At 42.7% G+C, this 231,620-nt stretch overlaps 5 protein-coding genes across 9 annotated transcripts; 2 read left to right on the top strand and 3 right to left on the bottom strand.

Moving 5' to 3' along the window:
* Positions 1 to 1,207: 1,207 nt before the first annotated feature.
* On the top strand, positions 1,208 to 18,093 carry Milr1 (mast cell immunoglobulin like receptor 1). The gene is made up of 7 exons (XM_041636041.1): positions 1,208 to 1,313; positions 1,575 to 1,616; positions 5,867 to 6,133; positions 10,908 to 11,018; positions 14,152 to 14,241; positions 15,786 to 15,848; positions 16,603 to 18,093. The coding sequence occupies exons 1-7, from the start codon at positions 1,208 to 1,210 to the stop codon at positions 16,653 to 16,655; spliced, it is 732 nt and encodes a 243-aa protein (XP_041491975.1). The 3' UTR covers positions 16,656 to 18,093.
* A 4,900-nt stretch (positions 18,094 to 22,993) lies between these two features.
* On the bottom strand, positions 22,994 to 35,945 carry Polg2 (DNA polymerase gamma 2, accessory subunit). 2 transcript variants are annotated; one of them, XM_041635923.1, is made up of 8 exons: positions 35,412 to 35,945; positions 32,939 to 33,065; positions 32,712 to 32,817; positions 30,827 to 31,000; positions 28,839 to 28,883; positions 28,658 to 28,738; positions 27,952 to 28,052; positions 22,994 to 23,377 (listed from the first exon to the last, which is right to left on the bottom strand). In XM_041635923.1, the coding sequence occupies exons 1-8, from the start codon at positions 35,875 to 35,877 to the stop codon at positions 23,212 to 23,214; spliced, it is 1,266 nt and encodes a 421-aa protein (XP_041491857.1). In that variant the 5' UTR covers positions 35,878 to 35,945; the 3' UTR covers positions 22,994 to 23,211. The 2 variants fall into 2 exon arrangements, with proteins under 2 accessions (XP_041491857.1, XP_041491856.1); XM_041635922.1 differs by having other exon boundaries at positions 28,839 to 28,979; positions 35,412 to 35,944.
* Positions 35,946 to 36,773: 828 nt separating this feature from the next.
* Positions 36,774 to 45,478, bottom strand: Ddx5 (DEAD-box helicase 5). Of its 3 annotated transcripts, none has more exons than XM_041635664.1 (14): positions 45,350 to 45,478; positions 44,649 to 44,835; positions 43,313 to 43,478; positions 42,849 to 42,945; positions 42,632 to 42,765; positions 42,459 to 42,524; positions 41,790 to 41,931; positions 41,546 to 41,706; positions 41,293 to 41,465; positions 40,744 to 40,854; positions 40,435 to 40,496; positions 40,291 to 40,350; positions 38,797 to 39,021; positions 36,774 to 38,617 (listed from the first exon to the last, which is right to left on the bottom strand). In XM_041635664.1, exons 2-14 carry the CDS (start codon positions 44,690 to 44,692, stop codon positions 38,211 to 38,213), a joined length of 1,848 nt encoding a protein of 615 aa, XP_041491598.1. In that variant the 5' UTR covers positions 44,693 to 44,835; positions 45,350 to 45,478; the 3' UTR covers positions 36,774 to 38,210. The 3 variants fall into 3 exon arrangements, with proteins under 3 accessions (XP_041491598.1, XP_041491597.1, XP_041491599.1); XM_041635663.1 differs by lacking the exon at positions 45,350 to 45,478 and adding an exon at positions 45,116 to 45,250; XM_041635665.1 differs by lacking the exon at positions 45,350 to 45,478 and adding an exon at positions 45,104 to 45,205.
* Cep95 (centrosomal protein 95) lies at positions 45,097 to 72,892 on the top strand. 2 transcript variants are annotated; one of them, XM_041635662.1, is made up of 20 exons: positions 45,097 to 45,710; positions 46,982 to 47,110; positions 48,561 to 48,668; positions 52,760 to 52,870; positions 54,032 to 54,137; positions 55,769 to 55,884; positions 59,436 to 59,561; positions 60,143 to 60,330; positions 62,564 to 62,676; positions 62,980 to 63,109; positions 63,949 to 64,102; positions 65,320 to 65,459; positions 66,922 to 67,020; positions 68,097 to 68,226; positions 68,914 to 69,083; positions 69,173 to 69,247; positions 70,069 to 70,221; positions 71,845 to 71,991; positions 72,258 to 72,329; positions 72,568 to 72,892. In XM_041635662.1, exons 1-20 carry the CDS (start codon positions 45,692 to 45,694, stop codon positions 72,757 to 72,759), a joined length of 2,478 nt encoding a protein of 825 aa, XP_041491596.1. In that variant the 5' UTR covers positions 45,097 to 45,691; the 3' UTR covers positions 72,760 to 72,892. The 2 variants fall into 2 exon arrangements, with proteins under 2 accessions (XP_041491596.1, XP_041491595.1); XM_041635661.1 differs by having other exon boundaries at positions 60,140 to 60,330.
* Positions 72,893 to 75,152: 2,260 nt separating this feature from the next.
* Smurf2 (SMAD specific E3 ubiquitin protein ligase 2) lies at positions 75,153 to 175,061 on the bottom strand. Its single transcript, XM_041635635.1, has 19 exons — positions 174,546 to 175,061; positions 132,736 to 132,774; positions 122,599 to 122,707; positions 119,088 to 119,221; positions 116,062 to 116,127; positions 113,794 to 113,878; positions 110,871 to 110,954; positions 107,780 to 107,982; positions 104,203 to 104,287; positions 100,955 to 101,113; positions 95,933 to 96,128; positions 93,777 to 93,880; positions 89,747 to 89,861; positions 87,218 to 87,396; positions 85,978 to 86,115; positions 83,235 to 83,355; positions 79,610 to 79,811; positions 78,184 to 78,259; positions 75,153 to 77,872 (listed from the first exon to the last, which is right to left on the bottom strand). Exons 1-19 carry the CDS (start codon positions 174,595 to 174,597, stop codon positions 77,773 to 77,775), a joined length of 2,247 nt encoding a protein of 748 aa, XP_041491569.1. The 5' UTR covers positions 174,598 to 175,061; the 3' UTR covers positions 75,153 to 77,772.
* Between the last annotated feature and the right edge of the window lie 56,559 nt (positions 175,062 to 231,620).

Here is a 231,620-nt window from a genome sequence, read left to right as displayed (position 1 = left end):
ATTTGTAATGTATATTAATAAATTAATTAAAATATCAAAAAGCATCTTTTTTTGTTTTCAACACAGGGTTTCTCTGTGTAGCTCTGGCTGTCCTGGAACTTTCTCTGTAGACCAGGCTGGTCTCAAACTCACAGAGATCTGCCTGCCTCTGCCTCCCAAATGCCGGGATTAAAAGTGTGTGCCACCACCACACAGCTCAGTCCCTCCTGCTTTGTTTTTTGCAAGAAGAACCTTTTAATGATGTAACTAACTTAAGTATCAAAACAGCCATGCTGGGGCTGGAGCCATGGCTCACAGTAGAAGAACCTGCTGGTTTACAGAGGACCCGAGTTCAGGTCCCAGTGTCCACATCAGGAGACTCACAACCACCTGTATCTTCAGTTCTTACGGACCAGATGCTTTCTCTGGTTCCAGCTGGCATCCACATGAATGTACAGTGTTGGAGCCTGTGGCTCACCTTATAGGGAGCTAGGAACAGGGTGGGGGTGTTGTTAATCCCACTGGCCAAGGATAAGCCTACTACCCCAACTTTTGAGCCAAATGTGAAGCAAATTTATTGCATACTGGCCAGGACAAAGGACACTGATCAGGTCCATTCTCGGGATTCCCAGAGTCTGGCACCAGATTATATTAGTCAAAGGCTTATAAAGGCAAAATTTACCAGGCCATACACTTCTCACATTCACCCAATCAGGGGCAAGCATACATCCAGGCATACTTCCTGCCTAGTACTGCCAGCCTCCATGTGATCAAACACATCCCGGTAGTTGGGGCAACCAAACTTCTTTCCAGAAGTGAAAACAAGGGCCTTTTTTTTATCTTACATGAACAACAGCCCCCAACAGTCCAGAAAGTTGTCTGTCCTTAGGCAAGTGGGGCTTACACATTAGAAGCATTTTGGTTTATAGATCTCTGAAGCACAATGATTTAAACTTAAAATATTAACTTTAGCCATCCCAGTGTGTATGGGGGGTGAGGGAGAGAGAACAAAAGAACTGCTGTCACAAAACAGGTCCTAGAGAGAGGAAGGAAGGCTTTCTGTGAGGGCAGCTGCCGAGTGTGCGTGTCCCAGTAGCAGGAAGACCAGTTAGACCAAGTAGTCACGGGTCAAGTTGCGCAAACTTGTCTAAGCGCCCTCACTTCCTGTGTGGGGTTGGGAAGAGGATTTTCAGAAGCCACACCCCACTCTGCAGTAGCACCACTAAGGATGGGTGCAGGTGGCTCTCCCATGTGCCTCTCTCTTGCCTCATTCAAGAGAATGAGGAGCCGGCTGGACAGACCGTTACTCTGGGCTATTTTTCTTTCTACTGCACGTAAGCCTGATTCAATATTTTAAGAATTAATGCTCAGGCCAGGAGTAATGGTTCATACCTTTAATCCCAGCATTTGGGAGGCAGAGGCAGGAGAATCTCTGTGAGTTTGAAGTCTACATAGAAAGTTCCAGGCCAGCCAGGGCTACACAGTGAGATCCTGTCTCAAAAACAGACAAAAAACAAACAAACAAAAATCGGCTCTCCAAAACATCACATGGAAAATGAGCTCCTCTTAATCTTCATTTTTTTTTTCTCTTTCAGTTCAGAACACTGCAGTGGATTGTAAGATGCTGAGAAAAAACGGTAAGTCTCATCTCCTAAAAGGATGCTCTTCAGAATGGTAGGATGACTGGCTTTTGGACGTGCGCATTCCTGTACGAGGATTTCTGTGTTTTCAGATCAGCAACTGAGAGCAAAGGCCCTAGTTATCCGCTAGGAAGGGAAGGAGCTGACTCCAGAGGGGTTACTGTAGATTTTTTTTCTCCCACCTGAAGCTCAGTGGCAAAGTCTTGAGACAGTTTGTTTTGTTTTGTTGTTTTTTTTTTTTTTGTTTTTTTTGTTTTTTTTTTTTCGAGATAGGGTTTCTCTGTGGTTTTGGAGCCTGTCCTGGACCTGGAACTAGCTCTGTAGACCAGGCTGGTCTCGAACTCACAAAGATCTGCCTGCCTCTGCCTCTCGAGTGCTGGGATTAAAGGCATGCGCCACCACCGCCCGGCTTGAGACAGTTTTTGCCATGAAAACTTCCAACTCCCCTTGCTATCTATCATTTTCTTTTTAGATAGAAAACCCTCGCATAATCATTATAAATGTTATAAGTTACTTACTTTTGAGGCTGAGTTTATGTAGCTCAGGCTGGCCTCAAACTCCATTATGTGGCTAAGGCTGGACTAAAACTCCCTAGCAAGCCTTCTTAGGGAAAGGACAGCCCCCCAGGAGACAGCAAGACCAAGTTCTCAGCACAAAGAAGATTTATTTGCCCCAGAAGGACGAAGGACAGGGATTAATAGACAAAGACAGGACACGGAGGACAAAGGAGAAGAGGAAAGGAATAGGAAGGGGGAAGGATGCTTGCCCTGGAGGGACAAAGGACCTGCCTCTGGCTAGAGAGGAGACAGCTGTGGCCCATAGGCAAATGGTGGTTTATAAAGGGAGAAGGGGAAATCCTGTGTTAGGATGAATTGGTTTGTTTTGATTGGGCATGCTAATTGGGATAGAGCAAGGCAGAGGGAATGGGGGAGAAGGGCAAAAAGCAACCCCTGTTGGTGCCATGTTCGCCATGCTCGGGTCTACTAGAGCCCTTGGCCTTCTGTGTCTTTCTCCCACGTGCTAGGATTGCAGGTGTGTGCCACCAGCATTTGAGCTGATCATTTTTGAGTTTGATTTCTTTCATCTGTGAGGTGGGAATGCCCCCGGGCTTATTCCTCTGCACAGCATCTGCCATTCAGCACTTCCCAGCTATGCTAACCACATAAGATTGTCAGAGCGGCTGCGTACCCCAGCCTGTCTCCCCTCTACTTCCAGAAGCAGCCAGTAAGTGGGTTGTTTGATTTTGTTTTTTAATATTTATTTGCTTATTTATTTATTATGCATACAATATTCTGTCTGCATGCATGCCTGAAAAGGGCACCAGACCTCATTACAGATGGTTGTGAGCCACCATGTGGTTGCTGGGAATTGAACTCAGGACCTTTGGAAGACGAGGCAATGCTCTTAACCACTGAGCCATCTCTCTAGCCCATTGTTTTTGTTTTTTTTTTTTTTCATTTTTGTTTTTATGGATTGTTTGTGATAGGATCTTTTTTTTGTTTTTGTTTTTGTTTTTTTTGTTTTTCAAGATAGGGTTTCTCTGTAGCTTTGGCGCCTGTCCTGGAACTAGCTCTTGTAGACCATGCGGGCCTCAAACTCACAGAGATCTGCCCGCCTCTGCCTCCTGAGTGCTGGGATTAAAGGCGTGTGCCACCACCACCCAGCTGTTATAGGATCTTGCTACATAGACTAGCACTCAGTATGTAGCCCAGGCTGTGTTGAATAAGAAGGAATCCTCCTCCTTTGGCCTCTTAAGTGCTGAGTGTGACTGAGCATGTTTGTGTCTGTCTGATCCATCTGTGATGTCAGGATTTATTGAATAGCAATCAACTCACAAGCTATGTCAGTTCTGTTGGCTGTAATTTTCCAAGTAGTCTTGATTTCCCTTGATAGCTGGCAGTTAGCAAACACAGTTCTTTCATTCCCATTTTAAATTTAATATTAGCACTTGGATCACATATTACACATCTTACAGTAAATATATACATGTAGAGCTGGCAGTGGTGGTGCGCAAGCCTTTAATCCCAGCACTCGGGAGGCAGAGGCAGGCGGATCTCTGAGTCTGAGGCCAGCCTGGTCTACAAAGTGAGTTCCAGGAAAGCCAGAGCTACATAGAAAAAGCCTGTCTCAAAAAAATTATGTATGTGTGTATGTATGTATGTGTGTGTATATGTGTGTGTGTGTGTGTGTGTGTGTGTGTGTATACAGGTTACAGACTGGCTACCAAAGCCACAGCAGACAGAGTTCAAGGAATTCTAAGAGGCCTTACCTGAAGGCAGTCTAGTGTAGCCCAGGCTGGCCTAGAACTCAGTATGTAGTAGAGACTGACTGACCTTGAGTTCTCGATCCTTCTGCCTCCATCCCCCAAATGCTGAATTTACAGCTGGGATTAAACAGGGGAAGACAGACCCTGGGGATTCTGGGAGCATCCTGGGAATAGAGCGGGAAAGGCCTTCTCGTGGGAACTGGGTTTGTGGTGGGTGATGTCATGAGAGAATCAAAGCTGCAGGTCTCTGTCCCTGGTTTATGGGAAACATAATTTGTGATAAGAAAATTTGGAAGCGCTTACCTGAAAAGCAACACAAACGGGAAGTGAAAGCCCTGGTCAACGCCAAACCAAAACATAGCATAGCCGTAAGGAGTCTTTTTGTCTGGGAGCAAGCAAACAAGCCCGCAGTATGGAACATGGGTGTGCACACCAGGTGGTGTAGTAATAAGGGCGGCAGGGCTGCGTCCCCAGCACCCCGGCTGCCTGGCTAGCTTATGCCCGAAATAACAACACACAAACTGTATTCATTTAATCACTGCTTGGCCCATTTCTATCTAGTCTCTTCTCGGCTAACTCTCGCACCTGGACTAGCCCATTTCTAGTGTAACCCACGAGGTGGCTTACCAGGGAGATTCTAGCCTATGTCCATCCTGGGTCGGAGCTTCATCGCGTGCGTCTGCCTGGGAGCTGGGAGCATGGCGTCTCTCTGAGGCATCTGGTCCCGAGAGGAGAGCTGTGGAGTCTGAGCTCACTTCCTCTTTCTCCCAGCATTCTGTTCTGTTTACTCCTCCCACCTATCTTCTAACCAATGAGGGCCAAGCAGTTTCTTTTTATTTAACCAATGACCTTCCTCCATCAAGGTGGCCTCATGGGTGTGTGGCCTCATGGGTGTGCACACCAGGTGGCCTCATGGGTGCGTACACTGGGTGGCCTCATGGGTATGTGGCCTCATGGGTGCGTACACCGGGTGGCCTCATGGGTGTGTGGCCTCGTGGCTGTGCACACCAGGTGGCCTCATGGGTGTGCACACCAGGTGGCCTCGTGGCTGTGCACACCGGGTGGCCTCATGGCTGTGCACACCAGGTGGCCTCATGGGTGTGTATACCAGGTGGCCTCGTGGCTGTGCATACCAGGTGGCCTCGTGGCTGTGCACACCAGGTGGCCTCGTGGCTGTGCACACTGGGTGGCCTTGTGGCTGTGCACACCAGGTGGCCTCGTGGCTGTGCACACTGGGTGGCCTCATGGGTGTGTATACCAGGTGGCCTCGTGGCTGTGCACACCAGGTGGCCTTGTGGCTGTGCACACTGGGTGGCATCTGGCATACCTGAAGAACAAAGGAAAGGATTGGGGAAACAAAATTGTCCTGAGGTGTTTGTTTCACCTTGAAAAAAAAGGGGGTGTTTCTTACTCTTCTCACTATTGTGACCAATATCAAGACAAGAGTCAACTGAAGGGAAGAAGGGTCAACTGGGCTCACAGCTCCCGTGATGGCTGAGAAGTCGTGATGGCCGAGGCCTGAGGCAGCTGGTCACAGAGCCTCCACAGTCAGGATGCAGAGAGAGATGGATGCTCAGCTCACTGGCTCCTTGACTCCTTTTTATTCAGACTGGGAACACAGACCTTTGGTGGATCACCCACACTCACGTTCCCCACCCTGGTTAACCCAGTCTAGAAGCTTCCTCACAGATGTCCCAGAGGCGGTCTCCTATGTGGTCCTAGAGCCTGTCAGCTTGACACTGTTAACCATTACACTGGGTCTCCTGGAGCCCAGCCTGCCTCTGAACTCCTGTATGGCTAAGGATGGCCCCGGACTCCTGAGCCTTCCCGACTCTATCTCCCACGAGCTGGAATTTCAGGCATGAGCTACCATTCCTGATTTATCCCAGGGCATTGTGCATGCTAGGCAAGCACTCCATTACAGTTCTAGCCCCGTCGAGGGGTCTTAACGAAGACCTCCATGTCATTTTTGTCTTTCCAGATTTACCTTCTCCAAAGCTGAACTCAAGTATGAATGTGGTCAGCATGGGCCAGAATGTATCTCTGTCTTGTTCCAGCAAGAACACATCAGTGAATGTCACCTATTCGCTATTTTTGGGTAGGAAACACCTACAAACCAAGAAAAGTGGACAAACTGTGACTTTTTACCTGAAGATCTCCAATGCCGACGAAACAGGCCCCTACAAATGCAAAACCAATGATTCCAGTGGGTGGAAATATAGTCAGGATTTCAACTTCACCATCGCCAGTAAGTGGCTCTCACCATACAATGGAGGCCTGGGTGGGGGTGGGGGTAGGGGAGGAGGGGGGCAGAAGGGACTCTCTCTGGTGCTATGAGGGGCTCTTGGCAATTCGAAACAGTCAAGAACATGCAAAGGGGCTGGAGACATGAAGCAGCAGTGTAGAGTCCTGCTGCAGGCTTTCTCCTCCCCTTTCTTATTCTGTCTGGCCCTCAGTCTCAAGGCTGGAGACTGTCTTCCCTGCTTGGCTAATCCTCTAAGGAAGTGCTTCCTGATCTCCTAGTCCCTCCCTCATCTAACCAAGATCAGCCAGCTCTCCACTCTCCTTCCCTTGAAGCTTGAAGCCCCTCGAGCCAGCACCCTTCCCGCCCAGCCACACCGCATGTGTCTGCTTTTCTCTGTTGCCTTCCCATGCTTCTCTTAGCCCAGAACCAGTTGTCTGTGGTGACCTTGATAGTGAGCCCCTTGGAGAGTGAGGGAAGGGATCTAAAGACAGTCTCGTCAAACCTCATAAACAACCACTGGTTCTCCAGGTCTACCAGTGTGGGGACCCGAAGCCACAATCATCCATGCCAAATTAAATTCAAACGAATCAAAACGGTAGTAAAAAATTCCAGGGCTGGCAAGATGGCTCGGTGGGGTAAAGGCACTTGCTGTGCAAGTCAGAGTTTGATCCCTGGAACTCACATAAAGGCGGAAGGAAAGAGCTGACTCCACAGAACGGTTCTCTCCCGCCACATGCATGCTGTGGCACGCGCACCAGTGTACATTCATTTGAATGTGCGTGCAGGCGTGTGCACACTGGTGCACAAACACACAATTAATACACTTTAAAAACTCAATACCATAGTACTGGGTAGATCTTTAACCCCAGCACTCAGGAGACAGAGGCAGGTGAATCTCTGTGAGTTCAAGGCCAGCCTGGTCTATAGAGCTAGTTCTAGGCTAACCAGGGCTACGTGGTAAGACACTGTCATAAAAGAAGTAAATAAAATTAAAAACAAAAAACCCTCGATGCCACAACCTTGTCACATTTCTGGTATTTAAGAGTCATAGGGGGGGCTGGAGAGATGGCTCAGTGGTTAAGAGCATTGCCTACTCTTCCAAAGGTCCTGAGTTCAATTCCCAGCAACCACATGGTGGCTCACAACCATCTGTAATGAGGTCTGGTGCCCTCTTCTGGTCGGCAGACATACAGACAGAATATTGTATACATAATAAAGAAATAAATATAAAAAAATATATAAAATTAAAAAAAAAAGAGTCACAGGTAACCAGTGACTCTGCCATGCTGGACAACATAGCAGATGTCTATCACTACAGGAGGTTTTGTCAGATGGAAATGCAGGTCAAAGGCTCTGAATCTTAGGGTACAAATGTCCTAATCTAACCTAGCACAGCAGGGCGTTCTTTCCACAGGGGATGCTCAGAAGACCAGGGTGCCGGTCACTTGTTTGGTTGCTGTCACAGAACACCTGGCCAAACCCTTTCAAGAGAAAGGATTAATTTGCGTCCCCAGTGACACAGTCATCCAGAAAGGGACAGTCACAGCAGCAGGAGCAGGAGGTAGTGGGTCATATTTCATCCACATACAGGAAGTAGAGAGAGAGAGACGGGGGGAGGGGGAGTGAGGAGAATCCTTGTGCTCTGTTTTTATTATTATTATATTATTATTGTTGTTGTTATTATTATTATTATTTGGACACAGTCTTATTATGTAGCCTTGCCTAGCCTGGAACTCACTATGTAGACAAGGCTGGCCTCAGACTCACAGAGATCCATTCACCAGCCTCTATCCCAAGGGAGGTGTCAGCAGGCCACTTTCTCTCTTATACAACCTGGGACTTTTCCCATGGGATGGCACCACCCACGCCTAGGGTGGATCTGTGCACCTCAGTTAACCTAATCTATATAATCCCTCATGACTTGCCCAGAAATTCGAGTCCTAGGGGATTCTAGATCTGATCAAGGTGACACCGCTCTTTGCCAGCACGGCCAGAGGTACAGGTTTTGACAAGAGTCTCATGCTATGGGCTCCAGGTGGGAGGCAGCAGATATAACAAAAGTGGCGATTGTGGCTGTCATAGGGTGGAGTGGGAGGAGGAAACTGACACAGCCCTGGAGGTGTGGCACACAGCGATCTAACAGAGTCCTCTGCCCTGCATGGTAAGGCCGACAAACGCGCATTACGTGCATTCTCTGCACAAAGCCCTCCTTTTTTGTTTTGTGTTTTGGCTTTTTTGAGACAAAGTTTCTCTGTAGCTTTGGAACCTGTCCTGGAACTAGCTCTTGTAGACCAGGCTGGCCTCAAACTCATAGAGATCCGCCTGCCTCTGCCCCCCGAGTGCTGGGATTAAAGGTGTGTGCCACCACCGCCCAGGTCCTGCGGTTTTTTCGAGTGACATTCTGTCCCATCAAACTGTTGCTGGATTATAAAACATGACCATCTTCAGTGAAGTCTCACAGGTACGTCTCTATCGACGGCTCACTTGGTGCAGGCTGCTGTTTGTTGAAGCTAAATTGCTTCCAGGACACCAGTGGTACCTAAGCCAAGGTCATTCCCTGAGCCCCATCAGGACTGATGGCTGGAGCCATAAGCACAGGCTTCTCCCTCCGGGATTCACTTGTCAGCTAAGGCTCGAGAACCTGGGTGAACCATACCCTGACTCTGGTTGGGTGGTTCCTGCCCTCATGGAGCCTCTGGTCTAGGGGGAAGGACACAAAACCCAGACAAATGACTCGGAAACTGTGCCAGCTGTTGTTAAGGACACTGGCACAGCGTGGAGAAAGGCAAGGTCTGGTGGAGGGCCCACCTAGGCGAGGTAGAGAATGAGAAAGAGCTAGCTATGAGGGGAGACTGGGAAAAGAGGGCACTGGTTGATGTTCTCAGCACGTTCAGGGCTCCAGCTTGGGGTAGGGACCGAGCTAGTTCGAGGTGGTTGAAGGTCAGAGAAGCAGGCCAGCCCAGGGGAAACTTCAGACATAGGCGTCAAGTTTGCAGGGGTCTGGAGTAGTGGGGGTCAGGGCTCTGCGTCCAGTCTGCGTTTGTCAGGACCATGACCTTGGGCCTTTCCTTCTTCCTTTGGAAGCAGGCTCTTGCGTAGCCAAGGCTAGCTTTATACTCACTTACGTAGCCAAGGATGACTCGTATGGAGTTTCAGGACAGCCAGGACTACAGAGAGAGACCCTATCTCAAAAAGCAAAGATAGATAGATGATAGATAGATAGATAGATAGATAGATGATAGTAGATAGATAGATCTAAATAAATCTATTTAAAAAAAAACAAACACCAAACTGTAGAAAAAAAAGAGTAGGGGTTGACAGCAGACCAGAGCCCTGTATTTCCTGTTTTGAGTTTCCCTTGAATAAATTTAGCAAGGCCACTTCTGCTTTTTGGAGGAAGTAAAAATACTTCTATAACTGAATCCTATAAATGGAAACATAGAAGTGTGATACTTTTGGTTTAGAACAAAGTGGACCTTCCACCGTATACTTGGGACTGGACTGTTGGCACAGTCATGCCCATGGCTCCGTGAGTGGAGGTGCTTGGCACCAAGTCTGCCTGTTTCAGTGTGACCCCTGGGACCCACACAGTGGAAAGAACCAACTCCCATAGGTTGTCTTTTGGCGTCTATATGCACACATAAGTGTATGTATGTACACACCCTAAATAAATTTTGATTACAGTCATTCTCAAGAATGAACAAACTGGCTAGGCGGTGGTGGCACACTCCTTTAATCCCAGCACTCAGGAGGCAGAGGTAGGTGAATCTGAGTTCGAGGGCAGCCTTTTCTGTAAGAGCGAGTCCCAGGACAGTCACGGCTACATAGAGAAGCCATGTCTTGAAAAACCAAAACAAGAACAAATAGCCAGGTGTGTTATGCACCTGTAATCTCAGCATTTGGGAATTGGAAGCAGGAGAGTCAGGAGTTTAAGCTAGTCACGGCTGCATAGCAAGTTCAAGACAAGACATAATGAAGTCTGAGCTAAGAGGCGACCGCGCTCCACCCTCTAATTCCTCAGCACTTGGCTTGGGCCACACTGCGCGTGCGGTTAGTCAGGCTAGCTACTTGTCTGGTCCCCAAGTGTGTGTGGCTCCTCAGCAGGTCGTTAGCCTTGAAGCCAGTGAGCTGGAGTAAGGGGTTGATCTGTGTGCATGGACGGAGTACTCGGTATGGCTGGATATTGTTTGAGTGCCCACTTTTATCCTTCTAGACCTGGCAGCTGTCCTGGGCAGTCAGATGGGAACAGGTCTAAACTGATTTGATTTGTTATGTGTGCATGCACACCTGTGCATGCGGCACTAAGTGGATGTCAGCGGACAGTTTCGACGGGGATGCTCTCTGCTTCCTCAGTGTGGGTTCCAGGGCTTGAATTCAGGTCCTCGGGCTTGCCTGACAGCGCTTTACCCTCCTGAGTCATTCCGCCAGCCCCAGACCAATCTAACTCCATGCTGCATGTAACACCTAACATGTGGGACTTGTTTGGGTGACCCGCATCCCGCAAGCCTAACTAAGAGCTGCCCCGAGCACCCTGTGTCTGTCCTTACTTACTGCGCTGTGAGGAACCCAAGCATGAAGAGCTGGGCCGCTCTGTGATGCCCGTGGGGGAGGGAGAATGAGGATATGACTTTAAGAACTTTGTGGCCCAGCATGGGAACTCTCATGAGGTACAGAGTGTACTGGTTAACTCAGGAGACAGCCATGGCGGCCTTTCCTAGCGCACTTGGCAGGTCGGTGTTCTAGCCAGTGGTGACCTGCGAATGCTGTTTTCTTACAGAAGAGAGCTGCCCTTCATGTCTGCTGTCACAGCTGCTGCCAGCAGTGTTACTGGGGCTGCTGGGAATAATCCTAGTTCTGGTTTTCTTCATTCGAACAAAGTACAAAAGAGGTGAGTTCTCCCTGGTATGGTCCTGTGAGGTTCAGACTCAGCGGGGCAGAGGGAAAGGGGCAGAGTCAGAAATGGAGCAGGGAGGGGCTGGAGAGATGGCTCCGCAGCTGGGAGCACCCACAGTGTAGCACGAGCCCTTGTAACTCCGGTTTCAGGGGATCAGGTGCCCTCTCCTGACCCGTAGTGGGCACTGGGCACACACAGGGTGTCCATACACGCAGGCAAAATACTTATGCACATAAAAGAAGTAAAAATTTAAAAAGAATACTTAAATTTAAAAAAGTGGAGCAGTGAAACTATGGTCTTCTGATCTCAGATGGTTGGAAAGTGGGCCTGGTTAGGACCTGGATGGGAGACATGGAGTAGGGAGGAAATAAAGAGGAGGGTTCGATCCCTGGAGCCCATAGGATGGAAGGGGAAAACTGACTCCGGTGAGTTGTCCTCTGACTTCCACAGTGCTGTGTGGTGTGCCTAGAACCACACACTAGCAAGTAACTAAATGTAATTAAAAAAAAAAATTTAGAAAGAAATGAGACGAAGCCAGGTGGTGTTGCACACCTTTAATCCCAACACTGAGAAGGCAGAGTCAGGCAGATCTCCAGATTTGAGGCCAGCCTGGTCTACAGAGTGAGTTCTATGACAGCCAGGGCTACAGAGAAACCCTGTCTTGAAAAACCAAGCAAAATTAAGAGATGAGAAATGAAGAGGTGAAGAGACAGATTTCATGAGGCTCACAGGGCTTGAACTTCAAGTCCTCAGTGAGGACCTTCTTCTGATGGGGGTTGTCTGGAGAGCCAACCTCGCCTGGACACAGCTTACACACAGCCCTATGCCCCCAATCCCCATGACTGAATTAGAATTCTGCAGCTGCAGCTACTGTCTCTAAATTATTAATAATATTTGTACTTTTATTTTGTGATTGGATCTTTCTATGTATGCCTGGTTGGCTTTGAACTCACAATGATGCTCCTATCTCAGCTTAGGAATGCTGAGCTTATAGGCATGCACCACTACTCCCAATTTATACTTTTTTTCCTTTGAGACTGGGTCTTGTAGCCCAGGCTGGCCTTGAACTCACTGTGACTTCTGATCCCCACTGTAATCCAGTGCTGGGATTACAAGCACAGGCCCCTCCATTCAATTTATTTGACAGTAGGGATGAAACCCAGGGCATCGTGCACGCCAAGCAAGTACTCTACCAACTGAGCAGCATCACCAGCCTGTCTCTTCATAAAATTATGCTAAAAATACGTACACAATGAAATTTGCAATTTTACTCCCCTATCTTTCTTTTTAACGGAACGCCATGTGCTAAACCAGAGCTCTACATGGAATCACGCCTCAGCTCCTCAGGTGTGCTTGTTAGTGGCTGTGAGACCATCAGTGACCCCACACCCTTGTCAGCTTCCCTTGCTTTGTCTCCCCTGCCCCGTAGCCACCTTTCTGTGTTCTGTCGCTACAGCTCTAACTATTTGTTCCAGCGGCATTCTGCAGCAGTTGCCTGTCTTATTTTGTGACAGGGTCTCCTCTATTCCCCAGGCTGCCCTCAAATTTACCGTGTAGTTGAGAATAGCCTTGAACTTCTGGTCCTCCTGAGTGGGTGGGTTGCAGGTGTGCAGAATGAACCTACTTGCTAGGCAAGGATTCTACCAACTGTGCCCCATCCCCAGGGACTGCCCTTTGGTGTGTGGCTCCCTGTGCACAGCAGAATTCTTCCCTCTTTAGGCTGGGGAACACTGATCTGTGTGCATACCTAATGTCATCTTCCTGCCCCTGCATCCCATGCTTGGGTGGCAGTGATAAACAGTGCTTCTGTGCACCTGGGCATGCGTGTATGGCCGTCATTGTTCACAGCGAGAGACTCCTGAAGCTCACTGTATATCATAGAGGTGGTCCCGAGAAGAAGCCCTTCCAAGGGTGGAGCCTCTACTCTCTCAGCCACCTTCAGGAAGCTTGGGGTGTGGCATTGGATGGGGACCTCTCTCTCTCTTCCCACTTGATGCATGACAGCAACAAGAAACCTTTCACCAGCTGGGCAGTGGTGGCACATGCCTTTAATCTCAGTACTCAGGAGGCAAAGGCAGGTGGATCTCAGTGAGTTCGAGGCCAGCCTGGTCTACAGAGGGAGTTCCAGGACAGGGTCCAAAGCTACAGAGAAACCCTGTCTCAGAAAAGAAAAGAAAAGAAAAGAAAAAGAAGGAAAGAAACCCTTCCTTCACAATTCAGTTAGGAGCCTTTCCCGTTCCCTATTTCCCTCTAAGCCCTTCTCTGGTAAAGATTCCAGAGTGGCCCCTTCCGTGGTCACACACACGTGGAGAAAGAGCTAGATTTGCACAAGACAGCACTGTGTCTCAGCATAGAAAGCTCCAAACAGAGGGCTGTTGGGTACCTGGTGCCTTTGCCTCTCTGGGTCTCAGCCTTCTGGTCTGTGGAACAGGGCTATGGAGAAACTCTGAATTAGTAAGACTCATTCACAGATGTCAGGCCCTTGTGCCTCCCTGCATCTCTACAGGGACAAAGGTCACAGAGGGCAGGCACTCCATTGATACAATAGTTGAAAAGCCCCTGGGACAGGTCAGTAGTACGGTCCTTGCTGAGCTCGCATGCCCTAAAAACCCTTGAAAGTGGGTGTCCTACTTAACACAGCTCCTCAAACATCTCCAGAACATCTCCCTTTTCTGCAAACAAAACCATTGTCAAAGTGGCATTAAGATTTGTGCACGCTGTTATTCCCAGATCTCGGGAGGCAGCGACAGGAGGTCTCAGAGTTCAAGGCCCGCCTGCTCTACAAATCAAGTTCCAGGGCTACACAGAGGAACCCTGTCTTAAAAAATTTCTGCTGACAGAACTTAGCTGCATCACTCATCTCTGGAAGGTGACTCAAGACTCCCTACCAACTGTTCTCAGGAAGGAGAGAAAACATCTGTAGGCTAAGACAGGCCTGGTCAGGAGGCCTGGGGCAGAGGAGTGGCTGTCCCACACAGATCTGTGGTCGTGTCCGTCATTACTTCAGGCCAGCACTGAAGCATGCCTCTTAGAATTATGGGAAATTCTGCACCTTGGCAGAGAAGACAGGAAAAATGTCTAAACTGGCTAAATGTGACAACTCTGCCTTTTTTTTTTTTTTGGTCAGGAAAAGCTCAGAGAGCGAGCCAGTCCAAGAGTTCTGGAGATGCAGTCACGCAAGGCGAGCTGTATGCAAACGTCTGTGAGACTCAGACAGGTTAGGAGCCTGGCCGGCTATTTTGATGAGTTTGGTTGGCTGGTTTGGGGTGACTGTGTACTGGTATAGTATAATATGTATATGTGGTATGCTGCTTTGATGAGTTTGGTTGGTTTGGGGTGACTGTGGACATGTATAGTATAATATGTATATATGGTATGGTGCTGGAACTCGAACCCAAGGGATCACATATGCTAGACAAGTACTCTACACAGCTCTGGTTATGAAAAAAAAAATAATTTTTAAAAAAGATTCTCCAGAAAGATGGGTTAAAAACAAAAAAAAGGGAAGGAAAGTAACAGAGTATCCCATCTCCTCCCACCTCTGCCTTCCATCCCCCATCCCACTCTCCAGATGGCCAGATGTGGCATGTCACCAGTTGGCCATTCTAGCCTCGATTCTTTTTTCTTTTTTTACTGAATACTTAGATATGACTTTATATTAGCTTGGGATGACCCATGCTGTATCCCAAAGTCTTTCATAATCATATTTTTGTTTGTTTTTTCAAGATAAGATTTCTCTGTGTAGCCTTTGCTGTCTTAGAACTTGCTCTGTAGACCAGGCTGGCCTCAAACTCAGAGATCAGCCTGTCTCTGCCTCTGCCTCCCAATGCTGGAATTAAAAACGTGCACCACCACTGCCTATGATCATCTTTTTAAAAAAGTTTTTGTTGTTAATATGTTTTGTTTTGTGACTGCCTTGTTATGTAGCCCAGCCTGGCTTCAAGCTTGCAATCCTCCTGCCTTAGACTCTTGAGCTCTGGAATCACAAATATGTGATACTATGTCCAAGTTGATCTTTAAAAACATCTATTTTAATAACAAATAAAAACTATATATGTTTATTATGTGCAACTTGGTTATTTGGGAGCAGATTTTTTTTTTCTGTTTGCTTGTTCACTTTTTTATTAGCATCTAGTCTAGGCTGACTTTGAACTCACTATGCAGCCCAGGATGACCTCAAACTCATGACAATCCTCCTACTTCATCCTAGTCCTAGGATTACAAATGTGACTTAATTTGCATATCATCCTTCCCCAGAGGCCGTGATAACCTTTTCTGTATCTATTTTAGTCTGCATGCTGCAGAAGTGAGCATGTCTCATTTTTGTTTGCTTGCTTATTTGCTTCTTGTGATGCTTAGAATCAAACCCAGGGCTCCACACATGCCAGCCGAGTGCTGGAGTGAGAGAACATAAAATTGGTCCTCCGCAGTCTTCAAGAGGGTAGTACTTAATGACTAGCTAGAGTCACCACACCGTACAATATTTAGCTGCTTATCAGATCAGACACTGCCTGTTGGATGCTTTGTGGTGGAAGGGCCTACCTAGCTAAGGGCTCCGTCCCAGGCAGCTCAACTGGTCCCGGTCACACTCTGAGCTCCCGGTCACGCTCTGAGCACTGTGCAAGCCCTGACAAAGGAAAGTGTTCTTTCTTGGCGCCCCCCCCCCACCCCCGCCCCATGGTTGGAGGATTCAAGAATCATCTTAGTGATGCTATGCATTGTTTCCCTTTTTTGGTTCTCTTTGTTTTTGCTCAGAGGCAGGACAACCCCAGGAGCTACACTATGCCATTCCAGTCTTCAAGGAGGTGGTACCCAGGAAACAAGGTGAGCCATGATGGGGACAAGAGATGCTTTTGGAATGAGACAAGAGTCCCTGCGACATCACTGTGAGCAGGGACTTTGTATCTGGGATATGGGGACCCCAGGTGCCCAGAAAGTCAACAGTAATCAATAACAGCTCCCACAAATATGTCAGGTGCTGAGGCTGGAGGAGAAAAAGACAAGGTAGAGAGACTGTCTTCTAAATACTTCCAAGACAGGCTGGAGAGATGACTTGTCCCTTCCAGAGGACCTGCGTCCACTTCCCACGCTCAAGTCAGGCAGCTCACGACCGCCTGTAACTTCAGCACCTGGCCTCCAATGGCACCTGTGCCCACGTGTGCATACACCCCTCACACGCACGAAATTAAAATAAGAATAAAAAACATCAAAAAACTCCCAAGAGGAGGATTCAGTCACTACTGAAACATTTTCAAGGAGCAGTTGAGGGCTGGGGAGATGGCTCTGCGTTCGGAGCTCTTGGCTGCCTCACTCACATGGGACATCAGTGTGGACCCCCAACCCTCATGCAAAAAGCCCGTGACCCCAGTGCTGAGATGAGGAGCCTGCTGGGACCCACTGACAGTCTGAGGACAACTTGGTGTCAGTGCTCTCCTTCCTCCCTGTGGGACCCTGGGATAGAACTTGGCGACAAGTGCTGTTACCCCTGAGCCCACACTCCTGAAATGGGGATCCCATTTAGGCTTTGCCTGAGTTTATCGCTGGAAGTGACTGAGTTCTTTTCTCTTTTCTGCTTCAGAGGGCCATGCTGGTAATAAAACGGATTACGTCTATTCTAACCTCACCTACTGAAGTGTGAAGAGACCGACTGCATCCCTTGTACAAGAGACTTTCTCGTAAGCCGGTGTGTATGGGCGAACAGCCAATGCGCCTGGCGCTTCACAGTTTCACACCAAGCTGGGGAAGGAGGCCCCTGAATTCACGGCCAACTGGGACTACAAAGCAAGACCCCATCTTAAAACACAAAACTAGGCAGGTGGTGGAGACACACACCTTTAATCCCAGCACTCAGGAGGCAGAGGCAGGTGGATCTCTGTGAGTTCGAGGCCAGCCTGGTCTACAGAGTGAGTTCCAGGACAGACTCCATAGCCCTGTCTCGAAAAACAAAAAACCAACCAAACAAACAAACAAAAAACAAAAACCACAAAACCAAAACTATTGAAGCTAGTCACCAAAGTGAATTCCTATTTTTCACATCTGAACACTATTCCTTTGGCTAATTTTGGGCATCTAATCTCGTCATCTAAGTAGCCAGGCTTGATAATAGTTATTAAGTATTTGATTTTGTGGGCGTCCATCGTCCTCACTCTCCAACACCATTTATTACCTCGGGGCCCAAGAGGGGACTGTGCAGTTAAAAGCACATACTGCTCTTTCAAGGGACAGGAGTTTGATTTCCACAGCTCATAGTTGCCAATAACTTTGTTTCCAGAGGATCCATCACTGTCTTCTGGCATCTGCAGGCACTGTACTCATGCACAAACACACACCTAAACAATTAAAAATTAACAAGCCTACAGCCATATCACCCGGAACATGCCCAATCTCATTTAAAAATAAGTAATAAAAATTTAAAAAGTTAAATCTAGGCCAGGCAGTGGTGGTGTATGCCTTTTCCCAGCACTTTTCCCAGGCAAAGACAGGTGGATCTCTGTGAGTTTGAGGCCAGTGTGGTCTACAAGAGCTAACTCCAAATAGGCTCCAAAGCTACCTCTCTAAAACAACAAACAAACAAGAGTTAAATCTTAGACAACAGTGCTGTTTGTAAGTGAACCAAGAGGAATTACAATAATCATCTTTCATGATCCCTTGCCCCCCTGCCTACCAAAGGTTCAAACACAAAACCACAAAGTGTGGCCAGGTGTGGTGGTACACATCTTTAATTCCAGCACTCAGGATACAGAGGCAGGTGGATTTCTGTGAGTTCCAGGATAGCCATGGCTACATAGTGAGACCATGTCTCAAAAATAGGAAGGAAAAAAAAAAAGCAAGCAAGAAGAAACACACAACCAACAGCTACAAATAAAGACCACCACAAAGCATAATCCCTGTCTAAATATAGGTGACCTTGAAAATGGGTCTGAGGGTCTGGGGTGCTGGCTCCTCAGGAAAGAGCGCTTACTCCACAAGTATGAGAACCTGTGTCAGGTCCCCGGCACCCACGTAAAAAGTCAGGTGTAGTTACACACACCTGTAACCCCTGTAGTATAGGGAAGCAGACAGACCTCGTGTGTGTGTGTGTGTGTGTGTGTGTGTGTGTGAGACTATGTGTCTGCAAACACATAAAGTTAGTATTGGTGTTGAAGAGATGGTTCAGCAGTTAAAAGCCCGGGCTGCTTTGACGGAAGACACTGGGTGGCTCCTAACCACCACATTAGGCAGCTCACAACTGCCTGAACCTCAATTCCAGGGGATCCGATACCCTCTCTGGACTCTAGGCACTCACGTGAACAGACCCCCACATAGACACATATACCTAATTAAAAAGAAAACAAATCTTGTTAGTATTGATTTGCTTTGCTTCTTTTTTTTTTTTTTTCTCCTCTCAAGACAGGGTTTCTCTGTGTAGTTTTGGAACCTGTCCTGGAACGGGCTGGCCTTAAGGAGATCCGCCTGTCTCTGCCTCCCAAGTGCTGGTATTAAAGGTGTGCGCCACCACTGCCCGGCTTGAAATTGATTTCTTCATTGTAGCACAAACACACTAAAGTATCTTCCTCGTGCACCAAGCTTGCATTGTGTTATTTTACAAAGGGAGGAGGATGCTGTCCCCAGCCTGTTCAGAGGGATCAGTGGATTTAAGAATGCTCAGATCTCAAATGTGCACATCCCAAGGTGCATTCTGGAGGGATATTTTGTTTGTGTTTTAATAAATGAAGCTTGGCTGAAGATCAGAGACTAAAGCAGGCCCCACTGGTGAGTCTGACACACCAGGCAGTGGTGACACACACCTTCAATCCCAGGAGCCACACTAGTTAGCCATAGAAACCAGGTGGTAGTGGTGCACGCCTTTAATCCTAGAGATAATTTACTTGGGGTTGTTATCAGCTTTGGGCTGGTACAAACAATGCAGCTATGGGAGTTTTTACACTACAAATATGGCTCTTGATGCCCATGTACGCACAAGTCTGTTGTGTGTGCATAAGAATGGAACGCCTGGGTCTTTCAGTGAGGCACTTCTTGACAGAAAGCCTGGGCCATCGGGACGACTCAGTGGTTAGAAGCACTTGCTGTGTAGTTTGAGTTCAATTCCCAGGACCCACAAGTTGCCCTCTGACCTCGACACTGGTACCAGGGAGTGTGTATGTGTATATCCACGCACACACACACACACACACACACACACACACACACACACACTCAAGTAAATGTAATTTTAGAAGAAATCCAAACACAGGAGACAGTACTCAGGCTTTCCGGGGGATTCAGTCTTCTTTAAAGGGGAAAAGGCTGTAATTAGGCTCAAGTTCACGCAGCTGGTGACTAGCAGCGCCAGGGCTGACTTTACAGCAAGCTGTCCAAACAGACAGTGTCAGCTGGCGCATGGACAATGAAAATGCTGGCCAAGGTATAAATAAACTCAAATATAATTTACATCTCCCCGAGTTCCGATTTCCCCCTGAACAGGAGTTCCCCTCCTCCCCCCATAGCGTTCCCAATAAACAGCACCTCGGGTGGGGGCTACAGAGGGGCAACCTCACGTCAGACTCGAATCAACAGGATGTGTTGTAATGGAGGGGAATCTACCACTCTCGAGCATGTGGGATCCTCCCCGAGACGGGGGGTTCAAACTGGACAGGATTGTTTAAAGTGACCGGCAAGTTGGATGCTGGCCGTGATGGTGCACACCTGTAATCCCTCAGAACCCTCACAAGTCAGGGGGCTCAGCATCAGCTCCCAAGCCCCCACAGAACCGCTCGCCAAGCTCTAAGCTCTGGGTGGTTTTTCCAGCCCAAAGTTCCACAACCTTCCCAGAAATGACCTGGTCAGGTCTTTCACAGCAGTACGTGGATCCAAAGGACTTGGGGTATGTTTAAGGACTTACAGGTTACACCCATCATCGTCGGGGGAGGCCAGGGCTGGAGCTCAAGGCAAGAACTGAAGCCAAGGACCCGGAAGAATGGTGCTAATGGCAAGTTTGCTCAGACTGCTTTTCCACGCAACCGAGGACCACCTGCCCAGGGGTGGCACCTCCCACAGGGTGATGGGCCCTCCCACATCAATCGTTAATCAAGAAAATACCCTTTAAGTTGGGCGGTGGCCTGTGTGGCACTCAGGAGGCAGAGGCAGGCAGATTTCTACGAGTTTAAGGCCAATCTGGCCTACAGAGAGAGTCCAGGACAGCCAAGGCTATACAGAGAAACCCTGTCTTGAAAAAAACAACAGACAGAAAAAAAAAATACCCTTCAGACTTATCCACATGCTGTAGGATAATGGTCTGTACCCCGTAAATTGTATTTTAATAAGACGCTGATAGACCAGTAGCCAGACAGGAAGTATAGGCGGGGCAACCAGGCAGGAAGTATAGGCAGGGTGATGAGAACAGAATTCTGGGAAGAAGATTCAGTTTTCTGTGATAAACAGTGAGTTCCAGGATAGGCTCCATAGCTACTGAAAAACCCTGTCTCAAAAAACCAAAACCAACTAACCAACTAAACAAAAAACAAAGTTTACTCCAATTTCAGAAACAAAACAGTAATTTACTTAAAAAAATGATGATGGGCATCGAAGAACCTCCATATGGGGCTTGCTTTCAATATGGCAAAGCTAGCCACTGGGCAAGAAACTGCCCTCGACTGCTGACTGTACGCTGTCCAAGGTGGACAAGCAGGACACAAAGGAGATGACTGCTGAACTTTGCCAAGACAAGTCAGGCATGTCCTTCAAAATTCCTGCTTCACAGGAAAGTCTGTCAAAGATGAAAGCCCTAACATTACAGAGGAACCTTGGGTGACTGTCCCTGTCATTTCTGTAGTTTTGGAGGTTGCTTGCTTTGCACTTCCTGTTTACTCAGTTAAAATTATATTCTTTTCAGGTCTCTGATGGGAATTGAAGACTAGATAAAGTTTTTCTTGTTACCTAATTCAGAAAAGAAACTTACAAAAAATGTAAAGTGTATAAGGTTAAGAGACATAAAAACTAAGTTGTTTATCTAAGAAAATGTTTTAAGACCTAAAAAGATATTTTTAGGTTTGTAATACAAGTTATGATAGAAAGTGGTTTAGGTATAAAACGTTGGATTCACCAAGATAGGATGGATAATAGAGTACTTTCTCCAAATTTTCCAAATAAAAATGGACTGTACATTGTGAATGTACTTCTTGCCTGGTAACTGTTCTTGCTGTATGGTTTTACTGTGTTAGAGTTGAAACCTTTTTATTTGGACAATACCTGACAATTATTCTTTTTGTATATACTTTTACTGTGTTAAGAGTTAAAAACTTTTTTATTTAAACAAAAGCGGGAAATGTTGCAGGATATTTGATCAGACTGTAAAATAGTCTCAGACTGTGAAACTCTGAGACTATTAAAAAAATTAACCTTGGACCAGGGGGCAGAGGCAGCAACTAGTTGACAAGAATTAGCCACAGAGAGTACGGAGGACCTGTTAAGATGGATAGACACAAACAGAGAAAGGAGTAGGGAGGGACTGAAGAGATTTGTGGTCCTTTTTGGTTTGGGACAGTGTGGAGAGACATTTTCTTGCTGGGTCTTCAGCCAAAAAGGAAGGTCACCTGGTTGCTTCTTGGTTTCTCTGATCTAGCAGGTTTTCACCCCAATATCAAACTCCTGAGTATTTACTGGTAAAGAGAACGTAGATAAAAACAACAGCACCCACTAAAAGCCAGGCTCTCTGTCATACAGCTGTAATCTTTGCACCAGGAAAGTAGACATAGGAGGATCCTTCGGATTTCCTGGGACACGCATATGCACGCACACACGTGTACCTGCATTTGTGTACACACACACACACACACACACACACACACACACACACACACACACAGCTGGGCATGGTGGCTCACACCAATCATTTTGGGAGGCTCAAACAGGAGGATGTCAGGTCCTAGATTCAATTCTCAGTATTTCTTTTTTAAAAGATTTATTTATTAATTATGTATACAGCATCTGCCTACATGTATCCCTGCAGGCCAGAAGAGGGTACCGGATCTCAATAGAGATGGTTGTGAGCCACCATGTGGTTGCTGGGAATTGAACTCAGGACCTCTGGGAGAACACAGTGCTCTGAACCTCTGAGCCATCTCTCAGCCCCTCAATTCTCAGTATTAGGAACAAGAAGGATATTGCAAAAACAGTGGTGCATTTCCATCTAACAGATACCTACAGTTGGGAGTTGGGGACGTAGCTAGGCTGATAGAATATCTGTTTAGCATGTACAAAGCCTTGGGTTCAATCCCCAGTACTACCTAAACTGGGTGTGGTAGTGTATACCTGTAATCCCCAGTACTACGGAGGTGAGGTTACAGGAGGATCAGGAGTTTAAGGTCTTCATGGACTACACGTCAAGATGCAGACTTGAGATCCTTTTCCCCCAAGCCAGAATGAACCCTGCAAGTAAAATAGAAAAGGAAGACAGGACACACCCAAGTCCCCACTGTTACACTAGCTTTGGACTTTCCAACCTCTTGATTTCCTTTTATTTTGTTTCTTAATAAATTGATTTTGGGCCGGGCGGTGGTGGCGCACGCCTTTAATACCAGTACTTGGGAGGCAGAGGCAGACGGAACTCTGTGTTTGAGGACAACCTGGTCTACGGAGTGAGTTCTAGGACAGGCTCCAAAGCTACAAAGAAACTGTGTCAAATAAAAAACAAAACAACAACAAAAAAAACCCCAAAAAACCCCAAACCCCCAAAACAGGGTTCACTTGCCATGGTTCACATTGGGAGGATTTGGTTCTCGCCTTCCACCATATACACAGGGTATCAAATTCTTCCGACGTGATGGCAAGTGCCTCTCCCTCCTGAGCCACCTCAACAACCTTCTCATTCGTTTGTTTGTTTTGGAGATGAAGTCTCACTCTGAGCCTAGGACGCTCAACAAGCCTGTCCAGACCCCCAAGTGTTGGGATTACAGGAATGAGCATGTCCAGCCTCAGGATTTTTTCTTTTCTTTTTAATTATTGAGACAAAGTCTCACCATGCGGCCCAACCTGATCTTGCTTATTTGGCAGATCAGGATATATGTTTTCGTAATAGGCCGTATCAAAAGGATAATAAAAACCAAATCAAAGAAAAGAGACAAAAATGTCCACTTTATAAATGCAAAACGGTCAAAACCATATTAATATAAGCTAACAAAAAGAGTATTTATTACAGAACTATGCAGCCCTACACTTTGGTGGCCGACGCTAGGTACTTGATGAGAAAGTCCTTCAGTTTGGATATGTGCATCATTTCCTTCATCGTGGTGTCTCGACTTCTCAGCTGGACTAACCCACGTTCCAAAGTAGTCTCGGTGACCAGAACCATGAAGAGGATGCTCATTTCATCGTACCTGAGAGCGGTCAACAAAACACATGAGCACCATGCGGACATCAGCTCCTCACCATCTGAAACCCCAGAGTCCAAGCCACTTTTACTCCAGTCAGGCCTTGACAGCGGGACCAAAGTACACCCCCTTTTCTGAAGCCCACTCAAAGTGAAGTTTTGAATTTACCGTATTGGCTCACAGTCAGAAAAACTAAACCTAAGAAATGAACTCTGGCACCTGGGGAGCGCTATGAATGAACTCCACAGTGAGCTCAGCCTTCTGAATTTGGCTTTAATGACAAAAATATATGCAGGCTAACGTCTCTTAAATAAACTATATAAAAACAAAGATTTGGTATAAACAGATTATTTGGTATTACAACAAACCCACACTTCATTTATGACTTAACATGCTAACCTATTGTTTTTAATTCATCAATCATTCAATAAATCCACACTGGCCTTCCTGATTTCCAAATCAGAATAAACATTCTTTTTTTTTTTACCTTTTTTAAACTTATTTATCTTTATTTTGTATGTATTTGTATGCATGTATTTTTATTTTGTATATTTATTATTGTATGAGTGTTTTGCTTGTATGTATATTTGTGTATTACATAAGTTCCTGATGCCTGCGGAGGGCAGAAGAGGGCACTGGGTCCCCTGAAACTGAAGTTTATGGAAAGCTGTGAGCTGCCATGTGGGTGCCTGTAATCAAATCTGTGTCCTCTGGAAGATCAATCAGTGTTCTTAATCACCGAGTGTCTCTCCAGCCCCAATATCCCCCCTCCCCCCCCCCCCCCCCCCGCCAAGACAAGGTTTCTCTGTAGCTTTGGAGCCTATCCTGGAAATCACTCTGTAGACCAGGCTGGCCTCGAACTCACAGAGATCCACCTGCCTCTGCCTCCCAAGTGCTGGGATTAAAGGTGTGCACCACCACCGCCCGGCCAAACATTCATTTTTTTCAAAACTAGGCACAGTGTGTATGTCTGTGATCCTAGCACTCAGGAAGAGGAGGCGGGATGACCAAAGATCAAGGCAATCTTCAGGTATATTGAGTTCAAAGTCAGCCTGGACATGGACGAGGTGTGTGTAGGGGGTAGGAGGTCATGTTTATCTCTTCAAAGGATGTTTACCTGCCTTCTTCCCGGAATGCTGGGAGAGGCTATAGCTTACAACCTTGCTGTCTGCAGGGCCAAGCTTCACCTGAATCCCCCAGAATATTGTTCATTACAGACTTATTACAGACTGCTTCTCTGTCCATCAAACCATCCTTAGGAGAGATGTCACTTGTGCCGACAACAGCCTACGTAACTTCTATGTTATCTTAGGGCAAGGCCAATCCGGACTCCTACAGGCGCCATGTTCACCTCAGCCATTCTCCCTACACCCTTATCTGAGCACTGTTTATAAGCCAACAGAACCCTTTATGGGAGAAGTCAGAAGTACTTTGTAAAGAGTTTCAACGTTACCATGTTTTCAGCTTTGTTGTACACTGGGGACCAAGTTAACTGTCATCAGGAAACTTTTTCCCCCCAAATTGAGCAGTGCTTAAACATGGCTTCATTAAACCACCTGGTGTCAGAGTCTAGAGGGATGATCTGGCAATGGCTAACTAAGCTGGGCTGAACTGAGTTTCATTCTTGTTTCTCTGAGGATCAAGGACTGTTCTGATGCAGGCTGTAGAACTTGCAGGGACCTGACCCTTCTGTAGATGTAGTCTCAAAAAAAAAAAAAAAAACAAAACCAAAAACAACAACAAAAAAACCCTGTAACTCCAGTTTCAGAGGATCTGATGCTCTCTTCTGTCCTCTGTGAGCATTGCACACACACGGTACACAGACATGCATATAGGCAAAACACCCAAACGTTAAAAAAAAGGGGGGGGGGCAGTGGTGGTGCACACCTTTAATCCCAGCACTCGGGAGGCAAAGGCAGGTGAATTTCTGTGAGTTTGAAGCCAACCTGGTCTACAGGAGCTAGTTCCAGGACAGCTAGGACTGTTACACAGAGAAACCCTGTCTGGGGCGGGGGAAGAAGCTTCAGAACTCCATATATGGGCACACCCATACTAGTATACACCCCACACCCACACGATAAATAAATATAGGGAAATTTTTTAAGTGATACCCCCACATGAACAAGATTTCAGAGCATATGGAAACTAGGGAGGTCAAGTTCCTCTCCTTCATTTTCTGTCTGAATAAACACCACTTATTTCATTTCCACTTTGTCCCTGCTGGAGTCTAAAAAACCCAGGTCTTGTGCTTGGCCCCGGAGCTACACACATGACCTTCTGCCACCACACCTGGGCGGGTGCTGCTACGCGCTGAGAACCGTTTTCCTGCAGACAGTACCTGAAAAGTATACTTTATTTATGTACTGCTTTTTGGAAACAGGATCTCATTATGGAGCCCAAGTTGGCCTCAACCTTGTGATCCTCCTGCCTCAGCCTACAGATCACTGAGATTGCAGGTATGAGCTACCATGCCTACAAAGTAAAAGAACAAAACACAAAATCTCCTAATCTTATACATATATTTATATATAATATAAATTATATTTATATATAAATTCAACACAAAAAGCTAGAAACAAATAAAAGTAAGCATAAAAGAATAAATTATTTTACAAAAAAGCAGAAATTAATAAAATAGCAAATTAATAATACTAGAGAGATTACAATTGTAAGATTGTTTTAATAACTCAACAAAAATATTAGTGACCTTAATCTGGGTAATGGCTAGTAAGTCAGAGCAGTGTGAAGTTGAGACTTATATAGGAGTCAGGCACAGTGGCTCACACCTATAATCTAGCACTCAAGATGCTGAGGCGAGAGGATTTCTGTGAGTTAGTGTAAGGCTCTGTACTAAGAGATCTTGGGGGAACAGGGGAGGCCGCGAGAGCTGATAGAGACCGCAACTGAGGAGTCAGGCACACACCCAATTGGGGGAGCAATAAAGATGCCTCATACTGAGCATGTGTGTTTTGACCGTAGCCAGTCACAGGTCACATGGAAATTTCCACTGGCTGCAGAAATACTAGCATTCAAAGTCAGATGTTGGCTTCTCAGTGAGAGATGATGAACTAGAAGCTGCTCTGGGTAAGCAAAGACGCCAATCACCGAAGAGACTGGGTCTCTGTCCTCCACCTAAGTCTCAGACATAACCCAAAGCCAGCCAGGAAAGGCGGTCCAGTTATGTTCTTTCAGTACCGATTTTATACACCCAATTTCCTCCCTGAAAACTGATAACCTGAGGTCTATCTTCAAATACTTGCCAAATACTGCTCCTTGCTATGGCAATTACTAGATCAAGGCACAAAGGTCTGTGAAAGGAAAGGTCAGGAATCTCTTTTTTGTTTGTTTGTTTGCTTTTTTAAGACAAGGTTTCTCTGTGTTAACAGTCCTGGCCGTCCTGGAACTCACTCTGTAGACCAGGCTGGCCTTAAACTCAAAGAGATTCATCTGCCTCTGCCTCCCAAGTGCTGGGATTAAAGAAGAAAGGCTCCAGGTGGAGTGTCTTTGGTGCTGAACATTCTTTCGGTAATAGATCGGAGTTGCCAGGAGCAATTGTGTCTCACTATCACGAAACTGAGTTAGATTAAAGGCCATTTTCTACAGCTCTTTGAAGAGGTTGAAGATTATCTATCTATACTGAATATAATCTCTATGTATCTAAAGAACCTGTTTAGTCTAATTATAAATGAAAAACATAGGAGACTATTGATCTATATAATTCTCAATACCTATCTAACTTAAAGACTAAGATAATAACTGTGCAATAAATGAGGACAATATGACCTCCAGATAAAAACAATGTACAGCCGGGGGGTGGTGGTGGTGGCGCAGGCCTTTAATCCCAGCACTCGGGAGGCAGAGGCAGGCGGGTCTCTGGGAGTTTGAGGCCAGCCTGGTCTACAAGATCTAGTTCTGGGACAGGCACCAAAGCTACAGAGAAACCCTATCTCGAAAAAAAACCAAAAAAAAAAACAAAAACAATGTACAAATATACAATGCAATATGTTAAATATATATCAATACATAAACAATATACAAGTATCTTAATCAGAAGTAGAAATGTACACTGCAATATGGTAAATACATACAATATATATCAATGCATAAAAATGTTTTTTTTTTTGTTTTGTTTTTGTTTTTGTTTTTCGAGACAGGGTTTCTCTGTGGTTTTGGAGCCTGTCCTGGAACTAGCTCTTGTAGACCAGGCTGGTCTCAAACTCACAGAGATCCGCCTGCCTCTGCCTCCCGAGTGCTGGGATTAATGGCATGCACCACCACCGCCCGGCCATAAAAAGTTTTAAACAGAGGTAGAAGCATGCATACATACAATAGTCAATATAATTTAACTTTGTATCGATATACAAGAATCGATACCAATATATTTGTCTAAAAACAGTAATTCACAATTACAAATCTATTATCCCATCATCCAATTATCCCTCTTTTTTTTTTTTCCAAAAAGATCCCTGAGCTTAGGGATCTGGCTGCAACCTCATTTTAAAGGTTGTATCTAGAAGATAATTGATTCTATTAGCATAATGAAATATAAATTAAATAATGACAAGGAAGATCATCCTTACTTTGCATAGAGTTGCTCTAATGAAGATTGCACAGTCTCCAAATAACCAGGCCACACAGAAATCCCATTTTCTAGTAATTCATTAAGTAGCCCTTGACAAACCTGGAGGAAAAACATAGATTTCAAATATGAAAGGAAAGTCTGTGAAACTATAAACCACTTTCTTCAGTCTCTAAAACCATGTAAACTGTTCAGCTTTCCAATGTTAGAGTTTATGCCTGAATGCCTGACTGAACTGCATACTTCCTAAAAATGAAGAAATGAAGCAATGCCAACTGAATACTGACTGCAAATCTTCCAAGAAACAGTTTCATACCAATCAAGAATTATCACCATCATCATTCAAAACACAAAAGAAGAAACAAACAAACAAAAACCCATGGTTGCAGAAAAGCCATGACAACTGTAAAGGCTTGTGACAGGGTACAGCTCTTACTTCCACATCAGGATGAGAAGGAAGGGACAGTCTGAGAAACCCCAGCACTGCATTCATGAAGCCAATCACATACTGCCTCCTGACAACTTGCAAGCAACTGGCAGCAGGATGGCTCAGTGGGGAAAGGCAGTTACTGCCTGGGCACCTGAGTTCTATTCCCAGGGCCTGGACCCACACAGTGGAAGGACAGAACCACGTCCTACGTAGTCCTGACCTCCATACCACAGGCGAACACACAAAAAGTCGTGGCAATTAAATTCATTTAACCCACCTGTCTTAGTTCTGCCGTCGGGCCTTTCCCCGCATCCAAAGCCACCTTAATAGGGGCTAAACAAGGGTGAAGTTTAAGCACCTGAGGCAATTAAGGGAATAAGGAAAAGCACAGTTAATGTATAGAAGGGGGGGAACCAACAACAAAGATCCCCACATAATCCATGAAATAGCAAAAGCACCTTTCTCTGAAGGCTCTTCTTCCTTGCAAAGGAGTTCTCTGTGAGCTGGAAGGAATCGTAGATGTAAGCCAGCGTGCCTAGGTCTAGGTCCCCATTTACAGACAGAACACAAGGAACTACGTTTTTCCGCCCATCTCGACCCTTCATAGAAGAGAATAAAAAAAAAGGACCATTTAGCAGAACTTTTTTCTTGAGTGTGTGTGTTTCAAAACAGGACCTCACTGTATAGCTCTGGCTATCCTGGAACTCACTACATGTAGACCAGGATAGAGCCTAAACCTCAGAGATCTGCTTGCCTCCGCCTCCCGAGTGCCAGGATTAAAGGTGTGTTGTACCACTATGTCCAGCTAGCAGAACTTCCCTTAAAGTTATATATTTTAGACTTACACAATCAGGAAAGAAAAATCACAAATTCATCTTATAAAGGCCCTAGCCCATGCAGGACCACGCTGAGCACTGGATTGAGGATGATGACGCCGTCTTCTGCTTCAAGTTCATCTCCTGTCAACCTCAGACCTAGCAGCTCCGCTCCTTGAGAGGATGAGCTGACTCACCTCAGGGGGCTGAGGCCTCAGAACTTTTTCAGTGCTCCCTGGGAGAGGCCTGCTATTTAACAGTCCCTTTACCATTCTTGTGTTTGATAATGGGGTGGTGGGGGCTCAGGTGCCAAAACATGCATCTGAGGTAAGAAGACCACCTGTGGTTACTTTCACACGTGGGTCCTGGGAACTGAACTCAGTTGTCAAGCTCAGCAGCAAGTGCTTTACCAGCTCAACCATCTCTAAAACCCTGGTTTGTTTTTTGAGCCAGGAACTCACTATGTAGCTTTGGCTGCCCTCAACCTCATATATTCTGGGATTAAAGGCAGGAATTATACACCCAGTTCCTGGACTTACATTCACCAAGTCTTGGGTTCATCCCAAGATATAAATGAACGTACACTGGACAGGGCTGGAGAGTTGGCTCAGGGGTTAAGAGAACTTGTTCTGGTAGAGGATCAGGGTTTGATTCCCAGTACCTACATGATGGGCTACAACTGTAACTCCAGGTCTCAGGGATCTGATGGCCTCCTCTGGTCTGTGGCACTGGATACACACGGGCAAAACACCCACACAGAAAGTAAAATAAAAGCCGGAGGATGGTGGTACACACCTTTAATCCTAGCACTCGGGAGGCAGAGGCAGGCGGATCTCTGTGAGTTCGAGACCAGCCTGGTCTACAAGAGCTAGTTCCAGGAAAGGCTCCAAAGCTACAAAGAAACCCTGTCTTGAACCACCCCCCCCCCCACACACACAAAAGAAAGTAAAATAAAATAGAATAAAAATGAATGTATGTTGGAGAGACCTACCAGACATCCAGACATTATATTGACTAGGTGATAAAAGATAACATACTTAATACCTAGAGAAGCCCGCCCCCCTCCCCCCCCAGGAACACAAGAACAGGAAAGACAGAAGGAACTGTTCATCTGGAGAACAGAGACAGGACAACCCATGGAACCCGTGCTCTGGGTTGGATCCTGGGCCTGTAAAGCACATTACTGGGATATTCAATTAAATCTCACGGGCTTTGTGGAATGGCTAATAGTGGTGGGTTACTGTTAGTTTCCTGACTTTGACAGCTACAGTTATGGTTATGTAGTAGGACACGGTCAAAAAAATGTACACAACAGTTGAGTGGGAGCCAGGCGGTGGTGGCACACGCCATTATTCCCAGCACTTGGGAGGCAGAGGCAGGCAGATCTCTGTGAGTTCGAGACCAGCCTGATCTACAAGAGCTAGTTCCAGGACAGGCTCCAAAACCACAGAGAAACCCTGCCTCTAAACCCCCCCCCCCAAAAAAAAAATCTGTCTCAAAAAAATGAACAAAAAAACCCCAAAACAAAACAAAAAAAGGTACACAAAGTTATTGGGGGTTGGTCATAGGACACCATACAATTATCCTTCAGGGGTTCAGACAATAGAGAATCTGGTCCAGAGGACACACACCTGTAACCGAGATGTACTCCCGGGATACATGTGTAGCAGTTCTTGATCTCCTAGGTTCCACAGAGTCTCTACTGGCTCCTTTCCCCAGGGAAAGCTGTAGTAAAGTTTGCTGCCCTTCCGTCCGGCTTCGTCCTCACAGTCGGTGCTGCTGAAGTCAGACGGACTCATAGCGAACTACAAAACAAAGCGTCTCACTGATTTACTGAGATGTCAATTTACTTGTGTTTTCTGAGAAGGGGTCTCTATAGACACGACTGGCCAAAGATCCTCCTGCTTCTGAGTGGCGGGATCAGTTTCCTTCAGTTTCATACTTATCTCTGAGAATTAAGGTTGCCTGGGACTTCTACCAGGCAACAGGTTGAACATAAAGCCCCAAACGTAAAGGCTTAGCCGTGGCCCCTGAGCTCAGCGTATCTGTGCCAAGGGCACCCTGCTATCCACTGGAACAATAAGCACCATGACAGAGAGCCTCCCGTCAACTTCAGGACCTCATCAAACTGAAAAAAACCAAACAGGTGAGCTGGAGGCTCACACCTGTAATCCCAGCTAAACTAAGGTGGCCACTAGCTGTAGGTCAGACTGAGCTAAAAGTGAATTCCAGGCCAGCTCGGGTCTGAGGGTTGCCTTGTCTCAAAAAAGGCAAAAATCAGAGTCACTGAGATGTGTGGTGATATTCTGTGTTTTAACAAAGCTTGCCTGAAGATCAGAGTGCAGATAGAGGCCAAGGAGTGGTGGCACACAACTTTAATCCCAGGACTGGGAGATAGAAGTAGGTGGATCTCTGTGAGTTTAAGGCCACCCTGGGCTGTGCAAGACTGAATCTGTCTCTAAGAGAAATAGCTCACACAAAGGTAATTTGAGCACTTGGGATCCCATGCCTTTAATCCCAGCACTAGGGAGGTGGAGCCAGGAGCTCAGTACAGTCTGTGGCAGCAGGCAGTCTGAGGACAGGCTCGCCCCTTTGGTCTGAGCACTGGCAGAGGTGAGAATCTAGTGGCTGCCTCTCGGCTTCTTGGGTCCTTCAGCTTTCAGCCCATAGCTGACTCCGAGTTTTTATTAAGACCAATTAGAATTCATGATACAGGGATGGTTCAGCGGATAAGGTGTTTGGTGCTAAGCCTGAATTGGATTGAGTTGGATTCCCAGAATCCACATGGTGGAAAGAGAGAATGAACTCCTCCCAAAGTTGCCCTCTGATGCCACACATTTGTGATGGGCCTGCCCCCCCGCAATGCAGCAATTTTTTTTAAAAAGATTTACTTTATTTATGTGGACCTTTTGTGTGCCACGTTTATAGATGCCTTCATAGGCCAGAAGAGGGAGTCAGAACCTCAGGTGTAGTTGTAAACTGCCTAACTGGAGTGTTGAGAACCAAACTCTGGTCCTCTAGAAGACAACTGAGCCATCCCTCCAGCTACACAGTAACTTTATTTTTGGTTTTTCAAGACAGGGTTTCTCTGTACCTTTGGAAGCCGTCCTGGAACTCACTCTGTAGACCAGGCTGGCCTGGAACTCACAGAGATCTGTCTCTGCCTCCTGAGTGCTGGGATTAAAGGTGTGCCACACCACCGCCTGGCTACTAAAACAAAAGCAAACACACGTACAAAAACCCCACAGCTACCTCAAGTTCTATTTATAAACCAGGTGTGGTGGTGCAGGCCTGTAAGCCTAGTACTCAGAGATTAGGTAAGCAAATCAGCATGCGAGGGTGTTAGCTCTCTTTATAATCCCAGAAAGGTAAATTCAAGGTCATTCCAGGCTACAGACGGAGTTTGAAACCAGCCTGGGTGATGTGAGGCCCTGCTTTAAAACTTTAAAACCAAGAACAGAAAGGCAAATAAATAAAAGACTTCATTATTAATTACTGAAATTGTTATTGCAGTACCTTTCTCCACCACAGAAGCCTATGGCGCAACCAGAAATCAAACCACTGGCCAGAGGTCCTTGCAGGAGTAAACCACACCAAGGAAGCTTCAGTCTTTTCACCAATTCTTTGTGAAAAAAAAATCAGGAAGTTAGCTTTTATAAAGATTATATAATGTATCCCAAAGTGGGAATGACCGATTCTTGAATATTTAGGTACCAAAGCAGGTTATCTTTCACAGTTTGTACCTTTTAACACTGCCAGGTATCTGCTTAGTGTCGGACACCGGATGGAAACACACTCCAATCTGAGCAAGACCATAAGGTAGCTTTCTGTTTACCAGATCCAGGCCATCAAAATAGTGAGCCAAGGCACCTGTCAGAAAACAAACCAATCATTGTATAACTCTATCCCGCATGTGTGAACTGCCAATGAACTCTGAGCCGCAATTACCGCTTAACTTACGGGAGTGACTCTTGAACTCTTTAGTGAGAGAGGCTCCAATCTACAACACACCGAAAGACTAGGACAGTGTGCTAGGTGTGTCGATGCGTGTGTGTTTTCCTGGCACGCTCACACTTTTGAGGCTCACACTGGACTACATAGTGATTTCAAGGCCAACTCGGGGTACAGTGACAGAATGTCCTGCTGGTCTGGTGCCAGAGGGATAGACGCCCCCTCCCCGCCCCCCGCTGGGTCACACCTGGAGTTAGCACCAGCTCTAATCCGTCCTTTGTGTTACAGATGCCTTTTGTTGCCCTGTGTGAATCTTGTCTGAGAGTTTCCCATGGATTCAAAGCCTATGCAAACTTGGTTAGGGGAAATCCAGAAAACCGTGGTAGCTCACGAGTCAGGCATTTGCACTTGGAAGTGTATTTTGGTAAGCTTCATTCAGGTTGTTTTGGGCATATGGAAATCTACTAGCTAAAGTGTAAACACAGAGGAAAATAAAAATGCCACGGGCGAAGGGAAAGTGCTTCAGTCTACAGAGAGGCTGGGGACCCCGGTCTCAGAGTCTTCACGGCCCTGCGCACCGTGCCATGTTACCCGCGACAGGGTACATAATGAAATCCTGTCTCAGGAGGAGAGACAGAAGAATGAAATAGTTTGTCATCTTGGAAGCAAAAAGCCAGGTGCGTGCTATATACCTGTAATCCCAGCACTTGGGAGGTAGAAAGGTAGAGACAGGAGGATCAGGAGTTCAAAGTCATCTTATGCTGCCAGGGGGTTTGAGGACAGCTTCTGCTGCAGGAGACCCTGTCTCAAATTAAAAAAAAAGAAAAAAGAAAAGAAACAAAACAAGAAAATCTCACTGCCAAACAACCAAAAGACACTGACTGATAGACTCTTTTACCTAGAGTCGTCAATTAACATTTTGCCATGTTTTTTCTCGTTCACTGCAAACTAAAAACATTCTCTATTATTAAAGTATAGACTTAACTAAGAAAGAATGTCATCTACCCTACGGCTGGTATATTTTTTAATTTTCACCCCAAACCTCAGGTTTTACTTTTACTGGCTCATTAGACAAGGTTCACGAGCTGTGTTGTGATTCCTCAAGGCTGGAGAGATGGCTCAGTGGGTGGAAGTAGTTGTTGCCAACCTGAAGGCTCGAGTTCTGTCTCTGGGGCTTCTAAAAGCTGTCCTGACTTCCATGTCTGTGCTGTGGCATACCATATACACATACACAGGAGTTTAAAAACGTAATAAATAAGAACTCCTGTCAATTTTGCTTTTTTTTTTCTGTTTTATTGAAACAATGTCTCACTTAGGTTATCATTACTAAACTGAAAAATCTCAAGAGTCTGTGTAACCTGAAGGTAGAGACTTAAGAGACTGGAGGGAGTAAATAAGACCAATGTTTGAAGGCATGAAAGAAGTTTATTTAATGCAATCAATGTCAAGAATATGAAATAAAATACAAATTAGTCACTTTTCTGTGTTGCTTTTCGAGATGGGAGTTCCTCTGCGTAGCCTTGGCTGTCCTGGAACTCATTCCATAGACCAGGCATGTCTTGAACTCACAGAGATCTACCTGCCTCAGCCTCCGAAGTGCTGGGATTAAAGGCGTGTGCCACAATCGCATCGCTCACTTTTATTTTTTAGAATTTCTGCATCATGTTGTATTTGACTTTTAAAGAGAAAGATGCAGGGACTGGAGAGATGGTTCAGCGGTTAAGCACACTCACTGCTCTTCTAGTTTCTCCCAGCAACTACATAGTGGCTCACAACCACCTATAATGGGATCTGAAGCCTTGTCTGGCCTGCATGCAGACAGAACACCCATACCTAAAAAATACAAATCTATAGTTTCATCTCCTAGCTGCAAAGCTAAAAAGTCAACTAAAAGGAAAAAAAAAACCCTGACATAAGTCTACAATTTCATGTACATAAAACGGAAGAGTAGATGTTCTTTGAAAATGTCTTGGTATCAATGAAATTTCAAATATGACACTGAATTAAGGCCCTAATTCTGCGTGATTGAGCTCTAAGGGGATTCCTCTTCAAACGGAATGTTTTACCCATTTCCTCGGGCATGATGCTACGGACATTTGCCTGAAGGTGGGTCACAATGAATAAGTTACTGATTTTTTTTTTTTTAAAGAAAAATTGGTTATTTCTTCCCCTGGAAACCCAGGGCCAGTTGTCGTCTTCAGATTCATGCAAGACTGCAATTCCACCCCAAACCTTTTCAGAAGCACGAAACGCGAAGGGCCATACCGTGAAGAAGAGTCTCCCGTAGTTTCCCGGAAGTTTTTAATAAGTTCTCAAGAAATGTCACTAGCTGTTCCTTACTCAGCTCTTTGTCTTGCAAGATTTCGCGTATACATTCTGGAGAAACTAACCTGAAGGCACTGTCCCCGGGCTGCGAAGGGCCTGGTTCGTGGTGGAGGGCGTCCACCGCGAAGACCTGCTCCCTGAACACCACCATGGAGGACCACCATTGGGAGGCTAGATTCTTTCGCAACTCGACACCCAAAGGTCCAAAGCCCGGGTGGCACTCGCTCAGGAGGGCAGCCGGGCTGATCTGCTGCGGCGTCCCGCTGAGGAAGTGCCTTCTCCGGCAGAGGTCTACCAGCGCCTCGCGGTCCTCCGCACGCTCCGGCCCGTCTGCGGGACCCGTGCACCCGGAGAGCCAGCGCCTGCAGACGCGGCGGCAAACCCGCACCGCGCCGCCCGAGCGCATGTCTTCCCGAGCCGGAACGCCAGCGCCTCAACCACAGAGGATCAGTAGACCCTAGGACGCAAGCGCGGCGGAAACGAACGAGCCGCAAGCCGCGCCCCCCGGAAGTGCGTCACAGCTCTGGTCGCAGCCTCCTTGGGCGTATCCCGGCCTCCGCCTGTTTACTAATTTGGGGACTTTCCGCGTTTGGCAGCTCCACTTCTTCAGCTTTTACCACCACTCTGTAACTACTGCAGAGTTCCATCAACTCATATTTTCCCGAGTTTCCAAGACTACCAAAATGTCTCAGCGCTGGCGTTAAAGCCTAGCGTTCAATCCCCAAGGGAAATGCACCCACTTCCGTGTGCACATAGCCTGGCTGTTCTTTAGTCCTTTAAACCCGACCGTCCCTAATGCTGGCAGTGCTGTTACCGGTGGCCTACTTCAGCTTCCTCGTGGGTGTGGCTGGAGGAACAGTAGGTCTTAAAATACTTCCCAGACCTTTAACCTCCGTAACTTCTCCCTCCCCCGGATTGCTCTGTAACAACCCCAGCTGTCCTGGAACTTGATTTGGCTTTAAATTCACAGAAATCCACCTGCCTCTCCCTCCCCAAGTGTTGGGATTAAAAGCCTGTCCGTGTTTTCTTTAAAGTGACTATGGATGCCTGGGAGATCAGCAGACCTAGCAGAAAACGTGTAATACCTGACCAGGAGACAGAGAGCAGCTTATCTGTAAGCTTAACAGTTTGTGTGACCGGTTTTAAGCGCAAACAAGTTAACAGGGTTTAGTGTTACGAGGGGCAATCTGATTTGAAGGCCAGCATAGTCTGTGTCAAGTTCCAAGACAGCCAGGTTGGGGAAGTGGGGGGCTGCAAAATCCCAGGTAAGATGGCTCTACGCAAATAAATAAAAGAAGAGAATGGGGAGAAAAACCACATTTATTAGTTAAGACAACCACAGGCTGGACACAACACACATGCTAAAAAGTGGACTGTCTTTTAAAACTTCAAAGGTAAATTTTTTCCAAGCCCCACAATCATTTCCATAATATTTACAAAATAAAAGGCCCACATTAAGACATTGAACATTAAAGTATGTAATAAATGCTCCAATCTACCCCTATACTTAAAAATCATGAATGTGACTAACCATGCCATTGAAAACCACTCAGGGTACTCGAGGATGAATCAATTTTCAACATATCAGCCCTGGAAAACATTCACCATTAACCCCAGCTCCCACCCCCAGCACATTCTAATTTGTTTTACATTTTATAAATAAGGAATTAACATCAAAGCCTGTTTAAAAAAAAAAACAAAAATGAAATTCCTTTAAGACTTTTGTCCTGGGTAAAACCACTCCATTTTCTGGGAAGACAATTAGACCTTACAGCCATTGTGAAATAAAGCTGTTGGTAAACCCACTTAAATCTATGGCTATCCCCTTTATCTTTCTAGCAGTAAGTACATGTTGAATCTAACCTCACAACTTTTCTTACTGTGCTTTTAGTTCTGCTGCCTATTGGTTAATTCTTAAGTTTTCTTTCTTGTGTTGGAGTACTGACTAGCCTACAAAATCTTAAGATCTCTATAATGCCCTGAAATAATGTGGAATCATTTCCTGACCGCCAATGTGGCTTTAAGAACCCTGGCAAGTAGGTAAGGACCGGAACCACAAAATAAGCTGCATTAAGGATACAGTGCACAGCTCTTGGGCTAACAGTCTTTGAGCTTTGTGCATTTTGGCAGGTGACAATACAGCCAAGAGCCAGAATAAAGTATGTCATGTCATTGCTTAAACTGTTTTGCAAAAGAACAGTCAACATGTTATCCCTGATACTGAAAGCTGACAAAGTATTCTCTTCCCATATAAACAGATCTTAAGGGCCTCTGATTCCCCCTCCTCCTAAGTCCTAAATCAAATAATGGCAAGTAGTCAACTTTAGTTTTTGTGTAAAAATAAACACCAAAGCAAAAGAAAATCCCCCCAAAACATACTAAGCCAAGTTTTACATGACATTATATATGTAAAATAAAGTACAATTTCCACTTAATTCAGTCTTCAAATATCTTTTATTGGAAGGCCATGCATTGCCTTCATTTATTGTATCTGAAATCACTGTACAGTTACTTTTGTGAAAACACTGCCTGCATTTTCTAGTACAAAAAAAACCTAAAAATTGTTTCAGGAATGTAGAGAAATATCCAACTTAAATAGCGAAAAAAGTGCACCATAATCACTGCTGCACTGCAGTCATTTCTGCATTTCCCATGTTTCTTAAATAACTATCTTGTTTGATAACACACAATATAAAGAGCAATTATGAAAAACAGACATTTACATATACTTCTAAAGTCTTATTGAGAATACCCTGTTGGCATCGGATAGCCAATCATAGGCGCAGCAGCTGCGGTAGCAGGATATGCGTATGCCTGTTGGTTCATACCATTGTGCATATTTGCAACATTACTTCCATATTGCTGAGTGCTATCATAACCGTTCTGGTAAGTCCCTGTAGGATTACCAGTCCTAAAACTGGTCTGTATACCAGCAGATACAAAATTACTTCCAAAGCTCCCATTGGTGTAATTTGCGGCACTGTAAACACCATTCTGAGTTTTAGCCCCAAAATCTCTCTTAAGCAGACTAGAGTAACCTCTGTCATAATTTTCCCTGTCTCTAAAGGTATTAAATCCACCCCTTTTGCCCGCAGAGTATCTGTCTCGACGATCATCCTTCATGCCTCCTCTACCCCTGGAACGACCTGTCAAGAAAGTAAGTGAAAATGGGTCACAATTTTATCTATGATGTTAATGTGCCAACACAGAAGTTAGGTAGCTTTTTGAGTTCTTGGGTTTCAAAATAAACTACTTACCCCTCCAATCCCATCTAATACAGATTTTGTAGACAATGAGGTTAACCCAACTAACTGTAACATCTTACCTGAACCTCTGTCTTCGACCAATTGAAGCAACTTGGGATTAATTGCTTGATTAGCTTCCCGAAGCACAGAGATAAGGTCGCTCACTTGCTTTATGTTATTAGGTGTAAAGAAAGTGTATGCTGTGCCTGTTTTGGTACTGCGAGCAGTTCTTCCAATTCGATGAATATAATCCTCTGAGGAGTTAGGGTAGTCATAATTGATGACAAATTTCACATCTTCCACATCTGTAAGGTGTTGCAGTGTGGCAAAATAGCAATGTACGGAGTTTTGCACACCACAACAGCCAGACCAAAAATAAAAAGTTAGACAATTGTATTCCCAAGAAGGTACGGGCTGCAAAAAATACAGTTAAAATGGTTATCCATTTCCTGTAGGAATACCATTGAGGTAGGAAAAAGAGGGTGGGGCAGGAGAAAAAAAACAAAAAAACAAAAAAGCACATGTCAGCTGTATTAGGTTATCACCCGCCCACTGACAGCCTATCGAGGGAATGTGTGTTCTCCTTAGCACATTCCCAAATTGGTAATGTCCCCTTACAGATCATCAAGTGACATCTGAATGCTTCTGCGCAGTAGGGCCACTTAAAAGTTTCACAGCAACCTCTTCATGTGCTCATTTTTGAGGACCTTTAAACAAAAAATGTACAAGGTCCTTTGCATTAACACTCATCAGAAGTTCAAAATTCTGGCCACACTGCTTGTCTTGCCAAGACCTTACAACTGCAGCTGCAAGAAAAACATACCTGTCCCCCAAAAGTTGTTTTAATGCACTGTGTCTCGTCTAGGCAAGCGCTTCCAAGAAGCCAGGATTCACTTGAGAATGTGTCTCTCTCTCTGGCAGGTCTCGACATGACGACTACTGTGTAGGTGAGGGAGGAACTTTCAAGGCACTTTCTTTTCCCACTGACTATGTGTGAGAAGTTGATCCTGCTCTAGGTCTCATGTGCCAGTACTCACCAATTTGTAAAAGGCTTAGTACCTTTTAAAGCTGCTCTCTCCATTTCAAACGTGAACAAAAATTTCATTGAACATTGAAGTTTGGAAATATTTCTTCGACATTTCAGCAAACTCACTGAAACTCAAAGACCCACAGATCACAGTGAACAGTTTGAAACAATGCTGTACCATGGCAATCATGCAAAGCATGGGACAGATGAAATACCACGGCAGTGAACTGTGAGGTAACTTCCATTTTTTTCCCCCGGAGAGAACAGTTTATGGGGCAGAGGTGGTATGTTCTGCCCTTTGAAGATTACTGGCACACTTTCAGCTTTTCACCTCTCTAATCGACTGGAAGCAGCCAGCCGATCACTAGTCCTCCATCCCCCTCGAGTCCTCCGATTGTCATGCCTAGGCCTTGCCACAAAGACTGCACCTTTATGTGAAAAAAACTTAGAAAAAAATGCAGGTTAAAGAAAGCAATAAACTTTCTTTAAAAAAAACTACATGGAGATCTTCTGGGAAACCAAGCCACGAATTCGAGTTTGTACTAACCTAGCCCTCTGGAGGCCACATCGGTAGCAATCAGAATAGGAGCTTTTCCATGTTTGAATTCTACAAAGACAAACACATAAAAATGACTATTAATCCAAGCAAATGTTATCAAATTACAAATCTCATCTTATTTGAAATACATACCATTTAGAACCCAGTCACGTTCCTGTTGACTCTTGTCACCGTGGATGCCCATGGCAGGCCACCTGTATTAGCAAGTTATATTAGTGCAATCATTTAAAAACTGAAGCCAATATTTAACCCTACAGCTCTTCATCAAAGTGCTCTCTCACGGAGCACTACATCACTGAGCTGTTACCATTATATAGTGTCACTGAAATTAATTCATATAATACCTATGCTGTGGCATATGATCCCCACAAAACTCCCTGCTTCTGAACAAAGTACTTCTGCCCTTTCCTGAAGTCTGCCTTGATGCAGGAAACCACATACCCATCTCTCCTCATTTTTCTGGTAAGCTCATCACATCTTCTTTTGGTTTCAACAAAAACAATGGTTTTATTCTCCTTCTCACTCATGATCTCTTCCATTAGACGAATAAGTCTAAAGATAAAAAAAAATGTCAGTTTTTTAAAAGGAACAATTGACTAAAAAAATGATAGGTGAAACAGTTGAATGTGTATCATGGAAGTCAAAACACCACACCCACTAAGTCAATTCTGTTCTTTGTCCTTTAGGGAAAGGTAATGACATGTGGCTTTCCTTTCCTTATAGGAAGTGCTGTTAGCAAACATCAACACCCAAAGAATAAAGAATTTCAAAAAGACTGGCATACCACTTTGTGTGCTTATGTAGTGGCTAAGTTCAAACTCAAGCTTTTTTGCTCATGCCTGCCAGGCAGGGAAGTAGTTTATCCAATATGTATATTCCCATAAACATTTTAAAAAGAACATATACCACACTAAATTTCATTCATAAAACTTTCAAAACCAGTCTGTTGTATAAACAAGATTTCTTCAAATTGCTAAGACTTAAACTTACTTCTCATCCTTTTCTACATCGTGACATACATCCACAATCTGAAGAATGTTATGGTTTGCACTTAGCTCTAGTGCACCAATGTTGATATGAATATAGTCTTTCAGGAAGTCTTCAGCAAGCTGTCTTACTTCTTTTGGCCAAGTTGCACTCCACATTAGGGTTTGCCTATCAGGCTAAAAAATTGGGGGAAATAAATTAGACCACAACACAGTAAACTTAGAACTGATTTTTAAAAGAACGTAAAGATACATACTCTGATTTGATCCACAATTTTCCGTATTTGGGGTTCAAATCCCATATCAAGCATTCGATCAGCTTCATCAAGGACAAGGTAAGTTGTTCTTCTCAGATTGGTTTTCCCACACTCTAAAAAGTCAATCAGTCTTCCAGGTGTTGCAATACAGATTTCCACACCTTTAATTAAAGGAGCAAGTTTAACTATAATATGCAAAACTTTCACCCTACCAGTGACAAAGAGCCCCTTTATGGGCATATACCTCTTTCCAAATCGCGAATCTGTGGTCCCTTGGGAGCACCACCATAGATGCAAGTAGACTTCAAGCGACAAGCTCTACAGTATTCAGCAGCAACTTGCTGCACTTGCTGGGCCAGTTCTCGAGTTGGTGCCAGCACCAAGCACTAAGGAAGAAAATTTAAAAAACAAACAAAAAGTTTTAGGATAAACCAGTATACTAGGGTGTCATGTCTTGAGGTAGGGTGGGATGTTGTGTCGGGAACTGAATTTAGGTGGACATAAGATTTTTTATTTTTAAATTTACATGGGCCTTCTGTTATTGAAGTGCACTTCCAATCCCTTGATCCTCAGTTTCTATCTGGGATTACAGTACTGAGATTATAAACAGGGATTACTATGCTCAGAATAAAGAAACACTGGTTCCAGGAAACTTTTACATTTACTTTTTGTGTGTGGGAGCACATGTGAAGTGGAAGGCAACTTCTGGGAGTTGTTTTTTTCCTACTTGTAGGTTATAGATATTGAACTCTGGCATCAGAGTTGATGGCAAGCCTCGAGCTTACTGTCCTTAGGCAAAATCAAATTCCATTTTCCAGAAATAACAAGTCAAACTAGTTCTTGCAAAATGGGGGATTATGTAGTCTACAAATCTCTAGTCTAAGAACCAAAAATAATTATAAGCCATACTTACAATAGGCCCATCACCTCTCTCCAGGAATGGCTGGTGATTTATGTGGACAATGGCAGGCAGCAAATACTATTGGAGAGCAAGAATAGAAACAGGAGAAATTGCATTAGAATGCTTTTAAAAAGATTTACCAGATCCTCTCTCTCCCAGAATGTACCAAGTTGTCTTAAACTTACAGATAATGTTTTCCCAGATCCAGTCTGAGCTACTCCAACCATATCCAATCCACTTAGAGCAACTGGCCAGCCCTGAGCTTGAATAGCAGTGGGTTCAGTGAAATTCTGCCTCGCAATCACATCCATGACATTTGCTGTAACCAATAATATTTTAGTAAAAAACTTTTAGGTAAAAAGAGAAAATATATGAAAGACGAAGATGAAAATTAATTCTTACCAGGGAAGTTTGCTTCATAAAAGTTCAGAACAGGCTTTGGACAATTGTGACCCCGAACTGTAATTTCCTTGCTTCTCCTGTATGTATCTACCTCTTGCTGAAAAGCAAACGATCTCAGTGTCAAACCTTAGCCAACTGCACTGACAAGCTCCCCACAGCTACCGATTTTTTATGTACTTAAAATCTGGACACATAAAATCCATTTAGCAATAAAATTACTTTATTATACATATTTAAAAAAAAACAAGGCTCACTGTGTAACCCAAATAAGCTGACTGACTTGCCTGTCTCCCCAGTGATTGCATTGAAGGCCCATGCCATTAAACCTGGCCAACACACATTTTTTACACAGAATAACTCAATAGGACATGTTTGGGAGTCATACCACAAATAACTCTCCAAACCTAGACATTTGCAAGACATCTGCCAGTTTCCATCAACTGAGTAAAATCCACATTACTCACTGCAGTACGCCTTGCCAAATCAGGGTGTTCCTGATAAAAATTCTTCTCAAATTTGGGCAGCTCATCAAGATTCCACTTCTTTTTAACTAGTTTCTCCCCAGGATTTCCAAATTTCTTTCCAGAGAGGGGTCCTGTTCTACTCCCTCCAAATCTTGGTGCACCAAATCTAAGGGAGAAAAAAAGTCGAGTTGTGAAGAGTCCTATATACAGGTTTGCATCCACGTCTTATTTAATGCCTTTTGATTTCGAGCCAAAGTGCATTTCTGGAATCCCTCCCAAATGTCATTCTTTAGACAGCCACAACTGGCACAGTATTTCTTTTTACTGTAGTCCCCAAGCGCACTCTATTGAGGCCAAGCAAACAGTCTGGATTTATCAGGTTGGAAACTGCCCAAACCTTTGGAAGTTCGGATTACAAGGACAGGTAACAGCTTGAGGCTCCATATTCTCTCCCCCCCCTCCGAGTTTAGGAATTAGGAGCTGGGCAAGAAGGGAGGAGCTTAACAAGATTATTTTTGCCACTGTTTTCGACCAAAGGAACGGATCTCAAATAACGGGACCGCGCTGGCGATGTGAAATTAGTGAGGGTGTCGCGGGCAGGGTAGGAAGGGGTGCCCACGTCGGCGAGCCGCGATTTGGGGAACGCCGCGAACCGCGGAAGCGCTGCACATCAAGGTAGCAAAATTATATAACGCGAGCAGGAAAAAAAAAAAAAGAGGAGGAGCCGGCGACAACCGGGGGAGGAGTCCCGGACCGGGCGGCGTTCCCGCTGGGGCGGCGCTTCCTTCTTTGTCTCGCATTTCTCTCTGCGCCACATTTTCTCGACGCTGCCATTTTGAGCGCCTCCGCCGGGCGGGGTAACAAAGGCGCCGCCGCCATGTCCGAGGCCGGCATTTTGTGGCCGCGGCTCAGCCGCATGGCTGAATCCGCCGACGTTGGCCACCCTCCTCGGCACGGATGGCCTCGAAAGCGATCCCTCTACTCCCCGGTAACACCGGGAGTCCCTAAAACACCGGCCGGAAGGTTGCGCGGAACAACGCCTCGGGCCGCCTCAAAGGCGCGGCGCTCCCTTCCCTGCCCCGCTCCTCCGGACTCGCCTCAACAGCCGCGAGGTCGCTCGGGGCGCCGCGGGTCCCGGTCCTCTCAGCCTACAAAAGCGGCCTTGAGCCCGAGGACCAGGAAGCGTCGCCTCTAACGGCTTTTAAATCGGCTATCAGAAAACGCCAGGCCTCCTTACAAAAAACCCCGGGGGCGGTCGGTTGGAAACCCGAGCTCCGGCCGCGCCGCCCTCCCATCCCCCACCCGCCCGGCCTGACAGGTCCCTCGCCACACTCACCCTCGATCCCGGCCGCGGTCCCGGTCACTAGAATAACTCGACATGGCGTCAATGGTTGCGGTGTGCGGGAAAGACCCAGTGAGAGGGAATCCAGTTGCGACGAGTCGCGGAGAGGAGGCCTCGGCGACGGCGAAGCCTTTGCGGGGGCGTCACCAGCGGAGGGAACGGCGGTGACGAAGCCGGAGCTCTAAATCCAGGGACCGATGGAAATGAATGAGGTGCCGGCTGCGTCCCGGCGGCCGGTTTTATAGCCTGGACCGCCTCCTCGCCGCAAAGGCTGCCGGGAGCCGCTCTGTGACCTAATCGCCCCGCCCTCTAGCTGGAGGCTCCAACGCCCGCTGGCGTTCCGGAATCCGCCATGTCCTCGCCCCCCCCCCCCCCCCCCCCCGCGGCCGCTTCCTCACAGGCGCCCGTTTATTACCCCCTTCCCGACGGCGGTGACCCCACTAGGATACCTCGCCCCGCACCTCAAGCGAGCCGCTTCCCCGGGGCCAGCCGGTCACTAAAAAAATGGCCAGCGCCGGCCAGCTCGCAGGCTCCGCTTGAAGATGTTTACGTCGCCACAGACTCCCCCACGCCCATGACCAGGGAGGACGGCGAGGTGGAGCCTGCTGCTGTCACGTGGTGGCACCCCAGGGCTAGGCGGACCGCACTACTTCTCCGCTTGGCGGCGGCGGAGGGATACCTCACCGCAGACTCACCGGAAGCGCGGCCCCGACGCCCCGGGGAGATCGGCCGGGCTGCTGGGTGACCTGGCTGCCTGGCCCGCCGATCTGAGAACCCTCAAGCGGGATCTTGCCCGCGGGGAAAGGTAGCTAGAGCCCGCAAACTGCCGCCGAAGCGCGAGCTGCGAGAGGAAGTGCCTCTCTGATGACCAATCAGCGGCGAGAAGCCGTTTTAACGTCCCTCCCTCTCCCAGCCCTCCGTCCCCGCTCTCTGGTTCCGACCCCCTCCTACCCTCTTCGGCGCTCTCCGTTTCGGCCCTTCCAGGACACCGTCGCCCGCCCGCGCTCTCGTCTCCGGCCGCGACCTTTCTTGGCAGTATGGCCAGCTCAGAGGCTGGTGAGTCTCGGCCTGGAGCCCTAGTGTTTGTATGCTGCAGCATCCAGCTGGCCGCGGGCCGACCCGAACCGTGTCCGGAGAGGCTCGTGACTGCCGGACAGTAGTCGCAGTCGCGGGGGGCTCTCTGAATTTGGGCGTCTCAGCCACTTGGGATGTGACAGATGGGTTCTGTGGCGAGGCTGGAACACCCGCATCCTGTCTTTACAGAGCAGAGGATCCTGCTCTGACCCGATTTTTGTGGGACGTGTATTTTTTTTTTTTTAATCTTTTTGAGGCACAGCACTCCTTAGATCTTTTGATGTTCTCTAGAGTAACCGGCTTTGTCTAGTACTGCCTTTGAAAAGCCAGTTGATTTGGTTGTCTAGGACGCTTACCTCCTCTCCCGGACAGCACACAAAATGGTTGTCATGGCTTGGTCTGCTGTGAGAAATGGGCATCGGACGGAGACATGGATGGCACATCCAGACTATTGTCTCCAGAATACCTGTCCATCTCATATTGGAGACTTGCCCAGTTCTATGGTGTCTTCTCAAATACCCAATCTTTTCAGAATACAGGAATTTCAAGCGTTTAGAATTATTGCTGAAACCCTTAAGCTTGGTCCTGAACTGAATAGAGGAAAGCAAGGGATGTTTAAAACAAACAATAACCCAACGGGGAACTCGAGCAGTATTAATGTGCTAGTTCAGAGCTTAGCGTTGTGTTCGTTTTTCTCATGTTTACCTTCGTATACATCAACTGTAATAAAAAAGAAAGCTAACAAATGCATTAGTGTCGGTGTTGTCATTATGCCAGTTTCTAACAGTCCAAATCAATCACCTGTTTGGGCACCAGAGAGATCTTAATTTACACAAGCTAATTGGATAAAACTATTGGGAATTTGGAGCCACCTCCGTTAGATTCTAGCAACTTTAGATTATCATTTACAACTGCTTTATGACATTCGTTCTTACCTATAAGTATATTGTAATTAAAAACACCTATGTCAGTATTATAAAAATACCGGTAGGTGGAATCTTAGGTTACAAGAGTAAAAATTGGACTGGCACAGTAGTTTTGGCTGTGTAAGAGCTAGCACTGGAAATCATCCCAAGGAATTAAGTACATCTTTTGAAAACTTTTGCCCAGTTGAGTATTTGAAATTTCATGACAAAGTCCTTATCTTCTACAGTTTTCAATGTATATGTTCTGTGGCAGTGATTTTTGTTTAAATGTACATATGACTTTTTCTATTGCTATTGAAGACTGATCCCCCCCTTCTTCCCCAACAGAATGGGTAACACTTGCCAATAATCTTCTTTTTAAATGTCACATACACCTGAGGATACATGAACTTGAAGACTGTGATGCTAATGTCTTTATTGCACTTTATCAGTCCATTTTGGGAGAAAAGGTACCAGGTAAGGGTACTGAAAAGTGAGAATAATTTTGTCTTGGGTCACAAATTTCCTTTCATAATGAATTTTGTGTCCTATTCAACTATGACACTAGTTGCTTTAATGAGTACATTATGGACCTCACCCACAATAACAGCCATGATTAAATAGTCTGGCATTTATTTGAGTTAATCCCCATTTAATCCCATGCACTTCATGCCTTTTAGAGTTATTATTTCTGTAACTACCTTCAATTTAAGGTTATAAATTTGAGTGGGTCTTGGGAATTTGTTGGGTCTTATTTGACTACTAATTATAGATAAGAATTAATATTTACTTGATGTTAGTTCAGTTTTGATTTTGTTTTTGTTTTTTTCAAGACAGGGTTTCTCTATGTGGCCCTGGCTGTCCAGCAACTTGCTCTGTAGACCAGGCTGGCCTCAAACTCAGAGACCCACCTGTCTTTGCGTCCAAGTGCTGGGATTCAAAGGTGCTCTATTCCCCCGGAAGAGACGCTTGTCTTGCCATTAAAATCTTTCTATATTCTCATCTCTGCTTTAGCCAGTCATCCCCAGAAGATGCTTGTAACAGGGCATATGAAAGCCGACCACTTGAACACCTGCAGTGGTTTGGTCTTCTGGTTTTGTTTTTTTAGACATAGTATCGCCATATAGCCTCAGCTGACCTTGGACTTGCTATGTAGATCAGACTCTGCTCTGCCTCCTGAAAGCTGGAATTAAAGGCATGTGCTCTCATGCCTGGCTGATTTGGCCTTTAGTTTTTGCTTTACTTTGTCAAGGAAAGCAGCCCATAGTTAGGGGTTTAAGCATCTGTTTGTTTGTTTTGAGACAGGTCTTGTTATATAGAGCAGTGTAGGTACAAACTCCTGATATAGCTACAATCTCGCCGGTGCTGAGATTGTAGAGATGTGTCATCATACCTAGCCTTGCTGTTGTTATTGGACTATCTTAATGCCTTTAATTTTTTTGTTTGTTTTGTTTTTTGTTTTTCGAGACATGGTTTCTCTGTAGTTTTGGAGCCTGTCCTGGGTCTAGCTCTTGTAGGCCAGGCTGGCCTCACATTCACAGAGATCTACCGGCCTTTGCCTCCCGAGTGCTGGGATTAAAGGCGTGTGCCACCACTGCCTGGCATTAATGCCTTTAAGGAGCTCTGTTTATTCCTTTACATGGTATGTGTATAGACTATACCCATATATTGGGTGAAAAATACTCAACTGTTATATATAGAATATTGAAAAGTAAGTTCAAATCAGTAAATAGTCAACCAATACAGACTCTAGTACGTCGAGTTTAGGCTCTGTAATTCTTTTGAGTTGTTTTTGTAGCAGTGGAGTTTATTCACAAGCCTAGTCACAGACATATATATGATGAATACAAATATATAAATATATATTTCTATTTCACAGCTTGGCCCCTCAAAGCTCTAAAATGACGTGACTTTCCCTCCCCCACAGACCTCATAGTTATTTCCAGGAGTCAAGAAGATGATGCCCACAATGTACAAGCAGTGATTGATTCACTAGCTTTGGATTACCTTCAGGTCAGCTTGTCTCACATAACAGGTTAGTATATGCTTACCCATCAGATAATTATATATTTTAATTAAGTGTTAGAATCTAAGCTGTTGTTTAACAGGTTTGAACACAAAACCTGTAAGGTTGAGCTACAACATTCAGTGTGCCATGAGAGCCCCGGAACACTGGCCACTGAGTCTGCGCTAGTGCTGGCCTGCAAATGTGTTTTAAGTATGTGTTTTTTGTATTTGGTGGTTTTGAGTCTTTTGTAGTAGTTGTTTGTTTTTTGTTTTTCTTTTGAGACAGGGTTTTTCTGTGTAGCCTTGGCTGTCATGATGGATTTCCTCTGTAGACCTGGCTGTCCTCTGCCTTCCGAGTGTTGGGATTAAAGATGTGTGCCACATGCTGGTGCAGTCTTGAATCCCAGCACTCGGGAAGCAGAGGCAGAGGCAGGTGGCTTTCTCAGAGGCCAGCCAGCACTACACAGAGAAACCCTGTCTCAAAAAAAAAAATGGGGGGGGGGGGACGAAAAAAAAAGGTGTGTACCACCATGCTTGTTTTAAAGCATACCATGCTGTATATCTGTTGTAGTTAAAAGAAACACTGGAACCCAAATGTCCACGTTAGCGGCTGATTAAATTACAAAAACTCCTTACAGTGCGGCACTCCACAGCAATGAGCAACTGTGGAGATTCGAATTATACAGTTGCACATTACAGAAAACAGTCTTCAGGGTACACTGCGTTAGAAAAACGTCTTTCTGACGATAATAGCACATGCTACAGTTTGTTAGGACAGGTGTGGTGAGAATTTGTATGTACTTGATTGTATTCAGAAAGACTTTCTAGAAGAGTATGTCACAATCATGTTACTCTGGTAGCATCCGACAAGACTCATGGATACGGAAAAGTGCATACAAATAAGAATTTTCCTTAAGCAATTTTAAAACTTAAAATTTTTTTGAGATTTATTTTATTTTATATGTATCAGTGTTTTGCTAGCATGTAAGGGGTATTGGGTCCACTTGGAACTGGAGTTAGAGACAATTGTTAACTCCCATGTGGTTGCTGGGGATCGAACCCGGGTCCTGTGGAAGAGTAGTCAATGCTCTTAACTACTGAGCCATCTCTCCAGCCCGTGAGATTTTATTTTATTTTTTAAATTTTGAACTATGTTATCTACCTAAAACACTTGGTGGTATTATTTAATTGGCAAGGTGCCTTCTAGAGTGTAGGAAGCCTTGGGTTCGATCTCTAGTACTGCACACAGACACAGATACAATTTAAAAGTTTTTTTCTGAATAATATAGGGTCCACTGTTGCATTCAAAACCAAACATACAAAACCAAACATACCACATGCATTCATAATTGCAGACTGATGGGTAAGAGTCCTAGTAAAGGAGCTGAAGCTCATGAACAGCGAGAATCCTAGAAACTTTCACGTATATTTTATCACAAAAACGGCTTTGACATTTCAAGGAGGTAAATGTTTTTCTGTTCTTTTTGTTTTGTTTTGTTTAGAGACAGGTTCTCTCTACATAATTCTGCCTGTCCTGGAACTCACAGTGTAGACCAGGCTGGCCTCAAACTCAAAGAGATCCGCTTGTCTCTGACTCCCAAGTGTCGGGATCAAAGGTGTGAGCCACAAGGAGTAAGATGTTAAGATAGGTCGTTTATGTCTCTTAATAGACTGACAGGAGCCATACACGGTTCTGTTTAATTCAGTTCTAGGTGAGTAAATGGTTTTGCTCACTTTGGAGGTGATTAATCTGGAGGGATGATTTTGGAGTTGCCTTGCTCTTGCAACTCAGTGGAACTGCTTTATCACCTGAGTGAGGACAGTCGCCGGTTTGTCTGTTTGATGCCGGGCTTCACTATGTAGCCTTGTTGGCCGAGAATTCAGAGATCCAGTTGCATCCCCTATGCTGAGATTAAAGCTTTGTGTCAGCACACTGAGCTCCCTTTTTGTTTTTTAAAGACAGACTCTCAGACTCTAGCCTGTGGTAAGACCACTGGTTTCACTAGTTAGCTCAGGCTGGCCTCCAACTCTTGGCAATCCTCCCATCGCCATCTCCTCAGTGCTGGGATTATAGATCCAGGTTTCCGTGAACAGCTCGGTGTTTGTGCTTTATGAATACACCGGAGCACGGTTCTGAGAACACCTGTTTGTAAGGTTTTCAGTGTAGCACTGCCCGGACAGCACAGCACGAGCAGTGTCAGATCTGTTTACCTCTTCAGGTCCACTGAGGAGCAGCTTCTTACTGCTTAGGTCTCTTCTAAAGCACTTTTCCCTACCTCGAAGCTGTGGGCCCTGCTGGCAGTCTAGTTGCTGGGTTGACGTCATGCGCTCCCCATGTACTCCCCATCCTGGAAACGAAGACGGCTAAGGATGCCCTTGGGACACACATCGTTTTCCCAGAAAAAAAACAGAACTTGAAAACATGATTTCTGGTCTGTTTTTTTAAAAATTAAAAAAAGCCTGTCAAATTTTGTCTGTTTTTACCAGTAGCAGAGGAAAACATCAGAATTCTGGTGTATTTGTTTTATGTCATGGTTAAAGTAGATGACTAGATTCTCAGTTAACACACTTTGAGCCTTCCTTTCTGTATTTTTCGAATGCCAGGCATAATTTCCCAAAGGACAGAGAGTACAGGGAGATAAATTCCATCCAGACTTGAGGTTGATTAGAATCCATTTTAGATGACATTAAACAAGGCAGGCTTACATGTTTTACCAGCTCGCTTCTGCACATCCCACCTGAACATTTATCTGTGGTCTCTTATGGGCCAGGCGTTGTGCTAGAGACTTCCCAGAGATTAACTTCTGGGAATTAGAGGCAGAAAGTGCTTGGCTAGCTTGCAGAAAGCAGGGCCTTTGCTCTTCGGTACCATCTACACCAGATATACTGATACAGGACTATAATCCTAACATTTGGGAGGTGGAGGCAGGAGGATGAGAGTTGAAGGTCACCCTCTACTGTATAGAAAGTTCGAGGCTACCTGTCTCAAGGTGTAAAAAAAAAGGAAAACTTATACACGAAGTAAGTAGATATAAGAACAAAGATTCCTGATGGAAGGAAGAAGCGTCCCAACAAGTTGTCCATCTTGTTTTGTAACTTCTCACAGCGCAGCCCCGATGAGCAGGCGCCACAGGCTTACGCTGTTCTTTCACTAGCTACTGGAAAGGTCTCTGCTGTTTTCTGTTTTGGTGGCCATTTCCCTAGAGCAGTGGGTCTTAACCTTCCTATTGCTGTGACCCTTTAGTACACCTCCTCATGGTGACCACCAACCATAAAATCACTTTTGTTGCTACTTCATAACTAATTTTGCTACTGTTATGAATTGTAATGTAAATATCTGAGATCCCCAAAGGGGTCTTGACCCATAGGTTGAGAACTGCTGTCCCAGAGGCTGTTCCTTAGGGCCAGATACTTAGCTGCTAGAGAATAGAACATGCCAGCGAATGATGAACTGCCACACTTAGGCTCCCCCATCCCTTGTTTCTTAAGCGATAATCAACAGGAAATGGATGTTTTTGATATTTATAATTGCTTTTCCTTGGTTTATACCTGTATTCTCAAACTGCATTCATATATTCATTTCAAAGTTTATAGGCTTTCTTTGGGGCCACCAACCAGCTCCCAAATAAAGACACAGAGACTTATTATTAGTTATGAATGTTCAGTCTTATGCTTGGCCCACTAGCTCTTATAATTAAATTAACCTGTTTCTCTTCATCTATGTTTGCTTCAGGGCTTTTTACTTTCTTCCCTTCTGTATGCCCTACTTTGTGTCTGGCTGACTAGTGGCTGCCTAATTGGCTGAGTGGCCTCAGGCATCTCCCTCTCTTTTCTCTTGTTCATTCTCTGAGCTCAGATTCCTCCTAATTCTCTCTGCCCTCCAGCCCCACCTATCCTTCTACTGCTTAGCTATTGGCCGGTCAGCTTTTTATTAGATCCATCAAGGTGTCTTGTTAAACAAGTGCAGCATAAACAAATGTAACACGCCTTTACATAGTTAAAGTAATATTCTGCAACATAAAGAAATTAACATATCTTTACATAGTTAAAGTAATAACAACAATGAGGCTTTCTGCTTTCCTTTTTAAATGTCTTAAAATCTCTGTCTTCTGTGTTTAGGAGAAAACATAGTGAAAGGGGATAAGGAATCTATCAAGAATCTCCTAGAAATATTTGATGGATTATTGGAGTATCTGACAGAACACATCAGTGAAACGTCTTACAATAAAAGTAAGTTTAAGGGTGGAGGCCAGCTTGCCCATTGCTCTTAGGAAACAGAATCTCTAATACAAATGCTGGTAAATGTCATGATAAATTTCCGATTCTTTCCATTCTGAATAGTTAGAACCTATCCTAGACTCCCATTGTATTCTTTGCTAACTTGGATGTGGCCTTTAAATTACAACCGATCAATAATAGAAAGTTGAATTATTTATTGTCCTATTATTACATGAAATCTCTTGTTCCTTAATTTCCTGTCAGAACAGCCATCATGCATCTAGTGAGGCTGTTACTGAGGCATCCGCAGGGTTACTGGTACATCATCAGTCAGTCTTGAGTCTAAACTGGCATTTTGTGACAGCCTGAATATTTTTAATCTTACTCTTGGAGAAATTTCTTTCATGAAGATCAGTATGCCATACTTTAAAATCAGTTTCTCATTTTTGATAAATTCTGTATCTAGTAACTTATCTTTAGGAAGTGATACTAAAGACAGTTAAGCGCTTGAAATTTGCCTCTAGAGTACTGAGATCACAGGCATGTACCACCATATCCAGCAAGAAGCTACAGCTTAACAACTTAAGAGTAAACGATTCTATTGATAATGGATGGAATAATACATTACCTGTTCTTGTTTTGTAGAGTTAAAACAGAAAGTTTTAGCAGAAATAGTAATAAACATGAATTCTAATATCAGTGAAAACAAAAGGCCTGGGTACACTCATCATTGCAAATTCTGCTGTTGTCAGTGAGACCTATGCAGAGACTTTGGTACCTGAGGTCAGTCTCCAGACGCTAGTCCCAGTGCCCTACTTTTAATCAGTAGCTAAAAAGACTTAAAATTAAAAGCTGTAGAGAAGATTGGAAAGGTGTGGCTCACCTGAATCCCAAACCCAGAACCCCAGGGAAGAAGAGAAATAACTCTGGTCTCCACACTTGTATTGTGGCACGCAAGTTCCCGCACCCCCCCTCCACACACAAGTGCACACAGCAGTAATAAAGCCCTGCTATAACTGCCGACCTGCCACCTTGCAGGGAAAGCCCTGAGCTTGTTTGTTTTCTAGGAGACTCACTGCAGGCGGTGGTTTATTTGGCTTCTTTATTGTTTTGCTCTGACTCACGACAGACTGGGGTATCAGTTATTGTTTGTTTTTAATCTTGTTTAAACAGGTGAAACTGAGCAGTATTTTCAAGACTCGCATGGAGAGGAACTCGTGGATGAGCTGGAGAGTATCAAGGAGTCCAAGTCATCATGGAAAAAAGTTTCTTTTGGGAGGTAGTGTGCAATGCCTGTGAATGTCATCAAGCAGATCACACTTAACTATCTAAGATGAAGCCAGCATACTTATGGTCCCTCTAAAGCTGATGTGAACATTTTACTAGCTTCTTTTCTACCTTTCTGAGGGAGTTTTAGGAACCTTGAACTCTATTTAATAATTTTCAATTTAACTACCTATTAATTTTTAATTTTTTCTTTGATCATCAATTTTTCTTTTTGAGACAAGGTCTTATATAACCTGGGCTGGCCTTGAACTCCCTATGTAACTGAGCATGACTGAATTGATCTTCTTGCCTCCACCTTCAAAATGTTACAGATTTGTTTATTTTTCCAGACAGGGTTTTCCTGTGTAGCTCTGACTGTCCTGAAACTCACTCTGTAGACCAGGCTGGCCTCAAACTCAAGAGATCTGCCTGCCTCTGCCTCCTGAGTACTGGGATTAAAGGTGCGTGCACACACCCAGCCCCTACCTCATTTTTTTTTTGTTGTTGTTTTGTTTTGTTTTTCGAGACAGGGTTTCTTTGTTTAGCTTTGGTGCCTGTCCTGGAACTTGCTATGTAGACCAGGCTGGCCTCGAACTCAGAGATCTGCCTACCTCTTCTTCCCGAGTGCTGGGATTAAAGGTGTGTGCCACCACCGCCTGGCTTTCCTACCTCATTTTTTTAAGAGACGGTTTTACTAATATACTGGGTTGTCCTTGAATTTACAGTATAGCCCCAGTGGCTGGCCTCTGACTCACAGCCTTCTCTTGCCCTTTGTCTTGTGCTGGTTTTTGTTACCATGCTCAGTTCATGAAAATTTTAACTTTTTCATTATTAAATTTAAAAACAAAACAAAAAAAGAGCAAAAGTGAAACTATTTGAGATTTAAAAAATAATCCTTTTTTGAGATTCTTGTAGCTCAGGCTGGTGCGGAAGTTAGTATGTAGTCAAGGATGGGCCACATTGAATTTATGATGCTCCTGCCTCTCCCTCCCAAGTACTAGGATTACAGGCCTGCAACAGTATGTCCAGTTCTGTTCTGTGCTGGGAATTGAACCCAGGGCTTTCTGCATGCTAGGCTGGCACTCCACCAACTGAACTTTATCCCCAACCCTTAAAAATATTTGCAGTGCTGGTAGTGGCGCACACCTTTAATCCCAGCACTCGGGAGGCAGAAACAGCTGGATCTCTGTGAGTTCAAGATTAGCCTGGTCTACAGAGTGAGTTCCAGGATAGCCAGACAGCCAAGGCTATACAGAAAAACCCTGTGTCACAAAACAAAACAACAACAAAAAAAATTGCTGCAAAAGTGAAACCTTACCCAGACTCCCGAATGTTGCAGCATTTAGATTCAATAGTGTTTGCTTTCCTTTTAATCCTTGATACATGAGACTGTTTCTACCTTGCATATAACACTCAAACCAAACAGGTAAGAGGTGAAAGTAATTTTCTTCCTTTCTTCCCTCCTTTCTGGGAATAAGCCAAGGGCCATTGTAGGCAAGTGCTAAATTGTTTTAGCTACATCCAAAGCCCCAGTCTGTGCACCCAGGAATGAGCAGTCTGAATTCCTGTAAGCCCACAGTCAGTGTTTGAAGCACTCTCTGTAGGCAAATAGGCCACAGTGAAAGCGAGACCTTCCTTTTTCAGGTGTTCCTTCTCATCTGATGCGTTGGGGCCCACCTGGGACGGAGATGACGCTGAATCCACAGGGGAAATAATTAGGCTTGGAGACTCCGCACATACCTTCTCCCTGAGAAGTAACGGTGAGTAGACAAGCATTCATTATCAGCTGTCATTCAACACAAGCACAAAAATGTAGAACCATAAAAAAACAAAAGCCACACAATGGTGGCTCACGCCTTTAATCCCAGCATTCAGGAGGCAGATGTAGGCAGATCTCTGTGAGTTCAAGACCAGCCTGGTCTACAGAGTGAATTCCAGGACAGCTAGGGTTACACAGAGAAGCCCTGTCTCGAAAAACCAAAAAAAAAAAAAAAGGAAAAAGTAGAATCATATAACTTAAAGTTGAGCTGAATAGAGCTCCAGTTAGACATCTGCATTAAAGTCACAGAGTAGGGCTGGAGAGATGGCTCAGAGGTTAAGAGTATTGCCTGCTCTTCCAAAGGTCCTGAGTTCAATTCCCAGCAACCACATGGTGGCTTGTAGTAATAAGGGCGGCGGCGGGGCTGCGTCCCCAACACCCCAGCCGCCTGCCCGGCTAGCTTATGCCCCGAAATAATTACACGGACACTGTATTCTTTTAAACACCGCTTGGCCCATTTCTATCTAACCTCTTCTAGGCTAATTCTCACATATTAATTTAGCCCATTTCTAATCATCTGTGTTGCGCCCCTAGGTGCGCTTACCGGGAAGATTCTAGCCTATGTCCATCCTGGGTTGGAGCTTCTTAGCATGCGTCTGCCCAGGAGCCAGGAGCATGGCGTCTCTCTCAGGCGTCTGCTCCCGAGAGGAGTGCTGTCGAGACTCTGAGCTCACTTCCTCTTCCTCCCAGCGTTCTGTTCTGTTTACTCCTCCCACCTATCCTCTAACCAATAAAATGGGCCAGAGCAGTTCCTTTATTAGCCAATGACCTTCCTCCATCAGTGGCTCACAACCATCTGTAATGAGGTCTGGTGCCCTCTTCTGGCCTGCAGGCACACACACAGACAGAATATTGTATACAAAATAAATAAATAAATATTTAAAAAAAATAAAGTCACAGAGTATCACCATTGCCCACTAAATATGACAGCGGACAGTGTCCACCATCGTAGCTGTGGGAGGTCACAGGCTCATGCACAGTTTGTGCACACAGAGCTGTCGTACAGTTAGTTTGTCGGGCAAATTATATGGAAAATTGTGGATGCAGCTTTGAACTTAGTCACACCTTTGGAGTACTCAGTTATAATTTTCTGAACTGGTCCACTTACTTTCCAGGGTTTGAACTGACAAGGTCATAGTCCTGGTAGTAATCATTCAGCCACGAGTCCAACAATCTATTGCTTGCACATAGAGTGTCTCTCAGGCCTCCTTCAACTCTTCTACCTCCTGGTCTATCTTAGCTGGCATTCTTCTCTGCCATCACATTGCTCCATCTGTCCTTCCTGTTCCTGGCAGGCTCTGGCTCCAGCACCAGCCTCTTCCACCTGTGTCAGGCTCTAAGGCTGTGTTCCTATGGTGTGGCCTTCTCTGTATTTCCGGAACACCGCTTATACACTGCGTGGAAAATTATAGTCTGTTTGGTAAACATCGAGTTCCTGGAAAAGTAGCCAGGTTACACTTACTCATCGAGTGCTGATTCTGTGTCTTCCCTGGTGATAGCGTGTGACCAGAACAGCCACAGAGCCTGTCTTTATGGCACTGGCCGTTTGTGTGTCAAGATAAATTGGTGAAATGTATAATAAAATTATTGTTTATCTTAACCTGTCAGAACTTGGCAGAATACAGCCATAGTAAGTATGTTTCTGAATGGAGTGACAAAGAGGCTATTGTAGAACTAAGTAGAATAAATTGAGAATCAAGAGGCCTTCGTTCTCACAGCTGTTGGCTTTGTGACTTTGGACGAGGCCTTTTCTGAGTTTGATGAGAGAATTGGACTCAACCACCTCTGTGGGCCCTGTCAGCATTAATACTCTGACCCCAGAGAGTCCTATTCGAAGGGACAGCAGCAGACAAAAAGACAGGAGGGAAGGGATGGGGAGTCTAGAGTGGGTTACATGATCTCAGATGCCATGAAAAATGGATGGCAGCAAAATCTGAAACTGTAGTGGGACTGACGTGCTCCAAGTGGGGAGTTTCAGCCTGGGCCAGCCAGATGGCTCATCCAGAGGGCATCTTGCTACCAAGCCTGACCGCCCGGGTTCTGTCCCAAGGAACCACAGAGGAGGGCAGAGCTCACAGGTTATCCTCTGCTCTTCACATACACTCCTTGGTAGCCTATGCACAAAAATGAATAAAATATAAAATGTTAGGGAGTTGCAGGGGTACTCGGTTCATATTTTATTGTATCCTGTGCTGGCTAGTTTGTGTCAACTTGACACAAGCTGCAGTTATCAGAGAGGAGGAAGCTTCAGTTGAGAAGATGCTTCCTTAAGATGTGGCTGTTGGCTAGCCTGTAGGGCATTTTCTTAATTAGTGATTGTTGGAGGAGGACCCAGCCCATTTTGAGTGGAGCTACTTCTGGACTGGTGGTCCTGGGTTCTATAAGAAAGTAGGCTGAACAAGCCATGAGAACCCCAAGCCTAACCTGAGTAAGCAGTAAGTAACCCTCCATGGCCTCTGTGTTAGCTCCTGCCTCGAGGTTCCTGCCTTCACTGCTTTCGTTGATGAACTGCTATATGGAACTGTGAATGAAATAAACCCTTTCCTCCCAGGTTGCTTTTGGTTATGGTGTTTCATCACAGCAATAGTAATTCTAACTAAGAGATACACATATATAAAATTCTCAAGAATAAAGAAAGAAAAACTGGCCAGGTGTAGTAGTCCATGCCTTTAATCCTAGTACTCAGGAGTCAGACTGAAGGGTCTCAGTGAGTTAGAGATCAGCCTGGCCTACACTTTGAGTTCCAGGACAGCAAGAGCTGTGTAGACACTCTTGTCTAAAAACAACAGAAGGAATACAGAAAAACTTAAAAAAATCCCAGATCTGACTACAAAGACAAGTCACTATGTATAGGAGCATTAGAAATGTTTTAGGTTGTGTGCTACGGCACCTATGAAATATAGGCTGACTCATTTGGATCCTCCCTCTAATAAAGATCACTTTGTATATGTACATATTTCCAAAATCCTAAACACTTGTGGGCCCAGACATTTTAGAAATGGGGTATGCAACCTGTTATTTGATTCAGATTATGTAGAGCTCAGAGTAATCAATACAATTATGGGAAAAATTTTTAACTAAAATTTTAATTAAAACTTAAAGAACAAGAATAAAAAGAAAGACTGGCTATGGTGTTTGGGTTTCCTGTGATTAAAGGGCAGCTTCCTTTTATATTTAGATTAAGATGTCAGCTAACTGTCATTCACTTTCACATGCATCTAGTTCAGGCATCAATTTCGGAACCCTCAGTTTTAGGTAGTGGTACTAGCCACAACTCTGACTTTGGATGGTGGCATTTCTTCATCTGGCACCTATTTCTCTAAAGCAAAGTAATGCAGCATTGATAGAAGTGTGCTCAGGCTGTGGGGAACTGCCTTACTATATGACAGTTGTCAAAGGTACTTGTATCATGAACATGGTGCTCCTACCTGCTTTAGTTATTTCGCAAACTACTTTGATAGTTTAAAACTTTAGCTTTAAGACTCTTCCTAGGTGCTCAAAATTCCATGGACTTGCAGTCTAGAAAAGTTTCAGCATCATCAGGCTCTGAACCGTGTGAGGAAGTGTTGAACCCTATCTCATCGAGTTTCCTATCCAAGAACGGGACAATTTTCGAAGGTGAGTTGTTATGGCTTTTAGTTCTTTACACTACTGCAGCCGTGTGTGTGGAGATGCCGTGGTGCCAGTATGTAGGTCTGGGGCAACTGGTAGGAGTTCAGTGTCTCCACTGTAGGTCCTGGGGACTGAACTCAGGCCATCTGGATTCGCAGACAGCAAACATCTTTGCCTGCTGAACCATCTTGCCGGTCCATGTGCCCTGTTTTGATTAGATTAAAAATATATTCCTAAACTGAGTCTGGTGGCCGATGCATGTAATTCCAGCAATTGAGAAGCTGAGGCAGGTGGATTGCTGTGCAAAGTTTGAGGACAGCCTGGAATATAGAGTGAATTCTAGGACAGTAAGGCTGTTGTAGAGTGAGATCCTCTTTCAAAAACAAAACCAATAATATAGTCATTCCTGGCCTGGGGCTATAGTTCAGTGGACTAGAGTTCGCCTATACTTGAGGCCTTGGGTTCCCCCCAGCATCTCACACACAAATTCCCTTAGTATGTGTGACTATGTTTGTATGTGTGTATGTAAAATAATTTATTTTCGAGAATTCCTTTATGAGATCCACTTTAATTTTTCTTAACAGCAGAAACTCCTTCTGTGAGTATGGTTACAAGTGCCAGAAAATTAGGTGAGCCGATCCGAGCTGCCATTCCCTTACACCCTCCCTACCATCCTTCTGAGCCTCGAGCACCTTGTCCCATAGGGAAGGAATACCTCCGTTCAAGTCTCTACTCGTCTGCCCTGACTTTTGGAGAGCATTCGGGACATTCTGTGGTGAGTGGAGAGGTCTTATCATTGGCGAGAAGATTACTTACTTTTGCTGCTGGCTATTGAACCCAGAGCCTTGTATATGCTGAGCACACACGGTCCCACTCATCTCTACCCTGAGTCCCAAAGTCCATCTACTTAAAGAAATCTCCTTAGAATGGTTGTCAAGTATATTACATTAATCAAAGACATACACCTGCCATCATAACACTGGGGAAACCACGAGGAGGATCATTGGGGATTTGAGATCAGGCTGGGCTAGTGAGACCCTGTGGCCTTGAACTCACAGAGATCTGTCTGCCTCTGCCTTCTGAGTGCTGAGAATAAAGGTGCATCATACTTAAAATTTCTCTCAGTAGGCTGGGGATGAGTCCTGACTGGCAGAGTGCCTGCCTAGAAAGCACAGCTCTCGCCACTGTAGACCCTGTGTGGTGGTGCATGCCTGTGATCCCCAGGGGATAGAGGCAAGAAGATAGAAAGGCACACTCATCCCCAGCTACAAGAAACCCTGTCTTTAAAAAGAAAACAAAACAAAAAATTTGGGGCTAGAGAGATACCTCAGAAGTTAAGAGCACTTGGCTGATTTTTCCAGAGGACCCAGATTTGATTCCCATCACTCACATGGGAGCTCACAACTGTCTGTAACTCCAGTTCCAGAGGATCAGACACCTTCTGTCCTCTGAGGGTACCTACACATGTGTTGCACAGACATACATGCTGGCAAAACATCAACATCCACAAAATAATAAAATAATTCTTAAAAGGAAAAAGGTGGCCTCTGTGTCTCCCTGTATGCTCTTCTCCTAGGCAGATAGGGACAGGAAGAGCATAAGGAAAAGAGAGCCAACACATAGAGAATGCTCTTGTTTTTGCTAAGCACAGTTCTGGATACTTTATAGGTATTAGATGATTTATTCTTCAAAGCAGCTGTGAGTAGATGTTGCAGGTGTGTGGGAAGCAGATGCTGCAGGTGTGTGGGAAGCAGATGCTGCAGGTGTGTGGGAAGCAGATGCTGCAGGTGTGTGGGAAGCAGATGCTGCACGTGTGTGGGAAGCAGATGCTGCACGTGTGTGGGAAGCAGATGCTGCACGTGTGTGGGAAAGCCAGCCTGGAGATGTGAGCTTCCTGCCTCAGTGACATCGCAACTGCAGAGCCCCAAGTTGTATATTCCTAATTAAATCCTTACAAATTAGAAAGGAAAGAACAATCCACCCATAGTCTCACTGATTAGTATAAAACACTTAATATCTTAGTCTATTTTTGCTTCTCTCCTTGAGAAAAAGTTCTTTTTTCATATTGTCATCTTGTTCCTAACTTCCTGAGGAAACCAGGCATATATGTGCCAGGGTAGACAAACCTGTAAGGAATGATCTCATTATTTTAAAATGCAGATAATGTTACCAGGCATGGTGCCACCTTTAATCACAGTGCTCAGGCAGAAGCAGGCAGATCTCTGAGTTCTGGTCTAGAAAGTGAGTTCCTTGACAGCCAGGGCTACACAGAGAAACTCAGTCTCAAAACCCCAAATATATATATGTATACATACACACACACACATATGTATATACACTCACATACATACATATGTGTGCATATACTAGAAAATAACCCATTTAAGAGAGAGATAATGAGCCAGACAGTGGTGGCACACACCTTTAATCCCAGCACTTAGGAAGCAGAGAGAGAGATCTCTGTGAGTTCAAAGCCAGCCTGGTCTACAGAGTAAGTTCTAGGACAGGCTCTAAAGCTACACAGAGAAACTCTGTCTCAAAAAAAAAATCAGCCAAACAAATAAACAAACAAAACCCCAAACAGAGAGCACTAATAAAGCAGAATTACTGCAGCTGTCAAATATCAAATGAGTGGTGCTTTTCCTCAGCTGTGGTGACACAAGCTTGCAGTCCTGGGCCTTGACAGACTGCGAGAACAGTGAGGGTCCAGCCAGCCTAGGCTACCTAGTGAGTTCAAGACTAGCTATGAAACCCTCTCTCCAAAGGAGAAGAAAACCAAAATAAATATTTTTTAGACTGTTCCCTCCAAGGTTAAGAAATAAGCTATTAGAAATGCCAAGCATTTATAGTTTGGAGGGTTTCATCTTTGTTTTGAGTGTTTCTGGAGAGTTTCTGTTGGTGTCTTGGTGCTGGAGACTGAACTCAGGTCCTCATGCTTGTGTGGCAAGCTCTTTACTAAGTGAGCCATCTCCTCAGTGTCTCAAGCCAGCTTTCTTCTGTTTGAATAGGAATCAGAGGATAAAGTTGTCTTAACGTCCACATTATCCAAAGATGATGAACAGAAATCATGTCTAGCTCTGACTCCAAGCCCCAGGACAAGGAAGCTTCCTAAAGGGCAAAGGTAACATTGTTGTGGGCTTACAGTCTAGTGGAAAGGGACTGGAAAGCAAAGGGACTGATGAGACAGCTTTCAGGAAGGGCCTGGTGACCCGAGATGGATCCTTGGAACCCATGTAAGACAGGTGGAGACATACTCTGTGACAAGTCACTCCCCCAATGATAAACAGTATTTTTTTTAAAGAGTATTCTTTACAAATTTAGCATTTGAGAACCAGAATAAAGTATTTGTTAAAGTGTGTATTAGTCATTTTGAAATAAGTAGTATGTTCTTAACCGTTAATTGTCATTGGCCACTTTTTTACAGAAATGAGAACAGAGCTGTGGTCTCCTCAAAGTACTCGCCCTTCCCTCAGAAGGCCGTGACGCGGCTAACAGAACAAGAGCTGCATGCGGTGTCAAAGAAACTGTCTCAGCAGCTCTCTGAACTAGACTGGGCAAGTCTCCACTTTTAATCTTGGTGAGATTTCTGTGGTTAGTCTTTCAGTGGAGGACACTGACCTCCCAGCAGGAACGAAACCTAGGTGTAGGTAAGGCTGGGCTGTGGGCTGTGTTCTGCTAGAAAGCTCCACAAGTCGAGCAGGAGGGACACAGACAATGGCTCCTTGCCTTCCTTATATAGTCAAATAGGGCATAAAGATTTATCTAAATTTTATTGAATTTTGATGAAAATGGAGTCACTTAATGTGATTGTTAAACCATTCATTTTTAGATCCATCTGTACACACCTTTGTCACAAGGACAGATGTGGTATAAAATTGGATGAAAAGTTCTCAAGTAGTGGGATAACAACATTGAATGATTGCATGAAACTTGTGTGGCTTTCTGTAAAATTCATTGAAATTGAGTGGTTTATAGTACCGATATCCACTCTTTCCTTTTGTCGCTTTTTGTTTTTTGTTTTGAGACAGAGTCTCACTATGTAGTCCTAGATGGTCTAGAACTTTCTACACAGGCCAGCCTGGACTTAAACTTGCTGTAATTTTCCTTCCTAAGGTCAAAAGTGTGTCTACCCATGCTTTAAATGTTAATATAAAGCCTTCACTGTACCTCTCAGAGGACCCTGAGTTCCAGGCCAGCCTGGTTTGCACAGTGAAATCCGATCTCAAACACATAAAGTAGATGCAATAGAAGCTGCAGGTGTATAAGATGCTGTGCATACGTTTCTAAAGCTTGGTCTTAGCGGCTGGCAGAGACAACTTTTAGAAGGCCTGTTCGCTTCTACTTCATTTCCTGCTGAAGTCAAGGACAGATACTGAAAAGATTTTCTCGATAGATGTTAAAAGCTGCCCTGGGTGATCGAGCGACAGACAAGACTGATGGTAAAGATGGTGACACTGGAGAGGAAGAGGTGCACAGTGGAAATGAGGAGATACTGTCGCAGCACAGTGACAGCATCATGGAGTATGGACCGAAGAAGCCTAGGCCAGGTACGTAACCCAGACAGGCCTGGAATGAGGTGTCCAGGATAACTTCTCAGGTGGTTCTGTGTGTTAATGGCAGTTTCATTTTATATAAGAATCAAAACTAATAGCAAACTCAAGTTGGTGTTGTTTCTTACTGATATTTCTATACTGTCAAAGCTTATAATTACTTGTCTAAATATGCACATTTTCTTGCTGAAATCTACACTGACACTATACGTCCTGCCAACTTCTTCATTCTGTTACCATCACCTAGTAGATGTTCGTTGATATTTAAAGATCGAGTCCATCCATTTGAGCTGCTGTTTAGCTGAATCCAGTGCCCATTAGCAGCACGAGTGGTACTGCTCACTAGAGGTCACAGTGTTTAGCCAGGTTACCTTTGCCTCAGTTAGCACTCTGTAAGCTCTCTGTACCTGTTTACTTCCCATCCTCAGGACCCAGACAGGTAAAAGACTCACGGACACATAGTCCACATGTTACTCGCCGTACAACCAAGAGCACTTCCTTTCCATGGAACCTTGTGCATAGCATACATTTCACAAGCTCCGGGGCTGGAGAGATGGCTCAGAGCTTAAGAGCACTGACTGCTCTTCCAGAGGACCTGAGTTCAATTCCCAGCAACCACATGGTGGCTCACAACCATCTGTAATGAGATCTGGTGCCCTTTTCTGGCATGTGGGCATACATGGAGGCTGAACACTGTGTACATAATAAATAAATAAATCTTTACAAGCTCCGTCAGCCTGAAGTTGAATAAGCAATGCTTATGTACTTAGTACATATTTGTGTGTGTGGTGTATGTGTTCGTGTACACATGTGCAAATGTATGTACATGCATGAGGAGGCCAGAGATGAACATCAGGTTTCTTCCTTCTTTACTCTCTCTGTTGTATTTTGGGACAGGTTCGCCTAACTGAACCAGGAACCCATAGATTTAGCAAGGTTGGCTGGCGACAGATACACTGTCACACCCAGTTTCTTACATGCGTGCTGGGGATCTAATACATGCTTAGACAAGACAGCAAGCACTTCCCTCCCTATCCCTAACAGTCTGTTTGCTTGGTCTGACTAAACACACAGCTGCATATTAGAAGAGAATACATTAGCACATTAGCTTGTCATTTTCATTTTCTTTAGGTTCGGTAAGAACCAATTGCTCAGTTTCCAGCTCAACATTTCTGCCTGCCAAGAACTAATGGTGAATGGCTTTTCTGTTGCAGGATTTTCCATGTACAGAAAGTCAGCTTACAGGTCCCATTCACTGTCCCCATCTTCAGTAAACAAACACAGACAATTAGAGAAAGAGAGAAAGAAGCCGCACAAGTCTAAAGGAGCAGAGACCCGCCGATTCCAAGCAAAGGTATGCCCTCATTCCTTGAATACACGTAGGCAGCAGCAAATACTATTTCTCCTCAGTTGGACCCTACAGTGAGCATACACACCATTGACCAAAGATCTAAGTGCATCCACTGTGCCTGAGTTGAATAGACAGCAGAGAATTATGTGATACAGCGTTAGAGATGCAGTCATGAAATCATCAAAAAATAACCTGGCTGTTCAGAGGATGAAGAAAGAGGAGGTTGATGTGGCCTGGGATTTTCAGAAAGAAGTCATAGGTAAAGGGAGTTAGGAAAGATTCAGTGGGAAGAGAAAGCTGTAAAGGAGGTGACTGGGAGCTCAGCTTTTAAGAGGACCCAGGTTTGATTCCCAGCATTCACATGACGGCTCACAACTGTTGTAACTCAAGTTCCAGCGGCTCCGGTCCACTCTTCTGACCTCCACAAGCACCAGGCAGGCAGACACACAGTGCAGACATACATGCAGGCAAGACACCTATACACATAAAAACGTAAAAACATTTTTTTTTAATTAAAGGGCTCCATCATTTCTGATATCATCAGGGAGGATGCCACAGTGGAACAGAGACTTTGAAATCCATAAATTTAGAACACTTAGTTGTCTGCTGTAGTGGTTTTTGTTTATTTTGTGGTTTTTTTTTTAAAAATATATTTATTTATTTATTTATTTATTATGTATACAATATTCTGTCTGTGTGTATGCTTGAAGTCCAGAAGAGGGCACCAGACCTCATTACAGATGGTTGTGAGCCATCATGTGGTTGCTGGGAATTGAACTCAGGACCTTTGGAAGAGCAGGCAATACTCTTAACCACTGAGCCATCTCTCCAGCCCTTTTGTTTGTTTTTTGAGACAAGGTTTCTCTATATAGCCCTGGCTGTCCTGGAACTTGTTATATAGACCAGGCTGGTCTCAAACTCAGAGATCCACCTGCCTCTACCTCCCTGGTGCTGGGATTAAAGGTGTGCACCACCAACACCTGGCATAGTGGATTTTTATAATGTAGTTGCATTTAATATGATGAAAACTGGAGTTAATTCAGATGTCTGAAAATAGGTATCCTCAGGGGCTTGCGAGTCTGTTCCCCAGGTTCAGTAAGATTCAGTAAGAGATGCTGTATTAAAAAATAGGGTGAGGAGTGATTGAGGCACACACACACACACACACACACACACACAAATATATATATATATATAATTCATTTAGCATGCAACTTCCACTCAGGAGTATCATAATAATTATAAAACCTGTGAAAATAGTAAAAAGAAAAACCATTGTATTCAATGGCATTTTATGTACCGATTACGTCTGTTAGCACAGTGTGTTTTTATGAAACAGCCTAAAAGGAACTTAGGAAAAGGGAATGAACCTGGTATTTTTAGAATAGGAATTTAGATTCTTTCCCCCCTTCATTTAGATTTGCACATGTTTCTGACCACTGCCATATGACCTTACTCTTTCTAGGTATTAACTGAAGCATTTGAAAGGGACCTAAGAAAAAATAAAGTTCAAGAGAACATTGGACTTCGAGGGATAAGTGACGATGAAGAGGAGGAGGAAACAGTGGGTAAAAATCTCCAGCTCTAATAAATGCAAAGATAGTGAAAAATACAGAGGTGGCCTTCTTAAAGGGACAGGGAACCCTCAGCAGGCCTGAGTCATTAGCTCAGAGAAGGCAGGATTTCCTCAGACTTGTGGAGTAGTTAGGTTGCTCGGGTACAAGAGGAAATGCTATCAAAGAGGACTCGTGTTTTTCCTTCTGCCTAGATTTTGTTTGGCCTCAAAGATTCTTTCATACCCAGTTTGTAAAGGGTTAAAATCGGATCTAGGTGACAGAGGAGAAAGGAGAGACAGGATTCCAAGCACTCTGTTCCAGAGTAAGAAACCCAAGTCCTTGCTTTCTACCCCTCAGAAGTTCCCAGCCGGGTGTGGAGGTGCACACTGTTAATCCCAGCACTTGGGAGGCAGAAGCAGGAGGGTATCTGTGGTTTGAGCAGCATGGTGTACATAATGAGTTCCAGGACAACCTGGACTAAATAGACCTTGTCTCAAAACAACAAACAAAGAAAAATACAACCAAAAAAAGAAAAAAAAAACAAAAACCAAGAACCAGTGGTTCCCGAATGAGAGCATGGAGTGCGGATGCTGGCGTGCTAATGAAAGCAGGACTGCAGCGCAGCAGACTTAGAACACACTGTGCAGCTGCTTGAGGGTTTTTCTTAGATATTTATTTTTTATGTGCATTATTGTTTTTCTTGTATGTGTAATCCTGTATAAAGCTGTCAGAAACTGGAGTTCAGTCATGAGCCACCACATGGGTGCTGGGAATTGAACCCAGGACCTCTGGAAGAGCAGCCAGTACTCTCAACTTCTGAGCCATCTTTCCAGCCCCTTGAGTTTTTGAATATTCAGAGAAAAGGTTGTCAAAGAAACTAGCACATGAAAATTTTAATAGTAGTTCTATTTAGGGTTTGGGACTATGGTTACTAAAGCTGGGAGGGAAGCCAGTGGTGGGGAGAGAAAACAAGATTAAGAGTGTGGTTGGCTAAGGCTAATTAGCCAATGTCAGTGTGTTGAGGTGATTGCATAAAAGGGTTTTTAGACCCCTTTCTTACTCTGCCCTTTTATCTGCCTCTAAGGAAAAAACACACAGAGAAGCCATTCCTAAAGGAACTCCAAAACAGAGTCAGGTCCAGAAGATTTACTCCAGAAAAACTGCAGCTCCAAGTCCAAAAGGCGGTTTCTTGAAGTCAAGCAAGGCAGCTCCAAGTAAGAGCCTCCAATGTCCTTCATGGCAGCCACAGCCTCTGGCTGTGAATGCTGCATTCCAGAGGCTGCTGAAAACAGACATCCTCCAGTTAGCTGCAGAAAGGCCCTTGTATTACTGCCATATGGCTCGGTTTTTCTGTAACCAGAACCAAACTCCTAAGAGGTACCTTAGGGAGACATCTATGGACAGTGGGAGCCTCTCTGCTCATTCATTCTGGTCCCATTTTCATTGGTTGCTCTCTTTGTTTCTGGGAAGTTGGTGGAAGGCAGGTGATGCTCCAAGGCAAGCAGATGGCCTGCTCAGCCTCTATAAGATGACAGTTGGTGCTGCTGAGTCAGAGCCCTGGTGCAAGGAAACAAGGTCAGGTGAAACGCCAGGCTTCCAACTATATCCCATTAGGGGCCTTTCCTTCTAACCATATGCCTACCAGGAAGTTGGAGTGTCTTCCGTTTCCACACGCAGGAGGCATCTACCCACAGGTCTCAAGACCCCTAAGGAGATGGATGGATTCCTCGGAATTAGGGTCAGAACTACTGAGCTTTCCATCCTCAGTAGGGATGCAGAGTATCCAGTATACTTTAGATGGCCCTAGGGCCAGCACCCGAGATTAGCTTGGTTTAGTAGGCAGATGGGGTTGAGAGTTCAGCAAGCCGGTTAGATTAGCAGCATCTCTCATTGTCCTACAGTGAAAGTGAATGAACACAGCCTTCTGCCCCTGATGCTGGAACAGTTTCCATTTCTCTATGTTTCTGACCCAACGCTGACCAAAATGTGGAAGCAGCAAATCGCACAGGTTGAACAACTCAAAAGAGAAGCACAGAGAGAAAACCGATCCAAGAAGAAACTCCAGGATGAAGTAAGCTGCTGTCCCTTTGAAGCCTAAGCAAACGAATAGAGCATGTCCTTGAACAGCATTATTAACCTTGCATTGTGTTCACCTTAAAGATAGAAGAAGCCCTGAGAAGGCATGACCTCCTTACTACCCTTGTCAAGAAGGAATGTGAACAGAACAAGAGATTGGTATGTCAAGAACCAACAAGGCAACTGACTTCTAGCGCTTGCCTGTGGGAGTATCTATCCAGGGCTTTAACTCAAAATTGATGATGGGGAAGATATATGCCACCTTCCAGGGACACTGCACTGAAAACACACCTACCAGTTGGCTGCAGAACACTCTTCATCCCTGCCATCTGGCTGCTTTTCACTTCTTTATAGTAACAAATTAGAGATGGTATTTTCTGAGATGAAAACCTAGGCCTTCAGGTGTAATATGACTTGCCTGGCTTTCTCTCTGATTATCAAAAGACACAAATGAGATTTTATTTCATTTCTGTCTCTACCGCCACGGTCCATCTAGGGCTTAGGAGTCTTAGGTCTCCTGTCTTCTCAGCTCCCAGGTAGAGAGCCAGTTTAGTTTTTGTTATAATTTGGGTTGGAAATCATTTATGTTGTCCCCAGTTAGTATTGTGAAGGGAAATGGCAGGTCAGTCTGCCATTGAGTTAAGAGATTTTAAAATCTTTAGTTGGGTGTGAAGTGGGTTAAATCATGAAAATTCTAATCTTAGTTTCAAAAACTCCATCTCCAAAATTGCCTGTGCATCTTCACTGTAGATCAAGAACATCTGAGCCACAGTCAGGCTCAGGGCCTATTCACTCTGCACACTGGGGCAGGCCTGTCAGTACTACTCTTCAGATTGAGATGAGGCTACAGTGAGCTTGTGTGGCCATTTAGTGGTCTTTCCTGCATGCCCACTTACAGCTGGAAGGCGTTGGATGGGAGATTGAGGGATGAAATGAATGCTCTAGCTGGATGTCTGCTTGTTGTATTCTTTCTTCCCCAGCAAGACTTCAGGGACCGAATTCATAGACAAAGGGTGACCCAATCAAAGATAAAAGAAAATCGTCAGCAAATTGTTCGTGCTCGGAAATACTATGATGATTACAGAATTCAGTTACGTGCAAAAATGATGAGGATGAGAACCCGGGAAGAAATGGTATGTGTTCCTTTATGTCTGTCTACTCTGCTAAGGTGAACTTGGTGTTATGTTTCAAGATGAATTTGTCTACAACTGACCTCAATTTGGATCCAAAATTCAGTCCAAGTTCAAAAAGCAGCCAGGACTTGTGCTTGACCAGGCTTCACTACCCAGCTGTGCATCCCATCTCCCTAGTCTTCATGATCCTCCTAACATGCAGCCTTAAGTCCCTCTCCTACACTGTACTCTAAAGTACGGTGCCCTTGGGGTTTGGAAGCACACTGCAGATGGCAGGAAATTAAGGTATGCTGGCATGATACAGGACATTGCTGTGCTGTGAGCTATGCCCACAAGATACACTGACTGTCCCATCCTAATCAATGTTTGGGGACTCCATATTACTGGCAAACTTTATTTCTACAGTAAAACTTGATCATGGTTAAACTGGATTAAATACAAATCAATTTTTTCAAGACAGGGTTTCTCTGTAGCTTTAGAGGCTATCCTGGAACTAGCTCTTGTAGACCAGGCTGGCCTCGAACTCACAGAGATCCACCTGCCTCTGCCTCCCAAGTGCTGGGATTAAAGGCGTGCACCACCACTGCTCAGCAAATCAAAATATTTCTTGAGGAAGATACTGCCATGGTTTGAGGCAGTTAAGTAACTTGCTTAAGGTACTCAGGTGATGAATGTGTGACTTGTCAGCTGTAGCCTTTTATGAAGATTTTTTCCTTATGAAGGGGAGACAACTGGGTATGTCAAAACCTCTTGAACAGTTGTTTTATGGTGGCTGCCCAAATGCTGACTCTTGACCTTCAGCTAAGTATTTAGTGAGATGCAGAAGCATTGGTTTCCATCGTGCCTTACATAAAATGGATGCTCGAGAATTCTGAAGGCAGTAATTCATGGTGGTACATGAGAGGTTGCTGAGCACCATTCATCAGTAGAAATTGGAAATACAAATCACAGAACACACACCCACGAGGATGGCTAAAATATAGAGGATTGGTGAAGACATGAAGATGGGGCACTCTGCAGGAACTGGTAGGGTTGTGTGATGGTGTGATTGCTTTTGGAAGGTCTGTCAGCACTTCTAAAAGGTTACTGGAATGCTGTGTAGGGTTGATACTTTTGGGTGGATGGATGGAGGTTTTATATACATACATACATACATACACATACACACACATATTCATATCCACATAGCAACCAAAACTGTAACAGCTAAAAGGGACTCATGTCTGTCAGCTCAAGAGTTTGTGAGCACAGTTTAAATTCACAGTGACAAGAGTGACACACCTGAGGTCTGTAAGCAGTCTGACCTTCAAAGCACACCTGGTCAAGGCTGTGTCTAGAACAGGCAAATCCAGAGCAGGAATGGGAGAACATAAGTAGTGCAGACGAGTGTGGGGCTTCGTGTCTGAGGGATGGAAATGTTGAAAACTTGTGCTGGTTACACAGGATTGAGTCTCCTAAAACCTACTAATGATGTATGCACATTTTAAGAGAGTTAATTTTATGTCTGAATAATGAGTAAAGCTGTTATACTGAAAAGCCCTTGTGAAAACAATACCTCTAGGTAAGCAAAATCGTCATATTCCTCAGTGAAAGTGGTCTAACTAATGACTAAATAACCAACAGATCTTTAAGAAACTGTTTGAAGAGGGTTTACAAATCCAGAAGCAAAGACTACGAGACCTAAGAAACTATGCCAAAGAGAAACGCAACGAAGAAAAGAGACAGCACCAGAATGAGCTGGATTCGATGGAAAACTACTATAAGGACCAGGTGGGCTTGCCGCTGCCGCCATTAGTGTGTTCAATCCCGACCACCACTAAGGTTGGCTTAGTTCATTGCTGGTTAATATGCAAATTGGCCCAGAGCTTTGCAGCACCATGTAAGCTTCACTGCTCATTTCTAAGGCAAATTTAAGATGAAATAAGCTAATCCCTAAGCAAAGTGTACAATGTATGTCATCCTAGTTCCACTGAGATTTAAGATGGAGTATTAAGAATCATTGCACTGTGACAGAAGATTTGTTTTTCTTTCCTCAGTTTTCATTGCTGGCAGAAGCCATATCACAGGAGCGTCAGGAACTCAAAGCCAGAGAGAAATCTCAGGCTCAGGTAATAATTAACAGAACAGGAACTATTCCTAAAAGGAAATAGAAAATATTAACTGTAACTTTAAAAGAATGGAGAGAATATGAGTAAGAGGACCCATCTCTTCTCCAAAATACCTGATGGGCTCTAACAAACCTGCTATGGTCTTGGAGGCGCTTGCTAGGAGCCTGCAGGGAGGGGTAAGAGTGGCGGGGAGCCTGGGTAAGTCACGAGTTGTAGACTGACATGAGTTCCCTTTCAGACATTACATAAAGTGAAGAGGGAGCTGAGAGTTAAGATGGAGAAGGAGATCCAGCAGCTGCAGTACATGATAACCCAGAATGACGACGATGCTTTCTTTCGGGAACTAGAAGCGGAGCGCTTCAGGGCTCGGCTGCAACTGGCTTCCTTCCAGTACAGTAAAAATCCTTCCCCAAGAGGCCAAACATCATAGGTGAGGTTTCTAGAGACCTTAATAATATGGACAGAACTAGACCTGAGCAAGTAAACTGTCTACACCAGAATTACTTTTAAAATGCGTTATCTATGTATTCATGCCAAAACTTACCATTTTTAAAAATAAAAACTATTTTCTTTAAAGCTTACTGCTTTTGAACTTATAACCCTAAAACCTGAGAAAAGGGAACAAAGACATGTTTTATGCTAAAGCAGTTGCAAGTTTTGCCAGCCCAATCCTCCAGCCTCTTGATGGAGGCTAACAAAAGCTGTTAACTGCTAAGGAAAACATCCAGAACCAATGGATAAAGCCAATGATGGTTACTGTTTGGGGTTCAGGAGCTATCTAGCCTGAAGTCCTCATCCACCATGGTGGGAGCTGACTTCGTTTTCACTAGCCTCATCTACTTCTTGGCCAGAAGAGGTGGTCTCTACTCAGGGATGACTGGCTTCACACCAAGCCAGTTCTGTGAGTTCTGTGTTGACTCTGTGCAGAGGCTGGTGATAATCTGGGTGTAGCAGTGCCTGACTTTAATCCACTTTAACCCAAAAGCCACTGAACTGATAATCTTCTGAAGCCATCAGCCTAGCCTAGTGATGGAGGAAGGTCATTGGCTAATAAAGGCACTGCCCTGGCCCATTTTATTGGTTAGAGGATAGGTGGGAGGAGAAAACAGGACAGAACGCTGGGAGGAAGAGGAAGTGAGGTCAGAGACTCCACAGCTCTCTCAGGTGCAGACACCTGAGAGAGACGCCATGCCCCGCTCCCGCATGAAGCTCCGACCCAGGATGGACTATGCTAGAATCTTCCCGGTAAGACCGGTTCTCACAGATTATTAGAGATGGGTTGATCAGGATGTGAGAATTAGCCAGTAAGGGCTAGGGCTAAAGGGCCAAGCAGTGATTAAAAGAATACAGTGTCCGTGTAATTATTTTGGGACATAAGCTAGCCATGTGGGCGGCCGGGTGTGGGGGACGCAGCCCTGCCGCCCCATACTACTACAGCCTAGCACACTGGAAAATTATAGAACTTGATGAGAAGAGCAAGTTACATTTAGGGAAGAGCTTTTCTCTTGTTCCAAGACAGGCCTTCCTAACTAGTGAAATTCAGGCTGGCCTCAACCAACCTTTCAACCCTCCAGTAGACTCCTGGGTGCTGGGGTTACCTTTTAAATAAATTTTAATTTTAAACTGGTTTGTCTAGTTACAGTTAAAGTGTTAGCATAAAAGGCAACTGTTCTGTGAAATTGCCTCATTTATCCTGTAACTAGTCTCTTGGCCTCTTGTGTGATCCTGCTCTGGTTATCTGGGATAGAAAACTCAAATGTGTTTACCCTCTATCATAAATCACAGGGTGAACTACTGGCTACCACAAAGCAGAACTACTTTTAAACAAAGTGATCAAATCAAACTGGTTTGATTAATATACTATTAAATACCAAAAATCTTTAATGTACTAGAATTTTGTTTTAGATAAAGTCAGTAAACACAGCAATGTGAAGCTTAATGTGAAAAAGTACAGCATGTTCATCCACCTGGGAGACTCCAACAAACATTTCTCCACTTCAGGAAACTGGCAAGAAAGAAACAGTACCACCCAAATTTAATTTGATGAAACAGTCAGTTTATTGGGGCTATTTACAGGAGCGTACTACCGAAGAGCCTTCCACATGCGTTCTGAAATGACAGCAGTATCACTCAAGTGCAGCTCCCCTGAAAGTCTCTCCACCTTTATTCCTTTTTTTTCCTTTCAAAACTGCATGAACATACCTTGGAGATTTTTGTGGGCTTCCTGGGTCCAGTGAGCCTCCCTTCTCCCTCCCTCTAGGAAGAACTAGAGGAAGTGGCTAAACAACACTGTCTACAACTGTCTGTCACACATCATTGCTGTTTGCTCTGCATTTCCCAGATGTTCCATTCTGTTGCTGCCTCTGCTGTGTAGAGATTCGCAGACCACACTAGGTGAAAAATGAAACCACATGCATTTCTGTTCTACCTATAGTTAGCTGTGCTTTCATAGGCTGGCATTCCATTCAGAGTTGTAACTCATCTCTCTTCATCTCGAAGGTTTTACTGTTCAACACCAAGCCACACTGGCAAACATTAGGCCATCTACCAACCCCAGGCAGACCTGGCTGTAGATATCCATATTTCCCTCCACTAACCACAGACCAGCCTCAGAAGTCCCATCACCTCACACAGTCCCCAACAACGGCTGGAAGCTCCTCGTGTGCCTCGGCAGAGAACCACTCACTTGTCTGCTCCACCTCAAGGGAGCCCTGTAAAAAAAGCTGTTTTCTTCTCATTCCAAGACTCCATGCTATCACTGTAAAAAGCCAAATGTTTTTCAAAACAAGTAAAAACTCAGTATTTTTAAAAACTTCGCTGCTGTGGCAGTGCAAACAGCATTCATTTTATTGCTCAACTTCGGCATGGGCACATACATACAAACATACATACATAGTTAATTTTTAAAAACCATTTATACAGATGTTATTGATAAAGCTCATGTAACAAATGAGTGAAAATACAAAGAATATCAAAGCTAAAACATTCTGCAATAAATACAATGAAAATGATAAAACTTTGTTTTTAAAGTCAGTTTGAGAAAAGGAAGAATATTACATAAAGTGAACTAATTACATCTAGAATAAGCAACTCAGCATTTGGTACAATCATCATCCTAGTGTGAGGACATTAACCACCACACGTAGCCGCTGACAGTAAGCTGCAGCTGAAAGACAAGGTGCTGCCGACCCTGCAGGCGCTGGAAGCACCTAACACCATCACCATCAGTGCTACTCGTCCAACGCACTGAAGTTCAGAGCAGATTTAGTGTTGTCAAAGAAAGCAAATTACAACAGATTTAGGAGACAAGAAATTTGTGCTATGGCCTTTAGATGGGGATGGGAGCACTGTAAAAATACAGGGCAACGAACTGCAAAAGGATGTACAGGATCCATAGCACTACCTTAAAACTTTCTGCCAATAGTGGCCTTGTAACTATTTGAGGACTACAAAGTATCCACTGGTCAGAATTAAGCTTTCCTGATGGAAAGAAGGGGGATGCTGAGACAGCAACTAGAGGAAGGATATGTGGAAACATATAAATATTCACATTAAACACAAGGCAAGTCCAGGTTCAACGACACTGGGGGTTTTGTTTTTTTTTTTGTTGGCTTAGCACCTATTTGGAAGTAATCAGGTAATACAATTTTGAAATTGAAATCTAAATCGTGTTTTCGGATGTCATGTGCTACTGCAGACTGTTACATAGGGTGATCTCCTTTAAAGCTCTGTCAAGTCATTGTTATAAAGTTAAAAGGCACTCAAAGAGATGGGATTTGCCCGCTTTACACTGCATGGAAAAACCACTAATAGTAGCATCTCATTATCACTGCATCCCAGTCAGTTATGGTCCTCTCCCCCTGGAGACAGGGTCTCAAAGTAGCCTCAAACCCACGTGTAGACCACACTGGTCTTGATCTCCTCATCCTCCTGCCTCTGCCTCCTCAATGATAGGATTACAGGTGTCAGTCACCAGGCTTAGTCACAATTTCTATCAAGTGTTCTTCATGTCCTTGTGTCCAAGCTCATCAAAATTTGCTATTTTTATTTTACATCATGTTTAAAAATAATAGTGCGTTGTTTTGGATGGTTGAATTTAAAACCCAATGTGATTTTAGATGGTTACAATCCCTCACCCCAGAATTTTGGTTACCTTCTGGATCACGGGATGAGCCACACACCTTAAAAACTCAACCTGAACGCTTAGAAGTCAGCAATGTGGCAGCCAGGGCTCCACTTCCACTCCCTTACTTCTAAATGAACTCTTCAGTTTTAGAGTAAATTGTACAATAGACGTAGAGTCACTCTCACTTGAGGCAAGATCTGCTATGTAGCCCAGGCTGGCCTTGAACTTGAACTACTCCCCCTGCCTCAGCCTCCCAGGAGCAGGATCACAGGCATGGCCAGCACACCTGACTTCACTCATGTACAACATTCCCTGCCCACCATGCCCACTGCCACCTCCAGTTCTTCCAGTGAGGTAATAGCAGGGCTCTCTAAGCTAAACAATCTTTAGAGCAAAAATTTTCTTTTTAGAAACTTAATTAAAATATAAGTTAGATGTACTTATTAGAGACTTTGGTTTATAGAAATAGCATATAAAAGACAAGCTGACCCAGCAAAGAATGAAAACCCCATCACATGCAGAGAAGCTATAAAAATGCAGTATTTCAATTTAAGATGAAAGTAAATCCAAAATACCCGATCCTCTTGATTCAAGAACACGAAGATTTTTTTCTTTTTAAAAAGTTGTCTTAAAAACAGGGAGGATAGCAAATAAATTCAGTTTAAATGGTTGTATTAGGAATTTCCAAGAAAGTCACACTTGAAAAATATAAAACCCCACCTAAGCTAGGGTGACCCACACATAATGCAAAATATAACACTCTGCTATAGAAAAACACAACTAAACATGTAAATGGCTTAATTTCATAAAGGTAATGATTCCTTTAGCCAATTGTTTACAAAGGTGGAACAATTCAAAATAATTTTATTTAGTTTTTACAAAGAGCAATTATAGGAGCTGTTCAAAAATCATGTATTCAGTCAAAATGAAATGTGATGTGTACCGACTGCTGGAGTTGTCTTGCTGTGCGAGAGACGCGAGTCTGTGAAGCAATTTGGATAGATAACCTTTTATAAAAATAGTAGTAGTCTTTAAGTGTAGAATACTGCCTAACTCTGGAAATGCAGGGAGTCAGCATTCTTTAGGTTCAAGGTATTAATTTTTAAATAGCAGCTGAGTGTGTCCTCATGGCAAAGCATAAAGACCTTTATTTTTCCTTGAAAAGGAATTTCAAAACTGTCCTTTTCCCTCAGTGTCCTAGAATCTAAGGGGCAGGGGAGGGGGCTGCCCTGTATTCCAGCGTTCTCTGAAGCGCTGCTCAAGGAGGCTGTCGGCCCGGGGATAAATAAGAGTTCTAGGTTAAGTCCTTGGCGCTCATCATTCCACAGCAAATCCACATGTTTCTTCGATGGCTGTTAGCAGCTTTTCATAGAGCTTTTCATAGCTTTCATAGGGCGGAATGTCTATTCGATTGAAGCTGTGAATAAGCAAATCAGACTTTATCATTTGTTCAAAACTAGTCAACAGACACAGCAAGTGTGCCGTTACACAGCACAGTGGTCTTGGTGTCACAAAATTAGAAGCCAGCAATTCTCTAACGCAGACATCATCACTTTGGGTTTGCTTACTCATTTCTGAATAACTTCAATTTTTAAGGCACAAAAAAGAAGTGCTCATCACTTCTCTTAAGGGTCCACTTATGCGCGAGAAGAATAAATGAAAAATCAAATCTGTTTAGAACTGTCACCTGCCTGCACTGACAGAGGAAAAGCTACAAAAATAACTCACCAAGTGTGGGCTTTTGGCAAGTTGTTTGTGCAGGCATCAATCTGGTGTATGGTAAAGAGCCGTGGGCCTGCAGCACCTGCCAGTGAAAAATTGTGGGTCAGATCACAGCAGGTACATACATCCATCTTCAACACCTCAAAATAAACTAGAACCACAGAATTGGGGAGCCCCTTGTATCCATGCACATTAACCTGGTTTTGAGATTGTAAGTGATGTGGGATAAGGCCAGGTGCTATAACATCAGCATTGCAGTCTAAGAGACCTTAACTGAGGTCCTTCTGTCAACTGTATGCCATACAACGTCCACATCCCAGAGAGTAGGGCAAGTGCAATACAGAAGACATTCTGGTTTGCTTTTTTATTGTTTTGAGACAGCATCTCTCTATGTAGCCTGGCTATCCTGGAACTTGCTCTATAGACCAGGCTGTCCTGGAACTCAAGAGATCCACCTGCCTCTGCCTCCCAAGTGCTGGGATTAGAGGCATGGAATACCACCACCAGACTTGCTTTTTAAAAAAAAATTGAAATAGGGTCTTGCTGTGCCGTCCAAGATGGCCTTAAACTCAAGATTCTCCTGCCTCAGCTTCCGGAGGGTTGGGATTATAGGCATATGCTGTTATGCCTAAAATACTCATATTTGAATCATATTTAAAAAGATGACAACCTAATGCAAATTTAGGCTTTATAACTCAAACTGAGTTGAGCAAAGAGTAGCAGTCTACAGGATGCACTTCAGTCAGTACACATTCCCCACTCAAACACCCAAGAGAACTACAATGCTAAGTAAGCTCCCCAAACAGGGAAGGGCAACACAACTTCAAGTAACTTTTGCCAGGCTTTCCGAGTGCTCTGTGGGCAATCACTGATGAGTTATGTACCGGTCTCACTTTGCGGTTCTTCCTCCTCACCAGCAGCTTTGAAAATGAAGAGCTTAAAGGTAAAGGAAGCAATGGCCACCAAATGAAGCACCACAATCATTAGCAATGTTACCAACTCAACCAAAACTCAAACAGCTCATTCCACAGAAAAAGATTCTGAAAATTGAAGGCGGTTGTAAATCGATGCTCTGAAGCCAGGCAGTGAATTCTGACCTAACAGATGGTGTTCACAATTTACGATGCCTCCCTCTATTAAAAGAAAAGCGGAGGAGGCATCCCAGGTGCATAAAGGTGACCAGAAAGCGGAAAGCAGAGCGTCAGCACACGTGTTTCTACATGTAACACCCATCACAACCACAGAAGCCTTCAAGAAAGCTTCTCTGGAAGGAGCTGAGACAGGAGGTACAAAAGAGCGAGAGTCAAAGGAAATATTTATAACCACTGCGCTTATACAACAGCAACATACACCAAACGCTGCTACCCCACCCTATCCTACTCCTGCTAGAGCAGATGCCAGGTATCTCCCTGCCCATCCCTCAGCCCCTCACCTTGTAGTGCTTTGAAGCCCTGCAGAGGCACTCGAGAGGACCCTGTCACAAACTGGAGTAGCCGTGCCCGTCGCTCTTCATCAAAGAACTCCACAGCTTTCCAGAACCACTTGACAACATTGCTGTCTGGTGTACAGTGTTTTAACCGGGTGTTGACCTTCCAGTCACTCACGTCAATTTTGCCAAGTCCACAAATAATGAGCTGTTGGAAATATTTGCAAGAGTGGTCAGCAGTGGACACCAAAGTCCTCTGAGATTTGCAGTGAGGATACCCTCAAGTGGCACACACCACCTGGAAATCTTTTCAAAGCGTACCCAACCGACCTCCATGCTGCAGATTCTGTGTATGTCAGGGCAGTCACGTCTGTACCACCTGACCCTGGGGGGGTCTGTCAATCACTGCAAAAGACTCTCACAAAATTCAATAGTTTCAAAACAGAATTCTAAAATCTTAAAAAAACTAGACAGAAATCATGTGTTTTGCTCCTCGACATCCTGACACAGTCAATACATATGGACTGTACAAAATTATTTTGATACCAATAACACATCTCTATAGAGACTAATACTAACCTTTATACGTATAATATAACATGTTTACTTGATTCACTTAGTTGTGTGTGTGTGTGTTCATGACCACAGGTGGAAGTCAGAGGACAACTTTCAGGACTCATTTTTCTCCTACCATCTAGGTGCTAAGAAATGAACTCAGGTCATCAGACTTGTTGGCAAGAGCCCTCACCTGTTAAGTTACCTTGACAGCCCACCATCTAATGTTTATAACAGTAAATTATGAGAGTTTATAAGTCATAATGTAACCTGTATAGATTTCATATACTTGATTTTGATAATCTAGCATTAAGTATTAAAATTATATATATCTTTCTAAAAATCTGCATAATTTCAATAGTGATAAAACTATACTGTAAGTCTCACCCCTACCAAATAAAATCCGCCCCCTAAAAAGCTTTCATATGTTTTTTTTTTCTTTTCTGTTTTTTTGAGACAGGGTTTCTCTGTAGCTTTGGAGCCTTCCTGGAACTTGCTCTGTAGACCAGATTGGCCTTAAACTCACAGAGATCCATCTGCCTCTACTTCCAGAGTGCTGAGATTAAAGGTGTGCACCACCACTGCCAGGCCCACGTTTCTAAAACAGTGAATTCAGACCACAAAAGATGCCTCCAAAATCCTGTCCTTCAGAAGAACATCATTTACAATGCAAACTCCTGATTTACAATATAATCAGATTAAAAAGGTCTTGTGTCTCAGATGCACTCTACTTGGCCACTCTCTATGCGCCCCCTTCCCTTTGGTCATTTCATTATTCAATCACAGAAGGAATGGGGATAGCACTGAGTCAACCAATTGCTTGCAAACAGGTCTATAAGAGACTAGCAGGCCTGGCAAGATGGCTCAGTAGCTAAGAGCACTTGTTGCTCTTCCGGGGGGAAAAAGTTTACCAAGGTGGATGGCTACAAACACCTATAACTCCAGGTCCAGGGAATCTAAAATCTCTGTTGCCCAGGGTACCTGCACTCCCATACATATATCTACATGCAGACATGCACAAACACTACACATAATTAAAAAATAATAATATATATGAATATAGCCAGTAATATTAATAAATAAAATTATTTAAAAATGATTTGTAGGCTTCAAATAAGTGTGCTCTTTCCTAACCACTAGAAAAATTGGTAGAATAAAACCCTTTTTATGTACTTTTCTTTAGACAGAGACTTGATATATAGCCCAGGCTGGCCTTGAATTTTTAATCTTCACATCTCAGTCTGAGAGCTGTATTTATTATAGCCATGCACCACCACATCCAGCAGTCTCACTAGTTCTTTCATGAAGGTCAGTATTAAGTTGGATGTGTTTCCTGTGGTACTCTAAAGGTTGGCTTCACACAGAAGGGAATACTAATAGTTCAATACAGAGCTAATTTTTTAAAAAGATTTACTTATTTATTATGTACACTGTTCTGCCTGCATGTGTACCTACACCCCAGAAGAGGGCACCAGATCTCATTACAGATGGTTGTGAGCCACCATGTGGTTGCTGGGAATTGAACTCAGGACCTTTGGAAGAGCGGGCGATGCTCTTAACTGCTGAGCCATCTCTCCAGCCCCAAGACAGAGCTAATTACTTGTTTTTCTATGGGTGTTTGAAAAGGTTCAGGGATGGCTTAATACTGCATAATTTATCCTATTTCATTTCTTTTAAATGCTTTCTAGCAAAGTGAGCACAAATCCAGCTGAATTTAGTATTTTATTCAAATGTTAAGAGAAAAGGTAATAGAATTATACTTAAATAAGCCAATTAAATAAAGAAATGACAAAAATTGGGAAGAAGGCCAGACAGCAAGATGGATCAGGGTAAAAACTCTTCCAGAACCACATAAAGATGCAAAGAGAGAACTGACTTCACAAAACTGCCCTCTGACCTCGACAGATGAACCATGGGAAGAATTCTAATTGGGAAGAATATTTATGTGACATGAAAAGAGAGGCCAGGGATGACAAGTAGCTTAGCTAGGGAAGTACATGAATCCCTGGACTCAATCCCAGCATTCAGAAGGAAGCGGAAGGATAGAAGTTAAATGTCATCATCACTTTAATCTCAGCACTCGGGAGGCAGAGGCAGGCGGATCTCTGAGTTCGAGGCCGGCCTGGTCTACAGAGCAAATTCCAGAACAGGCTCCAAAGCTAGACAGAGAAACCCTGTCTCAAAAAAAAAAAAAAAAAAAAAAAAAAAAAAAAAAAAAAAACCAAAACCAAATACAACCCAAAAGGTCATCCTCATCTATGTATTTAGATCCACTTTAGCTACAAAGAAGGAAAAGGAAAATATAAATTAAAAATGCTTCTTTTTTTTTTAAAGATTTATTTATTTATTATATGTGCAACATTCTGCCTCCATATATGCCCGCATGCCAGAGGAGGGCGCCAGATCTCATTACAGGTGGTTGTGAACCACCATGTGGTTGCTGGGAATTGAACTCAGGACCTCTGGAAGAAGAGTCAGTGCTCTTAACCTCTGAGCCATCTCTCCAGCCCCCTTAAGAAGCAAGGGGCTGGAGAGATGGCTCAGTGGTTAAGAGCATTGCCTGCTCTTTCAAAGGTCCTGAGTTCAATTCCAGCAACCACATGGTGGCTCACAACCTGGCCTACAGGCATACACACAGACAGAATATTGTATACATAATAAATAAATAAATATTAAAAAAAAAAGAATGCTTCTCAACAACAAGGGACTAGAGAGATGGTTCAGGCTTGGAGAACTTACTGCACCTGCAGAAGAGTTAAGTCTGGTTCCTAGCACAAATGTCAGGCACTAACAATCACCTGTACTCCAGTTCCAAGAGATCTGATTTCCTCTGGTCTCTGAGGCTACCTGAACCAATGTGCATACATATACCCCACCCCCCATTCACATACACATAAATAAGAAAGACTGCTTGCTACCCACAGAAATTCTAAAGCCCAAAATATTTTCCTACAAGAATTCTCAGGCTGTTGAAGCATGAAACTCTGAAAACATTAGAAAGCACCACCAAAGTCAGCAAGAGAGTTCCCAGACTTCCTCAGTGCACCACATTGTATCAGGATAGTAACCCACTGACCTCCAGCTCCTTCTCATCAAATGTCTTCAGCAGATGCTGTGGAATGACTTCATTAAATCCCTTCTGCAGTGCCAGGAACTGAGCTTCTATGCCTCGGAGAAATCTCCAGTTTACATAAAGCCTGTAAACATTGGGCAGGGGCATCATGTGATTGCATACATTCAGATTTGGTAATTATCATAAGTATCTATTTCTATTTCAGCAACACTTTAAAGCAGCCTATCATCACAATTTTAGTCCAACAGAGCTGAGACATAGGCAGGCTGCAGAGTCCTGCTCATAGGCACAAGACCCTGGGTTCAATCTCCAGTTCAGAAGAAAAGCCAAACAAAAAAATTTAGTCTAATGTCTAAAAAAGTTTAAGACTAATAGGGACAAATGGATCCTAAGTGTGGAGATAATTCAACATACTTAAAAAGTGGTACCCTTCCACCACTAGCTAGCAGCATCAATGAGGGGCTCTTCAAACCAGGCCATAATGTAACAGATTTGTAATCCCAGTAACTAGGAAGGCTCAGAGGGGATCGAAAATTTAAGACCAGCCTGGGCTATAAAGTGAGTTCAAGCCAGAATGGACACTCAGTGAGATGTCTTAAATTTAAAAGAGTAAAGAGGAGGGGGAGGCGGTGGCGGGGAGGAGGCAGAAAGCCTTAATAAATAAATAAATTAAAAAAAAGAAAAAAGAAAAAAAAAAAGAATAAAGAGGAGGGTATACAGCTCAGTGACAGAGTCTTCCTGACATGTAGGAGGCCTTGCATTCAGCCGCCAGAACTGCTGACTGACTAAAAAACTCTTCAAATCAGAGAACTTCCTAGTAAACAGAAAGTCACTAGAACTCAGGGTCTGAAGTTCAACCCCTACCACCAAAATTATTTCATTATAATAACTTTAATAACAGTTCTTTTAAAAAGTTTTTAATGCTTTTTTTAAAAAAATTCACATTCATTGGATTTTGCCTGCATATATGTCTGTACAAGGGTATCAAGTCCCCTGGAATTACAGGCAGTTGTGAGCCACCATGTGGGTGCTGGAAATTGAACCCAGGTTCCCTGGAAGAGCAGCAAGTGCTCTTAACCACTAAGTTGTCTCTCCAGCCCCAATATTTCTTTCTTAATTTATACGACACACGTCAACAAGAACAGAGAGTCCAATCAATTTACACTGACCATTCCCAGGGCAGGGTCATTTATGAGTACGTGAGGAGCTCTGTCCGTTTATACAAGAGAGCAGGAAAGGAGGCAGGGAGTGAACTAGCAAAAGCCAGAGCAGGTGTTGCTAGAGCAATCAATGCTCACTGCTCTCCAGAGGCTGTGAAATCGTGGAAGAGGGCAGCCTGCCAACAACAATGCATGAATACTATTATCTTCTGTGAAACTTTCCTTCTACCTTTTAGATTTTATTTTTTGAGAAAGGGTCTCACTAATAATATATGTTTTAATATGACTTGCATGATGTATAAATATGGGTATTATTGGGTCTCACAGGCTGGCTATAAGACAGCTAAAGAAAGAGAGTTGACTTCACAAAACTGCCCTCTACATATGTCCTCTTGCCTCCTGAGCTCACAGGTATGTACCAACATACCTAGCTCGAGAACATTTCTATAGTTTAACTAAACATCCATATTCATACTTAGGTGCAAGCCTAACACTCTCTTACAGAATGGAGTTGCTTGGTGGAGCCTGGGATGCCCAGTGTTTCACTTCAATCAGAAGTATCCAGCAGAAATCAAGTTAGCCAAAAGTATGCATAGACCTTCACAGAATGGAAATGAGAGATGGCACAGCAGTTAAGCGCACTGGCTACTTTTCCAGCAGACATGGATTTGATTCCCAGCACCTACATGACAACTCACAACCATCTATAAATTCTAGTACCAGGGAATCTGATGTCCTAATTAGACCTCCATGGGTACCAGGCATGTACATGTTACATAAACATACATACAAAAAACCCCACTCATATCCAAACAAAATCAAACAAACAAAACAGGCACAAGTCAGGCATGGTGGCGCACACCTGCTATTCCAATATTTGGGAGGTAGAGGCAAGAGAATCAGGAATTCAGGGTCATTTTCAGCTACACAGTAAGTTAAAGGCCAGTATGGGCTACATGAGACCCTGTCCCTAAAAGGGGTAGAGGGGAAGCCTAGCAGCTTCTTTCGCATTTTGGAATGTCAACACCCCATAAGAAAGAAGCCTCTCTTACTGAGAGAAAGACCAAAGAAGGGAGCAGCCTTTGATAGCACAAGGAGACCAGTGAGCTCAGGTAAAGCCAGTCATTTGAACCATCCTAGTTGAAGCCTCACATCTCAGAGTCAGAAGCCCACACCTTGGTCTCTGAGACCCAGCCGATGGTTTATGAAGCAGCAGTGCACCATACACACTGTTCTCTACCCAACTACCATGCCAGAAATAATGGAACTAGTCAAGGGTGGGCTTTTTGTTTGTTTCTCGAGACAGAGTTTCTCTGTGTAGACCCCTGGCTGTCCTGAAACTCACTCTGTAGACCAGGCTGGCCTCAAACTCAGAGATCCACCTGACTCTGCCTCCCGAGTGCTACAATTAAAGGTGTATGCCTTACCACCAACTGTGTGTGCCACCATGCTTGGCAAGAGTAGGGTTTTTTAGATTATTAAGTTCCACAGAAGTCTGTTGCAATAGTAAGCAATATTTCCTAAACACTTAGATTTTTTTCCTATATTGATGTACTAGTATTTTTTTTTTTAATTCAAGTGTTTACCTGACATATTCTTTTTTATTTTCTTCAGTAACAGGGATACTTTTGCCATTTGGTTTGAGTTCATGCTGAATAATTTCTCCATATGCATTATGTTCAACACAGAAGGTATGGTCCAGAACACCTGTGATATCATTTTCACTGGATAAGAAAAAAACATGCACAGACATGATACTGGTAAAATATCCATACACATAAAATAAGAAATATCTTAAAAACCTTTTTAAGTAACAACATGGTCTGGAGATATCTTAGTGGTAAAGGTCCTTGCCTAGTATTCACAAGGCACTAGTCTCCCTAACTTTCAAAAATCTGAGATGTGTAGGAGAACAGGGATGGGGGCTAGGAGGTATGACTGGTTCTATTATAAACCACAAACCACAAGTCATAAAGTTAACATTTTCTATGCATATTTCAAATTTAAAAAAGTATATTAGTTTTGTAGTGTTTCTTTTGGTTTTACTGTTTGTTTTTAAAAGTGTATTATTATTATTATCATCTTACATGTATGGGTATTATGCCTATATGTATGTCCATGCACCATGTATGTGCCCAGTACTTGATGAAACCAGGAAAAGGCTATGGATCACCTGAAATGAAGTTACAGGTGGTTGTGAGCCACCATATGGTTGCTGGGAATCTAACCTAGGTCCTCTGAAGAGCAGATGCTCTAGCCACTGACCCACCTCTCCAGCTTTTGCTTTTGAGATAGCATACCAATATGTTTTGGAGGCTGGCCTTGACTCCAAGATTCTCCTCAGCTTCCTAAGTGCAGGCTTGATAAGGAAGAACTATCAAACACAGCTTGTATTTTTAAGATTTACTTTCATTATTAATTGGAGTTATGCGTCTATGTGTGTGTGCAAGTGCTCAAAAAGGTTCCCTGGAACTAGAGCTACAGGAAGCTGTGAGCTGCCTGACATGGGGGCTGGAATCAAATTCAAGATCTGTCATTCTGCTCTTTACTGCGGAGCCATCTCAGTAGTTTCCGTATGTGCCTATATGACTTTATGTAGACTGTGTGGGTGCAGGTGGCAGTGAAGGCTCAAGAGGGCATTGGATCCCTGAAACCAGACTTGTCAGTTGTGAGCTGCCTCATGAAGAGTCCTGGAACGTGAACCTGGGTCCTCTGCAAGAGCAATTAGTGCTGTCAACCACTGAGCCTCTCTCCAGCCCCTAGCTTGTATCTTTTGAAAGGTTCAGATTCTAGCTATGATAGATAGATGTAAGATTCAATACGTACAGTATCCACACCAAACTATTATGAAGGTCTGGATCAACTAACTCCATGTCGTCTAAAGTAATTGACTTCCCAAGCAACTGTTTATAAAAAGGCAATGTGAAGCCACCATCAATATAATGTCCATGGAACACAGCCATTCCCATTATTCGTCCAACGAAGTGGAAATAAGATAAATGTTCCTGAAATGGAAAAAAAGGACATAATATAAATACTCAAGTTAGAAACTACCCAGGAAATTGTCTTAATAAAAAGTAAATATTTAAGCAACATTTTTCCTTTCTTCATCTCCTTCCCTCTCCCTCCTTTCTTGGTTGTTTGTTTCAGAGACAGGGCCTCACTTGTAGCTCAGGCTGGCCCTGAATTTAGGATCAGGGCCTTATTTTCTCCAGTGCTGGGATTATAGATATGGGCCACCACGCCATTGTCTCTCTCTCTCAAGGCAAAGACCCTTTAAAAAAATGATTCCTTTACAACCTGTGCAAAGCTACTTGCACATACTTTTCTCTGAGTATCTTGTCAAGGAATAAAGCTTTTAATCCTAACACCCTTGCTTCCTTGACTAGCCAGATACTGAACTTCAGGACACTGGATCCAAGAAATGGATCTGGTGTCACACCTGGATCAGTCTGTCAGCTACTGTTTAAACACAAAGTAATTAGTCCCTGTAGGACTAGTCCACACTTGGACATACAAGGATAAGAAAAGTATGCAGCAGGAGTACCTATGAGGAGGACATCAAGGTGATGAGACCCAGGGGTCTGTGTCCACTCCTGGGAAGCACCCAGCAAAGGTCAACTGATAATCAGATGGGTTGTATGAGCTGCCCAGGAAGCAGCTTCACCTCCAAGTCTCTTTAATAAAGAATTGCCTGATGAGCCAACACCACCACATATAACACAACTGTTCTTTTGCCATACTGTTTGGTTGATTGGACAGCTGTATTTTTAAAGTCTTTTGCTTTTTCATTTAGTAATTTCTTTCATTTAAAGTAATTTTTAATCTCATCTTAAAACATGTTTTATCTTAAAATATTTATTTTTAAATAAACACATGCTGTCTTTAAAATATTTAAATAAACATAACATAAGCAACAAGAACATTAAAAGTCACCCATAATTTAACACCCAGAGTAAATGATTATCAGTTTTATGACATAGACCTTCTAAGGTTTTTTTCTTACATATATCTACCAAAGCTGTATCACATTATTATATAACATTTCACTTAATATCACTTAACATAAAATGAACACATATCTTTATCACACATCGTCTTAATCTCATGCTCCTTAATTTCACAGTATGTCCCTGTGCCCCTGTGTGAAAACATAACAGATTTAATTAGAAGTAACTACTAACTTTTGGAGGGGAAGCTGGTTCTGGAGATAAACCTAGGGCCTTATAAAAGCTAGTCAAGCTTACTACCCCTGAACAATAGCTCCAGTACTTAACTTTTAAGTATTTAATAATAATGTATTATAGGATTAAAAAAGCATAATTAAATGCTTAATATATAGGGTCTCAAGTAAGTCTTACAAACTTTTTCTAAGGTGCAAAATCTTTTTATTAATATTTAACAATAAAAATAATTAAGGTTTAAGGCAATGAACTTGCCCACAATCACAAAGATAGTAACTTATATAACAAGAATATTATTCTACATCTTTTGGAACTTTTTCTTTTTTTTTACAGAAAAGGTTTCCTACCACAGTCGAAGCTGCCCTATAGCTGTGTGTAAGGGCCAGGCTAGCCTAGAACTTGTGTCATTTCTTGCTTTGGTCTGGAAAGAACTCGAATCTCAGGTAGGAACCTACACACCTGGAGACTCCATGTCTTTCTAATTTCATCAGCTATGTCCTTTGGTTCCTTTCTGTAGTTGGAGGCCACTTGTTCATTCCCAGCTTCCCAGAACCGAAACAGTCACACAGAAACTGTATTAATTACAACACTGCTTGGACAATACCTTAAGCATATCTCTAACTATTAATCTTAAATTAACCCATTTCTGTTTTTATATCCCACAAGGCTTCCTCTGGCGGCTCCATGGCACCTCACTGATTCCACATATTCTCTCTCTATATCTCTTCCAGCCTGGCTATATTCTGTTAAGCCATTGCCCGAAAGCAGCTCCTTTATTCATTAACCAATAAAAGCAACACATGTACAGAAGGACTTCCCATCCCATCTTTACTTGGTCTTACTATGCAGTTCAGTCTAGCCTCTATCTTCTAAGTGACATGATACACCACCAGACATATACAACTAGACTCAGATCAAGAAGAACCACTTATTTTATGTCATAATTTAATCAGTCTTCTGTATGGAAAACTATGCTGTGTCCATTGGGGGATAACCATTAGTAGACACCCAAGTGTCCGAGTACAGAGCATATGTATAATCATTTACTGGGACAGTCTTCAAGAAGAGGAACTGCTGAACCAGAGGGTGTGGCCAGGATCAGGCAAGTGACATTTAAAGATGAGAGCAGAGGGTCCCAGCACATTCACACTACTGTGATCACAGTTCTTACCGGATTAACTGCAGAATCAGGATTGATCTGCAACGTGTAGATATCATCTCTAGAATACTGGAAGAGACCATAGTAAGGATTCAACATTTCATGTGACAGGAGATACAACCATTCCCTAGGGGAAAAGACAAAGGAATTTGTTAGTTGAGCTATGCCATTACTCACCCTTGTGTCATTTCTCAATTTTTAAAGTTATTGTTATGGGTTTGCCTGACATGTGTGAGCACATGTGACATGGGGACATCCAAGGACAACCCTGAGGAGTTGGTTTTCTCCTTCCACTTTTATGTGGTTTGGGGACTGGCCTCAGATTGCATGGGAAACGCTTTAACCTACTGGACTCTAAACAGGCTGGCCTAAACTCACAGAGATTCACCCGCTTCTGCCTCCTGAGTGCTGGAATCAAGGACATTGCTCCATTCTGTCCAGTTTCCATAATTCTTTTAAGTTAAAAGAAAATACAGTACTAGCTGTGGTTCTATTAAATCACAACAAAAAAATAAATGTTTAAAGATCAAATAAACTTATTATTATACAGTTATTGTTCATAATTTGGAGCAATTTTATTATACTTTAGCATCAGTGAGTATAGCAGTTTAGCTGCTCATGAAATGCTGTAGCCCTATAATTATCACTTTAAAAGCTAAATAAAATTTATAGCCCATGATAAATAAATAAAAGGAAGAATGTGTTTTCATTCAAAACATCTACTTCATCTAGAAATCTACTTCTATCAGGGCAGATATATACTAGTTTCACAAGGATGCATAAAACAATAGGCAGGCAGATCCCTGAGTTCAAGGCCAGCCTGGTCTACCCAGTGAATTCTAGGACAGTCAGGGCTACACAGAGACTGTGTCTCAAAACAAAACAAAGAAAAAAAGAAAAACAAAAAAATCATACAGCACGAATTTATTCTTACTTTTTTGACTGTGGAGTGTTTTGTGGTACTGTTCTAGTAAAGAGATGTCAATGCCTATTACGTCCTCTATTGTATCAAGTCTAAAGTAAACCATGAGATAAACCCAGAGACCCCCAAAGGTATAGGTAGACACACAGGTCATTCTGTGGGGGTGCCCCATACCACTTCTCTTCCTTCTCTGTTGTACTGGAGATAGAATATGGAATATGGAAAAAGAGTCTATCAGTTTGAGGGGGTAAGAGAAGGGCTAGAGTGAAAAGGAGGGAAGCGATGCAATTATAGTTTAGTTAAAAATTTTTAATAAAAGAAAAATAACCTAAACAGACGAAAATATTAAAATCCTACAAAAACATAATGGTTATGAAAAAAACTATAAAGAAAATGTTAATTTTTAGATAAAAGGCCGATAAACACAACAGGTACTAGTAAGGCAATTACAGGACTTGGTGAAAACACAATTTGCTTAAGTTGGACTTACAACAGTAGAACCAAGACAGTCCACACAGTATTTCAGCTCAGGGCTATGGTTCTATTACATTTATTTATATAAAGTAAATGTCACACCTTGATGGGAAAGCTCAGCCAATCACATTTGGCTAGGGTGTGGCCACCTGGGGCCAGGGAAGAAAAACATGGATTCAAGTAAACCCCACCACCTTCTGGCAGGTAACAGTTATTACACCTACAGGTAAGATTTATTTTGATTAAAAAAAAAAAAGAGGAAAATGTAGGACAATTTAACCATTCACGGCTTTCAGAGCTTTCACTTACACTATGGGTGAGGTTTTACAAGATTCTTATGATATCCCCCTTGCTTGGCTATTTCTTGGGCTTACCTTTTTTCTCGTATTCGGCAGTTTTTTCACAATATGGTTTGACAATAGGAAAATGATGCAGTCTTTACAGACTGAATCCAGGATTCTTAGAAAAGAGGTTGAAAATTTAAGGAAGGGCACAGCCGTCTTGGATAAATTTCAGTCGGCTGAGGTAATTTCAAAAACAATTTAGACTGACACCAACCTCAAAAGAGATTGGAGTTTTCAAGGAGGAGACTAGATCTTTGTCTAATATGACTCGGTCAACTGGGCTAAATTTTGAAAAGGTACAGTCTAATATTAATTCATTTAAGGACAGATTCGCTGTTCTGGAGGAGGAAATGGCTGATTTGGCTCATAAAATCCAGTCTATGACTGTAGGTGCTGAAACATTATTTGAGAGGATTCAAACTACTAAATGTATTAACTGGACTTTGTCAAAAGGGTATGATAGATTGATTGATAGAATGTCCATACAAGAAGATACTATACATGCCATGAGGATTATGTCCAAGGATGAGATATTATCTCTAATGAACAGACTTCAAACTTTAGAATCCTCAATAAAGGCATTAGAGCATGATACTGGACAGGAGATTATCATATCCTGCTAAGACAGGGTAAGATAGTTCTGAAAAGTTTCTTGCCTTTGAAAATGGTTACATTAGATCTTAGCCAAAGTTGGTTGCTCAACACTGCAAATGAGACTTTGGGTAATTGCCCAGGTAGTCAGTTGTCTCTGTCATTTGTTAAACATTTTGGAAGTTTCTCGTTTGTACTTCCTGGTTGCTCAACTAATATTACTTCCCTTCTCAGATCTTTAATGGAGTTAAGGATTAGATAATTGTAGTTACCCTCCTCATGATTTAGCTAAACTTAATTTCAATACATTATTTAGACTCCTTAAAATAAAATGCTTAGTAAAACTTTTGTTATCTGTTTCTTGCTTAATATTGGTTGCTTGTAATTTTATATTTGGTAATTGTTCCTATTGTATATAGTTGTATTGGGTTTGGTTTGATCTTATTTAGACAAAAGGGGGAGATGATGGGGAAGCTCAGCCAATCACATTTGGCTAAGGTGTGGCCGCCTGGGGCCAGGGAAGAAAAACCTGGGAATCCAGGTGCACTCTCTCTCTTCACGCGTGTTTTGGACATCGGAACTTTTACCCTGGTCATGTGAATTTTCCCAGTTTCCAATTATTAAATTATATTTGTTGTTTTTGAGCTGGTCTGGTTAATTCTAGCTTACCAATCGACTACGCCCATCAACACCTGGAAAAATTTTGACAGCATACATGCTAACAGAAATAAGCTGACTTAATGTACAAACAACCAATGAGTTGGACTCAATGTATGATTATGAATATAGTAGAAACAGCATATAATACTTCTCTATTAAAATATTCTAAGGACCACTGTGAGATATACATGTATATGAGTAAACAAATATGGTGCGGGAGGTCCTTCTGTCTATGTGTTGCTTTATGAATAAAGAAACAGCCTTGGCCTATAGCATGGGAGGAGGAAGGTGGAGTCAGGGAGACACCATGGAGCCACAGCCAGAGTCAGACATGCCACTGTCATGTGGAGACACACAGATTAATAGAAATGGGTTAAACTAAGATGTAAGAGTTAACTAGTAAGAAGTTAGAGCTAATGGGCCAAGCAGTGTTTTAATTAATATAGTTTCTGTGTGATTATTTTGGGTCTAAGCTAGCAGGGCATCCGGGAACCAACAAGTGGCTCGCTGCTTGCAACATAAATATAGCAAAGTAAAACAAACAAAAGAACATGTCAAGGGAATCAGCATTCAGTTTAGAACTGACCGTGTGAGGCAGAGGAAATAAGATGTGCTGAAGATGAGAGACATACAAACAGAGGCTGCCAGTCCTACACAGAGTCCCGCAGGGCTTCCATGATCCTGAGAGTGTTAACTACTCTTCTGACACCATAACCTCATTGTGGATTTCATCTGTATTGCAAACACTATTGAGTTTTATACTTAAATATTCATGACAAAGTTATAATAGGCACATCTTAATTTTGTTTAGTATAAAGATTCACACAGGGGCTGGACAGATGTTCAGCAGTTAAGAGCACTGCCTGCTCCTGGAGAGGACCTGGGTTGTGTTACACTGGCTTGAAATGGTTGTAACTTCAATTCCCAGGAATCCAATAGCCTTTTCTGTCCTTGGTGGGCACTGCATGCACTTGGTACATTCATACACACAGGCAAAACAAACAGATTAACTTAAAAAAAATCCGTATATCATTTATTGCCAAGACTTTACCTGGCAACCCCTCCATAGTCAAGTCCTTCTTCTCCACGAAATTTTATCATTAATCGTTTCCAGAGATCTTTTGGTCTCATTTTCATGACTTGTCTGTATGATTCCTGAGAAACAATTTTAACATATTATCATCAGGTGTTTTAGCCTCTAATTTTGAGTTCTTTTTCTCCAAATTACAAAACTAATTTAACTCATGTAAAATCTGATTTATAAATTTGGTTGAACTAAGTTTAAGTCAGAGGCACCAGTAGAAACTAAATATAAAGCACAGTTCTAAAAGAACGTAAATAAAATAATTAGTATATTAATTACACGGACAGTTTCATTTTATTTGGAGGACAGGATCAAGACAGACTCTCACAAAGCCCAGGCTGGCCTTGAACACTGTAGACAATGTTGGCCTCTAGATGAGCTGGAATTTGCTATATAAACTAGACTGGCCTTGGTCTTGCAGAGATCCATCTCCTCTAACCCTGAGTGCAGGGTTATATAGTTAAGTATGGAGGCACATGCCTTCATCTTTTTTTTAATAGACCTAATTTATTTTTCTTGTATAAAATTCCTTTCTAGTAGCCAACAGCTGGATCCTGGGTCTTCTGTACAGAGACCCTACTCTGAGTTTTTTTTTGGGGGGGGGGCAGGGTTTCTCTGTAGCTTTGGAGCCTGTCCTGGCACTAGCTCTTGTAGACCAGGCTGGCCTCGAACTCACAGAGACCTACTCTGAGTTTTATAAGATCATTTGTGCATTCCTGATAGGAAGACTGGGTGAGCACATCTCTTTCTAGAGGTCTGAGATAGCTGCAGGTCTTGGGAGATGGTATCAAAGATGGCCCTGGTAAAGCTGACTAGGGTGGCCACTGCCAATACTGGCCATCAATGGTTTCCTGGACACCGGAGCTAAGACAATGTCAGTGCCTCTACACTAAAGGTCTGTTACCTTGCTTGGAACGGTATGAATTTGATTATCAAGCTCCCTTGGTAGCCTCTGTGTACCAAGACAATGGAGATTATCTAAAATGATGAGTGTTTGAATGGCAGTGGCTACTCTTACTGTTATACTTAGCACTAACATCAATGTCACCATTATACTCTCCATTTGCCAACAAATGCCTTCTTGAACCTGTTCTCCAGTCAGTACAAGCCTTAATCTTTACCTTAACCATGAAGGATACCCCAGAAAGAAGTTAATTTCGACACTGATGGATAGGGAGAATAGAAAATCTCTGGCTAGGGACTTGATTTTTTAAGATTTATTTTTATTTTTATTCATGTACATGTATGGGTATGACATACCCATATTTTAATTTTTATTCATGTGCATGTATGGTTGGAGCCATTGTATTCCCTGAATCTTGAGTTACTGGCAGTTGTGAGCCATCTGACAGAGGTGCTGGAAACTGAGCTCAGGTCCTCTAGAAGAACAAGTGCTCTTAACTGCTAACCTGTTTCTCCAGCCCCCAATCTTTTCGGTTTTGACCACATAGCCCAGCATTGTGACAGGATCTACTTTTTGTCTCAAGTCTTGCCTCCTCGACAAGCTCCAAGACTCCAACCTTGGCCATGACTGTGATTCCAGCTCCAGAGTTCACTTGCAGAGCCTCTGAAGATCTGCTTCCCAAGAACCTGGAGCTTCTGGACACTTTTAGTGCAAAAGCATCACCTACCATTTACTGTTTTCCAGGTGGGACGCTCTTTCCACCATTTTGAAATACAAATGACAACTATAAACAAGGCCAGAACTGCTCTGAGAGACAAAAATTCATAAGGAGGCAGATCTCTGTGAGTGGGAGGCCAGTCTGGTCTACAGAGAGTTCCAGGACAACTAGGGCTACATAGAGAAACTATCTCAAAAATAAACAAACAAATAAATGAATAAGGAAGGAAAAATTAATGAGAATACTTTCACTTCAATCAGATATAAATCTCAAAAAATGTCTCCTTAGAAAGAGTGAGACAAAATCCAGGCATGATGGTGCATGACTTTAATCCCAGTATTTGGGAGGCAGAGGCAGGTAGTGTTTGAGAACATCCTAGTCAACATGAAGAGTTCCAGGCTACTTAGAGCTATACAGTGAAACTGTTTCAAAACAAAGAGAAAACAAGTAAAACACTAAATTTAATTTTCTTCTAGTTGAAATTAAGGCTTATATATTTACCTCAAAAATCTCCTCCCTAGAAACCTCAATACGGCAGTGGCCGGCCTGAGGTTGTTGTTGGGAAAGTTCTTGCCGCAGGATTTTTAGTTTCTGAACCAAGTCTCGTTTGTATCTTGGCACTGTCAGACACTCAGTGTCGTCGGGACATAATGACACCACTTGCTGCTGTTGTTGGTCTTTCAACTGGTTCTGACGACTGGAAATAAGCAGAAGTATTATTATTTTTTTTAAATTTTTTCTATTTAACTTTATTTTATATGCATTGGTGTGAAGGTGTCAGGTCCCCTGGAACTAGATCTTCAGACAGTTGTGAGCTGCCATGTGGGTGCTGGGAATTGAACCTGGGTCCTCTGGAAGAGCAGTCAGTGCTCTTAACCACTGAGCCATCTCTCCAGCCCCAAGCAGAAGTATTATTAAAATGCTTGAGAATATAAAAGATTCCAGTTCTAGATTTAAATCATAATCAGAATGTAAAAGAAATTTATCATTTCCTAAGCCTTATTGGGGCATATCATCAGTCCGATAAAACTGGTTACTGAGGTTCTATTCATGAAACCTTATGCAGATGCTAAGACCAATTGTTCAGGCACAGTTTCCTCCACATTGTCCCATCATTCCATTTAAAATTCAGGTGGGTGCCAAGCACTGTCATCCAGAGACCGTTTTTCTGGACAAATGAAACAGAAATCTGAACTGACAGCTTGATGGAGATCCTTCCTCCTACAACTGTTCCAGTCTAAAATACAGAATAAAACAGTAAAGTAGCCTGTCTCCTCAGCTATATATTAGGGTGTAGGGGCCATTATATAAGGGATGATGTCTACACTGGTCAGAGGACAGTGGGGATGCCAATCTGCTCACTGTCAGAGACCTTATCACACAAATTATTTTCTTGAAATAAGTAAGCCTGATAAACAGAACAGATTCAAGTTGTAGTCTTTGTTCATAGTTGATTTTTAAAAGCTTCCTTTAGTTTTTAAGGTAGAATTTCTGTGATACCATTCAAAACAACAGGAATAGTGTAAAGGATGAAAACAAGAAAAGGAAGGGGGAAAGACCTTCCACATCAGGCTGAATTCAGATCTCAGCTTCAGCACTTTTTATGTACTTTGGGCAAGCTGTGACACTGTCTGAGGCTCCACTGTCCTTACCCATGAAGACAGGACTGAATGTAGACAGCTGGAGGAATGCTTACCCAGTGCTCAGGGCACAACAAGCAGAGTCAATGTTAGTTATTTTAACCACTATGACTGACATAGTTACTTGTTGTTTATTAAATTGTAAAAAGTATGCTTTTCAAGCAAGTTTTTTTAAATTATTTATCTATTTATTATGTATACAATATTCTGTCTGTATGCCTGAAGGCCAGAAGAGGGCGCCATGTGGTTGCTGGGTATTGAACTCAGGACCTTTGGAAGAGCAGGCAATGCTCTTAACCACTGAGCCACCTCTCCAGCCCAAGCAAGTTTTTTAATAGGATTTCTAAGAAGGATATTTGTCCTTGGCTAGGTGATTTACTGAGCCCTAATGACAATATTTGCAATAGTTTTATAATATCCAGAATGAGATTATTTATAATATATACACATTTAGGAGTATATATATTATATCATTACATTTATTATATATTCATATATTTATTCAATGATGTTTATATTTTAATATTATATACTGTATTAATATATTACATTGATAATATATTTAATAATGTCATATCCTGACATTATATATACATAATGTCTCATACACACACACACACACACACACATATATATATATATATAATATGCTAAGGCCTCATATACAGGAACTATTTAACTTCGTAACATTAAAAACATCTCTTTAAAGGGAGTCACCACTGTATCTCAGGAGGGATTCTGAAGGAGAGAAATGAGGACATTGAGGGACCCACATCAGTACAGGCTGCCCTCATGAGCATGTTACACACACAAGCCTACTGCAGACTTCTAACAGGCAACTTCTCCCATTGCTTCCTCTCAAAAAACTATTTCAGGCTCTTCTTGGTTTAAATTCAAAATTCAGCTCTAAATTGTAACTTGCCCACTTTATTATTTTCTGGCTTGCATAATTACCCTCTCAATGATTTGTATAAGAATCTGAATTTTTTTTCCTCACTTCCTAAAATGTTGAAACAGGAAGAACAAAAATTAAAAAAAAAGCCCTTAAAAATCAAAGCAATCTACAAATATTTGTTAATGTTATACACACACACACAAACACACACACACACACATATATATAATCCATACATAATAGGTCCCTAAAATTTAGACTAATAACTAAACTAACTTCATTTTATTATTTGACTGACAGCCAAAACATTTGCTCCAAGAACAATTTTTTTTTGCCATTCACACACACACACACACACACACACACACACACACACACCATCCCTCTGACTGTATGAGCTTAAAAAAATTATACAAAGTTAGAAAAACTACATTATAAGGCAGGCATAGTACCTCCGTACTAGAAGTCAGGTCATTCTCTACTACATAGATAGTAGTTCAAGGTCAGGCTGGGGTATATAAAACCCTGTCTGGAAACAAACACACCACGGCAGAGCTATTGAATAAGGTAACAATGTATTTAGTCAGGCCTGGTAATGTAGGCTAGCTACTGAAGAGGCTAAGGCACAGGATCCCAACTTCAAGGACTGCTAAGGCCACAGAGTACAGGACCAGCCTGGGCAACTCAAGGATGCCCTGTCTCAAAATAACACACACATAAAGAATAAGCTTACCACATGAATAGCTAGGAAAATGAAAATTAAAGATGCCCAGTCCTCAGAAAACTGAGGGAGGAGGATAAAAAGTTCAAAACTAACTTAGATTATAAAACCAGTTCAGGAGGCCTGAGCAACAAAGATAAAATTTATCTCCAAACAAATTATCACAAAAAACATAATTTATTATCATCATAGGCCTGTTGTGGTGATATACGCCTTTGATCTCAGCACTCAGGAAGCAGAGGCAGGCAGTTCTCCATGAGTTCAAGGCTGATGTGGAGTTCCCTCTGTGTGCTGTGATAACCATAATGAATAAAGGAACCGCCTTGGCCTATTGATAGGGCAGAACTTAGGTAGGCAGGGGAAAACTGGACTGAATGCTGGGAATGGGAAGGCAGAGAGAGAGAAGCCATGAAGCCACCATCAGAGCCGGGATGCTGGAACTTTAGCCGGTAAGCCACTGCCATGTAGTGATACACAGATTAATGGAGATGGGCTAAATTAAGATGTAAGAGTTAGCCAATAAGAAGATAGAGCTAGTGGGCCAAGAAGTGATTTAATTAATACAGTTCCTATGTGATTATTTTAGGGGTCTGGACAGCCAGGAAATGAACAAGCAGCCAAGTGGCCTGCTGCTACAAATTGGCACCCACGTGGCCAACTAAATACATGTAAAACCTGAGAGGGCTTGAAAAGGAATTCTAGATTAAAAAAAAAAATTACAGAGCTTAACACAGCTTCTTGCGGTTTGCTGACAGCATGCTATAGCTCCTTTAAGAGAGGTTTTCCTGACTTAGCAGCAGCAGCGGGGAGGGGGGGCGTGCTGCCATTTTAAAATGCCATCTTTCTGGACCATGCTGCCATGAGCCAGCATGACCTCTGGCTCTTTCGGGAGACTGAGCATCTGGATGGGGTTTGTGGGCAGTGTGCTGTGGCCTGCTTGACAGCAACTTGGACCAGCTGTGTGCCTGGAAGTGGGGCAGCTCAGAGGCATAAACAGCTCTGCCATGCTAGACTATGTGGAGCAAGTAGGCATACCATATATATCATAGTAATGGCACAGCTTAAATTTTAGACTGGGCAAGCAAGAAGTACTATATAAACCCTAGTAATGGCGCAGTTTAAGTTTTAAGAGGCGTTTAGCATTTTAAAAAACGCTCCTGGACAGTAAAGAATTACAGATATGCACTAAAGACAAATCCAGATAAAAAAGACCTGTAAATGGGTCACAGTGTTGGATAAATGTACGTAGGCATGGGATAGACAAGAAAAATATAGTTATAAAAAGAAGTAAAGTCTTTAAAGAGACAGAGTACAGACAGCCAAAGATTAAAAGAAGTAAACAAAGATTAAGCCACATAAAGATGGAAAATTCACAGAGTCTGAATTATGTATATTATTGTGTTATCTTTGAATTTTTTGATTGTGAATGAGCTAAGTACAGAGAGACATTTCATTGTATGGGCTGCTAAGCTAAACCACATGTATATTATAAAGGTATCATGACTTCCAAGTTTGGGTCTAAGGATGTTACTTTGGAAAAGAGGTTCTTTTGTTTTCACAGATGAGAACCTGTGGATTGCTTCTAGACCAATACGGTTTGATGGAACAAGACACTCTGAAAGGTTGCTATGAACATCCCCACAAAGAAAATACTTCGCTCAATAAACAGCAGGAAGCAGTTTGTAAAATCTATGCCCATATTCCCAAATATTGTCTATAAATGTTTGTTTACATTTAAAGGGGGATATGATATAGATATGAATAGTATGCATTTGTATGGATCTTGGTTTATCAATACAAATTTAATGTTAACTTTGTTATATGTATATTTCTGTTCTTGATTAAGGTATTGTGATTGTGTAGTTCATTTTAAGATGTAATGTATAATTAAGAAATATAGGTTAATAGATACTCATCTATAATAGTCAAGCTTGTAGTCATGTTAGATTTTCTGGATGGACAGGTATGTATTTCAGATGGATAGGCAATTCTTCAAACATTTCCAAGACTATGGTATATGGCATTTAAAATGTTTTAAGAGCTTAAGACTTTTCATGACAGTGAGACACATATGCTCCTGCCAGCCTACACCAATTAATACAAGGTCAGCCTGGGTTATTCCTTGAGAATGCATCATAAAAATAAATCAACATTATAAATTTAAAGGAGCAGATACTCTTTCACATTTATTACAAAAGCACAGATATGTCCTCTTATTTAGACTAATATTTCCACATGTACTGAATGACACATGAATCAAAACTTACTTTAAAACTAAATGTAAGTTAGCAGAGAGTCGAGGATCTGTAAATTGTGTTGTTCTGTTGTTATGGTCAACGAAATAAACTCTGCCTGTTGCGGTATTGCGGATTTCCCATCCAGGAGGCAAAGGACCGAGCTCTTCACAATTGATGTTGCTAAGATCCCTGCAAAACAAATATACAATAGAAATACCTCATTGCTGGGCCTGCTGAGCCAAGCAAGTGTATGTGACACACAGCAATTCCATGAAGTCTGCAAAAAATGTATTGTTTCAGAAACCTGAGACGTTCAGCTGGAATCTTTTTAAATTCCCAATGGTTTCCCAAACTTGCACATTCAACACCCAGTCCCTAAATGGCCCAGAACTTATCACAGTCTGCATTTTAGTAAGTTCCTAGGCTTTAATGTAATACACATTTTGAATTCAAACAGAGCAATCACAGTACTTGCCAACATAAACTATACTTCAATATTTGTTTGACATAAAGTATTGTTTTACAGGCATCAATTGGTATTAAGAAATTTCTCTTCACTATTTTCTTTCTTTACTATATCATAAAGTTGGTGAAAACAAATACGCATGCCATGAGTGACTGTATGCTCTCCAACAAAGCAAAACTGGAAACATTACTGAAATCCTGATGCTGGAAATAATCATAGTATATTTTTTTTTAGTAAGATAACTACATTGTTTTGAATTTTGAAGTCTATAAACTTCATGAAGAAAAACCTGGTAAAGACACTTAAGAAAAATGCTTTTAGACTTACTGCTGAAACAAAGAAAAACTCAAGTACTTTTAAAAGATGAGGACCACTGTTAGCACATTACACACCATAAGGATGTACAGGACTGTAAAGAGCAATACAGCTGAACACCCTGAGGTGGCTGGTTGGGGTGTGCACAAAGGCATGGAAGTTCCTAGTTCCCTTCTGACTGTTCAGAAACTAGCAACAACATTGCAAATTTTCATCCTCTGCCCTGCTAGATCAACATCTTCTACAGAGAGACCATCCCAGAGTGCTCGAGGTATTGGTGGCTGCATGTGAAGATGTACAGTATCTGCTGAGGTCATTTCCAACTCTCACAGATTTCTTCAAACAGAGATTGTGACTTCTGCTTTTATATCAGGCATGGTGTCATACAAAAGTAATCCTAGCACTCAAAGGCTAAGGAAATAGGAAGAGTGCCGAGTGCAAGTCAAGCCTAGGCTATACACCAATTGCATCATCTTTAACCCCTAACTCCATACCTTTAATCCCAGCAGAAACAGGTCTCGGTCTCAGTCTCTCTCTCTCTCTCTCTCTCTCTCTCTCTCCCTCTGTCTCTCTCTCTCTCTCTCTCTCACACACACACACACACACACCCTTTTAATCCTAGCAGAAACAGGTGAAATCTCTGTGTTCTAGGCCAGCCAGGACTATACAGTAAAATCCCACCTCAAAAGCAAGCAAACAAACAAAAACCATACCAAATTCAAGTAACAACCACATAGCCTGAGATCAATAGAGACTTTAGAAGTGAGCACCACTGTGATAGCTAGCAGCCACAGAATTGGATCTTGGATCTCTAAGTACAAGAGACCACAAAGAAAATAATTAGGGTGTGTTGTTTAAGATGTTTAAACAAGCTGGGTGGTGGTGGCATATTGCTTTAATCCCTGCACTAGGGAGGTAAGAGGCAGGTGGATGGCTGTGAGTTCCAGGATAGCCACAAAGAAACCCTGTCTCAAAAAAAAAAAAAAAGAAAGAAAGAAAGAAAGAAAGAAAAAAAAAGAAAAAAGAAAAGAAAAAGGAAAAGAAAAGAAATGAGCTGGAAAAAGGAGAGATGGCTCAGCAGTTAAGAGCACTGTCTGCTTTTTAGAGGGCCTGGGTTCAATTCCCAGAACCCACATGGTATCTCACAGTTTGAAACTACAGTTTCAAAGGATCTGACAACATTATACAGATATACATAAAGACAAAACATATTAAGAGAGAGAGAGGGAGAGAGAGAGGTTTAAACAAGGGCTGGAGAGATGGCTTAGTGGTTTTGAGCACTGGCTGCTCTCCCACTGGACCTGAACTTCGTTCCCAGCACCTACATGGTGGCTCACGACCATCTGTAATTCCAGTTCTAGGGGACCCAATGCCTTCTTCTGGTCTCCATGGGCACTAGGTATGCATACAGTGTAGATACACATGCAGGCAAAAACAAAAACAAAACCAAAACACAACAACAAAAAATATATACATAAGATAAATAAAAATTAAAAAACAATTATAAACTATGTAGGATAAAAATGACCTAAGAATAGCAGGAAGTAACAGCAAATGGAAGAGAACTTGTTTTGCATGTACAAGCCCTGGATTTGAACCCCATAACGGCAGTCAAACTTTTAGAAGGGGAAAACAAGGACAAATAATTCTACTATTGATGCAATGTAAAATTTGATTTTATAGAATTTTACTTAGAATGTATAAATCTACAGTGAAACGTGGGCGAGCTTTAAAGTACTAATGAAAAGAGCAAAAACCCACAAATGACTTTTTTATGCCCAAATGGAGAATTAACAAAAAGTTAAGTTAGAAAGCTTTAAAAAATAGCCGGGTGGTGGTGGCACACAGTGTGGCTTCTTTTTTGGATTGAATTGAATTTTGTATATCCAACTCCCTCATCATATAAACGTGGATGTGTTGCACAGGGCTGATTCCCACTAGAATTCCAGTCTGCTCTGCACCCTCGCCAGACTACTCAGCACTTTACACACGGTCACCAGACAACAACTCCCCACTGCTCTTTTTCTAATGGGTATGTTTTGCATGTTTTTCCTGAAATTACATTTCAAACTCCTAAAGATGTGTATTTTTCCGCACATTTTTTAGCAGGGGCTGCTCAAGGGAAAGGAGTTTGAGACTAGCAGGGAACTGGGGTGAGACTATAGACAGTATATAGACTATCTACTAAATACTGAGCTGAAACACTACCAGGAAAAGCCAAACTTTTATATAAACTGTCCTTAGAAATTAAATTTTTTTAAATCAAGAAACCCTGGGTGAAATGGATAGTTATGGCTGATATGAAGAGAACTTAAGAGCCAAGCATAGTAGCTCACACCTTTGATCCCAACACTTGGGGCACAGAGAAAAGTGGATGGATCTCTGTGAATCTGAGGCCAGTGTGGCCTATATAGCAAGTCCAGAGCTACATAGTAAGACACAGCCTGAAAAAAACAAAAACAAAAACAAACCAAAAATGTTTAAGACATGTTCTTACCTAGGCACTCGTGGATCATGCCATGTGCTCACACCAGTCTGAGTATGTAAGAAATATACCTGGCCTTGCTGTGTTGTCCTCTGCTCTGTAAAATAAAGAAAATAATGAATACACACTCAGTTTTTCATATTCAATCAAACACCATTACATAGGATGATATTCTAATAAAATAAACATCTTGCAATTGCCAGTTTATTCTCTTACAAAAAGAAAAAAAGCTTCACAAATTATTTGTTCAGACTGGCATGGTGGAATATGCCTTTAATCTTAATACTCACGAGGCAGAGACAAGTAGATCTTTGTGAGTTTTGAGGCCAGCCTGGTCTACAGAGTGAGTTCTAAGCCAGCCAGGGATACATAATGAGATCCTATCTCAAAACAAAACAAATCATCTCTTCAATCTCTGGAAACAATTGTATGGGTTTTTTTTTTTTTAAGATTTATTTATGGGGGCTGGAGAGATGGCTCAGAGGTTAAGAGCACTGACTGCTCTTCCAGAGGTCCTGAGTTCAATTCCCAGCAACCACATGGTGGCTCACAGCCATCTATGAGATCTGGTGCCCTCTTCTGGCATGCAAGCATACATGGAATGTTGTATACATAATAAGTAAATAAATCTTAATTAATTAATTATAGAGTATTCTATCTGCATGTATACCTGCAGGTCAGAAGAGAACAACAGATCTCATTACAGATGGTTGTGAGCCACCATGTGGTAGCTGGGAACTGAACTCAGGATCTCTTGAAGAACAGTCAATGCTCTTAACCTCTGAGCCATCCCATCTCTCCTGGAAACAACTGTGTAAATGGTGATGATGGATACAGTCAACACCCAAGTAAGCAGACAGCCCAGAGGAAGAGATTAGCCACCTTAAGGAAGTTTCAACAAAGCTTTTAAAATTTCAAAAGATTTATAGGATAAGAATTTTTTAAAAGATTTATTTACTTATTTTATGTGCCTCCATATATGTCTGCATATATATCTATGTGAGTCCCTGGAACTGGAGTTACAGACAGTTGTGAGCTGCCATATGGTTGATGGGAGTTGAACCTGAGTCCTCTGGAAGAGCAGCCAGTGCTCTTACTCACTGAGTCTCTCCAGCCCCAGCTAATGATTTTTCCTCCCTACGGCAATTTTATTACCAAATTTGTGATTTCTCTTTTCTTTTTTTTTTTTAAAGGTTTTTTAAAATTATTTATTTATTTATTTATTTATTTATTTATTTATTTATTATGTATACAATGTTCTGTGTGTATGCCTGCTGGCCAGAAGAGGGCACCAGACCTCATTATAGATGGTTGTGAGCCACCATGTGTTGCTGGGAATTGAACTCAGGACCTCTGGAAGAGCAGGCACTGCTCTTAACCTCTGAGCCATCTCTCCAGCCCGATTTCTCTTTTCTTAACAGAGATATATCAAGGGTTTTCCTGGGACGCTAGCAAGGTGCCACATACTTGCAATTCCAGCAGGCAGAAAGTAGAGGCAATGAGACAAGTCCAAGTCTAGCCTGGGCTACCTGTCAAAACTCCAGGCCATCTAGGGTATAAAATAGAGGTTCTGATGTAAACAAAGCACATCATATAGTCATAGGACTGACTAAAAAAAGCACAATGGAAGGAGGAGTGCATGGTGAGGAGAAAAAACTTCAAAAGCTGAAATGAGTTCAAAGCCTAGCAGGCAGTAGAGCTGTCAAGAAAAAAATCTGTAAAAGGGTTTTTTCAATGGTTATTTTTTAGCTGTTGTCTTTTGCATGGAAACCTGTTTTCTTTTAACGAAATACAATGAGAAAATTCAATATATAAGTTAAATAAAACTACTGCTAATATTAGAATAAATATATTTATAGATCTATAAATGAAGATGATTTAAAAAAAAAACTTCAAACTTAGAAGACAGCTGCAAAGACAGAAAGAAGTTCACGGCTTGTATTTGCCTGAGTTCGATCCCAAACATAAAGAAAAAACCCAGTGCTGACAACGGCTGCAATAATTTCAGCATTGATAGCTACTTTATTCCCGTTTTATTCTTACAAAAGAACATCTGAACCTAAATTACACACACACTGTAAAAATGAAATCCACCTTTACTCCCAACAAACTGAGTAAATATCTCTAAGACTGAATATTAGTAACAACAGACAAGTTGCTAACCTGCTTTTTATACCAGACATGGTCAGATGCTTTCCTGGAGATTATATATCATTTATTTGTTGCAAAAACAAATCGTTGTTACTATTATTTCTTTCACTTTATAGAAGACAAAATATAGGTTCTCAGAGGTTGAATAATACGATCAGTAACATGGCAAAACCAAGTCTGTTTCCCATTCTGGAACTGCTCACTTTGTAGTAGGCAAACTGTGGGACACAGCAGTGAGTAGATGGATTTTTTTCAAAGTAAGAGGCTAAAATTTATTTTAAAATGAAATTATAATCATGTATTTGCAAATAGTTTTTAAAAATTTACAAGTAAAAAATAACTTAGACAATGTAATTCCTAATTTTGGTCTTTAGGTGTCACCATCAGCCAACATCTACAGTGTTAAGAAGGAAAGGAAGTTAGTATCTGTCCCCCCAAAAAAAATCACACTAAAGGTTTAAGTTGAGCCTGCACAATAGTATTGCCATAAATTTATAGTGTCTACTTACAAAGTTGTCTCATTTTATTCCATAGGCTTCTTAAAAGTAACTGTGTCATTAGTATTCATCACATTTTATTATGATTCAGCATAAAAGCTATGGTTCTTAAATAACTAGCTAAGGACAAACTGTTGCTTAGTCTTCTAACCATTACAGACTTTTTTTTTTTAATTGGTAGGCTTTATATTTACTTTTCTTTTCACACAGAATCCCTAAGCCCTGATTAGTAACTCTCTTTTTGTCTCTATGTCCAGTGTAGTATGTGTCTTCTGTGACCACTCCACACATACATTCAAGATGAACACTGGGCCTTTCCAGGGCTTTAAGCATGCTAGCAAATACTTTACCATCAAGCTAAATCCCCAGGCCTTATTGACTTTCAAGAGTTAATTCTAAAGCAGAGTGAGATAGTACACACCTATAATCCCAATGAGTGTTGGGTGGGTGCAAGGAGTATCAGGTATTCAAGGGCAGTCTGGGTACACTGTGAGTTTGAGGCCAGCCTCAGCTGTAGAAGATCCTACCTCAAAACAGACAATAACACTTTTTGTGTGTGTGTTTTTGTTTCTTAAGACAGGGTTTCTTTGTGTAGCCTTGGCTTACCTGGAACTCACTTTGTAGACCAAGCTGGCTTCAAACTCACAGAGATCCGCCTAAAGGCACGTGCCACTACAATGGCATGTGCCACTACACCTAGCAAAAATAACAACTTTTAAAGTTAATTCTCTGGCAGGGCATTGGTGGCACACACCTTCAATCCCAGCACTTGGGAGGCAAGGGCAGGTGGGATCTGAGTTCAGGCCAGCCTGGTCTACAAAGTGCGTTTCAGAACAGCCAGGGCTACTCACAGAAACCCCGTCTTGAAAAAACAAAATAGAAAAGTTAGTTTTCTGACTTTCTTAAAGCAAGTTGAAATGTCCCCTTTGCTGTTATCATACCATAGCCTTCTGGTAGATCTGGAGGCGTGTGTAAGTGTGTCCTGCTCATGTAATTTCTATGTCGCTGGGACCTGACTCTTCTCTCTGCTAGTCTGGGGTCTGAAGACTGTCCACACGTTGCACCATTTGTTCCAGTAATTGGAGTATTCTCATCTACAAAGCAGCTAAGAGGTCTGCCAGGACTAGAATATTCCGACGCTGGTCTATTGAAAAGTGACAAGGGGTAAAAAGGTTAACAATTTAGACATCAAAAACAGAGTCTCTAGATGTCACATATACTATAGTAATAATACAGTAAATAAGACAAGAAATGAGATGACTAGAGCAAGCAATGATCGTAAGAACCTTAGTAAGAGCAAGCCTAAAGTCCTATTGACCAAAGAAACTCAAGGGCTGTTTCAATTAAGATGTTTAAAACTCTTTGCATACTTAGAGATGTGTTCCTGAGTCACTAAGTACAAGGACTTGAATACAGGCTGGCCTCTAGACCAGATTTCTACCATTCTGTCTCCCACATGGCTTTTGGCAAGCAGGTGTTTCTTCTCTCCTCGAATTTGCCTGAGTCATCTGACCTTTTCAGTCCTTGGAAACAGTATCTCTTCCTAGGTATGGCTCTTTCTCATTCAAAACACAGTTAATACTTTACACTTCACCTTTGGTCCCAGCACTCGGGAGGCAGAGGCAGGCAAATCCTCAATGATTTCGAGGACAACCTGGTCTACAGAGTGGGTCTAGAGCAGCCAGAGCTGTTACACAGAGAAACCCTGTCTCGAAAAACCAAAAGAGAAATATAATTTTGAACTGAGTATATATTTTTTTTAAATGGCAAGACAAGACAGCTCATGAGGTCTTAGCCTAAACAAAAAGCTTCAGGCAACTAAAGAACGCTGAGTGCAGGAGAAATGTTGCCAGAGACTGCTCAGACCCAAAATAATTACAACAGAAACTGTATATATATATATATATATATATATATATATATATATATATATTTGGGGGGGGGGTTTCGAGACAGGGTTTCTCTGTGGTTTTGGAGCCTGTCCTGGAACTAGCTCTTGTAGACCAGGCTGGTCTTGAACTCACAGAGATCCGCCTGTCTCTGCCTCCCGAGTGCTGGGATTAAAGGCGTGTGCCACCACTGCCCAGCTAAGAAACTATATTATTTACAATACTGTTTGGCCAATAGCTTAAGCGTATTTTTAGCTAGTTCTTATATCCTAAACTAACTCATCTCCACTAATCTGTGCATCAACCATGAGGTCATGGACTACCGATAAAGTTTCAGAGGGCTCCAGAAGAGGTGTCTGTTCCTGTGGCAGCTACATGGCTTTTCATGGACTCTGCCTTCAGTTTAGTTTTACCACCTAGTTCTATTCTGCTAAGCCACTGGCCGAAACAGCTTTATTCATTATTCAATAAAAGCAACACATACACAGAAGGACTTCCCACACCAGTCTTCCTTAGGGAAGAGCACAGCAATTGGATATCCAATACCAAATGGTCAGTCCTGAACACATACAAACAACTAACATTAATTACATGGAGTAAGTAGGTTATATTTTTCTATTTAGGAGTATGTATCTATATACGTAACAACATTTTTAAAGGCCATAAATTTGAAAAAAAGAGTCAGGAGTAGTACATGGGTGAGTTTGGAGAGAAGAAAGGGAAATGAGAAATGATGCCATTATTATAATCTCAAAAAATAAAAAAAAGTATGGTAAAAATTTTAAATAGCAAGGCTTTGATGACAATCATAACATAATAAAAGATATTCTAAGAAGGTGTGGTGGCATGCACATATATTCTCAGTCCTTGGGAGGATGAGGCAGAAGGATTTTGAGTTCAAGGGTAGGCTGGACCATATACTGAGTTCTAGACCAGCCTGAGCTACAGAGCAAGAGTCTGTTTCAAAACAATAGCAGCAAACAAAAAGAAAAAATAACAAACTCAACTTGATTTAAACAACCATCAATAATCAAAAGTAGATACAGCTAATGAAAACCATTTAATAATTTGTTCTGAGTGCCAGGCCTGCTCAGAAATCACTGGGGGAACCAATACACTAGCAGAGATGGCAATTCAACTTCATTCTTTTTTTTCCCCTTTTGGTTTTTCAAGACAAGTTGCTCTGTAGCTTTGGATCCTGTCCTGGAACTAGATCTTGTAGAGTAGGTTGGCCTCATCCACCTGCCTCTGCCCCTCGAGTGCTGGGATGAGAGGCGTGCACCACCACCGCCCGGCTCAACTTCATTCTTACTTGTAAAAGGTAGTACAAAGGATGCAAACCAATCACCTTATTCATTTTTAGCAGCTTTCAAGGCACTCCTTTTCAGTTTCTAAGAACAATCTTGCATCCTGAGATCTTTACATAGGAACTGCTACAAGGACGGGGGCTCTATCTACCATCTGTCGAATTCTAGTTCAGGCTTTTCCTTTGCAAGGTCACCACCTCCTCACTTACTCTCAGGTATACAACTTCCATACGGGTTTTCTTGATCATATACTTTATTTAGCCATGATATAACAGCATCCCTCTATAACAACCTTGAATAAATATTTTATAACAGCCATTCAGTAATACTCAAATGAGAACTATAAAATGACAGAAACAAAAATACTGTTTAATCTAGTCATTTATTTGTTTCAGTTAGTAGTATTTACTGAGCACCACTGAAGGTCATGGACATACAAGTAAGAGGATGAACCTGTGAAAAGTCTTTGTTGACCATAATAGTAGCCAGGCATGGTAGCATAAGCCTTTAATCCCACCAACTCAGGAAGCAGAGGCATGTTGACCTCTGACTTTGAGGCCAGCCTTGTCTGCAGAGTGAGTTCAGAACAGCCAGGGCTATATGGAGAGATCCTGTCTCAAAAACTAAAGGAAGTAATTATAATTAAAATATAACCACTTTAATTATAAAATAGAATTAACAAATATATATTTAAAAAGTAATAATAGTACCTGCTCTAAGACCTAATGGTTTATACTAGTATAAAGTAATGGGAAAATCAAATAAAGGTGACATATAACAGAAAAATCCAGAAAGGGCAAGCATAGGCCATAGGAAACAATGTGTATGATTTTTACCTTGTCGGGCGTTCCCACTGCGTAGTTCTTGTTATGTGGTTTAGATACTGGATTCTTCCAGAGGCTGTCCGCCTTTCTTCCCAACTGCAATAAAAATATTGAAAAATAAGGCATCTAGAACATCAGTTCATAATGAGGCTGATACTGTTTTCAACTTACATTAGAACTGTACAACAGTGTTTATATAGAACTCTGAGCTTCTGAGATATTTTGCTGAGGTTACATTTTTCTATCAGCCAGACTGAGAACATTTAAAAACTTTAATAACACTTAAACTGCAATAATTTCCCAAGAATTTTGTGGTAAATGCCTGAACTAACACATTAGCCATAAAACTTATCTGATTTTACAGCAATTAAGCAAATGGTGAAATATTAGAACACAAGCAGTCTAAAAATTTCTAAGTTCCCATAATTTTTAAAAAGCTAAATTTTAGTAGGGAAGCATATAAAAGCTCTTAAAAGTATTTATAACCCTACTGAAATACATTTATTAAATTTTATCTATTTATTTTATATGCATGTGATGTATGTTTTGTCTGTAGGTATATCTGTGTACCGCATATATGTCTAGTGCCCTCAGAGGCCAGAAGAGGGTATCTTTTTCTTCTTCTTTTTTTAATTTTTTCAAGACAGGGTTTCTCTGTAACTTTGGAGCCTGTTCTGAAATTTGCTCTATAGAGCAGGTTAGCCTCAAATTCACATAGATCTGCCTGCCCCTGCCTCCTGAGTGCTGGAATTAAAGGGATAAATCACCACTGTCCAGCCAGAAGAGGGTATCTTATTACCTGTAACTGCAGTTACAGATGGCTGTAAGTTAACATGTGGGTACTGAAAATTGAACCTGGATCCTATAGAAGAGCAGTTAGTGCTCTTAACTGCTGGGCCAATCCTCCAAATCAACTTTTATAAACAAAGAATACTATTCATCCCTAAATTCTTTATGACATTTCATCTAATAAAACATCCGAATGACTATAAAAATATGGTTATATTCCTCCTGTGGTTGGTTAGCTCTCCCATTGGTATAGTCTCTCAATACTGATTACTTCATCCTCAACTTCCCTGTGAAAAACACCACGAATTTCTTCATTTTCAAAAATGAACAAACTTATCAAGAAACCAAAACAAGGAACTGGAGAGATGGCTCAGTGGTTAAGAGCACGTGAGGCTCTTCTAGAGGGCCCAAGTTCAGTTCCCAGCACCCATATCAGGTGGCGCACAACTGTCTGTGTAAGTTCAATGCCAACGAGCACATGAACACATGCACTTGTGCAGATATACACATCTACACATAATTTAAAGCATTTTTAAAAGCTAAAACAATATAAAGTTAATTCTACCAATTCAAAATGTGTACATTTGTTGGGCTGTGGTGGTACACACCATTAATCCCAGCACTTGGGAGACAAGCGGATCTTTGTGAGCTCAAGGCCAGTCTGGTCTATAGAGAAAGTTCCAGGACAGACAGGGCTACACAAAGAAAAATCCAGTCTCAACAAAACAAAAACTGTACATTTACTTATTATGTGTGCATAGCTACATGAATATGTGTGGGAGAGCATTGCCACAACACAGGTATGCAGGTCAGAGGGCAACTTGGGGAAGCTGTTCTCTCCTTCCATTATGTGGGTTCTGGGGTGAGCTCACATTGTCAAGCTTGGTGGCAAGCACCTTTGCCTCCTAAAGTCATCTCACTAGCTCTTACACTAATTTTTTGACTTTTTTTTGCATTTTATTGTTTTTCCTGTATAGACGTTAAGTGTGAGGAGGTTGGATCCTGGAGTTTCAGACAGTTGTGAGCTGCCATGTGGGTGCTATGAATTGAACCCCAGGTCCTCTAGAAGAGAAGTCAGTACTCTTAAGCAGTGACCCACCTCTCCAGCCCACTCCCCCAACGTATTTAATTTTTAAACTGATTTTAAGATTTATTTTTACTTACATACTTATGTGTAATGTGTCTGCCTCTATGTGCACATGCATACAGTGCCCAAGAAGACCAGAAGAGGGCAACAGATTACCTAGAGTTGAAGTTACCGGTGGGTTGTAACTGCCTGACTTGGGTGTTGAGAACTGAATTCATGTTCTTCCCAAGAACAGCATGTGTTCTTTAACCACGGACCTATCTCTGCAGCACCAAGGAATTTATTTTTTAAGAGTATTTTCATGTATGTGCATATATATCTGTGTTATGTTCATGTGTGTACCCAAGGAGGCAAGATGTTGGATCCTCTAGAACTAGAATTACAGGTAGTTGTGAGCCACCCAACATGTGTACTGGGAATTGAACCTAGAGTCCTCAGTAAGAGGGAAAAGCTCTTTTAACTAACTAGTGAGACATCTCTCCAGTCCCTAACTTGGTGTTTTTCGAGACAGGCTCTTTAGAACTCACACTACTTTAGAACTCACTATGTACTCCAAGCTGGCCTTAAACTCATGACCTTCCTCCTACCTCAAACTCCCAGTTGCTAAGATGAACAGGAATGGGTCATTATGCCTACCACAATTTTAGGATTTTAAACAGTTGAAAGAAAATGTGCAAACACTAGAACTTGTATATAAAATGTATGTCAAAATGAGAAAGGCTAGCAATGTTATAATTACTATTACTCAATTCTCTTTTCCTTACCTCTAAAAATAAAGTAATATTTAAATGCGGTACTTATATGCTCTGTTTTAGAAAATTAAGAAAAATCTTTTCCTTTAAATAAAGAAATTTATAGGAGAGTAATATTTGGCAAGAACTTTCCTTTGTTTCCTTTTCAAAACTCTTTTTTAAATGGTATTTAATACAATTTATGTCAAATCCTTCTAATTTTCCAAGCAGAAGAAAAAAAAATCTATATTCTGGAACGGACCATAGACATTCCTAGCACAGCATGGACACTAGCATTTCTCTAAAGACTATAATGACGCTCACTTACCCATCTGGTAAGTCATTATCAAACAAACGACTGCAATCCACAACTTGTCCTCCAGTGCCTATTCGATCTCTGGACTGAAGGCTTACTATTAAAAAAACAAATAACATTATTAAGTCCACGACAGCACTGTCCAGTTCTGTCAAGCTCAATATCCATTTAAAGCCCAGTGCAGTAGTATTTGTCTGCAATCCCAAAGCTCAGAGTATTAGGCAGAAGAATTATTGCAAGATTGATGTTAGTTTGGGCACATAGTAAGTTTAGGGTCAGCCTGTACATATTGAGGAGTACTTGTCTCAGAAAATAAAAATAATATAAAACATAGATTATTTTAATAGTTTAGAAAGATTGAGCTGAAGAAGTAGCTCAGTTATAGTGTTCTAGCTTAGCATGCATGAGGCACTGCAAAAACCAAAGCAAAGCGTTTAGAATTCCTTGGTTTCTACTAAAATTTGCCATTTCTTTTCCCATAGATTTTTCATTTTAGAAGTAATATTAAAAATCAATGTTTTCAAAAACCAGGTGGTGGTGGCATGCACTGTTAATCCCAGCATTTGGGAGGCAGAGGCAAGAAGATCTCAATGAATTCAAGCCCAGCCTGGTCTACAAAGTGAGTTTCAGGACAGCCAGGACTGTTACACAGAGAAATCCTGTCTCAAAAACCCAAAAATCCAAAAAGAAAAGAAAAAAACAAAAATGTTTTCAAAAGCTGGGGGTGGTGGCGTACACCTTTAATCCTAGCACTTAGGAAGCAGGAGCAGGTAGATCTCTGTGAGTTCAAGGACAGCCTGGTTTACAGAGTGAGTTTCCAGGACAGCCAAAGATACACAGAGAACCTGTCTCAAAAAGCCAAACATTAAAAGTAAAAATAAAATAGAGGTTAAAATAAAGCCATGTAAATATGAAAAATATACAGAGAGTCTGGATACTGTATGTCATTATATTCTCTTTGAACTGTTTGAATGCTGAGGAAGGAGCAACAGCTGCCAAAAGATATTTGTTTATAAATGCTGCTGAATTAAACCAAGATAGGTATTTTGAAAATACCTTGTCTTCAAAATTGAAGTCAAAAGGTATGTTACTTTGGAGAAGAGATTTTGCTTCTGTTTCCATAGGAAATGAGAGGCTGTGGATTCATTCTGATTTAAGAAAAATCAGGTTTGATCAAGGAAGACCACCTGAGAAATCTCCAGTTGGAACAGATGGCCCAGACATCTAAGTTCTACATCCAGAACAGATTTAAGTTGCTGCCAGAGATGATCAAGCCTCACAGGATACTCCAGTCAAGACTTGACCATAATTCTAAATTTTCTTTAGGTCCCCATAAGATTATCAGCACCCCCAACCAGCAGGAAGTAGCCTGGAAAACTATGCCCACATTCCCAAAAAATGGACTATGGATGTTCTTGGGTTTTTGTTTTTTTGTTTTTTTTAAAAAGAGGGGGAAGTGGTGCAGGACAATTGGCTATATTCTGTCAATTATGTTTTAAATAAATGCTGATTGGCCTGTAGCCAGGCAGGAGTATAGGCGGGACAAACTAGACAGGAAGCAGAGGCAGGTCAATGAGAACAGGAGAAGTCTGGGAAGGAGGAAGCCCATTCCTCCCTGGTCCTGTCCCAACAGCAGAAGAAGGAAGATGTGACTACCCTGCTGAAAAAGGTACCGAGTCATGTGACTAACATAGATAAAAATAATGGGTTAATATGTTATTAGAGTTAATAAGAAGCCTGATTTAATGGGCCAATCAGTTTATAGTTAATGTAGACCTCTGTGTGATTTCTTTAGGACTTAACGACTGTGGGTACTATGGTAGTTTGTTACATGGGTACTGAGATCTGGACTTTGTTCCTCATGCTTGCACAGCAAGTCCTCTTACCCCCTGAGCTATCTCCCCACCTGTTTTATGTATATATTTTAAATTAAGTTAGGTTGATTCTGGGCCATTGTAGCATCTTATATGATTCATATTTATTTCATGCCAATACAAAATATTCAGAGGTATTTAGAGGACTGGGGATGAGACGCAATTGGCAGAACTTGCCTACCATACATAAGGCCCTGGATTTGAGTCACGCACCTCACAAAAGCTGTACTCAAGGAGACAAAGGCAGGAGGGTCAAAAGTTTAAGGTCAGCTTTGGCTAGACAGCAAGTTTGAGGACAGCCTGGGCTACATGATACCTTATCTTGAAAAGAAAAAAAAATGAAATTATTTAGATGTATGGCAATTCAAATAAAGCTAAAATTCAGAATTTTAAATCCCACACTTACCTACAATCTGTCCTCGAACTGTATCATTGTCATTTGGCCCCAGTTTGCATAGATCCAACCTCTGATCTATTCAAATAAAAAGTTAGCTGGTATCAGAAATTATAATATCTATAATCTATAAGTGATATATTTAATTTTCACAAACCATTGAAAACCTGACCTATACTTTTTAAATAATCGTTTTAACTATAAAACAAATGTTTAAAATTCTCTAACTGCGTATGTAGGTAATTTACACATCACAGCAAGTTTTATCAACTTCAGATTCCAAACACCATGAAGCACTGGTACACTACATTGGTAACTAGCAGCTCTCTCCAAAGCTTCCAGATCCCAAGCCCTGGCACTCTCATATGTAACAGAAGCTACCTAATCAGTTTTCAAGGATTAAATAAATTATATAAAATTCTCAATACCTGGCTAAGTGCTGAATACCTGTTTTTTACTACTGAGTAGTACTCTAATATGTATATATTCCTTTTTTTTTAATTGGGAGAAGATTCTTTTTTTAATTAATTTATTTATTTATTATTTCCGCCTCCTCCCTGCCACCGTCTCCCATTTCCCTCCCCCTCCCCCAGTCAAGCCCCCCTCCCTCTCAGCCCGAAGAGCTGTTTTTGTTTTTTTTTTTAATATAACTATCCCAAAAGGTACACAAAATAAGTATCAGTAAGAAGCCAAGGAGAAAAAAACATTAAGCTCTAGGCTTGAGGTAATCATTTTGGAGACAGCTCTTTCAGATGCCTTCATCTGTAAGTAAATACAATACTGGCCTGCCCTCAAAGTTATAAGGTACAATGTCCCCACAGCAAGCTGGCCTGGTTCATAAATGTTAAATCTTCCTGCTTAACTCAACAGTGTAACAGTTTGCATCCACGTATAGAACTTTGTCAACCGAGCATTTCTGCCCTATTGCTCATTACTCTGCTAACCCAGAAGCTAAGATTTTTCTCAGCCACTTAATAGCTTGAGTTCTTCTGACTCAGAACTGCACCTCAGTCATCTCCCCCTTCTGTAACAGGCCAATATTTATACATACCATTATAACATCATATTAACATTTTAAAAAAATCAACTCTTAATAGATCTAGCATTCAAAGCTAAACTTATAGTGGTTTTGTTAACTAATTTCCTTAGATAAAATTCATGTGAGTCTCCTTATTAGCTCAGGAATCCTAGATAATAACTGATTTTTTTTACATTATATAAGAAAATTTATAGAAACATACAATCAAAACATCTGCTGAAAAGGATCTTTCCAACTATGTCCCAATGGAAAGACACCCTTGGTAGGGCCAAAATGAACCAAACAAATGGCTAACTGTGGTGCCTACTAGCATACCAAGGTACATGCTGGCCTCTGGGCTCTCTCCACACAACAAATACTGGTAACAGACTCTTCCAAGCACTTTGCACCCCACCCACTACCCTACACTTCTCCAGCTCATGGGATTCCCTCCCCGCAGCTTCTCATTCCTATATTACTCTGTCATTCCAGCCATAGGCCCTCTAATGCTCTCTTTCTCTCTTAGAGGTCCTCCACTCTTGCGCCTGCCACCTCCTCTTCTCCTCTCATGGTCTAATCTGCTGGATATGTTTAGTCTACTACTTCTTCCCCCCCCCCCCCCCGTTCTGGACTTTTCCAGATGCCTCTGGCTATTCTTCTCTTTTTCATATCTACAATAAAATTTCCCCCTCAACCATACATTAGAGTGGCCATGTCCTCAATTTCTACAACCCCTACAAAAGATTCTTTGTCACTGGGTTATATGAAATAGATATTGTAAGTCAATTTATCAATCCACTATAGAAATCATTTCTAATGTCTTTGTTTTCTAATACGCAGGATGGTGAAAACCAGACTATAGTCAAGTAGTTAATAGAACTATTTTATTCTCAAAATGTTTTGAAAACTTTTACCACAGTTTTATTTACTCTATCATTTTGCTACTAATAATTGTTCTTTAATTGCCACCTGATTCCAATTGCCTATAAAAATTCTCACTTCCATTTCAAATATCCACCAAAACTAGGTGCTAAAAAAAATTATAAATGCATGTATATTGATTCCTTTCTTTCTAACCTTCTGGATATCAATCACTTCTTTTTATTAGTAAAACTTGTTCTTTCACAATTTCATACACGTACATGATACTATCCACCTCTACCACCCCTCCATCTCTCTTTTCTACAAGTCTCTTTGCCTATTTGCTAACTCTGTGGTTTTGTTTTGCTTTGTTAGATTAACTAAGGCCATCTGGTAACTCCAAGTTAGTTGCCAAAGAGATCAGCACTGAGTGGTAGGTCCCAAGAGTCTCCACAGCTAAATGTTAGGAGGGCTGGACCTCTGTGCCCCCAGTGTCAGTATACACAGTTGCTGTGGGTTCATGGCCACTGTGGCAGGCTGTGCTTAGCACATGGCATTTTGGAGCTCCCTCTCCCCATTCTGTGCCTCACACATTTATTTATTCTAGCCCTCTTCCTCAAAGTTTCCAAGCTTTAAAGGAATGGTGCAAATTTTGTCTAGAAGTAAGGACTCAGTCATCCTTTGTTCTTAGTATCCTGTACTGTCATGGGTTTTGCATTTAATTCCATTTATGCAAGGAGAGGGTTTTCTGTTTAAGGTTAAGAGCTACCTTCCTCTGGTCGAGAGAAGCCCCAAATTCACTGGAAGCTAAGTATCATCTCTGATTCATCTCCAGGATCACATCTTTACAATGTTTCATTTTTGAAAAAAAAATATTACATTTAAGTATTTATTTAGAGTGTGTTAGGGAAGAGAAAGAGAGAAGAGAGAGAGAGAGGGAGGAGGGAGGAGAGAAGGAGATTGAGAGAGCGCTATTGCCTTAGTGGTTGGTACCCACCAAACCATTTTGCCAGTCCAAAATGTTTTCAGTTTTTGTGTCCGTTAAATATATACCAGGTATTTTTATCAGTGATTCAAATACATATGGAAACTTCAGCTTTTGGACACCTACTACATAAAAGTTCTCATACGTATTTTCTCATTTAAAACAATCACTCACAACCAGTGTCTTTGAGGCGGTTGATGGCGTTGGAAAGAAGACGGACACAACCAAGAAATCCAGCACCTTGCTTCTTATGGATCTTCTTATGGTTCCATACACTGATTGTAACTGAATCAGACTTTCCAATATACCTGAAAGAAAAAACAGCTACATGAATGACTTGGTGGTAGTTATAAGTAGTACAAAATTTAACTTTTTAATATCTTGAAGTCATAAGTATATTTCAGAGTACAGCTAAAAAAGCAAATTGTCTTAAATTCAATCAATCCACCTTAAGATTTTAAAAATATTCAAAAATAATTTTTAATTTTTAATATAATCCCTTTTTTCCAATCTTAGGTTGGGCAACAATTAAAAAAAAAAGGCTATTTTAGAGTTTGGAAAAGTCACTGAGATGTAGAGAGAGTAGTCACCTAGCAAGTGCAAGACCCAGGGTTTGAGTCCCCAGCACAGCCAAAGAGAAAAAAAAAAAAAAAAAAAAAAAGAACAGCTACTACTCCATAGCACTAAGGCATTTTATAATGATTATAAGACTAAAAATCCTAAAAGAACTTCTATCGCAGTCCCATTTTGGACAGGTTTTAGTTTTTACCTCAGATACTTAGTTCACCTTCAAAGGCACTGTCAAGGCTGATAGACCAAAACTCTGACCTACCTGTTATATTTTTAAATGCTGCAGAACAAAAGCTGTTTGTAACGCTTTTCCCCTGCTTCTTTCCTATATGCAGGCCTTGAGCGAGCAGGACTCTTGTAGGTTTCACTTCACTGCCTGCAGACAAGCAGAGCAGGGAAAAGCGTTACTGTACTTGTTTGTGCATATGCCTGCAAATATGCAAAAGCTCTATCATGGCCAATTATTAACATGGCATCAAGTCATGCAAAAACATGGTTAATAACATAATCATGTGAGTAGAACCTAACTTTTCTTTCATTGATTCTAAGAGGTCAAATTTTTGGTCCAGCAACCTTGATCTTACACTATCATTTAATAAAACTAAAACAAGGAATATGGAATATTCACTTGAGCCCTGGATCCAGTTGTATTAAAAAAAATGCTAACTTTTTTGTTTTGTTTGGTTTGGTTTTGGTTTTTCGAGACAGGATTTCAAGACAGTTCCTCTAGCTCTTGTAGACCAGGCAGGCCTCAAACTCAGAGACCCACCTGTCACTGCCTCCCAAATGCTGGGATTAAAGGTGTAAACCACCACCACCATACCATGCTGCCGACAACCTCAACCTCAGAAACTTTTATCATGCAAGTCCTTTGCTTTTGTTGTTACTGTGGGTTTTTTTGTTGTTGTTGTTTGTGGTGGTGGGGGTTTTTTTTTGGGGGGGGGACAACAGCAGCTCAGTCTGGCCTTGAACTCACTGTGATGACCTTGAACTACTGATCTTGCTTGCCAGGTGGGATTACAGGCAAACCACACTATAACCAAATTTATGTAGTGTTGGGACTCAAACCCAGAGCTTCATGCATGCTTGGCAAGTATTCTACCAACTAAGTTATGTGCCCAGGCCTTTGTTTTGTTATTGTTTGATTAGACCAGTATAGTCTTTAAACTTCCTGCCTCCTGCCTCCCGAGTGGTGGGCCATCAAACCTGGCTCTAAAATTAAGCTAATTTTTTATTGTTTACAAATGAGATGTTCTAAACTATCATTTAGTATGCATGCATCAATTTTCAAATACATCTACCAGATATATACTGGTATGTAACTACTGCATGTTATATCACATTGCAACAAATAACACCCCAAAACAAACACTTAAAAAATTATTAGTGTTTCCTAACTGGTTTGTAACTATTCTAACATTGACTCCTGAGGCCTAGGGTAGTCCATTACTGGCCTAAGGAACTCTATTTAGTACAATGTATCTGCATATTCTTTATGCATACCATGATACAAAAAAAATTTGAAATTCTAAACTAATAATTTCTTAAGTTTTGGTCTTCTGAAAATAACTGTGAATTATTTAAAATAACTGGAAGGTACTTAGGTTTTACAAGTCAAAGTGTTCTGTCAAAATCTTTGAGGGTCAGAAACTAACCAGAAATTGCATTTAAGGTGTCTTTGCCTTCATTTTAAGGAAAACTCATGTAATTTAACACAGAGTTAGAAGAAAAATTCTTTTAAACTGGTAAATTAAACACTTTTTGTGCTATTGCCATTGTTTTTAAGACAGGATATTGCTCTGTTGTCCAAGGGGCTGAGTACTTGTAATTCTCCTGAACAGATAGATAGTCCTACAGGTACACACCACTACAATCAGCTTTAAAGTTAAACAGAAATCTCTACTTTGTTCTATTAGAACCTCAACTTCCCCAACAAGTATAAGATTTATAAACAAAATTCAAGAGGTTCTAACAAGGAATTTCTCTATAGGAGGAAATATTATATATACAGCCAAGACGGTGGCTCAAATATAACTGTTATACTTTATAGGCCTACCCAATCTAATGAAAAGATTTGATAAAAATGATGCCAAGTATTACTCTGATCTCTTCCATTGTATTTGAAACATGTAAGACAGACCTCCCTAGGTAGCCAGTTAATAGTAGCTATACAGTTAGTCCCATCAAAATGTGAAAAGATCTCAACATCACTAGTCTTCAGGAAAAGGTAAACTAAACCTAGTTGAAGTACAGCTGTAACAACATGTTTACTTTCTTCTTACTGTGTGTGTAGTGGTCTATTTTTTGTATTTTGATAAATAAATCTAGTCTGAATACCAGAGGCAAAGCTAAAGCCACTAGAGGTCACGCAATGGTGACAGAATTAAACCCAGAATTTGGGAGTCAAATGGATCTCTGTGAGTTCAAGGCCACCCTAGGCTATACAAGATCAATGCAGAAACAAATCCAGGTGGTGGTGGCTCACACATTCAATCCCAGTCCTGGGGAGTCACACACCTTAACCTCAGCACTAGAGAAAATATAAAATGGGAAGAGAGAGAAGCTTAGTCTGCTTTAGTTTACGGTCATCCAGCCTTAGTAGAGATAAGACTTCTCTAGTGGCTTGGTTGCTTTGCTTTTCGGACTGAACCCCAATTTCTGTCCCTTGGTTTTTATTATTCGTGCTAGGTTATGAGTGTGTGCATGCATGCGTGTGTGTGTGTGTGCGCACGTGCACACTCCAATAATCCAAAGCACTTTTCCACCGGGTTTTGCTCCTCTTTTATAAACATAAAATCGTAAGGTTGAACATGTGGTGTTGGCAGGCCTGCAATCCTAGCTATTTAGAAGGGTGAAATAGAAAGATTCCAAGTTCAAGGAGATAAAATACATATAAGTAAAAAAGGGGGTAAAATGAGGTGGGGGTACAGATCAGGGTTAGAGTGACTGCCTACCGTGTTTGAGACCCAAGGCTCAATCCTTAGTACTATTTTGAAAAAGGAAAAGAAAATGATCGAACTATATTATATAGAAACTAAAAACATTTTCATGGTTCTTTTCAAAGATTATATTACATTAACTCTGTGTTTCATTTCAACTAATCATATACACCTACAGGTCATAGTGCTGATTCCACTTTGGATCAAGTGTGTTCTTCACAGTATCTGTAGAATGGCACTGCCCAGAACCATCAACTACCACCTTAGCAAATGGATCAGGGAGTCCTGTGAAAAAAAGGAAGTATTTTAAACTAAAAAATACTTTGACATGTAAAATAGAAGATTATTAAGGATTACCATTTGTTACAGAAGATAAAGGATTTTTCCATTCTTTTATTAAAGTCTAACATTCAGACACACAGACACACACAGAGACCTATTTTAAACCAGACATTGGAGTCACTTACATATTTGATATCAAAACTGTACTTTTTTTCTTGTTCCCAACTCAGAACATTCGGCTAAACACTACCAGGGTTGATGCTGGAGAGATGATAGCTCAGTGGTTAAGAGCATTGACTGCTCTTCCAGAGGACCTGGCTTCAATTCCCAGCATCAACATGGCAGTTCACAACTGTCTATAGTTCCAGTTCCAGGTGATCCAGTACCCTCAAACATACATGCAGACAGGCAAAACACCAATATAAAAATTAATCAATCATTTTTAAAAAACCACATACACACTACCAGGGTCTAGCGGGTGCCTGGGTGCTTGAATATTGTAAGCAGTCATTGAACTCTGAGAAGGTGAATGCTCAAAACATCTACTCTATCTTTCCACACAACTGTTTTAGTAGTTCATTTAAAGAGCTTATTAAACATAGGCTGTCCTACTGAACATTAACTACAGAAAAGTCAAACTAGCTAAAAACTGTTACTGAATAACGAATGACTACAAGTAATAAGAAACTCAACAGAAAAGAAATGAAAATAGCAAACATGGGAGAGGTGACTGACAGCAAGTAAATGGCTGTACTGACTAAAACAGCAAACACAATGGGGACTATTCAAAATGCTTCATCTTAAATCTTTACAATAATCCTCTGATGGAAATGAATGTTGTTAATCCATATTTTATTAACAAAGAACAAAAATATTAAATAACTAGTTCAATGCTACACAGTAGTGAAAAGTATAGACAGAGTCTAAAGCAGCAGCTCTCAACTTGTGGGTTGCCACCTTGGGGGTGGAGGCCAAACAACCCTTTCACAGGGGTCACCTAAGACCATGAGAAAACACAGATATTTACATTAAAATTCACAACAGTAACAAAATTACAGTTAAGAAGTAGCAACGAAAACACTTTTATGGTTAGGGGTCACTACAACATGAGGAACTAACTGTATTAAAAGCTTGCAGCATTAGTAAACTTGAGAACTCTGAACCCATGCACATACTGGCTAGTTCTCAACCATCGTGCTGTATTTATAATTTGGATCTGGAATGTAACCCAAAGGCTATGTTAAAGGCTTCATCCCAAACAAAGCAATACTCAGAGGTGGTTGGGAAAGGACTGGTTTATGAGGGCTCTGATCTTATCAACAGAATAATCCACTGATGTCTTCATAATATGATAGGCTATTCTGGGAGGTGATAAAACCTCACTGAAGAACTGGGTCCCTGAGGTATACCTTGTCCCTGCCCTGGTCCTCCTCCTTCCTCTTATCTGTGTTTTGCAGCCATGAAGTGAGCTGTTTCACCATGTCCTTGCTGTCACTATGTTCTGCTGGTAAAACAGGCCCAGACAAACAGAGCCAGTTAAACATGAGTTGGAAACCTCTAGAATATCTGAAAGAATCAACTAAAGGAGGAACTGTGAGCCACAAAAACCAAAAAACCAAAACACAAAAATCAGTTCCTCCTTTAGTTGATTTTTTCAGATATTCTGTCAGTAATGGAAAATGGACATACCACCCATTTACAATTTGGTTCAAGAGTCAGCTGATGTGGGATTTCCCCCTGTATGCTGTGAATGTTTTATTACCATTAGAGCAGAATAGAACAAGGAAATTCCAAGCAGAGATAGAGGAGAAAAGAAGGCAAAGTCAGAGAGACACCATGTCGCCACCAAAGGAGACAGATGTCCAGGAACCTTGCCAGTAAACCATGAGCCTCATGGTAGGATACACAGATTAACAGAAATGGGTTCATTTAAGATGTAAGCGTTACCAACGCGGGCAACTACATCCACGTAAAACCTAAGAGAGCTTGAAAAGGAATTCTAGACACAAAAGAACAGAGTTTAGCACAGCTTCTTGGTAGCCCAGATGGGGCCGTTTGCTGGCGGAGAGACAGGGGTACTGCGGCTCCTTTAAGAGAGATCTTCCTGACTCAGTATTGGCAGTGAAGGCTGCACGGCTTCTTTAGGTGAGGGCTTGCTGATTCATGCTAGCTGCACAAATAGCTCTGGCTCTTTCAGGAGGTCAAACACTTAAATGGGGTCTGTGAGCAGCCATGTTACAAATTGCTTAATGGTGAGAGACCCACTGTGACCCTGGAGCTGGAGCAATGTGAATGGTTCTCAGAGGCAGTAAACATGCCTCCACCATGTTGGACTGGGTGGAGTCAAGAGGCAGGGCCACAGAGCTGGACCTAGCCACGCCCACTAAGCATTTAAAAGGAGAAAAGTACTCCTGGTCAAAAAATAATTACTGATACACATGCAATAAGACAAATTCGGATGGAAAAGACCTCTAAATGGGTCACAGTCTTTAAAAAAATATGTATGTAAGCATGGGAAAGAAAAGAAAGAGTATTAAAAAAAATTGAATGGTTTTAAAAAATAAAACAAAGTCTTTGAAGAGACAGAGTACAGATAGTCATAGATTAAAGGAGTAAAAGTTAAATCACATAAAGACGGAAAATTCACAGAGAGTTTAGATTATGTATATTATTGTGTTTTCTTTGAATTTTTTGACTGTGAATGAGCTAAATACAGAGAGACATTTATTGTACGGGCTGCTAAGCTATATATATATGTGTGTGTGTGTGTTATCTTACTGGCTAATATGGTTTGATCAAGCAAGACACCCTGAAGCAATGGCCCAGATGGTCCAGCATCCATGACAGCTTTAGGACTGCTAGATGAGATGGACCTACCACAGAGGATACCCCATTAAAGACCTGATTAACAGCGCCCCCAATCTGCAGGAAGTAGTCTAGAGAACACCACCTAAATTTTCTAAATGACTGTTTATAAATGTTTGTTTACATTTAAAGGGGAATATGCTATAGAGATGAATACTTTGCATTGATATGGATCTTGGTTTATTGATACAAATTTAAGGCCAATTTTGTCATATGTATATTTCTGTTCTTGTTTAAGGTATTATTTGTGCAGCTCAATTAAAAATATAATGTATATAAGAAATACAGATTAATAGATAGTCACCTATAATAGTCAAGCTTGGAGTCATGTTAGGTTTTCTAGATGTAAAAAGATATATTTCAGATGGATAGTTATTCTTCAAACCATTCAAAGACTAACAGAATATGGCATTTAAAATGTTTAAGAAATTAGAACTTTTATGAACCATGAGACACATCTGCTTCTGGCAGCACCAATCTACTTCAAAAGGATGATGGGCATTGAAGAGGATCCTTATGGAGTTGGTTAGCCATTTGGGCAAGAAACCACTCTTTTTTTTTTTGTATTTTTTTTATTGAGAAAAGGAGAAAAAAAAAACAAGTTTCCACCTCCTCCCAGCCTCCCATTCCCCCCCCCTCCTCCCACCCTTCTCCTCCTCCCCCCACTCCTCTCCCCCTCAAGAAACCACTCTTGCCTGGACTGCTTGATGGTATTCTGTGAAAACTAGACATGCAGGACCCACAGAAAAATGACTGCTGAAGTTGCCTAAAGAAGGTGAGATAGTACTTTAAGGGTTCCTACTTCATGAAAGAGTCTGCAAGACATTCTGCAGGATATAGAAGAAAGTGACTGACAAACTGCCAATATAGGCGGAAATGTCTTTGAAATTTCCTGCTTCATGAAAAAGTCTGCCAGATACTATGGGCCTGTAGGCTGAAGATGGATGCCACAACATTACAGAAGACCTTTGGGTAACTGTCCAGGCAGCAAGATATCTCTGTCAATTCTAAAGTTTTGGAAGTGGTTCACAATGTACTTCATGTTTACTGAGGTAATATTATATTCTTCTGGAGTCTTTGATGAAGTTGAATAAAGATAGTTAAATTATAAAAGATAAATTAGATATAAAACTTTAGACCCACAAAGATAGGATAGATGATAAAATATTTTCCTTAATTTGCCAAATGTAAATGGACTAAAATTCTAACTATAATTCTTGCTTGGTAACTGTTTTGGTATATATAATTTTACTATGTTAAAGTTAAAACCTTCCTTTTATCCTTTTATTTAGACAGAAAAGGGGAGGTGATATGGGATTCCCCTCTGTATGCTGTGAATGTTTTATTACCATTGGTTAATAAAGAAGCTACTTGGGGCTATGTCAGAGCAGAATAAAAAGAATAAGGTGGAAATTTCAAGCAGAGATAGAGGAAAAAAGAAGGCAAAGTCAGAGAGACATCATGTAGCCACCAAAGGACACAGATGCCCAAGAACCTTACTGGTAAACCACAAGCTTTGTGGTAAGATACATAGATTGATAGAAATGGGTTAATTTAAGATGTAAGAGTTAGTTAATAAGAAGCCTGAGCTAATAGGCTGAGCAGTGTTTTAATTAGTACAGTTTCTATGTGATTATTTCACGTCTGGGAGGCTGGAAAATGAACAAGCAGCCTCCTACACTAAAGTGAGTGAGGCTAAGGCACAGAAAGCCAGAGAACAGATTGAATGTGAATAGGAAGAAAGGGCAATGAATGCAACTTGGCTGCAAAGCACACAAGGCGGGAGGACACAGTAGAGCTCTGAAGTGAGGATAGCACTTGGAAAACCTTATTTCTTTTTTTTTTTTTTACAGGACCTTAAGGAGTCCAACCAAAGAATGTGTACTAAGGTGTTGGCTCAGTGGTTAAGAGGATTCAGGTTCAGTTCCCAACACTCAACTTGGTCAATTTACAACTGAATATAACTTTAGTTCCAGGAAACCAATACCTTCTGGCCTCTGAGAGCACCTACACTATGTGTGGTACATATAAACTCACTCAGAAATATAAACATACACACAAATAAAAAACAACAAACATTTAAAAACTATATATTTAGAAAATAAAACTATTGCAAGGAGTGAGGGGTGCATGCTTTTAATCCCAGCATTTGGGAGGCAGAAGCAAGCAGATCTCTGAGGTTGATGCCAGCCTGGTCTACAAAGAGAGTTCCAGGACAACCAGGGCAATACACAGAGAAACCCTTTCTTAGAAAATAAAAAAAAAAAAGATAAAATAAAATAAAACTACTACTGAAGAGAGAAAACAGAAAAGGCTAAGATGTGGTGGTGCACTAGATGTGGTGGTTCACTGCTTTATTCCTGCACATAAGAGGAAGAGGCAGGCAGATTTCTGTTAGTTCAAGGCTAGTCTGATGTACATAAAAAAAAAGCTCCAATACAACTGGGATCACATATTGAGACCTTGTCTCTAAAACAAAAAATAGAACAAAAATGCCTCATTAAAAGAGGCTTGTGGCCCAGCAAAAGAGATCAATGGATAAAAGTTCCTGCCACACAAACCTGATAGCCCATATTCAATGCCCAGAACCCATATTAAAAAAAAAAAAAAAACCAATGCAGTGGCACACTACTATAATCCCTGCACTTCTATTAGAAGAGGGAGGGTGAAGACAAGAGAATTTTCCAGAAGTTCCCAGGCCTGCTAGCTAGTCTGGAGTATGCAGCACAGGCAGAAACAAGAGAGACGCTACTTCAATGGAAAAAGAAAACTGTCTTCCAAAAGCTGTTCTCTGACCTTCACATGAACGTCACGACACATGCAGCCATATACACACCATAATAAATATAATATACACACATAAATATACACACAAATAATTTAAAAATAATTAAGGGGCTCAGCAGTTAAGAGTATTTTCTGCTCTTGCAGAGGATCTAAGTTAAGTTCCCAACATGATGGCTCACAGCTGTCTATAACTCCTATTTGAGAAGATCCAATGCCCTTGCTTACCTCCATAAGCATTAGACACACATGTGATACACATACATACAAGTAGGAAAAACACTTATAAGAAAAAAATGCTAGGCTAGCAAGATGCCTCAGCGTTAGGGGCACTTGCCATCAAGTCTGACAAACTAAGTTGGATTCTGGGAAGCAATATGGTGGAAGATAATAACTGACTCCCACAAGTTTTCCTGACACAGTGTGTGCCTATATGTGAGTGCTTTTGTACACACACAAAAACACAAAATAAATCAGTGTCAAGAAAAAAATTTAAGAAAAAGAAAAAGCTGTTTTCCACACAAAAACCTCTTCAGTATAGCTTCTAGACTGTATTTATGCAGTACTCTTTGTCACAGGCTCTTATGGTTTACTTTCTGCTAAATAATTACAACTCAATACTTTGTTCTATTCCTTAACTCAAAGAGAAATTTTAGCTTCCCCTTAACCTGGCAGTATCACTTTTTTACAAAAATTTATCATCAAGGACAAATTACACCCAAAGCTGTCAAGTTTTCAAAAGCTAGAGAGACTTCTAATGGTAAATACAAACTAGTTACTACATTTTCCAAATTGTAAATACTGTTCATTCTCCCATCACCTCAGACAGGTGAGATGGCAAGGGTTAGGTTCATCTGACCAGACAAATACACTAGTGAGCTGCAAATAATTATAAAATCAAAACGTAAAACGGGGCCAGAAAGTTGGTTCAACAGGTGCTTACTACCAAGCTGACAACCTGAGGTCCATCTCCAGGACTGACATGGGAAGAAGAGAGAATGGGATTCTCTGACTTATTCATGCATACAAGCACATAATAAGTAAATATCATTTTTAAAAATTTTAAACTTAAAACTCAGTTACTCTCAGTCTAGTGTGGTGGCACACATCTTTAATTCCAGGACTCCAGAGAACGAGGCAGGTGGATCTCTGAAACTCACTACTCTAGACTGGCCTTAAACTGCTGATCATTCACCCCCACACCCCAAATGCCAGGATCATGACACAAGTCAAGACCCAATTTATACTAATGTTTTTTAAAACTGACACCAATAAAACATTCCTTAAAGAAAACTCAGATAATGGATAAATGAAAAGATGTGTCATCAATTTAATTGTAGAATCTACTTGTAAAATAACTCACTATAAAATTCTTTTACCTGTTGCTTCATAGTTGAAAATTTTCCTGCAGAAAATGTAAGGGAACAGGGGTGGGAAGGTAGGGAGAGATCGATTTTTAAAGGTCAAGAAGCTTGAAAACAGCTCCAAAGTACGAGCCAAAAAGAACTTTTCTTAGCCAGGTGGTGGTGACACACACCTTCAATCCCAACACTTGGGAGGCAGAGGCAGGCAGATCTCTGTGAGTTCGAGGCCAGCCTGGTCTACAAGAGCTACTTCCACCATAGGCTCCAAAGCTAAAGAGAAACCATGTCTCCAAAAAAAAAAAAAAAAAAAAGAAAGAAAGAAAAGAAAGGAAAAAAGAAAAAACCCAAAACAACAACAAAAACACACAAAACCCCTTTCCTTAGCAAGGGTTATAATTGGAAATAAACAGCACCATCTCACATATAAATTAGCATATAAAAACCACACTAATTTGTACTCATGTTCCACCTTAAAATGGACTTTAAGCACTTAAGACAACCTAACTCACAAACAAAATTTGGCTATATTTACTATTAGCAACTCTACTCTGGGGACTGGAGAGCCCAATAGTTAAGAACACTTGCTATTCTTGCAGGAAAATCAGGTTCAGTTCCCAGCACTCATGAGGGTGCTGTCCATAATTCCACTTCCAGAGAACCCAGTACCCTCTTCTAGCCTCCAAGGGCACTAAGGTGCAGGCAGTACACTTACATACATATAAGAAAAATACGTAAAATTAAGATAAATATTTTTAATGCCACTCTTAATCAGTAAACACACTAAAATTGAAAGAATTTAGGATCTGTCTTTCTCTGAGATTAATGTGGGTAGATAAAACTACACTGAAGTGCAGGTATGAACCTAAACCAGCAGAAACCTGGAATGCTGGTCAGGGTGAGTCGCAAATGACTTCCATCCTTGGTTGGCTTCTCTGTAATGCTACAGAGCTGGCTTGTTGCTGCTCCCCTTTCTAGGCCATCAGGTATCTTCCACTCTGAGTTTTTTAAAGATAATTATGCTGCCTCTAAACCTTATGCATGAAGCAAGCTCACATTCTTAAATTATTTCTGGCAGTATTTACTGCCGACACTAATGAAAAAGGGTTTCTTCCCTTCAACTACTATTTAGTACCACTGTCAATTCTTAGAGACTTACAAAGGATTGAAGACTCTTCCAGATTTTTGAAGAACACTAAGCCAAGAATATCTGGATGTTTTATGAGGGAAGCTGTGAATGGTGCTGTGAGGAAAGGGAAAAAATGTGAAAAGGAAGTCAATATGAAACAAATACTGAAACTCAACTTTAGGAGGATTTTTAAAAACTACAACTTGGCCTTTAGTTTATTAGTGATAAGGAGGTAAAACTGAGCAGTAGCCCAGGAGAGAATAAAATTGGTGTTAGCAGACACAGTTGGGAGTTTTCTGGCCCTTGGGCCCTCCTCACCTGTGAAATGTTTGTGGGGCAGACAGTATATCAAACAGAAGTGGAAAGGTACTCCCAATTGTCCTCATCTGCTTCAAGTTATTCTATTTCACACTTCCCCATATAAGCACAAAGATACCATAAACATCCATTAACTATAACTATATAAAATTATGTTCTTTAAGATTACAGTCAAGTTCTACTATAGAAAGATGTAAAGTAACTGATGAAATTCAATATGTATTTTAAACTTGTTAAAAATTATTAGTCCTTAAAAAAATCTTACTATTGTTATGTGTATGAATGTTTTGCCTGCATGTATCCCTGTGTACCACATCCATGCAGTGCCTGTGGAGGTCATAAGAGGGCATCAGATCACCTGGAATTGGAGTTACAGAGGGTTGTGAGCCTCCATGTGGGTGCTGAGAATCAAACCTGGATCCTCTAGATGAGCAGCTAAGAGCTCTTAATTGCTAAGCCATCTCTCTAGGCCTGAGAATTTACTCTTTTAACCAACCTGAAATTACCTAGTGTCATACTAAACATCAAACATGTTTGTTAGCTGACAGAACTTAGACTTAAAAATCTAATAAAACAATTATTTCTAATTTCAAACATTTTACATGCAAAATATTTGACTAAAAGTTTTTATTTACAATTTAAAGCTAATGCAAAGTATGAAATTACAAGGTTAAAATAAAAAAGAAAGAGCTAGATGTGGTAGTGCACACTAGTAAACTGCTAGCAGAGACTACACAGCAGGCTCAGGAATTCAAGGCTAGACTGGGCTACTTATTTTTATTTCATGTGCATTGGTGTTTTGCCGACATGTATGTCTGTGTGAGAGTGCTGGATCCCCTGGAATCAGAACTACAGAAAGCTGTGTGCTGCCATGTGAGTGCTGAGAACTGAACCTGGGTCCTCTGGAAGAACAGCCAGTGCTCTTAATTGCTGAGCCCTCTCTCAAGCCGAAGATTTTTAATACATAAAAGGGAATTCCTAATCCTCTCTCATAAAACTTAATCCTAAATGAAGCTACAAAATTTTTCACAACTTCTAGGCATTGTTAATCCCTGTAATCCTAACAGTAAAGTCAAGGCCAGCTTAGGCTACATAGCAAAACCCTGTCCTAAAATAGAAAAGAAAACTATGTTCAATTGGCAAATAGACTATATATGCGGAACTGGTGCCTGCTCTGAAGACTGGCAGTCGTTTCTTTCCTACAACTCTGGAAACTACAAGCAGACTCAATTTTGTACCTCCAAATGAATCCTAAATGCATAGGTGAATTTTCCTTAAAACGTTAAAGTAAGACAGTGTTAACAAAAAATTTTAAGCCCTTTCTAGAAACCTAAACACTTGCATTTATCTATCTGCATACACACATTTGTATAGATGTGCAGATGTGGATAGAGAAAGGGGGTAAAACAAACCCTCAAATCCTCTAGATAAGTCTGGGGCTAAATGACTTGGAACTATAGCATTTATAAAATAACAGTCTGGTTTTAAATCCCTAAATCAGGAAGTTCTGAAAATACAACTCATCCAAAATCTACACAGGATAGACAAGATTGTAGTAAAGTTAATTTACTTACGGAAAAAATCCTTTTTCACCAAGTTTTTTGCACAGAGTACTGTAAAGAAACAAAAACAAATACATGGGAAAATTAAATTAAAATGGAAAGACTGGATTACTTCATTTTTAAACACTGAAAACAGCAGTGGATAATTAAACTCTAACTACAATGAGGTAGTTAGTACACTTTTAATAGTCTAGCCAACAAAAGAAGCTGATTATTAACGACTGTAACCTTAGCAATTATTACCAGTAACAGCAGAGGAACAAAACTGCAAATCTGATGATTTTAACTGGGAACCAATTCCCATTTTCACCAAGATCTATTATTCTTAAGAGGGAAATTTTTCATAAACGACTAGAGCGATGGCTTGGTGGTTTAGAGCACTTGCACTTTCAGAGGACCACAGCTGTTTCCAGCACTCAGGTCAGACTATTCACAAATGTCTGTAACTCCAAGTCCAAGGGATCCAATGCCCTCTTTTGAACTCCAGAGGTGAGTGTGAATACACATGTATGCACGCGTCCGCGCCTCACACAAAGAAAGAGACAAATAAAAATGAATTAAAAATAAAAAGATCTGTTTTTGAAGAAACTCGATGGTAATGGGGAAAATGGCTCTAAGGAGAAGATACATAAATTCAGGTTGACATATCTATTTAAGGATGAAATAACTGTCTATAGAAAAGGAACATAAATAAAAGTTTCCTGATATAATTTGATTTTAAAAAACTAACATTCTGTGCTCTTATCTAAACACCACAGAAACCTTACAGGAGAGTCTGCCTTCCTCTAAACATCAACAGCTCAGTGACAAGGTGGGTCTCCCATATGCTGGCTAAATGGCACAACAGGTAAAAAACTGCTTGCTGCCAGTCTGACCTTACTTAGTCTGATCCCCAGGACCAACAAGACAGAAGAAGGGGACCAACTCCTGAAAGTTGTCTGCTCTGACCTCCATACCCCCCACCCCAACACACTCATTAATAAATATAATTTAAAGGTAAATTAAATTTAAAATATCTCAAATCTGAGTACCTTGTAATGCGAATACTTGCACAACATTCTGAATCTACCAAAAATCACCAAATTCAGCACTTTAAAAAAATGTATTTATGACTATTACAAATAGTGCTGCTATGAACATAGTTGAACAAATGCTTTTGTAGTATGATTGGGCATCTCTTGGATATATTCCCAAGAGTGGAATTGTGGCATCCTGAGGTAGCTTGACTCCCAGTTTCCTGAGAAACCGCCACAATGATTTCCAAAGTGGTTGCACAAGTTTGCATTCCCACCAACAATGGATGAGTGTTCCCCTTACTCCACATCCTCTCCAACATAGGCTATCATTGGTGTTTTGATTTTAGCCATTCTGACAGGTGTAAGATGGTATCTCAAAGTTGTTTTGATTTGCATTTCCCTGATCGCTAAGGAGGTTGAGCATGACCTTAAGTGTCTTTTGGCCATTTGAAGTTCTTCTGTTGAGAATTCTCTGTTCAGTTCAGTACCCCATTTTTTTAGTTGGGTTAATTAGAGCTTTAATGTCTAGTTTATTGAGTTCTTTATATATTTTGGAGCTCAGACCTTTGTCTGATGCGGGGTTGGTGAAGATCTTCTCCCATTCAGCAGGTTGCCTTTTTGTCCCTAGCTAGGTCCTTGGGCAGCAGAGGAGAGGGTGCCTGAACTGGCCTTCTCCCATAGCCACACCGATGAATATCTTGCATATCACCATAGAACCTTCATCTGGCGATGGATGAGGACAGAGACAGAGACCCACATTGAAGCACTGGACTGAGCTCCCAAGGCCCAGATGAAGAGCAGAAGGAGGGAGAACATGAGCAAGGAAGTCAGGACCGTGAGGGGTGCGTCCACCCATGGAGAGGTGGGACTGATCTAATGGGAGCTCATCAAGGCCAGCTGGACTGGGACTGAACGAGCATGTGATTGATCAAACCGGACTTTCTGAATGTGGCTGACAATGAGGGCGGACTGAGAAGCCAATGATAATGACACCAGGTTTTGATTCTACTGCATGTACTGGCTTTTTGGGAGCCTAGTCTGTTTGGATGCACACCTTCCTAGACCTGGATGGAGCGGGCAGGGCCTTGGACTTCCCACAGGGCAGGGCACTCTGACTTCTCTAGGGGGAGGGGGAGAGAAATGGGAGGATAGGAAGTGGAAATTTTTAATAAATAATTTTTAAAAACAAAAACAAAAAAATGTTATTTATGAGCTGGTGGTGGTGGCCCATGACTTTAATCCCAGCAGTCGGATCTCTGTGAGTTTGAGGCCAACTTGGTCTACAGAGTGAATTCCAGGACAGGCTCTAAAGCAACATAGAGAAACCCTGTTTCAAAAAAAAAAAAAAAAGTATTTATGGGCCAGAGAGATGGCTCAGCAGTTAAGATCTCTGGTTACTCTTCCAGAAGTCCTGAGTTCAATTCCTAGCAATCACATGGTGGCTCACAGCCATCTTTAATAGGATTTGATATCCTCTTCTGGCATGCAGGTATATATGCAGAACATTCATACAGATAATATAAATTAAAAAAATTTTTTATTTAATGTTACATGTATGAGTGTTTCTATGCATAAATATATGAACACACAGGTGTACCTGTGTCCACAGAGGCCACAAGAGAGCATCAGATCCCCTGGAACTGGAGTTATGAACTGTTGCAAGCTGCTATGGAGGGGCTGGGAACTAAACCCAGATCCTCTGTCAGAGGAGCCAGTGCTCTTAACCACTGAGCCATCTCTCCAGCCTTCATAATTAATTCAAACTTAACAAGGAGCCAAGGGGTGATGGCACACCCTTTTAATTCCAGCACTTGGGAGGCAGAGGCAGGTGGTACTGAGGGGCATCTTGGTCTACAGAGCAAGTTCCAGAACAACCTGGACTACACAAAGAAATCCTATCTCAAAAAACAAAGAACCTTAATTTTCTTATAATTAAATATATAAAATATGAATATAATTTTTGACTAATCCCTACATACTTTTTAGTCTTAGAGGTTTATTATAGTAATTGAAGTTTAGCATATAAAATTCATTTAATATAAATCTAATAAGCCGAACTATAGCTAATCACTTTTGAATAAATTAAACACTATCAGTATAGGGATTAAGGTACTGACAAGACTCTGCCGTTCCTTAGGCCACAACTTAAAAGCAAAATTTTATTTGTGGGTTTGAGACAAGGTCTCACTATGTAGCCCCAGCTGGTCTGCAACTTGCTATGGAGACAAGGCGGTGTGTGCTATCACACCTAGCAGTTTTGTTTATAAAAACAAAAATTCAATCATGAACTAAGACCATAACCGAAAGTACTAAATTATAAAATGGATTTACAAAAATTTCCCAAACTTCTATCAGTACAGAAATCAAGCCATTAGGATCAATATCAATATATCCTAATGGCTTGATTTCTGTATGTGTGTATACACACACACACACACACACACACACACAACACATGTAAGTCTCAAATTATAGCCTTTAACAGTAATAAAGCAATGATTTTTTTTTTTCGAGACAGGGTTTCTCTGTGGCTTTGGAGCCTGTCCTGGAACTAGCTCTTGTAGACCAAGCTGGCCTCAAACTCACAGCGATCCACCTGCCTCTGCCTCCCAAGTTCTGGGATTAAAGGCGTGCGCCACACCACCCAACTAAAGCAATGATTTTTAAACTGCCATTCATTCTGATTATAGCTTCAGAGAAACAGGCAATCTGGGAATTCCCCAAACTTCCTGCCATAAATTTACTGTTTTCATCCTTGACTCACAAAGTCTGCTCTCTTGTACAAGACTATCTTTCCATTCTGGACGTGACTTCCTCTCATGGACCTTGAGAGCCTGGTCTTGTCTCTTTTGACTACCCAAGCTTCCCTCCAGCTACCTCTGCTCTTTCATAAGGAAAATTCAAGTAGCTATCTTCTGGCTCCACTTCTTTACTGCCCATCAATGCCTCAGCCCTCTACAATTTAGCTTTTTCCCTCATCACGGCACCTAAATTACTTATGTAAAGCCCAGGGACTTAATTATCAAATCCAGTCAATGAATACTTTTCATCCTTTGTTGCATTTGATCCCACAGGGGAATTTGCCACTACTGACTGCTCACTCTTTTGGAAGCTATCTCTTCTTTTGGTTCTAGTTAACAGCATAGTCTCGAATGGCATAAATCAATCAATCAATCATCTCATTCTAAGACTTCTTTGCCAGATCTTGTGTTCCATCCATGAAAACTGAGGTTCTTTAAGGTAATGCCCTAGGTCCCTTTTTACGGTATACCTATGGGTTAGTATATAAGAGAGAGAGAGAGCCAAAGCCTGACACGGTGATGCATGCCTTTGATTCCCCCCGGACTTGGAAGCAGAAGCAGGTGGATCTCTGTGAATTTGAGGCAAGTCAGGTCTACATAGAGAACTCCAGGACAGTCAGGGATAAGAGAGAAATCCTGTTTCAAAAAAAAAAAAAATGCCCATCTTTGTTAACTTTGAAATTCTAAGTAAACTATTATTGATATTCTTATTTTTCTATAGCAAGAGCTCACACATCTAAGAGAATTCATAAGTTTAGCAGAGTAATAAAACTCTTCCATCTCAATAAATAAATAAATAAAACGTCACATTTCAGATATTCTCCTGGGTCTTTGCCATTTACTCTATAGTTCTGATAACATCTAAATTTTTTAAAACTCAACATCTAGAACTCTAAGCCTCAGGTCCACAAAACTAAGTATGCTCCCAAATACATCACAAAGCCCCAAACTACTCCTCCGCCAGTTTACTTTCAGTAAACAAGGCTGGGGTGTAGTTCAGAAGTCCTTGTTCAGCATGCACAAGGACCTAGGCCCATTCCTCTGCCCAGTAGAGAGGGGCAGCTGGAGGTGAATGGGTATTTTTAACCATCATCGCCTACATGACAAAGTCTGGGATACCCTCATCTGTTTACTTCTCTCCAGCCAGTTCAGTCACAGAAATTACTATAACCTTCTAACTGGGTCTCTGTCTCAAGCCTCACCAGCTTCCATGTGCCAACACAGGACACAGAATGATTTTTCCAGACACCTGATTACACCCTCTCATTTCCCCTCTCCATCCTTAAAGATCTCTGGATCAAACTTATTTTCTCTTCAAAACCTTGGCTACTGCTCACCTACCTCCCTAACTTCATTCTCATCACCACTACTCCCAGCTAAGTTCCCTAGTACAATAAAAGATCTGACCATAATTCTCAAAGGTATTCCATCTCTCATTTGACCATACATTTCACATTCCTCCCTCCACCCAAAGCATCTGTCCCAAGTTTTTTCACCTACTCATTTTTGCAATCTTAAAAGGGAAGCAAGCATTTTAGAACCTGTTTCTTTCAACTCTCCCATTTTCACAGCAGCCCATATTTATACAAAGAATTACAACACTTTACTAGAAATGTGTAAAGTTTACAATGTGGCTATGCAGGTTGCAAACACCTTACAGCATGAGTTATGCATGTTCCCTTCACATCTTAGTATCCCCAGAATTCTATACACTGTACCGGGCATCTGATTGGCATTCAACTGGTAATTGTTGAATGAACAAAACAGAACTCAAAGTATTGTAAACTTCACTAAAATGGTGATTATTTTTCTTCAACAATAAAACATAAACTATCAACTGGGTGTAGTGGAATATGCATGTAATCCCAGCACTTGGGAGGCAGAGGGTTATCTGTAAATTCAAGACCAGACTGGTCTACAAAGTGAGTTCCAGACAGTCAGGGTTTTTACACAGAGAAGAAAAGATCAGAGCTGCAGAGAGATGGCTCAGCAGTTAAGAACACTGGCTGCTCTTGCAAAGGTTTGACTTCCTGTACCCACATAGCTGCTCACAACTACCTGCAACTCTAGTTCCAAGGAACCCAATGTGCTGTCTGGCCTCCACAGGCACACACATGGTGCACCAGCATACATGTTGGCAAAATATTAATACACATAAAATAAAAATAAAAATGATACTGGAAACTCAGAGTAAAACCTAGATACAGTTTATTTATGAATTTATGAAAAAAATCACAAACTACAGAAAAGTTGGGCATGCTGGTAAACATCTGTAATCCTGGCACTCACGGAGGCTAGTGGGAAAGAGAAGGGAGACAGACAGACGGAAGACAGAAAGAAGGAAAAGAAGAAAAATTAAAAGTACTAGAAGAAATAAGATTTAAAGCAAGAAGTATCAGAACTGGCCAAATTATTATTGTATGTGTGTGAGTGCAGGTGTGCACACAGATGACGGCCAGAGGTTGAGATATTTACCTCATTCTCCACCTTATGTTTGATGAGCATGAAGCATACTAACTTGGCTAGACCAGCTGACACTAGTAAGCCCTAGTATTTTTGTTTTGTTTTGGAAACAGGATTTCTCTGTGTAACTCACTTTGTAGACCAGGCTGGCCTCGAACTCAGATCCGCCTACTTCTGCCTCCCGAGTACAGTGATTAAAGGTGTGTGCCACCACCACCCAGCACCCTAATATTTCTAAAATACTAGTAAGCCCTAGAAATACTAGAAATACTAGGGCTGACTCCCCAAAACTAAGATTACAAGTTAGTGTGCTATGCCTAATCTTTCTTACAAAAGTGCCAGGAATCCAAACTCAGATTACCATGCTTACACAGCAAACACTTTACCGACTTTAGCCATCTCCCCAGCCCTAGATTCCTGGCACTAACTCTCACAAAACTCAAAACAGCTTTTTTTAAAAATTGTTTTTGTTTATTTTTTTGTGTATGTGTGTGCCTGCATGAGTTTATGGCATCACACAAGTAGGTGCCCATGAAGGTCAGAAGAGTGTTGGAACCCTGAAAGCTAGAACCATACATGAAAGTGTGGGCAACCAAATATGGGTGCTAGGAACTAGATTCAGGTCCTCAGTAATAGCAGGACTTACTATTAACAGATGAGCCATTTCTCAAGCCCCCCAACCAATTTTTATATAAGTAGTTTTTATATATACTGTTTAATGCCCTCAAAGTAACTCTTTATATTTGTAATTTTGAAAGGGAAGATTTTCAACATGTGATCTGAAAATAGTAATTTTATTCACTTGTATAAGTAAATTATTTTCATACTCTAGTCTTCACTGTACTGCTTTTTTTCTTAGAAATCTACTTCAGAGATTAGAACCACAGCTCTGTTTTTTTTTTCCATCCTCGGTATAATAATTTAGGGAGGATTGCTCCATAAATGATCAAAGAATTCATGAATTTCAGAGTGACAAACTCCTGACTACACCACTATTAACAAACTTTCACCTAAGAAAGTATGCCTCTGAGAAATTTGTATATAATATACATATATATATACGCATATATTTTTAATCTATCATTTTTGGTAACAGAAACTACAGAAAGTATAACTAAGACTGCTTCATTCTTGTTTTCTTTTTCTTCTTCTTTTTTTTTTTTTTTGGTTTTTCAAGACAGGGTTTCTCCGTAATTTTGGAGCCTGTCCTAGAACTAGCTCTTGTAGACCAGGCTGGCCTCGAACTCACAGAGATCCGCCTGCCTCTGCCCCCCCCCCCCGCCCGCCCCGGCCGAGTGCTGGGATTAATCATTCTTGTTTTCTAAATGTTTAAGAGATACATGCACATACAATGTAGAGTGAAATAGCAGGAGAGAGCTCATAAAGTAAGTGGTGCCACAGCAAGGGGCAAAGAGTTCAGACTTCTATCCACCTTTAATATTTAATAAGCTCCTTACTGGAATACTACATATAAAAAGGCAGAGAAATGCTTATTATAAATTTTCACTAATTTTAATTAATACATTACATTAGCTTCGGATATTAAGCAATTACGTGCTAATTTTAATCAATAATAACTACAGATGCAGTATTTTAATACTACAGTATAACCACTAGAGTCCATTAGAGACAATGTCCCTAATGAGCCTAGAGATATACAAATAGCTTTACCTGCTAGAGTACTTTGATCATGTTAATATTCATCTCAAATTCCTCCATTTATTATTCTTAAATCGGTACTTGCAAAGTTGTTCTAGATGGTCTATCCACATCCTTTAAAGATAAATGGCTTGAAATGGTGAGATAATCTAAAACTTAGCTAATCATCACTGTCAATTTTATTGGGTTTAGAATTACTTAGAAAAAGGTGGGTCACACTAGTGTATGTGTTTCTACAATGGTTTCCAGAAAGGACTCATTAAGGAGGAAGACCAACACTGAATGTGGCTGGCATCAATTCATGAGCTTAGAATACTGGCAGTACAGAAGAAAAGTCACCAGAATGTCCTGTCCCTGTGATCTGCTTCTTGGCCATCATTATATGAGCTGCTCTGCTCTACGAGGCCCTCTCTACAATGTTGTGACTGACAGCTCAGACACCAAGAGCCAGAATAAACTCTCCCTGCCCTATGTTTTGTGACAGCTGTGATTAAAGTACCTAATAGAATTAGTATGCTGATGTCTCTACATTTTACATGAATACAGGTATAGCCTTCCTGAAATGCTTACTGAGAATAGAACCAATTAATAACCAATCCCTTTTTTGTTTGTTCTTGGTTTTGTTTTATTTTTTGAGACAGGGTTTCTCAGTAGCTAGCTATGGAGCCTATCCTGGAACTAGTTCTGTAGACCAGACTGGCCTCAAATTCACAGAGATCCATCCACCTGCCTCTGCCTCCCGAGTGCTAGGATTAAAGTTGTTCACCACCACCACCTGGCTATTCGATCCTTTTTTATTGAGGCAGTCTCATTGTGTAAGCTCTGGTTGACCTCTAACTCTTTATATAGACCAGACTAGCCTCAAACTCACAGAAATCCATCTGCTTCTGCTTCCTAAGTACTAACATTATAGGTGTGTATCACAAGACCTAGTTTCATTCTTTCATTTGACATTTCCTAAGTATTCACTTCATACCAAGTACTATCTTAAGTTCTATAGACACAAAGATACAGCCTTTACTCTCAGAGTTCACAAAGTAGATGCGATTCAACTATCATGCCATAAATGCCCATTTTTGAGGGAGGAATTAGAATCCTTTTATGTAACCCTGTTGCCCTCAAAATCAAGATCTAGTTGGGTTGGAGAGAGGGACCTTTGATTTGATTAAGAGCACCTGACTGGTCCTGCAGGGTACCAGAATTCAATTCCCAACATCATCCACGTGGTGCCTCATAACTACTTGTAACTCCAATTCCAGGGAATCTAATGTTCTTTTCTGACCTCTCTAGGCTTTCTGCAGATACACAATATACATAGTATACATACATACATACATACATACATACATTCACTCACACATACACACACATCTTAAGTAATGATGTGGGAGTGATTTCTTATTAATAAAGAAACTGCCTAGACCCATTTGATAGGCCAGCCCTTAGGTAGGCGGAGTAAACAGAACGGAATGCTGGGAGAAAGAAGCTGAGTCAGAGAGTTGCCATGATTCTTCCACTCCAGGCAGACGCACGTTAAGATCATTCCTGGTAAGCCAGCTCGTGAGCTACAGCAGATTATTAGAAATGGGCTAGTCCAGGTGCGAGAGCTAGCCTAGAAGAGACTAGATAGAAATGGGCCAAGCGGTGTTTAAAAGAATACAGTTTCCGTGTAATTATTTCGGGTAAAGTTAGCCGGGTGGCGGGACGCAGCCCAGCCTGCCGCTCTTATTTCAACAGAGTGGCACCCAACGTGCTAATGAACTCCACGTAAAACCTGAGAGGGCTTAAAAAGGAGAGAGAGAGAGAATTTAAGACAAGCTTTTTGCTGTTTGTGGGTTGCGTGCCGCAAAGAAATTTTCCTGACTCAGCAGCAGGAAAAAACTGGCTGTTTTAAAATGCCGGCTTTCTGGGCTGTGCCGCCATTGTGATCTCTGTCTGGCTCCTGTGGGAGACAGAGCTTTTGAATGGAGCATTTGGACTAAAGCTCTACAGCTTGCTTGATGGCAATGTGGACTGCTGTGTGCCTGGAACTGTGTGTGGCTCAGGGGCACCAAATGGCTCTGAGGCAGGAGCAGCTTGGCTCAGCTCTGTCATGATGAACTGTGCTGGTCTCAGGCAGGAACTACCGTAATTACCATAAAAACAGCGCAGTTAAGGTTTCAACTGGGCAGGACACGGGTGGTAACGTATTACCTGTACATGGCACAACTTAAGTTTTTAAGAACTGCTTAACATTTTAAGAAATGCTCCTGGATAGTAAAAAAAAATATTACAGATTCACAATAAAACAGATTCAGACATAAAAGACCACACTGTTGGATGAATGTACGTAGGCTTGAGAGAGAAAAGAAAGAATATAGAGAATAAAGTTAATGGTTTATTTAAAAAAAAAAAGGGTAAAGTCTTTAAAGAGACAGAGTACAGATAGTTATAGATTAAGAAAAATAAAGTAAAAATAAGCCATGTAAAAATGGAAAATTCACAGAGAGTCTGGATTATGTACATTGTGTTTTCTTTAAAATTTTTGACTGTGAAGGAGCTAAGTACAGAAAGACATTTCATTACATGGGCTGCCAAGCTAAACAGAATGGATATAAGGGTATTACAATTTCAAAATTTGGGTCTAAGAATATGATGCTTTGGAGAGGGTCTTCTTTTGTTTTCACAGAGAACCAGACCCTGTGGATTTCTTCTATTACAATTTGGTATGATAGACCACGCCCTCCTGAAAGGTTGTTGTGAACATCTTCAGAAAATTGCTTCGCTCAACTGCCAACTGAGATGAAACTAGCACACAGGTTATACCATGAAAGACCTAATTAACGACGCCCCCATTCAGCAGGAAGCAGTTTGGAGAGAAAAAAATGCGCCCATGTTCCCAAAATATTGTTTATAAATGTTCTTTTACATTTAAAGGGGGATATGATATAGGTATGAATAATTTGCACTGGTATGGATTTTAAGGTCAATTTTGTTATATGTATATGTATTTTTGATCTTGAATAAGGTGTGACTGTGTAGTTCATTTTTAAAATGTAATGTATAATTAGGAAATATAAGTTGTTGATGGATAATCATAAATAATAGTCAAGTTTGTAGTCATGTTACTTAGATTTTCTAGATATATAGAGATATATTTCAGATAGGCATTCTTCATATCTTTCAAAGACTGCAGAATATGGCATTTTAAATGTTTTAATAACTTAGGACTTTTCATGACAATGAGACACTCTGCTCCTGGCAGCACCAATCTACTTCAAGAAGAAGATGGGCATCGAAGAGGATCCTTATGGAGTTTGATAGCCATTTGGGCAAGAAACTGTTCTTGCCTGGACTGTTCCATAAACTGGACAAAGAGAACCCGCAGAGAGAGGACTGCTGAACTTGCTTAAAGGTGAGATGGTCTTTCGGGGTTCCTGACTCATGAAAGAGTCTGCGAGACATTCCGCAGGATACAGCAGAAAATGACTAAAATGTCTTTGGAATTTCCTGCTTGATGAAAATGTCTGCTGGATACTTTGGGCCTGAAGGCTGAAGATGGATGCCCCAACGGTACAAAAGAACTTTGGGTGACTGTCCAGGCAGCGAGATGTCTCTGTCATTTCTAGAGTTTTCTTATTTCTTGTTAGGTAGTATTATATCCTTCTGGAATCTTTGATGGAGTTGAAGAATGAATAGATAGTTAATAGTTTTCTTTAGTTATGATAAAAGATAAAATAGATATAAATATTGTAACTGTAATTCTTACTTGATAACTTTTTGTTATATGTAATTTTACTATGTTAAAGTTAAAGCCTTTCTTTTTTGTTTAAACAGAAAAAGGGAAAATGATGTGGGAGTGATTTCTTATTAATAAAGAAACTGCCTAGACCCATTTGATAGGCCAGCCCTTAGGTAGGCGGAGTAAACAGAACGGAATGCTGGGAGAAAGAAGCTGAGTCAGAGAGTTGCCATGATTCTTCCACTCCAGGCAGACGCACGTTAAGATCATTCCTGGTAAGCCAGCTAGTGGGCTACAGCAGATTATTAGAAATGGGCTAGTCCAGGTGCGAGAGCTAGCCTAGAAGAGGCTAGATAGAAATGGGCCAAGCGATGTTTAAAAGAATACAGTTTCCGTGTAATTATTTCGGGTAAAGCTAGCCGGGTGGCGGGATGCAGCCCAGCCCGCTGCTCTTATTTCAACAAAGTAACGATTCTATTGCTGTAAAAAGACACCATGACCAAGGCAACTCTTACAAAGGAAATAATTTCATTAGGGGCTTGCTTACAGTTTAAGAGGGTTAGTCCATCATAATCATGGTGGAAAGCAGACCAGCATGGCAGTAACTGAGAGATTTACATCCCAATCCACAGGCAGCAGGGCCTGGTATGAACTTCTGAAACCTCAAAGCCCACCCACCAGTTACACACCTCCAACAAGGACACACTAATTTTCCAAACCGTACATCAATGGGATACACCAACTGGGGACCAAGCATGATGTGGGATGTTCTTCTGTATATATGTCGCTTTTACTGGTTAATAAATAAAGCTGTTTTGGCCAATTGGTTTAGCAGAGTAAAGCCAGGCAAGAAACCTGAACAGAAAGAGAAAGAGAGGTGTGTGTGTGTGTGTGTGTGTGTGTGTGTGTGTGAGAGAGAGAGAGAGAGAGAGAGAGAGAAGGTGGAGTTGAAAGAGACACCATATAGCCGCTGAAGGAGAAAGATGCCAGAACATTATCTGTGACAGCCACATTGTGATACATAGATTAACAGAAATGGGTTAATTTAAAATGTAAGAGCTAGCTAGGAATACACCTAAGCCATTGGCCAAACAGTGCTGTAATTAGGGTCTGGGCAGCCAGGAAACAAAAGCGCAGTCTCTGTTTACTCAAGCACTCAAGCATATGAGTCTATGAGGGCCACTTTCATTCAAACCACCAAACATATATATACATACACACTCAGACACATTTACACATATGCACAAAGTAAAATAAATATTTTTATAAATCAAGATCTATCAGCCTGGGCTTATATAAGTGCTGAAATTATAGCAGTATGCCACTGTTGGCTACAAATGTCTGTTATTTTTGCAAGAAATGTTTTTAAATTTTTTCAAAATAAAAACACCCTTTTTATATGTGTCTGAAGCAGTAATTGGAAAAACCACTCGTGAAAGGGCTGCTATCACACTTTGGATTAAATCAATTTCTTTTGATTAGAAAGGAATTGCTTATGTGCAACAAGCATCTGTAACAGTATCAGTGCAATGGCCAGCTGAAGTAACAGAATGCCCTGCTGTTCTTGCTAAGTTGTACTCATAATGAATGGTTGTCTATGCTTAATTTCAACAAAGCTCCCAACTACTCATTATATCCTTGCCAAAGTCCTCTCCCCCTCCAAACCACAGTAGCACCCCAACTCTACAATGCTCACTGGAATGACACTGCTCAAAGGGGAAATAGCCAGATATCCTTTTTCTTTGCTCCCCAACCAAAACCACACAAACAAAAACTTTTACAATACTGTTCCTGTAACTCAGAAGTAATGGATACTATTTTAATCAATATACTTTTCTGCATGTTCTTTAAATGCATATTGACATTGTAAAAACTAAATACGGAAATCCTGTTTAATACCTTCTAAGTGAATCCCAATTAATTGGTCCATGCGCCAAAAACATGCTTCACTGCACCATTCACACATGACAGCAGTAGCTTATAATTATGTTGTTACAGAAGCTGAGACTGCAGAGCTCTGTTGACAGAACACCTGTGGAGCACATTCAGAGCCTTGGATCCCATCCCCAGCACCACATAAACTAGGTACAGCAGTATATGCGTCTATTCACAGCACTAGAGAGGCCAAGACTGAAGAACCAGAAGTTCAGGTCTACATAGCGAGTTTGGGGTAACATTGTCTACATAAGACCCTATCTCAAAGAAAGAAAGACAGAAAGAGAGAGGAGAGAGAGAAGAAAGAGAAGAGAGAAGAAAGAGAGGGGAGAGAGGAGAGAGGGGAGGAGGGAGAGGAGAGGGGACAGGGAGAGAGAGAGAGAGAGAAAAAGAAAGAAAGAAAGAAAAAAGAAAGAAAAAGAAAAGGTTATTATAGGTTATTATTTTGAAATAAGCAAAAGTATCAAATGCAAACCCAAATACATAACCATAAATATATTTTGGAAAACTATTTGAAAGTATTTCAGCTACACATAATTTTCTTAGATTTATTATTTTTCATTATGTGTATATGTGAGGGGCTCTCCATGTGGACATGCAGGTGCTTGCAGAAGAGAACACTCGATTCTGCTGGAGATGGAGTTACAGGTCCTTTGGGGTCTCCCAATGTAGATGCTGGAAACCATACTGGAGTCCTCCACAAGAGCAGCAAGTTCTCTTAACCACTGAGACATTTCTCCAGCTCCTCAGCATTTCAAACCAATTTTTGTTATGTTTTGTTTGAGACAGAGTTTCTTTGTATGGCCTACGCTGTCCTGGAACTCACTCTGTAGACCAGGCTATCCTCAAACTCAGAGAGCCACCTGCCTGTGCCTCCAAAGTGCTGGCATTAAAGGTGTGTGCCACCACCACCCAGCTTTAAACCATTATTTTATTTATTTATTTATTTATTTATTTATTTATTTATTTATTTATTATGTATACAATATTCTGCCTGTGTGTATGTCTGCAGGCCAGAAGAGGGCACCAGACCTCATTCCAGATGGTTGTGAGCCACCATGTGGTTGCCAGGAATTGAACTCAGGACCTTTGGAAGAGCAGGCAATGCTCTTAACCACTGAGCCATCTCTCCACAGCCCCTTAAACCATTATTTCTATGAATTATTGTCTCCAACTTGAGAATAACAATACATATGTATACTGTTTTATATGTGTATATATATATCTATATATATACCATGTATATGTATGTGTGTGTATGTATGTGTATGTGTGTATATATCAATTCCCTTGTATTCTGAGTGCAGGCCAAACACCATTTTGTTTCTATTTGTGATGGCTGGTTTTATGTCAACTTAACACAAACTAAAGTCTTCTGAGAATAAGAACCTCAAAACGAGTTCTAGGAGAGCCAGAGTTATGCAGAAAAATCCTATCTTGAAAACCAAAAAACAGGGCTGGAGAGATGGCTCAGCGGTTAAAAGCACTGACTGCTCTTCCAAAGGTCCTGAGTTCAATTCCCAGCAACCACATGGTGGCTCACAACCACCTATAATGAGATCTGGTGCCCTCTTCTGGCCTACAGGCAGGATACTTTGACTGACTGACTGACTGACTGACTGACTAATAAATAAATAAATAAAACTTTAAAAAAAAAAAAAGAAAACCAAAAAACAAAATGGAAGGAAGGAAGGAAGGAAGAAAGGAAGGAAGGAAGGAAGGAAGGAAGATAGGGCTGCAAGGCAAGCCTCCGGGTATTTTCTTTTTCTTTCTTTCTTTCTTGTTTTTTTTGGACAGGGTTTCTCTGTGTCCTGGAACTCACTTTGTAGACCAGGCTGGTCTAGAACTCACAGAGATCCACCTGCCTCTGCCTCCTGAGTGCCGGAACTAAAGGCATGTATCACCAGGGTCCGGCATGTAGGGTTATTTTCTTAATTAGTGATTGATGGGGGAGGACCCAGCCCATATTGTACAATAAATTACCAGGGTCCAGCATGTAGGGTTATTTTCTTAATTAGTGATTGATGGGGGAGGACCCAGCCCATATTATACAATAAATTATTCTTCCTCAGAATACCAAGCAGAAAATGATTTTGTGGGGCTCAAGTATGTAGTATTTGCAATGAAGTCTAAACATTAAATAGAGACATATCTGCATCATTTCCTAGTCACTCCGTTAAGTACCATGAGAGGGTTAAACAATACCAGAATGCCTGCATTTGAGCCTGGTGCTTTCATTTATTGGTGTGTTAATCTGGAACAGTATTTAATGAAGCTATGCTCCAGAGACGTCATCTAAAATTAGACTTCTATAAGTTATCTCATCTAAAAATAAGACTTCTATAAGTTACCTACTTCATAGTGTTGTTTTAAAGACTAACCAAACTAAACTACACAAAACATAGAATGGTACCTAATTTATAATCTAGCAAGTGCTCAGCACATATTAGCTATCTTTATTATTTCTCCTCTAAAATTTCCAGTGAGATCTGTTTGAGTCTTATCGTCTGACAAGACGTTTATCTTAACTCAGCCTGCCAAAACAAATACTGTAGCCTGGGTGGCTTCAACGACAAACACTATTTCTCAAAATTCTGGAAGATGTCACAAGTTTCTAAAGAGATTAAATTTCCAGAGGGACCAAAAGAGAGAGAATCCTAAAAAAAAAAATCTTAGAGAAGAGATGAATATCCAAGGACAAAATCTTGAAGATGGCTTCCTAGTAACACTAATAGAAAGGCTCAAGAGAGTAACGTGATGAACCTGCCTGGGGAAAAAAAAATGCGAAAAGAATTTGAAGAGCAAAGAGAGACAGAAAGCAGTGATGGAAAGATGGTTCAATGGGTAAAGAACTTGCCACACAAAAGAGGACCTGAGTTCAAATCTCCAAAACCCACAAAGGCAGGCACGGCACATCTGTAATCCCATTCAGTGTTCCTATGGGGGAGAAAATCTGGAGACCTTGTGGACCAGCTAACCTGCTAGACTACCTAGCTTTTCTTGAGATCCCATCTCAAGCAAGATGGAAAGTAACGACTAGCATCCAAGTTCTCCTCTAACTTCTACACCCACAGATACAAACGTGAAGCAAACGGGACAACAGAACTAAGAGAACTGAGGACTAGCAATCATAATAAAAAGGTATGATAACTTCCCACAATTAAAGAAAGCTATCTGAACTACAAAAAGAACTTAGAACAAACTAGTCTATATGAAATGAATGTGGAGATGCACTGAAGGAAATGGTTACTTAGGTCGAAAGGAAAATGCAAAGAAAACTCTCAAAACAATTCTAAGTATCAAACTGAGTATAGAACACTTTGGAAGTCACAAAAAGAAGCAACAAAAAGTGCCTGGGAAGAGCTGTTTAATATTTTAAACAAGTATCAGGTGTGGTGTTGCACACCTTTAGTCCCAGGGTCCAGTAGGCAGACACACGCAGAGATCCCTGAGTTTGACAAGGCCAGCCTCGGCTACAGAGTGAGTTCCAGGATACCTAGGAGTACACAAGAAAAAAAAAGACTTAAATAACTGTTTAAAGCTAAGAAGCAAGCCTGAAACTATCTGCAATGGAAGAGATTGCTTTGCTTCTAAAGCCTTTTCTATGAATACATGATCCTGCTCAAACCAAACGCCACAGAAGAAAAGGAGCCAGTTGTTCTGTAAATACACAGAGCGCTTGCCTATCAAAATGCAAATCAGTTCCTGCTGCCCCACCCAAACTGGTCCAACAGGCTGGCAGCAAACAGCAAGTGAACTAACTGCCTGTTAATATTGTCAAACCTAAAAATTCGTATTTAAAGTCTGTTGGACAACTATGGCAGGAGGGAAGAGTACAAATGAAAATTCAGCATGAAAGGTTTTAGAAACTGTTTCTACTCAACTCTGAACAAGAGTGGGCTGCTAGAAAATTGTAAGAACTACCCAGAGTTTACCTCTCATCAGTTAAACTTAGCAAGTGGCTTTTATATGCTTCTTTAAGGCCCTGGCTAAACACTTTCATGGGTAGCAAGAACTTAACAACAGGGGCTGGAGAGATGGCTCAGAGGTTAAGAGCATTGCCTGCTCTTCCAAAGGTCCTGAGTTCAATTCCCAGCAACCACATGGTGGCTCACAACCATCTGTAGTGGGGTCTTGTGCCCTCTTCTGGCCTGCAGGCATATACACAGACAGAATATTGTATACATAATAAATAAATAAATATTTAAAAAAAAAAAAGAACTTAACAACAAGCCCAGAGACCTTCTTTTATCAGCACTCAAACTTTTGGGTGTCTCTGAAAAGCATCTATAAGTCAAATGAAGTAGTGAGGTAAAGACAGGTAAACCAGAGTCAGTGTGATGACTCAGTGGATAAAAGGTGTTTGTCACCAGGCCTGATGTCCTGAGTTCAATCCCTGGAATGCATATGGTAGATGGGGAAAAACCAACCCCAAAAGTTGTCTCCTGACCTCCACACACAAAAATAAACAATAAATTTTTAGGGAGACAGGGAAACCAAGGAGATCGCTATGAAAGTACCCTGGCAAGAGCAGTTTTAGGAGAGCACTGGGCAAGGCCTGAGTTTATATACATAAATGAAAAGTGAAAAGAGGCAGAAATGAAAGCAAACTACTTTTTTTAGAAAACAAATACAAGAGTTAACAGAAATGGGCTACATCAGGATTCTTAAAGTGAGAGACATGTATAGATAGGAAAGGGGCATTAGGCAAAGTTCCAGATAAGAAAATTAACTGATTTTGAGAGATGAACACACTTTGACTAGTCTTTGGAAACCAGCCCAGCTCCAAGGATCTACTCTTTCAGAACAAAAATGTACTTAGCCATCTCCTTAAAGGAAAAAAAAAAAGTCAACCTGACAACATTCCATATCTTCTGTTCATACACTACTCACACATAGTAAGAATGTGAACAGCAACAACATTAGCAGTACTTCCCAGGTACTGTGCAGAGCACTCTGTATAGATTAGTTCAGTCACATCTCTGAATTCATAGCATCAGTCCCACTCTACAGAAGGAAATTAAAGATTAGAGAGGATCCACACTTCACCATCACACACTGCCTCCCATCATGTTAGCTAGCCCCAACTCTCCAACGTTATTCTAAACCTCTCTCTTTGGGGGAAAAATGGGGGAAAGACAAAGCTTTTAATGTCCAGAAGCTTCAAGTGTAGCACATTAATTGTAAATGCCTCTATTAACTCCAATGTCTGAAACTAGACTAGTCAAATCAACCTGTGTAAACCATGCCATATGGTTAAGAACTGTCCGTGCCCTCATCCTAACCTCAGCCAACCGAAGGAGTGTGTGCCATTTCACCTAAATGCATCCAATCACCAGTACTCAGTGGGGTGGTGGATCTGATGAATTCAAAACACAGGCTGCACCATACATGTTGTTACTTAGTTGTTTGGGTTTTTTTCTATTCCTATGGGATTTTTTTTTGTGTAACATTCAGTTTCAATTTTTGTTTTTATTTCTTCGAGGACATTTCATGCACCAGCTTGTCCTAGCATTGGCTTTTTGTTAGATGTTATTCAGCTTGCTTGCTGCTGGGGCTGTTGGACTTTCATGTCTGTGTTAGATTGATAATAAAGCTATTCATAGAAATTTAAAAAAAAAGAAAAAACAAAACACACACTCAACCTGTTTGCCCTAAAACCTGATTCAAAGGAAGATGTAACTACTTTACCTATCCTTTAAAAAGAAACCGTTCAGGGTGTCCAGAACTCTGTATCAGGAGACCTAAACAATTTAGGAAGACTAACACATAACTTAGAAACAGGAGAAAAATATGGTTATCTCCCCAAACACTGACCTAGCTTAAGACCACAAACTACTGTGACAACAGTGCTTTCTTGTGATAATATTTTTATTCATCTGCTTTGCAGCATGGATTTGAAGATTAAGTGAAATTATTTAGAAAAAGAATTTTCTAAATAAAATATGGAAATTAAACACATGAAAAGGCAGCTAAAGGATAACACCTGGAAAAGCAGTGTATTCAAACTCTGGTGGTGGGGGAGACAGATGATTTGTGGTGGGTATGCAAAAACAGATACAGCATTTTTTCCCCCATATTTTCCTTTTGAGATAAGGTCTCATTATGTAACCTGGCTGGCTTAGAACTTACTAGATAGACCTGCCTGCCTCTGCCTCCACACTCGAGCATTTTATACATTTGTATTTATTTTGTGTGCATGCAAGTAGGCCATAGTGAGCATGTGGGAAGGCAATTTAAGGGAGTCAGCCATCTGTTTCTACTATGTAAGTCCCCAGAATCAAACTCAAGTCTTCAGGTTTGGTAGCCACTGCTTTTACCTGATAAGGCAGTGGTTCTCAACCTTCCTAATGCTACAACCCTTTAACACAGTGATGACCTCAAACATAATTATTTTGTTGCTACTTCATAACTGTAATTTTGGTACCCCTAGGGATCATAATGTAAATATCTGATATGCAGGATATTTGATATGTGACCCCCTGTGAGAAAGTCACTCAATCACCAAAGGGGTTGCAACCCAAAGGTTGTGCTAAGACATGTCTTCAGCCCACACAGTATTTCCTATTAGAATAAAGGCGGCATCTCTTGCTGCAAATTCCCTTAACACCAAAGTCCTAGGAACTGACAGGGTTCCTTAATACAGACAGCAAACCCTGAATGGAGACGCACATTTGTAACCTCAGTACTTAGGAGGCAGAGACAGGACAACCAGAAAGTCAGTCATCTCAGCTACATACTTCAAAGCTAGACGGGGGTACATAAGATCTCAAAACAGTAAAATAAAATTTAAAAAGCAAAGTTTTGTAAAGAGTAAGAAGCAGGAAAATTAAATGTTTTTACTAGCATCCTCATTTACACTTACCCTAGTATCATTCCAAATTAAAAAAGAAGTTTGTATTAGCTCAGTAAAAATAATACTGAACAAATATTTACCATGCAAGAGAAGAATAACTATTAAATGTGTTATAGTCACTTTAATAAAAGCTTAAATTCTAAAATTCATTACCTTCATGGGATTTATTATTCATATACCATGAATGATCTCTCTAGATCTAGACATGCCTTTAATCCCAGCACCCAGAAAGTAAAAAGTCTGGTTAATATCTGTTTACGGCAGTCTAGTCTGTCTACAGAGTGAATTCCAGGACTCTAGGGCTATATAGTAAAACCCTATTTAAAAAAACAAAAGAATAAATAAATAAATGAGAGAAAAGAATGATTTTACAATTTCAATTAATTAGAGGCATTGCAGATGACCCTAAAATTCTAATCCTACACTCTGAGACTTCAATATGCCTAACAGCCCAAGAGACAATAACAAATCTTAAGAACATAGTCAATTAGACCAAAAATTACCAAAAAAAAACCCCTCATATTAAACAGGGTTACTTAAGAGGCTGAGACAAAATTGCCTGAGCCCAAGAGCTCAGGGTCAGTCTGGGCATCATAGCAAGACCACATATCAAAAATATTGAAGGCATGTGAGGTGGCACAGTTATATGAGAGGCACCACAGTTCAAGGCCTCCCTGAGCAACTCACTGAGTTTCTGTCTCAAAATACAAAAAGGACTGGAGATATATAAGTCAGTCATAGAACAATCACACAGCATGCACAAGATACCTAGTCTAATCCTCAGGACCACAAGCTGAGGGGAAGTAGTTCATATTATATGTTTGTACAAAAGAAAAAAAAGAGTTCTTGAATCTCTGTCTCCTCAAAAACATAACTTAAAGCTCTAGAAATGCTATATTTGTACTTATTTATTTTTCATATGACTATGTATGTTTGGGACTAGATGTAGCTCAATCAGTAAACTACTTGCCTAACATATCCAAAATTCAAATTCCCAGCACTAGATAAATCAGGTATCAGGTGGTACAAGCCTGTAACCCCAGCACTAGGGAGGTAGAAACTAAAGTATATGTAGATGTTACACAGGGGAAGTAAAATTTTAACTAAACTAATGATAGGAATGATTTTGATTTAACCAGCATAGATAAATCTAAAGAAAGAATGACCCAGAAAGAATGTTCCTCTGAGAAGAACAAAAAAGCAAAGACAAGAAAGGTGAGAAGATGCTGAGAGGGTGAAAAGGAGCATTCCAAGGCTGAAGGGAGGGACTGTGCTAATTTTTATTGTCTTTATTGACAAGCTAAGGACCATGGATTCAATCCTATCCACAAAAGATTAAGAGTTCCCAAGCAGGGAAAAGACATGATCAGTGTGATGCTCTGGGGGAAATAATCTGTCAGTGATGTCCAGAGTGAGCTACAGGAGAAAGGGAAAACCATGTCTGTTCAGTACAGAACAATTCATCTGATGTCAAAAGACTGGATTATGGTACAAGAATGAGTAAGACTGACAAGAAGGGATGGGTCAAGAGAAAGGACAAGTGATAGGTCTTGACAATTAATTAGGATGCACACAATGGTGACTCCCCTACCTGGAAATGTTAGAGTAACTCCTGGCCACATACTGGATAAAATACATTGTCTCAACAAACAACAACAACAAAATCAGAAATTAAGAAAAAAAAAAGTAGAGAGCAAGGTCTAGGGAGATTATTCAGGTTTAAAACATTTACCCTGCAAGAGTTTGGATAAAAACCCAGGTAAATGGCAATCAGGCTTAGTGGCCCTCCTGTAATTCTAGCCTCAGAAGGTAAAAGCAAAGGATCTCCAAAGCAAGCTTGCTAGTGAAACTAAACACATCAGCAAGCTCTGGGTTGACTGAGAGACCCTGCCTCCACTGTTAAAGTAGAAGAGTAGTCAAGGAATGATGGCTGTTGATCCCAACATGAACCTTGAGTCTCCAAATGCAGGAGCACCCTGCATGTGTGTGAATATAAGTGTGCATATGTGTGCATATAGGCGTGCATATGTGTGCATATAGGTATGCCCACATATATGCAAATATACATACACACCTGCACACCACAACATGAAAAAGGAAAGAGGGGGACAGAAAGAAGTTAACTTTTTCATTGTATAATCTTTGCCACAAACTAAACTAGCCACACATATACATATATATTTAGCTTATTCAATTCTTTATAAAGCCTTTTCATTATATACAGAAAACATAAAAACTGGGTAGCGTGTTCTTCTGAAGTCATTTTAAATCAATCACTCTAACAGAGCAAGATTCAAATCTTGAGTTCTCCATGCTTCAAGATAAATAACACTCTCCCCAAACAACTTATTGAATAACAAAGCGAAATACTTTCAAATACAGAAAAGGAGGGACATGGGCCCACAAGTTCCTTGATTGCAGATAAATAAAAATTTAACTTTTAAATTCAGTAGTTTCCCTACTAGAGCATATTTCTAAGCCATAAGCTGTTTTTAAAAAGAAAATGTAAGCTGGGTGGTGGCAGCGGTGGCAGCAACAGCAGTGCACACCTTTAATTCCAGCACCCGGGAAGCAGAGGCAGGCAGATCTCTGTGAGTTTGACAAGCAAGTTCTAGGATAGCCAAGGCTGCACAGAGAAACTTTGTCTCAAAAAACAAAAACAAAAGACAAACAAAAAGCAGGGGATGGAGAGATGTGGTTAAGAGCACTGATTGATCTTCCAGAGGACCTGGGTTCAAGTCCTAGCACCCACATGGAAGCTTACAACTCTCTGTAACTTCAAGACACAGATATACATGTAGCAAAACACCAATGCAAATAAAATAAAAATAAATTATATATTTTGCCAGGTGGTGGTAGTATACACCTTTAATTCCAGCACTCAAGAGGCAGAGAAGCAGGTGGAGCTCTGTGAGTTTGAGGCTAGTCTACAGAGCAGGTCCCAAGACAGGCTCCAAAGCTACACAAAGAAACCCTGTCTCGAAAAAACAAAAACCAAACCAAAACAAAACAAAAAATAGTTTCCATCTCAACAAATTCTGTACTTATGGACTCAACCACAGAAAAGAAATGACTCAAGGGGAAAATAATCTATATTGAACATGCAGACTTTTCCCCCTTATTATCAATCAACTCAATTCCCTTATAATCAATTCAACTATTTAATTCATTTATATTAAGCAATCCAATATTTAATTATTTGATTCATTTACCTTGTATTAGGTACTATGTATGGATGGTTTATAATATATGAGAAGATATATGTAGATTATATGTAAATATTACATAATACAAAATTTTATATAAAGGGTTTAAGCACCCATAAATCTTCATATATGCGAAGGTTCTTGCAACCAGTTTCCCACAGACAGTAAGGGATAACTATTCATCTGAATGGAATCAAACTCAGATTTGTGGAGGGTTTTTGCCTGGTTGGTGTGAGTTTTTGTTTGTTTTTTAGACAAGATCTCATCCTAACCTGGCCTCAAATTCACTATACAACTGAATATGATTGATCTCCTGGTGCTCCTGTATCTACCTTACAAGCACTGCTGCTGGAGAGATGGCACAGAGGTTAAGAGCACTGACTGCTCTTCCAGAGGTCCTGAGTTCAATTCCCAGCAACCACATGGTGGCTCACAGCCATCTGTAATAAGATCTGGTACCCTCTTCTGGCTAGTAAGCATACAGACAAAACACTGTATACAAATAAATAAAATCTTAAAAAAAAAAAAAAGCAGGTATCATCATGCCCAGCTCTCAAACTCAGGTTTCACTATGTAATATAAAGCATTGAATTACCTTTATAAAATTGGTACAAATCACATAAAATAAGTCACTGTTCCCAAAGTTTCCATCCAAGAGAAACAAAAATAACATTTGAGCGTTAATAATTATTCAAAAGGTCGGGTCATCAAAAAAAACCTTTTATCTCTAAAATTAAAATTTATGTGTTTGTAGTATGTATCCAACCTATATTAATGAGGTCTGGAGCTAAAAACTACTCAAAAACAAGTGATAAGAAAGACTGCAAGATCCTGAAAGTAAATATATTACTAAGACAGAAAAAGTTTACAATTTAGAAAAAAATATTCAACCCAGTAGATAAAACAACCCCAAAGTGTTCTTGGAACACATTTTTAGCAAACCCAAAAACAGTATTTATGTGTAAGAGAGGGAGCTTGCCTTTAATCCCAGCACTCTGGAGGCAGAGGCAGGTGGATCTCTGTGAGTTTGAGACCAACCTGGTCTACAGAGTGAGTTCCAGGACAGGCTCCAAAACTACTTTTCTCCAGGCAAGCAAGATGGCTGAGTGAGTGGGTGAAGGGACCTTGTAGCAAGGCTGACAACCTGAGTTTGATCCTGGGACTCACATGGGGAAGGAGAACCAATGCCCCCAAGTCATCCTGACTTTCACTCACACGCAAAGAAATGTAAAATAATTTTAAAATATTTTTATTCTGGGGTAGTGGTTTACCTCATAGTACAGTGCCTGCCTAGTAGTCAAAAGGCCCTGGCTTTAATCCAATACTGCAAAAAAATAAAATAAAAATTCACTTTTGATAACATCTATGCAATCCTGGCTGTCATGGAGCTTAATATGTAGACCAGGCTGGCCTGAACTCACAGAGATCCTCCTGCCTCCGAATCCTGAGATTAAAGGCATGAATGATCACACCGACTAAAAATTCACAATTTTTAAAAATATTGATTCTTTCTGTGATCCATAAAACTGTCAAACACTAAATAATTTACACTGGTCATTTCTGAATATTTGCATAAATATTTCCATAGTGCATTTCACAAGTTGGGTCTTGGTCATTTATAAATAATTCTATTGTAGACCCTCTACCAAAAAAAAAAACAAAAAACAAAATGCCCAAGACTGCACAGAGATCTAGTGTCCCGCTCTCTAGCATATTATCCTAGGACTTTGCTGTGTTTCTCTCTGCTTCTCCCTCTGCACGTGGGATTACAGCCATCCTTCCACTCTTCTTTCAGTATTATGATCCTGCATTGGACATATCCTTTCAGTAGCAGGGGTAGAAAGAATTTTTTCTGAGACCTGACTGTTACAAAATGCCTTTATTCAGCCTTCCCATTTGACTGGGTATCACTGGGTTTTGAGCTAGAAACCATCTTCCTTCAGAACTCTGAAGGCATCCTCCTCCCATCTTCTTGCGTGCTCTTGTCATAAATTCTAATTCTTCTAATTCTTATTGAAAGTGAATGGACAGAAAGGCTCTTCCTCCCCCAACTTGGAAGCTGACGGCTTTCTTTACACAGTGTCTGGCACGGTAACACGGCCATTTCATTAGAAGAATCCAAAATTCACAAGTGTTTTCTCTGGGGCTGTCCAATTTTGACAGAAAAGCCTTGTTCATAAAGTATAAAACATGTAATTAGTTGCTACTGTTCTGGAAGCTGAACAGTGGTTGAGGGGGCTGGAGATTTATCATTTAAGCTGTACTCAGGGCCCTCATTTTTGGAAAAGCATTTTTCTTCTCCCACAGTGTAATCAATGTATCCCTGAGTCTGGAGCCAGCTGGGTTACTTTCCCCACAAAATAAGACTTAAACTTCGTGCAGGGTAAGAGAATAACCTGCCTAACCTAGAGAAAGTAAAGAACCTTTTCAAGACTACCTCTCACCAACACCCTCAAAGATGGGTTGGTGCCTCTGCCTCCTCTCTCTAGAGACCCTACACCAACTTGCTGTCTTCCTTTGCACCATCTACAATCTAAATAAAGCATGGATTTCAGATTTCAATTAATACTGTACCAATATTGCTTCGTCAATTTTAACAAATGCGCAATACTGTAGTAAAATAGTTGACAAATAGGGAAAATGAGTTTAGGAAATATAAAACTTCTATTAGCATCAATTTTTCTGTTAGTTTAAAATTATTCACAATTTCAAGTTCATTTTTAATTAATTAGTTAATTAACTATGGGTGCCTTGCCCAAATGTACGTACATGCAGTGCCTACAGAGGTGTCAAAAGAGGGTGTCAGATCCCTGGAACTAGATGCTGTGGGCTGCCATGTGGGTCCTACGAATTGAATCTAGGTGGTCTGGAAGAGCAGCTGGTGCTCGTAACCACTGAACCACCTCTCCAGGCTATCCAGTTCATTTTTAAAATAATAGAACTCTTTTTGCTTCTAATTTATGAAGCTGCTCTGTAGGGATGTTTTGTGGCATGGCTGAAGAAAAACAATGCACTCTAGGGGAGCACTAACACTCTTTGATACCTTTATTATTTAATTGTACGTGTATGGGTGTTTTTGCATGCATGCATGCATGCATATCTGTGTACCATATGCATGCCTGGTGCCCAAAGATGCCCAGAACCAATATACACAGTTAACTGCACAGGTGCTCGAAATAAAGCCCAAGGCCTCTGGAAGAGCAGCCAGTGCTTATTCCCTGAGCCACCTCTCCAGTTACATTCTTTGATTCTTTTTATTTTTTGAGATATGGTTTCTCTGTGTAGCCCTGACTATCCTAGGATTTGATCTGCAGACCAGGATGCCCTCAAACTCAGAAATTCACCTGCCTCTGCCTCCTGAGTGTTGGGATCAAAGGCATGTGCCACCACTGCCTGGCTCCATTCTTTGATTCTTAACCCTGAAGTATAGTATTTTTCAGTATAAAAATCAATAGAGAACTAAAGAATTTCACATTACATAAGTTGTTCCACTCAGATAGTGTCTGTCTTCTTACTAATCTGTTTCTTTTTCCATTGTGTATCTTTTTAGTCCTTTACCAAATAACCTTGATTTTTTTATAGTCAATAACAAATTATAATAATTCTTGAGACCGTTGACATTAGGTGATCTAGTAAAATGCCTGGACACTTCAGAGGTAGAACACAAACAATAAAAGTTGAAAAATGAGCCAGGCATGTTGACCCACGCCTTAATCTCAGCACTATGGAGGCAGAGGTAGTTGGATCTGAGTTCGAGGCTAGTTCAGTCTACAGAGCAAGTTCCATAATAGCAAAGGCACAACAAAGAAACTCTGTCACAAAAAATGGGGGGGGGGGGAGAAGGCTGGAAAAATGGAATCTGTTAAGATTAGTATACAAAAAACATATATAGGCTCTGAAGAGATGACTCAGTGGTCAACAGCACTTGTTGCAGAGTACACAGGCTCAATTCCCAGCACATACATGGTGGCTCATATCTGTAATTCCAAGGGATCCAATATCCTCTTCTAACTTCCACGAGTATACACGTGGTACACATACATAAATGCTGGCAAAATACTCACACACCTAAAAATAAATATTTAAAGACAAATACAGTACCACCTAAAACCCCCAAAAAGTAGTAGCAGTTCCTGCCACTACCACTACATACAAAAAACTTTTTTAAAAAATAATTTATTTGGGGGCCTGGAGAGATGGCTCAGAGGGTAAGAGCACTAGCTGCTCTTCCAGAGGTCCCGAGTTCAATTCCCAGCAACCACCTGGTGGCTCACAACCATCTGTAATGTAATGAGACCTGGTGCCTTCCTTGTCAGCAGTATATTATATGCTTAATAAATAAATCTTTTTTTTTTTTCGAGATAGGGTTTCTCTGTGGTTTTGGAGCCTGTCCTGGAACTAGCTCTTGTAGACCAGGCTGGTCTCGAACTCACAGAGATCTGCCTGCCTCTGCCTCCCAAGTGCTGGGATTAAAGGCGTGCGCCACCACTGCCCAGCTAAATAAATCTTTTTAAAAAGGATTTATTAAAAAATAATAATTTATTTTTATTTACTGTTCAGTGGTGTTTTGCCTGCAGGCTTGCCAGTGTGGGGTATCAGATCCCCTGGAACTGGAGTTACAGACAGTTGTGAGTTGCCACGTGGGTGCTGGGAATTGAACTCAGGTCCTCCAGAAAAGTAATCAGTGTTGTTAACAACTGAGTCATCTCTCCAGCCCACAACTGTTAAAATGACTGCAAATTCACATTTCTTCTATCTAGAGTCAGGGAAGTCCAGATTTCCTCTCCCATGAATTTAGAAAAGCTTGTAACTCCCTTGTGTATGATAAGAGATTATACCAAGACCTTTTTAGGTTGGGTGAGAAGAGAAAATATAACTTTCACATTGTTCCCTGGACAATTCCTTGGAGGTACCTCCAAGCCCCTTGTTAGCAATGGAACTGCCCTGAAACTACCTGGCAGTATGACCTCTCTTCAAAGAGAGATCATATGGAAGCTTGGACATGATCTGCAAAGAAAGAAATGCCTGACCGGCCCTCAGCTATTCCAGTTCCAGCTGTCATCTGAATAAATACATGACAAACACCAAGCCAATATGGCTCAATGGAGTCTCTTCCTAAATTCCTGACTGACAAAAGTAATTAGATAATAAAATTATTGGGGGGCACAAGTTTGAGAGTTACTTTTTATAGAGAAATACTAAAAACCTTTTATACAGCAAATATAATTTTTCCAAATACTTTGTTTTGCTTCATATTATATAAATCATTCAGAGTTTTTGTTTTCCTTCTTTTGTTCCAAATAATGAAGGGAAGAAGAATTTGTTTGGCTAGCAACAGGGTAATTTTTCCACACAGAAATTAGTTGTTATACATTATTAAAAGATTTGAAAAATCTGTTAGGGACTAAAGAGATGGCTCAGAGGTTATGTGTACTGACTGCTCATGTAGAGGATCTGAGTTCAGTACCCAGTACCCATGTCAAGCAGCTCACAACAACCTATGGCTCTACAGGGATGCGATGCCTCTGGCCACGTGCTGACATGCGCATGCATACCCACACACAGATACATAATTTAAAATGATGGGGGGAGAGGCCATATACATTTTGGTGCATCAACACAGTTGGCCTACAGACTCTACAGAAAGAGGAGAGGGGACAAATATTCTCACCCTAGCAACTGAACAGTTAGCTAATCCAGAGCCTTGTATTATAATCCTTCTAAACATGGTTATCTATTATACCCTTAATGTAATCCTTGAGCCTTTTAAAAATCAAAACAAGTCTGCCATTTATTAATAGGATCATCAACTACTAAGCAGAGCAAATTATTAAATTTACTCTCTTTGGAACTAAGATATCATTACATTACCCCTGAAAATGACCAAGTTTTCTTTTCTTTTGGTTTTCTGAGATAGGGTTTCTCTGCCTGTCCTGGCTGGAACTTACTCTGTATATCAAGCTGGCCTCAAACTCACAAAGATCCACCTGCCTCTGTCTCCCAAATGCTGGGATTAAAGGCGTGCACCACCACCACCCAGCATTGTTGTTTTTGTTTGCTACTTTATACGTGAGGCTAACTGGTCCACAAATTTCCAAGAGATTCTCTTTCTCTTCCTTCTATTTCCTATAGGAGTGCTGGGATTACAGAGATGTCAGTTTTTTACAGGGGTTCCAAGGGACTGTGCTGCTTGGGCTTTTACCTAGCCACCATCTTTTTGTCTCACTTGTTGCATAGGCTGGTTCTGAATGCAAGATCCTATAGCCACAGCCTCAGTACCGGGGATTACAAGTGTGTTTACACATACTGGCTCAGACTTTTAAGATTTATTTTTATGTACATGAGAGTTTTGCCTGCATGTATGTGTGTGTACCGTGTGCATGTCTGGTGCTCTTGAGGTGAGAGGAGGGTGTTAGATTCCCTGAACTGGAGTTACAGATGGTTCTGCCATGTGGGCGCTTGGAACTGAACTCAAGTCCTCTGGAAAAGTAGTCAGTGCTCTTGATCCTGGGGCTCAGACCTTTTCAGTATGTTTGTCACACATCGTTTAAAAAAAAACTTTTACTCATTCAGTTAACAAAACTCTGAAACAGCCTGGTCTACAAGAGCTAGTTCCAGGACAGGCTCCAAAACCACAGAGAAACCCTGTCTCGAAAAAACAAAAACAAAAACAAAAAAAACTCTGAAATACATATTATCTTCCTATTACTGACAGTAATAATCCACAAATTTGTTTTCAGTGAATACCAACTAGATCTTTATTTCACTACAGAGCAAAATTTACAGTGTGGTAACAGAGTTTGACCAGTCAGAAAGCTCAGTAGGTAAAGGCTCTGCCCACCAAGTTTAAGGACCTAAATTCAATCCTCAGGACTCATCACATGATAAACAGAGAAAACTGACTACTAAATGTCATTCTCTGACCTACACACATGCAAGCATACACAATTATAAAGATGTTAGGAGTTCTATCAATCAAGTCAAAAATTAGCAAAAATGGGGCTGGAGAGATGGCTCAGAGGTTAAGAGCATTGCCTGCTCTTCCAAAGGTCCTGAGTTCAATTCCCAGCAACCACGTGGTGGCTCACAGCCATCTGTAATGAGGTCTGGTGCCCTCTTCTGGCCTGCAGGCATACACACAGACAGAATATTGTATACATAATAAATAAATAAATATTTTTAAAAAATTAGCAAAAAAAAAAACTCTTCACTCCTATACTTTCACAGTTTAATGATGTCAAAATTAATGAGATATTAGTTAATACAAAAATAACATCATAGAAAGAAATCTTTTGTTTCCAACAAGGTCTTAAACAACCTTTTCAATTCCACCCATCTTTAATTCACAACTATGTGTTACTGATGTACCTACCATGTATCAAGTATTGTTAGCTATGGTATTCTGAATATCTCCAATGTCTCATGACTTTTTTCAGAAATTTAAAATACTTTTTTTTCAGAAATTTAAAATACTTTTTCATCCTCTCTCAAAAGAATCAACTTTTTTCTTTAGAAAATTTCTTTCTGTAAGAAAGTTATCAGTCTGGTCCTATGATGTTACACAAAAATACAAGTAGAATTAACTAATGTTAGCAGTCTTAATGAAGTTCTGTCTCGTCTTTACAACATGCAGCATTTAAACTTATATTCATAAACTAATTTATGTGTAGAGTTTCACTGAAAGGTGGAGTTGCCTTTCTCAGTATCTGACCCTTCAATCCCATTTATTCCAGCGACTCTCATTTTGACTTTGGTTTACAGGTCTTCAGCTTGACAGCTACGTACCTGTGCAGAAAGAGCTCCATCTACTGGTAGAAAAAAACTACTACTATTAATCTGCTATGTTAATCTACACAACAAAAAAAATGTAAAATGATTCCTAATGACATAAGGCTATACACATCCATCAGTGCATCGCTGAACCCTACTCAGAGAAACAGTTTCTTGCAGGAGATAATTAACACAGAGACCCACAACTGGACAATGTGCAGAGAGGAAAAGACTGGAGCACTCAGTCCTCAAGGAGATGTCTATCAAACACCTACCTCACCTCAAGATTCAGGGGTCATCTGAGTACAGGAGATGGAAAAAGTGTAAGACACAGGTAGGTGGATGACTCCAGGGAAATAACTGATGCATGGGTGAACTCACAGAGACCATAGCAGCATGTACAGACATATGAAGACAAAAATCTAAGCACAGAGAAAGAAGAGGGCACAAAGTCCTACCCCTGGCCAAAAAGCTACTTACAAGAATCTGGGAGACAGGAAATCAGTTTTCTCCAATAGAGTGAATACTAGATACATCAATCAGGGGAGGCCTCATGCTCAGGAATTGATGTGGAATGTCCTTCTGTATATATGTTGTTTTTATTGGCTAATGAATAAAGTTGCTTTGGCCTGCCGGGCGGTGGTGGCGCACGCCTTTGGTCCCAGCACTCGGGAGGCAGAGGCAGGCGGATCTCTGTGGGTTCGAGACCAGCCTGGTCTACAAGAGCTAGTTCCAGGACAGGCTCCAAAACCACAGAGAAACCCTGTCTTGAAAAACCAAAAAAAAAAAAAAAAAAAAAAAAAAAAAAAAAAAAAAAAAGTTTGGCCTATGGCAGAACAGAATATAGCCAAGCTGAAAGAGACATATATAGAGTAGGCAGAGTCAGAGAGACGCCATGTAGCTGCCAAAGGAGAAAGACGCTAGAACAGAACCTTACCCTGTAAACCACAGTCTCGTGGCAATACACAGATCAATAGAAATGGGTTAAATTAAGATGTAAGAGTTAGTTAACAAGAAGCCTGAGCTAATAGGTCAAACAGTGTTGTAATTAATATAGTTTCTGTGTGATTATTCGGATCCAGGCAGTTGCGAAATCAGACAGCAGTCTCCTTCTGAAAATGGAGCCCATACGTTTGATACTAACCCATGTGGCCAGCCACACACTTCGGGTCCAGGTGACTGTATGCCAGCCCAGGGTTAGGAGAAAAGAAGCTGAGAGCATGCCTGCTGCTCAGCACCCCTGCCAGGGTATGCCACTGGATCAGGTCTGCTAGGCATGCACAGGCAGAAAAGCATGGCAGATTCCCCACTACTATACATGGAGATATATTCAGACCATGCGGCATGCTGCATGGCAGATTTAGCTTTTACTCAGACAAAAAGGGTGTATTGTGCTGCACTATGCTTCCCGGAGGTGAGGTGGAAAGCATGGCGCCCACCCAGCAATCCCAGAGCTGGTGGTAAATGTACCTCCACCATATTGAAAGGCCAAGAGAGGTGGAGCCAGTACTGCTGCAACCACACTGCTTATCATTTTAAAATGCTCCTTGTCAGAAAAAAAAGGATTTCAGATACACAATAGGACAGATTCAGACATAAAAGACCTCTAAATGAGACAGTGTGTGTTTAAAAATGTGGGCTTGAAAGAGAGAGGAAAAAGAATATAGACAGTTATAAAAAGTAAAGTCTTTAAAGAGACAGTAAAAGTTATATAAAAGAGTACAGACAGTCATAGATTAAAGGAATAAAGAAAACTAAGCCATGTAAAGATGGAAAATACAGAGAGTTTGGATAATGCATATTATTGTACTTTCTTTGAATTTTTTTGACTGCAGAAAGAAATTTGATTCTGGGGGCTGCTAAATTAAACCCACATAAAGGTGTCTTGACTTCAAAATTTGGGTCTAAGGATATGTTGCTTTGGAAAAGAGGTTCTGCTTTTATTTCCAGAGAGGATGAGAACCTGTGGATTCCTTCCAGGCTAATGGGGTTTGAAGGAACAAGACCCCCCCTGAAAGTTCTCCAAGGACCCTAAAAATTCTTCATCCAACAAAAAGCAGGAAGCAGTTTGGAAAAAACTACACCCAAATTCTCAAAATGATTGTTTATAAATGTTTGTATTCGTTTAAAAAGGGTTGGGTATAAATTGTTAACAGTCACAGCCAATCTCTTTTTTTATTTTTTTAAATAAAAGGGAGATATGATATAGTAATGAATACTTTGCATTGATAGGGACCTTGGTCTATTGATACAAATTTAAGGTCAATTTTGTTATATGTACTACTGTTCTTGTTTAAGGCATTAATGTTTAGGCAGCTCATTTTAAAATGTATAATTAAAAATTACAGATTAATAGGAAGTCATTTATAACACCCAAACTTGTAGTCATGTTAGGTTTTCTAGATGTACAGAGATATATTTCAGTTAGGTAGATAATCTTCAACACTTCAAAGACCTACGGAATATGGCATTTAAAATCTTTTAAGAACTTAAGACTTTTCTCAACTGTGAGACATGTTTGCTTCTGGCAGCACCAATTACTTCAGAGAAGTTAATCAGCATTGAAGAAACTCGCTATGGAATTTGCCTTAATGTGACAAGGCAAGCCATTTGGGCAAGAACTGCTCTTGCCTGGACTGATTGATGGTATGCTGTATGAACTAGACATACAGGACCCACAGAAAAGTGACTACTGAACATTCCAAAAGATGGGATGGTCCTTTAGGGTTCCTGCTTCACAGGAGCAACTGACAGACATTCTGCAGGATACAGAAGAAAGTGACTGACAAACTGCCAAGATAGGCAAAACAGCCTTTCAAATTTCCTGCTTCATGGAAAAGTCTGCCAGATACTATGGGCCTGTAGGCTGAAGATGGATGCCTCAACAGAAAAACTTTGGGTGACTGTCCAAGCAGCAAGATGTGTCTGTCAATTCCAGACCTTTGGAAATTCCTTACAATACACTTTCTGATTACTTAGGTAATATTATATCCTTCTGGAGTCTTTGAAGAGTTGAAGACAGTTATAATTTTCCTTAGTTATGATAAGAGATATATTAGATAAGAAACTTTAGTCACAAAGATAAAATAGATGATAGAGTATTTTCTTTAATTTTGCCAGATACAAATAGACTAACTATTGTAACTGTAATTCTTGCTTTGAACCTGTTTTCCTATGTGTAATTTTACTAAGTTAAAGTTAAAACCTTCCTTTTTATTTGGACAGAAAAGGGAAATGATGTGGAACAACCTTCTGTGTATGTGTTGCTTTTATTGGCTAATGAATAAAGTTGCTTTGGCCTATTGCAGAGCAGAATATAGTCAGGCTGGAAGAGACAGAGAGACAGAGAGAGACAGAGAGAGAGAGAGAGAGAGAGAGAGAGAGAGAGAGAAGGCGGAGTCAGAGAAACGCCATGTAGCTGCCAAAGCAGAAAGACGCCAGAATAGAACCTTCCCCAGTAAACCACAGCCTTGTGGTGATACACAAATTACTAGAAATGGGTTAATTTAAGATGCAAGAGTTAGTTAATAAGAAGCCTGAGCTAGGGCTGGAGAGATGGCTCAGTGGTTAAAGAGCATTGCCTGCTATTCCAGAGGTCCTGAGTTCAATTTCCAGCAACCACATGGTGGCTCACAACCATCTGTAATGAGGTCTGGTACCCTCTTCTGGCCTGTAGGCATATACACAGGCAGAATATTAGATACACAATAAATAAATATTTAAAAAAAGAAGCCTGAGCTAACAGGCCAAACAGTGTTGTAATTAATATAGTTTCTGTGTGATTATTCAGGTCTGAGCAGTCGGGAAACAAAAAAAAAAAAAACAGTCTCTGCCTAAGAAATGATTGGCCAATATAAAAGAGTCCATGTTTTTTGTCTGCTTTTGGTTGTTTTGTGTTTTGAGGTTTTTTGTTTGTTTTTGAGAAAGAAAAAGAACATGAAGTTGGGTGGGTAGGGAAGTAAAGAGATCTGGGAGGAGTTGGGAAGGGGAAAATGGTTAAAATATATTGTATGGAAAAAAATGTAAAAGCAATAAATACAAGAAAAATAGTCTTAAAAAAATAATCTTAAAAGAATCAACACACATGAATACGACAATACTGTTTTGGTTTTGTCTTTTTTAAACACAGTCTCTCCCTATAACCCAGGCTGGCTGGAACTCACTATGTAGGCTGGCGTTAAACTCATGATCCTCCTGTTTAAACCTCACAAACGTTGGGATACAGGTATGTTATCACCATACTAAACTCTGACTCAACAGAGTTCTACAGATAATAGTAATCTCTGACTGAACAGTAATCTGACTGAGCCTTAAAAAAACAAATAAACTAGGATTACAAAGTGTAAGAATAACTCCAAATGACTATCTTTCCACAGAACACTCATAAGATTTTAACATCTCTAGATAGGTAACTTGAGTTCTGAAATGTACTTAACTTCCTACTTCATGTAGCTATTGTACAAACAAAAAATGACAATAGCTGAAAACTTGACAGTGTCTATTTTTTAATTTATCTGTGTCTGTGTGTGCGCACACCATGTATACAATATGTCAGGTCATAAAGTGTGGAATCAGAGAATAACTTTCTACAGGTAGTCCCTACTTCTATCATATGAGTCTCAGTGACTGAACTCAGGCCATCAGGCTTAGAGGCAACCTTTACTTGCTGAGTCACCTCGTTAGCTCCAGTGTTCAGTACTTAATACATGTCAATTATACAAAACATATAATGATGCTGATTACCATAAGGATTAGCGTCAGACACCTATAATCCAGAACAGAAGAGGTAAAAGCAAGAGAATCACTACAAATTCAAGGTCAGTATAATCTCCAGAGAAAGACTCTTCTGTCCCACAAACAAAACATTAACAAAAAAAGCTGATTATGAGGCTGGAGAGATGGCTTGGCTGTTAAGAGCATTTGTTGATCTTGTAAAGGGCCCAGAATTGGTTTCAAGCACCAACATGGTTATTCACAATGATCTATAACCCAGTTCCAAGAAATCTGATGTTCTCTTCTGACATCAGAGGGCACCATAAACACACATACATTCAGGCAAAACACAACACACAAAATAAATATTTTTAAATGCTGATTAGAATAGTATATTTCAAGAATTCAGCTTTTTTTTTCTTAATAAAGTCTCAATGTATAGCCCTGGCTGGCCTGAAACTCACTATATAGACCAGGCACATTTCAAACTCAAGAGACCCACCTGTCTGCGCCTCCCAAGTGCTGTGATTAAAGGTATTCACCACCAGGCCTACTGGTATTAGCATTCTTAAATATGAAAATAACAGTGGCCAAAAATGAGAGTCAATGGAAAAAAATACAAGAACAAAGTAAACAATCCATCATAATTTATCCAGGGACAAACAGTTCTCTCTACAGGCCATGTCATTTTTAACCCTACACATTACAATACAGTAACTGACATTCAAAATTATAATGAATCATAAACAGACTTTACGTTCTGTTAAATATGATCTATTTTAAAAGAATAAGACATATTAAAGCCAGACATAGCTCAATGGTAGAGTGCTTCCTTGGCATGTACAAGGCGCTAGGTTCAATCCACACAAAGTAAATTAATTAATTAAAAAAATTGCTTGATCCTTTGCTTTACCTTGAAAATTGAATTATTCCAGGAATGGCAGCACACACTGTGATCCCAGGAGTAGGGAAATGGAGGCAAAAAAATCTGAATTTCAAGGTCATCCTCAAATACACAATGAGCTTGAAACCAGTAAACTACATAATCTGTCTAAAAAGAAAACTATGAGCCAAGTGTGGTAGAGCCGTTACACAAATAACAGCTCAAAAGACAAAGGAAAAAAATTGAGTTATATGCTAAATGTGCTAAGTTACATGCTAAATAATGTTATGTTGTCTTAATCAGGGTACTCTGGCTATGATAAAACAGCATGACCAAAAGCAAGCTGGGAAGGAAGGATTTATTTGACTTACATTTCCACACCACTACAGTGCACCATAGAAGGAAGTCAGGACAGGAACTCAAGCAGGCCAGGAACTCCAACAAGACAGAAACCTAAGGGCAGGAGCTGTTGCAAAGGCCATGGAGAGGAGCTGCTCATTGGCTTGCTCCTCATGGTTTCCTCAGCATGCTTTCTTGTAGAACCCAGGACCACCTACCAGCCCAGGAGTGGCATCACCCACAACAGGCTGGGCCCTCGAACATTAATCATTAAGAAAAATGCCCTACAGGTTGGCCTACAGCCAGATGGTACAGAAGCATTTTCTCAATTGAGGCTTCCTCCTCTCTGATAACTCTAGCTTGTGTTGAGTTGACATAAACTAGGCAGCACACATTATTATAAAAATAGATAAATAACATGAAAAAGGCAAAAACCATGATTAAACATACATTCCTCAAGAAAACCAAACTACTACCTGTCTGAAGAAAATTAGCATACAAGAGAGCATTTACGAAAAGGAGCTATGACATTTTGGTTTCCTTCTCAGAAACCAATAAACTGAATTAGCTGCATTCAAATAGCAATAGCCCTCAAGAAGTCATTACATACAAACGCACATTCACACTTAGAAACCTAAAAGATACAATGAAGCTTAAAGTTTTAAAGTTTTAAATTAAATAAAGCATACATACAGTGAAATAACATTAAAATACAAATATATTTAAAGTGAGATTTTAAAATTAATTTTCCTTACATATAGGCCAACTTAACATCTCTATTGTCAAGGATTTTTAAAATTAATAAGAAACAGCTTTCAAAAACACTGTATTTACAAAAAGGTCTAAAATAAAGGTTCTGGACAAGTAATCTATTACTCCATACCTAAGAATTTAAAATATTAGAAACTACACTAAACTGCTTTTTCCAACCTTTGATTTTCAAAAACAATATGGGTATAAGAACTTACCACATTTTTTTAACTATAACCAAATATATAGAATATTTTCAACCCAAACCATTTCTTTCTTTCTTTTTCGAGACAGAGTTTCTCTGTGTAGCCCTGGTCGTCCTTGAATTCACTCTGTAGACCAGACTGGTCTCACACTCAGAGATTTGTCTGCCTCTGCCTCCCAATGTGTATTACCACTGCAGGGCTGGCCAAACCGTTTCTTACTGTTATAAGGAAAGCCTGTATTAGATATGTGTCACACTACAAACTACACAATAAATAATCAATCCATTCTCCACTCTACATATACAAACTGAAACTGATAGTATTCTGAGACAGCCCATTTTAATGATCAACTGTCAATGTGTCATAAAAACTAGAAGTAACTTGATAGAACATTCCATATATTCATCAACGGCCTAAGGAATCTCAAATTTGAGATTAAATTAGGTCCACTTCTTAGCAGCAACAATATCTCAGTTAACTAATGGATGGATTTTAGGAACAGTCTGTGGAAAATATCCACTGTGGGCAGAGATTTCGTAGAGCGGGGTCTGAGAGACAAACAGGCAGAGACTGGCTACGAAAGAAGTGTTAACACCCTTTCAGCAATGGGCAATTCTCCATTAAGGATATAATTAACTACAGTTCATAAAGTACCTTGGAATCAAAGGTACTCCATAAATGTAAATTTTAAATGGCTTTAACTTAGAGCAAAGAACAGTAATCTTAAAACATCTTACAACCCAAGTGTATTATAAACCAAATAAAAGTTCACTGTGGGATTTTTTTTTTAAGTGAGTTTTTTCCTCTATTAGGGAACCCAGACCTAAATGAACTGTTAAACACTTAATCTAAAGGTATGCCAAACATTTCTTAAGGTCTTAACAAAGAATCAACTTTTTTTTTAAACAAAAAGAGGCCTAGGTTAAATATTTTATTTGGCTTCTCAAGATGGACTGAGAAGTTGGGCACCAGCTCCAGACCAATTCCTGGACGCACATCAAACACAGCCCTGTCATTTATCCAGTCAGTCAAAACAATCTTTTCCATCTAACCCTTTTATGTGTGTGTCCTAAAAAGCTGCTAATTGAATCCAGCTCTTGAGATCTATTTGTTAAAATCTATAGTATTTAATTTGTAAATGAACAAAAATGAAAAAATATAAATTAATGCTCCTTGCAAAACAGAGGAGATTCTACCACATGTAATCAAATGGAAAACAATGTTTTTAATATTTGTCAGACTTTGAGAAAACTATTCACAGGCAAATTCCCAATGGCTTTAAGAAATTGAGAGCAGTTCAACTGTTCAAACTGTTTTTACAATTAAGAGGACAGAGTATTTAAAATTCTTCAGAAAAAGCTAAGTATACAAAATCACTCTATAAATTTAGTCTAATGTATCCTCTTGCTCAAAAACTAAGTGTGATCTTTTCCCTCTCATGGGAGGTTTCTGTAGAGCGGTAGTTATCACATTAGCCGAACACACTTCACTCGTGAATTTTTGGAAAATATCATATGCAGCAAAGAAATGATGGATAAATATAAGATCTCCTAAATCACAGTAGCCCTCAAAACACTGAGATGGCTGAAGGGGCAAAGGCAGTTTCTCTCAAGCCTGACAACCTAAATTTGATTGGCAGGAATCACAAGGTAGGAGGAGAGTGACCTCCACATGTGCTCCATGGTCATGATACCCCCCCACCGACAGACAGACAGACAGACAGACACACACACACACGTAATGAAAAGTTAAAACTCATTTTATCCAAAGAAAATCAAAATCCCTCTTTCCTCTCCCATGTATATATCCTAGAAGAAAATAAATAACAGCCTATTTGACCATTTTGCACACCCACACTCACTATTTCTTTCTATAATTATTGACACAGCCCTGCCTAATAAGAATAGTAATAGATAAACTAAAGCAACAAAGATCCTTTATAACTGTGTTCCATTGACTCCCCCCAGATAAAGACAAAAACATGGAAAGAAAAGCATCCCCAAATATAGCTTTTCCATTAAGAAACAGTTAATTTTCCCTAGAGGGAAGAACACTTTCAGTGTCAGCAATATGAATATATTTTTAATTAATGGGGGTAGGGGTGGTATGTGTACATGAGTGAAGGTGCCTGTGGGAGGGCAGGTGCATCAAATCCCTTGGGAGTTACAGGTGGTAGTGAGCAAAGGACTGGGGTGGAAGTGCTAGGAATAGAACTCAGGTCCTCTTCAAGAACAGGATACACTCTTAACCACCGGGCCATCTCTCCAGCCCCAAAAGTAAAGTATTTTTAAGCTGTAGCCAACAGACATTCAAGCTAAATTCTCAAACACCAAATCCACTACAAGTTATCCAGAAAGCACAACCCATGGACTGGCATTTAACACACAAGCACCCAACTACAAAATTCGTCCACACAAATTACAAAGTTTAGTGTGGGCAAATGTAATTATAGTTTATTCTTCGCTGGCACAAATGCATACGAAGACCCTGCGAAATGCGCGCTCTCTCATCACCCCTCTGAATATAATAAATGTGGACAGTTTACTTCCGATAATGACGAGACTAGCATAGGGGCAGTAGCTTCAATTACACTCTTCAAACTAAAAACAATTTTTCCTGAAAATGAGGGTGCTGTAGCCACGGAAGACGATCAGAAGTGGCAGCGTAAGCAAATTACACCTGTAGCGTGTTAACAACTCGATGCACCTGGGAACATCGACAGCTTTGCCTCCTCTTTAACAAATCCCTGGGAGCATTCTTCCCCGGTTAGAAAAGGGTGCGGAGCGTGGCGAGAACCGGAGAAAGTTCGCGTCGAAGTTTGCATGAGCCCAGGCTTGGAGATGCATCCCAAGCCCAGCATTTCGAAACCAGGTCTGGAGTTACAGACGTGAGCCACCAGTCCTGCGGCCTACAAGGAACAACCCCAAACACGCTACCCTGCAATCAAACAACTTCCAAAACACAGAGGGTACAATGAGCCGGGAGTCGTGGGATCAGGCAGACACACCGGAAAAGCCAACCACAGTCTCGGTCCCTCCCAGAGACGTGCGTTGAAGGTGTGTGGCGCTGGCCACAGAGGCTGGCAGCTGGAGAGTAAAGGTTTCACACCCGGGCATAGGTGGGGGTTCACGTTAACAACCGGGGAACACACACACACATTCTCTAGCTCCCCCGGTAAGCACTCCATATTTACGAGTGTTTACTGCCCGCAGCCAGCGACCGGATTCGGTAATCCCCTTTCCCGACCCCACCTGGGCAGTAGCCCAGACGCTGCGCCTGTGACCCGGGGAAACAAGACGTCGGGACCTCAAACCCGCCCTCCACGGGAGCCCCACGGGCCCCACTCAGCGTTCTGAAGAATTTCCCGAGCCCGCTTAAGTGCTTCTCCAATGCCTCCCCGAACTAGGCCTTCCCACGCCCGCATTCCCCTCCAACGCACCACCGAGAGCGACCCCGGCCCTCGGCCCGGCCACGGGCGCCTCCGCAGCCGCCCGCCCTGCTCACCTGTCAGGCGCAGCTTGACGGGCCCGTTCCTCCGGCCTCCGGGGTTAGACATGTCCCAGGCAGAGGGGGAGGCGGCGGCGGCGGCGGTGGTGGCGGCGAGCGAGCGGGCTGGGACGACGGCGAGACGCGGAGGAGTCACCACAGCGGCCGGGGCCGGGGCCCGAACAGCCCGCGCCGCGGCCGCCAGGGCCGGAGGGTCCCGGATGTGCCGAGCGCCGTCGCCATGAGCCGCGGAGGGAGCGGGACGCAGAGCTCCCCCCTCCTCCCACTTCTGCTTCCTCGGCCCGGGCCGCGCACAACAAAGCGGCAGCCGCGGCCGGCCGCGCCGCCTCCGCCCCGCGCCCCCGCCGCCTCCTCTCCTCACGGCCCGCCTTGGCTTCTCCTTCTCGGTGCCGCAAGGCCCGGGAGCCGACGGCGCGAAGTCTACTGAGGCGGGCGGGTGCTCGGCCGCTTCCTCCTCCACCCGCCCTCTTGTCTGAGGGAACCGGGTCCTGGGGCCGCCGCCGCCGCCACTCGTCGGCTCCTGGGGGCGGGGAGGAGACGGGGGCGGGGCCCGCCGGCGGGGCGGGGCCCGGTAGGCGGGGCGATTGCGGGGGCGGGGTTGTGGGCGAGGTCTCCCGCGCCCGGGGCTCCGGAGGAAGGCCGGACTGGGCACGGGCCGCAGGGAGCGCGTGCGCCGCGGCCCAGACCTAGCTCCGAACTCCACCGCCCCGGCGCCAGCTCTGTGGCACCAGGAGGGGTCTGCTGACCAGCTCACTAAAAGAGAGCCTGTGTCCCTACAGGGCAGACTGCCCATGTTAGACGCCCACTGCGCGCCTTGAGAGGCTGGCGAGAGTAAAGTTAGACCCGAGTTTGAAGAATTAATTCGAGGAGACGCTACCCCCCCACACACACACCGAACGTTCCAGCAAATTCCCGGGAGTGCTTAGCTCTCAGTATTGTAATTGCCACCTCCACAGACTCACCTGGTGGACCAGATCTGGTTACCTACCTGCCCGGACTCTTCTCTTTCCAGCAGCAGGCCAAACATAGGGAGATGATAGGAACACCGCCAAGGATTGTGAACAAGATAGGTGGGCACTGTGAAAAGCACATGCAATACTGTATTTTGCTATCCCAGGAGGAAAAAAGAAAATAAGTGTGAACAACACTCTGACGCTGTAACTACACTAATATGAACTTATTCTTGACAAATAAATAATACAAGTATTTTTAATTTTTTTGCAAGGTTGATACAGCCTAATAGTGGATCATATTATATCAACCGCCACACTTTTATTTTATTGTATTGTATTTTATTATTTTATTTTTGGAGACAGGGTTTCTCTGTGAAAGTCCTGGCTGTCCTAGAATTCACTCTGTAGACCACGCTAGCCTCAAACTCACAGAGATACACCTGCTTCTGCCTACCAAGTGCTGGGATTAAAGACGTATGCCACCACCACACAGCTGCCACACATTTTTTTAAAAAAGATGTATTTATGAGCATTTGTGTTTTGCCTGTGTGTATGTCTATATGAGGGTGTCAGATCTCCTGGGACTGGAGTTACAGACAGGTGTGAGCTGTTATGTGGATGCTGGAAATTGAATTGTGGTTCTATGTAAGAACAGCCATTGCTCTTAATCGTTGACTCATCTCTCTAGCCCCGGGTACATATTTTATGCAGCCATCTAAATGGCAATTGTGGTTACATGTAACATGGGAGACTTTAAATGTAACGCAGGGTTTAAACTGAGAATACAAGTCTCATGTGCACACAAGAGTAACCATGAAAACTCAAGATAAGAACATGGATTTGTATCCATGTTAGTTTTGCTTAAGGCTGTTATAACATTAAAACAGTTTAAACTGTTCATTGAAGTCTAATACATTTTAAATCCTAAACTTTGTAAATGGTTGCTTTCAATCTATCAGTTAAGTCATTTCATTCTCCAGATGAAATCCAAAAGCGTTTCCTAGGTCTGAATACACTCCTACGGATTAAAGTGATCCCCAAATCATAAGTTCTAGCAGTAAGACTTAAAATACAAGGGACAGCTGTAGAAATTCAATCAAGAGATGAAGAGTGCTTATTATTCACAAAGCAACGAACAGGGCCCTAAGAAATACTTCTTTGTGCTATGTAAGATCTGAAGGCCCAGGAAACAATCCCCGCAGTAGTTACTGTAGCAAGAGAACAATAGCTACATCACTATTTCAGAAGCTGGGTTGTGACAATAACTGAGCAAGCTGAGGTATGCATTCACATTTGTCTGCTTCTTGTGACACACACTTTGTTCCCAACCACCCACTGGCATAATCTCTAGCTTTGTATTGGGAAATGGAAGTTAAGATATCAAAAAATGGTGGGGAACTAGGCAGGGGATTGAGGAGTGGAGGGGGCAGCCTGACTTGTGGATTTGAAGCAATACCTCCAAATGCATGGCAGCTCAGGAAAATTGGTATAGGCATAATGTTCCGACCATTTTGTTTCGACTTCCCTAAATATAATGCTTTAAAGCCATTCGGTGTGGACTGGAGAGATGACTTGGTGGTTACGAGAATTTGCTCTTGCAGATGATCTGAGTTTAGTTCCCAGCACCCACATGGTAGCTCACAACCATCTGTAACTCCAGTTCCAGGGGATACGACACCATCTTCTAATCTCCATGGGCACCAAGCACAGGGCATGCGATGCACACAGGCACATGAAGGCAAAACACAAATATACATCAACAAATAGTTTTCAAAAGCACTCGGATCCACCTCGTTTATCAGCCACGGGTCTTGAACTTGAGCATCACCTGGAGAACTTGTTAAACACAGACGGCTGCATCCTCCACCTGGAGGTGGGGCTGAGGGGGGCAGTCTAAAGCGAAACTCTGGTATTTATTTATTCATTCATTGTTAGTGTGCAGGGGGGAGGCAGTAGGGTCATACATGTGTGCGTGCGCGAGCGTGCATGTGCGTGAAGGAATAACTTCGTAGAGTCAGTTCTCTCCTTCCACCTTTACATCAAACTCAGATCAGCAGGCTTGCAAGGCCTGTCTCCAGAGGCCCTGTCATTTCCTCCCTTCTCCCTTGCCCATCCCCACTAGAGATGGAACCCAGGGCATTTGTCTGCCAGGCAGGTACCCTGCCACTGAATTATACCCAGCCGTGGTTTGGGGTTTCCTTGAGACAGGCTTCACTATGTAGTTTGGACTGCTAGGAACTCACAGCAGCCCAGGCCGACTTCAAACTCACTGCAATCCTCCTGCCCCAGCCAACAGACTGCTGGGTTTGCGGAGGTGAGTCACCTCACCCAGGTAATACAGTTGCCCGGGTGATGCAGTTCTGCCCAACAGGGTGCCATGCTTTGAGAACACCTGCCCCATCTAAATTACACTGCTAGGAGAAACTTGAGTCTCATCAGATTTAAGGTCAGCATTAGATGCGCCCCATGCTTCATCGCAGCAACAATTTAGACACCGTTTTGAGGGCGAACAAAGGAAGAAGAATAATTTTTGAGGAAATCATGTTTTGCTTTCTCCCTGAAGTCGAAACCCATTTCCAACTTAAATTGTACGAGCACATACCTTTGATACATATGGGAATTGCAGAAAGCTTTTCAAAGCCATTTTGTTCCCTTGTGGCTTCTAATATGCTCTCTACAGGATTGTATTGTGAACCTTCTATGGAATCATTGGTTTAAGCATTCATCTCAAGTATACTAACACCACCAATTTCATACCAATAAAATCAGAGGCAGAGGAGATGGCTCAGAGGCTAAAGTTCATAGCCCCCAAGTGTGAGGACCAGAATTTGAATTCCCAGAGCCCATATAAAAGCCAGGAAGGAATGGTGCAAACCTGTAGGCACAGAGCGCAGGTGGCAGAGACAGGGAATCCCCCAGGCAAACTGGCTAACTAGACTACCAAATCCAGCAAGCTCTGGGTTCATCAAGAGAGACCCTGCCTCAGAAAGACAGCCACCATCCATTTCTGCTTCCACAAGCACATGCATGCACAACTGTGTATATACACATGTACATACATATACACACGCATGCATACCATAGACATATGGAAAAATACTTTCCCCATAAGTACCACTTACCAAAAATTCCAATAACAATGCTGTTACTTGGTTGAGAGAGTGAGATCAGCAGGTAATAGCACTGTTCGTACACCTTGGGACCTGAGTTTGCACCCTGGGCCCTAACCAACAGAAAGAGAAGTAGAAAGTTATCCTCTGGCATGCACTTACCCACACATATACATAAATACACAGAGAATAAATAAAAATTTTAAATATGAATATACTATGACAGCATATGCGAAACCTTTTTAACCAAAAGATTTATACATTTTATTACATATTTTACTAATCGCTTAGCATGGTATTCTTTATAATGGTATCCTAGACCAGTGGTGAAAATCTACACACAAGTTATAAGAATTTTTATTTTTTTTTTTAAATATTTATTTATTATGTATGCAATATTCTTTCTGTGTGTGTGCCTGAAGGCCAGAAGAGGGCACCAGACCCCATTACAGATGGCTGTGAGCCACCATGTGGTTGCCGGGAACCGAACTCAGGACCTTCGGAAGAGCAGGCAATGCTCCTAACCGCTGAGCCATCTCTCCAGCCCTTTTTTTTTTTTTTTAAATATTTATTTATTATGTATGCAATATTCTTTCTGAAGTTATAAGAATTTTTAAATCCTTTTTTTTTAAAAAAAACATGTTTCAGTTTTCCTGGGCTAATGTTAAATTTGATGTGACTTTTACAAGAAAATGCTTGCTCTCTGGACTTGGTATTTCTTCTGTTCCAGCCATAAATACATTCTTACATGGAAGTAGTGTCTTTATCCCTAAAAAAATGTGTCTGAATGAAGGTTATGTTAATAATGGCACTCCTGAAAAGCTATTTTGGTAGTGTGAATTTCTAATTTCATACAGCATATGTGCCATGGGAAAAAAAGCATCAGATATTCAGTTTAAACCACCTTCTAAAAGTCAACCTTTTTATTTCTTAAATGTTGTGAATTCAACTTAACACTATGTTGTTATCAAACAAGATAAAGCATACCTAATGTCGCCAAAGTAGAGGATTGCCTCAAGTTCAAGGTCAACCTGGACCGTTTAGTGAATTCCAGGCTGGTCTAGCTGCTTCCTGATTCATTCCTCACTGATAAAAGTTACCGTTGTCAGTGTGAGCCTCCCTCTCCCACCACCGGTCACTCTTCTTTGCTTCTGCCTTTGTCCTCAGAGAAGCATTACGGACTAGTCCTGTTCCAACAGGGTTTATGGTTAAGTCACATTCTGAGATGTTCTGTGGCCTCTGTTCACAGAGGATCCGGGCTCCAAGATGGAAACTAGAGTCCCATCTCCTTCCCCTGTCTCTCCAGATCTGTGTGCCCCCAACCCCCATGCATTTGTTTCTTATTCTCTATCTTGGTATGCTAAACTGACGTTCCTGGTTCATGGCTCTAAGATGGTACCTTGAGCTCCACTCTAGAGGTACTAATTAGTCATTGGTCTGGGACCATGGATCTGCATGGAAAAATCCTGGGTAGCCACATTTATAGTCGGTGGGTGTGGCGGCAGCTGATTTAGAGATGGCTAACCAAGAAGCCAATCCGATTTTCTGCACTTGGAGTGTTAGGTGGGGACACTGGCAGACTAGCTGTGGGGAGCTGAGCTGAAAGATCATAGGCTGGCAGCAGAAGCCTCTTGTGAAACCATCGGCCTTTCAAACAGACGAGAGCTAGGTCTGTAGAAGCAGACCGGCACAGCAGACAGGGAGGAGCCATGGGACTTCTAAACTCTCATGAAGGAGATGGAGAAAATGACAGATTCCCTGCCAGTACGTCTAACCAGGTGTGCGCTTGTATTTCATCCCCAGAAGCCCTGACCTGGTTAGTTTTTGTCAGCTTGGCATGACATAGAGCCACCTGGGAAGGGAGAACGGCAATTAAAGAATTGCCGTCAGCAGAGAGGTCTGTAGGAAAGCCTGTGAGGAATAGTCTTGGTTGATGAATCCTGGGGGCGGGCTCAGACCACTGTGGGCAGCACTATCCCTAGACAGGCAGGCAGGGGCTGTATAAAGCCTAGGTGGGGGGCTCAAGAGATGGCTTGGATGGTGAAAAGTGGTTACTGCTCTTGCAGAGAACCTGGGTTCCTGGAATCCAATGGGCTCACGACTGCATTTGACTCCAGTGGATCCAATACCCTCTTCTGACCTCTGATGCATGTGCTACATATAATACATAGTCTCTCTGTGTCACGCACACACAATCATACATATAAAATAGTAAAGGAAGAAAGGAGGGGAGGGAGGGAGAAAGGAAGGAAGGAAGGAAGGAAGGAAAGAAGAGAAAAAGAAAGGAAGAAAGAGAAAAAAGCAAGCTAGCTGAGCATGAGCCAGGAAGCAGTTCCTCTGTGGTTTCTGCTTCGAATCCTGCCCTGACTTCCCTCAGTAATGGACTGTGACCTGGACATGTAAACTGAAATAAACCCTTTGCTCCCTGCGTTGCTTTTGCCCATGTTTATCAAAGCCACAGAAAAACAAACCAGAACAGGATCTACCAAAGGAACAAACATCCTCCCCTTCCCTTAGGAAGGTTTAAGCGGACCACCTAGCTGTTGCCTTCACTTTCTATCTGGAAGCCCTTTTCCTCCTGAGATATGACCTAAGCTCATTACCAAAGACTATTTTTATTTTATTTTTTTATTTTCTATGTAGTCTGAACTGGCCTCATGCTTTCAGTCCTTCTGCTTCAGCCTCTGGATCCCAAAGGCCTCTAATTGGCCCCAGAACTGGCAGTCCATGGCTTGGACCCTCCCAAGCACAGGTGCTCCAGCCAGACTCTGCAGCAACCGCTTGCCCGTGGATGGTGTGTCCATGGCGTGTGTAATGCCGCAAGTCTGGAGTGTGTGTTGGACTCAGCAAAGGAGGACAAGTCAAAATATTTTACTTAATATTTCTATAACTATGACTTTAAATAATATTTTGGATAGGCTGAGTTCAAATATAGAATTCAAGTTCTTTTATTAACTTTTTTATTTGTTTGTTTGGGGTGGTGTTTTGGTGGGGTGGGAGTTGGTTTTTTTCAAGCTAGGGTTTCTCTGTAGCTTTGGAGCCTATCCTGGAACTAGCTCTTGTAGACTAGGCTGTTGATAGCTTTTTAAAATATGTTTACTAAATTTTGTAAAAGAGAGACCAGTAAGATGGCTCAGTGAGTAAGGGCACCTGTCCCAAAGTCTGATGGCCCAAAATTGATCTCCAGCACTCACGTGGTGAAGGGAGAAAACGACTCTTGCAAGTTGTTCTCTGACATCCACTTCCCAGTATGCACACACACACACACACACACACACACGCACACGCGCACGCGCACACACGCACATGCACACACACACACGCACATGCACACACATGCACGCACACACTGAAAAAACATCTCAAATGTCTCTAAAATGACAAAAGTCGCTTGCGTTATGTGCATGTTGGACTGAGAGGATCAGGGGGTGATAACCAGGTACCATGGACTTCCAAAATGTTCCTCATCCTCTAGCTTCTGCCCAACATCCAATTTTGCCTGTAAAACCTTTTAGAAGACTGGGCCCGATTCAACCAGTTCTCCAACCTCTTTCTACTCTAACCACATCACCTTAGAACAGAAGAAACTTCCACAAGAACCCACTACCAACCCCATCGTGCCTACATCGTTTTGCCTTAAATTGACCATCATACCCTCCAACAAAGTGTTAAAACTAAGATTTCAAAGTAGTGTCCAAGAGACAAGTGTGTCCAAGAGACAACTCTGTGAGTTCAAGGCCAGCCTGATCTACAAGAGCTAGTTCCAGGACATGCACCAAAAAGACATTAATTGGAAAATTAATTTGTTAATGATTAAATATTAAATTAAATAATTAAATATTAAATTAAATAGTAATTAATGGTTAAAAATAATAAACAAGATAATAATTGTCCAAGACTAAATTGGGGAGGAAAGTATTTATTTGAGCTTACACTTCCAAGTCAAAGTTCATCACTAAGGAGAGTCAGGACAGGGTTTGAAGTAGAAACAACAGAGAAACACTGCTTAGTAGCAACTTGCTTTCAGGCCCGTGTTTGGGTTTTATTACCATCCTTCTACCTCCAGGCCCACCGGCCTAGGATGATCCCATCCGCAGCGTGCTGGCCCACCTGCAGCGATGGGCTCCCCAGGCATTGCCAATCTGATGTAGGCAAATGTCTCAATGGAGGGCTCTCTTAGGTGTGTCAACAGCCAAGCTTAGCCATCACAGAACTCCTTGACTTTGTGCTTTCTGCCTTCAGAACTGTGGGAGTTGACTCATGTGCTCAAGGCCCTGGGGGACTGGGGGGCGGCAGGAGACAGAACTGTTGGGGAATAAAGTCCAGTTATATTGGGGCCATCCAATTTGGAATACTTTTTCGTGGACGCTCTGAGAAACACCTTCCAAGTCCTTTCTGTACCGTCTCAGACACAGGTGACAAGGCACAGGGGCACGTCGCACAGCTGATTGCCGTGATTCCCGGCTTTCGCACTACGACACTTGCATGTGTGGTGTATGCGTGTGCGGTGTATGCGTGTGCGGTGTATGCGTGTGCGGTGTATGCGTGTGTGGTGTATGCGTGTGTGGTGTACATGTGTGCACTCGCCTGTGCATGTGCCGGTAGAAGTTAGATGTCAAATCGGCTGTCTTCCTCTGTGGCTCTCTACCGTATCTTTTGAGATAAGGCCTCTCGCTGGGTGCTGGGCATAGACCTCACCTTTTCAGATAGCCCAGCTTTCCAGCTAACTTCTGAGATCTGCCTGTTCTTGCTTCCAGAATGAGGAGGTTACAGCCCAGAAAGTGCTACCTGGATGTGAGTGTTCAAGAGCACTGGGGATCCGAACTCACGTCCTCATGCTTGCATAGCGAGCACTTTACCCATGGAGCCATCTCTCCAGTCCCAATAATGTGCCTTTCCGTTTTGTTTTGCATTGTTTCCCAGACAGAGACTCATGAAACCCAAGGTCATTTTGGGTACCCATTTTCAAATGTCTAAAGTACAAACTAGCTCGTTAGACTGAGTTCTGAAGCTGAAAGAAAATGTAATTTGAAGAGATTGCATATTTTCCAAAGCCAATTCGGTGATTTCAGCATGGAAGTATTACAATGAAATGTTTGCAGACTTATCTGTGCGTGCTGTGCTGTAAGCCGATACCATGAAGCGACACATCTTTTGGAGATGAGGTAGCAGTCTCCGCCCCCAGGGAAAGGGAGCGAGGCATCAGGCCGAGGCAACTACTTTGGACAACCGCGCTACATGAGCAGACCAAAAGGAAGTCGTTTCTAATCAGCTTCAAAACCCACACTATAGTAGCAACAACATGATTCTCCAAGGACAGGGGAGGAGATGGGGAAATATTTGTGTCATGCAGTCTTTATGGGTAATGCAGAGACTATGGGCCAGGATGAGATCAACGTGACTCCTAAGCCATGTGTCCAATGTCAAACCACTGATTTAATTACAACGAAAAAACTCTCAATGGCTGCTCTTGCCTTTTGGATCCAACCCAAACTGCTCTGAGTGGCGTTCCTGGCGTTACCTTGCCTCTGGCTGCCTCTTTAGCTTTGCTTCCTTCTCCTCAGCTCCACCCAAAGACTCCCATCTTCCAGATTCCTGGTTCCTTTCTCTCCCCACCTTCAGGGATAAGTCTTCCAGTCTGCCTGCCACGCCAAAGCAGAATACGGGCAAATCTTGGGCATCTTTTACATAATGTAATTGACGCCATGATAGATGACACTATTTCGGTGTGAATTCATCTGCTGTTGTATTTCTTAGAGGTATGTCATTTGGGTTAATCATAGGTAATTGAATGGGATAACTGGAGTTCATCTTCTAACTTCATTCCTCTAGATTTAAAAAATAGGCATACGTTATCTGTGTATGTGTGTGTGCACGCACACACACGCATGTGTGCCCTCATACCTCTGTGTGTGCGTGTCTATGTGTGCATGTCTGTGTCCTGTGTATGTAGCTGGAAGTCAGTCTCAGGTGTATTCCTCAATTACTCTCCACCTTACTTTTGAGACAAGGTTTCTCACTGAACCTGGAGCCAGATTGCTAGACCAGGTCTCAGACTCACAGACATTCACCTGCCTTTGTCTTCTGAGAGTTGGAATTAAAGGTATGGATCACCATACCCAGGCTTCCTGCTTGACTTTTTTACATGCCTTCTGGGGGGACTCAACTTGGGTCTTCATGCTTGTTTCGCAGGCGCTTTCACTGAGCCATTAGCCCAGCCCTTGTCATCTTAAAATAAAGTCGTAGCTTGGTGTCATGATGCGTCCTTGCAACCCCAACATTCAGAAAACTGAGACAATAGGATGGTGAGGTGTTGTAATAGGAGCAGTGGGGTGCTTCCCACCACCCGGCTAGCTTTACCCGAAATAATTACACGGAAACTGTATTCTTTTAAACACTGTCTGGCCCATTAGTTCCAGCCTCTTATTGGCTAGTTCTTACATATTGATCTAACCCATTTCTAATATTCCTGTAACACCACGAGGTGTCTTACCAAGGAAGATCTTAACCTGCGTCTGTGTCCGGTAGGAGAATCATGGCGACTCCTTGACTCAACTTCTTTCTCCCAGCATTCTGTTCTGTTTACTCCGCCTACCTAATTTTATGTCCTATTAAAGGGGCAAGGCAGTCTCTTTATTTAACCAATGAAATTAACACAAGCCAGAAGACTCTCCCCCATCAGTGAGGTCCAGGTCAGCATGTGCTACATAGTGAAACCTCGCTCTTCAAGGCAGCACTCTTAAGATGTTCAAGCCACACTCAAGAGGCACAGATTAGTGATCTCTGAGTTAGAGGGCAGCCTGGTCTACAGAGCAAATTCCAGGACATCCAGGGTTACACAGAGAAGCCCTGTCTCAAAAAAACAAAGGAAAAAAAACCCCACACACAATTAATAGAACGTAATTTTAAAAAATGTCTGACCAGAAGTTTAGGCTTCTCTTTGAGGTAGGGCTGCATTATAGCCATACGTCCACCATGGAAGGTTGTCCTAGCAAGACAGACAACAGGGAAAATCTACCCAGAGGGCAGGTGTACTGAAAGCCTCTGGAAGCCAGGGAAGCAGAATTCCTTAGTGGGGGATGTCAAACACACTGACAGCCATTGAATTTGAATCAAAGAGCCGTATTGAAAACAGATTCGATGACTTTTAATATCATTTCAAACCAATATCATCTTGACTTTTCCTAATGATGACAAAGGAAAATGCTAGAATGTATCCACTTCTTGAAACAGTGGACAGTGTAGCTATGGAACTATTTCCTTGCCTCAGAGAGACATTAAGACCCTAGAACATGCCAACTACAGTGGCATGTGCCTGTAGCCCCACTGCTGCAGGGGAGGTTGAGGCAAGAATTCAAGACTAGTCTGGGGTGCACAGTAAGGGCACACCTCAGGGAGGAGGGAGGAGCGAGAGAGAAGGAAGGAGAGAGACTAGAACTAAAATGTCTCCCTTTGGTTGGTCTGTTGGTTTTTGGTTTGGGCTTGTTTGTTTGGGTTTTGTTTTTGTTTGTTTGGTCCAAGCGCTTTGTGGGGAGGGGTGTTTCTCCTGTTTGTTTTAGAGACAGGGTCTCATGTTGTAGCCCAGGCTGGCTCGCTGCTCACTACATACACGGTCGCCTGAACAGTCCTCCTGCTTTAGCCTCCCCTGCCGGGGCTACAGGCATGACGCACCACACCCAGCTTCGAATTTTTCAAGAATAGTTTTCAGTATTAGAGGCTCAGTGGCTGTTCCTTTTTTATGGCTTGTTCCTGTGGCTTTAAAATCCTACCCACTGAATTGGTTTGGACCTTATTGAAAAAGGAATCTACAAATAGATATCAAAACACACATTCTACCCTGTAATTCCACTCTAGGAACCTAAGTCTAAGGAAACAATAGGGAGGTGTATGAATCCCACCAGAGATTATTCAGCCCGATGCTACATAGGAGAATGAGTTGAAAAAAATCATAAAAATGTACAAAAAGAGATTGGTTTAAAAATAATTGGTATAGTCATATGATAAACTATTATGCAACCATGGAAAATCGTGTTACCAAAGCTTTTATTTTTTTTTCTTCAGATGTTTTTATGTTTAAAAAAACATGAAAATTCCCCCTCCCTCCTTCTCATCTTTCCCTGGGGGAAAACAGCCACCGTGAACCTGGCATGCAATCTTCCCATGCAGGTTTTCATGTTTCATGTTATTCAGTGACAGAAAAAGGAATGCATTCATAATATGAATATGTGAAAAAAAATGTTAAGGAAGAATAAAATGTGTGAGGAATAATCCCAAGCCCCACCATAGAGCAAATACACTCTTCTGTTCGTGCATTCAAAACGCTATTTACAAAGAATGCGAGATTCTCACCGCTGTTCCCAGAGCGTGTAATCAGTCGAGGAGGTAAAAATAACCAAAAAGGATGCCAAGGAAGAGCATTGTTAGTATCGCGCAATGCTCTCGTGAGAGACTACGCACATGAGCGCAGGTGCTTGCGAAGGCCAAAGGCATCAGATCCCCCTGGAGCTGGAGTGATAAGCGGTGTGAGCCACCCTGAGTCCTCTGGGAGAGCGGTACGTGCTCTTCCTTTGAGCCATCTCTCCGGGCCTGTATGCATCTTTTATAAACAATGTATAAAGGACCAGATGGAGTGAGGCCTGCTTGTCATCTCTGAGTTCTGGAAGTAGAGGCAGGAGGAGCAGAAGTTCAAGGCCATCCTTAGCTAGCAAGTCAGAGGCTTGCCTAGGCTGCCTGAAATCCTGTCTCAAGACCAAAGCAAACATGGCACAACACGAGGGGTAGGGGTAAGAAGAGAGCTGCCTATTGCTTCTTAGAATGGCTGTTTAATGCCTGAAGTACCTTTCAGAGCGATTCTCCGGCTTCACTGAAAATGGTCAAAGAGAGATCTTTCTTAAAGTTCTTTCCCACTGGATACAAACTAGGACATCAGGCATTGTTGGGTCGTGTGTGTTGGGTCCTCAGTGGCAGACGTCTGAGGTGAGCATCAACAACACAAAGTGCGATGGTTCGAATGGGAACTTTCCACCATGGTCTGGGGCCTTTGAGTGCTTGGCCCCCTGGTTCATGGCACGGTTTGGGATGTTTAGGAGGCGTGGTCTTGTTGGAGAAAGTATGTCGCTGGAGGCAGGCTTTGAGAGTTAAAAGACTTGAGATAGTTTGTTCTCTCTGTTTTACGCTTGCTGTTCAAAATGTGAGGGGCACCTTCTGCCCCAGCCACCATGCCTGCTGTCTACACCGTCTGCCCCCCCATCACGGATTCTACAAATAAACTCTCTTCTCGAAGTTGTCTTGGTCCTGGTGCTTTATCACAGCAATAGGAAAGTAGCTAAAGTGGGCTTGAGAGATGGCTCAGGGGGTTAGAGCACTTGCTGCTGCTGCAGAGGACCCAAACAAGTCCCTGAACCCACATGGTGGCTGATAGTTATCCATAGCTCCAGTTACAGGGGATCTGGAGTCCCATTCTGGCCTCTATGGGCAGCAGGCATACACATAGACATACATATAAGTACATGGTACATAGACACATATAAGCAAAACACCCATACACATAAAATGTAAAAAAATATAATAATAAAGTAATTTTTAAAAGAAGAGTATTCAAAAGTTGGAGAAAGTAAAAACTGGCCCCCATCATCCCATGTAAGGCCCTACACTGGGCCATTCTTAAAACTACCATGAGGTATGGGTCAGGTTTTAAGTCACCTGCCCACAGCATCCTGACTGCATCCAGGAAAGTGCAGTCTACCTGGTAGACACTGCCCTCCGCATCAGTTGGTAGGTCCCAGATGAATCATCACTGAGGAGGTGAAGTTTTGACTCCAGAGCAAGCAAGGTTTGTAAACTCATGCTGCAAAAAGCCAGGTGATAAACATTTTATTGTGGGAGCCATAAACATCTCTATAGAACTTGCTCAATGCGAAATGCGGGCCAGTGAGATGACTCAGTAGCAAAAAAAACAGGGTTCAACCCCTAGACATATAAAACCCAGAAGCAATGGTGTGCACCTGTAATCCCTATGGCAAGATGGGAGGTAGGTAGAGACAGGAGAATCACCTAGAACCTTGCTGGCTGGCAAGCTTGGAGTACACAGCATGGCAGAAACAAGAGAGACCCTGCCCTAAAACAAAGAAAAAAGGTATTGGAAATTGAATCTAGGGCCTCATGTATGCTAGGCAGATACCCTACCACTGAAATATATCCGTAGCCCACAGATAAAACTGTTCACACAAGCAAACAATAGACAATTGGCTCCCTGGGTATCATGTCAGCCCTGCACCAACCACAAGGAAAACACAGGCACCAATACAGAGAGGATCAATAAGGTTCAGTTAATCATTTTCCCCCAACACCTGCAAAATCAGAAACCAGTTAATAGTTGAAGGAAAGAATTCAACATAATTATTAAAGGAACCAGTATTTATTGAGGGCTTACTGTGCTAGATACTATTATCTAAGAGATAGATAATCTAGTGCTGGGCACATAGCCAGGGAGTAGAAAACCCACTTAGCACAGCTGAAGTTCTAGCTTCCATCCCCAGCAGCACATAAAGAAGGCATGGTGATGCATGCCTACACTCTCAGCATTTGGGATGAGGAAGCAAGAGGATCAGAAATCAAAGGTCATTCTTGACTATAGAAAAGCCCAGGATACAAAAGACCTGAGGAGACAGCAGTCAGGGGAGGGAGAAGGGAGAAGAAAAGAAGAGAAGGGAGCCGAGGTGTGGAAGAGGAAATAGATTTATCATCTCATACAACTCACTAGTACTTGATGTGTCCCGTCTTAAACTAAGCACTAGAAATGGTGAGGGAGGGTCTGGAGAAGTGTCTCCATTGGGATTCTGCTTGCCTAGCTTGCAAGAGGCGCCAGGTTCCATACCCAGGGTTGACAGTGGGCTTGACAGTGACGTAGCACTTGGGGACAGAGGCAGGACAATCAGAACACTTAGAAAGGCAAAGTTATCTTTAAGGTTAACCTGGGATACATGAGACTTCATGTCCAAGTGAATGAGCGAATAAATAAATAAATAAATAATAAACAAATAAATAATCCTCTCTAAATATGACCAGGGGTAGGGGTTGAGTTGAGTTTCTCAGATTAACTGACAGGTTGATGCATGACTATCTGAATGAAATCAGAGTCTATTAGGAAGAAGGGGACCTAAGAATGGATACTGGATAAGTTATTTCAAATGATATTAGTCTCCACATATCACAGTGAGCAAATAAAATTTGGAAGAGGGGAAATGATTTGCCCAGAGTCACCCACTAGCACATGGAAGAGACTGGATGCAAGCTCAGTTCTGTGACCATAGAGCCCAAGACCTAGGTCACTGCATTAATGTAGTGTCTATAATGGGGCAGCAGAGACTGTTTAGAAAAAAGGAGGTACTCCAAACTTGCCTTGACATCAAGTCAAATGAAGCCAGTCAAATGTGAATTGATCTCTGCAACAAGGCATACCACTGAGCTTAGCTTTGCAATAAACACACCCATAATTCGGTGAGTAAAGCCACGGCCATTTATTTAGCTAGCAATTAGATGGGTCAGCGACTTGGGCCGAGCTTCCCATCTCAGGGGGACACACTCAGATCGCTCCAGTCAACTGAAAGGTCAAGTGGGGACTACCTGGCCTAAGAGGGACTCAGTTGCAATGGTCTGCCTGTTGTTCTAAGAAGTCCCTCTTCCTCTAACAGGCTAGCCTGGGCTTGCTCACATGCAGGCTGGGCAGGATACCAAGACTAGAGGGGGAAAAATACACGTGACCTCTTGAGACCTAGCTAGGATCTATGAAGAATGTCTTGAGTAAGAATACAACTGGCCGGGTGGTGGCGGCGCACACCTTTAATCCCAGCACTCGGGAGGCAGAGGCAGGCAAATCTTTATGAGTTTGAGGCCAGCCTGGTCTACAAGAGCTAGTGCCAGGACAGGCTCCAAAGTTACAGAGAAACCCTGTCTCAAAAAACTAAAAAAAAAAAAAAAAAAAAAAAAAACCAACTGAATAAGGACTCTTGTCCTTTTCTCTCCCTCCGAGAAAGACTCATGCCCTGATGCACTAATGTGCAGTAAAGCGCCTGCCTGCTCCCGTGGTGGCTAGGAAGACGTCTCGGTGACTAAAAGTGTTTGTCACATGAGTGTGAAGACCAGAGTTCAGATCCCCAGCAATCATACAAAAAGTTGGGTGTGTATGGTGGCCCACCTTTACCCCAACACTGGGAAGATGGAGACACCAGATCCCCAGGCCAAGCTGATGAAGCCATCAGTGAGCTTCCAGGTTCAGGGAGGGACCCTACTTCAACAAATAGAGATATATCCGGGAAGGTATCTGAAGCCAGCCTCTGGCACGTATGTGCACACCCACACATATGCCTACATATGTACAACATTATACACACTTGCACACACTACACACAAATTAAAAAAGAAGAAAACAAAACATTCCCGTGTATGCAGTTTAAGGGTTATTCATCGGGCCAATCTAATTCACGGTCAACATCACCTTGGCTCCTCCTTGAGGACAAGGTCAGTTAGCCAGAGCTGCCGATGAGACCAAGCTGTGGTAGGGTATGGATTCAATCCAGAGAGTTACAAAAACAGCACCATGACCAACAGATTGTGGCTGGGACAAGGCCACCAGAGGAGAGCATCTAAAAGCCAAATATTTAGGACCAAAGACAAAATTCCACCCACTCTATTTGTGCCCTGGCTCAAAACATACTCCATATGGCAACCAATCAGGGTCATTCTTCCTACTCTGCTGGTAAAATAAACACAAGGTCTATATTCATTCAACAAACAGTTATTGGCCAAACCCCATAAACTTCAAAGAAATGGAATTCCCTCTAAATTATCAAGTTGGTCTCTGTTAGAATGCCCTTCAGGGGGCCTGGGGATGAAGCTCGGTTAGTGGAGGGCCCGCCTAGGATGCAGGAAGACTTGGGTTTGATTCCTAGTACTGTGGACACTGAGCATCGTGGTACAGTCCGGTTGGCTGAGTGCTTGCCTAGAATGCTTGTAGCCCTGAGTTTTGTCCCCAGTACTAACCACAGGGATTGTAATTACACGTGTAATCCCATCCCTCCGGAGGACGAAGGAGGGTCAGGAGTTCAAGGCCATCTTCAGCTGTGTACTGAATTGAGCTACGGTGAGAACCTACCTCGAAAAAAAAAAGTGTGTGTTGCCAGGTGTGATGGCATACTTTTTCAATTCCATTACTTGGGAGGCAGAGGCAGGCAAATCTCTGTGAGCTTGAGGCCAGCCTGGTCTACAGAGTGAGTTTCAGGGCAGCAAGGGCTGTTACACAGAGAAACCCTGTCTCAAAAACCAAAAAGAAAAAAAAAAGAAAAAGAAAAAAGGTGTGTGTGTGTTTGTGTGTATGTCTCTGTGTGTGTCTGTACATGTGTCTGTGTGTGTATGTGTCTGTGTGTGTGTCTGTGTGCGTGTCTGTGTCTGTGTGCGTGTCTGTGTGTGCATCTGTATGTGTGTCAGTGACCCTGTGTATATGTATGTGTGTGTGTATGTATGTGTATCTGTGTGTGTATGTGTCTCTGTGTATGTGTGTATGTCTGTCTGTGTGTGTATCTGTGTCTCTGTGTGTTTCTGTATGTGTCTCTGTGTGTCTCTGTGTGTGCCCTTGCTCCTGCGCTTGCATGCGTGCTGAAGAGAGGGCTCAATAGTTCAAGAGTAGGCACTGCTCTCGCAGAGGACCCAAATTTGGTTCCCAGCACCTACCGTGGGCAGATCAAAACAGTCTATAACTCCAGCTCTAGGGAAATCTGATGACCTCTTCTGGTCTCCAAGGGTACAGCACTCATGTGCACAAACCCACATACACACACACACACACATAAACACATAGCTAAAAATAAAAATAAAGCCAGAACTCTGAGGCAAAGGCAGGTGGATACCTGTCAGTTTGAGAACAGCCTGGTCTACACAGTGAGGTCCAGACCATCCAGGCTTCACAGTTAGGCCCTATTCAAAATATAAATCAATTAATAAAATGAATAAAATCTTTTAAAATTATATGTATTCTAATAAATCTGAAGAAGAAAAAAAAAAAAACCTTGTCAGTCTTTCCCCTGAATCCGTCTGAGCTCATTAGAGCTCTCACTCACACTTTACATCTCTTTATTTAGATGTTTAAAACATCTGGATCTGATGTCTGAGGAGAGGCAACGAGGGCAACTGGGCCGCATCCCCTCCGCCGAGCCCATTCAGAAATTTACCAACCCGTGGAGCCAAGCTTACACCATGCAGCCTGGCCCCTCGCATGTCTGAACGTGGCATCTTGTTCCTGTGAAGTCTCATAACAGATGAGGGCTGCCAACATAAGCAGCTCCTTCCAAATACAGGTGAAATAATAGTCTTGCTGAGCAAACCCTCACCACAGGAAACATACAGAGTTAGTTCACCCAGCGCTCTCAAAGAGCACGCTCTGTAGGACCAAAGCCACAGAAAGTCATCCAGCCAGTCAAGAATGTGGAGGGAACTCCCCTCCTGCTGAGCTGAGCAGGGACCCCGTGTTTCTGAACAAACTAAAGTGACTGCTCACCCCCAGGGCTGAGTACCCAAAGAAGGAGAGGTTCTTAAGTTTCCCTTGGCTTGCTCTCAGGAAGAGGCATATGTGAAGAATATGCAAGGCTATGGATGCAGAAAATACACAGACTGTAGAAACTGGAGAGATGGCTCAGCAGTTAAGAGCAGCTACGTGACAGCTGACAACCGGTTCTAGGGCATCAGACACCGTCTTCTGGCCTGTGCAGGGACCAGGCATGCCGGAGGTGCACAGACATACATGCAGGGGAAACACCCACACACAGACATATACACATACATACATACATACATGAAATAATACAACGTAAAACGAGGAACTATCAGCTGCATTGCTTAGTGCTCACTGTGAATTCTTTTGTTGAAAAGAACGGTATCTAATATGCCGTCTAAGCTGGGTAGTGGTGGCACATGCCTTTAATCCCAGCACGCGGGAGGCAGAGACAGGTGGATCTCTGTGAGTTCGAGGCCAGCCAGGTCTGCAGAGTGAGTTCCAGGAAAGCTCCAAAGCTACAGAGAAACCCTATCTTGAAAAACAAACAACAAAAAAGTACTAATATGCCAATATGCCATCTATGGTGACATTACAATTAAGTAATCTCTAATATATTTAATTTACAGACTGTCATGGGGCTACTAAAAATGCCATGCAAATGAACTATTAATTAGCATTAGTGGGCTGCAGACATGCTCACTGAGTCTGCTGCCCAAGACCTGAACTAAAATTCCCAGCATCCACGTCAAGTGCCAGGTACAGTGGCACACATCTGTGATGGTTAGATTGGAGGGTGTTGGAGACACATTGGTTCCTGGAGCTCACTGGCCAGCCAGACCAGCCAGTCAGTGAGCACCAGGTTCCAAACAATAAGGTCAAGCAACTAAGGAAGATACCTGAGATGAACCTCTGGTCTCCATATACAAGTGTACACAACTATACACACCCTTTCGAACAGTTACAGATAGCACACACAGAGAAAGATTAATACCAAGGGCTGGGGATAGAGCTCAGCTGGTAAAGGGCTTGCCTAATATGCACTTTCTATTCCCAGGCATCATGATGCACACCTATAATCCCAGCACTCAGGAGGCAGAAGCAGGAGGATCAGGAATTTGTGATACATAGTCAAGTCCGAAACTAGTCTGAGCGGCATGAGACCCTGTTTTTTTTTTTAAAAAAAAAAAAAAAATTAACATTGCCATTCCAGAACATGCTTGGGAGGTTTACATGGGAGGACTGGGAGTTTAGGTCATCCTCAGATTTACAGCAAGTTCAAGGCCAACCGGGGCAATATAAACCCAGAGACAGAGAGCAGAAATGGACGAAGGGCCGTCAAGGAGTACCTGCAGTCAAGGGCATCTAACCAGTGCTTGAGGTGAGAATCTGCTCCCCCAGCTTCCACCTCCTGAGGGCTGTAATCATACACATGCACCTCATGCCTGGCTTACATGATGCTGGAGAAAATGGAACTCAGGGCTTCAGATGTGCTAGGCCAAGCAGTCTGCTAACAAGGCTATCACCTCTGCTGCCTAGCATGCCCAGGGCCCTGAGTTAGATACCCAGTACAAGGAGGGGACTAACTGAAAAGAAAAGCTGTGTTATTCACATTATCATCAGTTTCTATAGATTTTTTTTTCTTAAAAAAAAAAAAGAAAAGGAAAGTTGCCAGGGGCAGGATTCTAAATGAAGCAGAGAAAAGTATGGTTTACAAATTCCGTGCCACCTTCCTACAAGGTCCAAATGGTGAAAAGATCCCTAACGCCAGCCACACCAGCCCCCTCCCTGTGCCTCTCGGTGAGTCAGGGAAATCCTCCCTCCTGGGCCCCCCACCGTGGCAAATTTAGAGAGCCAGATCAACAGGGTCCAGAAAGTCTGCTGCTTGGGGAGAAGTTGAGGGAGACATGAGTCAACAGCAGCCGCAGTGGAAATGACTTCAGGCGGTTAGGTGACAGTGGGCTCGAGTCTGAATCATTCCAGTGGTGTGGGCTCCTGGCTGAAATCAGAGTATTCCATGGAGAATAAAGGACGTGACAGCACCCAGCTATTCACGTGTTCTGTGCGGAATCAACCCAGGACAGCATCGGTCCAAGCAAGACAAAAACCCTTTCAGGAGTCTGGGTGCTGTAAAAGAGACGCTGCAGAGGAATCAGAATGCTGAGGGACTAAAGTCCCAGGTACTATGAGGGAGTCTGGAGATGCTGGGAAGGAACACTTGGAAGCCTGGAGACAGTCCACCCCTCCTCCCATCCCAGCACCTGGGAGGAGGCAGGAGGATCTTGGAGTCAAGGTTATCCTCATTGTTAGCTACAAGGCGAGTTTTAGACAAGATGAAAACTTGAATTTAAAAAGAATGGAGGAATATAAACAAACTGAAAAATAAAAACCACATGATCAGCTCATTAGATGCTGAAAAAGCTTTTGACAAAATACAACATCCCTTCATGATAACGATCTTGGAGAGAGCAGGGATACAAGGGACATACCTAAACATGATAAAGGCAATATACAGCAAGCCAACAGCCAACATCAAACTAAACGGAGAGAAACTCTCAGCCATCCCACTGAAATCAGGAACAAGACAAGGTTGCCCACTCTCTCCATATCTATTCAATATAGTTCTTGAGGTCCTAGCTAGAGCTATGAGACACAAAAGGAGATCAAGGGGATACAAATTGGAAGAGAAGAAGTCAAACTCTCACTATTTGCTGATGATATGATAGTTTACATAAGCGACCCCAAAAATTCTATCAAGAAACTTCTACAACTCATAAACACTTTCAGTAATGTAGCAAAATACAAGATTAACTCAAAAAAATCAGTAGCCCTCCTTTCCACAGATGGGAAAGGAGGGCTGAGAAAAAAATTAGAGAAACATCAGCCTTCACAAAAGCCACAAATAGCCTAAAATATCTCTGAGTAGCTCTAACCAAACAAGTGGAAGACTTGTATGACAAGAACTTTAAATCTTTGAAGAAAGAAATCGAAGAAGACACCAGAAAGTGGAAAGATCTCCCATGCTCTTGGGTAGGTAGAATTAACATAGTAAAAATGGCAATCTTACCCAAATCAATCTATAGATTCAATGCAATGCCCAGCAAAATCCCAGCAAAATTCTTCACAGACCTCAAAAGACCAGTACTCAACATCATATGGAAAATCAAAAAACCCAGGATAGCCAAAACAATCATGTACAATAAAAGAACTTCTGGAGGCATCACAATCCCTGACTTCAAACTCTACTACAGAGCCTCAGTACTGAAAACATCCTGGTATTGGTATAAAAACAGACAAGAGGACCAATGGAACCAAACTGAAAAACTGGATATTAATCCATACACCTACGAATACCTGATTTTTGACAAAGAAGCAAAAAATATAAAATGAAAAAGAGAAAGCATATTTAACAAATGATGCTGGCATAACTGAATATCACCATGTAGAAGAATGAAAATAGAACCATATCTATCACCATGCACAAAACTCAAGTCCAAATGGATCAAAGACCTCAACATAAAGCCAGCCACACTGAACCTCAAAAAGAGAAAGTGGGAAGTACACTTGAATGCATTGGCACAGGAGACCACTTCCTAAATATAACCCCAGTAGCAAAGGACACAGTCAATAAGACAAAACAGTAGCCAAAAGAATGGGAAAAGATCTTCACCAACCCCACATCAGACAGAGGTCTGATCTCCAAAATATATAAATAACTCAAGAAATTGGTCATCAAAAGAACAAATAATCCAATTTAAAAAATGGAGTACAGGGGGCTGGAGAGATGGCTCAGTGGTTAAGAGCATTGCCTGCTCTTCCAAAGGTCCTGAGTTCAATTCCCAGCAACCACATGGTGGCTCACAACCATCTCTAAAGAGGTCTGGCGCCCTCTTCTGGCCTTCAGGCATACAGACAGAATATTGTATAAATAAATAAATAAATATATTTTTTAAAAAAAATGGAGTACAGACCTAACAGAGAACTCTCAACAGAGGAATCTAAAATGGCTGAAAGACACTTAAGGAAATGTTCAACATCCTCAGTCATCAGAGAAATGCAAATCAATACAACTCTAAGATTCCATCTTACACCTGTAAGAATGGCCAAAATCAAAAACACTGGTGACAACTTATGCTGGAGAGGTTGTGGGGAAAAGGGAACACTCCTGCATTGCTGGTGGGAGTGTAAGCTGGTACAGCCCCTTTGGATGTCAGAATGGTGATTTCTCAGAAAATTAGGAAACAACCTTCCTTAAGACCCAGTAATACCACTTTTGGGCATATACCCAAAGGAAGCTCAATCATACCACAAGGACTTGTGTTCAACTATGTTGACAGCAGCATTGTTTATCATAGCCAGAGACTGGAAACCCCTCGACTGAAGAATGAATAAGGAAAATGTGGTACATTTACACAATGGAGTACTACACAGCAGAAAAAAATAATGACATCTTGAAATTTGTAGGCAAATGGATGGATCTAGAAAACATCATATTGAGCAAGATAATCCAGACTCAGAAAGACAATTATCACATGTACTCACTCATAAGTGGTTTTTAAACATAAAGCAAAGAAAACCAGCCTACAAACCACGATACCAGAGACCCTAGAAAACAATCAGGACCGTAAGAGAGACATGCATGGATCTAATCTACATGGGAAGTAGAAAAAGACCAGATCTCCTGAGTAAACTGGGAGCATGGGGACCATGGGGGAGGTCTGAAGGGGGAGGGAAGAATAAGGGAAGGAAACAGAACAATGTGTAGCTCGATAAAATCAATTTAAAAAAAAAGAATGGAGGGGCCAGGTGGTGGTGGTGCACGCCTTTAATCCCAGCACCCGGGAGGCAGAGACAGGCCTCATCTCTGTGAGTTCGAGGCCAGCCTGGTCTACAAGAACTAGTTCCAGTGCTGGAGAGATGGCTCAGTGGTTAAGAGCACTGACTGCTCTTCCAGAGGTCCTGAGTTCAATTCCCAGCAACCACATGGTGGCTCACAACCATCTGTAATGAGATCTGGTGCCCTCTTCTGGTATGCAGGGATACATGGAGGCAGAATGTTGTATACATAATAAATAAATAAATCTTTAAAAAAAAAAAAAAGAACTAGTTCCAGGACAGGCTCCAAAGCTACAGAGAAACCCTGACTCAAAAAACAAAAAACAAAAACAGAGTGGCAGGGTTGAAGAACTGGCTCAGTGGGTCAGAGTACTTGCTGCCTTTGCACAGAATGGAAGCTGGTTCCCAGCACTCACATTGGGTGGCTCGCAACCACCTGTAACTCCAGCTCCAAGGAGATCTGACATTGTCTTCTGCCTTCTGGGAGGGGAACTCCTACACATGTGGCATAGGCACACAGACTCAGACACATAAAGGAAAAGGTGGGGAGGCTAGGAAGATTGCTGAGTCAGTAAATCCGGAAGACCTGAGTTCAACCCCAGTTCCCATGTAAACATGGAGAGAAATGGACATGAGTCATCCCAGGGCCAGGGGTATCTGCTTCTTACTCGCTGGCCATCCTAGACTAACTGGAAAGTGCCTGATGAAAAATACTGTTGCAAAAAAAAAAAATCTCCATTATTTGTGAATTAAAAAATAATAATACTAATTTAAAAATCAAGTGTCATTTAGCTTATGGAGATTGCTTCTGTGAATATTTATAATAAAGTTGAGCTGGTGAAGGTAAAGCATGCCTTTAATCCCAGCATCCCACAGCAGAGAGACAGGTGGACCTCCGTGAGTTCAAGGCCAGCCTGGCCTACGCAACAAATTTCAGGTCAATCAGAGCTACACAGTATGACCCTGTCTCAAAAATAAAACAAAAACAAATAAAGTAGTAATTTTTTATTACAAAATTAGAAAGTGAGGGCAGGAGAGATGGGTCAGCCGTCAAGAGCGCTTACTGCTCTTCCAGAGGACCTGGCTTCAGTTTCCCAGCAATCAACATGGTGGTTCACAACCGTCTGTAATTTAATTTCCTGGGGATCCCATGCCCTCTTCTGACCCCTGTGGCCATGTTTTACACATGCATACATGCAGGCAAGACACCCATACACATAAAATAGATAAATCTAAAGAACAAAAACGTATCAAAAATGTATTTTCTGGCCGGGTAGTGGTGGCGCATGCCTTTAATCCCAGCACTTGGGAGGCAGAGGCAGGTGGATCTCCGTGAGTTCTAGGCCAGCCTGGTCTACAGAGCTAGTTCCAGGACAGGCTTCAAAGCTACAGAGAAACCCTATCTCAAAAAACAAAAAAAAAAAAACAAAAAAAAATGTATTTTCTGCTGGGTAGTGGTGGCACACATCTTCAATCCCAGCACTCGGAAGGCAGAGGCAGGCAGATCTCTGTGAGTTTGAGATCAGAGTTCTGGTCTACAGAGTGAGTTCTAGGATATCCAGGACTACACAGAGAAACCCTATCTCCAAAAGAAAAAAAAGAAGTATTTTCTACCATTCCCTATGAATTCTTATGGTTTTTTACACATTTCATTTTGAACCTTATGATATGCAAACTTTTTTATTTTATTTTTGTGGATTTTTCGAGACAGGGTTTCTCCGTAGCTTTTTTGGTTCCTGTCCTGGTACTAGCTCTTGTAGACTAGGCTGGCCTCGAACTCACAGAGATCCGCCTGCCTCTGCCTCCTGAGTGCTGGGATTAAAGGCGTGCGCCACCACCGCCCGGCTGCAAACTTTTATGTTTTAAGTAATATTTTTCTAACTAACGAGTAATACATGTCTGATTTAGAAAATCTGGGAAATCAGAAGAGAACAAAAGAAAAAACTGAGATGCTCAAATACGACCACTGTTCTCTATGCCCTCTATCCAATTTGCTTTGATGGCGCGTGTAAAAGGTACATCATTCATGATTATCCTGTAAAATCCGTCTAATACCCAGGTTTTTCCATTTAGCACCGGACTGTTTCCTATCATTAAATAGTATTCAGATGTAAATGAGGCGTGTATCCTATCTTAGTCTATAAATGTGCATCCTATCTAGGATCCTGTTTAAATTACTCCTACGTTTTCACTGGCAAGTCTGTAATGATTATTCCTGCTCAGAGCCATCGGTCGCTTGTCAGACCGAGCACTGGAACTGGGGTTCCCTGAGGTCAAGGACATGAACTCTGTCGAGGTACAACCTTCTCGGAAGGAGGATCCTTCCTCAGTGCAGCCCTCTACCCTTCCCAGGGCCCATCCTGAAGCCAACAGAACAGAACGGAAGATTCTCCAGACACAGATTTTTCCAGGAATTAATTGTTCAAAAGACACTTTCAGTTTCTCCACTCATGTGTATGTGTACAGACATTGGTAATTTAGATTTTCCCAGATACATTTTTCATTTCTTCAGGAATTTTCTATTTCTTAAAAAAAAAAATCTGCAGTTCACTAGAAGAGAATTTATTTTTGATGATATTAGTTTATATTCATTTATTTGTTTTAAGGCAAACTCTCACTACATTGCCCAGGTTTGCCTTGGATCCCTGGACTCAAGCAATCCCCCTCCTCAGTTCTCTCATATTTCATAGAATTAATTACCTTTTATTTAAAAAGAAAAAATAATGGTTTTATTGAGATCTTTTCCACACATCATCAAACATTGTTTCAAAAGTGTACAATTCAGGGCTGCAAGTGTGACTGAATGGTACAGGGCTTGTTTGGAACGTGTGGGATGCTAGGGTTCAATTCCAGGCCGCAGGAAAATAATGACTGTACCAGCAAGATGGCTAAGCAGTCGAATAAATGCCACACAGGCCTGAGGACCTGAGTTCAATACAGGGAGCCCATGGCGAGGGAAGAGAACTGGAACGCTGCCCTCTGACCTACACACGGGTAAGGTGGCACGTTCGTCACCTCCCATTTATCATCCACATCCACACAATAATAAACGACCACAGCAGACAAGCGTTAAAGAGATGACTTAGCAGGTAAGAGCACTGGCTGCTTTTCCAGAGGACACAGGTTCAACTCCCAGTTACAACCAGGTGTAACTCCAGTTCCAGGTGAGCTGATGCCTTCTTCTGGCCGACATAGGTATTAAGTTCACACATAGTTCATGGATATACATCAGGCAAAACACCCATACATAGAAAATAGGTTAAAAAGTACAAAATTCCATAGTTGTAGTATCTGTGATTAAACAGCCACATAACGCTCTGATTTTATACATATTTATTTTGAGACAGATTCTCATTCTGTAACTCTGACTGGCATGGAACTTGATCTGTAGACCAGGGACAGTGATATGATAATGAGAGCCTAAGGTGAATCCCCGGTACTCCCCCCCCACACACACACAAGAAGAACATTTTAGCCTTTTATGTACAGCTTTGTCAAGGGCTGCAATCACAATTCATCTATTTATCCAGTTCTTCCACACGAAACCATGCACACAATGTTCATAGCAGCATTATTTGAAATAGCTAAAGATCAAAACAACTCACAGATCCACCGACTGATGAGTCGATAAACAAAATGTGCCAGCTACATTAGAATACTAGAGAACGTTCTTCTCGGCCATAAGACGTGGAGAAATACTGATGGATTCAACTACAGTGTGGAAGGACCTTGAAAACATGATGCTAAATGCAAGAAGCCACGCATAGAAGCCCGCACTTGGCTGCATGCGGTGATGCAGGCCTGTAATCTCAGCATTTAGGAAGCTGAGGCAGAGGGATTGCAAGTTCTAGGCCAGAGTGAGGTACATTGCAACAATGTGTCTTCAGACAAGACAGCCATATGTTGCATGATCCCACTTATGTAAATTGTTCAGAATCAGCAAATCCATAGATCACTGGTTCTCAAGCCTTCCTCAAGCTGGGATCCTTTGATACAGTTCCTCATGTTGTGGTGTCCCCCAAACATAAAATTATTTTTGTTGCTACTTCATAACTGCAAGTTTGCTACTGTTATGAATCGTAATGTAAATATTTTTGGAGACCCCCATGTTGGGAACCACTGCCATAGAGGCAGAAGGGAGATGGGTGACTAGGACTACAGCTGGCTTGGGGGATGGGTGATTTTCCAATGGATGCAAAGGCTCTTTTAGGGTTGATAAAAATCTAAAATTAGAAGCTGTGGTATGGTGGGCACACATCTTTAATATCAGCACTCAGAAGGCCGAGGCGGGTAGATCCTACGAGTTGTAGGTTGTTTGTGGTATTGGGGATTGATCCCAGGACCTCTTACTGCCAACTCTCGTATATGTACACACACACACACACACACACACACACACACACACACACACACAGAGTTTTGTTTTTATTTTATTTCTATGTGTATGGATGTTTTGCCTACATACATAAATATGCCAGTGCACCAAATGTGTGCCTGGTGCCCATAGTGCCCAGAAGAGAGCATTAGCCCCCTTGAGACTGGAATTTCAGCCAGTTGTGAGCCACCATGTGGGTGCTGGAAGTCAAACTCAGGTCCTCTGGAAGAGCAGTCAGTGCTCTTTACCAGAAATTACTCAAAAACAGCTTGACCCATCTCTCCAGTCCCTGGGGCTTTTGTTTATGAGACACGGTCTCTGGCCCAGGATGTCCCTAATCTCATGACATACCTGAGGTTGACTGTCAGCTTTTTATCTTCCTGGCACCTGCCAAACGCTGCAACTATGGGCATCCAGCCCCACATCCAATTTTTTTCAAGCGTCATATTTTTTTTTTAACTCCATCATCCCATTTCTCAAAGTCTGACTCAAATAAATAATAATATGTAGGAAATCATTAGGCAGACACTTGCTGATCATATTACTTAAGCATCACTTTTTTTCCCCGGTTTCTCCATTGAAAGAGACGAAATAAGGACCAGGTTTCTTAATCATTAAAATGTCTCTAGAGGTGCCTTGCTATCTTTCTTTTCTCCAAAGGGAAAACCAGCCAGTCTCCAAAGGGGCCAGCCTGGGCGACAGTTGCCTGGTGGCTCTCCCATAAGGTCACGTTGGAAGGAGGCTGGCACGCACTTGGCCACCTCTGCTCATTTCTCCAAAAAGGCAGACACAGGAGGCGCACACATGGTGCACAGGTATATACGCAGGCAGTCACTCACATACATAAGATGAGTTTAAAATCAGTAAAAGAACAAATATGTTCAAATAGATAAACATGCATAAGTGGTATACAGAGGACAGGGTTTCTCCCACACTTACCCCAGACCCATTGTTACGGACTAACCGGTACTGCTATAAGGAAACGGGTACACGTCATCTTCTCACTATTTCTCCTCTAGTTGTCACTCAGTATCAGTACATAGTAAACAGAAACAATAGTTGGGATACAGGATAACTTACTTTAAATCTTTGCTTACATTTCATTCTTTGTGCGCATGCGTGAACATGCCACGGCTTGTCTGGAGGTCAGAGTCGGTTTTCTTTCCGCTACGTGCGTCCCACGGATTCCTCACGCTTCTGCGGCAAGTCTCTGCACATGGAGCCATCTTGTTGGCCCCAGGATAACTTTTTTTTTTTTAAACTATGAATGACACTTTATTCGGTCCTTTTGTTTACAGTTGAAACTCTGGGAATTCAAAATTAACATCCTTCCCCTGGAACTTCTGTTTTGTTTTGTTTTCTAGACAGGGCTTCTCTATGTAGCTTTGGAGCCTGTCCTGGAACTCACTCTGTAGACCAGGCTGGCCTATGAACTTTCAGAGACCCACCTGCCTCTGCCTCCCGAGTGCTGGGATTAAAGGTTTGCGCCACTGCCTCCCAGCTTGTACGGGGTTTTTTTTGACTTGGCTTGAACCTCCTCGGAGCAACGAGTACTATGTGCTGCCCATTCAACTTTTCCTCCAATTCACAAACGAGCCAGGCTTGAATTTTCTGGAAAGACTTCAGCTGAGGGACCGGTGCAGAACTTGATAGCATTCTGGCCACTACCAGCTTCAATGTCCTCCGCTGCGGTGATACTGAGCCCAGCCTGAGAGAAGACAGACCCCAAGATGCAGCGTCTCCCCACTGGGCTTCACGGTCTTGTCTTTTCGGGGCGCCTGCTTAGAAAGAAGCCCAGCTCTTGTGAGAACAGCTCACGTCCGGGTGGCCTAGTCAATCTTTCTCTTTCTTTTGCTGCTTCATCCAGAATGTAATATATACTCTTACAGGACTTGACGGCACAAGGCATGTTGAATGAAATGCCTATTCTTCACACTTGGACAGTAGGGACTCACTTAGATGTAGTAACTCACCAAAAGTATAGGAAATGGATCTGTGATTCAAAACCAGGCAAGTCTTCTAGACCCACGTCCAGGCTCTTACCGCTAAAGCTGAAGCGTTTTCTATGAATTTGTTTTTGGTTTCTGACACAAGGTCTCACTGTGTAGTCCTGCCTGGTTTGACATGGGGCAATCCTTCTGCTTCTGCCTCCCAGGGACTGGAGTTACAGCTTTAAAGCGCTTTTTGAACGTTGTCAATCAGGCTAATATAATATAATGGCTAACACTGGTCAGTAATTTCCATATGAATGTCCCTTATTACAACAGTGGTGAGCGCTTCTCATATTTTACAGGGGTCTGTGTTTCCTTTCAGGGCTGCGCTGATATCGTCCGCCATTTCCCATTAAGTGATTGGCTCGATTCCTTATCAATTTATAGCAGCAGCCTTGTGTACATTAGTGAAATGGCTCCTTTCTGTTTTCAGAATTGAAAACCCATTTCCCCAGATTGTTTTCTGACTTCATTTACAGTGATTTCCACCATAAAGAAATTATATTCTAACGTAATCATTATTTATCCATTTTTATTTTATGGATTCTAGCCTTAGTTATACACTTGGATGAAATTTCCATTTACTAAATATCCTCTGATGAATTTTTTAAGTGTTTTTATAGGCTCCCTTTTCCTTTTCTCTTTTTTGACATCCAATTCATTTGGAATTCATGCCAAAGATAAGAATTTGAGTTTTCCCCCAGATCGTCCTACACTATTTTGTAAAATTATCAACATTTTCCATTAACTTATCATCTGTTAAATTCCACTGTCAACTTTCAAATGCTATTTCTTTACAAAACACAAAATACAGTGAATGTAGTCGTTCTATTTCCCTCCCTTTCTGCACTGCGTTGATGAGCCAATACCAGGAATATTTCGACTATTCGGTAAGAGAGGCCAACTGTACAATTCTGGTTAAAGGCTATTCTTGTGTTTGCCCTTGATGGATATTACACATTAAAAGCTAAGACTAGAGGACCAGCAAGATGGCTCAACTGATAAAGGTGCTTGCGGCCAAACCTTAGGACCTGAGTTAGAGAAGAGAGAACCCACTCCTGCAAGTTATTCTCTGACCTCCACCCGGGCACACACTGCAAATAAAGAAATGCAATAAAAATTTTCAAGTTATAGTTATGAAGAATAGGTCACCGAACCATCTGGCTGCCAGATGGTGGTGGCGCATGCTTTAATCCCAGCACTCAGGAGGCAGAGGCAGCCAGATCTCTTTGAGTTTGAGGCCAGCCTGGTCTACAAGAGCTAGTTCCAGGACAGGCTCCAAAGCTCTAGAGAAACCCTGTCTTGAAAAATCTAAAAAAAACAAAAACAAAGACAAAAACAAACAGCACTGGCTGCTCTTGCAGAGGACCAGGGTTCAGTTCCCAGCAGCCACGTGGTATGGTTCCTAACCATCCATAACTCCAGTTTCAAGGGATCTGACTTCCTCCATCAACAGATATGCACATAACACACACACATACATGTAGGCAAAATACTCATTCATGTAAAATAAATAAATCTAAAAAAAAATTATTTAAAGAATTTGTCAAAACATGGGAGGAAAGACGTTCAGTGAAATTTGCCAAGTGAAACAGGAAGGATCTGAACTTCACGCAAACCAAGACTATGACTACATTCAGCAAACACGCACGAGGAGAGAGAGTCACATGGCCATACCCCAGAAGGCAGAGCGATTTTTCTGGAATGTGAGATGACTGATTCCTCCCACCTTCCCCCCCTCCCAGCTTCTCCGTGAAGTGGTGACATCAGCATAATTTCCAAATTTTTGCTTTTTAATAACAGCATCTTGCTCGTGTGTGTTTTTCTTTTCTGCCTCAGGAGACTTTATGAAAATGATAGTCGAGAAATAAAAGCTTGTAAACCCACAAATATTGGGGGTGGGGGCACAAAGAAAAAGATCTCATGGTTGGAAAATTCCAGAATGTTTTGGGAGGGAATGCTTGGTGGAGGAATGGCAACAGCCACCACAGAGCTGTGAAGGAAAAGGACCAGAAAGCCTAGGTGGGGTCGTGATTAAAGAGAAGTCTGTCACTTGTGGACAGGACAGGAGACTCCTCTTCTGGGAGACGGCTGACTCACTGTGTGTGCGCTTGGGCTGAGACACCTAAAAGTGTCCTTGCCTCTTTTCTCCAAACGGAACAAGGGCCACTCTGTTCTACATCTCAGGATTCTACTCTAGAGGCTGCCACAGAGCTGATAATTGTTTGAGAAGGTATGTGAACAGCTGGAATAAAAGACACAGCAGGCTGGAGCAGGGTCATTGCCAGTCAAGAAACCCTTTAGGGCACAGCTGCAAGTGACCCTCAGACAGGCGTGGCCCAAATGCTCCTGTCACTGTCCCCCAAACCAGAGACATGGCTATGGAGGTAGCTCCACCTCCAACATCACACATAAACACACTCACACACGCATACACACTCTCTCTCACACCCACACACATACACACTCTCACACACACACACTCACACACATACACACTCATACATACACACTCTCTCTCTCTCACACACACACACACTCTCACACACACATATACACACTCACACACATACACACTCTCATATACTCACACACATACACACTCATACATACACACTCTCTCTCACACACACACACACACACTCTCTTTCTCTCTCTCACACACACACACACACACACACAGCTTTTAACTGGAGCAGTAGTGGCCCACCATGTAAACAGGATCAGGGTCAGGTATCTATCTGGGCAGCTACTTCCTCTAAAAGCTGATGATGGGCCTCCTTGGTCCCTAATACTAACTCCATTTTTCCTTAGTTCTGAAGCCCTTTCTTAAGTGCTCACCCAGTGTGGCTCCCTACTCCATCTTGTTCCTACCTGTGAAGTCCAGCTGCTATAGAAAAGGAGCTTCAAGCCAGGTGGTGGTGGTGCACACTTTTAATTCCAGCGCTAGGGAGGCAGAGGCAGGTAATCTTTGTGAGTTCGAGGCCAGCCTCGTCTACAAGAGATAGTTCCAATACAGGCTCCAAAGATACAGAAAAACCCTGTTACAAAAAGAAGAAGAAGAAGAAGAAGAAGAAGAAGAAGAAGAAGAAGAAGAAGAAGAAGAAGAAAAGAGAGAAGGGAGATCCTTAGCTTGCGTGACTGAACTAAAGAGCATTTCAAAATACAGAGCTGTGGGTCATTCCGCAGTCGCACCGGCTGGGTGTTCTCCAACTGACTTTCAGATTTGACTTGGTTTTTTTGAGACCAAGTTTCATGTAGTCTAGTCTGGCCTCAGATTCGTAATGTAGCTGAGGATAACCCTTAATTTCTAATCCTCCAGTCTCTACATCTCAAGTCCTGGGATTACAGGTGTGCACCACCACACCCTGTGTATGCAGAACTCTTTGTGTGCTTGGCCACCATTCCATGCCCTGCACTGAAACCCCAGGCCTCGACTTCACGCATTTGGTTCTAGTAATGGAGGGAGGTGGTCACTAGTTTACAGTGTTCTTGTTGTCTGTAGGACTGGACCATGAACCCACGGACTCACATGTGGTAGGTAAACGCTCTACCACTGAACTACATTCCCAGTCCTCTTTTTATTGTTATATAATTTTATTTATTGATTGCTTTTTTTAAAAAAAAATTGTTATGTTTGTTTATATATTTTTGCTATGTTTTAATACATATATATTTGCTACATATTTGTAGGAATTCGGGAAGAGTGTGTATGTGCCATTATGTAAATGTGGAGGTCAGGAAATCAACTTTGGGAAATTGGTTCTCTCCTCCACCATTTGGGTCCTGGGGATCAAATTGAGATCACCGGGCTTGGCAGGAAGCCATGTTACCCACTGAGCCATCTCCCTTGCCCTCATTTATTGTTTTTGGGGACAGGGCCTCACTATGTAGCTTAAGCTGGTCTGGAGCTCGCTATGTAGCTGAGAATGGCTTCAAACACGTGATCCCCCTGCCTCAGCATCCTAAGTGCAAAGATTACAGGCATGCACCCCCACAGCTGGCCAGACACAGTGGTGTTCTCTCTACATCCTTGTTTTCACACATCCCATGTTTCCACCTATCAGCAGATCCTGTTACCCTCCAATCTGCTGCCTGTCACCCCAGTTACGACTGTCTGCCCAAGCCACCATCTCTCCCTAGACACTAGCGTCTCCTCCTAAGTGGTCTCCAGGTTTTCTCCACATCCTCTCTTCAGGTAACTGTCACTCTAGTCCCCCAGAATTCCCTAAAAGACATAAATCCTATCCTTCCCTATGAAGAGCCAATGGCTTCCTGTGTCATGTGGAGTCAAAGCCCGGGTCCGTACCACGGTATAGAAGGCTCTGGTTTGAGTGCCTGAAGCTCTCCCCTCTTCAGTCAGCTCTACTCTAGCTTGTACCCTTCCCCTTGGTCATCACCCTGTCCACACACGAACATTTCCAACCTCAGGACCTTTGCATCTACTCTTCCCTTTACCCAGAAGGCTCTTGGCCTCCCCTACCCATCCCCGAATGTCTGCTCAAAATTCCCTTTGGCATTTAATAATTTACACTTCTCCTGGACCCAGAATTCATAGTTGCTTTCCCAGTTTTGATTTCTCTGCTTAGCATTCACCACTATCTTACACACTCTAATGTTTTACATTTGTATCTAGGTTGCCCATTGTCCCTCCCGGGGGAACATAATTCTGTGAGGACATCAATGTCAAAGCTTTGTTTACATAGCCCAGCCTCTTGACCAGGGCTTGGCACATAGTAGGCATTCAGTAAATATTTATTAAATCAATGAATGAATGGACCCTTGCCCCAGATCTTGTCCTGATTACCCATGCCCAAGAAGCCAATGATCGATAACGGTTGCTAAGCAGCTGCCAAAGGTCAGAGCTGCAGATGGAAATACGTTCCTCTGTGTTCTCTGCCCTGCTGGCATGCAGGGACCTGGGAAAAGCACAGAATCATGATGGCTATCTCTGACAGGGAAGGAAGATGGGATCCAACACTAGGAATAAGAGGAAGGATGTCTCCGCCCGTCTGCTCAGAGGCTGAGCTCTGTCTGGTGCGCTGCCTGCTCCCAGAAACAGGAAGTATCCAGAAGGGAAGTGACTGCAGACGTAGAGAGGGATAAAATGCCCTGTGCCTGAAACAGAACACTTGAAGCTAGTCATTCTGGAGCCTTCCAAGAGTCCATTCCTGGGGGATGAGTAAAATCCTCTCCACAGTGCCTTCATGACTCATTTTGGATGGCGGGCAAATGGCAGCTTCAAGTCAGGGCGAGCAGGTGTTTCCTCCTCTGGGGTTCCCAGCCGAGGTGACTGGCGGCTGAATGGGGCTGAGTGGGAGAGGTGGGTGGTACCACTGGCCTGCTTCTGTGCCTGCTTCTCCCAGAGTGGAAAGTGTGCCCCCCTGACAGGCCAGCACAGCTTCAAGAAGCAGTTCTGCAAGAAGCATACCTGAGATTGAGATCTAAGGACGGCCAAAGGCAGCTCTGAGGCAAGTCATCTCACCAACGCTGTCTTTCTTGAGACCAGAGACAAACAACCTACAAAGCCATTGCCTGAAGCTCCCTTTGAAAACCTATCTTCTATGTTCAGCTGTGTTTCGAGACAGGCTCTTATTCCGGAGCATGGATCCCCTTGCCTTGGGCTCAGAAATGTTGGGGTCACCAGGCATGTGGTACCATACTCTTCTGGTATCTTTGTTTCATTACCTGCCAGTATGGTAAAACACCTGGATAAAAGTGACTTAGGAGAGAAAGGGTTCTTTTTAGCTCACAGCTCTGGGTTAGAGTCCACCATAGCAGGGAAGCCAGAGCCGAGGGAGTTTGGGAAAACCTGTCACATATCTGTAATCAGAAGAAAATGGTAAAGGCAGGCATGCATACACTCAGTTCTCTCTCTCCTTCCTCCACTTCCGGATCCCTATCTAGGGAATGGTTCCATTCACTCTGGGTCTCTCTCCTCACCTCAGCATAAACAATGGGCTGGAGAACTGACTCGGCCATTAAGAGAACTCGTTGCTCTTGAAGAGGACCTGGATTCCGTTCCTAGCACCCACACAGTGGCTCTCTACTCCAGGGGATCTGCTATAGCTCTGTTCCTTAGCCAAAGAGCGGGAAGATCATAAAACACATACCAGGAAGCCTGTGATGAAGAAGAAGCGGGCCGTTTAAGGACAGAGCTCCAAACACAACACTCAGACATCAATTCATTTCCAGAAGAGCAGAAAAACCACCCGGAGTAACCACAGTGATCTAGTTACAGACAAGCCCTGGGCTTTGTGCTTATGATGAAGCGCAGTGGGCAGCTCAAAGCCGAGGATGTCCTTATGAGCATTTTACAGCATGCTAATAAAAGCTGCAGCTCTTTAATCCCTCCCTGGAAAGCAAAGCAGGCCGTCTTTGAGCCCACCCTTTGATAAGAGGTTAAAGATTTCTGGAGGTGTCGTTCTCACCTGTGGCTTCTCACTGGCTCTTCTACAGAGCAGAGCTCATGAGCTAAGAATGTCAAGGGGTTTTTCAGTCTGCTCTTTGGTTTGTTTTGGTTTTGCCTAAGCGTTTGGTGTTGGACATCTTTCCAGAGGTCAATGTATCTGGCTCTACATATTCTAGATGCTCTTGTCAGGCAATTAGGGCCTCCTTTGCGATGGAAGTGGCCCAGAGATGGCTGTGGCCATAGAGACCCCTTTATCTGCTCTTCATCCTCCAGATGTCGCTGAGCAAACCTGTCATAACCAGCTTCACTTCATTGTCAGCACAAGCTGATCCATCTTAGAGTCGCAGAAGCCCACTTCTAGAGACCTGGGAAAATAGCTCAGTCAGTAGAGGGCTCATCTAGCATGCATGAGGCCCTGGGTTAAATCCCCAACACCGCATAAACCAGATGTGGTAGTGCACACCTGTAATCCCAGCATTTAATAGGCAGAGGCGGGAAGATGAGTTCAAAGTCATCCTCGGCTACATAGTGAATTCGGAGTCCAGACCAGGTCTTGAGGGAGGAAAGCGGGTGCTTTCGTGAGACACCTAGAAAAGGAGGGGAAGGAGTGACGATTCTTGGCTGCCTTGAGCTCCCCCAGCGACTCTGCTTTCTCCTCATGTATCCTACAATTTACATTTTACTTTCCGGAAGCTGGAGACATTCTCCCTCAGAGCATCAACAACGCTCCCTATTTGCCTGGGACTAATGGTTTTTCCGGGAGGGAGACTTGAAGTTTGAAAATCAAGTCAGGACACTGTAGGAAAACCTGGAGAGTTGGTTCCTCTATGCCCAAAAAAGGGGAGCATAGTCAATCCTCACTGGGTTGCTGGGTATCCCTTCTTCACAGTGTCACCATGGTCAGATTGGAAATGTCTATAATGCCTACCTTAGAGACTCCCAGTGGCTGGGCCTACTTAAATCTCATGCTTACTCCAGAGGCAACTACCCCAACAGGGGATGGCAGCTGAGAGGCAGGGGAGACCCATCCACCTGGAAAACAGCCAGCTGAGAACAGCAAGCACCTCCCACATTGCAAACCCATCCCAAACCCCAGAGCAGCAACGGCCTCTCCCAGCTTTCTCTGGTTCGTCCTCTGCTGTGGGATGTCTTTCTGTACACTGTGAATATGTGTTGTTCTTATTGGTTGATAAAATAAAGCTGCTTCGGCAAGGCGGGATAGAGGGAGGCAGGAAATCCAAGCAGAGATACGAGAGAAGAAGGGCAGAGTCTGCGAGATGCCAGCCAACGTCTGAGAAAGCAAGACAGGTAGGAAATGAGGTAACAAGACATGAACCACGTGGCAGAGCATAAACACAAAATATTGGTTAATTTAAGTGTAAGAGCTACTTAGTAATAAGCCTGAGCCACCAGTCAAACATTTATAATTAATATGAACCTCTGAGTGATTATTTTAAAAACAGCTGCAGAATGGGCAGGACAGAAAAAAGCCTTCGTTTGCAGTCCTCAAAGGATATTCCCAGGTTCTTCTCATCTTTAGAGTGGGGGAGGGGAATCACTTTCACTCCCACCTGTGAGTGGGATGAGGGTCAGAATCCTCAGGGGACAGACCTGAAAAAAAAGACAGCCATACAGAAAGGAGCCCTGGCTGATGCCCAGGTTGACTGAGACAAAAGCCACTGCTGCGGGAGCCAACAGCGAGGCGCCTAAGACCCAGCCAACTGGGACCAGCACACGCTGAGCAACAACACCCCAGTGACCTCTCCACATACTTGGCTCTAGGGCCCGAGACATGGCACAGACTGCTCTCCTAGAAGCACCCGCGTTCTGCTTCCAGCACACACATCGGGCAGCTCACAAGCACCTGTAACTGCAGCTTCAGGAATCCAACTTCTAGGGTCTCTAAGAGCACAGGCACTCCCGAGCTCACGCCTCATGCTGTTCTTAAAGATTTATCTATTTTTAGTTTCTATGCATGGGTGATTGTCTATATATATGCCTGTGCACCAACTGTGTGCCTGGTGCCTTCTAGGGCCAGGAGAGGATGTTGGACCCCCTGGGACTGGAGTTACAGATGGTTGTGAGCCACCAAGTGGTTCCTAGGAACTGAACCTGAGTCCTCTGCAGGAGCGGCCAGTGCTGTCAACCACTGAGTCATCTCTCCAGCTCCCAACCGTATAAATTCTGAGTAAACAAGTGGTTGAGGGCCTGGGGGTGTCATTCAATGGTACAGTGCTTGGGATGCACAAGGTTGGACGCCAAGTTCCTCCAAACAACAATGAACAAATAAGAAGCAAAAGGCAGAGGCCAGAGCTCTTCTGAGGAATTCTGAGCAATGTCCACACACGTGTTCCTCTCAGAGCAGGTTGTCCGGTGGAGAAACCTGCCAAATGCCATGTTAGCAGCTAATTTAGAGAGGGACAGACTAGCAAGATGACTCAGCAGGTAAAGGTACTTGCCACCAAGCCTGGTGCCCTGAGTCTCGTCCCCAGAATTCACATGGTGGGGGGAGAGAGCTGACTCCCACAAGATGTAGCCTCTCTCTCTCTCTTTCTCTCTGTCTCTGTCTCTCTCTCTCTCTCTCTCTCACACACACACACACACACACACAGAGAGAGAGAGAGAGAGAGAGAGAGAGAGAGAGAGAGAGAGAGCGCTTGTCCCCTGTGTATTCTAGGGGCAGTCACTTGAACCTCACTGAGCCTCAGTTTTTCCATCTGTGAGAAGGCTACAAGGCAGTGCCATTTCTCAGGCCTCGGTAACAGTGAGTGCTTGCCAAATCTCCCGTGGCTTTTGAGAGAGCTGGCATGAAGGTCGAAACAGCCCAGCCAGCGGAAGGAATCTGTGGTCATACCCTCCTCCCTCCCCTACTCGTGTCCATCAGCCCGTCATTCAATCGCTGCTAAAAGCAATTTCAAGGGCTTTTCAGACCCTCTTGGTCAGCTTGATTTTGTTAGCTTTCTGCAACCCAGAGGGCACACTCTCTAGAACACAATGTTCGTATCAGCGCCTCTAACCGCAAACCCCAAGAGTCTGAACACTGAGACACTCAGGAAGTCTAAGGGTCCTCTCGTCTTCAGAGGCCCCGCCCGGCACACATAGCATGGGAATTGCATGCATCAAAGGCAGGAAGTCCCTGACAAGCCTGTCCCATAAGCCACCAGACACTGGTTACCTTCATGTGGCTGAGCAAGAGGTCGTTCTCAGGGTGGGGCGAGGTGGTCTGGGGCCTTCGCAGCCAGGGTGGAGCCCAAGCCTGGGGAACTAGACCTGAGGAGCGAGGCCTGAGCGCTCCACCCCAGGAAGCCTGGCTCCCCGTGAGGCTCGCAGTTTGGGTCACGGCTCCCTTGTGGGATAAGTGGTATTTGAATTCCTGTTTCCTTTCCTGTTTTTCTTCTTTCCTATACATTCCTCCAAGGAAATATTAAGTCTGTACTGCAAATCCTAAGGATAAGATCCTAGAGAAACATCGAGAAGCGTGGGTGGCCTTCCCCGAAGATCCCATTCATCAAAGGGCTGGACAGTCCTGGCTCGCTCAGTGGCCCAGGGTGCCAGCTCCCTATCCTGAAAAGAGGGGGACGGTAAAGGAAGATAGGGTGGCACACTGAAGGGCTAGCCTGGCAGGTCACAGAAGCCTGACATAGCCTGTTAGAGATGTCCTTGCAGCCGCTGGCCCCAAAGGAGAGGATTGTTGGGGGCCAAAGAAAGTTTTGGAGGGAAGGGGAGGGAGAGTAAAGACCCCATGGAGCCCTGGTAGCCTCCTGACGGCAGCTGTATATTACAAACCCCTAAAGTCACACAGGGCATGCTTAAAGGGGCAGCAGAGTAGAAAGCGAAAGTAAAGGACGCGATGGGGGAAGGGAGGGGGAGGGACAGGGGGCCAGGGGGACAGTGGAGCAGAGAGAGATGGCCTGCCAGCTCCTGTTGACAAGGCCAGGTTGTGGGCTACCAAACCCTTCAGCATGGCTAAGATAGGATGTTCCCTTGCATACTCGCGACCTTCCACAGCAAAGGAAGCGCACAGCCCACCCTAGCTCATCGCTGTACACCAGAACCCGGACTCAGGGCAGCCTGATCCAACCGCAAGGTTTTTGGTTTTCTAGCTTTATTTTATCTGTATTTAAGGTGCATGGTGGTTTGCCTGTATGTATGTCTGCGCACCACACGCATACGGTGCCCTCAGAGGGTGTCAGAACTGGGTTTACAAACAGCTGGGAGCTTCCGTTTACGAGCTGGGGGATAGCGCTCAGGTCCGCAAGAGTCGCTAGTTAGTGCTCTAACCACTGGGCTATCTCTCCAGCCCCAACATATAAATTTGTGGGTTTGGTTTGGGTTTTCAAGACAGGGTTTTTCTGTGTAGCCCTGCTGTCCTGGAACTCACCATGTAGATGAGGCTGAGGTCTAAGTCAGAGGTCTACCCACCTCTTGGGTCCTCCGTCAACATGCAAGGGTTTTTTTTGGGGGGGGGGGACGGGGTTGGTTTTTTTCGAGGCAGGGTTTCTCTGTGTAACAGTTCTAGCTGTCCTGGAACTAGCTCTTGTAGACCAGGCTGGCCTCGAACTCACAGAGATCCACCTGCCTCTGCCTCCCAAGTGCTGGGACTAAAGGTGTGCGCCACCACCACCACCGCAAGTTTTAAAGCAACTCTGTGTATAGTTCACCAGCCATTGCCACACAGAACCACAGGCTGCCCGCCCTGGGCCACGTGTGACCATAACTGGTGTTTTTCTTTCTTTTTTGTTTTTTTATTTGCATCTTTACAAGGGTGTGTGTGTGGTGTGTGTGTGTGTGTGTGTGTGTGTGTGTGGTGGTGGTGGTGGTGGTGGTGTGTGTGTGTGTGTGTCGCTATCTGCACATCTAGAATCCAGATGATAATCTCATTTTTCATCCCTCGGGCATTGTCTACTTTGTTTTTTGTTTTTTTTTTTTTTTTAAGACAGGATCTCTCACTGTCCTAGAACAGAGTGGCCCGGCTAGCCAGACAGCAAGCCCCAGGCTGGTCCCTGCCTCCCGTCCCTAAGATTGCACTCAGTCTCCCCCTCCCCCACTTCTCCCTTCCCCGCCCCACTGTGTTTATAAATGGGTTCTGAGGCTCAAACTCAAGACCTCAGCCTTGCAAGGCAAGCACCCTACCCACTGAGCTACTGAGCTGCTATCCAGCCCTTCCTTTTTGGACAGGGTCTCAGGTAGTCCAGGCTCACTGGAGAGATAAAGGTGACCTTGAACTCCCCCTGCTTCCACCCCTACAGGCTAGCATTACAGGTACGTGCACCCACACCCAGATTTTTGCCTATAATTTTCAAAATTATTGTACAGATGGTTATGGTAGCATATACCTATGGTCTTAGCACTGCTGAGGCTGGAGGATTGTGAGTTGGGGGCCAACCTTGACTACAAGACCCTGTCTCATAGGGCTAAAAAGTCATGTAAAATAATGTTTAAGAAGTCTGGAGAGGGCTGGAGAGATGGCTCAGAGGTTAAGAGCATTGCCTGCTCTTCCAAAGGTCCTGAGTTCAAATCCCAGCAACCACATGGTGGCTCACAACCATCTGTAATGGCATACACACAAACAGAATATTGTATACATAATAAATAAATATTTATTAAAAAAAAAGTAAAAAGAAGTCTGGAGATGGCTCACTGTTTAAGAACACTGACTGTTCTATCAGAGGACCGAGATTCAGTTCCCAGCGTCAACATGGTAGTTCATAACTGTAACTCCACTTCCAGGGGAACTAATGCCCTCTTCTGGCCTCCATGGGCACTATCACTCACATGGTACACAGACATACAAGCAGACAATAGCACCAATAAACATAAAATAAATAATTTTTTTTCAAGACAGTGTTTCTCTGAGTAATAGCCCTGGCTGTCCTGGAACTAGCTCTTGAACTCACAGAGATCCGCCTGCCTCTGCCTCCCAAGTGCTGGGATTAAAGGTGTGAGCCACAATGTCCCAGCCAAAATAATGTCTTAAGAAATAAAGTGAGGGGCTGGAGAGATGGCTCAGCAGTTAAGAGCACTGGCTGCTCTCGTACATGGCCCTATGTTCAATTCCCAGCACCCGCTTGGCAGCTCACAATTGTCTATGCTGGCACACACCTGTAATCCCATCGCTTTGGAGGTGAAAGCAGGAGGATCAAAAGTTCAAGGTCACCCTTGGTTATATAAAGAGTTTGAAGCCAGCCTGGGCTTCAGAACACCTTGTCATTAAATAATAATAATAATAAAGGATTAGGGGGTGCTGTCAAGGCCAAGAAAATTAGAACTATCTCTCTCTCCCCTTTAAAGACAATAAAATAACTGGATAGTGGTAGCACACACCTTTAATCCCAGCACTCAGGAGGCAGAGACAGGAGGATCTCTGTGTGAGTTCGAGGCCAGCCTGGTCTACAGAATGAGTTCCGGGACAGACTCCAAAAGCTGTACAAGATGCAGTTCCCTAGTACCGCTTTGAGGACTTCAGCCAAATATTTGCAGGGCTGGTGATGTAGGTCAGTGGGCAGAGTGCTTGCCTGTCATGCATGGGGTGCTGGGCTAATCCCCAGCACTGCACCAACCAGGAGTGGTGGCACTTGGGAGTAGAAGCCAGAGGATCAGAAGTTCAAGGAAAACAAACTTGAGGCCATCCTGGAGTACATAAGGCCCTGTCTCAATAGTCCACCCCCCTTAGCCACCACTGGATAATTCAAACAGCACTAACTCTAGCCAGTGAACACAGTGTGGGGTTTTGTTGTTATTGTTTTTATTTTTTGTTTTTGGTGGTGGGGGGTGTTGCTTCTTTGTTTGTTGTTGTTTTTCTTGTTTGGAGGATTTTGTTTTATTTTTGAGACAGGGTTTTCCTGTGTAGTCCTGGCTGTCCTGGAACTTGATCTGCAGACCAGGCCGGCCTTGAACTCAGAGATCTACCTGCTTCTGCCTCCTGAGTGCTGGGATTAAAGATGTGCATTGCCACCACCCAGCTAGACACATCGTTTTTGTTTCGTTTTGGTCAAAGTTTTACCCAGCTCATGCTGATCTCTAATTCACTATGCTGCCCAAGATGTCCCTACCCGTATCTCCTGAGTACAGGGGTACACTACAACGCTGTTTTACACGATGCTGGAAGACTGAACCCAGTCCCTCGCAAGCACTCTACCAGCTAAACCATTCCCAGGCCTAGGACTCCAACTTCTCAAGTCAGCTCTACCCAGTCAAGACAAGAGGTCCGAAAGAGGTAAGGTATAAGAAACCAATGAGGGCGACTCAGATAGCAGCTGTGACCTGAGGATGACCTGTCACCACTGCCCAGTCTGGAGCATCACAGCTCTCTCCTCTGGCTTGAACAAAGGACACCTGCGATGACTAAGGTTTTAGGATTCAACAGAAAGAGGCAGAATGCACGGTACCATGCAACAATGTAACGTGAGCCTCAGTGGTCCCTCTCACCAAGTTATGCATCTTCAGGGGGTTGAGGGAAGCTTGTCTGCTGAAAGACAAGTGTCTCCTTGGGTTTCACTTCTCACCCTTCCCAGCATCTCCACCTCAGCTGTGTCACCGCGTGGAGAGACAGTGCAACCAAAACAAAGGGGGCTTTTTGCCTCTGGGCCCCAGTAGTAAAAATACAGTACTCACAAGAGACAGGAGAAGAAATTTACAAGGCTCATTCCCTTTTCCCATCCCGGCAAAGTCCCCACACTTTAGGCTCATTTCTTTTTTTTTTAAATTAATTAATTAATTTATTTATTTATTATGTATACAATATTCTGTCTGCGTGTATGCCTGCAGGCCAGAAGAGGGCACCAGACCCCATTACAGATGGTTGTGAGCCACCATGTGGTTGCCGGGAACTGAACTCAGGACCTCTGGAAGAGCAGGCAATGCTCCTAACCTCTGAGCCATCTCTCCAGCCCCTAGGCTCATTTCTTAACTAAATGGCCCACCAAGGAGCTTCTCCACGCCTAGATCCCAGTGAGAGCCCTTCCTCACTCTTCCCAGTCTGTGAGTGGGAGGGGCTCCCTGATGTTACTAACCCTGGGATACTCTACCATGGTCCACACCCTTGTAACTGAGCCCTTTATAATCCCAGAGCCCCCATTTGAGCCCTATCTGTTCCCTGGGAGGGTCTTAACACATGACTCTACAGTTCATTGTGCTAAGTGAAACAAACCAGACACAAAGGCCATGTCTAGGAGTTCACGTGTGTATATAAAACGTCCAGGTAGATAAATCTACGGGAAGAGCAGTAGAGAGGGAATGATTGACTGTGGCTGGGGAGGAGGGGGACAAGTGACTTCTAATGGGTACAGAGTCTGTGTGTCTGTGTGTTTGAGTATGTACATATTCACATACATAGTCACATATGCATATGAAGGCCAGAGGTCAACATTGTGTTCTTCCTCTATTTCTTTCATATATGACACATGTATGTGGGCGTCCACAGAGGCCAGAAGAGGGTGTCGAAGCTTCTGGAGTTACAGATGGTTATGAGCTATCTGATGTGGATACTGGAATGTAAACCCGGGTCCTCTGCAAGAGCAGCAAGCATTCTTAACCACTGAGCCATCTCTCCAGCCTCCCACTTCTTTTTGGAATAGGGTCTCTCGCTGAACCTGGAGCTCTCCATTTTGACTAGATTGGCTGGCTCGTGAGCATTCTTCCCACTGAGCAGTCTCCCTTGCCTCACAGTTTCTTGGCAGTGACTAAATGCTCTGAACTTACATGCTCATGGTAGCTGCAAAACTGCGAATTTACTGAATATGTATGACCTATATGCTTCTACGGGGTCTACTTTGTGATCCATGAATTAAATATCTCAATTCAAAACCCTTAAAGAGTCAAGTTGTGATGGTGCATGCTTTTAATCCTACCACCCAGGAGGAGGCAGATAGATCTCTGAAGTCAAGGCCAGCCTGGTCTACAAAGCGAGTTCCAGGACAGCCAGGACTGTTACACAGAGAAACCCTGTCTTGAAAAACCAAAATCAATAAATAAAAGCTTGAAGAGCCTGCATTAAAGTTTGTGGCCTGATCTGCTCATCCTCACCTTTTCTCCATGACTCACCCATGGGAGGAGATTCAGGGCAGCATCATGGGGAGCCTGGAAGCTAAACCATGCCCCTCCCACAAAGACACGAAGGAAATAAGGCCGGAGTCCTGTGTTGGAAACCCAGTTTTTATAGGCTGCAGCTCTGTCATCAAAGGTGTCAACACCTCTTCCTGGAACCAAGCAAACTGGAGGAAAGAAATGACCTCTAAGCAAATGAAGGCTTAAAACGGGGCTCCATGCCTTAGACCTGCATCAGGTGCACAGTCTATCCAACCCACAGAACCCTTGATGTCCAGGCACTATCTCACTGTGACAAGAGGAACACGACAGAAATACGCTGGGAGCACAATGGTCCTTGCAATCACAGATGGCACTAGGGAAGCCGGGGACTTTAAACACTGAGCGTTGTCTTTTCAAGGGAAGAGTTATCTGTCTTTTGCCCAGAAGCCTGGGACTGGAAGTAGCTAACAACCAAAGTGATCTTCGCACTATCTGCAGGGCCAGGCCATACCTGTCCCCACCATCCCCATTTCCCAACACCCCACCCCCACCCCCGCTTCCACGACCAGGACTGGATGGAAGTGGCTAACAGCCGAGGTGATCCTTGCACTATCTGCAGGGCCAGGCCATACCTGTCCCCACCATCCCCATTTCCCAACACCCCACCCCCACCCCACCCCCACGCTCCCACAACCAGGACTGAATGGAGGTGGCTAAAAGTCCAGATGACCTCTGAGCTAGACAGAGACCACACCAGATCCTGGTGCTGGGCCCTTAAGATAACACGTGTTATCCTAGCTTATCTTTAGAACCCATCTTCATGGAAGAGGTGACGGGCCCTTTGAGAAGAGTTCCAATGTAACTACGCCTCCTTGTGCACAGGGGGTTGTGTTACACCAGGAAACTGTACTCCGAATTGTGCTGTACTTAAATATGCCTACAATAAACCGCCTGGAGTCAGACTCTGGGAGTTTGATCCAGCCCCAGCTACTGAGGTCAGGCTGAACCAGGCTTCCTTCTTGCCCCACGTGGATCACTAACTCTGCTGGCCATGGCATGCAGAGACCGCCCCCACAGAAAGAGACTTGTTCAGATGGAGAGCCAAGGAGACCAAAAATGAACAGGGGGCAAACAAGGACCAGGAAAGGTGTTTACACTATATACTGACAAGTGAATCAGGATAGCCTCTATGGACAGCACTTCTCAACCTGTGGGTCACGATCCCTTTGGGAGTCAAACAACCCTTTCACGGGGGTCACCTAAGACCATCGGAAAACATAGAGATTTACATCACAATTCACTGCAGTTATGAAGTATCAACAAAAATAATTTTATGGTTGGGGGTCACCACAACATGAGAAACTGTGTTAAAGGGTCGCAGTGTTAGGAAGGTTGAGAGCCACTGCTCTAGGACATCGATGGGAAGCTTTTCTGAGAAGATGCTGTTGGTCCTGGGATATGACAAAGGCAAGGATGGAGAGTAAGATACATCCTCGGAGCAGGACGGTGGTGGCGCGCCTTTAATTCCAGCACTGGGGGAGGGGGAGCAGAGGCAGGCGGATCTCTGTGAGTTCAAGGCCAGCCTGGTCTACAAGAGCTAGTACCTGGACAGGTTCCAGAGCTACAGAGAGACCCTGTCTCAAAAATCAAAAACAAACAAACAAACAAACAAACAAAAAAAGATACATCCTTGGGCAGATGCCACCACACACAAACATCCAAACATAGGAATAAGCTTCTCTCTCTCTCGTGTGTGTGTGTGTGTGTGTGTGTGTGTGTGTGTGTGTGTGTGAACATAAGTGCAATGCCTGAAGAGTCCTGAAGGGCATCAGATTCACTGGAGTTGCAAGGTAGTTGCTAGTAGCCTGACCTGGGTGTTAGAAACAAAACTCAAGTCAGGTCCTCTACAGGAACAGTATTTGTTCTTAACTCAGAATGGATTAACTTGTCCCTGCAGCCCCTAAACCTGTTTTTGTTTGTTTGTTTATATGTTTTCTTTTCTTTTTTTTTTTTTTTGGTGTTTCAAGACAGGGTTTCTCTGTAGCTTTGGAGCCTGTCCTGGAACTCCCTTTGTAGACCAGGCTGGCCTCGAACTCACAGAGATCCTCCTGCCTCTGCCTCCCAAGTGCTGGGATTATATGTTTTCTTTTTAAGTCATTTTTTGCATTGATTTGTTTGAGGGGAGTTGTGCGCATGCACGCACATGCGCATCCACACAAGCCACAGTGCACACGTGGAGGTCAGAGGACAGCTTGTGGGAGTCAGTTCTCTCATTCCACCAAGTGGGTCCTGGAAACCGAGCTCAGTTCATCAGGCTCAACAGCGATCTTTGCCAGCCTTTTTGGTGTTTTGTTTTTTTTTTTGTTGTTTTTTTTTTTTTTTTTTTTTGAGACAGGATTTCATGTAGCCCAGGGAGGCTGAGAACTCACTTTGTAGCAGAGGATGGCCTTGAACTCTTGATCTTTCTACCTCTGCCTCCCCAGTGCAGGAATTACAGGCCTGTTCTACATGCCCAGGTTTATACAGTACTAGGTATTGAACCTGGGCCTCAAATTTAGGAAGCAGGCATTCTACTAGCTGAACCACATCCACAGCCATGGCCCGGCTTAGTTGGTTTGAACACTACCAAGGAAGTTTGTGTGGCTGTGTAAGAACTACTGAGGATGGGAGGGAGGAGATTCAGTCCAGGAAGAGGCATCCAGTCTACTGTCTGAATTAGGCATTGCTACAAGGGGAAAAATGGGACGTCCATGGGAGATTCCAATCAAGGGAGCAGAGCTCAGCTTTGTATTAAGAAGCCCACTGTGACCGTGCAGAGCTTAGGCATAGGAGCAAGAACGAAGGCTGGAAGACAGAACGTATTCGTCCAAGAACAGAAAACCAGCAAAGAAGCAGTCAGCGCTCAATGGAGTGGCCTCGAATTAGTTTTCAGTTCCCGGGTGCCATCTGTGGTTGTTGTGGTGGGTCTGCATGTGCTTGGCATGCAGATATTTTAAAAGATAGCTGATCATTTAGAACACATGTACACTGCCAGTAGGCATGCCAGATGGTACAGGCACTCTGGCTCCCAAAGGGAAGGCAAGAATTACCATACGGTCCAGCAAGTCTGCAGCTGGAAAACTGAAAAGAAAGGGTGAATTCTAGCCATAAACAAAGGACATTAAGCCTATAGTTCATGATCCTAGAGAAGCTAAGTAAAAAGGTGAACCCAAAGAAAAACATATATAGACCCTCCTGGAAATTTGAACCAGACAAGGTCGCCAGGCAAAAGTTGGGAGCATGAGGGTGGGAGTGAGGTAGAAGGAAGGGAAGGGGGAATAGAGAGGGGAGAAGGGGAGGATTGGGGAGAGCTTGAGGGAGTGGGATGGTTGAGATGGAGGAAGGATGGACGTGGGAGTAGGGAAGGAGATATCTTAATTGAGGGAGCCATTTTGGGGTTGGCAAGAGGCTTGGCTCTGGATGGGTTACCAGGAGTCCATGGGGATGACCCCAGCTAGGACCCTGGGCAATGGAGGAGAGGGTGCCTGAACTGGCCTTGTCCCATAGTTAGACTGATGACTGTCTTGAATATCACCATAGAACCTTCATCCAGCGACAGATGGAGACAGAGACCCACATCGGAGCACTGGACTGAGCTCCTAAGGTCCAGCTGAAGAGCAGAAGGGGGGAGAATATGAGCAAGGAAGTCAGGACCACAAGGGGTTGGTTCACCCACTTAGACAGTGTGCCTGAGCTAATGGGAGCTCACCATCTCCAGCTGGACTGGGAATGAACAAGCAAGGGATCAAACTGGACCCTCTGAATGTGGTTGACAATTGGGGCAGACTGAGGGGCCAATGATAATGGCACCGGGATTTGTCTCTACTGCATGTACTGGCTTTTTGGGATCCTAGTCTATTTGGGTCCATACCTTCCTAAGCCTGGATGTAGAGGGGTAGAGGGAAGGGGCTTGGACTTCCCACAGGGCAGGGTGCCTTGTCCTCTCTTAGGACTGGGGGGGGGGGGGTGGGGAAAGGGGGAGAGCAGGAGGGAAGTGGGTAGAGGGGAGAAAGTAGGAGTTTTGATTGGTATTATTTATAAAGTAATAAAAAAGAGGAAAAAATTTAAAAAAGAAAAGAAAAGAAGAGAAGAGAAAGGGTGGGCAAGATCGCTCCGCAGGTAAAAATGCTTTACACAGAATCCTCAAAACCTGAGTTGGATCCCAAGACTCACATTAAAAGAGACAAATGTGGTGGCTCACAGTTATTACTGCAGCTTACATGTGCTGAGCCGTGGCGATGGAAGGATTGGCAGTTAGCGTGTCGCTTAGCATGTGCGCGACAGCAGCAAAAATGACAAGAGAGACCCTGCCTCAAAAACCAGGAGGAAGCAGAAAACTGACTCCTGAAAAGTCCTCAGACCTCCACACACCTGGTGAGTCTGCAAAAACACATACTCGTACAAAATTAATTAAACAAATTTTTTTCCAAGTAGAAAGGGCTCAGCAGGTATCTGCACGTCCTTGTCTGTGGCTGCACTCTTCCCAACAGCTGAAGGTGGAATCAACCTAAATGTCACGCAACAGATGACTAGATAAACCAGATGGGGATCAAGACATGTGCTGGAATATTATTTAACTTTCATAAGGAGGGAGCTTTATTTGTATATATGAATGTGTGCATATGAAATGGCTGAATGTATGGTGTGTGGACAGTTGTGTGTACGGCTGTGCACATCCATGGACGTGAGGCCAGAGGAGGCCGTCAGGTGTCTTCTCCGTCACTCTCCATCTTATCATTTGTCACGTGAATGACATTTTAAAATTACTAATAAGATTTTTTTACTTCATTTTTCTTTCCATGCCAAGTTGTCAAAATACAAAGTGTATTTTTGTTTCGTTTTTTTTCTAGACAGGGTTTCTCTGTGTAATAGCCCTGGCTCTGTAGACCACACTGGCCTCAAACTCACTGAGGTCCTCCTGCCTCTGCCTCCAATTGCTGGGATTAAAGGCATGCACCACCACCACCCCGCCTGGCTGCGCATTTTTTAAAGATTGATGTTATTGTTGTTTATGTGTGTCTGTGTGGGTATGTACGCATGAGGGCAGACACCCTCAGAGGGCAGAAGAAAGCATCAGATCCCTAGGAGTTGCAGTTATAGCAGCTGTGAACGTGGGTGCTGGGAACTGAACTTGAGTCCCCTGCAAGAGCAATACATACTCTAACTCCTGAGCCTTCTCTCCACCTCCCCAAAGCGTAACTTGAACTTACAGAACGTCCAGTTTGGACCCACCGCATCTCATGTGCACACATAACTATGACTAGTGACCTGCACACGGACACCTTCCAGGTAGAACAAGGGGCAAGTTGTGGAGCCAGTGCTCCATTACCTCGCTTCCAAACCTCAGTGAAAAATGATTTAATATGTTGAATTTATCTCCTAGTCTTGGAAGGTTCTAATAAAACAGTGTTCATAGTCCAATTGCTTATGGTATGGAGTTGTTGGAAGACTTAAGTGAAATTATGTGAAATTAGGACCAGAGAGATGGCTCCGTGGTTAAGAGCATTGACTCCCCTTCCGGAGGACCCTAGTTCGATTCCCAGCACCCACGTGGCAGATCACACCTGTCTGTAACTTGAGTTCCAGTGGATCCGACTCCCTCATACAGACATGCATGCAGATCAAACACCAACGCACATGAAATAAAAACAAACAACCTTTTAAAAAATTATGTGAGCTGGGCAGTGGTGGCACACGCCTTCAATCCCAGCACTTGGGAGGCAGAGGCAGGCAGAACTCTGTGAGTTTAAGGCCAGCCTGGTCTACAAGAGCTAGTTCCAGGACAGGCTCCAAAGCAACAGAGAAACCCTGTCTCGAAAAAAATTATGTAAAACTTTAGGGCTTGCACCACTGTGATATCCGCTGACTCTATTTACCAACGTGGATGTAATACGTTTAAAAATATGTAATGTTAAGACTGAGGCAGTAGCTTCGTTGGCAGAGGGCTTGCCTAGCATGCATGAAGTTCTGAATTCAGTCCCCAGTGCTGGAAAAAACTGGACATGGTGACTTATGCCTGTAACCCCAGCACTGGGGAGGTGGAGGAAGGAGGATCAGATGCTCATTACAGCCATATAGTAAGTTAAAGGGCCGACCCTGTTTCAGAAAAACAACCACAAACTATAATGTTAGATACTAATAGATGAATAAATGAAGGGTGCATGGCAGACCTTCATAATCCCAGTTCTCAGAAGTAAGAAGATTGTGAAATCCAGGCCAATCTGAGATACATATATATACATATACGTATGTATATATATATATGTATATATTGTGTGTATATGTATGTGTATATAGTGTGTGTATATGTATGTATATACATACACATATATATGGCAAGATTCTATCTTAAACAAATCAACAGTAACAACAATAACCAAAAGCAAGGTTAAATCAGTTTTGTAGGCTCGGGACGCTGTAGCCCCATGATAGAGCACTTGTTTATGTATGAGCCCCAGAGCACAATTCTAACACTCTCAAAAATAAACAGATAAACAAATGGAAAAGAACATTTGTGCACATGCTAAGTTTGGGTGAGAAAGAGGCCACAATACCATTATGTATGCAAGCAACTACAGAAAACCCCACAGTAGTGGCTGGAGGGACTCGGTGGCTAAGAGCACTGGCTGATCTTGCAGATAACCCCAGCGCTGGTTCTCCACAGCCACATGGCCGCTCACAACCATCTTTAACTCCAGTTCCTTGGGCTCCAACGCTCTCTTCTGGCCTCCAAGGGCATCAAACACGCCTTCAGTGCACACACCATGGAGCAAGCAAAACACTCATGCACACAGATGAACCTTAAAAAAACAGCAGCAACAAACCTACAGTAGTCTTCTCCAGGTAGACACCCCAACATCACATGCCCCCAATACAGCTGCAGGAGCCTGAAGGACACACGGTCACCATCACTCTGCATACAGTCTTATTCCAGGCTATCAGGTGCTAGTTCTCAGAGGAAGAAGCTTGGAGCTATCTCGCTTATGAGTTTAATTTTCAGGGGTGGGGCCGTTAAAGAGCTTGGACTGTTTCCTGGCGGTGAACACTGAGCCAGCCTGGAAGCCTCAGGCCCCCGCCCGGCTGACCAGGAGCCAGAGGCAGCTTCGTCCCACGCTTCCTGTCGAGTCCAAGCAGCCTGAGTTTCCTGGTGACCCTTCCCTGCACCCAGCTGATTAAAAGGCCTGGCAGGACCCTATGCCAACCTGAAAATCAGAGGCAGCCTGGTTTCACTCTGATCACTAAACCCACGGGCTAGAACTCAGCTGTGACAAGTGAAAGCAAAAACTAAAGATGTGGGGGACAAGGAGGGAAAGCGCCTTCCAGTTCACATGGCAGATGACGCTCCATCTTAAGTGAGCTGACGTCACCAAAGTTCATCAAAACAGAAAACAAACAAAAAAAAAAAAAAAAAAAAGGCAAGCTGCAGGAATGAAAAATGGTGCAACCATCGTCTGTCCGTGCCTTGTTTGTTGAGATGGGGTCTCATGGAGCCCAGGCTAGCCCCAAGGTTGTTAAATAATGACCTTGAATTTCTAATCCTCTTGCCTCAGCCTCAGCCTGTGATTTCAAGCCAGTGCCACCACACCCAGTGACACAGCCCTCCTAGAAAAGAGTTCGATGGTTTCTTATTCAGTTAAGCATACACTTCCCATTAATGACACTCCTGGGTATTTATGTCACAGACTAAAAACACGTTCATTTAGAAAAGCTTAGCCAGGTATGGTGGTGGCATGGACTCGTAGTTCCCTCTCCTAGGAAGGCTAAGGAGAAGGGGATCCACTGAACCCACAAGCTTGAAACCAACCTGGAGAACACAGTGAAATCCTATCTCAAAACTATAAAATACAGAGCTGGAGAGCTGGCTCAGGGGTTAAGGGCACTTCTTGTTGTTGTGAAAGACCTGGGTTCGATTCTCAGCTACCACGGGGAGGCTCACCACCTCCTTGGACACCAAGCACACATGCGGTGCACAGTTGTAAACAAATAAAAAAAATCTTAAAAAAATGTTTCAAATATTTTTCGGTATACATACATGTGTTTTATTTTACATGTATATTGTATGTAAATAGCTGTTTCAAATATTTTTCTGTATCCATACATGTATATTCATTTTACATGTATAGTGTATGTATGTAGCTGAGTTCATAACAATAAATCCCAGAACGTCGAACGCCGAGTCAGGATCCCTGTGGGACTGCAGTGAGCCTGAGGCACGGGAGGCTTGGGAGGGGACTGTGACTAACGAGTGACAGGAGTCTCTTGGTGTGGTGGTTGCTTGAATCTATGCCTGTGACAGTTTCATAGCATGTCACCACGCCAACAACAATGACAGAGTGGCGGTTTGGTGAGCACTGGTAAACTCCACACGTAGCTCCCCCCGCCCAGCTCCAGGAACTGAACCGCCGGCCTGAGGATGCTGGCTCTGCCACTGAGCTACACTACCCCAGGGCAGCTCTTCGCATGTGATACCCCAGCCTCGTCAGTTTTTACCGTCAACTACACAGCCTAGAGTCACCTGGAAGAGGGACCCTCTATCGAGGAACTGCTCATATCAGATTGGCCTATATCCGTGTCTGTAAAAGACTGTCATTTTTTTTGTTTGTTTTTATATTTATTTATTTATTTATTTATTTATTTATTTATTATATATACAATATTCTGTCTGTATGCCTGAAGGCCAGATGAGGGCGCCAGACGTCTTTACAGATGGTTGTGAGCCACGATGTGGTTGCTGGGAATTGAACTTGGGACCTTTGGAAGAGCAGGCAATGCTCTTAACCACTGAGCCATCTCTCCAGCCCCCCCCCTTTTTTTTTAAGACAGGGTTTCTCCGTATAGCCCTGGCTGTTCTGGAACTCACTCTGTAGACCAGGCTGGCCTCGAAGCCAGAGATCCCCCTTCCTCTGCCTCCCAAGTGCTGGGATTAAAAGAGTGTGCCACCACTGCCTGGCTGGGATTCAAGGCATGTGCCACCACTGCCTGACCCAAGTTGCTTTTTGTAAGCAACAGCAGCAGAAAGCAGCACACATATCACACGTGATATTGACACTAGTCTTGTGAATACACAATTCTAGCCCCATTTTCTAGACAGTGAAATGTTCAGAGAATATAAGTAGACACGGTTGGACATACCACGGTAAACGGCGAAGCTGGGACTTCAGCTAAACCCGTCTGACCCCGGGGATTCTGGCCCCTTCTCACCCCACCTTCTACTACAGTCCCAGACTGCAAAGACCGGAGACTCCATGCTTTCTGTGAGAGATTACCAGTGGTCCTGATGTCACCTCATACCACAGCCAAGCCTTCCCCACTTCTCCTCCCACCATGCCGGGACCAAATAGCAGCTGCCCAGGGCCCAAGATAAACACAAAGATCTGGTCTTGGAAGAGATGCTAAGAACTAACAGAAGGGAGAGAATTAACAGGTGTGGTGGTGCAGCCCAGCACTTGGAAGGGAGAAGCAGGCCATTGGGAGTTCAAGGCCATCTGCTATAGAATACCCACCCTGGTATGTGCGAGAGCCTGTCTCAAAAAGATTGGGGAGCAAGAGAGTGTTCCAGCTCAGCCAGGATTACATGGCAAGAGACCTTGTCTCAAAAAATAAACAGGAAAAAAAAAAGATGAAGAGGGAACGGGGACTGGAGATGTGGCTCAATAGTGAAGAGCCAGATCATTCGGTCCCCGGCACCCGTATTGGTCAGCTCACGACTACCTGTACCTCCAGCTCCAGGGGATCCAATGCCTCTAGTCTCCATGGGCACCAGCACTAGTGTGCACAGAGACTCACACACATGTACATAATTTGAAATAATAAAAATAGAAAGTGGGGGCTGGGATGTAATTCGGTGGAGTGCTTGCCTGGCTTGCACAGGGTCCTGAACTGACCTCTTGTACAGGACAAAAAAGAAAAAAGGGTTGGAGAACAGATGAGGCATTGAAGAAGAAATGACAGACAGGCTCAGTTAGGACCAGAAGTCCCTTTTGAAGAACCTGAGACAGAGTTTGGGACCATTCTTCCTCGTTCCCATGGTAGCAGAGCCGGCTTCCTCATGGCCTGCTCGTAGAATGAGTGAGTCAACTATAAACTCGATCTGGAGTAGATCTGGAGCCTAGAAGTCGGTCAGGGAAGAGGCTTAATGTTTGTTGAATGAATAACTATTCCTCACATTGTAGATTCAAGCACTGTAAAATGTCAGGCAGACAGCAGCGATGAGGACTGGAGCAGAATGGGCACCTATGTCCGAGCTAAGGGGACAGCCGCTGGTCAACTCCAGCCATGAGAAAGCAGGCCACTTATTGCTACATCTGATTTTTCCAGAGAAGCCAAAATCTGGATTATTTTTATGAGGCGCTCTTGATTTTTTTCACGTTGTGAACTAATTTTTAAAAATTCTTTTAATTAAGTGAGGGCCAAATGAAACACACATGCTGGCTGAACGTGTCTCGGAGGACAAGGCTCAGAACTTCAACTTTGAAACTGTAGGATGATCCTGAGTTTCAGATGCTTCCGGAATAGTGGGGTTTGTTTTTACCTGCTAGGCAGAGAAATCCGCAACCACTGAAGGAGACCCAGGTTCTCCAGGAGCCATGAGCCAGCTCCATCTGGATGTTCCCTTATGAGAGATCTCATCCAGTGATGTCTAAGGAGCAGCCAGGAAGTCTGAAGGCTGGAGCCACGGGCCAGGTTGGTGATGTGACTTGCAGAACTCGGGGAAAATGTGTCTCTTTTTGAATGATAAGATTACTGTCATGCTGGTGCTAGAGGCACGAAGATCAGACAACCCCTAACGGGCAAAAGACGGTCCTACCAGCAGCCATATTGCTAGGCTTACTGAAGCCCTGATATCGAGGGAAGAAGTCTCCACCTCTCACCCTCCAATCAGCACCCAGCACCGGCGACCTTTCATCCCTCCCTGGCTACCACGTTGTCTGTCTCCATCTGAAGAAAGCTCAGAATGGCCCAGGTTCAAATCTAAACCCTCCCACGGCTGTGTGACCTCAGTCAGATGCCAGCTCTGGAATCCCACGTTCCCTGGCATCAAACAGGGCTAATAGATGCAATTGCGCAATGAGACGGGGAATTCATCCCAGTCCTGACCCAAAAATCTGCTTTCCCGGTCTAATCGCGAGAGGACACCAGAAAAGAAAGGTAATCTCACTGACTCGGAGGAGACCTGGCCACTCGATAAAACACAGTGACTGGGTCCTGGCTCCGATACCGGAGTGGGAAAGGAGGACGCTGGGGACTTCAAGCGGCGTCTGAGATGTAGAGTACACACTGTGTGAAGCCAGCCTGCATCGCTCAGCTGTAACCCAGAGCTTGAGAAGTGGAGGCCGGAGGATCTGGAGTTCAAGATGACTCTTGGCTACACAATAAGCTTGAGCCAGTCGGGGGGTCGGGGAGAAAGATGGAGAAAGACGGGAGACGGGGAGAGACGGGGAAAATGGAACCAGAGTTCACAAAATAATCCAGGTTCAGAAAGACAAATATCACTTTTCCTCACATATTCAGAATCTAGATTTAAAAGCAAAGGGTCGGGGGGGGGGGGGGGAAGGGATGAAAGAGTAGGGAGGAAAAGGGTAATTGGCAAGTTTATATGATTAAAATTGAAGAGCCTGGCAACCTGGGTTTGATGTGTGGAGCCCACGGTAGAGGGAAAGAACTGGCTTATCTCAAAAGCTGTCCTCTGAGCCTGGCATAGTGGCACTCCCCAGCACTCGGGAGGCAGAAGCAGGCAGATCTCTGTGAGTTTGAGGCCAGCCTGGTCTACAGAGTGAGTTCCAG

Source organism: Microtus oregoni, unplaced genomic scaffold (assembly GCF_018167655.1).
Source record: "Microtus oregoni isolate MIOR12 unplaced genomic scaffold, Mior012 000048F_ref0000485, whole genome shotgun sequence".
In the NCBI taxonomy this organism is placed as follows: Eukaryota; Metazoa; Chordata; class Mammalia; order Rodentia; family Cricetidae; genus Microtus; species Microtus oregoni.
This window is presented reverse-complemented; position numbering and strand designations above follow the sequence as displayed.

What these genes read in the sequence shown, in the direction of transcription:
- Milr1 (XM_041636041.1), top strand. Translation starts at nt 1,208, where the DNA reads ATGGGTGCAGGTGGCTCTCCCATGTGCCTCTCTCTTGCCTCATTCAAG. An exon ending in TATTTTTCTTTCTACTGCAC is followed by an intron (nt 1,314 to 1,574) that starts GTAAGCCTGATT and finishes TTTCTCTTTCAG; the next exon opens with TTCAGAACACTGCAGTGGAT. An exon ending in TTTCAACTTCACCATCGCCA is followed by an intron (nt 6,134 to 10,907) that starts GTAAGTGGCTCT and finishes GTTTTCTTACAG; the next exon opens with AAGAGAGCTGCCCTTCATGT.
- Polg2 (XM_041635922.1), bottom strand. Translation starts at nt 35,877, where the DNA reads ATGCGCTCGGGCGGCGCGGTGCGGGTTTGCCGCCGCGTCTGCAGGCGC. An exon ending in ACGGGAGACTCTTCTTCACG is followed by an intron (nt 33,066 to 35,411) that starts GTATGGCCCTTC and finishes GTTTTCTGACAG; the next exon opens with GTGCCTTGGCTCACTATTTT. An exon ending in TTAGAGCAACTCTATGCAAA is followed by an intron (nt 23,378 to 27,951) that starts GTAAGGATGATC and finishes GACCGCTCTCAG; the next exon opens with GTACGATGAAATGAGCATCC.
- Ddx5 (XM_041635664.1), bottom strand. Translation starts at nt 44,692, where the DNA reads ATGTCGAGTTATTCTAGTGACCGGGACCGCGGCCGGGATCGAGG. An exon ending in TTATGAAGCAAACTTCCCTG is followed by an intron (nt 42,766 to 42,848) that starts GTAAGAATTAAT and finishes TATTGGTTACAG; the next exon opens with CAAATGTCATGGATGTGATT. An exon ending in TGTGGCCTCCAGAGGGCTAG is followed by an intron (nt 39,022 to 40,290) that starts GTTAGTACAAAC and finishes AACACCTTACAG; the next exon opens with ATGTGGAAGATGTGAAATTT.
- Cep95 (XM_041635661.1), top strand. An exon ending in CTTCTCCCTGAGAAGTAACG is followed by an intron (nt 55,885 to 59,435) that starts GTGAGTAGACAA and finishes GACTCTTCCTAG; the next exon opens with GTGCTCAAAATTCCATGGAC. An exon ending in GTGAACAGAACAAGAGATTG is followed by an intron (nt 69,248 to 70,068) that starts GTATGTCAAGAA and finishes TTTCTTCCCCAG; the next exon opens with CAAGACTTCAGGGACCGAAT.
- Smurf2 (XM_041635635.1), bottom strand. Translation starts at nt 174,597, where the DNA reads ATGTCTAACCCCGGAGGCCGGAGGAACGGGCCCGTCAAGCTGCGCCTG. An exon ending in CGTCAAGCTGCGCCTGACAG is followed by an intron (nt 132,775 to 174,545) that starts GTGAGCAGGGCG and finishes GTTTCTTTACAG; the next exon opens with TACTCTGTGCAAAAAACTTG. An exon ending in CCGCCTCAAAGACACTGGTT is followed by an intron (nt 116,128 to 119,087) that starts GTGAGTGATTGT and finishes TTATTTGAATAG; the next exon opens with ATCAGAGGTTGGATCTATGC.